Below are 288,358 nucleotides of genomic sequence, written 5' to 3'. Positions count from 1 at the left end.
GTTTTTTTAACGTGTTGCTGATAACTGGCACAACATTAACCGAAAATGTGTTTAATATTCCTGAGCATTCTTCAGTGTTTGGCTTTTGCTGGAAAATGATTAAAAAACGTTGACGACCCATCCTGCACCCTGGTGTGCAATGAAATTTGCGTCCAATGAAATGCTCTCTCACTTCTGATGTTGACTGAGTGTAGAAGGAGAATAAATCCATTCACCTGAGCGAACTGGAGTGTTTCAAAAGTACAACTTTGTAACTTTATTCACTGATTTGGGTGAAACTGAAACATATTTTCTGGAGAAAATATTTCCTAATTTCCTCTCTAATGTCCTCCAGCTGTTGGGCTTCAACCGTGAGTGATTTAATTACAGAGTTTCCTGATGGATAGTTGTTGTTGACAGTAACTGGCAGCATAACTGGGCTCAGCAACCTTCCAGTAAACACCGGGACAAACATGGCCTCCAAGATAGTACAATGCCAACAGAGATTCCTGGTTGAAAGATGGCTTTACTTCTTCCAAAAGTAACTTAGCTAACCGTTAACTGCTGTTAGCTTGGTTAACCACGACTCAGCTCCGGGGTGCTGGAGGCCAAACAGCAAATTGGCTACTGTAACTGGCAATCAATGTCCCCAGCAAGTCCCTAGATCCCTGTTTTACACGGTACGCAATAAGCAGTCCAAAGGCCGTTTCATCGAAACGTTAAAGACTGAACTCTACAGGGAAGTTGACTTGGTTTGATAATTGGCTGTCAATGATTTTAAAGCTAAAATGAGCTCAGGGTGCTGCTGCTTTTTCAAACTAGGCAGCCTCCATCTCTTCTACACCTCAGTGACTTCCAGCAGGCGTTCATTTTAAGCTAAATGTACTAGAACCAGATATATACATAAATGCTGAATGTCCCCTTTTCCCTCCCTCCTGGAACAGAAGGAGTAATGGGATGAGAGATTACAGATTCAGCAGCAGCGTCGCTGTTCCAACTTTCGTGCCCTGCTTTTCAGGAGGCCTGCTTGCTGTGGCACGCAGTAGGTCCGACATTGAAATGTCAAAGCCATTATCTCAAATTACAAGGGCTGAGGATGCGTTTAGTGGCCGTTTAACCGTGCAGCGCTCCCTACTATGCAGACAATCATTTGGAAGAGGCTGCCAAAATCTGCCTGTTCTCAGGCGTCTCTTTCATCAGAGCACTTTCTCTGAAACCCATATGGTCATTTAATATGAGATAGTATGCATCAGACACTACATTATTTGGCAGGATGGTGCACATGATTAACTTCCTGCCAGGATGCTGGAAAAGAAAATGTGGCTATTTTGGATCTTTATCTTACTTCTGCTGGGAACAATATAGTTCAAGGATTAGTTGTTCAACACGCTTATTCACTTTCTTGCTGAGAGTTAGATGTATGCAGCTGGAGTCACCAGCCAGTTTAGCTTAATTTATCTTAGCTTAGCGTATTTCATTCCAATTCCCACTTCAGCATATTAGCACATTTCATTCCAAATGAACTGGGAGGTTGGAATTTACTTGTTCCCAGTTGGAAGTTTCAACTGTAACCCTAACCCTGACTTGGAAAGTTGGAGGAACCTCACCAACTTTGACCTCAAAATTTAAGATGGCTATTTTCTGACTTGGTGTACTCGAACATTCATTCCCAGCTCTTACTTTTGGGTAAGGTAGATGGAAGGCAGCATAACCCCCCCATCATTTTTAAAGGGTTACAGTAGGAGTAGCATTTTTTGAGGTTTTTTATATCACTATGTAACTTCCCAGTAGTTTAACTTTTGGTTTTGGTTGAGGTACATATATTTTAGCATCAAAACACTACATTCCTAAGTCCTTCTAAAGATGTTTTCCAGCATGACCTGCCATTGGTTTCTGCATAATATCGCTGCTACAAATAACGCCCCCTAGGTTGACGGAGGAGAGGGGAAGGGAGGGCATCAGTGCTCTAACCTCACTGCTTTTTGCTAATGGCTGAGTGGGTGTTGGCCCTTTAAACAAACACGATATAACATGCTAATTAGTTGGCTTTATATTTGCTGGTTGACAGATTTTGTAACGTTTGGACAGAACCAGGCTAGCTGTTTCCGCTTTTTTCCAGTTTGTGCAAAGCTAAGCCGACTGAAGCTTCAGTATGTATTTAACATACAGACATGAGTGGTTTCCTGATCTAACTCTCTGCAAAAAAAAACAAAGTGTATTTCCGAGATGTCAAACTCAGTTTTTGTCTGGTGCACATGAACGTGATCAGGCTTTTCTAGCGGGAACCAAAACCCGCTTTGACTGGAGGGCAAAAGTTTTGATCCCCTCAACATTCACTGTCGAGATAAGAATATCAGCTAGAATGTATAGATTTTCAAACTCAAGGCAGAGATGTGAAGAGATTATTCATGGTACAAGGATTGGAGTTACTCTGGGCGAGGATTTACAAGCTGATGCAGAACGGGGGGTAGGGTGAGGCACACACTGAAGCCTCAGTTATTAAACATATGCCTTCTTGTAAAGTGAAGGTCAAAATTTTGGCAGGATGAAGGAATTAAGAGTATTTTTTGGAGTTTTGTGCGGACGATTTTGTCTTATTGTCATCTGGTTCCCATTAACACATAAAAATTCCTTCATTGTCTTATCTGGATGAAAAAACACGCTAATGCTGAATATAAATGCAAGCAGCTTGCACTGGAGTCAGAATGTGAACAGATGCAGAAGAAATCCAGGGCCCTGTGACATCTGATCACATAATATGAGCTGTGATTGGGACCTTTTCCAGGTGTGTCATCAGTATGGATTGCTGATTTTGAACTCGTCCTTAATCAAACGAAGCTGCTGTGGATATTGGCTCTTGTAAGCAGCCAAATATATTTAGTATGAGCCAGATGATGCCGATACGCTTGATTCAATTAAAAGTGTAAATCGGAGGCTAACAAGACTGTCAGCACTGTGGGATCGGAGGTTTGGTAATTAGCTTTGTTGTCACAGTTGGGTTGAGATGGGACAGGGCTAGGCTGAGCTAGGCTAGTGAAACAGATGAGTTTCCTTTGCTGATCTCACAACTGGGAGCCCAGGCGTCTTCAAAGTCAGCCAAAGCAGGCCTCTCCTGCTCAGGGGAAATATCCTTTTGTGTCACCTGGGGGCTGGATGTGGATGGTTGAAATGCTGCAACACTGATAACAGCTTACGTGGAAGTAAGGTCAAGAATAGTTCTGTACACAGCTTTTTTTTATTGTTTGTTGAGCAACATCACATTTCATTGTGCCAGCAAGTCATTTTCTCTCATTTGCACATTACATCTGCTATTTTGAAGACTAAACCTAAAGAGGATTCCTTGACAAAAAAAAGTTGCAAACACAAAAAATCTCTTAACAAGGGTTGACATTTTGGGAAATACACTTTTATGCTTTCTTGCCCAGAGAATTTAGATGAGAATATCAGTACCACTCTCATGCCTGCACAGTAAATATGAAGCTGTAGTTTGAAGCATGTTAGCTTAGCTTGGGGAGCTTTTTCTCCTTCAATTTGATTGTCCAAAGCCAGGCGGCGACTGCCAGAAGTCCAGCATGTTGAGCTTTGAGTCCCAGAGCAAAATCTGTGCATGTTCACATGGGGGGCAACTACTTATTACCCATACAGCTGCGATCAATACTACTTTGTCTCTGCCGCCTTCCCTTTATCCAAATGACCAGAGGTGGCAAGTTCCCATGCAGCTGTGTGAAACGGCCTTTAATTGTAAAGACTGGAAACATGAGAAACAGCTAGCCCGGCTTGTTCTAGAAAAGCAAAGCACTGAGCCCCATGATAGCTGTCTTCACTTCCATTTTTTATGCTAAGCTAACTGGCTGCAGCTTCATAATAACTGTATGTGAGGTATGGTATCAGTCATCTTAGCTAACTTTAGGCAAGAAATAGTATTCCTTTAAAGAAATAGTTTGATATACTTGATTACTTTTAACTATGTGTTCATGTACAGGTCATGGTTGCCTTATATATCCTGTGTTTGGTTTGGAGCATTGGTTGTGCACATCCTGAGAAATTGTACTTAAACACATGCTTAAAAAGCAAGCATATCTTTGTCCTTAGAGGTGCTGGTTGGTGAATTTTGTTTTTTTGGACTTTTGGACAAAGCCAACCTCACTGTTTCCCCATGTTTCCTGTCTTTGCATTAAGTTAAGCTAAGCTAACTAACTACAGGGTCCTGCTACATCTAAACCATACAGATGTAAGAGTGGTATTGACCTTCCAGCCCATTCTTATTCCTGACTAGTCAAATTCTGATATTTTTTCATGCCCCTTAGTGACTCATACAGATGCACATTGGGCTTTTGAGTTATTATAAAAAGGGAGAAGTCTGTGTCTGGAGGAGGTGGGGAGGAGACTGGGGTTTGTGTCCCCTGTTAAATCAAAACATTATGCAAGATTTTACAGCAATAATATTATGTGTGTCATGTGACTTTTGTCTTGTTCTTGTCCTGTATCCAAGTAGTTTCGGTCAAACTTACCCAAGTAATTTTTGTGCCTAAACCTACCCTAAGTGCAGTCATTTCACAACATTAATATTGGATATTCTATTTCTTTGCAAGAAAATGAAAGCAAAAAACAGAATATGGTGTCAGTAAAGAAAAGAGAATGAATAGCAAAGAGGAAAGATTAAAAGATTGAGAGAACATTTTGGGAATGGAACCCAATTCCATCTGGCCTGTATATTTCCCAAAATGTCTAGTCCTTTAACACCTTTAATTCTATAAAATTGATAATGATGGAGCAAAATCTGTTATGGTATCATTAGGTTTCTACTTCACCCTGCAGGGGATACCTCCTGGACATGAACCTGGGACTGACAGGTTGACTGTGGTAGACTGGAGTTACTTTCCAGGACTGTTCTGTGCAATGTTTGAATGTCCTTATGAAACCTCTTTATTGAGCAGAATTTTGAAAGTCAGACAGAGAGCTAGCCCAGCTCCCTGCGCTGTCTCTCTACAGACTCCCATCCTGCCTTGAAAATTCTCTCTCCAGCTAATGCAGTGCTGATGCATGACTCACCTAAGCCTGCTCCTCCGATCTTCAGCCTGTCTGGCTGACGGTAAGTGGGTTATGGAGCCGCACTGGGGGTCTCTTCTCAACCATGACATAACAACGCACTCAGGCAATGACTGGAGACATACCTGTTTACTGCCTGTAACAAGCAGTCAGCTGGCTTTAAGCATTGCGCAGACACTGAGAAAGGTTGGGTTGAAGGGGGATTAAGGGATAGCGGCTTCATGAGGTGATAGATTTACAAGAGGTCTTTTGCTCTCCCACATGTTTATCAGGGGTTGGTTTACTTCTGTGCTCCACTGTCTTGTGTTTGTGTGTGTGTGCGCACAACATTCACTTTACATCCTTTCAGTGCGGGAGACATCCAGAATTTATTCCATGACCTTTCCCGAGAGGCAGAGAAAATCCTAAAGGTAATTCAAGCGGAATTTGTACTTTGAATAATAAGGGAATCCCTTTGTGAAAGGAGCCAAAGCCAAATCACGACCAAAGTTATGCACAATTTTGGCTAAGGCTTCATTATTAGTGCACACACACTTCCTGCTGGTTTTGTGATTGTGTGTGTGTGTGTGTACGTGAATGTGAGAGCGTGCATAGACACACACTGCCCTCTCTTTTTCTGTGTGTATGTGTGTAGTGTCAGCAGAACCCCAGGGGGTCTAGCAGGAGCTCGTTTGATTGCAGCCTCACAGCTGGCTCACGATGTTAGCCAGCCGGGCTCTGAGTGAAGCAAAGAAAGACACAGAGAGGAGAGAGAGAGTGGGGGAGGCGAAAAATTTGAGCAATGGAAAGAAAAAGATGACCCGATAAATCGTGGAGAAAAAAAAAACAGAAGGCAGCTCGTAGGGCTTCGGCTTTACTTTGGCCTCCTGTCAGGCCAGAAAAAAGGAGAGACAATCTGGGATGTGAAAAGAGGAAAGAGGCAGAAACAGAGAAGAGGAAGGATGGATAAAGATAGATAGAGGTGGTGGAGGCTGTGAAACAGAGTGAAGCAGCAGGGAGAGGAGAGAGTACACCTGTCCTTCAGTGATCACACTCACTCAAATATACTCTTTCACACTCAACATTTTATTTTACAGTACAGTAAACATACCATACTTTGCATCAGATTAGACAAAACATATTGTAAAAAAAAAAAGGTTTGTCACAAGTGGAACGTATTTGATTTCACTTTAGTTTACAGTGTTGTATTGTGTCTGTAATTGCTTTCCAATAAATTCTAATAAGGATCTAACTGTTGAAATAAATGCACTTAAGTTTACAGTTAGTTACAGTTAGTTCTGTTGTAATGTGTCATAATTACCCTTTAATAAAGTCTAACAAGGGTCTAATATTGTCTAATAAAGGACATATCATTTCTAGTTTTTGTCTAATGTGACGCAAAGTACAGCTTGTTATGTCTTATTAGTGTATTGTAAAATAAAGTGCAGTGACACATATACGCTGCAAGAAAAATGCCCAGTGTTTGTCCACACACAGATGGTATCGCCGGGGTTTGACTGTGGGATTTAAAGGCAGGCTGAAGCCCTCGCTCATCGTAACTGCTGCGGCCAGAGCCTCATGCTGTTGGGCAATTGGGCAACGGCATGGAATAGCCTAATTTAGAGGCAGATGACTGGATGTCCCTGAACAGGAGGAAAAATAGAGACAGAGAGGCGGGGAGACACTGTGGAGACCATGAGATTTGAGATGTGTGCCTACGTGCTGGCATAAAGAGAAAAAATATATATTGCTGAGGAGAGAAAGAAAAGGAAAATACTCTCATATAGAGGCAAGAAAACACACACACACAATCCCATTGAGGACTGCTGTCATCCATCGCTGTGTGCAGTGTGGGAACATTCCAGACTCATCTGTTTTGTCTGGAGTGCGACTGCTTAGAGAGAGAAATTCACTGAAAAAGAAAAGGAGACTGAGGGAAGCGGAGGGGGGTTGAAAGAGGCGAAGCAGCAAGAGACAGTGAGGGAGAGAGGAAGCAAGGCAAAGAGACAGATGAGAGGGGAAACAAAGAGACAGAAAAGCAGATCGAGTGTTTCTTTGTCTGTCAGGTGATGTGTACGGGGGGCGAAGGAGAAATCTGTTGCTGCACTTCTGGTCCAGCTGTTGCATTTAGATGAAAAGGCCTTTTCTCAGTGACTCATTCGTATGTGCACAGTGTTGGTGCAAACCAGCTACACATGCAAATCTGACTGCCTACCACCATCTATCTTTACTTGAGTGACAAAAGAATAATTTGCTGAAATTTTTATGTTCAGGTTCTTAAATATTCTATCATATAATATCTAATAATAATTCAGGATAATAATAAGAACCTAATAATTCAATGTGACATTTTGGTTGAACTGTGACAGTGAATAAAGATAGAGCACTGCAGGAATAAGTCTTATAACCCTGAAATGAGTTCGCATATTTCTCAAACTTTTTATTTCATGTACCAGCTCAGAAAATATTCTCCATGTACCACCTAACAGTTTGGTGGCAGGAGGTGATGTGGACGCTTCACTGGTAAGTAACCACTAACACTCACTTCACTGTCGTTTTTTTTTAAGCATTTACTTTCAGTCTTAATTTTACCTCCACTTACAACCTTGCTATCACAGTTTAGCCTGCAACTATGGGTTATAATTCAATTTATAATCTAATTTACATTTACATATCTCATATTTTAAGTATTTTCATTCAAAATTTTGCAGTTTTTTGAGAGTAACATATTTTTAAAAATAAAATTTTAATAGGATGTTTCTGATATTCCTCCGCATACCACTAGAAGGAGCTTGTGTAGCTGTACCAGTCTGAGAATCTAAGAGTTACTCTATCAGTACTTCTGGTTCCATCATCTGTATGTCAGTGGGTTTTTGAATGGGTTTTGGGTTAGATGCTGGGTTAGACATTTTGTTCTTTGACATAAAATACATCAGTAAATACCCCACTTGTGCATTTTGAAGCTTTCACCTGTTTTCAAAAAGTTGCTAACAAGTGGCTAAATGAGTTTTCAGTGTTTGTCGGGGATGTTAAACGTCATGACACCAAACACTTGTCACTTAGTGGAAGTGACGCTGAAAAATATGCGAATGTGGTGTCATTTGTTTATGTCCTAAATAAAGCTATGTCCCCTTCAGAAATTATAAAAGTAGTGCGTGTTCGTGAAGATTGTCTTGCTGATTGTGGCGCACACAAGTTTATGATACTTACACATTTCAAAGTTTGTTTTCTGCACTAATCTAAGATCCAATTGAAAAATCCTATTGGTCTCTATCTGTTTGTTTAAGGGTTTCAGGTAAGCAGCAAGATGCACAGTTTAATATACTGAAAATATTAACCTAATGGAATTGTTTGACAAAGCTTATCTGCCTTCTTGCAGAGAGTTAGATGAAAGGATTGATACTAATACACTAAATAAACTTAGCAATGTAAGGCAATTAGCTTGTCCTCACACAGAGGTGAATACCTTAACAGTCATAAGCATGGAGGCTAAACAACTGTAAATTCACAGCTTGGAGTTTTGACACTTTCATTCTTATATAGATTTAACAAACAAGATATCAAGATGTAGGCTGATGTTAATTTGTTTTATAGGTGCTGGCAGGTGGTCAGTTGTTTCCCACTGCTAATGACACATTCACACTGTAAACAGCTAATTGGAAAAAAAATTATATACTCAAAGGGTTTTATCTCAAACCCATTCCAGTGTTTCTACCAAGAACGCTTTTATATTCAAAGGGTTTTATCCAGAACATGCTCACAGGTCTTTTCCACCGACATGGAACCATCGCCGTTCCGGTTCAAGCTCAAATTTTGAACCAGTCTGAACATTTCAGTTGGTTCCCAGCTGGAATCAACAAACAGTTTATAGGAAGTCAAAGTGGGCGTGTCATACTGACGACATCTTTAATCACAAGATAGCACCAACGTTCCTCGGATCTTGAATGGAAACAGTTCAAGAACCAGAGCTAATTTGGTGGAAAAAGGACCCTCGAGAATTGTATCTAGAACCCACGCAGGTGATTCTGCTGAGAACCCTTTTATGTTATTGTACAAAGAAGAGTTTTACAAGCAGCATAAGCTAACAATCTCCTAGCTAGCTTAATATTAATATACAGATATGAGTGTGGTATCAATTAGTTCGCCTAAGTCTCAGCAAGAAAGCATCTAATTTTAAATATTGAACAATTCCTTTAAGAAAAATAAAACTAATTTTCCAACTATAACGTTACAATGAAATCCCCCTCTCCTAAACGGTACTCTGATCTTTCCTCCCACAGTCATCACTAAATGTTGTTGAACCTTTAGGCCTAATTGCCACTGAATAAAACAGGTTCTTAAATAACACTCTGTTTTTAATAAAAGCAATAGGCATGTCCTGGTGTCACATCTAGAAAGGAAAATTAACAGAGGTAGCTTGTGTATTAATTGCCCCACTGATCATCATGAATGAAGCATGAGACCAGTCAACCCGTCTCATCACCTAAAGGGCTCATTGCATTTTAATGTACAAAATGTGCTATACAAATTAAGTTTGTCTGAATAATTGAATCATTTCTTATTCAAAACACTGAGGAGGATTAAAACCTCTCTGAAGCAGCCCTCGTGGCAGAGCTTTAACAGTGTCTTCAAGGACACTGTCAGGTCCAAACTGTTATGGGAACAGCTTATTTTTTATTATTTTCTTGATAGGTCTCTTTGATCACCTTCTTCCTTGACCGTTAATCTGCTGCCGGCCTTCCTCTCCTCCTTTCCCATAACTGCTGCTTCACCTCTAGTTGCTAAGCTGCTGTTTCAGGTTGAGCTGTTTTAACACCCGGCCGTTGATCATATTTGGTTTAATTACCTCTGCGTGGACCGGAGGAGCATTAGAAATCATGACCTGATGCATATTCAATAAATTGACTGAAACAGCAAATGGAAATGGCTACCCTATGATGCGCATGCATCTGTGCATTGAGAATTTATGCAAGAATGACCTTCAGATGTTGTCTTTTACACTTGCAGGCAAAAGAAAAAGAAATCCTATGCTCTTAGAAATAAGGGTTCCATAAGGGTTCTTCAGAAGCAAATAGCTCCGGGTAGAACTTCGGCTCTTCTGGAAGAATCCTTATTAGAAGAAGGTGTCCATCAAGGGTTCCATTATGAACCCTTTTCATCCAAAGAACCCCTTTTGGAAGACAAAGTCCTATAATCTTTTGTTACAGGGTTCTTTGAAAAACTAAGGGTTCTAATAAGAGCCCCTTTCATCCAAAGAACCCTTTTTGGAAGAAAGAATTATTTAAGGATTGCTGAACCCCTTGAAGAAGGCTCTCATTAAGGATCCCTCAAGCGTTCCCTGTAAGATTAAGGGTTCTGTTAAGATCCAAAGAAGAAAACTGAATCATTTGAACAAGGTTTCTCTTTAAGACTAAGGGTTCCAGTAAGAACCTTTTTGTCAAGTCCTCATCAAGGGTTCTCTGTAAGACTACATCTTCCATTAAGAACCTTTTTCATCCAAAGAACCTTTTTATTTGGAAGAAATAGTTCAGTCCTTGAAGAACTCTTTCACGAAGGATTCTTTGTACCATAATAGAAAAGGGTTCTCTGTCAAAACCCCTGGGTGTGTTCTACATAAAACCTTGGAATATAAAAGGTCCTTGGTAGAACTCCCTCATCAGGTTCTACATAAAACCCCTGCAGCATTCTCCATAGAACACCATGGGTGAGTTCTAGATGAAACCCTCTGAATAAAAAGATTTCTGGTAGAGCACCCTGGGTGGAAACATTACACCACAGCATAGGTGGTTCTGGGTGAAACCTTTCACAGATGGTTCTAGAATAAACCCTTTACGTTTGGTTCTAGGTAGAATTATCTGAAGGGGTAATCTTTATAAAAACAAAAAAGTTCTACCAGGAACCAAAACAAGGTTCTACTATGAGGATGAGTGGAAGAACCCTTTATGGTTCTAGTTAGCCCCTTTATTCCTCAGAGTGATTGATATTAGGTTGTGAGTGAAGGAAGCCCTGCGCACGCTGAGGGCTGCTTCTCATGTTTGTTTGTAGCTGCATGATATTTGAGATGGGAAAAGAAGCTATAAATTATTCACGTTTGTGCTGGAGCTATATACAGTAGCTTTAACATGTGTAATACCATGTATAACCCCAGAAGAGTCCTGGAAACTCATTCTTCATGCATCTCTCAGCCTTTTTAAGCAGCGCTAGAATGCCATATATCCTGCAGTAATACAAAGCAGAAAAGAAAAAAAGTCTCAAATTAAAGGCAACAGAATCACACACACCGACAGCTGAGATGATCCGTTGTGTCTTGGCCTCTTACGCCAGTGTATAGAAAACAGAGTTACGAATCACAAGAGAAACAAATGTCTCTGAGCTGTTGTTGTCTGAACATACAGTAGTCTGTATTTCTTTTTAATGTGAATGGAAAGAAGCTCGCCTGAAAGAGAAATTACAATATAGTCAACCTCGCATGACACAAATCCAGAGTTTATGTTACTAATATTGGTGCAGTTTCTCTGCGCACTCGCTTCAACTTGTCACGATAAGGCACATTTGTTACCTGTGCCTCGCATTTAATGTCTGCCGAGGTGAGGCAGGCATCTTTTTATTCTTTTTTCATAATCAGGAGAAGATGAATTAAAGCCGAGCCCCGACCCGACTGCTGGTGTTACTGCATGTTTTCTTTATTTACTCATCAATGACGTTTACCAGCGCCTAAGAGATTGAAGTTGTGACATCGGGGGCTGACTTTTATTACCCGGGGGTCCTTTGTATTCCTGGCTGTCCGCTGCGAAAGAGCTTTCTATTGATTGTCTCAGAGCAGGGGAAGGGGGATTTGGAAACATGCACAGGCGCTGAAAAGACACGGCTGTGATGGAAGTCTCTGAGGAACGCATCAACCTCTTCAAGCTGGGTGTTAACAATGCAGGAAATGACTTAAATGATCATTCTCTTCTTCTTTTGTTCTTGTTTTCTGTCTTCTTTGTGTCCCCTCCAGCTGTGCCTACTGAATGTACACTGTAAAAATCAACTAATCTTTTCTCTTCAGACCTTATGAACATGAGTTCTTCTAACTTTAAGTCTCTTAACTTGAAATGATGAGTTGAATGAATGTACTGTGCAGACTCAACTCCTAAAATTAAGTTTCTAAAGAAACATGATCTACATATCAGTAGACTTCCCAGCATGCACTGTTTACAAGTTAAAATTCTCCTGAGACTCTTCTTTTTTATAGCTTAAATTTTCACAATAATGAAAACCCTTGGTACTGTGATAGTTGGTGACTGTTGTGACTATTTTAACTTGAAAAAGTTAGTGTCCAAGTTGCCTTAAATTTTTAAGTTTACTGAAAAAAAGTTGAGTTATATAATAATTAAAAACAAATATAACTTTTCTGGTAAACTAAACTTGATATTAATGCAGCTGTACTTGAAAAAACGTGTTTAATAAGCTAAAGATATTAAGTTGAACAACAACTCTTGAGTCACACTGATGAACATTAAAAGCAAATTTGATTTCCGTGTACATTTTCTCAATTTAAAAAAGTCAGAGAAAACATGTTCATTGAGCTTAAGTTATTTCTTCATACTATAAAAAAGTATACAGCAAGTTTTCATCATGTTTTCCCCAAACTAGAAAAAAAGAAGAGCCTCGGGAGAGTTTTAACTTTCAGACAGTGCATGCTGGGAAGTCTGCTTATATACTGATAATTTTTCTTTAGTAACTTAATTTAATGAGTTGACTGAACTCTGCACAGTACATTCATTCAACTCTTAAATATCAAAATAACTTCTAGAAAATTTATATTGAACAAACAAAGCTTGTTTATTTCTGTTCAGTTAGTGAGAAAAGATTAGTTGATCCCACTATAATTCTGTATATATATATATATGTATGATTTTTTTTTTTTTTCCTTTTACAGTGTATTGAATTCGCTACACCTTTGCATTTAAAATGCAACAAATGCACTGGGAGCAGTTTCAGTTTGTTCAAACTGAGAAAATGTTAAAGAAAATCAAATTTGTTGTTAGAGTGACTGAGCATTGCTTAAACTCAATAGCTTAAGCTTATCGAACATGTTTTTTTTAAGCACAACTGAATCAATATCAAGTTTATTCTACGAGGAAAGTTTGTTCTGAATCACTCGTCTTTTCAAATTCAGCTGACTTAAAATTTTAAGGCAGTCCGGACACCAACTCAAAGTTAAAACAAATAGTTTTTACAGTGAATAGTGCAGGTACGTGCGTTGGCCTGTGTGTGTAGATGCATACACACAGTTTATGTGTATAGGTCAGTGTGTGTTAGCATGCATGCATGGATCCTCTGCATACACACTTCACCAGGGTGAACTGTGTGTGCATTTATTGGCTTGTGCTGCATTACAGAGAATTAACTGACTGAATAACTTACGCTCTCGCTGTGCTAATTAAAACAGCTTGCACTCACAGCGATGCTGCAGCCATGGTAAGGCTGTAATTAATTTCTGAATGGACGCTTTTTGGACACGGCGATGTTCTGAGGACTACCAATGTCAAAACATCCTGTGAAGTTTGGCTAAGGTACCATTCTTATAAGTGATTAATTAATGTTGAGCGGAACACAAATTCATTTCTAGCCCCGTCAATACCGCTGCAGGCTCAGTGTTTATTGTCCTTTTTGCTCAAAGACACTGTATTTGCTAATGAGCGATGAGCAGATTTCCCAATTTCAAAGGCAGAAACATAAAATATCTCTCACATCCATCTCCAGTGGCATTCTTTAAAGGCCTGTAAACATACTCCCCATAGTCTCACAGTGGTAGTTAATTAATTCAGAGGCTATATCATATTCCTGCATAATATGGTGAGGAGGCAAGATGTTGCCAACAAGTCGTCCTTGCCAGGGGCCTTATTATCAGTCAATAATGAATTTAGGCGTCTCGTGTGATGCTGAACGAATGGCCTCATTCACAGAATACAAACTCAAAAATCTGTGAAATTTGCACCAAACACCAAAGCAGCTTTGGAGTTTGTTTGTTTTTACTGCAGTTGTGATAAAAATGTGTCTCCTTTGAGCATAAAATGACATATGAAGCAATGTATTTTAAGTATTTCAAATATACAAATAAGAGCTTATTGACTGCCTGTCTCTGTGTTTGAGTCCTGACTGTTTCTGTGTTTTCTCGTGCGTGTGTGCCTGCGCCACATGCGTCAGGGAATCTCAGGAAACGCCTGACCCAGAAAGCAAGTACAAGCCATGTGAGGCATTACCCTGTCGAGCTCTCCACCCCACCATTCATTTCCATCAAGACCTGTAATAATGCTTGTACTCTTGGCTGAAATTGCTTTCTGCCTTTCGGGTCAGTACAACCGGACCGCTGGATGGGGGAGGGTGGTGTTTGTTTCTGTGTAAGTGTTTTCTGCTTCTTCTTCTATTTTTTTTTTTGTGGTAGTTAGCAGCTTGGGCCCGTGGTCAGCCACCATGCTACGGTCATATCAGTGAAGTGATTTATATGTGCAGGAATCCCGGGCAGTCCTCGTAATAGAGGTTTACGACAGCATGATAGAGTGGCCGCCCGGTGGACTGCGTTTCCACATTCCCCCTTCTTTCACGTTCCGTTTTTTTCACAAGGCATTGAATTTATTAGTCCTGTGATGTGATGAATAATGCACTCTGTCATATTTTTTTTTTCACAGGGTGCTTTTCACTCCGAGCAACAGCATGTCATAGCCAAATATTTATCTCTCTCTATCTGAGTGGGCCAACGGTTGTGTTTAGATATGGGAGGGAGACAGATGAACCCTTTGCTTCCTCTGATGACAGCAGGGCCACAGCATTTAACAAGAGCCTGTACAGTTTCTATGACAGCAATGAATTTTTAGTGTTTAAAAAAAAATAAATAAAAAATCCACCGTAGGTAATCTGCATGCAAACCTGCACTCTGCGTGATTGGTTGCGAGGTAATTGGTAGCTTTCATTTGACAGCGTGCTGATTGACCCGCCTTGACATTCTCAACAATGTCGCACCGGCTCGTCGGCCGCTCGGGGTTCTGCTTGAGAAATCACAACCAATCACGCCGAGTTATGCAAAGAGCTCTCAGAAATGTGAAGAGCCGAAACTGTAGGGGAGGCAGCTCTGGATCAGTTGAATCCCAATTATTAAAACTTTGAAATATTCTTCCTCTGAGTCCGCACTTGAGGCGTGACTGCATTGATTTCCAAAAGAGCTCGCTGATGGGAGCGGCGCGCTCGCGGCCCGCGCTCACACCCTTATAGTGCTTTTTGATCACAGCTTAGGGCGAGTGTTAAAACGGGTGATTAAGCAGAAGCTGATTGTCCTCTCCCTTTTGAAATATGTATAGAGAAGCTATATGCTGTATCAGCTCTTATAACAGCATTGTCATCAACATCTATTTTATCATTAGGACGAGACTGGCCTTACGCTGCACTTTACTCATCTTCTTCACACTGAAACTGGCAGATGGGAGCACAGGCCAAAGACTTGTTTTAAAGGAATAGTTTTACAAATGGGGAAATATGATTGTTCTCTTTCTTGCCGAGAGTTAGGCGGGAAGATCGATATCGTTTAATATTACGCTAAAGCCGGGAAACTGTTAGCTTAGCTTAGAATCAAGACTGGAAACAAGAAACACCTGACTCTCTCCTAAGGCCGGACATATACTTGCTGTTGTAACCATGCGTTTGCGTTTGTGTAGCGTTAATTTCTGAGGACGTTCCAAATGGACGCAGAATACGCAAGGCAGCCATGAAGCGTAGGGATGCGGAGGGGTGCATATGCAAATGCGTAATTAAAAGCAAGTATATTTCCAACTTAAAGTAAAAAAAATTCCATCTGCCCATTATGTTGCACATTAAATTCTTGTTTTTTTTTAAGTTGTGATGAAACATATGTAATATGTAAATGTATATTGACATATTTCCAAGTAAAAAGGGATAGGTAAGCGGGACATAACGTTACGAGAAATATGATTTGAATGTTGAAAAGTGGATGTTTCGTAACAAACATAGAAAGTACTACACTGTTTCTAGCTAGCTAACTAATCGATCCAGTTTTAATACATCCATAATATTGGGCTGCAAAAAGTTGAAGACTGACTGATGGGTGGATGTCATGATATCATTGGTTGAATTTGGTCGGTTCAGCCCATGTAAACACTCATCATATTTTGTGCGCGGGAAGACAACACGACTGGAGTTTGATTAGAGTAACACAAGTAATCTGAATATTTTCAAAATCGCAATACAGCCAAGTGCGATATCCAAATCACAGAAGCTGCAATTTTTTTTGTTAAAGCAAAAATATGGGACAAACAGTGTTATAATGAAGTACTGTGGTGCTGCAGAGATTCAGTGGACTACAAATCTTGTAGGTGTAGGACAACCTGTGTTTGGTACAGACTGTGCCAAATCCATTTCTGACCCACTTGCCCGACCAGACAAGTGAAAAAAAAAAACTGTTAACACTGAACCCTGAAATGTCACATCATCATGAATATAATAGTTTTATTTAAGTGGATATTAAAGTTCTGATGCAAAAGTGATCATTCATTAATTATGAATTATGTTGCAATTGCAGTATCTGTCAAAATAACTGCAATTTGACAGTACGACTGGGGATGTGGTCTAAAAAAATTTGGACATGGCCAGTCTTTATGCTAAGCTAACCCTGTCTGGCTGTAGCTGCATATCTAGCATACAGACATGAGAGTCGTATCATTCTTCTCATCTAACTTTTGGCAGGAAAGCAAATAAGTGTATTCCCAAACTGTGAATACATTCTGGTAAAATACAATTATAAACACATTTCTGCAGTCAATTTTCTGGCATGTAAGAAAAAAAAAAATCTTTCTGGACTCACTGACAGTAATAAAAATGTGGGGTAAGTGAGGTTTGGGTAGCTGACAGTTGGGCTGTGGACTTTTTGGATGTGAAAACATGGGGACATGACTCATCAAAGCACACCTACACAGATGTTTTGAGTTGTCTGGTTAGACATCCAATCAGGTTGAATTTGGTACGAATACATATACACCAAACTCCATGTACTCTGCTAATCAGAATGTCATGGGTCTGATGTGAGTAATGAAAGAAATATTGAGCTGAGGAATCAGTCTGTTAGTGTTAAAATGTGATTTTCTCACACAGGATGCATGCAAGACAACACTTTCTTCTGGCTAACCCTGCAAATTTGCAAGTCTGAAGCAGAGTCTGCCGAGCTCGCACTTAAACAGGAAACAATTTCAAATTCAGTCAGTCACACAGCCTCGAATTGAGGCGCAAGTGTGACTTCGACCTGACAGGTGCAGCAAAACAGGAGAGTGATGTAGACGCCAATCAATCACAGTCTGCACATGCCCACACAGTCCTGAGAGGAGGTCGAATGAGGTGAAAACACCTGTGTGGGTGCATCATGACTGTGAAGAAAAATCTACCAAAAAGCTTGGTCATACTTTTATGTGATTCATCCTCTTCTCACACTACATCTTGTTTTTTTTTCTGTGCATTAATAATTTTTCTGTGGCTCCAGACCTTGCTGTTCCTCACCTGCCCACCAACTGTTCTCAGTGTGTTTCCATCTCCAGCTCGTCTCCTGGTCTGTCACCTGCCTGCACACCTGCTCCCCATTACCCATCAGCCTCAGTACATTTACTCCCCAAGCCCACAGCGCTCAGTGGCTCATGACACGTCTTGCTTCTTTTTCATATTATTGAGGCTTCTGTCAGAAGGGAATTTTGAATTTCTTTCTTTTGGCACCAAAACCAAACCTGATGTTGACATTTGATGGGGTTTGAGGAAACCTTTATTGCACCTTCACCCTCCTTAACTTTATTTATTTTTCTGACAACTATTTACATTTACTCCCTACATTTGAAACCATAACTGTACTTTCTATTTCAACCTACTTGGTTGAGACAGCAACACTTAAAAAAGATGATTCCTTGGTGTATCCATCAGTGCATTTCGAGCACAACAGAAGATGAAAACAACATAAGATGAAAAGGACACAGCAAGATGTAAAAGATCTGACAAGACCTAAACTACAGTATGTTACAAGACAAAAAACAAAGACTTAATAAGACAAAAGACACAGCATGACGCAAAACAGTGCAAAAGATGCAACAAGACAAAAAAGATGTGACCAGACTAAAAATGACATTTCAGAATGAAAAAGATGCAAGAAGATGAAAAACAATGTAAAATACATAAGACAAAAAAAAAAGATGTAACACGACAAAAGATGTAACAAAACAAAAATGATATAAAAGATACAACAAGACCAAACAAAACCAGAAAGTGACAGTAGTGAGTACAGTCAAAACCTGTACATTTTCATTTTTACTTAAGTAAAACAGTTGAACTTGTACTTCTACTTTTACCTGCCTCTATCTGTACTTCTTTTTGAGTACAAAATGTGTGTACTTTTGCCTCCTTTGCCTGCATCCAATTACTCATCAGCCCCAGCTCACACACTCAGAGAGCCCATTGGTCAGGACACATGTCTTATTCCTGTTTTATATTACTGAGGTTACTTTCAGACATACATTTTTATTTATTTCTTTTGTGATTGTTAAGGGTCAGGTCAAAGTGGTCTGTCTACAGAATAGGAGTCAATTATTTGGCACCAAGGCCAAACCTGACATGTTTGAGGAAATTTGGACTATTATACCTTTATTTGCAGCTGCACTGTAATTACTTGGACTACAGGTCATGTTGTCGTGTATTTGGCCACTCAATAAGAAAACTCCTCCACCAAACAAACTAGGCTCATGAATTTAATACAGCGCACTGACAAGTAGTTTTTTACCGGTGTTAAAGCGCTGGAGGGTGGATTTTTTAAAAGAAAAATATGTGATATATTTACTGTCTCTATCATAAAATAACCATGACATGTCATCAGAGATTAAGGAAACACAATAAGTTGAAATACAGCATTTTCTCCTTTGAAATTTCCATTGCGCTCATCCCTTTTTTTTTTCATGTTTCAAGTTTATTAGAATCAACAGACAACTGACAGCTACAAACAGTTGACCAACATGCAGTGTTGGACTCAGCGTTTGTCGCTTTTCAGTGTCAAAATATAATGTTTTGCTCTGGGGGCTGGAGGAAACAACTCGTTTCCACTGTAGATCAAATATTTAATAGAAATTCAACCTATTTAATATACCGTCCATGCCTCCCACTCATTATTAGGATTGCTGTGCTCATTTTTGAACACTAGGTCCTTAAATATTTCTCCTTAAAACACAAACTGCAAACAGCTGAATTACTTAAGTTTCAGCTGAAAAAGGCTGTTGCCTTTCTGGGAAAATAGTGACTGTTTTATGACTGAGCCTGGGTGTTTTCTGTTTGCATCCTCCAAAAAACTATTTGCAGAATGGAACAGCAATATATAATCTACATTATTATGATATCCAGACGCTGGAGTCCTATTTTGTGTGACAGAGGAAGCGTCTGTGAGCAGTGGAAAAGGCCTTCAATGCAGAGGCTACAGAGTTGTCCTGGGCCACAGGGAGTGGATTGCCTATTTGTTGCATCAGTGGTTTAGCAGTCGCAGAGGCGGGTAGGGGGAGTGGATCCAGGGCCCCGGAGGAAGCCACGGTCTCCAAACTTTTTGGGAACAATTATTGGATTTTTACAAAGTGGCTCTGTGGATATGCGAGACAGTCATGGAGACAAACAGACGGCCAGATGGAAATTGAATGTATTTGTGTGCAAAAAACAACCCCTAAAAGGCAGGAATTCAAATGGATCATTAGGGCCCGGGTACCAAACATGGTACGAGGACCCGATTGTAATGCAAGGAATTACTTTTCTTCTTTTTCTGCCAAATGAATCACATTTCTGAGGGGCTGAAGGTGCTTGAAAACTCACCAAACTTGCCACACATGTTAGTCATGGCAGAAATTTACATCTGATATTGGTGTTGGCGATGGGTGTGGCAAAATGGACCACAAGAGACTTCCCAAAGGCAGCCTGGTGCAGCCTCTGTCCCACCCTCTCGGGGAGTGACAAAAATTGCCACGCCCTCTAAACAGCCACCTACTGGGAACAGGAAATGACATGTTTTATACTGCAACATGCTGCTCCCCACAGGTGGACCACAGCCAACTCAATGTGGTCAGAAAAGCCTTAAGACCTTGTATTGTAAAGATTGTTTTTCGATGCAATGATTTGATGATTTTTTATGACCATTTACACAAATAAAGACAGATGACACATCTCCACTTCCTCCCACTGCACAAAAATGAAGCCAAAAGCCAAAACCCACCTTGCACTTTTAAAGTCCCGCCCATGCATCCAGTCAATTCAATCACAAGCGCGGTTCAGCTGTCAGTCATGACATTAAATCTGCTTTTTATAAAATCAAATAACTGATTAAAACCAGACTTATTAGAAATATAAACACTTGAACATACATTGGCATGACAAGAGCCACCTATAAAATGACAGAAACCATGTTAGAGAAAAATGTATTTAACTTGTACTTTTGTGTTTTTACTTTGGGCCATGTCCTATCTGCTAAAATGGAGTTGGTGGGTTTTATGACCTATACTGCAGCCAGCCACCAGGAGGCAATCAAGATGTTTTAGTTTCACTTTAGCGAGCTGTTGTCCATTGTTATATATGTCGCTTGGCACAAGTACAAATATGTCGGCACCAAGAACAGCACCATAGATTTAATAAACACACAGTTAGGCTACTGATATTTGAAAGCCATGGTTGGGCCATAGATTCCAGTTTGCACAAACCTCATCCACATAGAGAATCAATGAGTCCAACAAACAAGACTAACATATTCAACTAAACAACCCCTCTGTCTGAGCACTCTGGGATGTAAAACAAGGGAGACATATTTTTGTACTAACAAGGGGGGCAGCATCCACCCTATTCCTTCCTAAAATCACCTGCTGTTTTTCACGGGTAATGAAAGTACTTAATAACAAAATGCCACAATTAAGTCATTTTCTTGATATTATCTCAGTAAGTATGTTGCCCAAGCTTTATAAAGAGCCTCTTTAGAAGCAGTACACAAACCCCAGATATTGATTAAAATTCTATGTGGATCCAGAAAACTGATGAGCTGCTAATGCCTGAGGAGCTCTGGCCACAGGTACACGCAACTCACCTCTCTGGCCGGCAGCCAGCTTTCATCCAGGCTGCAGCCACAGAAAATCTAATACAGATGACTTCATCATTTTTGCCTAGTGACCTTTCTGGCATCCTTTCCTACTCCGCTCCTCCCTCTCCTCCTCCTCCACGCACACACACGCTCCTCCTATACAACCTTCCCACAGTCTCTGCAGCTCTTTAAATGCAGTGTCTATCTCGCCGTATTTTACTCTCACCTTGCCTCCCCTTCCACCACACCTCTTCTCGTCCTGCCCGCCACACTCCCTTCCCCCTCCCCCTCCCCTTCCCAAGGGCATTATTCATAGTGAGGTTGAACACAGCTTCAAGGTTAAGTGCCAGCGCGCGTGCTACCGAAAACTCTGCTGAGTTGCGCCCAGTGTCGCTGCTGTCGCTGCTCTCATTTGGCAGCCGCACTGATCACATCTCATCCCAAAACCAATGGGACCTTGGCCGCCGCCACCGCTGCTGCTGCTGCTGCTGCTGCAGGCGAGCATAAGCACAGGCAATCAATAGGTTTCAATATGGCCCCGCTGGCGACTGTGAATGAAACTCAATTTTATTTTGCAAGATTGTGCATTTATTAGATGAACAGATATTGATGGCAGTATTGGCAAGCTGCTCCTCTCCAATACACACACACATACACATACACACACACACACACACACACACACAGGCTGGATTTGGTTTAATGGCAAAGGCTGTAATTCAACTGCAGATGCATCAGTGTTTTCATAAGGACATTACCACTGTCCAGGTCCAGCCAGGTGGAGAGAAGGCTGTTTTCTCTTAGTTTGATTATTCTCAGATTACTGCTGGCTCATGCAGGCTTCCTTCCATCATCTGACATTTTTGCCTCCATCCTTTTAGTCATTATCAGCTACATGAGCCAGATCTCCCTTTTTGGCTTTTTAACCCTGACATAACGTCCCCTCCCTGTGGTTATGTAGGTCAGTGATTTCCAACCAGGGGTACTTGCACCTACCCCAGGGGGTATTATAGTCGCTAAGGTGTGCTTGGAAAGACTGAAGGGAAGTTCAACTAATCTGTGAGTATCCACGCAGTCAGGTATAACACAGGAACACAGCTAGCAAGCAAGCAGAGAAGTGAATAAATGGTTGGCATTGATACCTTTAAGTCATTTCCAACCCCGCACTGTCCTGCATGTTCTAGATGTTTCCCTGCTCCAACACACCTGATTCACATGATCAGCTCGTCATCAAGCCTCTGCAGAAGCCTGACAACAATCTGATCATTTGAATCAGGTGTGTTGGAGCAGGGAAACATCTAAAACATGCAGGGCAGTGTGCCTTGAGGACCAGGGTTGGAAAACACTGATATATTTAGTGTATTTCAACTATTTATCATAACTGATACTAGTAATGCTTAAATGGTATAAACAGATAGCAAAGAGTAATTGATAAATTCTTGAAATTGTTAGCTTAATGTTATGGTCAAACAGTTGAAATAGTTAGCTAAAATCAGTCTAAATGGTGACAAAGCTTAAGTAGTGGATTATTTAAATACTTGTTGCTAAGAGTAATGTATAACAGCTGAAACACTTGGCTTAAATACTGAGTGTCACTAGTGTTAAACTGTAAAAAACTAAAAGTATTGGATACATTGGTCAAGTAATGAATAATATAAAGTTAAAAAAAGTATAAGAAGAAGAAGTAGAAATGCAGGCATGTCCAAACTGTTCCATAAAGGGCCGAGTGGCTGCAGGTTTTTGATCCAACCAGTCTACAGCACACCTGATTCGACTAATCAGCTGTTTGAAGACTGACATCAGGTGATTAAATGAGTCGAGCCTGGTGTGCTCCGGCATGGTAGGAATGAAAACCTGCAGCCACTCGGCCCTTTATGGAACAGTTTGGACATGCCTGAGCTAGAGGATAGAAGACTGTAGACTGGTTTCAGTAATGGTGGAAAAAAAAAGTTTGAACTCTTCCTTTTCTATCACTACAGGTGGTATTAGTGCAAATGAAAACTGTATAAAAAATTATAACTTCCAGATTAAAATCAATTCAAATGAACACATTCAGAACATGGTGGGTTGTGTTAAATGGGTGCTTTGAGTTCATCTAAACCGCTGATTTAGGTCGTCTGAGGCCACACAGTGTCAGGTTTTGTTTCTGGGCAGTCAGACCCTTGCAGGTCTGTGTGTGTGTGTGTGTGTGTGTGTGTGTGTGTGTGTGTGTGTGAGTGTGTGAGTGTGTGTGTGTGAATGCTGAGCCCAGTCAGGAATTAATGTGATTACAGAGGATCAGGTGTTTTTTCTCTCTTCTCTGTTTGATTAGGACTACTTCACATGGCCTAGTAATCAAGCAACACACGCACACACATAATGAACATACTAAGCATACACCAGGTGAGCAATCAGAGCTACTTTAAGAGAGGCCTCTCTGCAGCCACTCTATCCCTCTTCCCGTTTTCTTACAGACAGACGCTCACAAAATTGATGACTGCATCCCTCTTCTTCTCTTCTTGACTTCCCCTCCCAAAAAAAACACACTCATGTGCAATTGTTTGTGCAGCCTATAACTCTCTTTGCCCTCCCTCACTCACCTCTTTTTCACCTCCTCTCAATTTGTCTCTACACACAAACACACACTCACATACACACTCTGTCCTCTTCGGCCCCGGGGATGAGGTCGGGTGATTTCAAGGTTTTTGGGAGCAGATCATCTCTGTTTACTGGCCCCACCGTGCAGGTCTAAGGCTTTACTTACAGGTCCTGAGGCTGATGTCCACTTCAGGGAGGCAGCTGTGCAGAGATTTAGTGGGATTATTAGAGGAGAAGAGAAGCTGTCGGAGCATTATAGGAGCCTCTGACGGAGTGGAGCCAGTGCGCTACTCCGTACACCGAATATTAAGAGCAAAACATGCAAAGAAATGTACACAATCACACCTCCTACACAGCTTTACATTGTAAAGAAACATGCAGTAATTAAGTGGAATCAACTAATCTTTTCTCATTAACTTAAGATACATATACAAGTTTTATTTATTCAGGTTAAAGACTTTGACTTGACTCTGTTGTCGTATTTTCTGCTTCATAATGCACCACACATTTTCAGTGGGAGACACCTGGACTGCAGGCAAACTCTTTTATACCGAAACCACACTGTTGTAACATGAACAGAATGTGTCTTGACGTTGTTTTGCTGAAATAAGCAGGGATCTCTGTGAAAAAGACGTCGTCTGGATGGCAGCACGTTTCTTCAAAACCTGTTTGTACAGAACCTTTCAGCATTAATGGTGTAAATGCAAATCACTGCATTCTGTTTGTATTTACATTTTACACAATTTCTGTAGAACTGAAGTTATTTAAGCATGAGGTTTATAAGCTGAAATGATTAGTTGAACTGTATATGAACTGTACAGAGTTCAATCAAGTTTCCACAGAAGCACGATTAGAATATTAGCAGATTTCCCAGCATGCATTATTTGAGAGTTCAAACTCTCCTGAGACCCTTATTTTTCATAGTTTGAAGAAAACAAATATGATGAAAACTTGCTGTGTCTCTAATACACTTTAAGATGAGTCATAGTTGTTTGTTGTCACAGTATTGAAACCACTACATACCATGTTGAAGGTTAGTATTGACTTCAGTCACAACCCCCGTACACTTCAAACATAATCAATGTGAGTTCTTTGTGTGAAACAAGGAACCGACTTTTCAAACTAAGAAAATGTAAAAGGGTTTGCGGTGTTTGTTAGTGTGACTGAAGAGTTTTTGGTTCAGTTTAATTTCTATGTCTTATTTCTGAAGTGTAACTGTCACTATAAATGTTTATTTGTTTTAAAACATAAAATTACTTTAACTTGTCTTTTCAGATTCAGTCAACTTAAAATTTTAAGGCAGCGCAGTCGCTAACATTTGTAAATTAAAACAAATGGTTTATTTTTTACAGTGTAGCTTCTTTTATCACAGTGAATCTGTTGAATTAGACACAATATGCTTTTGGTTATTGCGTGCACAGTTTGTTCCCATAACAGCATGCTGGGAAATGGACACATTACCTGGTTTACCTATATTTGATCTGCACAGCAGGTTACTTTCAATATCATTTTTTATTATTATTATTATTATTATCAACTTGTGATTTCAAAGCAGAATTACATCTTAGAGGTGCCTGCAGTGTGACTGAAGTGTACTGCAAATGCACCGCTGTGTAATTTTACCTGAGCAGAAATGTTTCCAAGTCGATTTTTTTGATGTGTAAATTTTTCAGCTCTGTGTCCTCGAGAGCTCAACTGTTATTCAACAGCCATCTGTCTTTTGGCTGAGATATGTGCAGATCAATTTTTATTGAGGTTCATATTCGACGCTGAGGACAACCTTGAGACCAACATGCCTGGCCGATGCAGCGCTCTAACGCGGGCTCCGTAGTCAGCTGAGGACACAAAGACTGAGTTATTACTTTCATATGTGGGAGGAAGAAGAGGAGGAGGAGGAGGAAGTGAAGGTGGAAATGAGTTACAGACTTGAACTCTCCTCCTGTCCCTGCTCATTTTCATTGCCAAATTACCTGGCCTGGCCACAGCACGCAATAACTGTAAATCACAGCATGGGAAGAAATGATTTTGCTATTTCCAAAAGGGCGTGGAAGCCACGGAGGTGAAGAAGAAGAAATGGGATCAAAGAGAACCAAAAGACTAATTAGAAAGCATCAATAATGAGTTGTGGGGGTCTCGGGTTCACGGCCACCCGTCCAGAGGTTAATAGATGAAGGGAAACTCGTCCCACTGACATCACATTGACACTGATGCTCATTGTCTCTGAATATGTAATGAGACTCCGTGTTCATCAGCTCTCCCTCTTCGACAAAACGGAAACAGATGATCTGAATTACATTTGCAAGCTCCATCATACTTCACTCTTAGAAATAAAGATGCTTACTAGAACCATAAAGGGCTCTTCAGCTTGTCCCCATTGGAGAACCCTTCCACCCAGAACCCTCTCTGAGCACTCTATCCAGGTTTTACAGAGAATCTTTTTATGCTCCAAAGGTTTTATCTAGAAACCATGCAGGGGGCTCTACCAAGAACCTTTCCGTGTTCCAAGGGTTTTATCTAGAACCGACCAAGGAGATTGTACAGGGAAGCTATTTATATCCTAAGGGCTTTATCTAGAACCGACCCAGCTGGTAATACAAGACCCGTTTTATATTAACGTACAAAGAACCCTTGACGAAAGAGTTTTCCAAGGATTTCTACCCACCCAGAACCTCATATGGAAGGTTTTACAGAGAACCCCTCTGTGGTGTAATGGTTCGACTCTGGACCCACCCGTGGGTCCTACAAAGAACCTTTTTACATTTCAAGGGTTTTATCTAGAATTCATGCAGTGGGTTCTATCAAGAATCCTTTTATATTATGATATGACGAACCTCTGACAAACAGTTGACAAAAGAGCTCTTCAGAGATTGTTGAAATTGAAAAACTTTTGGGGATGAAAACGGTTCTTAATGAAATCCTTAGTCTTCCAAAGAACCCTTGACAAACCCTTCTTCATGAAGGTTCTTCAGAACCCTCTTGGGACCCTAATTTCAAAACAGTACAGAGTGGACAGTTGTCTCCAGGAGGGGGTCAGACTAAAGCAGCCCCCCTTTTGATGCGGACAGTTGTTTTTTTTTCAAGACATCAAACCCGATTTTGCTTGTTAAGAGCTGTTGTCATAGCGACTCATTGACTGGCTGAGAGGAGCACTTGCTCTCATTGGATGTGGTTAACGTCTCATGACTGAGTGAATGAGGCAATGTGACAGCAGAGACTTATGATCTGGTTCATTATATTCCGCGACCGACATTTCCTGGCACCTGAAATAGCACATCAGCTGAGTTTTGATTTTGTCGGGGAGCAAATCCTTCTGACTGAAGCACATCCTCCTGGGTTCTTTGGCAGTGAGGGAGAAGCACCTCATCAACCTGATTTTCATAATGTGATTATCCTTGTTGATTTATGCATAAGACACAAGATATGCTCCTCGGTTTGTGTATTAGTCTGGGAAATGCAAATCAATTGGATGTGCAATTGAGTAAACTTTGTTTCAGCCTCCTTTTCTCTCTCTGTATGCGGCACTGACAGAGTTTTACACTGTGGATTAGAGCAGTTTAGAGGGAATATCTGACATAAGGAGAGATGAAGATAGATCAGTGTGCTGCTATGATGCCATGTGCCAAAATTTAACATCGTTCCAATCAGTACAACATCTGAAAGTGAATGTTGGGCAGTGGTAAAAGAAGTATTCAGATCCTTTACTCAAGGACATGCGATCCAGGGTTTTCATTAAAAAAGGGGATATCCGTGTATAAACTCATAAAAATAATCATCACTTCTGACCAGTGTTGGGCTACTCGTTTACTGAAATTTACTGATTACTTCCAATTACTAGTTACTTCTCTCAAAAGTAACTGAATCACCATTTATTGCATGTACAAGCAATAGGTTATTAGAGAAAGTAACTTTTGTTACTTTGAAATGTCTGCTTTAATTCTCTTACTGATGCACACATAGCTATATTATTCTAGCGTAGTTATACAACTTTAGTCTAGCAATATTATTTTACTCTATTTATTTTAGTGACTGTCATTTTTTTCAATCTATCATTGTACCTATTATCAATATACTATATTAAAAACATTCGCGACCACCAGAGGGCAGCAGCAACTAGTATTCTTATGTGTAAATACACTTTTTTTAGACAGTAGGATTAGAGGAAGACCATGTGTGACTATATATTTCATGCCACTGTTAGGTTGTTAGATCATAGATCAGGGTATAGGCTGGGTTTGTCTGCTACATCTGCTACCCTCTCTAGTTTTCAGATAAGATAAAAGTATCTGGTAAGGAGCCCATTTAAATTTCAGTAATTGTAATTATGTTATTCATTTGATGAAGTAATTAGTTATATGTCTAGTTGCCACCCGTCTTCTATCTGCAGAGATCCAGCCCTCTGTATTTTTCTCTGTTTTACTCTTCTGCTCTCTGTCTGTGGGCGGAGCTGAAGATTGCTTTGACTCTATTCACACAATATCCAGCAGTGTATAGTGATGTGGGAATGTAATTTGTGCTTTAGAACATAACCGGTGTGACACAATCAGGAAGTAAAGTTTTATTTCTCTGATTCACCACTGAGTGCGCCCTTTTAATCTCTAATGCAGGTCCCTCACTTCATTCACTCTCTACCTCTCTCGTTCGTGGAGGTGTGAGCCTTTAAGTAAAAGGCACAAAAATTTTATCTACAGCAATAAATTATATTCTCTAAGCTCACCATATGTTTGTACTTTTCATGGTGTCAGAAAAACAGCCCTGTTTTCAGTTTTGTGAAACATTTTTTCTGCTAATCTATGAGTGTTTTTATGGTTTATTTAAGGACATCTTTCAAGTCATGAGAACATTCAAAATAATAATTTTATTTTTACAGTGTCCTGTATATCCAGACTTTATTTACCATTAGCAAGAGAAAACTTGACATAACCTATAGGGTGCCTTTTTATTTATGTAGTTTATTATTAGTTTTCATATAGTGTCTCACTGGGAGCTTTTGTGTCAATCCAGTCACTGCTGCACAGAAAAGCCTCATCGTCACCATGGTAACTCCGTTCCCAGGGGTGAGCAAAGGTTTCCATTTTCGCACAACTCTTCAAAACATCTCATTTGAACATTCAACAGTTCATTTAGCCTCGGTGCGACACCAACCAGATGCAAACTTAAAGCCCAGCGAGACCAAGCTGTAGTTTTAGACAAAATAAAACCTCCATCTGCTCATTTCCGTTGCAGTTATTTCAGTTTATTCTGACAGCCTGGTCATGCAAAACACACTGTACTGTACTTGAATGCTAGGACGCAATTAGCATTACAAAAATAATCAGTGATTAGCACAGTCATTAAAGCATCATTATATGATTTATAACTGTAGTTAGTGTAGTAGTAGTTAGTGACTGATGCTCAAGTGACATTGATAACGCTGCTTATTAGTGTAATACATCTGCTTTAAAGTGTACCATGAATTTCCTTTGTATCATTGTCTAATGACTTGTGATAATGACTACTGGCCCTGTTTTCTACAGCAGATGTGAGCGTCTGTCTATTAGCATATTTTATTTCCCCCTCCGGCTGCTTTTGAAGCTCAAGATATTGTCAAGCAGAAAGTATTTTTCACTGGGAATTATGCCTGTGAACAAACTGTGCCAAATTAAAGCAGAAAGCAGACCACTGAGGTTATTATTTGTAACAATTTCTGTTGCTGCAACTTTTTTTTCAAGTCTATATATAATTTCTTTTAAATTAGTTTGTTAAGGCTGGTTTGTGCACGCACCTGGAATACTTATTTCAGCTTTTTTTTTTTTCCACAAGCAAACAGTATATTTGCGAAATCCTTTTGCTTTGCATCTTTATGACCGACACAGTGCTGACCCTGGTACATATTATTTGCTGAGTGTCATAACATGCCACTTGCTAGCTCTATAGCTTCCAGTTATCAAAATCTGGAGCCTCTAAAAATGAATTAGCGCCGTCTTCTGTTTCCAGCTATTTTTGGAAGCAGGTGGTGAAGCTGACACATAGCATCGCATTGCATCTTGTCAAAGTTTATGTCCACTGTACATCCAGCTAGTGTATAATAGTTTCTGGGAGACCGGGTTGTTCCATCCTCTCCAGTGAATTCTCCCTGTTTCTTCTTTAGTGACTGTGTGTGTTTGTGTGTGTACCATTCTTAGTTGTTGCCAGAGTTGGCAAAAGTACAAACACTCTTTACTCAACTAGAAGTACAGGTACTTTTTTAATCAAGTATTAGTGAAAAAGTACATGCAGGCTATGAAATCTACTCAAAGTAAAAAAAAGTAGCTGTCTTTTACATAGTTTTTTATCTTGTTAAGTCTTTTTTTGTTTTTGTTTTCTTCTTATGTCTTTTTTGACTTGTACTAAGATGAAAAACGACACATTTATTTTAGTTATAATATGTCTTTTTGGTCTCGCTACATCTTTTATGATGTTTTTTGCGGTTACTGTTTTTGTCTTATGTAATTTTCGTCCTGTTACATCTGCCGTGCATGACATGTACTGATTGATACACCAAGGAAATAATTAATAATCAGTGATTATGCTCAAATGCATTAAAACTTATACTACACTTAATACCTGAAAAATCTACTTGAGTACAGTAACAAAGCATTTGTATAAATGCCATAAAATAAAAGGAATGTCACAGTGGTACATGAATTATGTATTAAGTGAGCAAAATGACTCAACAAGGTCAGGTACACAGCATCTTTTAGATTAAAGTTTAAAGTTCGCTCACATTAGTGCAGGATTTTTACCAAAGACACTGGGGTTTGTGTCCCATGTGAAAAACAAATTGTTTTTGCTTAAAAATGCCGATCCAAAGTTTACCAAAATAAACTGAAAGCTAATTTTGAACTATGTGGAGCAGAGCACGGTTTTTGTCTCTTTTGAAAGGTAACACTCCCCAGAAGCCCAAATCACTTCAAGTGTAAGACAGTTTTAAAGTAATTAACTTTTTTTTCTACCTGGATTTTTTTTTATGTACAAATATGCCTGCAGATGACTAAAACTGTGACTTATTAGCTGGAAAACAAAATGAGTGCAAAGTATTTAGTCTTACCTATTCTCAATTCAAATAATAATAATACCACTCGAAATGAATATTTAGACATTTTTCTAAGAGTATGTCCAAGCAGATTTTTTAAAAAGGGTCACAATGAGACCCCAGAAACCCCTACTTGAAAGTAACTGAATCATAAATACAGTGCACTGCTCTATCCTTGGTTACAAATAAATTTTATGCATATAAAGACATCAAAACAAGTGCTGTGGTGGAAAAACAAGTCATATAAGAAGCAAACTCACAGTAAAACTACCTAAATGTACATACTTTCCATATTGATGCACTGGATTTTTCAGAGCTTTTGTTTTTTTATGTAGAGCTGCCTTAAAGCAGCATTAACATTGCTGTGATTATACCAGGTCATGGATGTTTTTCCTCACCACCGTCGCCTTAGTGCTTGCTCTTGTTGGGAACTATTTGGTCTCTGTAAATGATATTATAAAGAGCAGAGACCTGCTGTATATGAAAAGTGTCCTGGGGTAACTTCTGTTATGATTTGGTGCTATATAAATAAAATTGATTTGACTTAGACCTAAGCATCCACTTTTGCAGTAGACTTTTTGACAAATCATTTTGCTATTCATGAATTTCTGTTTGATAATTTCCTCCAGTGTTTTCATTACACTCTAATTTAATTTCTATCAGCTTGTACTTCTTCAACCATGGCTTTGTGATTTCTCCACTCTCATATCTGTTATTGTGTTTACTGGAAAGTTTCATTTGTTGTCTTTGCCTCGTCTCTGAGTTGATTGAGTGCGCCTCGTGTTGCCTGCCGCACAGCGTTGCTGCTCTTACCTTTTTTTTTTTTTTTCCTTTTAGGAGTAAACAGTGCTGATCTGATTATTTACCTCTCCTGAGCTGATTCCTTTTCTAACCGTGAATGTCATCAAACTTTTTAATTCTATGCTCTGCTTCAGAAACTAATTCAGCTTGTGTTTCTTCAACATTTCAATTTCATGTTTCTTAGTAGACTGCCTGAAAAATTATCACTGACTTTTTGATGTATTTTACTCTGCCTCACCATCATTTTGTACTCAAGTAGCTTTTGGTTTAAAAGAAAAATGCCTGTGGAAAAAAAAAACTGAAATAATACAGCAAACAGTTGCTAAGTAACATATCCAGTAAATACAGAGCAACATTAGCTCTTGGTTTCTGGCTACCTGACCAAATTATGTCCAATTTTCACTCTCCTTCTTGCTTTGTTTTGTTCTGCACCAACTCACGAGGGAAATACCTGCCTTGTGATTTAAATAAAAGAAAGAAAGAAACTACTCAACCTTACCTTTTGACTCGGTCTGACCTGACTCAATACAGTGAGATTGTGGGCCGGTTTTTGCTTCAATGCACAATAGCAACTCAGCCAGTGAAATGGATCTGAAATCATTCTGGCAGTTTCAAGTCTTCTTCAAGCTTTTGTATCCTGCCACCTCCTTTTTCTGTTTTTGTATACAGCTGTGTGGATGATGGTGTGTGTGGACGAAGGGCAGAATAATGATGAGGAATTCGAACATGAAATAATCATCATTCTCGATGTATTTCATGAAGATAGCAAAACCCAGTAAGCACACCGGACACTGGGCGATGCCAAAGATATCTCTCCAGGAAGTTACTAAACCAAAGTAGATCTCAGAACTGCCTGTGAAGGAAGACAAGGAAAACAAAAATAGAAATCCATCAGGAATAAACAGGAAATTGGCTTAGATAAAGCTGCATTTATGTCAACCGGAAAAACTGGGTATTTTCATCGTACTTCATCATGATTTATTGCTTTTAGCAGAACTGTTGTGGACACTTTAATAATATCAGATGGTGTTTAAACAAACCTTGAAGATCCTCTTAAAGCCTCATCACATAGACAGAGTCAAGGTGAGAGAGTTTGAACAAAGACACATTTCAATTTGAGGATGGAAATTTTGAATTTACAGAGTCAGAAACAGTTGAAATCAAGTTCAACACAAACACAGACAGTAAGATAGTCACAACAACAGAGGGCTTTTAAGGAGAGCTGGAGCAGTGCTCGGGCTAAAAACAACAGTCTGGACATCCTGCATATCATTTCACAAATCCATTTAATACTCCTGCAGAGAATGTGGCCACTAAACTAGGGGGGGGGCTTTCCTCCCAAGAAATATGACAACACCAGCAAACCCCCTGAAAACAACATGTTTATTAAGTGATAAATGCCTGTAATGGCCATAGGAAGTATAACATGATTCTATCTGCAGCAAAGGAGGAAATATTGATGATGCTGTTGTAGATCTTTTATATCAGGAGAGGAAGCAGGTGGTTTGATGGGTGGACTGAACAGACTTTGACATGGGTATTACTGCTTCAACATTTCAAAGTTTTTATTTATAAGTCCTGGAGAAAGCTGTCTTCAAACAACTAGTAGCACATTTGAATTAATCGTTAATCGAAAATATTCCGCTGTGGGTTTCAGTGTTATCACAATCCAGTCCTGCTCTTCTTAAAATGTGTAATGACTGTCTGTTGGCTGAAGATGCTGTTTACTGTTCCATTCTAATTCTTTTGAACCTCAGAACCTCTTTGGATAAACTGGTTCCTTGCTATTTAATAGGTAGATGGCCGCCCCGGTTTCATTGCCTTGCACATGCGGCGTCCCCCAGGGTTCACTTCTGGGTCCCATTTTATTCTCCATCTACAAGCTCCCATCTTTGCTGCCTTTCCATTGGCATTTATCAGGTTGATTGCTTTGTGCTCTGAAAATATATATTTAGATAATTCATATCACAAACCTGCAACAACAAGTTGACTATTGGCTTGAACTAACAACTACTAGTCGACTAGGAAAATCTAGAGACAAGCTAACTTTAGCTTAGAGAAGGAGTTCACTAACATCAACAAATATTCAGCATCAACCAACCAGCCTTACCTAACCTCATCTGTCAACATAATGCTTGTCAATTATGTTCAGTCACTCTATTGGAAAATACCCAGGCTCGCGCCTACCTAGTGTGAACACAAGCAACTTGACCCTCGCTGCAGTTCAGTGTGTTTTCTACTAGCTGCTATAACTTCTGGTAAAACACAGGATTCCTCAGATACACCAGAGTGGGGAAGGTAGTCATTTAGTTTAAAGATTCAGCTTATTTCGTCTTTGTATCAGTTTCCCACAAGTGTTCAGTGTGAAATACATACCTGGAGAAATTCTATAAACCAAATTTAAAAAGTGCTCAAGGCGTTACATCTAAACCCAATTATCTACTACTTATTTGGAAGAGAAAACCAAAAGGGACGAAGCAGGGGAGTAAATTGTTATCGCAAGACGTATTAGTAGCGTCCATTCATTTCTTGGTGTCATTTCTGTCCCTGTTTCTATGCGGCTTGTTTTCACCGTGCACCAGTAAAAGCTTTTTTTTTTCCACAGGGTCTGAACTGATCACTGTGGAGCTGTAAAGTCTGATATGGGGTTATCTGGTCCATCTGCTGGCAGAGTGTTGCGCCTCGAGCTGTAAATCTACATGTACGTGTAAAGCAAGACAACAAGGGTACTAAAGAGACAAAACCTCCAGGCTGGTGTGGTGCGGCTTTTGCAGATTGCGTTGCTTTTCTCCTTTCACTCTCAGTACATCACTTCAGATGACAGAGTGGTGTCCAACACCAGTACTTCCTTTAAACAAACACTGGAAAATCTCAATCATAGTAGTCAACATGACAATATGCGAATATCATGAAAAGGCTTTAATATCACAGAGGAACATATGAATCAGACCACATACAGTATTCAAAAAAAACTATTTTCCACTTCATTGATATCACTGTCTAGAGAGAGACATTTTATATTCCTTTAGAGAAATATTGACGTTAGGAGCACTGCAGGACAAATGTTTTTTTGCTAAGCAACAAACAAGTGAACATCTTGGTTCGATGTACGATGGAGCTTCTGTATTTCATAATTTAATTTCTATTCAGTAATGACTGAAACTAGAACATTATTGGTACAGTTCAGAGTAATATAAGTTCATCATCCTCTATTCAGCATTCCACAAATCCACTTGTCTCATTGGAGATGTTATTGTCATTCTGTTGGATAGTTTTATATTGATTGTTGCTGACAGTGATTGCTTTACTTGACTGAGACAGACACAGATAGAGATGTGTGTTCATATATTGACTCAGCTTATGGGTGCATACGATAACAACTGTGCTATTCAGTGGGGTTTAAATATGCAGCACATGAGTTTGCAGTACAAGAAAGGCTATTTCTTCTGATGGAGTACCTTTTTGAAACATGGATAAATGAGGATCCACTATTTTCAACCTGCGGTTAATGTTGTAAGACTTATGTCTCCACAAATTAATGTAGCCGAGATGATAACGGTGAAAAAAAGTTATGGATGAAAGTCTGCAGGACCACACAAAGGTGCACAAGGGCATATTAAAAGTCATACACAGTTGGGCTTTACTACATTTGCACTTCTGAATAACAAGAGAAGAGTCGTGTGCATCTGAATGCCAATTATGAGCACAGAGCTGATGGAGTTTTGTCCTGTTATGCAAATGAATATTTAAAAGGTTTAACCCTTAAATGTGTGCCATGGACTTTATCAGACTGTGTCTAATTGTCCTTTTTTTCTAAGTCCTGCCTATTTTGCTCTGAGCTGCAATCACCATTCTAACTAACTAATCTACATCCATTGTTAGACAGCTAGTTAGCTTGCATTTTGCTCTGTAGAAGAACACAAGCTAACTGGTTAGCCAATATGTATCAATTGCCAGCTAGCTAGTTACATCTGATAGCTAATCTTAGCAAAATGCTTGCTAAGTAGCATGCTAATTTACATAAATTGTAAGCTAGTTAGCTAGAATTTTGCTAACATTAGCTAAATTAAGATATCTATGTATATTTCGGCTTTATAGCCCCATAAACATCTTTAAAATTTCATTTTCCTTTCAACATGGATGAGCCTAGCAAACAGCATAAATCAGAAACAAATGTTTGCTTGTGGGTGCTCAATTTAAGTCAATAAAGCTACATTCAAACAAACCCTCCTCTCCTTTAAGTGCTCCTTCAGAAGCTCCGCCCCCTTAAATTCACAAACACACATTGCCAAGGAAACAACAGTAACAACTGAGCAATATGGCAGAATCTGAAAACCTGGAGTTACCGATAGCCTCAATGAGGGACAGCAATATTTCATCGCTATGAAAATAGAAGTGCGGAGAGGACCGGGGCGTAGCTGAGGCGCAGAACCGACAAACAGCTGCTGAGAGCCGGGGACAGACCTGATACCGACGCCTTTACTGGCAGGAGGAGAGCTCAGAGTTTGCATTTTAAACTTCTGGGATTGAAAAGTGTATTTTTCTTCACTCTTGCTTCTGAATCTGTCTGCAGCAGTGACCCACAGATGAGCCGACCGCACTGTTTACAGTGACTGCCCACACAGAGCAGGTAGCTAGAGGACCATGAGGAAATACACACTGAAGTTGTTAAAAAAAATAAATAAAAGTATTAAATTTGAATAGCACATCCTACCTTTAAACTCTCAAAATGTCAAAAAGGGACCTGATGTGTGTATGAGTGATAGAATTTTTTCTATACATGGAATAAAATAACAAAACCAAACTTAAAATGTAACCTCAAGGTAACCTTCACAAGAGAGGAAGAGATAAAAATGGAGCATCAAGTTTATGCGACTGTCCCATAATCGTTGTGTGGCTGAACAGCTAATGGTGACATAATTTCTGTTTACAACATATCATTCTTGTTTGACCTAATTTTTGAGACTGTGCTGGGTTTCAGGCCTCCACACAGACAAGCTGGGGGAGCAGCTCCGGTTCTACAATGAACCCATCACAGTTTACCTTTGGGTCTTGCTGTACAACAAGCACCAAATTTTGTATTTTGGACAGTTTCTGCTTTTGGCAATAAGCAAACATGTTGTCAGTAAAAACAACTAGATTTATTTTTGTTAGCATGCCTGGTGGGAGTGCTAGTAAAGGAGATTGGCAAAGCATAAATGCTGAAGACAAAAATACTTGATGATTCATTTTCAATCACTTGGTAACCACTTCATCAGGGAAAAGATTTGATGGGAGAGAGCGTGTGAGGGAATTTTAAGTGCCTCTGTGGTTCTAATAAGGAAATTATTTTGTGAACAAAGACAGTGACCTCGTGCACACAACAGCAGTGTGAGACAGCCAAGAGAAATGTTGACTGGACCTGCCAAAAATGGAAGGTGACAGACAGAGATGCTGGGTTTTACCCAGAGCGGGGACTGCAGTGACCTCTCTGCCTCTCGCTAACTACATCTGATAGCAAGACTCAACAGTTGTGTTTGGTCTGGCAGGAGGGCTGAATAACACCACTGTCCTGAGCTGTTATACCAACCAAACCAGTCATTGTGAAGAAAAACACCTTCACTTTCACAGTTGGACTGTTGTGTCATCAGTTCAGTGAGAACTGGGTTGTTGTTTTAAGGCACAAAGCTTCCAGTTAGTTTATGAAACAACTCAACTGTCAGATACGTTAATTTGATCAAATTCATTGTTCACCAGGGGCACTTAAGTATAAATGCAACTGCTTTTCTTTTTCTTACAGCCAATATATGAAGTTATCAATACTGTGGAATTCCAGTATTCATGTTAAATGATATTTCATCGGCCTTGCATTGGCTGTCATAAATCTACTGGGCTTTAAGCAATATATTCCTGTGGAGTGGCGGATCACTGTGACTGCCCAAATAATTAGATATTAGTGGACTTAACTGAGAGATAACGTCAGAGTAGCGTAGCTTCTCTGAGGAACAGGGTAGTGTATAATGCTCATAGCAGAGCAGAAACTTATCAGTAAGTTGTGAATCTGGCAGTAAATGTACAGTACAGGTTGCAGTGTCTCAGTCAAAAAACACTGCAGCTTCTCAAGAACCAGAAAAGTCCATTTCCCACTGCTGGAAAAGTGATGGGTTAACAATACCGACAACATCAGCACCGGCGCGATCTTAGCCCTTTCAGAAGCTTTGCATGAGAAGCAGCATCTTGTTTGCCTTACTAAAATAAATTCATAATAATAAATCCAACAATGAATGTCTTCTGAGATCATTCATCAGGTTCTCTGTCTTAAACAGATGTTGTTGCTGGCATGTTAGCCATCCACAGGTACTGGGATATGAATATGTCAACCAATCAGAGGCTGTGTTTCTGGCTTGTTATGTGTGACAATGTGGATATATCGATGTATTATTAGATCCATGTATGCAGTTGAATTACATGAGATTAAAAATTGTGTCTGTAATGAGCTCATCCTTGCAGTAGGTCACAGCCCTGCTTGTCTTAACATACCTAGGCAGATTCATCTAAATGCCAACCACTGTCAACACCGCCAGTGTTTATCTAGTTCCACTTGTCATGCCAAAAGTCACTAGTTAGCAACCTCTCTGGTATGAAAAACTTTTTGTGAATAATTTACGAGTGATTGTTGCATATTTAATCTTTTAGATGATTCAAATGACCTATTTTTTGTTTGTAGAAAAATGAAACTATCTTTGGTGCAGTCTGTGCTTCGCTTTCTGTCTTTCACTCTCAGTGTCCAGTATCAGATCTGTATAGGATTTAATGCTTGAATGCATTGCTGGCTGCTTTCACAATGTCTTTTTTTTTTTTTTTTTTTGATGCTACCACTCAGGGTTTGCCAAAGACAGGAGTTTTCAAATTTTACTGAGTAGTTTTAAAGCCCACACTTAGTTTCAAGTTTAAAAGGGAGCACCACTTTTTATGAGGATGTCCAGTCAGTGTGCAAATGTAGTCAACTGAAGCAGTAAGTTCCTCAGTGCCTGATATATGGACCAAGAAAATTAAGTCCTCCTGCTTGTGGAGCTATACCAGTTGTGACTACATGTACCAGGATGCATTGCATGTGAGCATCTGATGCCCATGTTGCTCTGTGTTACAACCCTAGCCTATAGCTATTATATTGTGGGCCAAAACAAAGCATTAGGTGATAAAAATACTCACTAAGCACACCCCCTGGCTACCAAGCTGCAAATCCAAGCTGAAATAGCATGTTTTTACAGCACGTCTCTGTCAATATTGCAAGAACAAAGGAATTTATTGCTTTAGATTTACCATCAATGCTGACTAGACTTCCAAATTAATAGTACCAGGTTTTTCTTTTAATGCTTAATGAATCGCTGGCTTTTACCACAGTCTTTTTTGATGATTCCATTTTGTGGCTGCAGAGCCACAGGTTTTAGGATTTAAAACAAAAGTCTTAGGATTTCTTTTTATCTTAAATTGTTAAAGTTTAAAGATGACACTGAAGTGTATTATTTATAAGCGTTAATTCAGTAAAATGCCATCAGATTCTGCTGTAAATATTGGTGCATTATGATTGGTGCATGTGACAAGTAATCATGGATGACTTATGCGTGCACTATGTGCATGAATGTGACTATATAGCATTGTTGTATTTTGACTATATGATCTTAAATTTATTTATTTCCTTTTTTTTTCAACAGTTGTTCACACTTAAATTAAATCTGCTGCAGTGCAAGAATAGAAAGCTTAACAACAGTAACTAAGGAAGGCGGAGCTTAGCGACTTAGGGTCAGTTCCTTAGGCAGAGCTGCAGTGTATCTTCAATATCTGCCATGTCTTGTATTAGACAGCAAGGATGTTACTGAGTCAAATTTGAACTGTAAGTACGGTCGCACTAACAACGCAATCAATTCAGGTCAGACATGCTGATAAATATCCACGCACACACACATTTACACACAAGAGCTGAGTAAAGGAGGCATAATAAATCAAGTATGAACCACAGATTGCATGCGATTAACATGTTTGTGTGTTGTCTTACCTCTTAGATGTTAATTCATTGATTGTCTGACAGATATGACAGATGACAGGTTGTTTTTTATGTTCTACTTTACAACCATATATGTGGGATTTGTAGGCATGTTGTATCTATAAAACCAGCATGTTAAACTTTAACTTCCTGGTATAACATATAAGAATATAAAGCTGCTTCATCTCGTTCTCCTCCTCCTGGCAGTGACACAGAGAAAGAACATCTACAGACACTGACATCACCTGTTCAAGTAAGAGAAGTGGAGTGTTTCCTATTATTAAACCCAGCTTCCTGTCACTGGAGAGGTGAACGAGGAGGTGCAGTAAACACGCGAGGGGTGACAGCGCTGATGGAAAGGAAAACAGCTACCTATAAATAACATCAACGCATTCGCCGGCCCCTGTAAAAAATGATGATGGAATACATTTGAACCCTGAATGCCTAGTAAAAGCAGTGACAGATATACGGTGTACAGCTAACTGACGATAATTGGCTTCTTCTTAGCTTGGGCTCCAGTGTTCGTTCTTTACGGGAGAAAGTGATAAAGATAAGGTTGTCTGCTGAAGAGGGGGAGTGATGGTCAAGTGGAGGGTGTGTGTATCACACAGCTGCACTCCACTTAGTTTTTATTGGAATAGTAAAGCAGGAAGCACAGTTTGGTGATTAGCAGGTGAAAAGATATCTTGTCATTTAGATTCCAAGTGAAGCATTTCTTAAATTAAACCTGCTGCATGATCATAGATAAGAAAATGTGTAACCCCAGCTGTCAATAAACGCTTTCTCTCAACCCTGCAAAATGAAACTGAAACTGTATTTATTGTGAAGGAATACCGTGAAGTACTAAATAGGATTTGACACCAGAAAAACAAAATTATATTTATCAGAGTTATGAGAGCTAGGAGCCCTACGAGGGGTTGCAAGTAATTTGATGGAACAAGATCAGGAAAAAAAAACATCTTAATTTATTTTAGACTTTTCTCTAACCTTTGCTTTTCTGTAATGAATCACTGGTCAGTGTTTCAGACCTTTCAGTAATTATTCAAACAGAACAAGGAAATAGTTTCTTGAACTGGTAACATCTGTTAGACATACGTAGCCAGTGATGGGGTGGGTCACAAACATTGATTTGTTTCAACGCATAAAAAAAAAGGTCCAAAAAGGTTGAACAACTGATATATAGCACATAAAACTTGAGTCACTTGAGTGAAAAACGGAAAGAAAGGGTATCTCAACAACAGAACAGGCAAGAAAACAGCAAGAAAACCATGTTGGTACTGTAGCCTACTTGCTGTCATCAAACTGGATTCCAGGAAACACATAAGAAATAAGCACTCTGCAAGCTGTTTCAGAAGAAAATCACCTTGACACTGACATTTCCCTTCAAAGATGAACAGTCCAGAAAGTCTGGTTACCAAAGATCATATATGTACAGAGCTATCATCCAATAATCATATTTGATTTGATGGTACTTGTCATTTGTCAAGATATGTCCCTTAATCGCTTTATGTTCTTCCAGAGGCGGGGATGTAAACCACTGACTATAGCATATCTGTACATGGAGATGGCCTGTCATTTGGTGACTGAAGTGGCTGTGTGTGTGTGTGTGTGTGTGTGTGTGTGTGTGTGTGTGGGTGGGTGGTGGTGGTGGTGGGGGCAGTCAGCCTTGCACTTGCCGGAGCAGTCAGCCTTGCACTGAGTGACCTTGTTTAATTCAGCACATACATCGCGGCGCTCACACACGCACAGCCACGCACAGCCGCACACAGCCAGAGGCGCGCAAACACGCAGTCGTGCACACACACACGCTTACAGTCACGCAACATGGGCGTGCAAACACATACGCACAAGTGTGCTAACCCTGAGGCCGAGGACATATTTTGTCATTGGTGCTTATCAACGGATATAAACCACAGACAAGCAAAGAGTCTGTGAGTGCTGCTTATGCTCACTAGTCACCACAGGATTTTTATTCCGTTCCATGAATATGTCCTTGTGCTGTATATATATTATGCTGCATACAACATATATCACCCACGTGTGTGTGCTCTTCAGGCTTGGGGTATAATGGATTTCTACTGGGATTACATAATTAGGATATAAAAAATAATATTCCATCACAGCTTCAGAGAAGAGACTTAATCAGATGCATTTAGTGAAAATGAGAATAATGAGCAGGATTACAAATTTACAATTAATTTTAAAATAAAGAGCAGTATACCACTATGCACAGTGAGTACACATTATAACACTCAACTAGTCTCAAAATACCACTCTCTCTGGCCTCAAGTGAAACCAGCTAATCTTACACTCAATTCATCATCATGGCCTGTAGTGAAAAAGTGCTTCACTGAGTGGAAATTTCAACATCTTAAAATGTAGGAATGAGGAACAACAGCACAGAACAGTGACAGAATGCTTTTACCTGCGAAAATGCTGTCATAATCCAAGAACTCAGCGTCTGATTTAATGAAACATTTATGGGTAAGACCAACGGCTAACATTAACTACACAAACCAACACCTAATGTTAGCTACATAGACCGACTGCTACCATTAGTTACACAAGCCAACCGCTAACATGGGCTACACAGACGAACCACTAACATGAGCTGCACAGGCCAACTGCTAATATTAGCTACAAAGAAATCCAATTAATTAGATAACCTGAGACTGGGATGGTATGAATAAATGTATGTCAAAAAAGGATTCAAGTTTGATTTGAACGGAATAAAGGTCAGAATGAGAGCATCAGCAAACTCTTGTTTGTTTATTTCCATCACATCATATTCATTCAGCTTTGTTTCATTCTGTATTTCTTCCCTTGTCATCCATGTCCCATGAGGAGGGCAATCCCTAGTTTGGGAACCACTGTATTAGACTAAACAATTTCAACATATTAGGCACTGTGGTAATCCAAAAGTACTTGGATTAGGTTATGACTAATGTGTATATGACTATATTTTTTAACAGGTATTTTAACAGGTATTTTTTTTTGAGTAACTGTATCAGAATACATTTTTAAAATAACCCTCACAAGCTTGGTGCTCTTCATCTCATCACTGAAAAGGATTCAGTATATTACTGTGATCATTTCTATTTAGACTCATCATTCATATGATAATGTGGTTCGATCTGTACTGTCATTCATCCCTACACTACCTTGCCTGCAACAATAAGAGCAATAAAGGAACAAAAAACACCACTGTAAAACTGAGCTAATAAAATCAGATGAGCAGTGTGGGGCGACGCTGAGAGTAATGAGAGATCCAGCGGTTGGTACAGGAGGAGATGGGAAAACATCCTGAAAAGCTTCCTTTACAGAATCGGCCAATCCAACTGGTGAGTTCCTACGGTGATGAGCAGAGGCGACCAATCAATTCGCTCATGCTGAGCCTTGGCAACAACCTCCCCGGCAAAGCGAAACAGTCGTGTGTGTGTGTGTGTATGTGTGTATGGGGGGTTGTCTTTACATCTACGTGTGTGTGTGTGTGTGTGTGTGTGTGTGTGTGTGTGTGTGTGTGTGTGTGTGTGAAAAGTGTGTATTTGTGCAGTCTCGCTCCAGATTGAGTGTGCGGCTCGTAAAATCTGTCTCTTCTGTATTCAGGTCTCGTGTCACACACTGCCACGTCTGTTCTGATCTACTGTGTACATTGAAGACTAAGGCTGAGCCGCTTTCATCCCATGAGTGACAGATTAATTGATGACCTCATGAATTCATTATTACGATCTCCCATAAACACGCGAGACACATGCTGACCTAATACACACACAGGTGTGTGCCTGCATAAATAGGATTGAGCGGAAAATTTGCCCAAGTTGGGTCAGGCAGAAATTGATTGTAGAACAGCTGATGTACAGATAGAGGTCCCCTCTGGCAAAAGTGAAACCAATATAAAAAGGCTGATGGGAACTTTTGGTATTCTGAGCAGACCAAGATCAACGTCAAACGGATTATTTGATCCAGCCAGGACAGACACGTCTCTGCCTGTGGGATCATTTAACTCCAGTTTTGGTTTGCTCACACCACAGTGAAAACTTGCTTTGTTGAGTCGATAACTTAAAAGATACACTGTCTGCAGCTATGTTCAAAGTAGATAGATAAGCTGTGAGACTAGTACTGCAGGCCATAATACATAAAAATATTTTTTTTTTTAAATCAGCATAGATACACCAATCCATTTCAAACTTGAGCGAGCAGCTGTTGAGGGATCAAACAAACATGACTGGCTGCAGCTGAGCCAGCATGCAGGGTTTATCTCTATACTTCACAAGTCAAGTGTTTGACCCCTTATTCACCTGAAATTAGCGTTCAGTCTGAGTTGCAGATCATGTTTACATAATGGAAAATGCATATGAAGTCTAGTCATGAATGCATCTTAGATAACCCAAACTACCCAAATTTAAAAAATAAAGCATGGACAAGAAATTAGGGCCAAGATTCAGGAGAAGAATGATATGCGAGACCTTGAGGCACCCCAAAATCTAAGAATCTGTGAAAAATTACAGAAACATGGATACCTCATTGTCCGCTGCCTGGATTGCTGTAATGCGTCTGCATGGTTGCCATATTGTAGAGGTCAAGATCCCCTTGTGAGGAATACAGTGTGTCTCGATAGATGCAGATTATAAAAGAAACTATCGACATTTCTATGAAACCAACTATCGATATAGCCCACTCAGGGACACAACTCACCACACGAGCAACAAACTTGTCAACATCTGTGGCATAAAGATGCAATTGGGAGAATTTGTGGTCTTTTAAGAAACAGTTTGACATTTTGGGCCAAGAGTTAGATGAGAAGATTGATACCACTCTCAAGTCTCTGTAGTAAATATGAAGCTAAAGCCAGCAGCACTTAGCTAGCTAGCTACCTCAGCACAAAACGATAATGACAAGACTCCAGGAAGTGATTGCGTCTGGCCAAGAAATGTCTGGCACAACTCCCCCCTAAAACCACAACGTGACATTTTAACGCTTGTATTTTACATTTTGTTTGTTTAATCCCGTCAAAAGCCATTCTATTAAATATGAAGCTAGTGCCAGAAAACAGTTAGATTAGCTTAGCATATAGACTGAAAGCAGGGTGAAACTATCCTGCAAGAACTACTAAGGCTCAATAATTATTCAAATATTACATATCCTTTTTTATCTGTACAAAAGCCAACATTTAAAACAAAGGTGTTGCTGTTCATGTAGCTTAGCATAAAATCTGGCCACCAGCACCTTTAAAGCTAAGCTAACCATCTCCTGGCTGTTATATTCAGCATCCAGAAATGACAACGGAATCAATCTTCATATCTAACTCTCAGCAATAAAACAAATAAACCTTTAATTCTCTATTGTGCTTTACTCTCTACTCATACAAACGTTGGTCAGGGTTAAAATGACTAAAATGTACTCCACTTCCTGACTCATTTTAGCGCTCTACAGGCTGTAGTTTGGTTCTAAGCAGCTGATAGTGGGAGCTAACAGGGAGGGGAACCCTGTTATCTCTCCCCTCCTGTCAACGAGGTGCTGCCTGCGATTCAAGCTGTGAGTCAACGCTTTAAAAGAGGAGATAAAGCCTCAGCCTCCCACGTGTACAGACGCAGCTTCAGATGTCAAATTCAAGTGTGTATTAGCTCTATTTTGGGTTGCACTTTATTTTACAATACACTAATAAGACGTAACAAGCTGTAAATTGGAAAAAAAATAGCATGCTCTTTATTAGTCAGTAAACAAAGACACTAGAGCTCTTTACTAGACCCTATTAGACTCTCGCATTAGATGATTACCAGACTTTATTTGAGGGTAATTGGGGACACATTTCACTTTAGTTTACAGTGCAGTTCTTTTGTAACATGTCCTTAATTACCCTCTGAGACAGTCTAAAAAGGGTCTAACTGTGCAGTTTAGTTTACAGTACAGTTTTGTCATAATGTGTCCTTAACTACCCTCTAATAAAGTGTAATAAAGGTCTGATAAAAGGTCCACTACTGTCTAATAAGGAACATATTTTGATACAAAGTATGACCTCTTCCTCTTATGAGGGAACTGTAAAATAAAATGTGACTTTTGTTTAGGAAATGTCAGAAAGCTTTTTGTGCACATGTGCTTTTTTCTCTAATATATGTGCGGGACTGATGCTGCAGCACACAGGGGACAGGTGTCGTCCCCTTTACTATGGCCTCTTGCCTCCTCTCCGTGGCATCATCCGGCGAACAGTTGTCAGCCCTGACGGGGGTCTGCGCTCGTCACTGGCCCACATCATGGAGAGAGAAAGAGAGAGCGCAGAGGAGGAGGAGGAGGGAGGAAGTGTGACAGCGTTCGTCTGCACACGTGCAGGCCTACATATATGTGTATTTGTGTGTTTGTGTGAGTCGTACAGTAGCTATGAGTCACACAGCGCGGGGGCTACAATGCATCTGCGCCCAGCACGACAAATGTGTACCGCTTGACTCTATTTCAAGTCTACAACCACATTCCATATGGTGTCAGCTTGGCGCACGATGATATAGAGCCAGCCCTGTTTTTCAGAGAGATGAATGAGATGTGTGCAATTCAGTGATCGGGTGTTTTATTGATACTGTTTGTGGCCTGTGCCCTGGAGCCAGGGTCATCCATTCAATCCAGATCAAAACAGATGTGTCGTGTGAATGACTCAGCTCACACACAAAGGGTAAACATGATTTTTTTTTATTTGAGTGTAAATGAGCAGGAGTCCCTAAATTATTACAAGCAGCGATGATAATGACGTGAATGCGCTTGAAAAATGAACTCATTTGACAAAGCGTGTTTCTTTATGATTCATTTCATGTGTTAACCTCAAAATCCATGCTCGGTATCATCAGTTATGCTCAGCTGCAAGTCCAGAGGTGATTACTGTCAATTCAAGTGTTGATACAGCAGGCGGCTTAATGGTGAACAGCTGCCACCACCTGGTGAAGCTCGGAATTACACTCACCTTGACATCATCATTACCCAGACATCCGGCACATTTTGGTGATGTCGACAGCAATGTAAGCAAAATTAACACCGAGCATAATTGCGTGAGGGCTGTAGCATTGAGATGATTCATAGCTTGTGATTTTTATTTCTCTCATGCTCCAGAAACAGAGCAATAAAAATAAACTTCACTGACTTCAGCTAAAAAACACTTTTACTGCAGCAGCAGCAGTAAGTATCATTAGCCTCTTTTTAACAGTAAAAACAGTACAGTAAAAACTCTGCACCACACAGCATATAACAGTTGTATAGTTCAAGTGTTATTGGCAATTATATTTTTAATCATTGTACAAGTATGCGTTTCCTATTTATTTATTAATTGAGTCAATACTCCATAAAACCAGAAATGCGCTGTTCATTATTTCTCCAGCTTCTGCTGAGTGTGTGTCCTGCTTTCAAGGAGATTTGAAACTGCACATAAGAGAGACCCATAAGAGTTTTGGTAAATCATGCTATCAAGTAGTGATTATGACAATTCTGTATGCAGCAGATCACTCACGACATGACTAAACACACTTTGTAATCCTCTCACAGATTTCATCTCACTGAGTATTACATATTGAATACTAATATTGAAGCTTTAGTGACTGTGTGCTTTCAAGTATCCCTGTGTTACAGTGCTAACCTTTATATTAACTTAAGAATAAGTGGTGCTTACATAAATGTCTTTGCAGTTGACTGATACACCAATTACACTACAATAGCTCTTCGATGGTTGTTGTGTACTTTATAGAGTATTACGGAGGTTAAAGCCTCTGGCATAAAGACGTTATAATAAAGTATTTCATTTAAAGGTCCAGTGGGTACATTTAGTGGGATATATTGGCAGAATATAGCAGAAATGGAGGATAATATTCAGTGTGTTTTAATTAGTGTTTAATTACTTGAAAATAAGACTAGTTCTGTTTCCGTTGCCTTAGAACATGGATGTCAAATGTACTGCCTTCAGGCAAGATTTGGCCTGCCAGAGGATCCAATCTGGCCCCTGGATGATTTTGCAAAGTGTAAAAAAAATGCAGAGCAGTCATGAATTCAGAATCTCTGAAAACACAATAAATACATATTGTGGTCATATTTAAAGTAAAAAAATATTGTGCAAAATGTCAAGCAGCAGCTTCAATACAAAATAATCAGGCTTCTATCTTAAAATACAGTATTAGTGACTGTTGCTAAGGTACTATCAAAACCTTTGATTTGCAAATGTTTTTTTAAGATGAGAGATAACTTAACCTTCTCCCACATTAGCATCCACTTTAGTTGTTTGCCGATGCCAGCGATACTGGCAAAGGAGTCGGAAAATTAAAATCTGGAAAATCAGAACAATTTCTTGACAAGTTGAATGAATCATAAAGAAGTAAAATATTATATTGTTCAGGTCAAAATGACATAACTGTTGTGTGTATTTGTAGACCCACAGGCTGTTCATCATGTATTTTGTGAATACCTTCAGAATGCACTTGTACTTTTTTACACAAAAAAAGAAAATATTTGGAGGTGTTGTTATTTACAGGTTATTATGCAATGGCATTTACTGGTCCAGAAAGTGGCCGACGAAGCACGCTGACTCTGAATGACCTGAATGGAATGGAACCCTTATTAGCAACATTGGTAACAGCTGTGTTTACCCCACTGTTTCACGTCAAAATGGCGGCTGGGAAAAGATGTACTGTCACACCACTTTTCTTGTCATTATGATCCAGTATGACCTCTGTTTTTCATTCAGGTCAAACACTGTCAGGGTGCAGCAGTTGTGCATATAAAAACATTTTAACTAAACTTCTCAGGTCAGTTGATCCACTCAACACAAGAGAGACATACATTAAATCTGTACTCACTTCTCCTGCTGTCTCTCCTGATTATGAGTGTGACTCTATAAAACGTATTTTTACTGGATAAAACATGGATTGCAGCACAGATATTGGTTTTAAGATACAGGGCAAATATATTGTACGCTCAGTGTATGACCGATGATTTATGGCTCAATATGGTGCACTTTTAAAAACAACTCCTGGGACTCTGCCAGTTTATTCCACTTCTTACTTCATAAGTAGACACATTAACATTTTCTCACTTTGTTTACACTCTGACTGTTTGCACTTAGTTGTTGTGCTGATGTACAAGTAAGTACAAAACAAACAAGTCATTTGTTTTCATGGTGACTTTATGGTACTGTATATTAAATAAGGGAAAAACATCCATTGTCTGTCTTTGTGGTGTTGCTGAAGGTCAAAATGTGATGTTATCAACACAAAACCAGGTTAAATAAAAACATCTAGGCCGTCAATACAAACAATACGGTGGTTGCCTCTGACAGTTATTATGTTCCTGCTGTGGCAGCAGAGGTGGCAAAAGTACACACATTCTTTACTCAAGTAGGAGTGCAGATACTCTTGTAAAATTAGAGTTATTATTCTACTTCTTTACTCGAGTAAAAGTGAAGTTTTGTCTTTTTTTTCATCATTTTTGGCATGTTACATCTTTTTTGTCTTATGTTTTTTATGTCTTTTTACATCTTTTATGTCGTTTTTCATCTTGTTACCTCTTTTACGTTACGTTACGTTACCTTAGGTTGATGATAAGTGCTGATGGTTACATATCATGCATGTCCCACCCATTTAGATTGAAATCAGTCCTGACGTTGGGAAAGCAGCTCGCAGTGATGCAAAATCAAAATAATTCCCCTCATATGTATTAAAACTTAAGTAAAAAGACTCTTTAAAATGTAAAGAATAAAGAGTAAAAACTTCTCAGAAAAAGAAATACAAAAGTAAAGATATCTGAAAACTCCTCTTAAGTGACAAAGTATTTGTACTTCATTTCTTTGCACGTCTGTGTGACAGTGATTCCCATCATTGTGTTTGTGTGCTACCTAAGTATTCCACAGCTGATCTGACACACGATGATGCTTCAAGGGTTAAGTCACTTCATGTGCAACAAAAAAAAACAGTCGCAAACAAGTTTTCATTGTCTGAAAATGAAGACCATATCATCTTGAGGAATTTTTCAGTGTGTTGCAGTCGCTGTTTGGCAAATCAACGACTCAGAAGGTGACAGCAAATGAGATAAATCATTCGCTTGATATATGTATGCAACATAATTGCAGTCATCAGAGGCAGCAGCCATTTTATCAGTCACAACAACAAGCCCTTTGGCGTGTTGGGATGGAGAACACACAACACTCATTCGGTGACAAACTGCCACTAATCTCTCCATCCATTTTTCATCATGATAGCTACTGTATACGCCTTGCTCCAGGGAGCAACTGGGGCCAGGAAAAGGAGATGTTGGAGCGAGGAGGAGGAGGAGGAGGAGGAGGAGGGAAGTATATGTGGGTGGCACACTAGTGTCAGCATCAGACATTTGCAAAGAAATAGGCTGATCTTTAGTAGGTGCCACAGTAACAGCTGCTGAGACGCTAGAGGCACACAAGTGGAAGAAATACATTAACCTGGTTAGCTATTGAAAAGCATCCATCTGGAGGGTTTGTGTGTGTGTGTAAACGGGCCAGTTTAAGCCTGTGTGCGTGAGCGCCACACATGCTCAGCGGTTTGGCTTCGGGCCCTTTTTGCTGCCAGAGTGTGGCACGATGAATAGAAAGCTAACCTCAACAAGGGATGCCTAACCAGCCATGGTAATGACTGTTTCCTGTGAGTGTCTATGTATTGCAGCCAATCATGCGCAATGCAATATTACCATGCATTAAAGGGATAGTTGGATAATCTGAAAAAAGTTCCACCTTATAAAATCAATATCAGTTTAAGGGAGATGTATATTTAGAATATTTTCACCGCTTTACCTTTCCATCAGGCATCCTTTTTCAGTGGGAAACTGCCATTATTTAAGACAAACATCACTCTCTCCAAACCAACCAAACTCCATGAGCAAAATCATTAACTTTACCTTACAGAACACAAGAGTTGCAGGTCTACCACTCCTCGATCTGTTAGTTTGTTTGTGTTCTTCTGGGACTTCTGTGCTTTAAAAAGATAGTTTGGGTTTACCAAAGTCACACAATTGCACAAACAAGCTAACAGATGGAGGAACCATTAGTCAAACAACTACTACTGTTTTGTGGGATAAAATTGCTTATTTTGCCTATGGAGTTTGGTTGGTTTAGAGACAGCAATATTTGGCTTACACAATGGTAGTTTTCCATCAAAAAAAGCTGTCTGACAACAAAATAAAGTGATAAAAATATTCTTAACATAGCATACACTTAACCGATAGTTGTTTTTTTTCATTGATAAGTACGTCACACAACCCCACTTCCAATAATCTGAACTATCCCTGATAGATTGAATGATAGAGATGGCTTACCAGCTCAAATCTATTGCCTTGAAAGGTCAACTGGCTGGAAAAGAACGCTCATTTCCATCAAACAAACAACAATCAGCCGTATAACAGCAGATGAGATTACAAGCGCATTTTCTTTCATTTGTTTTGCTCATCCATACACCTACCAGTCAAATTCCACCCACCACAGTGACATTATCTGGTTTGTTCTACATATCTCCTCAAACACACCACAGTGTTTTCTCAACTCGCACACAACAAAACCTCACAGAAGAAAGCGTTTAACCAGCGAGTCGAGAGGATTCAGTCTTGTAAATTGTGTCAACCGCATAACGACACAAATGAAGCTAATTATTGATTAAACTGAAGATACTTTATCACATCTCTTACCCATTTGATCCTCATTTATCCCTCTTAATTGCGTGGTGATGGTCTTAATTGTGTGTGGTGATGGTCTTTCTTTGCAAACAACGGGCTGTCATGAAATATGAATAATAACAATGGTCCATTAGCATTCTCCACATTCGTTTCTACCTACCCGACAGTACCGCAGATAGGAGGATCTAATCAAATGATAATGTTTATTTACAGAAAAGCTATATGCACAGGGATAAATTTGTTTTCGATCCAGAAAATCAACAATGAAACTAATATAGTTTTTAATAGCAAGTATTAAATTCTTAAGTAAATACAGATTAATCGGACTGAAAGCTGCTGCAATCAATATTTTTAGATTAACAATGGATTAAATGATTACTTGTATGTGTGGACGTGATGGACCCACAGAGAATTATCAGTTCCCCTCAGCTGTAGCAACTTTCAGCTAATTGTTGTGGTTTTATTGCCTGCAACTTTACTGTTTTGCTTCACTCAGAGCTGTAAATGTCAATTCCAACTGCAGGAAGTTGTTTTCTGCAAAAAAAAAACAAAAACCTCCAACTCAATATGGCTGCCATCATAGGAGAGCAATGCTAATTCTTTACCACTTAAATCATTTCTGGACATTACCTTATAAAACCTGTCAATACAGCCTATATTTACAAAATTACAACCTCCAAAAACAGTTTAAGAGCCAAGCTGGTTTAATTTTTTAGTTTTATGATTAATCAAAAATGAAGTTAAGTAGTTCACAGATTCGGCGGTGCACAGCACAGCTTTTTCTCTCCTATCAAAAAGGTTTGAGGCAAAGCAAATTTTGACAAAAGGATTTCTTTAAAAGCTCTAAATCCTCAAAAATACAGTTCTGCCTTGCTTAAAATTCATCCTCCGTAAGTGCTGGAAAAGACTCATATTCAAGAAGTGAAGGACTCTTTGTCTAATCAGTAACTTGCGGTGTAATTTTATTCAGTTTAAGATTTTCCTCTTGATGAGAATAAACCCACTGAGACCAAAATGTTAAAGAAATCAAAATAACAAGCACAATTATTGAGCCACTCAAACACAATAAGTGGAATTCCCCCACTTGATTTAAGAAGGGTTTTACTGGAACAAGAACGATGGTTTCGTCAGCCCCCTCAGTTTGACCCTCAGGTCACAGAAAGAGGAACAGCCCCGACCCACGAGTGTTCAGTCAGCCAGCGGTGTCGGAGCTGCAGACAAGCCACCCGCAACTTCCTATTTTATGGCAGGAGTCAATGGCCTCCTCTGAGAGAAATGAGAAATGACGGAGCAGAATTTTACAGCCTGCCATTTGGCTCAGGCAGTCAGTCAGTCCCACAGACATTTTCTCTCTCACTGCACCCTCTTCGAGTTTGGGGGCTTTTGATGAAGGTGAGGAGTTAAGGCAGATCGCTGTGTCAGAAAGTGACCCCAAATTTTTTACAAAGACGAATATTAATTTCCAGAGTCAAATTCAAGCCTTTTCAAGGTGCATGTTCAAGCTTTCCCAGCACCTTACAGCTTTTATAAATTACATATTCACATACAAACACTCAAAATGATTATTTCACTTCTTCATCACATTATATTTATCTAAAAAGTGAACTATTCACATACTTGCCAACCCTCCTGGTTTTCCTGGGAGACTCCTGTATTTCATTGCCCTCTCCTGGTTTTCCTCCGTTGTCACAATTCTCCCACATTTCTCCAGATTTCTGACAAATTTTCACCTTTTTTTTCCCTTTTCATCATCACAACCTGTTTCTAGCAATGCACTGCCTGTATAAGCAAGTGAAGAATTCCCATTTCTTGTGGAGAGCATTAATGGAAAGCGAAATACAGTTTATAAACTTGCTGCATCAATTTTCTCCAACGGAGAGGCTGAAAAATTAATGACTGAATGAAAACTGATGAATATCAGTTAATGCCAGAGGGGCAAAATACTCTGTATTTTTTCCTGAGAATCACAAGGGAAAGTATTTAACATAAAATTATATTGTAGTGTATTTATTTTGTTATTTTCATATATTAAAAGTCACCAGAATGTTTTTAATACTGAAATACTCTCATGGAGGACCCTGAGAATCACACTGGTTTTAAAATCCTGCAAATTTTTGAGGTCTGAAGGTTGGCAAGTATGACTATTCAGTCAGCGATTTATTATGAAAGTAATGCAATTACAATTCCAAGTAGTTTCAAGCACTTTATTCAAAATCCAAACACCTTTCAAACCTTGAAACACCACATTAACATTAAAGTGTTTTCAAGGATTTCCAGCACCCGTACGAGCCCTGAATTTATTTAATTATAGTGAAAATGACCTTGTCAAGATCTGCAAAGTTGGGCAGTGTGTCTCATCTGAAGCAATTAAGAGTGCATGTTGAAAACTAAAATCCTGTTATAGGCATTAGGAGCCTGACTGATGGAACAAACTAGAGAGTGTTTGCAGTTACAGGAAGAAGCAACCAGAGGTATTTTGTAGATTTTGTATCATTTAACTGCAGGAAAATGTTCATATCTGACAGAAGTGACATATTGCAGGACTTGTTGTCCATCTCACCATGTTTTAGCTGGATAAACAGTAGAGAAACTAAAAACAGGAGTATCCTACAGGAGAAAGACAAAACACAGATCCATAAAAAATGTATCAGCTCCATGTTGTTGCTTCCTCCTGTAGCTAATATTGTTTCACCTGAGGTATGAGGCTGCTGAACGGCTGCATCGATTACAGGACGCCTGTGTGTGCTCCAGGCTAACAGACTAACATTATTGATGGCACTATTTGTAGCTTTGTGACGTTTACCTTTGTCATGCCATACTCGCCACGGTTATAGACTATTTTTACTGCTGTGTAAAAGCGGCAATCACGCAGAGCCGAATCTGTGTAGGAAGGTAGAGGCGGCCTGTACGGCTCAGTCATCCTCACTCTGTCACCTTGGCTGCAAGATCCTTCACTTTGATATGTGGAAGTCACAGTAAATAAGATTTGTACTGCCCCCTTCGCTCAAAATGACCTTCATATATCTGCCACGAGTTGAAAGGGAAGCTGAGATTTCAGGTTTTCAAAAAAAAAACTCTTACAAGTAAAGTTTGAAGTCACTTCTCCAGAATATATACAATATAAACGCAACACTTTGGTTTTTGCTCCCATTTTTAATTGAAGTAAAAAGGTGGAAGTCTTCTTCTGTGACCAGATCTAACTTTTGACCAGTTAATAATAACAGATAATATGAACAAGGTAAAATTCTTGTCATTAGTTATGGAAAATGTCCGGTTCCTTTTTGTAAAACATGTCAGAGTATTATTCAGGTCTTTTCTCTTGTCTAGTGTACTGATTATGCCAATATAAATACCAGTTAGTTGATGTCATTCAACCCGTTTCAGATGATGAAAAGTGCAGCTGCCAGTGTGGGATGACTCTGTAATGAAAATATGTAAAACATGTATTTGGACGCTCCTTCAGCATAGTAACCATCATAGATGTTAAAAAGACATAATTAAAAAGGCTAACAAATCTGTCATCTGTGCATAATGCGTCATGCCTCTTGTAAACAGAGCCTGGACACTCAGAATCAGATCTTCATAATATTAGTAACAATAGTCTCATCTAGTCACCATACTTATACTAATTCAGTTGTGCTCTGTCTTTGCCGATCAACAATCTGTGTAATCACATAGAAAAATCTTTTAAAAGCAGGGGTCTGAGTAGCTCAGTTGGTGGAGCGTGCGCCCCATCTATGGAGGCTGTGAGTCCTCTGCAGCCGCCGTGCTCGCAGCCCTTTGCTGCACGTCACTCCCCCACTCTCCCTCCCCACTTCCTGTCATATCTTCAGCTGTCCTATCCATTAAAGGCATAAAAGCCCCCCCAGAAAGTAGGGGTCCTTTCAGTCTGCCGCCATTAAAGTGAACGAACTTGACATTTACAACTACATGAATTTTCAGGTCATACATTTGTCACTTTTTGTATTGTTGAGATAATTAATTTTGCCATTAAACTCAACTTCATTCTAAAAGCAAATGTTTTATGGAAGGGTCTCTTTTTTTTTTAAACAGTACAAACTTCCGTTTCATTTTGATCTACGGACACAATCGACACACATCCTTTTCTCAGTCATATTATTCACTAACCTGTGATTAAGAAAAAAAAAAAAGAGACTAATTTCTTACAACTTTTCAGTGTTTATTTCACCATCCTTGCCCTTTAGATTACACACCCAATACTAAAAAGACAACACAATATTCACCGCGGTTCTACATAAATAACCTGCTGTGGGTTAACAAGGTAGTGCAACTTAATACAAATTCATCTTAGGGTTTGGACAGTCACAATAAGCGTCTTCACAATTAACTAAATACAACTACATGGTACAAAGAAAAATGCAGCCTAAATTATATAGCTTATTACAAGTATTCAAAAAAGGCCACATAATATTAACAAGAAAAACAAATATACACTATATGTACAACACCACCATAAATGTGTGGATATATTAAACTTTAACTCAAAAATCTATGTGTTTGAGTATCAAAACATTCATCTCCTGTAGGTTTCAAAGGCTATAAATCAAGTTTTGTCTACTACAGAGCAGAGCATCTGTAACAAATCCACCTTTCACGTCGGCAGAGGGTGAGTGAGTTTGATACTCAAAAGATAGATTTCGTGGGAGGATCACATGAACACAAAGTCGTGACAATTCATCTATAAAGCGGGGAAGCTTGATAAATAGGTTATCGTTACAGTCAAAAAAAAAAAAAAGAAAAAAGAAGAGAGTGAAAAAGGTTAAAATTCTCCCACGTCCACCCTCTTGTCCCTGAACTTGCTTCTGGCCTTGGTCCGAGCCTTGAATGCAGCCGAGTTGTGGAGATGCTGGAAAAGAGAAGGGCAAACAGTTTCACAGTATGTTTAATGTGAAAAATGACAAACATCTTATTAAAAAAAAGGAACCTACAATGTGAGGGTTTAAATAACTTTTACACTTACCCTTTCAAAGCGAGAGATCTTCATGGCCTTCATCGTGGCTGAATCAACCAACATCGGTGGTCCCAGTTCAAACACATCTCTGATAAATTCGTTCCCCTTGTTTGAGAGAATAAAAAAAAAACACATTAAGAAAATACAAGACAATATAAGCCTAATGCACAATTTGAACAATAGCTGGCTAATTTTAGCTGTTTACAGTGTTGTCTTGTCTGCAATATGGTCCATTGTCTCATGTTCTCCATTCCCACTGGCTGACAGCCAGTTTGCAGACTTTTACTTCTGCTAAATGTAATGGCTTTTTTCCCTCGATTCTATGCAACATTATCCTGAGCTGTAAGTGTTAAGTGTTGTCCTCCTGCTTCAGGCAGGCCTAAAGATCTCCATTGTGCTTTAGTGCTGTGTCATGCTCATGTTACACATCACCCAACACAACCTTGTGATTCTGCAGATGTGTTTAACTCCTTTAGCTGTTAGCACTTTTAGCTTTTCAACACAGTTGTTCAAAACGTGGCATTATCAGGGAAACATGGTGCCTCACCCATTGATTGTTTGTTTGTTTACTGTGCACTTTTGGATTTTAATATCAAAACTAAAATAAAAAACGTTTGCCATTAGATCTCCTGCCTGAAGGACTCCGCCTCGGAACATCAGTATCTTCTTTTAAATCACTTTTGAAGACTTATTTTTAATTGAAAGCTTTCTCATAATTTCTCTTAATTTTAATTCTCAACTACTGAATCACACTGTACTTTATTCTTCATGTTGCACTAATGTGTTATGTATGTGAAGTTTCACTGCACAAATTGTTTTTATACTTCATCCTTGGTATTTTATGGTTAACCATACTTTTATTAATTATGCCTGCCTGTTTACTCATTCATTACTGAGTATTTTGCGTTGTGTTTGTACATGTAAAACACATTATAATGCTGGTTTTGATGAGTGCCATACAAAAACAAAAATGTCTCAAACAGGTTCTACTGTGTTGGTCATCAGTCTCAAGCCCTGCTGCAGTGAATTAAATTTACATGTCGACTCGCATGCATTTAACATCAGTGTGTCATTGACTCATGCATTTATCCCACACTCCATCCATATTAACAAGTTATTTAAAGATACCTGTAGGTGGTAGTTCATCCCAGAGCCCACAAACTCCCTGAAGGCATCATACGTCCTCTTTCTGACCCAGCTGTCAATGGTCATGCGCTCTGTCCCAAAGCGAATGGTCTCAGACTGGAAGTCCCCCTCCTGGAAGAATATAGATGGAGAGGGGGAACAATAACTATTAATATAAATGCATAAAAACATAGCAAACTAAGGTGCCATCATCACTGCACCACACTGAACACCCACCTCAACAGCCTTCAGTACGTCCCTGAACACCGACCGCTGCTTCCTCTTGTCCGTCTTGGCTCTGTGCTTGTTACAGTCTGTGGCCAACGCGTTCAGCTTGTCACACAGTTCCTCCCAGTCGTGAAACTCAAACTCCTGGAAGAGACACAGAAGGAAATGCTGCATTCATGACCAAAGAAGAAAAGGCAGTGTAAAAAGATGCGCACACAAACAAACAGGGTATCAAATGACATACAGTCAAGTTACCATGCAATTTAGGGCAAAAAAGAGATAAATTACACCCCAATTTAGCCCTTTTCCCTATAAATTCTTCACAATAAAAGTATGTTATTTTGTTATATCAAAACTTTTATTATGAACAGGCAAAATCAGGAAATGTGTTTTCATCAGCAGTAACTTAAAGTGACTCCTAACTGCTGAAATGAGCACGAAACAGTAAAGTAATGCAGACACCTGTAACAATATATGGATAAGCAGGAGTTGAACCCACAGCCTCTGCAGAGGAGGGCGAGTGCTCTACCAAATGAGCTACATGGCCACTACATGTGAACTTTTTAATCATAGTATTATTGTACCTTGAGTTTTTGGTATTGTTACATCTCTATAAACACAGCATGGCTTTGAACTTACAGGGTCCAGGTCTCTGGCCAGCTCGAAGAGCAGCGCAATGGTCTCCCCCGCAGCAATTCTCATGTTGACATCCTCACTTTCCAGCAATCTTGGCAGTTTAGGCAGGTGTCTACACACAAAAAAATAAATAAATAACATTTTTTAAACTATATGTACCCATTCTTAATTTTTTCTGTGCTAAAATACAAAAAAAAAGTTGAGGTAAACATGACAGCAAACTTGTGACACTGGGTCTTACTTTCGCAGGACGTCTTTGAGCTGACTGGCAGTGCAGATGGTGAGCAGCAGAGCCCAGGACAGCAGGGCGTTGGTGTGGAGCTGACTCGTCTGGGGACTGATCAATGGACAGGTACCATCCACTCGAGCGTAGGACCGGGTGAACAGGTTCTCAAAGCACTCCATGGTAGCGTGCACATCCTAAAACCAGGGAGTAGCAGGCATAAAATGAAGACTGAGTGTAATGCAAACATTAAAAAAAGACTGAAAAACACAACACCAGTCATCACAAATAACATGTTTATTCCTGCACGACTAATTACTTGAGGCATGTTTGAGTTCAGCTGTCAACATCACGAATGTTAAGACTGAATGAGGCACAATGTCACAACAGATAATGAGCACAAATAAACGACTGACAAAACGCTGTAGGAGAGACATCACTGCAGCTTTGCCCTCGAGCCCAGAGGTGTCAAACTGCAGTAAAGACACCAAAAGTGATTAAGAACTTACCAAAATGTCATCTTCTGCGACTAAAGTACAGAGGCCCAGACTTGTTGCCACCTATTAGACAAACAAAGCTATGTTTAGTTGACTTTTCACAGTAAATATACGTCTGTAGAAGAAAGATCCAGATAACCACATAGTAGCTGTTGTTCTTGTTCTAACCTGTCAAACGATGCATTCTTCCTACGTTGTAAAAATATGTTGCTCTACCACCGATAACAACAGATACTCACTGCCTGTCTGGCTTGTATGTTGGCTGTTCCGTCTGCCAGGATGTTTTTAAAGATGGGTTTCAGGGTCTTGAACACCTCCTCGCTCTCGATGCCCGAGCCCAGCTGGATACACAGAAGGCAGGCTAAAGAAGCTGCCGCTCGCTGCTCCTCGCCTTTGCCTGACAGAGGGAGAGGAGTGGGTGTTAGCTTTTCCCTTCAATTCAATGGAGAGTTTGTCATGAGTTGATATGAGAATAGAAAGTTTGGGTAACGAACAGTTCCTATTAAATGATCTCTTCTGCTACCTTTCTTTAGGCAGCGTTCGATGCTATCTGTGATGGTCATCCTTCTCTCCGAGATAAACTCGTACAGGATCCTTGTGGCCATCGCCGTCTTCAGCCCATCCAGTGCCCCTTGTCTGGTCTTCGCACTGAGGGAACAGGTACACAAACATTCATGATTGCTATTACATGAATTATTATCTCTCTCCTCCAAAGTCAACCTGACTAGAGTGACACAACTAAGGCTGCAACTAACTGTCTTCATTGTCAGCTAATCTGTTGATTACTTTCTTGATTAACTGATTAATTGTTTGGTCTATAATATGTCAGGAAACGTTTTTGATCGTTTCCCAAAGCCAAAGTGTCTTGTCTGGTCCACAACCCCAAGATTTAAAGCTGTAATGATTAATCAATCATGAAAAAGAAAAACAAACAAACAGATTAATCAATAATATGGTTAAGGTTGCTTTACAGAGTGAAAAACATGACTTTATACCCTTTAATTTTAAATACATATATGTTTAAATACATACATGTGTCAATCACTCGACAAATGATCAAAACAATGTGTAACGGTCAGTAAGTTTACAAGAATTTTGAGCTAATGTGTTGTAAGTATGAGCTTAAAATGTTATCCACGTGCACTGCTGGCAGTGAAGTGAGACTCCTGCTGCATCCATACTTTAATATCATCACCTTTCGCAGACCAATGACGACAAGTCTATTTGGGGATGAAGTCTATTTTTAGCTTGACTAGGCTGCAAAACTCAATCATACCTCTCTCCTGTGATCGACAGTGGCACTCGAAACTCAAGCATTCCATCCCAGAAATAAGCCTTTAAAACCACATTAGTTACACCTACTTAAAACGTATGTTGCTGGAGGCTCCCTGTCAATATTTCAAGGGTATTATTCCGTAACACTTGACATCTGTTTCTATTAAATTACTTATTTCCTTAGTGAGCAAAACATTTCAAAATTGCAAAAAAAAAAAAGAAAAAAAGAATGCTTTCCTCCCCCTTGACAATCTTTGCTTTCATGCAGCATTCTTTGCAGAATAAAGTCACTTCATTTTCACTGTATCTCATGGAAACCTGAAACTCTGCACAGACAAGTTACAGCCTGCGTGCTGTAGACTAAATTACATGTGTATGTAGTCTGTCAAAAATAATCATGCAGGACTGGTTGGACTTTATTTTACAGTACAGTGATGAGACATACAATCTTTGTTTGTATTAAACTAGACAAAAACTAGAAATAAAATGTTTATTAGACAGTAAAAGACCCTTTATTAGACTTTTTGAGGAGTTACGAGGGACACATTACAACAGAACTGTACTGTAAGCTAAAGAGAAATCACATGTCTGCTCTTAAGACACACCATCCCTGGCTGGTCCCAAACAATTGAGCAGCCAAGACCGATGTCTGCTTCTTTGATTAAATCTCATTATCTGCCTCCAGCATCACAAAAAGTCTGTGCAGTCACCCATACACAAAATAATTCTGCACCTCTACAAGTTTGAAGTTTAAATCTAGTTCACATATTGTTTTTAAAATGAGCAAGTAGCAGACATGTGATTTCACTATAGTCAAGTCAGTCATGTCAGTCAATTCTAATAATGGTCTAACAGTGGGAAGTAATACACTTTAGTTTGCAGTGTCCCTAATTACTGTCTAATAGGGTCTTATACTGTCTTGTGAAGAACATTCTCTCTAGTTTTGGTCTAATTTGTTACCAAGTACAGTTTGTTTCATCTTTTTAGTGTACTGTAGAGTGAGACGGTGGGACATGTACCTCTTATCCACAGTGCTGTCTATGAATCCCTTCAGCTTGTACTGGAAATCCTCCTGGGCTGCGTCCTCACCAGCCTCTCCACCTGCCAACACAACAAGATGTTGTAAATTGACTCTTGTCTAATATTCCTCACAGTATTGACATGAGCACATAAAATATTGCCTGAATTGGACTTTGCATAGAGTGTAGGCCTAAAAAAAGCACAGGCCCATACAGACACACCCACTGGCAGCACAGCAAGCATGCGTACTTACAAGTTCATACAAAGACTGGAGCACGTGTAATGCACACAAACCTACCTTCATCTGCTACACTGGTGGTGTCACTGAAGCTGCTGCAATGACTGAGGGTCTCAATGGAGGCATCCTCATCACTGAAAGGCTGCACATGTCCATGCTGCCCTCCTGGAGAAAAGAACAAAAGACAGACACAAGCACAGGAAATATAATTCAGCCCAATCTAATGAAATACATTAGAGCAGCGCAGCAGGTCTGTTTGAGTTCATTATGTAACCAAGGTTCCACACAGGTACTGTAGCGAATACTGTTGTTATCTAATCTGCTTTATGTCCTCTGCACGCCCTACCCTGCTGTACTTTCATTATCTCCTGTGAAAATGCACTGTGTTTTCAGGGTCGAGGGCGACCCACACTTCTGTTGGCTGTGTAAACACGACATTATGTGCAGGTTGGAGGGACACGGGTCAACACAAGGGAAATGCCGTGACATGACAGAGGCTGTGACAATCTGCCACAGCAATTACTCTCAGCTGCAAATCTACTTTTCAGGATAAACAGAGGCAGGTTTGGTGCAGTCCAAACTCAGCCTTAGCAACAAAACAACAGTGATATGTATCTGCAGTACACTTCCTCATTAGCAATAACAAAATTGTGCAATAAAATGTTTAACAATTTCACTTAAATGGAAAACGCCATGCCAGCACATAAATACACCCTATCATATCCCTTGGCAACGAAGTGTGTGCAGTAAGGAACTTGTTGATAAAAAAAGGAGGAAAAAGGAAAAGGTCAGCTCACCAGTATGGCAGTTACTTGTTTTTTTTAAAATGTCTATTAAATATATTACCTGTGCATCATGTTAAATTGGTTGAATTCAAAGTAAGGTGGTTACATTCAAAATAAAGGGGTTAAATTCAAAGGAAGGGGGTAAAAAAAATCAACATTTTTTATAGTTTTATAGTTATCAATGTACTGGAATGAAACATTTTATCTAGATAAACATTTCATCCATAAAACCCAGCCCTAGATACACATGAGCAAGCAACCATGTGTCATGGAGGGCAAGGAGGAAGCAACTTTTTTAATCCAATGCAAGTCCACACCATAAAACTTTTAACTGTAATAAAATCTTGCAGACACGAAACGCAGTTCCAGTGTATGCATAATATGTTGGGGGGGTTGTCTTGATAACAACATTAGTGTGAGAGAGAAATTCATGAAAATTTACAGCTAAAAAAGAATTTAAGAAGAGAAATTATTCAATCTGTTCATTATTTTAAAACTAAAAAGCTTTAGCTGAATTAGTTACAAAAACCATAAGGATGCACACAAGGGATTTTTTTCCAGCTGATACTGATAATCACCTGCTTCTCATGGCTGATACCATTTTTGTAGTTCATGTAACCTGTAGTTTATGCACACTTGAGGCAAAGAGCGGCTAAAATGTAGTGAGTAGGTGTGAAACAATAATGAGTTTCACGATTAACCATGATAAAAATATCTGATGATTAATATTACCACTTCAAATTTTAATTATTGTGATTGTTTGATGACAACGCTGTGAAAAACTGTAAATACTGTCCAGCATCAACAAAAAAGATGCCATTTCAAATGGCTGACATTTTCAATATAGATGTTGGTGAAATGATTACAGTGTGTGTATCGCTACTTTTAAAAAGGGCTGGGTGATATGGTTTCCAAATTATATCTTGATATTTCTGGGCTCTTCCACAATATACATCTCAATATGTACATTTTCTCTAAATTAACTTAAATTCAAAAACGTTATAGGGATGACTACTGGTGCTTTTCAAAAATATTAAACACTGAGATTTTAGATAAATGATCATCAGCAATGTGTTACTTAATGACTAAGTGGGTAATGACAAATAATAGAATGGCTAGAACAGTCAGGTAAGTTTAGAAAATTACATCACTTTACTGTAATGCAGCCTTTAAAACTAGGAAAAGACAACACACACAACCACACAAATGTATAGACACACACACATACATATAGCAATGTAACCATACTGTTCCATCTCTACATCTATTGCCTTGATAATTAAAGTTGTTAAATTTCAAAGCAAGGTGGTTAGATTCAAAACAAAGGTGGTTAGATTCAAATTGAAAAGATGAGTGGGAGTTGTGAAAATTTCACAGCTAAAAAGTGTGAAAATCTCCACTCTGTTCATGTTTTCAAGACTATAAGGCTTTGGTTGCCTTTATTGTGGAAAAACCTCCATTAAAAACGACAGACTTCCTCAATAGTTACACACTAGAACTAGACACAACAGGCGGCTCTGGCCTCACCTGACTTAACCTCTGAAAGTCATGTTGGTCTGTCTGTCAGTGAAAAACACGTTTTTTGGTCACAACCATGAGTGGATGCAAGTAAGTATTTCAAGAAATGACAAACGCTACAGGAAGAACTGTCAGGTGGGTTTAAAATGGCATTCATCTGCTTCGTAGATATTATTTCTTTGTACATGTGTTGACGTGGACTCTCCCCACGGACAGCTGATTTCTGAGAACCGGGCGCCGCCTCTTTTCCACCCCGCTCTCTGGGGTCCAAAATGTCCGCCTTCTGGCGCTAAACAATAACAACCCTAACGAAACTGGAATATTAAACGGTTATTTGCCTTATGTACTAGCTCTAGCTTAAAGACAGCCAACGTTAGCCTGAATGAACACCAGTACCCACAAATCTCAAAGATCTAATGAGGTCAATCTGCAGACAACACGACCACACTTTGAGCTCGAGCTAATGTTAGTAACGTTTGTTAGTAAACCGACAAAAAGTTATTTATTCATATATAGCGACAGTAATCATGGTGACAGCTGTCCAACTGTCGTGTAAGTATATTTATTTAAATAAACTTTACCTAGCAACTAAAGCTAGCAGGGACTTGACATTAGCTGAAGCTAACGTTAGCTTGTAAAGCCGACGATTATCTAAAGCTCGCGTGAAACATAAATGAGTTTATAATAAACAAGCGTGTCAGTAAATGTATAGCAAAAGCATATTATCGTATGATGGTAAGTTTTATCGGTAACAGCGATGCTTTGTGTGATAACGGCTAGTTAGCTTTGTGTTTTGACATTTAGGCCGGCCTCTGACGATTGTAGTCCTCCCTGTGAACACGTTGTAGTCAACTCAATGGAATGACAACACGGAAAAAACTACAACTACCGACATCACAGAGAAGGTAAGTAAGCAAGGCCAAAGCAATGTGGCCGCTCACTCGCACACTTACCCCTGCTATTCTTCTTCTTGGTCCTTGGCATTTTCGTGCAAAAAAATGTCTAATTTGATCAAAAATCAGCCAATACACGACCAGCTTTTATTGTAATGTCTCGTAAAATTAAAATATTCCCGTGGCACAGTAGATAAAAAGGAATTGAAAGCGATCTTGGAGATAGTCTGTTGGCCGAGACGATACATTTTCCCTCATAAACCAGGGCTGCGTAAGAACAGGGCGGCTCCGAGTATTTATACCGGCTCGCATATCACGAGGAGGTTTCCCGGCATCGTCGACCAATCCGGGAACAGGAACTGGTGTCGCGTGTGTTCGCGCGTGACGCAGTCAAGAGACATGTTGGACTATGAGCCTCTGGTTACGTTGATAAATGTTTATTTGTCCATGGTTATAGTAATTTAAGACGGAATATAAAACAAAGACAATATGAACTACATAAAAACAGCGTTATGTATTTAAAAACACCTGATACAGTCCACTACAATCATTATATCATGTCAACATTTCCGAGGGAAACATTTTGTTAAAGTTCTTTTCTATTAAGTATACAAATTATGATCTTAAATAAAATAGGTTAAACAATAAAGCAGTATCTAAAGTAGTTAACATAAGCTCCACATACCAGCTACATTAAAATGCTGGTTACACATTACAACAAAAATGATAATGCTATGTTATATAATGACCCTTAAAATGACCATTCTGCATAATGGATACTAAAGAGTAAGTCAACAGACTGATCCTGGATCTGTTTCACCACTTATTTCACCACTGTCAGAAGCTAATTATTAATTAATTTGTTTTAACAATTCAATAACATGATACAATTGTTAAAGTAGGATCATAACTTTTTTTTTTTTTTTTTTTTACAATGTATTTGTACTGTGTTTTTTAGCCAGCCTATACTCTTACTTATAATACTCTTGCATCTTAATATACTTATGATATCCCCAATTAACCAAATTCCTCACAGGGATCAATAAAGTATTTCTGATTATGATTATGATGGGTCCTAGTGCACACTAGTTATGATACACACAAATACAAACACACACATATATTATTAGGAGTATAAAACGCATACAGTACATTTTACCAACAATCGGTTCAATTTTACAGTCAAATTAGTTAGTTTATTTATAGTTATTTATGTTTGTACATGGCTGTATTAAATACATTATCATACATTATCCCTTAGATTATTTATGTTTAAAATCATGCATCTGCGTATTTCTTCCACAACTGTCTGTGATGCAATTTGCAATTTTTATGGAGTAGATGGCATTATCGGGCTTTCTGCTCCAGTACATGGCCCGCTGTGATAACATTCCTCTGTAATATTTTGATTGTAATGATTGATTTCCATGACACAATAATCACAGAAGTGTGATGAAAGGACTCTGTGATGCAGCTGATGTTGTCATTTTATGCGTCTGTGTTGTAATAGATAGGGTGTCAGATTGTCCTCTAATGCAGTTTTAATGCATTTGAAACTGTGATTATAGCCTCTGTATCACAATAAATACTGTTATTTTATTCCTCTGAGATACGGTGCACAATGTAGATTTATTTACCATGGAGAATATGTACAATATTGTATTGTAGCCAAGTTCACACATTACCAAGAGACAGGTACACAATAATCATTAATTATCGTGATTTTTTTAGACTTTCAGGGGTTCACTTAAAGCCCATTTTAGACTTTTTTTAGAGTGTTGTTTCACAAATATGGAGTTTTAAATGTCTTTTAGTCTTTGCCAGGCTTGTGGCAGCTGTTGTTATGTGCCTTTGCAAAGATTTCTGATTTCATTTTGACTTGTGTTGTCATTACTTTGAGACTTTACCCCATGCAAAAAACAGCAACTAAATCTCTACATTGGCAGTTGTGTAAAATAAAAATAATTTTTAAAAAAAATCTGTGATCATTCTCCTGAATGAGATGGATCTGGGTTCTGTCTGTTCCCTGAGCACTTGACAGGAACTGTTATAAATGCTACAAAGTGAAAGTCTGCTTGCAGCTTTCTTCTTTTGGCAGGGTGTGAATGAAGGTAAATGCAACCATTGTTCATCAATGCCATGGTGTGAAACTGAGAAGAAAGTGGTATAAAATAGGTTTTTAAAACCCAGCACGCCTTCAGTCTCAATTCTTTATTTACAGAAGTACAAGGAATATGGATTTTTCCCAGACAAACACAGTTAGAGGGAATCAATTCCAGCTACCAGAGCACAGTTTCTCAATTGTGGTAAACATCAGATCTCAGGAATGAATGCATTGTATCAGTTCTTTCTGCTGAACAACAGAATTAGGGAGTTAAAAGAGAATGTCAGCTGGATTGGTTGAAAACTAAAATTGTTATTCTGCAAAATCAGAATTGTTCTGGGCTCCAGAGTAGTTTCACTGATTTGCAGAGTGACTGATGCTCCAGTTTTGAAGAGAGATGCCTGCTTATATTAGTGTGCGATCCCATTCGTATGACACTTTACTTAAGTTTTTCACTCAAATTAAGGCCAGTTCAGGCCGTGATAATAATATGTTATAATTCAGTAATCCAGCTAGAGGTGGGAAATGATGCATTTCCTCAACTATGTAGGACAAAGTGTATCAGTGACACATGAGCTTCCTGGACAGTTAAAGGCGGGCACATGGCCAATAAACTCATGTTGGATGTTCCTGGATTTATACAGAAGCCTTTTGCTGCTAATGTGATGAAAAAAAAGAGAAACTTTCTCAAAAAAATGACCTATTATGTCAAAATAATGAGTTAGCATCTCAAACTAATGACTTAATAACTTAAAATGACTTAGTATCTTAAAATAACGACTTAGTATTTCCAAATAATGACTTAGTATCTTAAAATAATGACTTATCTTAAAATAATGACTTAATATCTTGAAATAATGACTAAGTATTGCAAAATAATGACTTAGTATCTTAAAATAATGACTTACCTTAAAATAATGACTTAATATCTTGAAGTAATGACTTAGTATTTCAAAATAACAACTTAGTATCTCAAAATAATGACTTAGTATCTTAAAATAATGACTTATCTTAAAATAATGACTTCATATCTTGAAATAAAGAATGAGTATTTCAAAATAAGGAATCAGTCATTATTTTGACATTCTAACTCATTATTTTGAGATACCCTGTCATAATTTTTGAGAAAGTTTCTCATTATTTTGACATGGTCATTCAACATTTTGAGATTCTGACTCATTATTTTTAGATATTAAGACAGTCCGTCTTTTGAGAAAGTCTCAACTGCAGGATTTTTGTTTCATCACAGTGGCAGAAATGGGCTTTCATAGAAGTATTTTGACGCATTTATTTGGCTTGTTTTTTGGTTGTTTGGGATATACTGTGTTTTGAATGGCTTCCACATACTTTTATGTATTTCTATATGTATAGTGTACTGACTTACAATGTAAAAATGCATATGTTGTAAATGCTTATGTTTTCCAAAAAAAAAAAAAATAGCAGCCTTGAATCGATACAGCCAAATAAATTTTAAGTTTAGAGGTCAGATACAGGACAGCATCTGAGAATCAGCATCTCCACAAAGATGCTGCTGAATATCCTAATGAACATGTATCAAACCTTGGCCTAACATGGAGCTGGGATCAAATCATTCCAGTTAATTATCTTTTCTGGCTTTTTATTATTTCCATCACTCTGCTTTTTTTTTGCTTGACAGAACAGAAATAGTTCACTCGTTCTTACACAAGTGGAAAATCTCGCAGATGCAGCCTCCTTGCTGCAATTCCCACGGCCAAACTGTCAACAGTGTTCTTGCCAGCTCAGACCTGACAAACATCAGAATATAGGCTTGCAGAATTCAAAGCTGACTTTCATTTTTCATGCACCTCGTGTTCGAGTATTGGGAGGCTTCCAGAGCTGCTTCCTCGAACACACAAACACTATCAGGATCATCAGTTTTTGCCTTTTTAAATCTACTTAATTAATAAAGCTGATTTTTATCTTGTAGTTGTCAGTTTAGATCCTATTTTCTTTGGAGAAGCAAGTGTCCTGATCCACACGTACACTCAAGACGTGGGTGGACTCAGAAAAACATTCAGCACGTTCTTAAATCTTTGCTTAATCAAATAGTCCTGCCAGAAAGATTTTTTTTTCTGCACATCCTGCCAAGGCAGAAACATCAGATGATCAAGAAAGTTCCAGACAAGAAAACATATTATCATGTACAAAAATTCACATAGAAAGAATAAATAGTATTTACTGAATCACTTCAGCAGGCAGTAACCACTGGCAGAGGGACAGAACAGTTGAAATCTTGACTAAACAAAACACAGACAGCTACTTACTTAGTCACCCACATGATCCTTCATTATGGGGTAAGATACAGAAAAAGATAGATTTGGCGTTACATGTGTGAGCTTTAAGGAGACAATGGAGCCAAAATTTTTACAAAACTTAAGGAGCAGTGCTCTGCAGTTGCAGGTGAAAGAGTTTGCACACACAACCCTGATTCCCAAAAGGTTGGGACACTGTAAAATGTAAATTAAAAATTTGAGAATCAGTTTGGGAACTTTGGGCACTAATTGTTGAAGTTGAGAAGTGAAATTCTTTCCCATTCTTGTTTGATACGCAACTTCAGGTGCTCAACAGTCCGGGGTTACCATTGTTGTATTGTGCACATCATAATACGTCACACATTTTCAAAGGGAGACAGGTCTGGAGTGCAGGCAGGCAGGCCAGTCTACTACCTGAACTTTTGCGCGCAGAATGTGTCTTGGCATTGTCTTGCTGACTTTTGAACTTTTCATGTGGACTCGTCAGACCACAGCGCACCGTTCCACTTTGCGTCAGTCCATCTCAGATGAGCTCAGGCCACAGGGAAGTCGGTGGCTGTTTACGACTGCGTTTTTCCAAAGTTTTCCCATGTAATATCCTTTAAACAATCATGTCAGTTTTTAATGCAGTGCCACCTGAGAGATCAAAGGTCATGGGCATTCAGTGTTGGTTTTCAGCATTGACCCTTGCCCCCACAGATTTCTCTGAATTCTCTGAATCTAGATGATAGATGGGACTATTTGCCTGCATGGTTTTTCATAAAGCGGCAAACCTCACCCTCGCTTGTCCACAACTGAACCTTTCGAGGACACCACTTTGATACCCAATCATCATAGTGTCACGTGTTACCAAATAACCTGTTTATGAAAGTTCCAGACTGGTGCTTTCCGAGCTCTCCACAACTTTCCCAGTCTTTTTATGGAATACATTTCAGCATATATTTACAAAAAACATTAAAGTTTATCAGTTGAAACATTAAATATCTTGTCTTTGTATTGTATTCAATTTAATCTAATGTATTTGCAGTAAATTTAGGTATACCAGGAAAAATCCCTGCTGATCACCATCCTCCTTTAAAAACATAAACAATAATTCAAATAATATACAAGCATTACTATATGAGCAAGTACTTGCGGTCTTGAATGCCTTGAATATTTGAGGCGACAAACACTTTTCACCCTCAAGATGGCCCACAGTAACACTGAACTCATATGTGTAGCCCTGAGGGCACAGTGCAACCGCAGCATCAAGCTTGAATAATTCATTATGTGTGAAGCTGGGGTGTGCTAAGTGGACACAATAACACATAGTGTGAGGTTAAGTGTGAGACATTCCACAATATGGTAGATTTTGTGCTAAATTATTTAAAGATACTTTCCTTTAGTTTTTAAGGGGTCTGATAGTGCTCCCAAATTTCCAGTTGTACTCATAGCTGTTGGTTAAATGATGGTTTTAGACAATATATTAAAAAAAAACAGTGTAAGTCAATGCAGGTGTGTAAAAAGGCTCTGCTTTGTTGTATTTGACCAAAATAGGCTGGCAAGTGGTTCTAGTGAGTGAACTTGTCATCCAGCTGGCACTAGGGGGAGCCATTCTGTTTGAAATTCAAGGGACGCACTCACTGTCCTCACTGCAATACAGCAAGTGAGATTCTAAGAGATGTTTTTTGATGCATAATTTATTGAGTCAGTGAACTGTGCTCATCACAGAGCTGCGTCTTGCTTTAAACGTTTAATGGGCCGGAGCGTGCGAGTGCAAATATGAAAATAACCAAAGCGGTTAGGACGTCTGCAAAAGCAGCGTTTCAAAATGTGTACCGAGTGATGAAAAAAACAGATGTTATTTTGAAGGCAGTGGGAGCCGTCTTAGGCAAGCTGGAGAAATGTGTAGTGGAAAGAGAGAGAAATCACCTGCCAGCAAACCAGTGCAGGAGTAAGTAGAAACAGAGCAGCCCAGTCTAACCTCGCTCAGCATGCGTGGCACGTCGCATCAATGGGCACAAGCTCTGACCAAACCCAATGCCACAGGAATACAGATCATTACCAAAATAACAGATAGCGGGGAGGGAGACAGAGAGTTGACACGAGATAATAGCAAATGTCTGAATATTAATTTCATGTGCAAGCGCCTCTGTTTTTAAATAATTCATAAATGACATGGCCTGGAGCGATGTGGTGAGGCTGCATGGGTTAAGCCTGCTGGGTAGGCAGCGAGGTTAGGAAAAGATCTGGGGCCGATGGGTTGATGGAAACACAGCGTCAAAAGTTTAGCAGAGGTGATCTTTCAATAACTGCAGTCTGTTCTCTGTGAAATGAAGCAGCATTCCTTCCTTTAATAACCACTTATTGTAGACAGGACTCAATAGACTCGGAGGTGAAATGGCTCTCCGCTTGTTCCACTTCCTGACAACAACTGTCTGGTGGTAAGAATTTCAACCAAGAACAATCTCACAAAGCCCCTGTATTTATGCAGTTTGTAATTTATTTGTGCAAAGGGTTCGTAGGTTTTAGGTGCACCTATTGAAGCACATATCCAGCATTTATTCTGTAAATGGTTTGGTTTAAAGGAATAGTAACGCTTTACAGTATGGTACACAAAAAATGTGAGTAATTACAAGGGAACAAGTGAGGAATGAATCAGGAATGACCTACACATGAAGCACTGAGTAATTCCTGAATAACCGTGATTTAAGGACTATAAATGATCTATAAACTATAAATAAATGTCTGTGAATGGACATACTGAGCATTTCCTAGACGAGTCATTCCTGATCGACTATGAGTGAGCTTCTGAACAGCACAAACTAGTGATGACTTATTTAAGCTGTAATATTTATAATTTCCACATTAAATGGTCTAAAAGCGCTATTCATACTGTATGTTAGTGTCTTTTTGTTAATTTGTGCACTTACATTATCTGTAATGTTTCCAACAATTTTCAAACACAGAGAAATCTATAATTTATTTAAGTTAACGGCGTGTGTTCTGCTAATCATTGCTAACTAGTTTTTAGTTCTCATAACTTCCAGGAAAACACATCATATGTTTGATACATACGATATTTAACATCACCTCGTCCATGTTTGTAACCTTTGTATAGAGCCAGACTAACTGTTTCAGCCTGTTTCCAGTCCTTATGCTAAGCTAAACTAACTGATAATGTAACATCAATCTTCTCATTTAACTCTCTGCAAGAAAGTGAGTTACACTGGCATCATTACTGCATTAATTCTATTTATACTGTACATTTAAACCAACATATACTCTTATTTATAATACTTGCTGCCTTTCATGCTTACCCCCCAATGTCATTGTTGTTCATACACTATTTATGTGTGCCACTGTTGTATATATTGTTGTTTACATATTTTTACAAACTCAGATTTTCTATTTCCATTCCATATATGCGTATATATACTTCCGTTCTTGACTGGGAGCATCTGTAATGCAAACTATTTCTGTCTGATTCTGATTCCTGATTTCTTTGATCATGCAAATAAAAATATCCGATTCAGTGTCCTCTATTTCGTGCTGTACTGCACATCACAAAAAGCACATTGTTAAAATTGTTCATTATGTATGTTTACTCTATTTTTTTTTTTTTTTTGCATTTTTCATATCTCCTTTCTTTGCTCAGTCCTAGTTTTCACTGCTACCAGAGTTCAGCTTCCCTTCAGGGATCATGGCATTTTTGTTTTTACTTTAATTCCTATATCATTTTGGGAATAACCTTCTAAATAAACCTGACTTATTGTGACCTGCTTAAAAAAAAACACAGAACTGTACTCATTTGGCATCGACTCCACTTGGCTTGGGCACATAATAATTCAGAGTCATATTATTTAGCAAATACTCAGCTCAATTCAGGAATAAAAACAACTGCTTGTTGATGGAGGCAGGGTGCTCAAATTAGAGCATCCAACTCCTAATTACAGTCTGTTAGTCACTGGCTGAATCCCATATCCTTTCCCCTCATTTACTTGTTTTGAGGGGGGTTTAGCACTTTATCAGACAGCTTACTATGACAGCTAAGCTACGCTTCTGTCATTGTAATTACCTCTCCATCCCTGTACACATTTGTCTTACTGGCTCATATTTTGCAACTTCATTTTCAATCCATTAACCTTTTTAGAGGGCTCCAGAGACGAGGAGGGGGAGACGGGTTCCTTTGTTCCTGAGGATGTGATGTGCCGCACCCTTACAAGGATCCTTTACATGGATTTTAATTGATAAAAGATGAAAAAAACACAATAAAGAGAAAGATGGTGTGAAAACACCTGTATGCCCCAACCCTGCTCCGGCTTTTCATCTCAACTTCAAACCTAATCACCCCACGAGCAGAGAGTAACCGTGTCTCAGCCTCTCTTTGAATAGCTATTTGCAAATTAGTTTGCTCGTCAATCATCCAATGAAACATCGGGATACGTTTAAATCTTTAAAATGCCACTGCTTGTGCTGCCTCCATTGCGATAATTTGTTGCTTCTGTTTACTCTAAATGTTAATTTAAGGTGAGCTTTACCTTGCATCTTGCTGCGAAGGTGCAATCGTCAATTTGCTGCAGAATCTGAATAAGAATCTGCGATGAAAGCATTTTGCTCTCCTCACAGTATAGGCTTATCTGAGTCCTGGGGAAAATCCATTAAATCACACGAGCACACACACTTGCTTGAGTCCACACATGCACACACAAAGATGATAAGGTAATGTCATTGTCATCTGGCCATCTGATTAAGTAGATTAGAAACACATTTAGTGACCGGCTGTGGGTCTGATGCCTCTGTGGGGGGTAAATGCCACCCTCACAAACTCTGCTCTGTCCTCATCACCTGTTGGAAGCCACCATTTTCTACTTATACCTTTATGAAGTACAAAAAACTGCTGTAAACACAAGCAAAACCAAACCAATAACCAAGAGACAGCATTCTGGTCTATGGCTGGGTCACACCAACAAAGATTAAATTTTAAACCTAATTAAATCATAGTTTAGCTCTAAATAACTGCACGAAACTTGAAGGGGCCTAAAATTTAGAAAGACTACATTTAAACCTCTCTTCATACCTCAGCTAATTCACTTTAGCATTGAGTTTTTGATTAAAAGTTTTATTCATTGATTGATTTAATTAATTTGCGTAAGCAAGCATCTCCATGCTGATTAAACTCCGCTCTGCTTAATTTTAAATCTTACTCATTTCAAACCTAGTTTTGCTGAACTCTGTTAATCTGGTGTAACCCAGTTTAAGATCCACAACTGACATCGTAGGCCTCCAGACACATTTTCACCTGTAAAGAGCATGTTAAAAGTTTTTAAAATTGTTTTCTCATTTAGCCCCGTCCTTGAAACCAGCTCGGATGGCGAGGTCCATTTTGCAGGCTGCCACTGCAGACAGATAGACTGAGAGCCCTGGGCATTGAATCAATAGAGCGGCGAGCTATACTAGACAGCTTGTTCAATTCCATTTCCTCAGAAAAGCCCCCTTTCCTATTACGGGAATTTCCTCTTATTTTCTCCCTTCCACCGCCGAGGAAGAGAGAAGGTGGAAACGGTTGGCAGGAAAGTACTTGAAATAAGCGTAGACATCCTATCTAAAGGTTCGTGCAGGAGTGAGGCAGCCGGTAAGCGCAGCCACCCGGAGAGAGGCGAGCTGACTGACTTGTTTGAAGTTAAAAGACTATTCAGCGATGAGCTTCAAACTATTAGACTAATTTCAAACGACAGCCGTCTTCCCCTGATACCCTAATGTGAAAATCTGAGTTATTACTATTGTACATATTAATTCTTGAGTCAGTTCTCTCTTTAATTCTGGCTGTCAGCCTCACAGTTCAGTGGAGAATAAAGCACATACACAATGTGATTAACAAAATAAGACATCCTCTTGAAGAAAATACTGCAGGTAATCATGGATGCTGGAGGAGTGTGTGTGTGTGTGTCTGGCATGCAGCAGCCTTCCAGACAATGGAATCCCATCTAAAGATGCCCAAAGGCTATTAAAACAGGCAGACGATCTGTTGGGGAATCTCTATAGTGGTTTGCTTTGCCTCAGTGGATGACTACACCTCATTGTTGTGTGCTAGCCTTTTATTTCCCCACACTGTATCACTCTGCATCTCCTGCATCATTTCTTTCCATTCTCATGTGCATACACACAAACATCTCTCTCCTCACTCCCCCTCCCCTTTCCTCTTCTTCTCTTTATTCCAGTCTCTCAGTCTAGATGCAGATGAAAGACGATCCGCGTTTGATCTTTTGCAAAAAACTTTTCAAGTGCCACATTAGTCCACTCTACTTTTAAGCTTTACTCAGTGCTTCAGTCGTGTAAAAATTTTATTTCAGACATAAAAACTTGCCTGGTTCGATTTAACCCGACTTAAACTGGGCCTGTGTGAATCCCTCTGACTCGAGACAGCGTTTGTTCTGTGGTTTTACATCCATTAGGGGCTATGAGGGCGGCCTCTGTTTACCATAATGCACCTGCGCTCGCCGATACAGAGTACATCCAGTGTGGATTCATCTTCAAGCCCATAATAATCCATTTTAAAGGACGGACAGTGAATGGATTGTTCAATCATGGAGCCTTAGGAGACAGCAAAGTCATCAGAGTGTAATCACAGTGTAGCAGTGTTGAGATATTTGAAAAAAAAAAAATCCTAGACACACTCAGTCATTCACGGCAGTTATAACGGAAAGGAAATACATCAGACAGAGTTATATGAAGCTAAGCTAATATAAACTAAAGTAGGGAAAATATGTGCTTTTATCTATTGGTAAGACACTACATTTTTCTGTAAAGGCCAAAATACAATATTTAAGTACTTTAGAAATGTGTATGCATATAAAATAAAATTTTAATTGATGTTTCTTTCATTGTTAGCAGTTAATTAAGCAAAAAGATTCAGTTCAGTAGGTTTTAACAGAGGTCCAACAGAGGGTGCGGTCAAATGAGGTTGTGTTTATTGTGTGTATGAGATTTGAACACCTCCCACATGTAGTGTTCACAACAGCGTGAACTGGAAGTTCATATTGCTCTGTTCACGACCTCTGTGTTGTAGTTACAGGTTTGAGAGTTTGATTTGAGTGCAGCAAAAGTCCCAATCCAACTGCACAAACCATACTGTGTTTGCAGCATGTGTGACTGTGTCTTTAATATCGAAGTTAGTGTGAGTTTAAATCAGCAGTAAATAACTTAACTTCTCTTGTATGAGCTGGGATTGTGGGGACTTTGAGCGTGTGGCATTTATGTTGCATGAAGGGTCGAATGAAAGGGACCACTGAGGAAAATGTAGGATGAAGAGTTGCTGGAGACACGCAAGAGCCTAAAAGTCCCCCAACTTTAAGTGTGCCAATTATTTATGTGCATGAATGGATTATGAGAGAATGGGCCTCTGTTTCATATAAACAGCCCTCAGTTTTTCTTTATCGTCACTTTGCATCTCTTTGTGGCTGTTTTGCGTCTCTCTCCTGTCATTTTGTGACTCTTTGTCATCATTTTATGCCTCTTTGTAGTTGTTTTGCATCTCTATGTTGTTATTTCACTTGTATCTCTTTTGGTCATTTAACATCTCTGAAATGTTCTATATCTTTGCTGTCGTTTTGCAACACTTTATAGTCATTTTATGTCTCTATGTAGTTGTAGTTGTTTTAACCATGAGTGTCATTTCATCTTAATGCTCTTTGATCCTGATAGTTCAGATTCACATTTTTTCACATTTATCAGGAAGAAAATCTATATTTGTTGAAGTCACGTCTGTGTGACTAACAGTGACCACACACGGGATGGGGACTCAGAGCTTCCAGCTAATTCTGCACATTCAACAAGATGATGTAGCTCAGTCTGTTCAGTGTTTTTCCGTTCAGTATCACCCATCAGCTAATAACAAATCATCCAGATTCGCAGCAGCTGAATCAAACACACTGCGGATCAAATAATAGTTGACTTTAGTCTGTTAGCGCTGACAAAGAAGTTGGCAGAGACAAGGAAATATGGCTCCAAAGAGACAAGACTTCAAAGTAGACACAAACTTAGATGCGGCCTCAATATGGGTCCAAGTTCCTTTGGCCGTGTCTGTCCAGGAAGTTAGTTGGGAAACTCCACGCTGTCATCTGGTGTCCAGTGAAGTTTCTGTTCTCCTTTCAGACTTCTCCTTTTGGCAGTGTCATTAGCTTAGATAAACACAGATAACAGAGCCCAGTAACCTCATCTACTGCTGAGGTAAAACACTCACAGCGTAGAGCAGGTGATTAAAAGGATTCGGTTGTGTGCGTGTGTGTGTGTGTGTGTGTGTGTGTGTGTGTGTGTGTGTGTGTGTGTGTGTGTGTGTGTGTGTGTGTGTGTGTGTGTTAGTGCCACAAAAGGTTGCAGGGACGCAGCCAGGCAGACGTTCTTGGAGTTGCCTGGCAACCCTCTAGCGACAAAGAGGGGGAAGTGTGGTGCTTGTTATGACGCCTTATGTAACTGCAGGGATGAGTGTGAGGAGAACGAATGAAATAATCCATTCCCACAACTTGTTCTCTTTATTTATTCAGGGGAAACAAAATTAAAAGAATGTATTGAAGTGAATCCTCTGTGTACTAAATAACGGTGCTTACTAGAACCTAATAGTCATCAGATTGTTCCCAAAGGAGAACCCTTTACAGTATAAAGGTTCCACCTCGAATCCTTTCAGGGGGGGTTCTGTTAACCCAATATAAACAGTCATACCTACAGTGATTTGTGAAAGGTTCCACCCAGATCCCTTCTATGCTTTAATTCTTTAATGGTTCCACCTAGAACACTCTCTGGGGGTTCTATGAAGAAACTTTGCACTTTCTCAGGATGCCAACAAGAGCCCACCCAGGGGGTTCTTCCAGGAACCTTTTTAAACCCCAAGGGTTTGATCTAGAACGCAGGGTTCTGCCGAGAACCCTTTCATATTCCAAGGGTTTTATCTAAAACCCATAAAGGGAGATCTAAAAATACTCCTTCTTTTTATAATGGGTTCACCTATAATCCTCTTATCATCTAGGGGTTCTACCAAGAACATTTTATGTTCCAAAGGTTTCACTGAGAACCCACCCAGGGGGTTCATCCAAGAACCCTTTTATATTCCAAGGGTTTCATCTAGAACCCACCAAGAGGAATCTAAAAGTTGCATTGTTTTAAATAACAGTTTCACCTGTAATTCTCTTGTCTTCTGTGGGCTCTACCTAAGAACATTTTGTATTATAAGGGTTTCATAAAGAGCCTGACCAGGAGCTTCTAAGGAGAACCCTTTATACTCCAATGGTTTCATCTAGAACCCACCCAGGCGGTTCTTCTGAGAACCCTTTTATATTCCAAGGGTTTCATCTAGAATCCACCAAGGGCGATCTAAAAAAATACAATTTTTTGTAAGGGTTTCATCTGTAACCCTCTCCTGGGGGTTCTACAAAAGACCTATATTGTATTCTACAGATGGAACAAAAACACAGAAACACAGAAAAAAAATATTGATTATGGGGATACATTTTAAAATACCACTTGAAACATGAACAAACATTCATATTAATAATGTTTGAGAGTGATAATCTTTTGACATCCATGCCCATCTTTTTAACACTTGGCAAACCATGTCTTCAAAGCAGGGTTCTTCAAAAGCAGATGCTTCTAGGTAGAACATCAGCCCCCTTTTTGGAACCCTTATTTCATAGAGTGGTTGCATGTATCATGTATTCAAACAGCATTTACTGCCACTGGGGTAAACAACACCAGCACCCTCATCCTCCAGCATCAAAAGTCTTTATAGAAACTTCACAAATGGTTTTATACTTTCACAATACCATATAATCAATGTATCCCTCTTCCTTGGTGATGTTTTCTTTTCTGTAGGTCAGCACCGACTGCGCTCTGCAGGGTGGCATGCAGTGAAGCCATGAGAAGCTCCGGTGAACCTGTGGTGAGGCTTGATGGGGGGGATTCTTCTCACCCCCGCCTGCCTGCCTGGGGAACCTGGAGCCGGGGATAAACACAGCCCCTGGGTACCCTGAGCTGGATCTGCCAGCAGTGTGGAGGATTATAACTCCAGGGTAGAGAGGGAAGAAAAGACGAGGGGGAAATGAGGATAGAGAGAGCGGGGAATCTGAAAAAAAAAAAAAAAGTAAACCACAGAGAGAAGCGGGGAGAGGTGGTGGGCAGCAGCTGGAGATGATTACGACTCCCAGGTTGAATCTCTGCTCACCATGCTCCAATTCCCTCCTTCACTCATTCACTCACTCACACCTTTAACCGCTGCAGACGGACACCTGTGGTGCACCGAGATCCACATCGCTCTTTGCATTAACCCAGATCTGTTATTTATGAAGCAGGAAGTGAGTGAGCAGACAACACAAACAGCTGCATTCTGGGTCTGTTGCTGCCAAAAATATGACCAAAAACAGTCAACCCTGCAAAGTCAGAAAGCGTGAGAAATCTGATAATGCAATATAGCCACGAGACCTGTTTTATTGTTCATAAACTAGTTGATTATATTTGTACGCCTAAGTGCTCAACTTGTATTGTTAAAACATGTGCAGACAAGGTCTTGTGCCAAAGGGCGTTCATGGTAATTGGTGGGAAAAAATTAAAGCTGTACTATCAAAAGTTTTGTAATTGTTTTTCTCTTAACATCAGTTCAAATGATAATGTAAATGCAGTCTCTCATAGACTCTGTGGTCTCCCACAGCGCTACAGAATGTTTTAGCTTCTTTAAGATCATTGTTGTGGTTTTACATCCTTTAAGCTTTACTGTTTCAGACCGAAGCTTTCTGACAGCTGTTTTAAAAGCTCAAATAAATCCTGTGCATTGCATAGGTGGATTTTGAGGTAATAGATAATAAATGTGTAATTTCCAGCCAAATATTATGCCATATAAACATTTCATAAGTTGTAGGCTTTACCCAGTAAATTCCGGGGGATTTTAATTTGCAGACAGTGTTTCTATCATTAATAAAATCACTCTATGTGATCTGAATGATATCATTTGGCTCTGTCAGCGTCCTCGTGGTTGTGCGTCCACTTGAGCTAGAACAATTATTAAAACAATATATTTTCATGAGTTTCACTGTAGATTCACCTACAGACGAGGAAGGGGAGAATGAAGCTGGGTGTTTGCAAGATGCAAGCTCACTTCTAACATAAATACTGATTCTAACACTAAATCCTACACACTTAAAAATATAGGATGATGGTTTCTTGTTGTCTCATCTTCAAAAGTGAGCTGCTCCTTCTTTTGGGGCTCTGTTGTTGGCATGAATGACTGATCCTTTTTGACAAAAAATGCAAAGTTTATAACATCGGCTTCACGTAGAGGCTCTTGCTTAGGGTCAACTGAGCCTTTCGGCCCAGCAGGCCCATTCAGCAATCCACCCATGACTACCTGCCATGCACCAAACACTTGACAGGAAAATTTAGCAGCTAGAGAGCCTGATATTTCAAACTCAGATAAAAGTAGAGCAAATATTGGACTTAAATTTGTCAGCTGGGCACAAAATGACTAAGTGAATGCTAATATTGCTCTCAGCTGTCTGCTGAATGTGTAAATAGGCAATTGTTGGCCAACATGTAGCCAAAAAAGAGAGGAAGTATTACTGGTGGGTGACGCAGATTGGAGGTTATCAGTATATACTACAAAATACTGTAAATGAGAACACATCTACATAAATAGTTGCTGAAATAAACAAGTGTACTAAACAGTAGTGTAAAAGTGCAAGAGAGTAGAATTTTTCTTCAATGCTAATACAGCTACTGCATGGCATGAGTGCATAAGAACCAGCATGAATGTTGTATTTGCTCCATTCAGCCACAACAATATATTGAGGCAGAAATGTCTGGAATGCGTGCAGAATATCTCACTATAATTTTGTACTGTATATACTGACGGATGGTATGAATAAGCGTGCATGGGGAGTGCAATGCATACAAAAGAAACTAGACTGTACATGTATTATACATGTCACTCTGCACGCATTCATTCAGTATTCAGTCAGTATGTGCATCCAGGCATCTTGATGGCATACTAATTTCCCACACTGACACGGCCCTCCCTGTGATCTCTGTCTGAGCTCTAACATCACTGCCAGGGGCCACAAACAAAGATAAGTAAATCAGAGCTTCCCGGCAACTCACCCCTGAGCTCCGAGGTTCGGGTGAACAGATTAATAGTACGAGTACAACAGAAATGAAAGGAGCTGGGGTCCGATAATTATTGAAAGGTGAAGGAGCGATGCTGTGAATACACAAATGAGTCATGGTGAACAAAAAAAAAACAACAACAACGGCGTAGAAGCAGTTGTGGCAGGAAGCATGGGGAGGTCAAGTGAGCAAAGCAGGGGAGAGATACAGATAATGATAGAGACAGAGAAATATAGTAATGGCTGTGGGCAGTATTTAAATGAGTCTGTGTGGCGGTCCAGTGCACAGATTGACTGTGAATTATTACCACTGTGTGCTCACTGGAGCTGCGAGGCCAATGGGCACTCAGTAATTCAGAGAGACAGAAAAAAAGAAAAGAGGGCAGAGAAGTAGAAAACCCTGAACTGTTTGAGTACACCGTGTAGAATTACACGTCATACTGTTTGCTTTAAGGTAATGAATTACTTTGTAACTGACATGTCTCTAGTTAGTTCCAGTCGAGTTTAAGAGTACGGCATCACGCTGTCTTAGAAATGAGGGTTCCAAAAGGGTTCTTCCAGAAGGGTCGAGGTTCTGCCCAGGACCATTTGCTTCTCAAGAACCCTTTTTGGCAGAAAGTTTTGTCAAGGCTTCTTTGTTTCCATGATATCAAAGTGTTCTCGGGAGAACGCCCACAGTGGGACTATAGAAGGGTTCTTGGTAGGAACCCCTGAGTATGCAAGGTTTTGGGGTTTTTTTTTAGTAGAACTCCCTGGGTGGGTTCTTGTTAGCACCCTTTGAAAGTGGCAAGATTCTGGACAGAACCCCAGAGAAGGTTGTTGAATTGCTTGAAGAACTTTTTAGTCAAGGTTTCTTTGTACAATAATATAAAAGTGTTTTCAGTAGAACTTCCTGGGTGGGTTCTAGATGAAACTTTGAGTATTTTTTTTAAAGTTCTCATTAAAACCCCCTCAGTGTGTCTGAGACAAACACTTGGAATATAAAAGGGTTCTAAGTACTGTAGTATCCCCTGGATGAGTTCTTTTTAGCACCCTTAGGAGGTTGAGAGATTCTGGATAGAAACCACAGAGATTGTTCTGCGTGGAGATGGTTCAAAGTATAACCCTTTATGTTGAGTTCCAGGTAGAACCCTCTGAAAGGGTTCCAAGTAGACCCTTTATAAAAGGTCTATAAAAGGAACCAAAAAGGGTTCTCCTATGGGAACAAACCAAAGAACGCTTTATGGTTCTAGTGTGCTCCTTTATTCTGAAGAGAATGAGAATGGATGGAAAGCTGACAGGCGTAGCAACAGTAACTAAGGAGGGCGGGGCTTAATGAAGGGCCAACTCTTGTCAGAAGAAATTAAAAAGATGCTTCGAGGTGCAGTCAGATGATGCAAATGAAGGTTGTGAAGCTAAATTTTAAAATTGCAGCAGTTTTCATTGTCTAATGAAAATATCTAAATGATCATCCCACGTTCATGTAATTTTTGCAGCATTGCTTTCCATCTTGTCTCGCCCAGCCTTACTGTTCTCCTCCCCTCTGGTTTCCTAGAGAGAGACAGAGAGAGAAAAAGAGTGTGCGTGTGTGTGTATGTGTGTGTAGAACGAGAGCTTAGATCTCTGGCAGAGCAGATCAGTAAGGCCGTGGGCAGAAGCAGGGCACTGGGCCCCTGAGTCCCAAAACCATCACCTATACTGCTGCCCTCAGCAACAACCACACTCACACACAGATACACAAACACAGCCAGACAACGAATATCTATATGCCTGTGTTTCTCTGGGGTGTGTGTTTGCTTGTTAAAATCGCAAAAGTGTGACACTATGGATTATGTTAATATGCGTGCACATATTTTATATTCAGGCACATTTTCCAGCTACTGTACAGTATTATGAAATAAAAACACTGGTTAAATATTGCTGGTGCTGTCTGGCAGAATCCTCTATACTAACTCCCACATAACCTATATGTAATCCTAGTCCTTCCTTTATTGCATTATTGATTCTGTGTGTGATAAATAAGAATTACAGATGATTTCTGCATTCAAGTCCCATCCGTTTAATGGCTTACAACCATAAACGTCTGTGTTTAGCTTAAAAGGGCGTCTTTGACAACAGCATTCTATAAAAATGAAGCCTGCCTTTTTTTAAATTCCTATTCTGACATCCAACGGGACATTTTTTTTTTTTGTCTTTATTCCAGTGATCTTTCCCATTTCTCTCAGCTTTGCTTTCACGGTTTTTCTGCCGCCAAAATGCGCACGCAGCTACAGTGATGCCCACTCCAAATTGGAGTATGAGACATTGTTTCTCTCACTGCTGTGAACATTCATACCTTTTAGGGCTGCATAATTTCAAGCGTTTTACACAGTTGTTTGTGTGCTGCTCTGACTGTTTGCTATCCTCTTCTATTAAAACCTGAGTTTGTATTAGTGCAGATCAAAATATTAATGACATATACATTGAAAGTTCTCTGCAGGGGTGTATGGATGATATGTAAGGGATTCAGCTCAGTTGTTAATTATAGGCTATGGTTTTTGTCCAGGGTGTTTTTTACATGTAATGTTTATCATCTTCTGTTTATTCATACGATATTTTTAAGTTCAGGCAGTCAGTTTCTTCCTCCTTAAATTTAGCCTTCCCTCATAAAACTGCACTTTTGTATTTTCTGTATCACAGTGCAAGTTAAGACTTAGAAATATGATTCAATATCTGTATATTATTTGTAATGCATCATTTCAATTCAGTGTCACATCAGAGGAAAGCAAATCCTCCAAAGCACAGACGGCGCATCGTCCTGTTCTGTTTAGTCTGCAGGCGCTTACTCGTTGTGTACTGTGTTTAGGCTGAATAACAGAAGCTCTTATTTTTGTTGGGGAGTAAACAGCTGGCTGAGGAAGCTTTGTCTTTTCCCACCTGGATATTTTGTTGGCTGTCTGGCTGCTGTCAGCTAAAGGAAACTCCATAAAACACTCCTGGCATCGTGTCAGCACGGCTTCCCTGCAAAAAAAAAGCTTACTTATGCGTACATGAGATTCTTTTCTCGTCCGTATGTGTACTCTGTTTCTGTTTTTATCTACATCATGTTTAAATCTATACCGTTGCCTCTCTGTCTCGCTCTCACACTCTCTGACTCCTCCCATGGGTCTGTTTTCCTTCCTCCACTTATTGATTCTGATTTTGGCACTAACACAGTGCTCCTTCCCGCTGAGGCAGCCTGGTGTTTGTATGTGTTCATGTGCCTTACCCTATATGTGTTTGGCTGTGTGTGGACCCCCCTCTGCCCCTCACTGGGAGATAAAAAGAGACGATACTGTCATGGATTTTATCTTTTTGCACATACATCAAAAGGAGGAAGTACACAGGGGTCCAATATGTCTTGCTGAAACTGGTTTAATAATACCTGATCAAGGAGAATGAAGGAATAATCAAACATGCTCTGTCCTGATGTTCAGTCCTCTGGGATAGTCTTTAAACATTCACAGACAAGGTCATGATGAACCTTTGCCGAAATAAGGTCAGACCCAACACACTGAATTAGCCCATAGGTCTGTAAACCCAAATACAGGAATCATATAATTAATATAATTATTATACACATGGTCTGAGAACACAGTTGCACACCCCTGGCTCCACAGGTCAGGGTCAGTGTTATCCAAACAGTAACGTCTTCTCCGTTCAGAGAGACAAGACAACACCTGTCCAACCTCAGCCGCCACAGCAACAACATCAGGCTGTTCCCTTGTTTATCTGAAAGGAGAAGACAGGTGCATCTAGTGTCTGGAGGAGAGACAGTATATCTGTCAAAAGTTAGTTGCTTGTTGACACTAATCTGTACCAATCTCTCTGAGCTGTCTTGCTGTACTAAACCACTAAACCACTGTGAGTGGTTCAGAAACATGCTTTTAAAAGCTATTTAAGTGATAGTTTGGATTATTTGAAGTGGGGTGAGGTACTTACTGATTGTATGTTACCTACAGTAGGTGCTGGTTAAACAATTCACCATACACCAGACCGGCAACTCCCATGTTCTGCGAGGTAAAATTATAGATTTTTCCAATGGAGTCTGGTTGGTTTGGAGAGTGATATTTGGCTTGTGTAATGGAGGTCCCCTGTCCACAGCAATAAATTGCTTTGCTTCCACACTGGTACTCCTCTCTGCTTCTCCAAAGTCAGGCGTGTTGACGGGCATCTTTTGTAGGTACTACACTGACTATAGGTAAGTGCCTCATACAACCCCATAATTCAAATAATCTGAACTGTCCCTTTAATAACATGTGATATCATACCCTGTATATATCTGTACACTGGAAAAACATTCAAAGCAAATGACAACATTTTGGCATCAGCATTGGGATTTGATTGGAATTATTGATATGTAACTGTTAACATTTTGTTTTCACTCTTAAAATATCTCTTTTGCCGAAAAATGACAACCATGGATCCTATCCAACCCCCATCCTGCCTCATGTATAATAAAGCCTTAATTCTCTCCAGAGAATTGCCAGAGAATCCATAATTTTCCAGCTTTCTCCTCCTCCAAGGTGCTTTTACCACAAATGCGCCCTGGTAATGTATGCAGCCAGCACAGAGATCAAAGATACACAGATCATATTTTGGTATGTGCATTCGAACATGTATGTGAGCTGCTAACAGGCATGTATGCGTGTCTTCAAAAGCACCATGACTAGGCCTGAGGCAAGGGGGCAAGGAATACGGGTTTTGATGTCAGATGCCTCTACAGCGTGTGCCGCCTTCATGCAGTCACATTATGTGGCTCCAGCATGAAGGTGAATCACCAAATGTGATGCCTCAAAACCCTCCCAGTTTGTGCCTACTGACCTTAAGTAAATACAATTTTGCATAGCATGTTGCAGCACACACCGCTACAAGCCTCAGGGCTAAAAATAGGTAGAATGCATGTCTTTATCACATACAACATATAAGGAGATAGTCTGACATTTTAGATTATAAGCTTATTAGCTTTCTTGCAGAGTGTTAGAAGATTTATACTACAACCGTTTCTGTACAGTATGAAGCTGCTGTCGCTGTGGTAGAAACATCTCAATCACAAGATGACCATACCCTGTTTTATCATCTATTTTACTCTAAAAGGAACCATAATTTACAAAATGAGCGTCATGATTTATTGAAGAAAACTTGAAAATAACAACTGAGATCATAAACTCATTGGGGAACTGTTTACTGATGTAATAAATCAGGTGAGAACAAGGGTAATTTCTCATAGACCTCTGTACAATCAGGCAACCAGTGCAACAGTTCCCAGATGACTGGGAACGGTTGCACTGTTGCACAGTGAAGAGTGCAGGTTTAAGGCAGCTTCTGCATTGGCTTTGCTTTTGAAACCCAGAAGCGATGTCCACCTCTTATAGCCTACAGTCTATGGTCGAGTGCAGGACTATTCATTTATTTACTATTTTAGTTTTGTCGTCACTGTCATCAGCGAAGATTCCAGGAAATCACTGCTCCCAGCCAACAACTAGTCTGGCACATATCTGCCCAGTAAAACTAAATTACGCTTAAGCTTCTCTGTGTAATGTAAGTGCCTTGAAGACAAATTTAGTTTTCTGTGATCTGTTAGAAGATATCTTGTGGCAGTTCTGTGCTGAAAATGATGCCCAAACTCGAAACAGACTCAAAATAGAGAAAATTTCCCAACAGGATGATGAATTGACTCATTTATTTATTTGAATTTTCTTTGATAGCGACAATATAATTTAACAACTGACATGCTGTACCAAGAGTTCATAGATATTGATCATTTTTAGCTCTTGTCCCAAGTTGACCTTGGACTTGTACAGCATGATTGAAATATACAGCTTCCACTATCATGAAATCACAATACACTACAGATAAGCAAAATACTATAAAACACACCAGGGATGCACGATATTGGATTTTTGCCGATAACGACACCGCAGTATTTTCTAACTAATTTGATTGCTGATGCCAATACTGATATATGCACATATCTTCTCCTCTGGAACACCACTGAAATTTTTATTCTGCTTACTCTTATTGTGATTGCCCACTGACAGATGCTTTTCAAAGATTTTCAAAATAAAATACACCGCAGGAATTCACTTCATGTACGCAGAATTAAATCGCCATCTCCGATACAGCATTTCATTTTAAAGCCTCTATCCATAAGGCCTCATAGCCTTTTATTCTCCGCCATAAAAGGCTGTCTGCTTGCAAAGTAAATCAGTGAAAATATTCCAAATATAGTGTACATTGATACTGACATTGAAATTAGGGCTGTGGTGACCACCGTCTACTGCAGCTGATATACAGACTATCAATTAATACCTCATAGAACCCCACTTTAAATCATCTGAACTATCCCATTGATAATTTATTGTAATATTACATTTACACAAATACATGCATAATGAGAAAAAAATGATGCAAACTGTTGCTCCGTCTTGTTCTCCACTGCTTTATCACCATTGGTAGTTTATTACCAGAGTGATATTAAGGTGCACTATGCTGCCCTGGACTCATTTTATCGATCTAGTCTTCATTTTAGAGTGCCATGTGTCATGTTCACTTAATAATTGAGTGGGCTGAACATTCAGTGAAAAATTGCAGCAATCATGGTGGGGTGCTGTTAGGAAATAGAGCAGACTGATGTAAGAAACTGAGCCAAAGGGCTCTTAAAGGTTATGTCATCGTTTGTGACAGTTGGAGGAGAAAAGAATATCCGCTGGGACTGGGCTCTGTCTGTCAGGCCAGAGATGATGGAGCGAGATATGGAGGCATAAAGGAAGAGAATCAAATGTGTTCGAGTGAAATAAGAAGGTCTAATAAAGGCAATGATCGTGACAATAAAAGAAGTCGAATTGTTGGGTTTTTTTTTATCTCCTGGATTAAAGGTTGGACTGTCATCCACAGTCTGCGGCTGTGTCATTTTATTTGAGTGTAGAAGGGTTTTGATTTCCCCACAGGGCACAAAAAAGCAGTGTGTTGGTTTTTTTTTTTTATATCAACAACACCAAAGCTCAGAAATAAATTGAAGCCCTGCTCACCTAACAACAGGCATGTTAGACACAATCTATTTACTCCCCCCTCCGAGGGATGTGAGAACAGAGATTGGTCTGTCTGGATTAGACGTACTCTATACCTGAGGTGATAAATCATAATCATGGGAACACAGCCGCTGCTTCGTTCCCACTGTATATTTCACAAGATGCCAGTCTGTCTGTCTTTCTGTCACACACCTAACCTCTCATACATCACTTCATCCATGGAGAAATGGTCATCTCCTCTGCTATTCTCTACCTCTACGACGGAGTGTGACGTATATCTGTTGCATGTCTGCTGTACGTTTACTCCTCACAAAGCTACAGTTACCTTCATCTACAAATGTTTTTCATCCTTATCTTAGTTACTTTTATTTTCATAGTCAGTTTAATACATATTGTTAATAGTATTATAGTATAGAGATGCTAACTAGAGCCATTAAATGGTCTTTGGCTTGTTCTGGCAGAACTTTTATAACTGTTCCAGTTGGAACCCTTTCAGAGAGTTACACCTAGAACCCAACATACAGTGTTATACCTAAAAAACCTGTGAAAGGTTTCGCTTAGAACCGGCTGTGAGAAGTTGTACAGAGAACCCTTCTCACCCAGAACTTTCTCTGGGGGTTCTCTCCAGAACCCATACAAAGAACACTTGACATACCCTTTATTCCAATAGCAAATGGTTCTGAGTTCAGGAGGAATCCTTTTGGAATTTATTATTTCTAAGAGAGTGTGTTGGATAATAGTTAGCGATGTTAGATAGCTAGCTAGCATCGTCGTCTTCATTCTAACTCAACAGAAACAAAACAAAACTCACCAAAAAACATCTTAGCTTGTCTTTCCACTGCTCCAACAATCACCAACTCTGGTTTCATCAAACTAAACTCTTAATTCACCTGGTTTGGATTGTTGGAGCAGTGGAAAGACAGGCCAAGGTGTTTCTGGTGAGTTTTATTTTGTTTTTGTCGAGTCTGAATGAAGACAATGATGCTAGCTGGCTAGCTGTCATGCTGTCATTGCTGACTTTTTTTTTTTTTCTGGAAAGCTGATGATTGTTGGAACAGCGAAAGACGAGCCAAGACACTTTTGGTGAGTTATTTTGTTTTTGTTGATTTGGAATGAAAACAATGATGCTAGTTAGCTAGCTAACATTACTAACAGGTATCTAAAGACACTGAGGTTATTATCAAAATGCTCAAAAACACTATTTACAAAATAAATGGTGAATACTATTAACAGTATGTACCAAGCTAACTCCGACAAGTGAAATAAGTGACCTAAGGACAAAAATCAAGCTTGTAGGTGAAGGTAATGTTACTTTAGCATTGACAGGAAGTAAACAGACATGTAGCTTGTGACATGGATATGTCACACTACATTGTGCAGGTAGTTAATATCCTTGCCATGTAGCCGCAGAGGCATTTCAAATATTACCCATGAAAAGGCCACGGTGTAATGTACATGCTCTGGTTGCAGAGGACACCTGACAGTTAAGGTTTAGGGGAAGCAAATGAAACCATGAGGTGCAGACGTGCCTGACTCAGAAGCCCAGGCAGGCCTGATATCCAGCTGCCCTGACATTTGGAAGAGAAGGCTTTTTGATGTGGGAGGCAGAATGGAGCTGTGTTTGTTTTTCCTGTCTCTCTGCTGGTGCAAATCTGTCCAGAGCTGTCTTTCCCTCTCCGCCTCTCACTACATGTCTCTCTTTCTTTCCCTCAGTTTCATAATTTCACTCCTTTTCTCTCTTTTCCCTCTGCCTACCCTTATCCTGTGTTTATATTTTTTGATGTTCCTGTATGCTTGAAATAGGCCCCCTCCGCGTGAGTGTTGGTGGTGGATATCTCTGTATTGCACTCCTGTCTGTGAGTGAGCGGAGCAGCAATTCTCAGACCTCCTCACCTCACTGTCAGAGGGTTATCTGAGTAAAGCCTGGCGTGTCTCCCACTGCGCCAGGAGCCACTGATCTTCCCCCCACCGGCTTTCATCTGTGCCTTAACGCAAGTGCACCGAAAGCACATGCAAACACATATTTACTTGCGAAGGTTTCCCACTGTCATGTTCATTTTCTAACCCCTTTCTCCTAGTTGCAAACTCTATTTGTTGTTACACAAGAACATATATGCAGATATTCCTCCTGTGCTAATGAAGGTTGATTTTTCAGTGACAATTATTTGGTCCTGACAAATATTGATTGGAGTGTTGTTTGCTCAGTGATAGAAAATGACCAGAAAGAGTGTACACTTGACTCCTTCAAACGTGGTGCTGAATTTACATTCTTTAGTTAAATTAGCATTGATTATTTTACTGTGTTAACATGCACACATGCACATTGAAAAGACATGCTTTCTGCTGTGTGAAATTCGTAAATTCATGATTTCCATTCACGTGATGTCGATCTATTGTTTATGGCTGTGCATCACAAAGACGTGTAAATGATATATGTATACAACATGTGAGACACAGTATTCCTGATTGAGCTTCCCAACAGCAGTAAATCCAGGCTGTTTCATATCCTGCTGTGATTTGTAATTCTGTTGACTTATCTATCCAGATCAGTCTTTCCTGCTTCTGGTTTTTCTGACAGACAAAAGCCACTCTATCGTTCTCAAACACACACATGCACACAGAAGAATCACTATTAAAAAAAAAAAATACTCCTAATTTGCACTGTGTAGTGTCACAGTTTGAAGCATGGATCCAAATGAAAACAAAACAAATTCTACTAGTCGCTGCCGACTTGGAGCAATTGTCAAATTAGTTATTTTTTTCCTTTGGCAGCTGATTCAGAGCCCCCCGGAGGCTGTCAGACCTTCCCACTAGCACATGAGCTCACCATAATAATGACAGCTAAGATAATCATATAACGTCGGAAATCCCAGATCATGATCACCACAAAATTTAATTAACTGATCCATTGACCTTGGGTTATCTCTCCACCAAATTTAAGTTAAATAAAATCAAGACCTGCAATTTAAGATAAGTTTGTTATGTCAAAAAAAAAAAAACAGTAAAAAATGTAATTTAGTCAGCTGACAGATTGTTTATGAGCCCTGATTGCCAATCAGTTTGACTTGAGAATAACAAAAATGATGTTTTTGTCTTGATTAATGTCAAGTTGTTGTAACAAAGACATCTCAAACAATAATTGACTGAATGACAGTTAATGAGAACAGTCATGACCATCTTTTGCACACCCTGTTAAAAAAGTGATAATGTTAAGTTGTCATAACAACGACCATTTTGGTTATTGGCAGGTTGTCATCTCAAACAATGTCAACTTTGCATTTAAAATGAAATAACTGACCGAATGACACATAAACATTCATAAAGACTGTTTATGACAGGTGTCATGACATGGATATGACGGTGTAATGTCTTATGCACACGCTAAAGTGTTACCCAGGATAAGCACATAAACATGTTCTCCTGTAGCCATTAACGCACCAGACTACATACGTACGGTGATCACGTATGGCGCAGCAATGTCTAATGTCAGCAGAGTAAAATGGAGATTCATATTTTCCTTGGGGATCAGCTCATTCTCTCTGCAGCCATGTTTTCACCAGAGATAACCTAACTGCTGACTTTCAACTAAATCGAAGCAATAACGATTACAGTATGTAATTCAGCCCCTCAGGCTGATAGCACTACATGTTGTCACAGGTGTCACAGGCTACAGTTAAATATGTCAGCATGTTTTTTATGTTATTAGTCCATGTAAACATACAGCCATGGTAATCACACCCCTCATGGAATCTTTATGCACCCAGGGGCCTAATGCATCAGAAAAGCAGAAATTATCAGCTCACCCGCCAGTGAATCTTATACACCACCTCTTTATGCGGATTATAGGATGTAGGTGGGGCGGTTACACTCATGGCAGCACAGACTGCTCCTCACACCAACACCCACAGACCAACAGGCTGGTAGAACAGCTAAACACCAACCAGAAAAGAGCAAACAGCACTTTGCAGAGAGCTGGACGGGCTATTGCCAGTCTGTGGTTTGGAAATATGACTAAGACAGATGACTAAGCATAGAAACAAAAGATTGCATGTTTGTGCACTGCTAAACTTGGACTCTCTACATGATATTTAATCTGGTGATGACTCTTTAATTTGAATTACTGTCAAAAGAAAGTGGATCAAAACAGAAAACTGTGCAAAGCTTGAGTGTTTTAGCTGGACTTTCCTCTTATTTTTATAATTCTTTCTTATAATTATTCTTCCCTTCAAGTAGTTTCTTCTGGTTGGATTTTCTGTCAGTATAGTTTTGGTTCTGTACATTTTCCTATTACATGTGTGCTCGTGCTAAATATCCAGTTCTACTTCTGTATTCCTAATAATTCACTTTTAGCATGTTGTCATTTCCTGTAAAGTAGACAATTTCTCATGGGAAAGTCTGATGCTTTTGCTGAAACAACACATTTTAACTTGTTAATGAATTTAGAGTACTGCATGTGCCATCCCTGCAATAACTTCCTGTTTGCTACCTTAAATATCATTCCAAACTTATGCATTTTTTTGAAAGGTGACAGCTACAACTTGCAATTTTGACTGAATATTGATTCAGACAGTTGTCAACAAATGACAACACTATTTGATAATTTGTAGCTCTGTGGTGAGCTAAGCTAACATTGGGTCAAGTATTTTAACTATGTACTTGATGACTAAGTATATGATATTGTGCTTAAAATGGAAAAAGTATAGTATTTCTGTGGAGAAATACCATAAGCTATTTTTAATGTAACCTGTACATAAGTAGCATAGATAGTACCCTAAGCTATACACTGTTCAAACCATTTCTTGCCCTTTTGCTCTTGGGGTTTTGTTTCTTTGAGAGGCAAAAAAAAAAAAAGAGATGATCCTCCGAACTCTTTAAATGAAAGATATTTTTCTCTGTGAGTGTGTATAGTGTGCTGTGACTGCTGTCAGCTGATGAGATGAAACATGTATTTGGGTCGGTGGATAGGTGTGGGGAGGGGACATATTGCCAAGGATTGCTTTCAACTTGCTAACAGATACAGCCATTTATGACAGCCATCTGTCCAGCATGTACGTGTGTGTGTGTGTATGTGTGTGCGTGCATACATACACTCACAGGCACAATTATGTTTTTGCTGGTGGGTGTTGGGGTCCAGGTGGCTGTATAGTGTAATATTGCACCCACGGCGTGCAACAGCACGGGGGGACGTGGGAGCCCAGCAGAGCATGTTAGTCATAAAAACGCGTTTGTAAATGCCCAGTCTGGGGCCTGCACTTACCATGACCCAAAAACTGAAACCTGAGAAAAATATGGCTTTTGTGGTTACAACTCTCGGTGATATGAGTCAAGAGAAAGTGGCTTTGCTGACTCTGACCAAGACTGTTTCTCTGGACAGTGACAACCTGGACTGAGACACTCATCTTAACACCATTTTTATAAACAAATTTTGATATTGGACACGACCTGAGGAAATTGACGGAGAGAATGGAATGAAGGAAGTTTGAAAAATGTCCAAGAATCTTAAAAACTGTAGTGTTATTTTGAAACTATTCAGCAGTGATATAAGTAGTTGTGATTTGTAGTATGTCAGCTAAATACGAGAGGAAGAAGAAGAAGAAGAAGGAGAAGAAGAAGTAGAGCATATGTAAAGACAATTTAAGATGAGCTTCTCTGCTCATAATTAAAACAGCTATACACACTGGGACTATACAAGATCTGTACTTGCTAGTGTTTACCATATAGTCAAGAACCCAAGATGATCATGGACTATAGACTCTTAGAAATAGGAGTTCCAAAAGGATTCTTCCTGAGGGGCTGAGGTTCTACACACCATTTGCTCCTGAAAACCCCCTTTTTTTGAAGAAAAGGTTCATCAAGGGTTCTTTGTAAGACTAAGGGTTCCATTAAGAACCATTTTTTGGAAGAAACAGTTTTTCAAGTATAGTTGAAATTCCAGAGGCTTTGCACCATAATATGAAAAGGTCCTCAGTAGAACCCCATATGTGACATCCAGATAAAACTCTTGGAATACAAAAGGTTTCTTGGTAGGATGCTGTGGTGGGTTCTAAATAAAACCCTGGTGATATGACAGAGTTTGCAGAACAACCTTCAGAGTGGGTTCTATGTGAAACCCTTTGAATATAAAAAGGTTCTCTGTACAAACCCTTGCATGGGTTCTACATAAAACTCTTGGATATAAAAGGGTTTGCAGTAGAGCACCCTGGATGGGTTTTTGATGAAACCCCTGGAAAATAAAAGGCTCTTGGTAGAACACCCTGGGTGTATTCTTGTTAGCACCCAAGGGTTTTGGATAGAACCCCCACAGAGAGTTCTGGGTAGAACCATTGCACCATAGAAAGGTTCTCCTTTGGAACCTCTCACATAGACCTTTTCCACCAACATGGAACTGGCCCCATTCTGGTTCAAGAACCTTATTCTGAACCATTTTGAGCATTTCAACCAAAAATAAACTGGTTCAGAACCTGAAAAGTTACAGCAGGTTTTCTTTGGGAACCAGAGGGGGCGTTTTGTTCTACATCGTTCATTAGATTTGATTATAATGTTTTTGCTCAAAACTATTGGAAATGTGGGCTGTTTCACCATATAACACCAAAACTCCGAGATCTTGAACAGAACTGGCTCATCCGGGAACCAAAAAACGTTCTTCTATGTAGACAAAGCAAAGAATCCTTTATGATTCCAGTTGTCGTCTTTATTTCTAAAAGTGGAAGCGTAGGATCACTCACATCAAACAGCGCAGTGGAACAAGTGTTTAAATAAAAAAAATGCCTTGATTGTTACCACAGTGCCAAATGACCACATCATAAATTGTGTGGCTGGCTGGAGACCTTGTCCGCTCAGAGGCTTCCTGGAGGCAACGACCACTTCACAGGCTAAAGCAGATAACAGATGACTGAGCTCCTCCTTTTAACTTCACTTGTTGCTATCTTGAAAAAAGATCAGGGTTCAGATCTCCTGGGCATCAAAGATCTTTGGGAGTATGCTGAAAACTGAAACACTTTGTGCCTGAAGGAGCAAGGATTTCTTTTCAAAGGTTGAAAGCAGCTGGAAAGAAGCATTAGCCGAATATAAAAAATAACGTATCTCGTACCTTGTTGATGGTAAACGTTTTGGGTGTATCAGAGAAGCGGTTAAAGTAGATCAGAGATAACATGGGGGGAAACACTGTACTTTTCGGTCTTTTGATTCCCACAGCGAACACTTGCAGGTGACAGGATCCATTCCTGTACCGCAAGTCATATTTCAACGCTTCTGAGCGCGGTTTTGCATATCAAACCAATGAAAAATCATCCATAGTGCATTCCTTGTCGGTGCTAAGGAGGGAGACGGAGGAGGTCTATTTTTACATCCAGCCAAAACAAGGTTTGAAGTGAAGGCCCAGCGGAGGGGAGGAAAAAAGTTGAGCTGATGTGCTGCGCTCATCCAGAATCTGTAAGATGTGCAGATGCTGCTCTATCATTCACGTTGTTCGGATGGAGACTATCAAGCATAACACTTAGATATCTGGCATAGTTGTCAAAAGCTCAAAAGGACTTTTAGCAGTGGTAGCAGTGAAGCTCAAAGGAGGGTAATATGGGTCAGTCGACCGCCTTGGTTCAGACTGAAATATCTCAGCAACTACTGGATGGACTGCCATGAGATTCTGGACGGACATGGTCCTTTGAGGATGAATCCTACCAGCTCTGGTGATTCTTTGACTTTTTCTGTATTGTCACGGTGACACTGACATTGAGACTGAAATTTAGTGAAATGTCTTGACAATTATTGGATGGATTGCCATTTTGTGCTAATAATTTATTGACAATGAGTCACAGCTGTAGTTTGTGTTTGATTAGCATCAGCAATTACCTAAACTAAGATAGTAAACATACCTGTTGATGTGCATGTTAGCATACTGATGTTAGCATTTAGCTAACACAGCTAATACTGTGGAATTTTGTTGTTGTTGCCAGTTAAAGTTAAGTTAAATTGTCAGTTAAAAGACACATGTTCAAGCAGGTTGTTTCCTTGTCCTAATTTGGAGGACTAGGAAACAGTTTCTCTTTGTACCCATTTTGATTTGTTTCAGATGTTTTTGTGTATGAACATGTAACAAGCACCCCCTTTTCATATTTGTGTTGGCTATATTTACACCCTTCCACTCTTTCACAGTCCTTGTTTTGTTTGTGAGTCTGTTCTTTACTGGCATCCAAGATCCACACATGTCACAGGAAGAAACTGTTCTCTCTTCAATATGTGTGAAATATGTGTTTCTAACATATGTATATGTGTGTGTATACTCGGGTGTATAGATACATGTTTGTGTGAATATGAATGGGCTTTTACGGGTGGATTATACCCTAAGAAGGCATTACGCGTGATATAGAAAGACTAATCCCTGTCAAGGCTACAGTAAACGTGCCAATACTCTAAATGTGCTGTCCAGGAAACGCGAAGTAATTAAGGCCACAATTTTTTACATGCAGATCCTTCACCAGAGGTATTGGGTTGTGAAATCTGGCCTTCATATGGTACAATGTACAGAGAGGAGTGTTTTTCTTGTAAGGCACAGCCTATTTTCCCGGCTATATTTAGAGGCCTGTTTCTACTGGAGGTGAGGATATTGCCTGCTGCGCGTGAGCTGAGGGAGGCATATGTTTTTTCCCCCATCTGACCTACACTTCCTGGTGTGAATTAAATCAAAGCCGAGAAGTGCTGAGAAGAGGTGATAGGCAGTGGTCTCTCGAGATAAGCCGGTGTCATTTTTGCTCCAACTGGCCAGCAAAGTAAATCAGCCTTGTGTAGCCTCACTTTCTGACAAGTAAACTGATTGTAGTTATAGTGGTTTGATGCCCACAGGGGGTCTGTAAGACAGGAAAAAAATGAGAGGACATGAAAGAGAAACAAGGGTTGTCCCTAAATGAAACCTGAAAGCTCTACTATGGCTTTAAAACGCATCGCTGCCCATGTCGTCTCAGATGTCCTTTGTTAGATACAACTTGTTTATCTTCCAAAAGCAATGGAGTCCCGGCTAAAGCAAGTACGAATCTCCTCCCTTCACCCAGGCCATTTTGATTCAGCATCACAGATGTTGCGTTTATTTGTAGCCACAGGCCAGAGATGAAAAGAGGACTGGTGGTTGAGTGTCGGAAATGCTGAGCAATCTTCAGAGCCCATCTGGGCTAGTGGAACGTCTGTGGCAATGACCGACTCCGTCTTCCCTTCATCACCAATTATGACGCCACGGAGGTGACATATGGCTCCCCCTGATGAAACTTGGAGCAAAGATGCAGAAATGAACGGACACTCGGAATAAGAAGACGGGGGGAAGGGGAGATGAAGAGATGAAGGGAAGGAGAGAGCACCTAAACAGAATTCTGGGCAACTGGACCTGTCCTCAGACCTCAATAATCCTTTTACAGTGAGGTCAGTGAACAGATATGTCCACTCTGATCCCTCTCCTTCCCTTTTTTCCACCTTCAGCCCCTCAGCTGCCACTTCATCATTCTCTGTCAGTCTGGGGCTTACAGTGTCACATGGTTTCACATCACAGACATAAAGGACGGTAAATTTGTCGCTATATATACTGAAGATTAGTATTTTTAGCCACACGTGTAGCGTTGTTCCAGTGATGATAATGTGGATCAGTCGATCTGTTGGGTGGTATCTCAACAACTGGAAGAACTGTCATCAAATGTTGTATTCATGGCCACCAGAGGATGAATCCCACTGATTTTGGTGATTCACAGATTTTTCATTTAGCGCCATCATCAAGTCTAATTTTTGTATTGCCCAGTACTTTGGTTTCTGACTGAAAACCTGCAGCTATGGCATTCCAGTCAGCCTCAACTGTACTTTGCATTTAGTACTTACTGACATGCTAACATGCTAAATTAAGATAGTTAAGAGGCACTGATTAATGAAATCCATGTAACCATGTGTACTCCAAATACTGCATTATGTAAATTAACATTATCTTTAGAACCTGGAAGTGTAAGGGCTGTGTCAGTAGGGAAATATATGCTCCCATTCTGTATAAAAGTCACTGTGACAAAGGTCTGACAGTAAACCACTGCATCATTTCAGTCAGGTCACATTTAGCCGTAGGCAGCCAGCAGCTCCGTCTATCTTATCTGTCCCATTCCTGTTCTCTTGTTTACCTTGCCATATTTCTTCACTTCTATCACAACGACCAAAACTGCAACGGCAGCCAAAGTTTGCGCTGTGATTCACTGATGTAGAACATAGTCTAGTTTCCACTTTCTAAAAGAGCACACTGGCTCCAATCTCCTGTCCTCGCAGGGATGAATCCATTGGGTTTCAGTCTTACTTTGCTCCCCGGCTTATGATTTATTCATATGTAGAGTAGAACATTCCGACAATCCCCCACACCCCACCCCTATACCCACAAACCCCCACCTCTCCAATCAGAAATATCGAAGGAGGCCATATGGGGATGAGGCAGCGCAATGTGGAAGCGTGCTGTAAAATTAATCCAGCTCTATTTGCTAGTCTCCTTTTTAATCAAATGTATTATTCCATGGCATTTGCTCTACATACTATATTGTTGTGTACACTGAGAGAAACAGTGTGGATAAAAAAAGGGGGTGACATGCATCCCATGATGCCCTAAGCACAGGGTATGTACTTTAACCCACAAAAGCCAGCAGCGAGCCTCGGGTAGCTTGCTTTTTCATGGCACATCCATTCATAATTCACCATGTAAACTACAAAGGTGGATGGGTAAGTGGACATGTGAACTGGTGATGAGACAGAAAGAAAAGAGGGGCACATTTGACACTTCAAAGCATTTTAATGCACCATTTGCAGCATGGGAAATGAACGCGCATTAGAATGGGTTTTTACAAAAATCCTTTGTACCCAAACACAACACCAGCTACACCCATACAGATGATGAGGGTTAGAGGGAATGAAAGAAAAAGGGGGGAGTGCTATAGATGTATTAGATGGCGAGGACAGCCGGCTCATAAAAAATGTGTGACACTGGGTGTATGTGCACATACTAATGGGCATGTGCAAACTCACTTTCTCCTGCACATACACACACTCACACAAACACTGGGAGCTCTATGTTGAAGTCTTTCATTTTTGGCTGTGGAAGTCCCTCCAGTTTTCTTCACATGTAGTAGTCGTCTCATGTATTTTTCATGCACTAGTTGTCCCAGTAGAAGGCCTAGTGTGTCCAAGAGAGGACTCTCCACTGTTGCAAGGTCGTGTTCTTCACTAATACTCTGAAATTCTGAAATTAGGAGCCTGATTTCTCTTATGAATGACTGAGTTCGTCTTTCTTTTTCTTTCTTATGTTCTTTCTAATAAGCTCACTGCTCACAAAAAGTCCAAAAACAAAAGTATTCTGTGATGTCTGTAAAGATGCTGTGGATAATGAGAGCCTCACATCCTCATTGACGTCACTGGTTTCTACTACAATTCCCAGAATGCATTTCTCTCGCTGCGCTGGCGATGCAGTTGCATTCAGGTGCGCCTCGGGACTTTCTACATCTGGTTTTGTAAATCTCAGCTGCCCCTTGCAAACTCAGGGAGTTGTGATAAAAAATAAAGAAAGAAAACAGGTTTGACAGGCTTGATGACCCCTCTATATTTGATGCAATGAAATAATGTAATGAAACAAAGTATTTTTTTTTACTAGGTTAAGGTACATGTCGATCTCAGTTAACTAAATTGGAAATAAGACATAGTGTTCTTGATAACTGTGAGGGTTAGTATAACAGAAATGTATCAAAATAGGATGAAAAACTCATTTATAAAAAAAAAAAATTAATGTGTTTTATGTAGGCTAACATTAATCCTGCTCTAACATTTTGATAAAGAAAAATAGCTTGCACTAGTGTCATATTTTCCTTTAACTTATGGCTTTGTAGTTAATCTTTTTCCATCAGTAATACTACTACTGGTAGAAAAAGATTACTGTCACCAGCTAAGTTAAGGTTAAAATGCAAGCAGTATAAAAGGCTTGTAGTCTAGGCTAATGATAGTGGTAATCTTAGCCACTAGCCTTTGATGCTAACAGCCAGCCTAATGCTTTAACCTAACTTAGGTGGCAACAGCAGTTCACTAGCCAAAGTCATATGCCTTAAGGTCAGTCTATTTCAAGTTTGAAACGTAAACAAGGTCACATATTGCTTGGTGTTATTGCTCGACCTATAAAATGATTAGGCCAGGGGTTCCCAAACTTTTCCATGCCAAGGTCCCTCCAAGCACAAGCTTTCATAACATATCTTTAAAAACCCATTGGCAGTACTGTGGCAAGTGTAAAAAAAATAACAAAACAACTAAACAATTAAAAAAAAAATACTTCTGAATATTTTTCTTTACTTTTATTAATGAAATAATAATTACAAAATCATACATTATTTTAATAATAATTTTATTCGTTTATTATTTCTATTATTTATTTTTTATATATTATTTTTTAGAAAAATAGAGGCTATTAAAAGCTTATGATACAACAAAGTGTATGCTTTCACATGTTGCTTAAACCAAGTATTTTCAGATTTTCTGTCATTTCCCTACTTTATGACATGAAGGGGTTTAGGACATGAAAGCTGCAGCAGCAGGTGATGTTTCAACTGACGCTTTTAAATACTTTGCTGCTCATTTATTTTTTTATTTCGAAGCCGTTCAAGACCTCGCAGTCGCCACATTTCCGACAGCACGTGAAGGGGCACGTCTCTTTACCACTACGAGAAGCAGCAGCGACAGCGGCAGCAGCGCTTTCTCTCCCTGTAACCTAAACAATGACTCCTACTACACAGCGGAGGAAAGCACGCCAGTAGAATGCGTTACACAGCACCAAAACCCTGCTTCATCTCGCTGCTATTCCGACCACTCACTTAAATGTGCCCACCGTAAACATGTGGATACCTACGGAACATGAAAAATACGGCGTCGGTAAGTTTATTGCCTTTTATTTCTCTCTGTTTTTCCAACTGCCTGTCCTCTGCGTTCACTCACGTTCAGTTGTAGGGCATGTGTGAACTGGCTCCGTTAATGATGATTTCCAGCTCTGCGGTGTGTTATATTGAGTGTTTTTTTTTTCTTTACATAAGGCAGCATCTCTTTCAAACAGCCCGTGATGAGAGAGGCTGGTTTTCATCAGACTGGCTGCCACATTGCAAAGCATAGGGTTGTCGCTCTGACCCCCCATGGTTTGCCAAATCAACAGCCACATTTTGATTTTTTTTTACCCCCTCCTCTCTGCTCTCCCTTTGCCCTATTTCCCCTTGCATTGTCCGGGAATAAACTAGTGTGGCATCTTGACTCAGAGGTGCTTTTGTATTTGTTGCACTGTGTCTGTTTGAATGGGGGGTAAATCAGCTGCTTACCAGTCAGTCGCCGCACTACAGTATATCTGTCTAATTCGCCCAATTCTTCGAAAGAAAACACAAATTTGAGGGTTTGTTGTGGTGCATCTGAGATTCAGATTGCTGTTAGACCCCTGCGAGCCAGAGATGTGTGTATCCTTCAGTGCATTGTTCCAGGCTGTCTGGATCAAACACTGAAGTGAGACAAACAAGCGACAACAAGGGAAAGCGATGCCAAATGTAGGGGAGAAAACAAAAAATCCCACACAGACTTTGTCCTGTTGGTGTGTTAGGAATCTTTGCCTGTCTGTGTACCCGCATTAAAAAAAAAAGAGAGAGGGGTCTCATTGAGATGCGGCCGCTGAGAGGCGGCTTAAATGTCTCATAATTATATTCCCCAGAGATGCTGGTGTGCTCTGTGTGTGTGATGCTCTGGTCCCTACATGATCCCACAGCCTCCATGAAAACGAGCCAATAATCATTTTGTAATTCTCTGCAAGGAGGATGCCAGGAAAAAGTGGCCAGTAAAAACCTCTTAAAACTACTGTAACTGTGATATGATAAGAGATCTTCCCTTATTGTGCTTTTTTTTTTTTTTTTTGTATATAGCCTATCTGGTTGCATAAGGCTCCTGGGCTCTTGTAAATGTTGCTTACTCTCCAAAAAACTCCTGACCTGAAATCAGTGAAGCACAGTGAACCAGAAACAGCCTTTGGCCTCTCCGTGTCTCACTCAGCGGTCACTTGCCTAAATTTCCCCCTGGTACCTTCTTTGTCCATGTAAGTGCTAAAGACCTGACCTTAGTCACTGAGCAGTTATGTTATTTGCGATTATTAGTCGCAGACCCCCCAGTGTAAAATTTGGCCCTCATTTCCCATCATGCCTAGTTCTGCACTGAGCATTTTCTTCAGTTTGCTATTTTATGTTACAAAATGCAAATATTGGTTTTTGTATCTGTCCAGAACATGCTGGCAGTTGTTTATAGTATGAATCATTGGTTTTCAACAGGGGGTCTGGGACCCCTAGAGGGTCCTCAGAGTTACTGCAGGGGTTGACTTTTTTTTTTCTTTTCAAAAATTGCTATATGTCTGAAAGTATATGTTAAGAAGCATATGATTTACACAGATTTGACAAAAGGCTACCCATGAATCTGTGTGCAATAATGTGAGTTAACTAGTTTGCTTTTAGCAGGTTAGCTAACTATGTAATGTTCAAAAGATTTTGGCCATTTAATGGCATTATTATCCCAAGTGATGTACTGATGTACTCCGCTACAGATCTCCAGTGAAAGCTTGGAGGGTGAGGCTAGCCCAGCTAACATTAGCCATGCTACAACTGCTGCTGACCTAGCAGCTTAGCAGCAAGGGGTAAGAGCAAATGAAGGAGGACTCAAAAATATTGAATGCAATATATGTGGTAGGGGGTCCCTGCTCTGACTCCGATCAGCTAAGGGGTCCATGGCCTGAAAAACATTGAAGACCCCTATTTTATGAACTGTTAGTGAAGTGGCTGGTACAGCTCTCATTCTACGCTTCTTGCCCCAATATATTATTTTTTTTAATTCTTCACAATCATTTTGGCGACCCTCAGAATTTACCTCTTGACCCCCTTGGGGGTCCCGACCCCCATGTTGAGAACCTTCACTGTAAATCCCAATTCATCCATGATGCAAAATGAAGTGTCATTGTCATCGTCGTTTGGGGCTGTCAAAATGACATGAAAACTTTATATCCATTTGACACAAACGCATTCCTTAAGAGATTGACTTAATTTTGATATGTTAAGTCACAAGTTTTCATTTTTGAGTTCATTTTTCTTTATTTATTAGGCCAACATAGCCGAATTAGTTCAGGGCAAATTAACAACGCATATATTTTGCACTTAGCATATATTTTGACAGTTGCACTAACTAAAATTTGTTGTAAAATATGCATTCTTGTTTAAGAAAATTAATAATTTGTGTTCACTTAACATAAGCCAAGTGATAAGGCCATAGCTTCCATATGTTGATACACCAGAACAGATTTATTTCTGAAACCCCACCCCCTCGTCAAAGTTCACATGGCTGAATAAAAGGAAGACATTTATTCTGAAGGCTAAATGCTCGCCATTGTCCCCAACCTGCTAGTGGGGGCCCTGTTAATTGGATTAAGGCGGCTCTTTATCCCATTTTTTTCTCAATAACAGCAATAAGACTCATTTAATTGGCTGTGATTTATTTTTTAAGACATGTTTTGGCAGCAGTGCACTTCCTTGTGGCCGGGTCGTTCTGAGGCAGGAACTGAGATGTTTTCCTGTTGTGAAATTTAACTTTCATGACACACGCACATGCACACATGAAGACGTAACTTCAACATGCCAGATTCGGCAGGTTTTGTGTTTTTTCAGTCTTAAGTTCAAAGAGGTTGACGTGCTCTTGCTCTTCGGTTTTGTTTGCACTGTATATTCCTTATTAGTGTCTAGAGAGAAAGCAATTCATTCTGTTTAAGTGGATCAATGGAGATTTTACAGAGACTATTGAGTGCTTTAAAGGTCTAGTCTGTAACATTTAGTGGGATTTATTGGCAGAATATAGCAGAAATTGAATAGAATATTCATAAGCATGTTTTCATTGGTGTATAATTACCTGAAAATGAGAATTGTTGTGTTTTTGTTGTCTTTTTACGAGCCCTCTCCAGAGGATGCAGAGGCTTCCATATCATGACGTATTTCTGAGTTTGACAGAGTAGGCAGGCGTGATATAAACGTTTAAAGGGGTACGTGTCCTAACCTGATGTACCTTGCTGTTGGTAGGTAGCTAACTAATGAACCTTAGCGCTAAACATTGGATGATTGAATAACAAGTGGATGGGCGCCCCTATAGCTCAGTCGGTAGGGCGTGCGCACCATGTATTGAGGCTGTTAGTCCTCTGCAGCGGCCGCTGGTTCGAATCCCGCCTGCGGCTCGTTTGCTGCATGTCATCCCCTGTCTCTTCACCCCCCTTTCCTGTCATACCTTCAGCTGTCACTGTCAATAAAGGCAAAAATGCCAAAAAAATAACCTTAAAAAAAAAAAGAATAACAAGTGGATGACATGATGTTGTTGGTTGAAACTGGTTATTCTGTTCTACAGGAAGAAAACATGACTGGATTATTATATAAGAATAAAAATACTTTGTTTTTTGGAATATATTGAAAATAGGTGCACAATATGACTGGATATCTCATCTAAAAGGCTTAAAAAGGCATTTTTATTCAAGACTAACTATAAATCTCAACACAAAACCTTCCTAGTAGCCGTGCATAAATAATTTAACGTTCATATGTTTGTGGTTTAGCGTGGTTATTGCAAATGTTATTACATGTGACTACAAGGATCAGCTGCTCACTGATTTTGGCGGTGAAAAGGATAACAAAATGTTTATCTTTGTTGCAAAATACCCTCACACCAGTAATGGACATTGATCCCCAGATGCAATCTCATCCTAAATTATTAATGCGAGGAGGAACAGCTGTTGCCTTTCCACAGGTACCCAGAACTTCCTGAAAACGCTTCCTGAAATGGCACTGAGCTAAATCACACCTCAGTAGAATTCCCATCATTGATCCACGTCTATTTTTTACTTTTTGGCTCAATCCTGTTGGGTCTTTCATGAATATCCATGCCGGAGAATTGCTGTGATATCTAAATATTGATACAAGCAAGTCCCTGCCTCAGCCATTTTAAATGTGATCTCCTCCAGGTGCTTTCAGTGAACATTTTATCCCCTTTTGACAGGGAGGCCGGCCAACTAAAGGGGCTTGGAAATCCTTGGATCCTTGCAGCCGGGAACATTTGATCTCGGGCCAAATCGAGATGAGATCAGAATGTCTCGCTGTCTAATTGGAAGGTTGCGGCGTTTGATGTCGATTCGCCTTACTAGCGAAGCGAGGCCCTGGGAGGATGGGGGCCACTGCCATTGATGAAATATGAATGGACTCTCGGCGAGTTGATGTTAAGGCGCCCATTAGCCCACCAGTGGAGTGATTACTGGTTCTTAACCTGAAGCAAAAAGGTTGGAAGATTGATGAGATGATGTTAATATCTGACTCCTAAATGGTCTTGGGATATGGAGACATTAGATTGAGCCAAGAGGGAGAATATCAAAATCGTGTTTTTGAACACAAAGACGGGTTAGGTTGGCAGTAAAAATGATGAGATCAGGTGACAGAGGATAATAGGAGGCACGGAGTTGAGGTAACTGAATCTTGGATGACAGACGTACCCAATAATATCTTTTCAATAGGGTTGGGGATAATTCACATTTGAACTGATATGGAGTTCATTACTGGAACGATTTTTCACTACTTTCCATAATAACAGCTTAATAAAAGCTTTTAGCTTTTAGATGTACCGTATTTTGGATTTGGTTTGATGGGTTGTTCTCACCAACTTTGAATTTTGCCTTACAAAATTGCAGAGGGTGTTGTCTGCGCCAGGATTTGAAAAGTGTAACCACACTTGCACCGCATTCAGTTCGCTATGGCCCTGACTCACTGGGCCCTTTTCTACCACTTTCCTCTGGTTCTTGAAGTTCCGGTCAACATTTGTGGAACTTTGTGCTATCTAGTGAACCGGCCACTTTGTTTCCCAAGACAATCTTGCTACTTTTTGGCTCTTGCTGGGAACCGACATTTGAGGTTCTGAACCGATTGTGTGGAACAAGCTGCATGAGTGAAACTGCTCTCCCCTTTTCTCTCTTTCTTGTTATTCTTCAGTCTGACTCACTGGATGGACACTGTGGGCGCCATTGATTACTTGGCTTCAGCCGGCATGGCGGTATCCACCATCTAACCTCCAAGATAGCAACCTACATGCTGAAAATGCCAAATTAGCACCTGGTTCCAATGTAAACAAGCTAGCAGCTATTATTTTTTTTTTCTGTGGATTTAGACATTATAATGCCAGGGCTTGCCTCCTTTCATGCAAATGTTCCACCAAAACAAGTTTCCCCCCGGTGCTATTTTGCAGGGAAACCGGTTGCTGCATCCAGGGCTTAGCTTCGCACAGGATACTTGCAAGTGATTTAGAGAAATAAAAACAAGGCAGGGCTTTTTTTCCTTTTATAGTAGAATATCAATATGTGGAGCCAAACCTTTTTGCAGCACTGAGTGCTGTGGAAAGGTCTGGCTATGGGAGACTCACCCAGATGTGCTTCCAGGTGCCAAAATTTGGCACGGATTGAATTCACACGAATTACTCAATGTAATGTGGTACTTGGTAGTATCAACGCAATTCAGTTTGTACCTTTAAAAGTACTGAATTCAGTACCCAAACGTAATGATGAATAATAAGTCACAAATGTCAGTAATGACAAACACGCTTTGACTTCTTCACTGCCTGCAGAACACACTTGAGGCTGCATTCTGTCATATTTGGAGTAGACGTACAGTTAATGCTGTAGACAGACAGAGAGTGAGTCCCTTCTCCTCATTAAGGCCCTTTGATACAACCAATCAAGCATGTCATTGCTCATCATAATTTAGACACATAATTAAACCATTTTAACGAGCGGTTTTGCGTCCGCGGCCGTGCAAGTTCTCCACCGACGGCTGGAGAGACTGGATTTAGCATGTTCCTCGAGTGCTGTGGACAAATCAAATAGTAGAACGAGATAAAGATGGAGTGCAGATTGAAGGTTCCTGCTCGAGGCCTGGCTGCGATGGAGGCACAGGGTCGGGGCCGGTGTCAGGCCTGAGGGTTTCCTGCTCCCTCTCACGGCCGACATCGCTCGTTCCTCCCTTGGGGGGATGTCGCTGTGGTTGATGGGGGGTGGAGGAGGGTGCTGGCGCGTGTCAGGGGTGGACTCATTGTCGGGGTGTCCGCCTTGCCCTGTTACCCCCAAACTCACCCCTCCTCCCTCCCACTCCACAGGGGATTAGCAGGTTGTTTTGGAGGGGCGGCCCTGAGGCCCATTCCACCATTATACCCATGATTCTCTAATGCAGCAAGCCCCAGGGCGACGTATGGGAGAGGACGGGGGGGAGGAGGCGTGGTGAGGTGAAGCCTACCAGCTTGTAATTGCTTCCTCGCCCGCCGCCTCGTCTCCATCTGCAGAGATAGCACCCCTTCTCCTCCACACATTTGCAATCATTCAACACTGGAGGACACCGTAGGAGGCTCCCCTGTGAACTGAACAGATGCAGAAAATGAGAAAAAAATAGAGAAGAGAGTTAACCACCCAGCCCACTTCTTCTACACACAATCTGTCCCCTGGTGTGTGCATGTAAGGGTTAAATAAATCTAAATGGACATGTGACATATGACGGGCTCGGAGAGCGTTTTATTCATTACTGATTCACCCTGACAATAATAGGCTCTGTAGCACACAAACATGGCCTGAGACGTGAGGACAGAGTTGGAGAAATGCCACCCCTGGTTCGTTTGTGTTATTCAATTAAATCATGCTCTATTTAATATGAACCCCTCAATTATGAAAGAAAACAACCAAACAGCACAAACATTGGCCGCTTGTTTGGACTCGCTGAACACTAGACGCGGGGAAAAAAAAGGACGCGATTATGTCATCTGGGTTGTATTTTGTGGACATGAAAATATTTTATCTCTTGTTCTGTTCGCTACCACGCACTCTGGGGAAACCCGTGTGAATCCCATTGGAGTCGGTGACACAAACAAACCAATATGCCGCAATCGTCTGTCCGCATCCATGTATAATGTGGAGACAGGCAGCTGGGGGGAGCGTGGCTGCGTTTCCACTCCAGTGGCAGCCTGGGGTGAACGCTGCAGGGAGGTGATGCTTCTGCTCTGAGATGGCCCAGTGATTTCCAGTTTACCAGAATGCATATGGCCGTTATAATGGGCATTATTTCACATCGGCTTGACATGAATTATTGGTTTCAAATGTGCGTCTGTCTGGTAATTGCCCATATCCTTCTTAGAGGCTCGCTTGTTCCCTTGTGATTAATTGATTAGCCTAGTTGATTAAAAGAAGTTAATTCTGAATAGGGATGTAATAAAATATCAAATATTGTGACAAAATAAATAAAAATACCAACAATGATATTACATGGTTAATAAATTAGTTTTATTATTTTTATTTTATTTCAGAAAAGGGCTGCAACTGACTGCTGCTTTGTTTTTCATTTTGCAGTTCTGCTCTGCAAAACAGAAATGAGGTAACTACTAAAAAATTAGCTTTTTGTTTTACCATATAAAAATGAGTATAAAATTATAACAACTAGACAGCTAAAGTAACTGCTGTTGTTGAAAAGAATTGTGCAAACATAAGTCAAACATTCATTGACAGTTTTGTGCACATGCTTGGATCATGGCAGCTGCTTTTACTTTATTTTATTAACGAATGAAACATAAACATAAACACACAAGTTCAATGGAAGAACTACTTTTAGGGATCTGAACCAAAAATGCTGCACACATCAGATTTGTTAATTAATAGAGGACATTTTGCCGATTTGGCATTTTTCTTTGTTTTTTAATATTGTGATAAATATTGTATTTTGGACTTTTAATTGTGGCATCATCGTACCTTGAGTTTTTGGTAGAGCCAGACAGATGTATCGGTCACCTGATGTTATCGGTCTGATATTGTCTCAGCAAAACTATATCGGTCTAAGTCGGTATCTCTGTATATGTTTTTACAGATCATAATGCCGATGGGTTCAGTTTTTTTGCATTTGTTAGTTTTTCTTAATTCAAGTTGTTATTTATGTTTTTATTTATTTAATTTTATCTGATTATTTATAATAATTACAAATACCAGTGAAGTTTTTACTCCCTAACATCGGTATTGGCATCGGCCCCAAAAATCCAATATCTATATATTAGGGCTCTGTCTAGTTTCTGGTATCGTTACATCCCTAATCGTCAACTATTTTGATAATTAATGCAAAGTTTCAGTAATTTTTTTGAGCAGAAATACCAAAAATGGTTCACTGGTTGCTTTTCTTTGTCATATATGACAGTAAATGAAATATTGTTCTGTTTTGGACAAAATAAGAGATTTGAATACACTTGGATAATTGCAAAGTGAATTTTTAGTGATGAGATTTTCTTCCAATTCAAGATCCTGAATTTAATGTCTGGCTTTCAATTACATCTTTCTACCTTTTTGTCCAGCCTCAGTGTTATTTAGCACCGTTACAGCAGGCCTGTCGTGGCGTCGTGTGCTTGTGGTTCCCCTTCCTCGATATCAATCCTTGATCCCTTCGTGAGAGAGGTTAATGGGATATGTCCTATTAGGAATTCAGCAGCTTAACTGATCAGTGGTGCTGCTGTTGTGGAGGCGAGGGTATAGAGTGTCTATATGTGTGTGTATGTGTGAGTGTTTCTGTCATCTGTGTGGGTCGGGCGGGGGTAAAAAAATGACTGACATGCCATTTTCATAAACGAAGGGCGTCTGCCGGTGACAATCACTGTGATTGGCGGGTGAGAGTGGCTGTTTATGCGTCAGGAGACACTTGTTTTTTGTGCTCATTTGCGGCGGAAAAATGATCGCCGGGCACTGGTCCAAGCATCGGTTATGTGTGAGCCGTGGGTGTAATCCAGGCTGGCGTGTATTGACCATAAAGGAAGTGTACATTGATTGGTGTGTGCGTTTGTGTGGCTCACCCAGTGCATCGTAATGACCTCAAGCTTTCCATTTTCCCGTAAACCTCAGTTTAGAAACAGCTACCTCTCCTTAACCTCAACTTACTAAAACCAGAGTGCTTAATTCATTATTAAAATGCTGATAAAAAGGATAGTTATAGTCTGTTCAAGATAAATCTTATAGCATTAATGTATTATTGATGGCTAATAAAGTGTCAAGGCTTGCTTAAAGGACATATGCATAATTTAACAATGTGAAGAGCTAATGGTCGTGGTTGTCTCCGTCTTCAATTAACCCTGTTAATTCTTGAATATAGATTTGGCCTCTAACACGCTCATTCACACAGTCACAGTGGGGGAGGTGTAACCAGAGGAGGCTCATACAGATGGCTGAGGTCCAGTTCTTTGTTTTGGTCTGCAGTGTAATCTAATTCTCTGTGGGATGATTGACCCTCATCAGGCCAAATCTGCATTGGGGCAGTTTTTTTTTTTTTTTTTTTTTCTGCAGAGAATATTTCCTCTCTGCATCCTATCCATTTGCAGCTTCCTGATGACACTAAGGACGTGTCCATGCCAATGCAGATACATTTAGAAATTGTATATGTCCTCAGTGAAATGAAATTCTTTTAGTTTGGCAAACAACAAAATAGCTTGTTACTGCCACTATATAACAGGCTAAGTGGTGGTTGGATGCTGTTGACATGACCAGTGACATACTTAACTGTATTGGGCTCAGTCTTTTGATGGTTACGTGCACCAGCATGCATATATAGGTGCTGTCATTAATACATGTATGTGTAATGTTTTTTCCATAGCTGTGATTCCACCTGATAAACTTTCCAGAGGGACAAGGAACCTTTGGAGGAAGTTGGCACGTTTCCACCACAGGGTCCAGGGTCAAAATTAAGTTCTGTTAGTTATTTTATTCATAGATGCCACAATGACTGCTTTGTTATTACACTGGGCAAGACTGGCTTGTGACCCAGTAGGTGTAAACAGGGAAACTGCTGTTTTTCTGGATAAAAAGCTCTTTCGTGTTTACATTTCTCGGTTTATTATCTACCTTTAGCGGCCAAACAAGTTTTTCTTTCTAACCTAGCCCATGTAGATCATGAAGTCTTGAATATAAAAATGATACATGGAAATCAGTTGAGAAAGGTAGACTTTATCATCCATTTTATCCAGAAAAACGACAGCTCCCCCCTTTCCACGTATGTGCTCACAGGCCAGTCTTTCCCCATCCAATATGGCGGCGATGTCAACATGCAGTCCAAAGGTCTATGCAGCATCTACGTGAAAACGTCTAGGATTTTTATTTTTCCAAAAGTCCCAGCTCTGGGGGTAGCACTTCCCAAAAGAATAGGAACTTTCTGATGGGTTGAGTTCTCACAGCATTTTATTTCAGCAACCATTTTTAAAAAATCTGTAGCTAGTAACCAGTGGTACGACAGAAGGACCACATCCAGGCCTTAGTGGGCAGTTATGCTGTGGATGAAAACCAGAAGTTGTTGCTTTATATGGCATCATTAGTGTTATATAGTCATGTGCAAAAATGACATATTAAAAACAGCTGTCAGTTTTTCATACGCCAGTGGATTAATTTGCCTTGTATTCTCTAGTCTTTAGACTGCGGTGAAAATGGAGTCAACTATGGGCTGAGGGAAACTTTTAGTTCCTTGAAAAGTAGTTCCTGGCACTAAAAGTTCTGGGTTGAAGTGCATTTCATATTTGTGAATAGGCCTGAAGTATCCACATTTTTTTGAGTTTGTGACCGTAGCCTGACCTACACAGATTTTTTTTTTTCATAAATGAGAATTTTCTAAAATCTCTGACGCTCCTTCCACACTGCAATGCAAAGACAACGCCATTTAAAACTTTAGCTCCACTTTTGGAGTGTTTTCTAAGAGATCAGATTTCAGTTGCATAAATCGCCAGCTTAGTGTGGATGGAATACCCCAACGGATGACTAAAGATGCATTTGCGGACATGGCCTAAATTCATCTAAGTGCCAGGATACTTTTAACAAAATTGTCCCTCAGAAAGTGCTGCTCATCTCTGCTCTGCTCCTCTGGAAAGTGTCACAGTCCAGTCCGGGTCAGTGAGGACACTGTCAGGAGTTTATCAGCAGGGCGACGGTCGGTCAGGATTAGTGTCAGCGAGAGAGACAGAGACAGAGGAAGAAGGTGAAAGGTCTTCAGACAGACAGCTTGTACAGGCCACTGCTCGACCTTGACTGGACATTCACACACAGTTCTGTCCACACCCGACTCTTGTCTTGCTGTGCTTTATTTAGATGGAAATGCTTTTGTTTCTTTCTTTCCGTGGTATTGAATCAGTTCCTTTTGCCTCCTGTTTCCCCGGTTGGTATCCTTTTTTTCTCCACCCCCCTCCTCCGTTCTCCGGCTCATTCCCGCAGAGTGAACTGTTTCCAGAGACAGCAGGTCACACTGTGATGACCCTTATCTCACTTTCTGCCTCTTTCTTCTCATCCATCGCTCACTCATTCCTCTTCTGTCTGGCTTTTTTTTCCCATTTCTTTCTTTCCTTCAGTAGCCTACTTCCCTCTATCTGTGCTGCAGTCTGTTCCACCTTTATCTCTCTTCCACATGTGTCTCTTTCTCTTTTTTTCCCCTTCCCCTCTTCTCGATCCATACTCACCTGTCCTAGATATCCCCAGATACTGTGTGTGTGTTTGCCTCTGTGTGTCTAAGATTGCCTATTCAAGGATATTTGTGCTCTTCTGTGTGTATCTAATGTTGCATATGTGTGCAGGTTGGTATGTTGTATTTCTGGGTGTGTGTGTCTGCAGTGGCCTCGGTGGACGGCTAGTCTGAAGATGATAAAGCACCACAGATGCCTCACAGGCTTTGGTGTAGAGCTGAATACATCTTTGTTGTGCTACATATTCCACTCCACATCAAATCCTATTGAAGATGTTCCCTTTTAACGGAAGCATGTCATTCTGAAATGAGATTTGAAAATGCTGGACATTGTTGTTTTGAGGTTGTTGCCAGTGCAAAATGTCAAATGTCGAATGAATTGACAACTATTCTGATAATTGATCATTTTCAGTCACATTTAAAAAAAAAAAAAAGTCCAAATTCGCTGGTTTCATCTTATTAAATGTGAATATTTTCTGGTTTCTTTAGGCTTCTATGCCAGTGAACTGAATATCTTTGGGTTGACTCACATCCTTAGCTAATGTTAAAATATTTTGTCATGCTAGTAGAAGCCTCAATTAGGACAGAAAAAGTTATGCTTGCTTACGTTTGCTGCAGAGGTGTAGGAGGTGAGTCAACTGTAGCTCACCCACCTTATTTCCCCAATTGATCTAAAAATAGATCAGTAAAGTTTCAGCTACAGTTCAGAGGTGGACAAACTGAATTTACTTGGGTTTACCCACCACTATGCCCCTGTTTAGTGGTTAGCTAGCTTTAGCAGCTCTGTCTTTTCCTTCAATGAATTAAGGGACGTTTAAACTCCAGTAAACCTTGCCATACTTGTTCAGAGAAATGCGGCTATGTTTTCTAAATTTATTAGTTGATATTTCTCAAAGTCTTGTTAAAGTGGAAATATGAACAATATAGCTGATATTGTATTATTTTTAGAAGTCTAACCTGTCTTGCTTGTCCACATTTTTCTGTAGCAGGCTAAGCATCCAAACAGGAATATTATAAAACAACAGTCTTGAGCGTACATTTTGCTGTAAAAAGCGAAAATAATAGCTCTTTTTGCCAGGGAAATGCAGTTTTAGCCTAATTCTTTTAGCACACTATCTTGTATACAGCCATCATTGGCATATTTAAGACCACTTTTCATTGGTCTTGTTTTAAAACAAGTGTGCCAGAGACAGTATTTTCAACCACAGTGCAGTTGGCGTTAGCTAGCTAGGTACAACTGATAAAATCTCCAAATAAAACTGTTATCTCAGCCACCAAAATTATTGCTCGCTAGAAATGAGAAGCCTACTCTAATCTACTTCTGTGTGAAATTAGAGACCCAGTGTTTTCTAAAATAACAAAAAATTTGAAGTGTGAAATCTGCCATCTGAGCAGGCGTGGCAACAGTAACTAATGGAGCGAATGGTCAATTAATGGCTGCAGAAAAATCACTTTACGTTGAGTCTCTTGCTTTGAGGTGCATGCAGCAGGCTGACTGATGGTATGTTTGTGTATCACTGCATTTCTGTTGCCTTGTGCCTGTTCTCTTTGTGGCCTTGGTACCTGTTTTATCAGTTCCTACTAAACGGAGGAGGCGGCTGTTTCCATGCTGGCTTCAGTACAGAAATGAGATAAGAATGACCCTGCATCCTTGTCATGCAGGATCTATGCTCTGCTGTTGATCACTTCTGTCTCTATAAAAAGCGGTAGTGTGAATTTTATTGCGCCCCCTTGTCTCTATTTATTCATCTTCCTTTTTTTGGGTCCTACTTAACACCCTGTGTACACACATTTGAAGCAGGGCAGGTTTTAGTGATGATCATTTCAGGATCGACCATGAAAATCTCCAGGGCAAATAGAGATGCTTGCACACGCGCACCACAGGTGTGCCATTTTAGTAGTGTATATTGACTGTGGGCTCAAGAGCTGTGGCAGTGACATTGATCGGTTCACATCCCTCTCAGTCTTCTCTGAGATTGAACTGTTTTCCACTCTCCTTCACTCTCTCTGTCTCTGTAAAGATCACATTGGGAGGATCAGCTGCTGCCTGGCTGGTTTCTGGGCAGCAGCCTCTCTGACCTTGGCTGCCGTTAGCTGTCTTATTACCTGCTCAGTGTGTGTGTGTCTCTGTGGGTTCATTTCGGATTAAATCATGGTTTATCTATAATTTATGTTGAATCAAATTTTTAAACTACCATAAAATGAAGAAAGATTCAATTTAAACCTCTTTCCAAACCTCAGTCTAATTTTTACTCCAAACTGAGATTAAATTTAATTCTTTTGCACCAAAACTTAATACTCTAATTTAAAATGTGATCCAGTATTAACTTTAAAGTTACGATTGAGAAGCTTTCTCTTTTAAAATGGATGTCTTTTTGAGATGGATTGAGCAAAATAATCATGTTTCTTGAAGAAAGTTTAGGGACAAACTCAAACTAGTTGAGTTTTGTGATATGTCTTTTCTTTCTTTTGATCTAGTTGATAATTAGTTCAAATTTTTCTCAAATGAGAAGAAATTAGAATTTTAAATTAGAGCTTTGCCATCATGAGTAGTCTAACTAAGCAAACGAACTTGTAGCTATCTAGCAAACTTAAAAAACAAAACTGTTTGGTCAACTATTTAGCTAGTTAGCAAACAATATACTGTTCTTTAAAAAGCCTTACGCAAGCTAGCAAACAATGTTAAAAAAATAACCTTTTAGCTAGCTAGCTAGCAAACAATGTACTTTTTGTTAACTTTTCAGATAGCTAGCAAACAATGCAATGTTTTGTTAAGGAATACAGAGCGGCTGAAAGCTAAGTCTTATATACTTACAAAGTTACTTAATTTGGGTAAGCATGCACCTCCTTATTGATTAAACTAGTCCTATTTAATCAAGGTTTGAATCACTTAACTCAGATTTACTAAACTGAAACTAGTTTTTAAAATGTGCAACAGATCTCTGCTTTTAAATCTGGATTTACTCATTTGATACTGATTAGACTTAGATTAAATGAATCTTTGTCGGAGAAACCCAGCCTGAGTGTGTACATCTCTTCTGTGGTTGAATCAGTGTATATACCAGTTCGGGTTACATACATTTGCTCTTTGTCCCCTTTGATGCGTGTGTGCGAGCGATCTGTTTCCTGCTCTCACCGTGCCGTTGAGATGACGGCCTGGCTCTCCTCTGCATGTCAACCTGCTGCATGAGAGCTGCTGGCTCGCCGCCCGTCCTCCTCACCTCTCCTCTGTCAGCTCCCCTCACTTCCCCTCTCTGCCCGCGCACAGAAAAGCCAGTTTAATGTCAGGTTGACTTTCTAAAGGGCTTTTCATTGCAGCCCACGGCCGCTCGCTCGCCTCCGTCACGGCTTCTTTTTTTCAGTCAATTTGAGACTGAAGTGTCGAGGCCGATTGCAATTGATTTTTGGCACGCAAGACTGCTCAGCTGATTGAAATAACTTCATTCTATAGAAGGAGAGGCTATAGGATGTATAGTCTTCTGCATGTGGGGCTGTTCTTAATTTAGATTTATAGGCCAGAAGAACTTTAGAAAATGAGATTAACTCCAAACTCAGTGACAAAGCTCCAAAATATGATTACTTCGAAACTGACTGGTTCTTCCCCAGCTGAACGATTCGTATGAATTCCTAAATTAATTGTGTGGGTGTTGTAGAGTGTTATTGCCTCAGAGAGTCTGTTTAATTCATCAGGTTGACTAAACCTCCAACAGCGACCCAGTTCACTTCTTACGACTCCTCTTTTCAAGCCAGCGCCTCTTCGGGGACTGTTCCTATTTGGAATGTTTATCCAGTTAAGAGGAAAGCCTTCAAACCACACAGAGACAGAAACAGATTTCTTAGTTAAACACTTGTCTTGAATTAATAAGCCCCCCGAACATCTGAGCCTCAGGATCATTTGAAGTTTTGTTTGTCTGAGGGGAGAAGACCAAGTGTCTTCGTGCTTCCTGCCTCTCATCGTTGATTGAATGGGGCCTTTTCAGCCTTCTTCTAGCAACTCCAAAGGTTGGCATTGCAGTGCATTGTGAGGTTTGCTTTGTTTGTGCTTCTGTTCTGGAAGTTGCACAGAGGATTCCTTCTATTTATTCAGGCAGGCTGGGCATTTCTGCTCCTGCTATTTAAAGGTCTAGTGTGTGCTATTTAAAGGGATACTTTGACGCTTCTGGACGCTTGTTTGCTTTTTTTGCAGAGAGCAAGATGAGAAGTACGGACCACAAGTCGGAAGATGATTAGCTTAGCTTGGGGGAAAACAGCTAGCCAGGCTCTGACTACCACCTTTAAATGCACAGTAGACTTGGGCGGTTTCTAGATATCATGATATATGGAGATGCCGTATTGAGGTGATATATTATAGTGCAGCACAGCGCCACCAGAGGTCAGTTATTCTACTGGTGGACAAGGCAGCACATCTGAACCAGGAAATATGGCGTTTGGGGTATAAAGTTTAGATGACTAACTCGTAAATGAGAAAAATGCCTCTGTCCTTGTTTGGGAGTATTTTGTGTTTAGAGCCAATGATAAAAGTGAGCTAGTAAACACCGCAGACTACTCATTGGTCAGAGTTTAACAGCCAGGCATTTCATGTGTTTTCTTGGAAGTTATAGCAACCAGAGGGTTGACAAGAGGCCAAATTAAATGCACGATTACCTTGAATAAGATTCAAGAGTATTTCTTTGGGTTTAAACACTACTGGAAACATTTGGGATAATGTACATAACTCCACTAAATATATATCATAGTTCTAGTTGTTTTTTACACTTTTTAATGTGGTAATGTTACATATTATGACTTTAAAGTTCATCAACCAACAAACATGTCATCGGTATTTGTGCTAAGCTAAGCTAACGAGCTGCTAACATAGCTTCATATTGAGCTTACAGACATGAGAGTTCTATCAATATTCTCATCTAACTCTTAGCAAGAAAGTGAACAGGCATGTTTTCCAAAATGTTAAACATTATTTAGAAATGTCTATTGATGTTGCACCAGATCTCAGATAGCACGAAGCCACACAGCACTAAACCAGGCAACAGGTTCACTCCAGGCACTGGTATCAGTTTCTTTTCCTCCCGCCAGACGTTACCAAAAAAAGGCAACATTTACCCACGGAGGGACTGGCTTGAAGTGGCCGTGTTTGCCACAAGCCTAACCTCTCTCCAAGCATCCACCTGGTGCCTTTATTTTCCTCCTTCCTCCAGTCGCCCCCTCAGGGGAGGGAGTCTGAAGGGCTAAACGCGGAGAGTGGCGCTGCTAAAAGCGGTTGAAATGGATCCCCTTTGTGTGGGAGTGAGAGGGGAAATGCGAAGGAAACCCCCCCCACTGTGGGAGCCTTTGTGCGCCGAGTAAAAGCACTCGGTCTGGGCGATGACGGCGGATGGACACCTCAGGCACGTTGGTTCACTCCAGTAGAGGAGATGACGAGAGAGAAGAGTTATTGTTTGCATGTATGCTGGCTATGGACGCGAACCGTGATCCTATAGCAGCTCCCCTCACAGTAGATAGTTCTCATACCTTTTGAGGCCCCTGGCTATTCTTGCAAACAAGCAATTATTGTTGAGAGCTGGCCTCAGATAAAATATACAGACTCTGGCACGGAAATAGTACAAAAACCTGGAAGCCAGTGAGAAAAAAAAATGCCCACATTTACTGGTATTTATTTCAAAAGGTCCTTTTTAAGTGCAGATGGTTATGTTGTTCAAGTGGTAGAATGCATCGAGATTGTTTCCGTTTCCTTCCCAAGGGCATTTTAAAAATAGCATCACAGCCTGACTAAAGAAATATTTCCCATAGAGTAATCTCTGCTGTTAATGGATCAATAATGGAAATCTCTTTTTGGATCGTGTATACCCCCTGCCTATTTATCTACAGCCTAATGACCTGTCACAGGCTCCATTTTGACCTTGATGGTCATTACAAAGCCCAGTATCATCTTTCAGTCTTTGAGCTTTTTGAAGAAAGATGCTTTCATGTTGATTCAGTAGTTTAACTTGAAAGAGTAGTGAGAGGGATAGCATAACAGTGATCAGTGATTTATGTCTCTTGTCATGAATCCCATCCTCTTGACTTTGACTTTTTTTTTTACGCAACACCTCGAGGACGCACTTTATACAACTACAGCAGTGAAATGAGGCTTATTTGTTTTTCATCGCCCTCAAAAACAAACTTAAAGGGATAGAAGATAAGCAACAAAGATAAGCAGAATATAAGCAACAAACTGGTGTGGACAAGGTCAGCAAGAAAATGTATTTTAGCCACTCTGTAAAAACAAAAAAGTTGAGAAAATGCCAAATTTAGGCAAGTGACTTCATTGGGTTTTTGAGTTTTGAGCCCGACTCAAACTCTCAAGGTTTACCACCTCCTGTTTTGTTAGGATAATTTACTTTTCTTCTTTAGATAAACACAAATATTTGAGTTTTAGCAACCCCCACAAAATTGTATTTCAAATAATTTAACATTTCTAATTTTAAGCATTTAATTTTCAAACACCCAGATCATGTCAAATTTGGCTCACAGCTTACTGAGAACAGTTTTTTTTTTATATACAAATCGTTTGGGGTTCGTAAAGATTCAAATTTATCTAAAGAGGAAAAACAGCAACAAAAGTGTTGCTGCTTTACCACTGCCTTGATCTTTGTTTGTTTGCCCAGTCTGTTTTTGTTAGTGTGCGACTCCTGTTTCTTAAAAGGTTAGTTCGGATTCATTGAAGTAACATAGTAACACAAACAGGCTAACAGATCGAGGCAGCGGTGCATCAAGTGTGCTATGAGGTAAAATTACTGATTTTGCCTATTGAGTTTGGTTGGTTTGGAGAGAGCGATAATTGGCTTATGTAACAGTGGTTTCCTGTCATTAAAGGCAATCACACTGCCCCCTCTTTAAATAACTTGACCTATCCCTTTAATTGGAGTAGAGAAAAGTGAAACACATCTTCACAGCCAAGGTACATGCGAGTGGCTTGCGTGGCGGAGCAGATGCCCATGTCGAAGCAGAACCGTACATTGTCTCTTCCTTCCTGTGCCTCTCTCGGCTCGCTCAGACCAGCCTGGGCCTTCTGCTGCGCCGTGCTGACATAATGAGTATGAGGATGCTAAAAATACTGATGCACAAATGGAGCATGCTGCACTGCACACGTTTATGACATATGTTGTAGCCTCGCTGCTGATGCTGCTGTTGTCTCCCGAAGTAGAAAAAAGGAAGAACTTCTTTGCTTGTGGTTCAAAAAGGCCACGTTCATAATTCTTTCAGCTTTTTGTGCTAAAGGTACAAGGATGTACCCGATGTGGCATTTTGTAACGTTCAGTGGCTGCGTCTCCTCTGGCTTGTATTGAGTTCAAAGGTTAGTGTGGTAATGGTAGTGATTGGATGGGCGCTTGGATCCAGGCCATTGATTTGTAGGGGAATGTTTCCAGGCATCATCAGCAGTGATGCGTCACCCGTAAGCTCCCCCCGGACCCTCATCTGGACTGCAGCCATAATCCTCTTTGCGCAGGCTGTCCTAATGCACCAGTAACCTTAACATCACCAGCACCTATAGGAACACAGACTGGGTGACGGCGGCTGGCTGTGACTGAGCTTGCTTGGCATTAAGGCTGTGAGAATAGACACACCACATCTAAATACAAATACAAATATCAATATCACATTTTACACATTTGTGGATACTTTGTCTCGTGTCTTATATAGTTCACTGCAAACCCCAAGTACAGTATTTTATATGTAATCTTGTATATGACAGATTTGCAGCTGCAACTAATTTGATTTTATATAGGGCTGCATTCAACAAATATATGAATTATTGATTAATCTACTGACTATTTCCCACAATGAGTTGATTCATCATTTAGTATATAAAATGTTCAAATGGCCTTTTTTGTCCAACCAACAGTCCAAAACCCCAAAACTCTTTCTAGTATCATAAATTACAGATAAATGCAGCAAATTCTGGAATTTAAGAAGCTGGAACTGTCAAATGTTTGATATTTTTACTTAAAAAATGACTCAAATTATTAATCAGTTATCAAAATAGTAGGCGATTAATTTTCTTTCAATTGACTAATCAATTATTGACTAATGGTTGCAGCTCTATTTTCATTATGAACTGATAATAATTTTTGTGTTTGAAATGTCAAAAAAGTGAAAAATGTACAACAAGGTTCCTAAAACCCAAAGTGATGTGTTCAGATGTTTTTGTTTTTTTTCATCCAGCCAACAGTTGAAAGCCCAAAGATGTTCAGTTTAAATTAATAAAAAAAAACAAAAAACAAAACAACAACAACAAAAAAAACAGCTAATTCCCATAATTGAGAAACTGGAACTGGGAAATGCTTGGCGATTCTGGCAGAAAAACAATGACTTAAATGATTAATTTATCATTGAAATAGATGGCAATTAATTTCCTGTCAGTCAACCTGATACATTTTTTTTAGCTCTTCATACATTTGGGAAACTGTGATCCGTATCATAAAAACATCTTTATGATGGCATTTACTGCACAACATAATAAAACGAATCTGTATATAATCGGCTGCTTAAAATCACTGAAATCTCATCTTTACCATGATTGATGTCTGTTTGTGACGAGTTACAGTACAGAGATGCCCTCTGACTGAGGGCACCTTCAAAGCTCATATTTTACTGATGCATCCTCTGTGATGTATATGTACTTATTCTCCCGAGCGTGATCGTCCAGGCTTTACCGCACAGAAGAAAGCGATGAAAGTATGACAGGAGAGAGAAGAGAGGTTGCCATGGGTGAGATGGAGGAGGAGACACAGCGAGGCGGGGAGAGAATCAGACAGACGCAGAATGCGATGGTTTGATGGGCTGTCAATCGACGGTCCACGCGGAGTTCCTCCTCGGAGTGGAGCTGCCAAGGCTGGCAGAACGCCGTCGTCCCAGCGTGTCTCTATCTGCCCGTTTGTGTTTCAGGAACTCTCTCTGTAGCTCATTAGAATCTTTATACTTTCGTTCCCCCCGGGGAGCGCCAGGCGTTGAACAGGCACACAAATGAGGCTACCTTTCTACTTTGTATAATGGTGTTCGCTCTCAACTGTGGGAGGAGAAAAACAAAGATGAAATTAATCACTCCAGCCTCGTCCCCTCCCCCCTTCTCTCCCTCCTTCAAGTTCAGATCTCCTGCAGACTTTTTAACTAGTTTCATTTAATTACAGACAGCAGCATTAGGGTGCACACAACTGCAGTTGACCTAAATCAGGAAACTGGGGCGTTTTTTTTTTTCCCCCTCGCCCCCTCCAACTTCTTACTCCACTCTATTGATTTTGTCTGTGCGGACAACGAGCACGAGCAAATTAGCCGAGCGCGGCCAGCACTTTGACACTCTCCATGTCCGTCTCTCTCTGTCTTGCTGCTGTATTTGAATTACCCTCGCCGCAGCTCCCTCTCCTCCCAATTTAATCTGGAGGAGGTTATGAGGGGAATTGTGAGTCCCGTCCATTCGGGGGTCCCTGGCAGGACGAGAGCCATCGTAGAACAAATTGGAGTGCAGCCTCTTTGTTCGCACTGATGTCGAAGCTGTAATGGACAAGATTAACACAACATGTGAAGCAGCTCCTCAAACTTCACTCTTAGAAATAAGAGTTCCAACAGGGTTCTTTCTAAAGGGCTGAGGTTCCCTTTTCATCCAAATAACCTTCAAGGATCCTTGAACTCTTTCATCAAGGGTTCTATGTGCCATAATATAAAATAGTTCTCTGTAGAACCCACTTACTGTGTTCTAGATAAAACACCTGCAATCTAAAAAATATCTTGGTAGAACCACCTTGATTGTTTCTCGATAAAAGCTTTGGAATATAAAAAAGTTCTTGTCGGAACCACCCCTGTTTGGTTGAAAATAAAACCCTTGAAATATAAAAAGGTTCTTGCTTGGTTGGTAAAACTGTCTTGGTAGAACTTGAGTGAATTCTTGTTAGCACCCTGTGAAAGGGTAAAGGTTCTGTATAGAAGCCCCAGAGAGGATTCTGGGTGGAATCTTTTATAACCTTTATACAAAAAAGTTCCAAAAAGGGTTCTCCTTTGCGGACAAGCTGGAGAACCCTTTTTGTTTTCTGGTCTGCACTTTTTTTTTTGCCAAATCTCTCTCGTAGTGGGCTCTGGGTGAAATCTTCCGCAGATCGTTATGTAACACTTGAAAGACCACTGAAAGAGTCCACTTTTATTTCTAAGAGTGTGAAACAAAATTCAAAGCAGGCACTAGGGTTTTTCTTGAGTGACAGCTGAGTATCAGTTAATTATTTTTGCGGCGAGAGATGGCTCAAGTGGCGAGTGTCTCTCTGTGTCTCAGTGTAGCTCTTGGCCGTGTCATTTCCTACGTGGTTTTCTTCGACAAACACAACTCCGATCTGCTGTCCCTTTTGCCCAAGTTTGATTCCTGGAAGAAAGCATTTCAAACCGTGGTCGTTCTCTCTCTTTTTATTTCTCCATCTCTCCGAGCCCAAAGTTCTCCGACCCCGGGAGTAATCCGCCTTGATCCACCAATGGCATGCGGCGCACGGGAAAATAGCCCCGGCGACAGCTGAACCCCTCAGCCCCACAGGAATGTTTGACCACGTGCACACAGGCCATACATTCAAACACACAGTGCAGCACAGTGTGGAGCACAACAGAGCACTTCATTCTAAAGATGGCTGTTTTTGGAATCGGTTGCAACCAGCCACCCGCCCTTGTTTACATTTGCGATCGCGCTCTTGTTGATGTCGACTCCGGGTGAACATAAAAGCAGATTTGAGGACCGAGTCATGGCTTTTTTTTCCCCATGTGCCAACATTTCCTGACAGTACAATGGTTGGTGTCTGAAGCACGTAGAAGGAAGGAAACCCATTTCCTTCAGAAAGCCATTAGACATTGTAACACAAATGATTTCCCTGAGTCTGTACTCTACATGAGAGGCTGTGTGATAACTTAGTTGTTTTGTATAGGGCCTGCTGCTGTTCACATAGTTTGCAATTCACATATATTGATTTCATACTAACGTTTCAGACGTACTAATAAACTTCGTTACTGTTTTAGCGTGCTAAATAGCATGTTGGTAAGGAATTGCAGACACAGCCAGTGTCGGCTAATAAAAATGCTAAGCTAATGTCAACAGTTGTCAGCCAAGTTATCTCCAACAACAACAACTTAATCCAACTGGCTCATTAATAACCTGAAGATGTTTTGTTGGACTTGTTACACTCGCCAGCTTAACATTTCGTATTACAAATATTGCAGTGTGTGTCTGTGGTGAACTTTGAAAAGTTATCCACACATTGCCTCGCCATTCCCCAGACTCACGATGACTTAAATAGAGCTGAACTATATATTGGTTGAGTGATATTATTGGCCCGATGTTGGCTTATCACAGTTTTGACTGTCTATAACAATATCAGCGTATATGTTGTCCAGTATACGCCGATATTTCTTACTCAGATTTAATATATTTTGCTCTATTTGTGTTTTTTTAATTTACAGTTGTTTAAAGATACTAGTCAGATTTCATGGACAGTAACATTTATTGTTAAACTCTTAAATATCCTGCCTCCATTACATATCTTTGTCTCAAGTTGTGGTAACCATTTTTTAGGGATCACTGCAAAAATATGTTTCATCCAAATCCAGTATCAGTCGGGTGCTAGACTTTAAGAAGCTGCGTGGGTAAAATCGCTCTCTTTCTTTCTTTCTCTCCGTAGACTAGTTATTCACTTAGATGTGTTCCCAGATATCTAAAGTTTGCTCAGACTCAATTAACGTGTATCAGTATTTGGTAGTACTGATGTAATTCAATTACAAATACATGGTTCAGTACCCAACCCAAGCCTTGTAGCTTCCAGTAAATCTGCATTTTCTGAAATATTTCGGTCAAATTTATTTACTGTTTTGCCCCATTGCTTGCCCATATTTCGGCATGCGAGTGTGTGACTTCCATTATTGATCTGCCTAAGTTATAGCAGATGTCAGAGGGACTGGCATGCTAGCAAGCCACAAAATCCAAACCTCATTTTTCAGTTTTTCAGTGTGTGAGGCTCCCTTCATAGGAAAGAATGAGAATCAGTGCCAACACAGACATGCACACACACTCACACACACTCATTCATTCTCCGTATCTTGTGGAAAGCGGAATGCATATCACATGAAAATGTTTTATTTTTATTCTGAGGCTTTGGCTCCGTGACAGATTCCGTACTTGTCATATTTCTTGGTTCAGTCGCCCCTCGCCACCGTTGCTATCTTGTCATTGTTCGTTGAGCTCCATTGTAGTTAAATGGCCTCCTCTGCTCTTTCTGATGTGCTCTGTTGAGTTTTAAGGACTTGTGGCAGAGCTTACAAACCTTTGTGGTTGCCTAGAATCGCCTGATACCCAGTGGTACACCCTGTACTTGGAAATGCCACTGTTGAATGCCTCTTTGTTTGAGGCCTTTTCGGATACTAAACTGTATTGGCAACAGATTTGCAATCAGACTGTAAACTGTGGTCTAGCAAAGTAGCTCTCCTTAACTCTTGTAAATAAAAGACTTCAATTAGAGTAAATGTTATTTAGGGACTTATTAGTGGTTTTGGTTATCCTGATTACAGGTATCCCTCACATTTCCTTTCTGTATTAAAAGTGAGATCATTTGTCTGTGAAACCATGTGGGCCTAACTCCAACTGAGAAAAACAGCCATGTTTTTAACTTTGTGGCAATGCATTTTTCAGATGACCCAGCGGCTTTGAAAATAGTTTGTTTGGCTTAAGAAACAGGAGAATCGCCTCAGCTCATGAAGTAGCCCTCCCCTCCTGCAGTTTTACTGAAAAATTTAAATCGCCAAATTTGGAGATCTGGAGTGGTTTTCACTGGACAGCGACGATATGCAAGAACCATAACCATGCTCACGCATCTCTTTTAGTATAAACCAAAGATAGCTGTGTTTTGCACAGTGTTGATGTCCTGATAAGTTGCTTTGTTTGTTGGTCCTTTTCCCTGCCGTTCTGCCAGAATTGTCGTCAGTTACCTCTCTCAGCTTCTGTCTCTCTTTGGTGAAAATAGACCACATATGTAATTATATTGTCTGTTATTTTAATCCTGTCCTGTGTGAATAAATGTAAAATAAAAACATAAAACATATTTATAGATATTTGTACAAACTGATGTGTGTTCATGTTTTGGTGCTAAACAAAAAGCATAAAGCATCGTAAATGTAGAAATGGAGAGTCCTCCCTCTTTCATCCAGTCGGGGTCTTGTTGCGTCCTGTCAGCTCAGAACTTTCTGCCCCTCAGGTGCAACTCGCTCCATGATTTTGTGGAGCGCGTCTCTCTGTGTTGGCACAGCAGTCTCTGATTTCCCCGGAGTTTGTTTTTCTGTTTCATTTTCCTGATCAGACATTTGCCAGGAGCAGCTTTAAGTCCTAGCTGTAGCATGGCTCCTATCCCCGTCACCTCCAATCCTCTTGGGGTGGTCTGCGGCGGTGTGTCCAGCTGTTCTGACTTTTGTTGATCACCTCAGGGTGACTATAAAAAAGAAAAGTGGTAAAGTTTGAAGGAGCAACTGGCCACTGCATCTACATGTGCAGCATTAGCAAGCCTTTTCATCTATTGTAATATTTTTCTGTGCTGATATCATGGGATTTAGATTGGCCTTTACATATAATTTGCATAGTGATTATAGTACGTTTTTAAAGTTGGATTTATAAGTAATTAAAATGTACGCCCATGCCCACAAACATACACTTGACTTGAGTGTCCAATCTGTCCAGCAAACGTCTTACTGCTCTGCACACACACAGTTTATCTCTTTATCATTAATATCCCTCCAGTCAAGTGTCACTCCAGTCTCTGCTCTGCTTCACAGGTTTCCCTTTAAGTTGTTGGCTTAGCTGCTCTCTTCCCATTTTAGGGGAAGCGGACGTATTCAAAGCTGCAGATTGGTTCCTATTGTGAAGCAGCGACTTGCTAGCTGGCTGGCTGGCTTTGCTGATAATAAGATATGCTCCAGTGGCTTGTATTTGTGTAGCACCTGCCATCTGTGTGTCCTTGAGTGGAGCCACTATGTGTGTTCGAGTGTGTGTGTGTGTGTGTGTGTGTGTCTTCAAGTTGCTCCACGCTGCCACTTCCCGTGAAGTCATCTTCAGTTGCCCTGCCTGTGCTCAGAGGCCATCACCGTCTGTCAGTGTGCGTGTGTGCTTTTTAGTAAGCACACCGTGTTCATGCATGCACATGTCCTGTTCGCATTTTTTTTTTTTTTCTCAGAATGGCAAAGCTTGACCTGCCCTACCCTACCTCTGACTGACTTACCCTGCTATTCTTACCCTAACCAATCACACTCCTCATGCCTACCCAGGTAAAAAAACAGTAGTCTCCTTTAGTCTATAAGAAATAGAAGAATACAAAATTATTACGAGCCTGCTTGTACTTTTTTGCATAATTTAAAGAATATTTAAAGTGTACTTTTAAAAAGTGTACTTCAAAATAAATGTTATTAAATTCAACTTCAGTGTACCAGCATTTTAAAATACTAATGCTGCAATATTTTAAGTGGTATTTCAGTGTGCTAACAAGAAGAATTCATAAATAAATTGTACATTAATATACTTTTAAGAAGTTTACTCAATTTCAAATACTTATAGTGGTATGTAGTAGTATGCTTTATTAAAGTGTACTTTAATTTCACTTCATTAGAAGTGTATGTAAGTATGCTTTATTAAAGTGTGCTTAAATTATATTTCATTAGAGGAGTATTTAAGTATGCTTTATTAAAGTGTGCTTAAATTTTACTTCATTAGGACAAGCTTTATTGAGGGCCACTTTAATAAATATTTATTTACAGCTGTACTTCAGTCCACTAAATACACAAAAATTGTGCTTTACTACAGTTTAATTACATCTAAAATCAGGGTAGGGTGGGCTTTGACTTTGCCATCCTGCATTTGTCCTGTTCATGTGAGCGTTCATGTTTCAAAGCCTCTTTCCCGTGTCTCGACCCCACGCAGCGAATCCGAGCGCACATCTAACGTCCCGACCTGTGCCCAGCAGCGGCCCTTCAGCTCAGCGCAGACGAGCCACACTGTGGTCTTTTCATTCACGCTCGTGCTTTTCAAACACTCCCCGGTGACTCGAATCACTCACTGATGCTTCAGAGCTCTCTCTCCTCTCTCATACTGTCTCTCTGTCTCCACTTGTCACTGAGCTCTTTGTTTTATCTCCTCGGGAGGAGAGCAGAATGAAGGCTACTAGGCCAGGATGTGAAGTGAACGTATAGAATAATGAAGTACACAGCATTCGGGATACTCATCCAGTGGGATTTGTTTGTGCAGCATCTTTTATTCTCCCCCCTGTTTTTGTGTTTTATCTTGTTTGCAACAAACTGGGCTAAATAAGACTCTTGGTGGTTGGCGGCAGAACTTTGAGCAGACATGGAAACAACAAGTAATATAATTGCTTGAATTGTCTTCAACTCCATAATTAGCTTCAGCCCTATCATCAACATTTGTCATTTTCCCCTCCTCCCCACTTTCTTTGTCTTGGGCTCTTTTTTTCTTTGCACTCGACTTACTGCATCTTCTGGGAGGCTTAGCATTTAGCCGTAGCAGCATGGGGTCATTACGCTCACTGATATCGTGCTTCAAAGGAGGACGTGTATGGTCAGCCTCATCACTAATGGAAGACTTATGAGCGGCGAGGGGATGAGATGAAAGTGGAAGTCAGTATTAACCCTCTTCCTGCCCCGACGCTCCTCTTTTACATCTTTACCTGACTTATTTTCTCCCAGTGTGTAAGAGTTACGATTTGATATATATTGTGATTTTTAAGTAATGTGACTCTGGCTGTATTTTTAAACCCACTGTGAATTTTGAGTTTGAGTTTTGACCTTTTGAGGTTGCTGTAGCTGGTCACTGTGGAGTATTGGACCCAGAGTAGCAGATTGAGTTAGCAATGTGAGGTCAAAAGCTATCAGTTCACTTCTACAGATCAGAGGAAATATATCCCTGAAAGTATGAGCACACTTGTCAATTCATGTTAAACATGTTAAGTAAAATTATATTATCCCATTATGCCCATTATGTGTTGTTAAACTAGCATTATTTATATAGATTTAAAATTGATTGAGCAATCAAAAAAATCAATTCAGGAATCAAAAAGTAAATGCAGCTAAAAAAAAATTACAATCACAATTGTTTTTCCTCCTACGTTACACCCCTAGTTTCTTCTTTAAGTGTGAACTGGTATTTTGTGCAAGTTCTCATACACTCTTGGAAGGGGAGGGTTTGCAGTTTGCAAGCTCGCTGCTACACACCACTAAATCTTACGAAGTAGTCCTAGTAGCGTTCTTCCTAATCTTACAAAGTTAAATATGACTCCTTTTCACCTACGTTCTCTCTTCTAGCGGTTCCTCATCCCTTCATTTTCATTTGTCCATCGACCCGTGTCTTTGGATAACCTTTCTCCTCATCCTTCCTTCCCTCCGTATGTGTTTACAGCCCTGAAGGAATCGAGCTGAGGGTTGCTAATCAGATGAGGCAGGAGCGTCTTGTTTACGCTTGTTTAGATATGGCTGGCGCACACATACAAATGCTATTGTGATCGCATTAAGATGCTATATAGATACCAAGGTATGTGTGTGTTTACAGCAGGAGGCTGAGCTGTGGTTTTTCACAGAAACAAAGCTGTGAAATCTTTCTTTTCATTTCCGCACTCCCCTCTCACCATGGCCCTATACCCCAGAGAGCTAGAGAGCATTACTGCCCTTTTATTACCACGCATGCATGATGGAATTACCCTTTAAGCACATCTATGTGTTTGTCTGCTCCTGTTTAGTGCCAGAGAACACGGATACACTCTTAGAAAAGAAACAACGGTTGCAAAAGGGTTCCTTCTGGATGGCAGAGGGTCTACTCAGAACATTTGCTACTGAAGAACCAGTTTGTGAAAAACGGTTTGCCAAGTGTTCTTTGTAAGACTGGGGTTCCATTAAGAACTTGTTCTTTTAAAAAGGGTTCTTTGGGTTGAAACAAGTTCTTCAGGGATTGTTGAAATCCTTGGATTCATCAAGGGATCTTTGTACTATAATTTAATTCTTAGTAGAACCCCCAGGGTGTTTTCTATATGAAAGCCTTGGAACATAAAAAGGTTCTTGGTAGAGCCCTATGGGTGGGTTCTAGATAAAACCTTGAAATGTAAAAAGGTTCTCAGTAGGACCCTGAGTGAATTCTAGATAAAACCCCTGTAATACAAAAAGGTTCTTGGTAAAACCCCCTTAATGTGTTCTCAATGAAATCCTTGGAATATACAAAAGGTTCTCATAGAACCTCCTGAATGCGTTTTAGATTTAACCCTTGAAATGTAAAAGCATTCTCCTGCAACCCCTTGAATGGGTTCTTAAAAGGTGAAAAGGTTCTGGATAGATGTCACAATTGGAACGATTCCATCGTTAGATGGAGTGATTGCACCATAGAAAGGTTCTCCTTGGAACCTGGGTGGACCATTTCGCAGATGTTTCTGGGTATAATCCTTTATGTTAGGCTCTAGGTAGAACTCTCTGAAAGGGCTCCAAGATTAACCTTTCTAAAAGGTTCTACCAGGAACCAACAAGGGTTCTCCTATGGGGACAAATCAGAGAATGCTTTATGGTTCTAGTTTGTACCTTTCTTCCTGACAGTGTAGCTTCCATTCTGCAGCGAGGAATGCTGAACAATAGTCTTAATTTTAGCTCAGAGGAGGTGTTTGTGTGCGCTGAAGTTCATTCGTCCTCTGTGGGCTCTTTGTGTCACGGCTCTTGCCCTACAATTCAGAGTGCGGCGGTGATGTTGCGGCAGCACGTCGCCGTAACAACAAATCAGGGTTCAAAACAGGCTACATCTGTGTGTAATAAAATGCGTAACTTGTTCCCAGGCTACTGTCGTGCAACAATCCAGCGGGTTTGACTAAGAAGCAAACCTCCATCTGGTCGTTCATGGCTCAGCGCAGATTCAGAGATGCCGGGCTAACCCCGCTCACCCCGCTCGCAACACGCACGTGGGTGTGTTTGTGTGTGTATAATGTGCAGCCTCATGCATGCTGAGATACCGTACGTGTGCAAAACAACATGCTTTTCATCAGAGCGGGGTGGGGGGAAATATTTTTTAATGAGGTGATAAGCGCCAGCTGTCCAGTATGATATGACAGAACTGAATGGTATGATACCAGCACATTAACGCAGTAACACATGCTGAGTGTACAAATGAGAAGCATCCTTCAAACTCTGAGCTGCTCAGATCATGCATCATCCTCAGGCTCAAAAACCCCACTGCAAGGTTCACGGTCCAGTTCATTCATTCAAGAAAGCATAAATATTAGAGTTCTCCTGCACTCAGATTTAAAGATGGGTATAAAAAAAGAAAAAAAGAATTGCTACACTTTGAATGAACTTTACAATATAAATACACACAAGATGAAACAGGAATCATATCCTTGCAATGGTCTTTACTTCCTGGGGGATGAAGTGCTACTGCAAGAAACCTCACGATAACAATTAGACAATATAATAACTTCGTAATAATTAACTTTGTTAAAGGGCAGGAGCACTTTAGGATGGAGATGTGGTGCAAACTTATTCCATAAGCTGAAAAGCTGCCAGTAAAGTGTTTATTTCAGAGTGAATGATTGTTTATGGAGTTTACAGATGTACAAAATTATCCACATAAATTCTGCATTTAGGGATGATGTCTTACATAATCCCACGGATCGTCTTGTATAACTGATCATATGCTGACTTCGTGGGGATTCAGACTGAAAACAGTCCAGTGTTAAAACAACTCAAGGGGGCGTGTTGTGCAAGGTGCTGGTGAGTCAATGAGCTACGATTCAGGAAGTCCAGTTAGAGTAACACATCAGTGTGTTTACAGCATAGACGATGTTTTAAATAGCGGACTGAGTGTGCGTGATGTCATCCATACATTTCTGAAGGGCCTTTTCCATCAACATGGGACTAACCCGGTTCTGCTTCAAGCACCTAATTTCAAACTGCTCTGAGCATTTCCACCAGAAATAACTTGGTTCAGAACCCTAAAAGTTGGTTCCCTGCTGGAGCCAAAAAATAGCAGGTTTTTCCTTGGGAGCCAAAGTGGGTGCGCCTTCTGCCTTCTGTTGATGACATCCTTGAAAACAACGATTCAGCTCAAAAATGGTGTAAATGTGGTCTGGTTCACTAGATAGCACCAAGGTTCTGAGGATCTTCAACAGAACTGGTTCAAGAACCAGAGCTTATTTGGTGGAAAATGGCATAGTGTGGTGGCTCTGGCCATGCTGTGTTGGCAGTACCTGATTTGCCAGCTAATCCAAAAAATGGGCAAAAAGGTGGAGTGTAGGTGAGGCTGAAGCAGCTGAACAGAGTGGCTACCTAGCAGCTAGTCACCTGAGATGGTACCCACCTATCATTCAAAGCGTGCACAGCCTTAATTATGCATAAAGTTAAGCCTTAAAATAATTTAAATGGGTGAGTTATATAAGAATTCACCCCTTGTGCAGTTGTCATGAAGAGGTAAAATAGCTACAGAGACCAAAACCACCTTTTGTACCAGGTTGTAAACATGTTTATTTCTGTTATAAAGTTGACATTTTGATATGAGAGTTTATATCACTCGATTTTGGAAGCTGCTTCAAGTGGCCATTCAAGAAACTGCTGTTTTTTCACCTCTGTACCAGCTTCACTTTTCAGCCCAAATCCCTGGTATGATGTACCAAAATTCTGCATCATAACTGATGATTGAAGCAGAAGCTGAGCCAGGTACAACTTCTAGGCTCAATTCAAGTAAACGAGAGGCCTGTGGCTTTTCACGTGTTTGTTATATGCTGTATAGATGGAAAGCCCCCCCAAGGCATCAATTGTGGTTTGTGGTATTGGGCTATATAAATAGAATTCACTTGATCCGATGCAGGGGTCAAGTCAGTCTGAATGCAGCCTTAACCATCCACCGACTTCATTTGGTTGGTTTGTTTATCCAGCCTGTGTCCTTCACTTCCTTACCATCTCCCTTTATAGTGGAATTTAAATGAACTCAGAAAAAAAAACTGCAGCTTTCAGTTTGAGTTGCATCATCAGGAGACAATTAACAAATTAAATATAAAAAACAAGTTAGGGGGCTAAGAAAGGTGTTGGGAGACCATGAGCCTCCACAACAGCTTCCAGTCATAATTTCTTCATGTCTTCATTTCTATACTGGAGGGATGAGCGCCATGCTTCTTAAAAATATTCCCTCATTTCGTGCTTTATTGATGGCAGTGTTCAGGTGGGTTAAGATCTGGCGCGTGTGAAGGCCACATCATTCACTTTCAGCCTCGTCAACCATCCAGTGACCCTTCGCAGCCTGAGCATCTGCATTAGTTATGTTTCTCCACTGATTTATTCAAGTTTTTCTTTAAATTTTTCATCCATCTGTATATTTTTGCAATCATCCGAGGCTTGGATTTGAGAAACCTGCTGTTGCCCTGACAATGTCTCAGTCTGTCTTTGTTCTTTGCTGTTATCTAACAAGTGGGAGCTTTGCTATTTTCTGATCTGTTCCCCTGCTTTAATGTCATTGTTTGCCAGAGCTATGCTGCAGTCCAAACCTTTTATCAAGCAACAAGTTATCTCTTGGCGACTATGCTTTTAACAACTTTTTGCACATTCTGTCCCTGAAGCAATGATGACAGTAAAAAAGCCCTGGAGCTGGTGAATACGTCTAAAGATGAAAATAAGTGGGAAATAATTTTGATTTCACCGTGTACACAAGGTCCATACCTGCAGTAAGTTGAGTCAGACGCATTAAAATTCAACACTTATTGCTGCAATCAGTAACTTTCTACATGTAAAAAACTACAGATCTGGGTGCCCCTATAGCTCAGTCGGTAGGGCGTGCGCACCATGTATTGAGGCTGTTAGTCCTCTGCAGCGGCTGCCGGTTCGAATCCCGCCTGTGGCTCATTTGCTGCGTGTCATCCCCTGTCTCTTCACCCCCCTTTCCTGTCATACCTTCAGCTGTCACTGTCAATAAAGGCAAAAATACCCAAAAAATAACCTTTAAAAAAACAAAAAAAAAAAACAAAAAACTACAGATCTGAAAGAGCATCTAGTAAAATAGTTGTCAAACCATGAAGTGAAAAGTGTGTGCCAACCGGGCAGATGGATCCAGAGTATGTTGAGCTTCTCCACACAGCTATTGACCCTTCGCTCAACACCCAGAACAGTGATTGTCCTTCACTTAGCTTAGCAACTGAAACTACGCTGTAAAGTTTTGGGGTTCTCCACCTACATAAATGGTGTGCATGAGGCTGTTATGAAAGTATATGAAGACTTCAAGAACCCAGTGTTCTGATCAAAAGTAACCCTTTAAAACAGGTGTCTGGCAGCTTTGAATAAAGCAATATAATGGCTTCGGTTCCCTTTCCCTGTAGGGATCCTCATCAGAATCTGACAGACTTAGAATAGCAATTTTAGCAGGTCTGTGGCAAAAACAAGCACTTTTAGTGGACGTACTTTCTACCCCCATGGATTACGCTGCCAAGCACAAATAGTGTTTCCATTGGTGTTTGGGAGCAGGGTATATCATGTATGTTTCTATGAAGTGTATGTTTGAGAGCCCTTATTGTTTAAAACATCAAAAACAGTGTTTTCAACCAACTCATGGAGCTAACATTAGCTTAATTAGCCAGCTAGCTACAGCTAAAACCTGCCAGCAACAGTTAGCAACTGTTCAACTGACAAAACTGATAGTCGCACGCTAGAAATGAAAGGCTTTTGTCTACCTCTGTCTGAAATCTAGGACCAATTTTTACAGAAATGACTAAGAGTTTAAGTGGGAAATGTACCACTGTCAGCTTCGTATGTGCCATGAGAGAATGGAAAGCTTGAAAGAAAAGGAGTAGAAGCAGTAACTGACCCAGTGATCAGCTAGCTGGTTAGCTTAATTTTTACTAAAATTAGCTGACTAGTTAGACAGCATTTAGCAAAGTTACAACGTGACCTGTTACGTCACTTTTACTGTGAAAGGAGAAAGTTGACCGAGGTACCGAGTTTGCTCAACAGTTACTCAGATTCTACTTTTCACATGTAAATATGATTTTTTTCTCCTCTTATTTATAGTTATTGTCAGATATTTTCTCTGTGTCATGCTGCCCTCCCTTCTTGTCTCTCCTCTCCATGATTGATTTGACTGTTGTGCGTGTGCTCAGCTCCCTGCCCTCATCCACACCCCTCTCCGTTGGCCCTGCCGCCGGCGTGTACGCGTCTGAGAGCTGACCGGGAGCATCTCTCTTTCCCCTCAAGCTGACATACAGTACAGGGGCAAACAAAGTGAAGTGAGACACACAAGAGCTGACAGCTACTTATCTCTCCTGCCTCTCCCTTTGATTCACTCTTTCTTTTCTCCCCCTCATCCTGTCTCTCGTCTTTTCAATTGTCTCTCTCCACCACCGCGTTGTTTGTCAGTCGTCTTTATCTGTCCTTCACCTTCTCTTTTCCTGTCTTTCTCTCTCTGTCTGTCTTTACTCAGACTGTCTCCCTGCTGCTCCCCAGTCGGCACAAATCCCACTTGTGTCTGTACATCTACAGGCTCGAGGCTGTGGCTGTAGGCTACACCGTGCCGTCTCTACCATTTTAAGTCCCTTGACAGACACACAACACAAATAAAATTTTAAACTAAGCCATTGCAGCAGTTATACCTGCTCTGCTCATAAAACCCAATTGATTTAGCTTCACCTTGGGGCACCACTTCCCTTTCCTTCCTTTCCTTTTTTTTTTTATCAATGCCACACCTTCTTTCAGTGTTTGATTTTTTTGGGCTACTGGAGCTGTAAGATGAAACCACAGATATTGTTTTTTTGGTGGATTTTGTTTCATCACTTTTTCATCATAGTTTCACCATCCTCAGTTTGGACCTGCCTGCTGTTTTTGGGTTGCTGTAGCCTGGAGCAAAGAAAACGAGTGTGTGTGTCTGTTTTCTCTTTTCCAACGGTGGGTGAGGAGTGTCTGTTACTGATGTCAGGTCAACGAGATCTGATGTCAGACGGTTTAATAGTGCTGCTGACAGCTGAACATATAACCTGCCAAATACATCACAAATTAGAGAACCCATGCACTATTAAAAAAAAAATTCAAAAGACAACTTGATGTCATTTGGTAATGATTTAAATCAAATAAACTTGATATTAAGTCGTACTCGAAAAAACATGTTCAATCAGCTTAAAGCTATAATATATAACATTTCCACATTAAAAACATAAGGCATATCATATATTTTGTTGAGTTGTGTGCTTACTTTATCCCAAATGTTTCCAACAATGTTTGAACAAAGAGGAAGCCATAGTTTATTCAAGGTAATGGTGCATTTCCTGCTAGACATTGTGAGCTAGTTGCGTTAACTTTGGGGGAAATTCATCACTGAACATAACATGAATAAAACTTTCACGATTTCTGCCTGAATCACGTCAGACAGATTTTCATCAGATATGCTGGTTATTTAAAAGGCATGAAAATGGCTCCCATGATCCCACACCACTTCATGATGTCATCAAACTGCATCTTTTGTTATTGTTTTTATGTGAGACAGAACCGTAGTGGCAGACTTTGCATATTTTGCTTTTAACTAAAAATCTTAAGGCAGCACCGACACAAACTTCTTTAAGTTGACTGGATTTGTCAAAACTTTTCTATTTAAATAAAGTTCATATTAATTCAGCTGTGCTTTAGAAATGTTGACATGTTCAATAAGTTGAACCAACAACTCTTCATTCACACTGACAAACATTACAAACAAATTTCAGATTTCCTTTTGCATTTTCTCAGTTTGAAGGGTCAGTACTTCATTTCACACAAAGAACCTCTCACACAGTCACACAACGCATGCTGGGAAGTTTGCTAATATGCTAATCCCTTTTCTTTGTAAACTTAATTGTTGTTGATTTGATTGAACTCTGTACAGTGCATTCATTCAACTCAGCACTTCAAGTTAGAAGTTTAATTTGGCCGAACTTGTTCTACTAAAACTTGTATATTTCCATTAAACACAATATAATGTAAACTCTGCTACTAGGTCTCTCTCTCATTAAAACAGTAAAAAAGATGAAAATCTATTTGACATGACTCAGGCAGAAATCACAGCAATCATCAAGTTTTATTCACATTACATTTAGTCACATTTTAATTTGGAAAATGACATATTATAGATTTAAGTTAAAAAAAGATGACTTGACTGAAGTGAATTCCTGGATGATTTTGAACAGTGTGTACGCACTCATGAAGGTCACACTCACAGGTACAGTGCGCACGTGACCAGGCCACATACTCACATGTTCACTCCTGTTGATTTCCCGTCAGCTTTTGGGTATGAGAGTGTGTTTACATCTGCATGTGCTGCTGCAGCACGAGTGCGTAATTTGTCGTAATTTGATTCAAGAGAGCTTGAAGAGCACGTAGAGGTCAGTCGCACCTCCTCTTCCCTGAAAGAGAGCGTGATGAGGGATGTTCGAAATAGAATAGAAAGGAAGTGGAGAGGCTGCACTGAGTCAGACTGAGAGAGAAAACAGATTGATGCAGTTGGTTTCATCTGACACTCCCACTTTCAACTGTTGTACCTGAAGGAGGGGGGTCAGATGTTTGTCCGTTCATCTTTCTGGTTTTTCTGCAGCCTACTTGCCACTTATCTATCTCCGTCCCTCCGTTTCTCCCTCTATCACCCTCCGCACTCTCTCTTTGTCTCCCTAAATCTTTTTCTTGTACTGCTTTATCACCGGCCACACCCACACCCTTCATTTCCCTCCTCTCCCTCTATATATTTGAGCCTTTCTTTCTTCCTCCACTCTCCATCTATCTCTCTGCAGAGTGGGAGGATGTGTAGGCACCAGTGTCGGTGTGACTTCAGCTGCTGCTGAAAAATCAACACTCTGGAAAGCTGCAGCTCCAAGCGTTTGCATCTCGAGTGTTAACAGTATTAGAGAAAGAGAGAACAGATACTTTTATTTGTGACTGAGGTGTCATGTGGTTTGTCAAGTAACCACAATGTGATTTAGAGGATAAGTCTGGTTTATAAACTTGGTTTTTAGTTTTAAGTGTCAGATTAGTCGAACGCAAAGAAAGATAAAACCAAGGTGAACTGTAAACTTGCAACCCAAACTGTCCTTGGTAACACACAACAGTTTGCAGAATAACTTCCTGGCTCAACTTTGACCTGAAATAAATACATGAGGGGTGTGCGACCACAGTTTTCCTGTGTAATGAATCATTATTACCGACATTTTGGGTGTGCCGTTGTCAGCGTTACCTACAAATATAGGGGTTTAGATTAAGTTCAGGTTCAGTTTTATGAGTTGTAAACACAATTAAATGTGTAGCATGAGAAAAACAGGTCAGCGCAGCAGTAAAAGTACTAGTATAATTAATATGATTAGTCAAATAGAAATTAAAAATGGAATTGTGTAACTAAAATACAACACTGTAACTCTAAATTAAAATGAGGATTTCTGTGTAAGAGTGACACATGTATACTGAAGTATTGCACACAAACCCAGTGTTACACAACTTATCTTAACTCCTGCAAATGATGGAAATAAACTGGTATTACGGTTTAAACCTACACTCATCAAAATTCTTAAATTAACAATGGATGAGATCACTGTGCCATGTGAAAGGTGTCAGTTGATCAAACATTGATAATGAAACAAACTTGGTACCTCAGACAGGTTTCTCCTTTTCTTGTCTCCTGTTCTTAGATATAATAAGTCATAGGCTCGTCTATGTTGAAAAGAAAACCAAAATTTGAAGATGATTGAAAGATGTGTCTGGAGGACCTGTAAAAGTAGCATATATTCACATTTTGAGATAGCTAATGTTAGCAAAATGCTAGCTAACTAACTAACTAACTAATTTATCTCAGTTATTAGCTAGCTAGTTAGTTTAGCTAACTTAATATGTGACTTATTATGTCGCTTAAACCAACAGAAAACAAAAACTTCTGCTGTTCCCCTCAGCTCCATGGAGCGTTTGAGTGCCTTTCAGCTCGTTGTTTTGGGTTAATAGTCTTCACCTTTAATGTTTTTGTTTGCTCTCATCAGCCTCGTTTTCAGGCAGCCGTTTTCATAGAAAAAAAAATGGTGCTAAACCTAGTGTACACAGTACCAAACAGACAGTCAAAGCTCGCAGAAAAGTGGTGAAGATGTAGCTAAATAGCTATTTTTTTAAGCTCAGGGATTGGTGGAGACCAAGAGTCACAAGGAGAGTAAACACTGGGCTAAGATTTGTCTCGTGGACAGACATGGCTACAGATGAATGCTAACGTTGCTCTGTATTTGCAGGATTTGTAAATAGGCAGTTATTTGGTAACACATTTAGCCACACAACTTTATTTGAGAATATGTCGATGCTGTTTGTAATTTGTTGCATCTCCCTCAAGTGGCCTTAAAATCAATTATTGCGGCTTTAATAAATGCAACACACCAGATGACGATGACAGCTTTTCTTTCACGCTTTACTTGTTTGGTTTACTCTCTAGTGTTTATTTACAGGCACAAAGACGCTGCAGTTTTATTCTGGTGGCATCTCGACAGCCATCCTCTGGTCCTCCAGGGGAGAGCTGACGTCAGTGCGGGCGGGTTTGTTATTGGCAAGAATGCCTTCCAACCCAGTCACAGGAAGTGTCCCTTATGTTGTCATCGCCTCATTGGATGTGACTAACTATCCCAAGGTAGAATGGAAACAAACTACAGAAAAATGAGATAGGATTAGAGAGAGGACCCTTTTTAGTTGCTTAAGAAAGTGTACAAACGGCTTTAAAATATTCGTTGTCTGATTATGCACAAGGAATACTGATGTCACACTCCATTGATAAATACTACAGGAAAAAAACGACAAATTTATGCAGGTGAGATAAAACCTCCCAAGGGGATTATAATAATAATAATCATCTCATCTCAACTTTGGCATCAGTGGGCTATCTAATGCATGCACTTAGCTACTGACACACACACACGCTGATTACACACACACGTAGTCAGATTAATGTCTGGGAATGAGGTGAGGTTTTAGCGTACTGACCTATATTTCTATTTAATCTGAGTCATTTATGATTTCTCCCGCTCAGGCCGGTGGGACAGACTGAATGGTGCTGCTGTTGCTCTCCATTTTCCTGCTCTTTATGACTCGGGCAAAAGCTGATGTTACCTTAGTGGATAATCATGCTAATGAAGAAGTTAATGGAAAGAATATTGTGTTTTTACTGTTCTTCCACGTTAAATGCCTTCTGTGCAAGTGTAACATGACAAACTGCATGTGTATCTATGTGTCAGGATGTGTTTACAGCAGGCTCTCCTTAGCTTTTCTCCATAAGTATGCTACTTAAGGTTTAATTTTTCCTTAGCTGAGGAAGTTATTTGAGGCTGTTGCACATAATCCTTCAAAAAGTTTCTTTATTTTAGGAAGAACCTTAAAGCACTTGCATGGAAGCAGCCATGTTTGTCTTCCTTATTTTGGTTGCTAAGGTCTTTCATGCTGTGGGTTGTTTAGCTAACTTTAAGGGATACTTTAAGTATAACACCAGGATATGGAGAAAATCTTAAATACTACAATAAACATTTAAGTATACTTTGCGCAGTTGATTTTATTCTATGGAAGTCTTAACTTGGAAATCTTTACCCAAAGTGAAACCAGCCCGAACCACTGGTCTCACTTTGCAGACCATTTAATTAGTAAAATAAAATGACAAAAATTGCTCCAAAAACAAAAACAAAACTAAAACAACAATTGCTGACGGACTTCAGATGATTAGTGCAACTGGCCCCTGCTCTTTGTGAGCTGATGTTACCGTAGCACTAATGAACAAGTTAATGAAATGAGTTGTTTTTTTACTTCTTTCAGTGTTCATCACCTTCAACACTTTACTTAGAAAGTATAACTTGACAGACTCGGTGTGTGTGTGTGTGTGTATGTGAAGATGTGTTCACAGCAGGATCTTCAGTGTTAATCATGTTTGAGGAGAAGTGGAGGGAAGAAGCAGCAGGAGTTCATAGAAGTTTACAGACACCTTCTCTTTTTATCAGATGGCTGTGTGTGTGTGTGTGTGTGTGTGTGTGTGTGTGTGTGTGTCACCTGCATGGCTTGTGTTTATTTTTAGGTTCTTTCATGCATCAGTTACTGTAGGTATCGGGTAAGATTTCACATTCGGGCTCTGACACTGAGGCGGTCCTGAAATGATATTGAGCCCTGAGCTGGACTTTTTTTTTCCATGCAGCCATTACAAAAAAAAAAGTAATAACATTCCTCCCACAACTCTGCCTTGAAAGCTTCTGCTCCAGCGGCGTGATTTGAGCGAAGGGTTATTGTTGCCGGCGAGCGGTTTTGTGATGGCGGTAAGGTTGCTATCTCCGTGCACACAAAGGCAGCGAAAGGAACCTGGCGGTCCGTCAATGGAGACGGCGAAATGAAAGCCGTTCCTCCTGGGTGATTCTGCCGGCCCGGCTTTTGTCCGCGCTGCCTATCAGACCTCCATGTCGGCACACGTGTGTGGTTTTTTGTCTGTTTCTGTGTGCACCAACTGCCAAGCTGACTCCTGTTCAAGGCCTTCTTAGCGCTGCTACACTGTAAAATGAAACTGATGAGAAATGAGACTGAATTTGAAAAGACAAGTTAAGGTAATTTTGTAATGATTCAAATGGATCAACTTTTCTAGTCAAAATAAACTTTATTAAATCTGTTGCACTTAAGAAAACATGCTCAGTAAGCTTAAAGTTATAATATGTAAGATTTTTTAATTAAAATGTCTAATAACACAACTCGTATGTTATATATTTTGTTGAGTTGTGTACTTCCATTATCCCAAATGTTTCTGATAATGTTCAAAACCAGAGAAATCCCTAATCTGTTCATCTTAATGGTGCATTTCCTGCTTGCCGTTGCTAGCTAGTTGCTATAACATCCAGAAAAACATGAGATGTGTCAGAGAGAGTTTAATATGGGGTGTTCAACAATGACTACCATGATCCCACGCTGGTTCATATCATCAAACTACTTCTTTTATTAGTGTCTTATTGTGAGAGACTCCTAGAGGCAACATTTACATATTGTGCTTTTAACTCACAAAAGTTGGTGTCTGCGATGCCTTGATATCTTAAGTTGGCTGAATTTGAATGGACAGATTGAGGTCATTTTTCTTAAATAAACTTGATATTAACACAGTTGCACTTAAGAAAACATGTTCAATAAGTTTAAGATATTAAGTTGGACCAACAACTGTGTCTCCAGCTCACTGTTTGGACTGCAGTGCTCATTTTTGGACGCCCAGTTGCTCCTTTAAATGAAGAAAGATGAGTTCTGCTAAATTCCTGGATGTTTTTTTTTTTTTTTTTTTACAGTGTACTTTCAGACCTCTGCCTGCTTGCTCTCTTCTCCCGCCGCCGACCCCTGTTGTCTCCCCTGCTTTAAAATGCACGATGCCACTTCCCAGCACTCCAAGCTCAACCAGAGAAATCACCTTCTTGCAGATGCACACGAGCGCGCACACACCGACTTAATCTGCCCGTAAAGCTGTCAGATACCTCTCCCGCTCTGTCACACTCGTGTGAGTTTGTGTGTATTCGTGTGTCTGCGAGTGTGTTTCATATATGCATAAACACGTCTTTGTGGTCTGGATTTTCTTCCCCCTACATGATCCTTGAGTAAGTCCTCGTGTGTTGTGTTAACCACATTCACAGACTGGCTGCCTTCAATCCATGAGGCGGTGGGACACTTACAATATTTTGACATGACGTGGAGGCATTTTAGCCCCTTTAACCTCACCACATAGAAAGATAAATGCTAGACGCTTTTGATTAGGAACACAGTGTGCATGGAGTTGGCAAAGAGAAAGCATAGCTGAGCTGGTTTTGGTCTGAGGAGGAATGTTTTAGTCACATTGCTGGAATAAAAGGCACTTTTGGTTTGGCAGCTCTGACAGCGTTATGCTTTTGGACAGTGGATGTGCAGAACACAGAGTGTGCAGTGCGAGGAAGTGAAGAGGTTTATTGGTATAGTTCATCTCAGTTCTCTGTTACTGTAGGTGCTTTTTAAAGTTTTCACCTCATAAATGTGTAAGAAACAGGATGAAAACAAGCGCTGGTTCCCCATTTTGGACGTCATTCTTCCCTTCTTCAGAATCATCTCATTGACATGTTTTTGAACCTCAAATGGATAGTTTGGATTTTTTTTTTTTATGTGGGGTTGTATGAGGTAATTATGGACAGTCAGTGCATTAGCTACAGAAGGTATCAGTCAGCACAGAAACTAAATAAAGTACAGCTGTGGACAGAGTCAGCCACAAAAGGTATTTTAGCAATTTTAGAAAATCAGTTTACGCTATATTTAGAATATTTTCACTGCCTTACTTTGCTGCGAAACAGCCTTTTCTAATGGGAAACTATTGCTGTATAAGCTGTTCTTTCCAAATCAGCCAAACTCCATTAATAGAATCAGTTGCAGAACACAGGAATTATTGGTCTACTGGTGCCTCGACCAGTTCAATCACTCTCCTTTTTCTCCTTTCTTTCTTTCTTTCTTTCTTTCTTTCTTTCTGTTTTAAATATGCCATGTCTACTGACTTTTTGCTGCATTATCTACAGACTTTGCTGATCTAAACTTGAATAAGACAAATTTTTTTTACCTCAATCCACTTCAGTTTTTTATTAAAATAGCTAATTTAAAAAAAAAATTGCCATTACATTTTTAGTTTTTGTAGTTGTTGTAATTTGTTATAACCTGCTTGCAAGTCTTGTTTGTGTTATTGTGTGACTTTGGCAAATATGAACTCTGCAACACCTGTGTTCTGTAAAGTAAAAATACTGATTTCACCCATGGATATAACGGTGATTTCCTGTAGAGAAATGCTTTCTGAAGGCAAAGTAAAGCAGTGAAAATATTCTTAATGTAGACTACAATTAAAGTGATAATGATTTTTTAGGTGGCCGTTCATAAGTCGCTAAAATGTCTTTTCACCTGTGCTGGTACTCTTAACTGCTTATTCAAACTGGGGGCGTGATGATTGGCATCTACTGTAGGTAATTAGGTAGGCAGGCAAGTAATACACAGACCATAGATAAGTACCTCAAACAAGCCCGCATTAGATAATCCGAACTATCCCTTTAATGCTTGTGTGGGTTTAATAGTGCGCGCTCTTATATTCCCACACACAAATTAAATATTCATGATCCTTACATTTGGCAGCAGTGGAGGCCAGTGGAGCACCACCGGTTGCCATGTTGTCGAATTAGCATATTAATGATATAAATGCTGTATAATTAACATGTGGAGTGGATTATGCACGTGAATCATTGTCAGATCAGTCGGAGAGAAGAAAGGGTCAGGCTAATGAGGTTAAAAAGCACATTAACCAGCGCTTTGAGTGAAAATTTGCCACATGATTTAGTGCAACAAAAGCTGGTAAAAAAGCTTTGGGCTACGAGGCACAAATCAGTGGCTTCTTCATGCTTCTTTAATGTTTTTACTTTAATGGTGAAACCTCTGTAAAAATTGAGTCTAGCAGAAACATAATATCGAAGCTTTGATCACTTATGGCACACCTGCCTCACTTTTTTTTGAAAGAGCTCGGGCTGTTTTTGAAGGAGGAGCACTGGTCTTCTTCCTACTCTGGGCCTGTGGCGGTCTATGTTCTTCTAAGGGGCTTAGACTGAGCAACGAGCGGACCGAACGTAACGTGGTTTGACAAGCCTTGACTCCAAGTGGCAGCCTAAAACACATGCAAGCCTAATCCGAGCCAGTAGGCTTTCTAGGGATCTCGGCTTACTCAGCAGAATGCACTTGCACACCAGCAGACACAGATAAAGTCCTGATGGATTAAAGCGAGGTGAAAGCGCATTAAAGAGATCGAAGTGCAACCTCTGACTTCAAGATCCCATGTGGACACAGTCGCTGTCAGTTAATGAGTGGATTATCCGCTTCCAGTGCAACTTTGTTTGGTCAGATATGTGAGGTAGGACTGCGAATAATGATTTTTTTCATTATTGATGAAGCTATCCATTTTCAATAATTAATTAGCAATCATTTGGATTATGCAGATCCAGAAATGCCCGTCTCAAGTCCCAAAAGCTCAAGGTTACATTTTCATAAGTTTGGATTTGTCTGAGCTGACCAGTCCAAAAGTCAGACATATTCAGTATTATTCAAGTCCTGGACAAAGGGAAATTTTGGTCATTACAAAACAAAGGAGCCAGCTCGTAGGGATCTTCACCACTTATTAAACTTAGTTTCTAAAAATATCGCACCATTTCATGCTGACCAAGTCTTTTCTTTTAGGGTTCTAGCAGCTCCCACGCATTTTTCTGAACATTTCTGTGATTCAGACAACCTGAGGTCTGCTTCTAACATGGCCATGCAGTAGAAAGAGTAACACGTCATTTTTACTTGAGGTCTTAGTTCATGCTCCTCAATTCCACTTGGATTCCGCTCAGGCAGTGACATACTGACAACCTGAGACCCAAAGGAACACGAGGGCATACTTTTTAGATTGCATCAGACTGAATATAATATGGACTCCCATCTCGGGCCCCGTGTCAGGTGTGGGGTTGCTGCTCTGTTGCTTAAAACTGCAAGAACGTGTGAAGACATCTGCTCTCTGTGGTTTGGTGAATGGGTCGCTCACTTGCTTTTGTAAATTAAACAAAAGCATTTTGATTTTCCGATCTTTTAGATGATGATTAGTAATGTTCAAGGTCTCTATTATTATCAGTGCATACAATGCTGCCTGGTGATTTTGACAAACTCTGACCTTTTTACCTCATTCCAAGTTTCTTTACGTTCTCTCCGTATCACTCATTTTATGACCTTCACATATGCCGAGAAATCCCCCAGTGACATTGTCAACTGTCACGTTGGGGGAGTGTTGCACTGTGAAGACACAGTGGCACACTGCATCAGTGTAAAACCACCAGCTCCCCACCAGAGACCCTGTAAATTTTTATTTTAGCTCCTGTATTTGCTCTCTGTTGATGCATTTGTCAGTCTCGATTCCTTCACCTCCAGAGAAAACTGACAATACATGTAGTTTTTCCCCCCATCTGCGTCTCTTTGTTGTTTCTGTTTGTTTATCCATGTGCGCATGGCTCCTCCAGACTGCCATCTTTGTGTAATGTCTAGTTTGGGGATGATGGTTTGGTCGAGAATAGCAGCGTCCTCGCCGTGACCCAGTGGGCCTGGTGGTGTCACATAGAATCAGACAGTGTGTGTTTGGGTGTGTCAGAGAGGATCAGAGTTGGCCTTTTGGTAGCTGAAACGCTGGTCATCGCAGGCCATCTGGAAACAGGGTCTGACAAGTTCAATAGATAGACAATGTGTGTGTGTTCATGTCACATCTGAGCATCAGCAGGTCTGCTTTTGTTCAGTTTATGAAATGGGATATTCATGCACCAGTGGCAACCACTTAGACGTGCTATGTTTGTGTGTGTGTGTGTCTGTGGTGTGTGTGTGTGTGTGTGTATGTGCATTGGCCCGTTTATAGGATTTTCCCCCTGCTATGCCTGTTCTTGTACTCTGCGGCAGCTGTGTGGTCGAACAGCCACTAATGGCATCTTTTCCCCCATTCGTACTCGCTGTTCTCTTGCAGTGATGCCTCAAACATGGTTATGAAACACTTGTGACAAAGAGATTTATTACACAGCTTTGTTAAATAATTGATTCTGATTGGCCAATTATGCCATCGGAGGGTCTGTTATACCTGAATAACAGACTGTTGCTACGAACACTGTTGGAGCAATAAGATCATTCTTAAATAAAAAAAATCTTAAATAAAAAAAATAAAATAAAAATAAATTTTTTTAAATTAATGTTTTGTGCCCAATTATTGTAGCTGTGTAATAATAATGTACAGTGAGTTGGTCATTATTGCAAAATAAATCCCTTCAAGGTGATTCAGCAATTCACGACTTCATTGTGTCGTAATTACGAGTTCAGGAGTTCTGTTTGAATGCAGCACTTACATTATCCCTTACTTATTACGTGGCTTTGGAAATACTTGATTCCGATTGGTCAGTTTCTGCATTCTAAGGTGTGTTGCTATGAGTAACAGACCGTTGCTATGGATGCAGCTCTGATCATAGACTCTGGAGGAGCAATTAAGTCTTTCTTAAATCAATAAAATCATTTAAAATTTATATTTTATGTCAAATTATTGTTTTTTTAAGGAAGTAGCAGGATAATGTACAGTGAGCAAGTCCTTATTGTGAAATAGGCTAAACTCCTTGAGGGTGATTCAAGACCCCTCCACAAACCATCCTTTTTTTTTGCAATAATGACCCACTCACCGTGCGTTACGCTTTATGTAATTGAGGCAGGATATTTTATACTTTGATAATAAACATTATTGTCCAAAGTGACATGAACAGTAAACTTTCGCTGGTGTTTTGAATAATTGCATGGGTCAAACAACAACAGATCAATACCCAAGTGTAAGCACCTTGCCTGTCTCCTCAGTGTTTTGTTTGGCAGTTAGCCAGCCCAGACAGTTGACAGACAGACAGACAGACAGTCAGCCGGATGACAGGCAGTTAGAGACAGACGGACAGACAGCAGCTGGCTTGTGGATCGACGGGCGAGAAGCTTTCATTTCTCAGCAGAAGAAAAAAAAAAACAAAAAAAAAACAGCAACTTGAAACTGAATAATTCAGTCGACTGCAGCTGGGAAAGTCACTTGGATAATTCATGCATTGGGCACACGAGTGTGTTTGCTGTGATTGCCTCTGTGTGTGCGTGTGCGAGAGAGTGATTGGGCTTTGAATGAATTACAAAATAGGCAAGTTTCGGGTCTAGCCGTGTATGTGTGTGTGTGCACAAGCGGTTGGTCTTTGAATGAATTACAAAGTCAGATGTGCACTTGTGACAAATCCCTTGTAAAGATAGTGTTTCTGCAGCTCTGGGGATAACGAGGACCTGGCGAAGCCTCAGCAAAAAATGTGCAAGGACGCAGACTAACACACATACACACACACACACGGTTTCAGACGGCGCAGCAGAGTGTCTAGCTGCTGTTTGATTTCATCAGCAGACTTGATCTCAGTGTCAACATGAGAAAGTGGGTGGGTGTAATCCAACTGAATCCTCTCTTGGGTTGTGGGCCAGTCTGCCAGCAAAAACCCTAAAAAATATAAACTCAAACACCTCTGGCTGTTCACCTCAGATTTTCAGTCCCAGTCCCAGTCCCAGTGCATCCAAAAGTTGTGTGTCCAGCATAATGCTACAGCAACTAGAGTCCTCTTTCTATGTGGAACACTGAGAAGATGATCCTGCAATAGAACATAAAATAAAATAGTGAAGAAAATGGACATTTTGTGATGATTCCCTCAGTCCCTCAGAGATGGTGACAAAGATAATCAAGCAATATCAAATAATCCTAAATATGCCTTTAAAAAACAAAATATTTGCACTTAAATGTTTATTTTTTAAATCAAATTAGTTATCATTGATTTATTGAAATTATTGCGACTTTTTGGACTTACTGAACGGTAACACGGTGTCCACGAAACATTTCCTGTGTGTCCACCATGTTTTTACTCCAGATCTCTGGATGCAACTGGCTGTGTCTCTAAATTGGGCTGGATTAGATATAATCCCTCTCCAGTGTGAGGGAAATTCTCTCAGTGCTGTTGGGACGGTGCGTTCAGGTACACTGGACAAGCCTGCGGGAAGAAGAAATGAAATTCTCTCTAAACACTTTAGCTGTAGCGGGATCCCTCTCAGTTCTGCATGGCAGGGACTCTTGTTATACGTTTCCACTCCAAATCCCGCTGAAGCTGTCTCTCTTCCTCTGCGTGTGTGTGCCCATGTATGAATGCATGTCTGTGTGTGTGTGTGTGTGTGTGCTTGCATACGTTGCTGTTTGAATAGGCTGCTTGTGTGAATGTGTATGTGCAGACATCTCTACAGTTTGGATGGATCTGTCAGCGTTGACATTTCTGTGCCTGTATGAACATCAGTGTTCAGCGGTTGACATATCTCCGTGTACATGCAGGTTTAAGTGTGTGGGTTAATTTATCTGTGTGCATTTGTGTGTGTGTCAGGCTGCAGCGAGCGAGTCAGCGGGACACAGCTCTCTTTTTAAAGAGCTGGTTGAAGAGCTGTCAACTGACACTCTCTGCTGATGGCTGTTACACTCTCACTCTCAAAGCAGCATTCACTGCAAATGGACCATCAGCATCCCTCTGGCTCCTTACTTATTTTCCTTTTTGCATTGCTTCAAAACACATACAAACTCAAATCTTTTACACAATATGTCAGTACAGTATCCAAACATTTCCTCAAAGGTTAAGGCCTAGTTTGGATTATTTGGGGATGGGAAACTGCTGTTATATAAACCAAATATCACTCTCTTCCAGTCCAACCAAGCACCATGGGCAAAATTAGTCATTTTACTTCACAGAATACAGGAGATGCTAGTTTACCACTCGTCTACTGGTTCTTTTATTTGTGTTATTTTGTGACTTCAGTGATTTAAAAGGTTAGTTCATGTTGATTGAAGTCACACAATAATACACAAAAAAAACTAGCAGATCAAGGCAGCGGTAGACCAGCGATTCCTGTGATCTGTGAGATAAAATGACTGATTTTGTCAATGAAGTTGGGTTGGTTTTGAGAAAGTGGCATTTGGCGTATATAATGGTGGTTTCCTGTGCGAAAAGCCTATCTGATGGCAAAGCAAAGTTGAGAAAATATTCTGAATATAGTGTTCACTTAGCTTAGACTTTTTTAGCTGACCATTGTGTTGTGATTTTTCTTACCACAGTGACAAAGCAACATATTCCTGTGGCATGGTGAACTGCTGCACCTTACTTAATAATAGCATATTATTGAACTTTATTGAAGCATACTTTCCTAAGTGTTTACAGTGTGTCACTTCATAAATGCTGCAGCTTTATTAATTTTTTTTGGTGTTGAAAACCGTCATTGTTATTAGCTTGTTGTTAGCCGTAACATGCCTTGTGTTGAATCTGTCACCCAATCAGAGGCTTTGTTAAGTGACTTGTTGACCAACCAGAGGCTGTGCTCCCGAGTTGTGTGTGCCAGCGCTGATCCACAATAGTACTGATGAGATTAGCCCTTCAAAACCAAAGCTCAACCCTGTGGTAGGAGTCATATGACCAAGAATTTGTGATAATGTGGTTATCGTCACAGCCCTGGCTGATTCACAGTGGTGCATCGTGTAGCTTCCGTGCTGGTGCTCCTCTCTGCTTCTCCAAACTGGGGATGTGGTGACTGGCATCGACTGTAGGTAATACACCATGAATAACCACCTCATACAAACCGACGTCAAATTATCTGAACTATCTCAATAGTGTTTCAAACTTGGCCACTTTCTTCTCACCTCCATCTGTTAGATGCATATTTCTCTCTCTGCTTCCTAACTTCTCCTTAAAGGGGCACTCAGAGAGTTTAGTATGACAGAGGACAGAAAATAATGATGTTGCATGCAGAGGCAGAGAGATCCTGTCTTTTAGTCTTTAGGATGTCAAGCTTCAAAGATCCTGGATTGTGCATTTCCCGTAATGCAACTCTGTTAGCTCCCTTTATCAGATCCAGCACCGTGCCTGGTAAATAGCAACGTCTTTCAAACTTACACACACAGTTTGTAAAACAGGCTCTCTGTTTAGTCTCCAAGTCCCATTCGAGGTCACTTTTTTCAGTCGTATTTCTCTTGTCTTCTTGACAAGTAAGCTGATCTTCATCTGTAAAATCAGTAGATGTCGTAAGGAAAAAATAGAATACATGTAAAAACTTCAGTGTATTCGGCCACAGAGGATAACTCCTTTGCTTTTCTGTGTCCGCTCTGGAAGCTGTCGTGTAAATATGGTTTCAGTCGGGGTTGTTTCAGGTCTGTAGAACACAGCAGAGATGTTATTTTACCGCCTGTACGTGTCTCTGAGGTCGTCTGCTGGCTAGTCTCTCAGAAGGAAAGGAATGAGTGTTCAGGATTGAGTGGGTGATGTTGCATTAATGCAAATATCTCCAGGACTGCTTCATATATTGTGTATTACACAGGATGTATTTATGTAACCTTGTTTCGTGCACTATTTTCAGTTTGTGCAGAAACACAGATATTTTATAAGCTTTGATTTTATTTCACCTACACAGGTTATTGATTGCACCTCCTCTCTCTTTTCCAGAAGCGTTTTGTTTTGTATGACTCTGCTTATGTCTTAGGAACTTTGTCCAACTCTGCATAACTAAGCTCAAACATTAAAGAAGAAACAACTCATGTGGGTGTTTTGTGTCTTTTCTTTGTTGTAGTGCTGGCCAGTTTCCGAGGGACTGTCCAGCATGGCCTCCCACTTGAAATTGGAGACACGGTGCAGATCCTGGAGAAATGTGAAGGTACAGTGCAAGCAGAACACACTTTAGTACTATTTTGTTTCATACACACTTAACTATGAAACAGAATAGTGCAAAGGAAGGAAAGCAATAGCTTTCGCTTGAGTAGTGAAGCAAATATGCAAAATATTAGGAACGCTTCCTCTTTTTTTATTAAATATAGCAAGTGAGTCAATGTGAAGGCTGTTACACTTGTGGATTTCCTTTATTAAATCTATAAATGATTGGTATAGGCATGCGCACATTGTACTGTATACACACACACACACACACACACACACACACACACACACACACACACACACTCACATTGATCCACAGATTTATGCATGCTACCACTGAACAGACACAGAAACAGGCACAAAGAAAAAAAATGCAAGGACACTTAGCTTTGTATTTGTCGATCAAGTACAGAAAGTTCACTTGGTTAATACCACACTACTATGGAAGCCCACGTCCACCAGTAAAATAAAATTATTAAGAATTATGACTTAACATGAGGGTCAAAATGATGAGATTAAGTCATAATTATGAGATAAAAGGTCATAATTATGAGACAAAAAGTCAAAATTATGGCATAGAAAGTCATAATTATTAGATTAAAAGTCATATTTATAAGATAAAAGTTCTAATAATGTGCTAAAAGTCATAATTGTGAGATGAAAATTCATAATTATGAATAAAAAGTCTTAATTATGAGATAAAAAACCTCCTAATGATGAGATAAGTCATAATTATGAAATTATGAAATAAAGTTATAATGATGAGATTAAAAAGTCCTAATTATGAGGTAAAAAGTCAGAATTATGGGATAAAAAATCCGGAAATAAAAAGCCCTTCATGAGAATTATGATATAGGAAGTCATAATAATTAATTTCTCGTTGTGGGGAAAATGAGTTTCCGTACTCTGGTCTAATGTCTTTTTTAGAGACATCACAGTGCAGTCTACGCAAGAAATGAGCAGCATCATATCTGTGATGAATAGCTGTGGAAATTCATGTTTGCTACTGTTTCCTGCAGCACAGACTGGCTGCTTTTCCCGCCTTCCTGCCCACGCCGAGTCTGTTTTTCTCCTCTGCTTGATTTCTCTTACACTCGTGTCTCTTTTGCTGTCTGTCTCTCCCTATCTATGTTAATATGTTTTTTATCTCCTGTATTCTCTTCCCCCCCCCCTTTCTCTGTCCTGAGGTATTTTTTCATTTCCATAATAATATGAAATCATCTAACCGCAGCAAAGCCACGCTGTTATGCACACCTTAACACAAATAAGCAGCCATGCACAAACACATTACACACCTCCCTCTTCCGGAGCTTTTGACACCACGCTGTCTCACTTCCTGTTGGAAGACGAAACACACACTCGCGCCAAGAGTGAGCCGGTCGAGCAGCCAGTCGTGCAGCCAGTCAGCCAGAGGGATGTGATATTGCGGTAAAAGGCCCAGAGGAAGTAGACAATAGCACAGCCAGCGGAATGCTCGGTCCGTACGGGAGGAACGAAATCAAAATCCTGCCAGCAGCGAGGAGGCTGAGAGACGGGTCGCTGACAGCAGAGGAGACAGACTAATGGGTCTGCCTCATGTTGATACTGTTGACACTTCAAAACACTGGAGCTTACTGTGTGAAAGTGCCTTTACTAACATGTGGCGCCCGTCTGTAAAGGCACCGCCTCAGTAACTGATTTTTCTGATTTGGCATGTCAAGTTTCTGACAGCGGTGAACACATTAGACTGAGTGTGAAGTACACAGTTAAACTGTGATGCAGCCCACCTGTTAAACAAATGTACCCCCACTGCCCTATCAGATGAGTTCAAGTACCCCTTCACAGATACCAGCTAATGTGTCGTGTTTCAAATGTGTTCATTTCAGATTATTTTAAAGTGGATGTTAGTTTACTCACGTTTTACTCCTTTTGGTACGTCCACTACTGTTTATCATTAAATTTTAGCTGTTTCATCATTAAATCCATTACTCTTAGCTAACCATTTCAACTACTGTTTATCCATTACATTTAGCTAACTATTCCAATCTTACCTTTACATAATTATTTCAACCTTATATCATTACTTTTTTGCTAACAATTTCAACTACTGTTAATCGATTACTTTTAGCTACCACCTTCACTCTAAAATGTTTGGCTAATTGTTTCAAGTGATCCAAGACTTTTTGCTAACTATTTCAACTACTGTTTATCCTTTACTCTTAGCTAACCGTTTTAACTGTTTATCCATTAGGCCACTTTTGGCTAACTATTTCAACTACTGCTCATTTACTTTTAGCTACCTATTTTATCCATTACTTTAATTTTAGCTAACTATTTCATTTTGATGTTGAAATGTTAACTTGTTTAAGTTTGTTGGAGATGTGTACTTTGCAGTCAGCTTAGCCTAACTTTGTTAATATGACAGTAACTTTCCTAAAAGTCAGATGCCCATTTGTAATACATTTTGGTTGTTTATTTCCCTCATTAACACAAAAAATGAGCTGAGACACTTTAATCTTTCCGTACGTACAAATGCAGTAGGCTATCCCAAGTACCCCTTGGGGTGTACGCACCTCTGGTTTGGACTCACTGTCTGATAGCCTCGATTAGTTACCACAGCCTACTGATCTCATACAGATGTGTTGCCGCCCCCTTTACTGTCATATAAGTTCGCAGAAAGCTGTCACAGTACTTGACCTGTGCTACTGGAGAAATGACTCATCTAGGAAATACTGAGCGTGTGTTGAGCAGTGCAGACCGAGACAAATTGCTCAATCCTCGTCTGACCGTGCATGCCTGAAACAAATCGGGGAGAAAACACTACCTAAAACACAGATGCTCTGGCGAAACCCAACAGTGATTAGAATAATCTAATACATTTACATTTGAGCTGTTTAGCTAATGCTCTTATCTGAAAGGACTTACAATGACTGCAACAGTGGAATGAGCTTAAATCGTCAGTTTGGAAAAAGAGCATCGGCTGAAAGCCTCCGATATAAAATGTATTAGATTGTTCCTATCAGCGTTGGGATTTGCAGTAGCATCGAGCGCGCGCTAATTTGGCTTGAGCTCAGATTGGAGTGTGTAATGGTGTGAGAAGAGCGTGAGCGTATGCAAGCCGCAGCTTTGTCACCTATTTCTCCGTCTCTGTTTTCTCTGTTTCTGGTTTTTTTTTTTCACACCTGCTGGGACAATTCATAATGAGGTTTGCAGGGTTTTCAGTGGCTTTGTATGTCGCAGGTTTCACTCTGCCATGCATTAGCCTGTGGTCACTGCAAAAACAAGGTTGTTATAAAAAGTGTCTCTGTACCGCAGTGCTCTTAAGAGAAAATCTAAAGTGACATTTTTATTGGCAATGGAAACTTAGTCGGTTGGCAGTGAGATACCCAGTCAGCGATCCGTTAATGTCTCACTTGCCTTTTCCCGACACTGAATTGAAATAAAAACAGACATCTGATGGGGTTAATATGACTTTTTTTTCTACACACTGTCAGAAGGATCATTGTTATTAAATCACACACATGCATCTCCTTCTTTATCCTCCTGTTATTAAATGCACAGTATGCTATATGTCTTCGCCTCCTCTCCTTGTTTGCTCTGCAGTTTGAGCCAGATATAAAGCGTAATATTGATAAAGACAGGCTGGAAATTAAAATGTCGCTTTGTCTCTGCAGGCTGGTACCGAGGATTCATCCTTAAGAATCCAAATGTCAAGGTGAGCAAACTCTTTCAGTTTGTGTGCATGTTTTGCTTGTCTTTTGGTTGCTTGTAACTTCTTTCTCAATCTCATCCAACCCTGTTGCCCTCTCTCATTAAGTTTTTTTTATTATTATTATTGTATGCTGTTGACTGACAGGGCAGAGCAGGGGTGTCAAATTTACAAGCCGCCCACAGAATCATCATTGTTAGCCACAGCTAGCAATTTCACACACTGCGTTGACGACTGTCGGTGACGGGATTTCATCAGCTGAACTTTTACTGCTATCAAAATATTTCATTCTGTCAGTTGGTCAAACCAAACAATTTACTCTTATGTGGTGAAAGTGCTCAGCATGTTTGGACCACGAGCTGCATGTGGTTAGCTGCTGCCCCTTCATCAAGTGTTAAATGCCCTGCACACCTATGACTCACCCACACAGGTGTTTTTCATTGTTTTGGCTGATTGGAGCTCTTCTCTGGAGGGTGCTCTCGCTCGGTCCTCTCACTCTCCCTTTTGTCCCGTCGCACCTGTTCGAGTGGGAACACTTTAACTCGTGTTTTTCGTGACGGATATCATGACATGTCATGGCAAGAAATGGAAAAATTGCTGCCTTCCATTTGGGTTTATCACCTTCAGGACCCTGCTGTTGTCATGACACTGTGATTAATAGGCCTTTTTCACAGCAGGCATAGCAGCCACATCTGCAGAAACTTTCCCCAGGGACTCGGAACCTTTGGACGAACTCGGTGCATTTCCACCCCTGGGAACAGGGTCTAAATTAAGTCCTGGGGACATTGTTTTCCCCTCCAAAAGGACCCTGCTCGGTCCAGGGCTTACTGAGCACTGAGTAATCCCTAACCTGTCATTGTTTAGTCGTGTGCAAAAAGGACTTAAAGCGTAAAGGAACAGTTGTCCCTTTTTTATGGGTCAGTGTACTAATCTGGCCAATCATGGTGTTTACGCAGACAACAGCGGAGTGAAGAAGCCTTTTAGTTCTTTGAAAAGTAGTTTCTGGGACTAAAGAGTTCCAGCCACTTTGGGTGGAAACGTGGTTATTGATATGAAATAGCAGAGCAAGCACAGGTGTTACTAACGATACTAATTAAGGTTCTGTGCATTTCAGTACAAACAGAGTCAGGACGGCTTATTGTCCATGTTCGCTCAGAAGAAAGGCTGCACTAAATGGAATGGGTCCTTAATTAGTATCATTGGTAACTCCTGTGTTTACCCTACTATTTCATATGAATGCTGCAGTGAAAAAGACTTATTAATCTCATGTTTTTCCAGCAACACAAAATGACTGCAATTGAAAAGGTTAAGTAAAATGACAAATCATTTTCTGCAGAATTCTGTCTAACCTCAACCTGAGCAGAAGTCAGATCAGACACAATAAGTGAAAGCACTTATGTGGGTGTACAGGGCCTTCAGTGGAAACTAGACAAAAGGAACTTGTTTGATAAGAGAGATTTTTCTTGCTAATGTTTTGACATATCACAGCAGGAAAAGCACATGAAAGTAATGTTAGCTGAACTGAATTAAGCTGCTTCAGTTTCAGGGTACTGATATTGTGCGTAATAGGGCTATAGTCAACCAGAGTTAAGGTGTCAGTCATTAATGCCTAGATAAACTAAACTGGCCATATCAGAGTTACACAACGTTGCCAAGCACATGAATTCCTGCAAATTTCTTGTTGCACAGCATCAACACAAACGCACACTAAGCAGAGCCGACTTCTTTAATGGCATTATATTGCCCAAAATCAGAAAATGGCCTCAAAGGGCTTGACAACGTATGATCCCCCTCTATCCTTAGACCCGTTGTTTGGTTAGGAGTTGAACTCACCAGGACAAAAAGGAAGTTTTGATGTCAGTTCTTGCAACTACAATTCAAGACCATTTGACAACAATTAACCTTCATCTGTTTATAGTTTGAAAATTAAAAAAAAAAGTGTCCTTGCTTGAGACTGACCAATTAAACCAAACTGAATCATTACTGTAAAGGAGAAGTGTGTGATTTCCAGTGGCATCTAGCGTTCAAACCTTAGATTGCAACTAAGAGGATTTACCCCGACACCGCCCCTCTCTCACCAAGAGTACGGTGGCCGTCAGCAGACAAAATGGCGAGCGAAAGCTATCTCACAACAAACTACAATTATGTGTGTAGGATGAATTACCTGTCCAGCAGAAAACAGGCAACCTCGGCGTCACCGTGAAAACGTGACGATTTGCATCGTGTAAACGCTATGCCGATGTTGATTCGTGTTTTTGCCGTTTCCTGTCATGCTTGCGTTTACTTTCTTCGCGTCTCCGCTTCTTGGATGACGGGGATTCACTGTCCGCTGCTTTTTGTTCTGGTACAGAGTATGTATGATCCTCCATTTGTCAAAACTGTGCCAGTCAAGGTTCACAACGCTAAATGGTCTGCCAGCAATCACCCGCGTCTATCCTCCCCGTCTACTTCCGTGTTTACGATGCGGCGTCTACATAAGGTCGCTTCCCAAGACTCACTGTTAGTGCAGTTTGTCCGCTCTGCGCTGCCATAGACGGCGCAGGATAATGATCTCCGTAAGTCGACCCGACAGTATGTAACTATAAATGGCTATTTCTAAAGTAACGGGAACATATAGATTATGAGTTTACGTTGATTGATAATAATAAATAACATACTTGTATATAATATATCTCATTTATGTACATAAATTCCTGTAATTATTAAACACTGGTCCTTTAATTAAGCTCCACATTCTGTTAAAAGCCCTAAAAGGAGGACTTGTGATAATATAAACCAAGTTGGGAGTAAAGTGTGAGGTGTGTGTTCAGAGTCTCTTTGTGCAGGAGTGTGTTGCATTTATCCTTAGATACTTAAACATAAGTTCTGCTTTGATCTCTCCAAGTCAGTAGGGAGCAACTTGCAGTTTATTAGCGTCAAATAGGGCACGCACATACACACAAACACACTTTTCATCTTTTTTTGTCTCCTAAATCCCATTGCTCCTTGCTTTTATCTCTTTGTCTGCTCCTCTCTCCCTCTGCTCTCCTTCTTTCAACCCACAAACACACTTAGCGCTGTGTTCATTAGGTGCATCATTGCCACATGCTAACAGTTAAATGCTAATGGCTCTAGAAGTGAATGACTTGCTGAGCAGTAGAAGGGTTTCTCATTAACCTGTTTGTCTTCTGCCCAAAGGGAATCTTTCCATCCAGCTACATTCACTTGAAGAATGCCCACGTCAAGAATAAAGGGTAAGTAATGACGTGCTTTTCTTTTTTTATTTGAAGGGATGTACATAAGGCTGCCATTACGCTGTTAAAGCTGTAACTGTTATAAAACATATTTGATGTCTTCTGAGTACGGCTAGCTCCACAGCTAACGGAGCTAATTAGCTAACACTGGCTACAGATAACAGCAGACAGCAGTTACTCTACTTTAGCAGCAAGTTTTCCAGCTAACTGCTGTCTGTCCAGCAGCTAACTATAAGCTAAATTATCTTGGTACTGTACTCTGTCCCCAAACTGGCCTTAAAACATGTAATTACATCTCTGTGGCAAGTCCAATTTAGGTGGACATCTCCACAGCTAACTGAACTAACTAGCCAACACCAACCACAGATAACAGCAGACACCGGTTAGCCTACTTTAGCAACAAGTTAACAAGCTAATTGTTGTCTGTCTATCAGCTAAACCATCTTGGTTCTGTACTCTGTCGTCAAACTGGCGTTATAACATTTAATGGCATCTTTATTGCAAGTTCAAATGATACCATTTTACTTGAGGTCCAGAAAATTATCCGTGACACAATTTGACAGTGTAATAAAACTTAATGACATCTCATGACACGTCCAAAGTGTACCACTTTACTTGAGGACAAGGAAGACATTTATGACACACTTATAAAGGTGTCATGACAGCCAGTGTCAAAACCAACCACATATGACATTATAATGTAATATGACAACACTAAGTTAAACTATATCTTTAAATATGGTAATCAAGTTGTCATAACTAGGACACTTACAGGTTATGCTGTCTGTCAAGTTGTCATAAAGACATGTTAATCCATGTCAACATTGCATTAAAAATTATGTAAAACCCAATGACACTTACTGAACGGTCATAAACATTAATAATGCTATCATGATATGGTTATGACAGTGTAATGGCAGTCCTATGCACACGCCTTCAAATAAAGTCTTACTGAATTTATGTTACTGAACTTATATGTGTGTGTCTGTTTGTAGGCAATTTGAGACGGTCATCCCTGTTGAAGATTCTGTCATCACAGAGATGACATCCACGTTGCGAGACTGGGGTGCCATGTGGAAGCAACTCTATGTGGTAAGAATACACACACACAGACACACACGGTTGGCATCGTTTTAAATATGACCACCGCCTGTTAAACAAAGCTGCCTTTTTAGGTTTCTCATGAAGGGAATTTGTTGGCCCGGGGTAATTCGAAATCCGCAAACAGTCCAAGCTTATATTCATACACATTCATTAGTTGGATTGATTGTGTTTGTGGCCTATTAAGCTATCTGGGGTCCTGATTAAATTGAGCTGATGAATACCCACAGATCAAAGTGCATAAATTTGAGGCAAAAAGCAGCAGGACACTGAGGCTAATTTGCACAAATCCATTTTAAGTCCCTCTGTCTGCTGCTCTCTCCGGGTCGCCCTCTTCCTCTAAATGTTGATTCGCCTCTCCAATGTGTCTTCTCTTGCTTGGTTTTTCCTTTTGGGTGGCTCGATGCAGCTGTATATTTTCATCTTCTTATCTGTGTCTTCCTTTCTATCCGTTATCCTCATTCTGTCTTTCCTTCTTGTCAATCTCCCTTTCATTCATCCTCTTTGACTGACTCTCTGTGCTTCTTGACTCATATTTTCCTCCCCACCGTTTCCTCCTTTCCGCAGAAGAATGAGGGGGATTTGTTCCACCGACTTTGGCACGTGATGAATGAAATCCTGGACCTGAGGAGGCAGGTGCTGGTGGGCCACCTCACCCATGACCGCATGAGGGACGTCAAGCAGCACATCACGGCGAGATTGGACTGGGGCAACGAGTAAGTAGAAGAAGGGGCAGAGAGGAGGATGACCTCTCTTTACCAATGTCCAAATATGGCTTGAGGTGCAGTAGTTCCATCTCAAAGGACCAGATCTTTGTTGTTAAGTTTGCTTTTCCATGTTTCAGGTCATTTATTATTCATTGGTTAAACTTTGCTACTAGTTTTAAGATTGATTTTCTGCCCTCTGCTCAGCCATCGGATTCCATTCACTCCAAAGCATTGTATTAAAATCAAATAGCAGTGACTAGAGGCTTGCCAGAGAGCAGCAATCTAACACAGGGAACACTCAGTCAGCTTTATTTTTTTTTGTAACAGTTATGTTTTTATTGCATGGTAATGCTGTTGGGAACCAGAGCGATTTTAAGTTTTGCTTTTCGGTGCATTCAATAAAAAGAAATCTGACATCAGGGATTTAAAAGTTGGTTGCTGAACTGCAGTCTTTTTAATGCGAGACACCAAATTCATGTAATCCTTTTCACATCATTTCTATTGACTTTCTGCTTGTCTGTATCCAGGGCAGTAACTTTTCAGGGGACTAGCGACACAGGAAACTTTACCTGTGTTCAGACGAGGGACTTAAACTTTAGTTTTAATGCCATAATGATAAAAATCCCTCGCTAAGAATTACACTGCCTGATGACCCCAGAACTACTGAGGTAATGTTTCTGTCTAATCAAAAACAGACCTTGTGGCTTGTACAGTAATTGCCTTTACAGAAATAAATAACGTTGTATTGACAAGAAGCAGGAATTTGTTGCCACAGGGGTGTGAGGTACTTATTGATTGTAAATGTGTATTACCTAAAGTAGATGCTGGTTGACATGCCCCTAGTTAGGAGAAGCAGAGAGGAGTACCTGTGCAGGAAGTTAAAAAATGTACTGCTTTTGACAGGATTAGCAGCAGAACATGTTTTAGGCAATCAAAAAGAGGCCAAGTGAAAAAAAAACAACATAAAGTTTAAGTTTATGCTATATTTATAATATTTTCACTGCTTTACTGTGCCATCAGACAGTTTTTTCTCATAAGAAACTGCTGTTATATAAGCCAAATATCTTTCCTTCCAAACCAACCAAACTCCAAAGGCAAAGTCTGTAATTTTACCATGCAGAACAAGGAAGTTATTTGCATACTGGTGCCTCAATCTGTTCATTTGTTTGTGTCATCGTGTGACTTGAGCATTTTAAAAGGACAGTTTGGATTCACCAAGCCACACAGTAACACAGACAAATTTACAGATCGAGGCAGTGGCAGACCAGCAACTTTTGTGATCTATGAGGGAAAAATTACTGGTTTCTCCTTTGGAGTTTGGTTGCTTTGGAGAGTGCAGTATTTGGCTTATATAATAAAAGTTTCCCATCACAGAAGGGTGTGTGACAGAAAGGTAAAGTGGTAAAAACGTTCTAAAAATAGGGTGCACTTAAACTGATATTGATTTTTTTTTTAGGTTTGCCTTCTTAAGTGGCTGACCCTGTCTACAGCAGCACATTACTTAGCTTCTGTGATTGTGCCACTCTGTGGATGTGTCACCCAGCATCAGCTGTGGCCAATACATTGACTATCGACAGTCATACCATTCAAATAATCCAAACTATCCCTTCAAAATCTCACAGTATAAAACTTATTGGAATCATTTTTATATAAGTTAACATGAGTCGGCAGCCTACCATGACTTTATGAATGTAAATCATAGCAGACACAGAACTGTAAAGACATGGACAAAGAAACTACTTAATATAGATCGGTCATGTAATGCTGCCATGTGTGATTTTCCAAAATAACTTTTCAACAACTGGCTCTAAAATCTTGGAGTTTCTTTGAATGCACCACTGATGAGTCATCCCCAGTCCCTGCTCACATCTGCATAACCACATTATGACAACATCTTCTACAAAATAAATGAATAAAATAAATCAGACTTTATGCTCACTGTGGGGGGAGTGATGAAAACTTAGACTAAAGTTTGGGAAATGGTTATCGAGAATATAAAGTATATTTGTAGTTAATGAGAAACAGACTTTGCTTCGTCTAACATTCGTCTTTAACCGAACACTTGAAACAAACAAAACTTAATTGGAAAATGATATATTTTCATCTAATTTCTTCACATATTTTAGGAAAAATAGGAAATTGTAATAATATAGAATATGTGATTCAGTTACTATTCTGTCTTCTCTCTAACTCATCTTTTCTTCGTCTCTCCCTGCGCCTCTGTCTTTTGTTGTCACCTACCATCCCTGCAGGCGCCCTCCTCCCCCTCACTCAATCAACTCTCTTTCCCATCCTCACACAGACAGCACTCTCTCCATCCCTCCTCTCTTTCCTCTCCATGCCATGGGGGTGAAATTAAAAAAAAAATCCTCCTCTCTTTATATCTGTCCTTACCCTTCACTCTCCTTCATTTTTTTCTGCTGTGGGCCCTTCTCAAACACACACACATACCCTTCCTTAGTGAGGAGATGGGTGGATGGTCCCTTTGCTTTGGGCTGCTGTATGCTTGACCAGGCCTGTCTCTTTTATTGCTGACAAGGAGGCACACTGTAGCGTGCCGTTTTGGTCCACTGAAAGGGGGGCAGCCTAGAGGAGGACAGGAAGACGAAACGGAGAGGTAGAGCTGTCCGTGAAAAAACGGAGGACATGGAGGAAGGGACAGGGTTAAAGAACGAGAGAGTGGAAGAGTTGGAAGGATAAACAGGACAGCGGGCATAGCAGGGGGCTAAAGGGAGAGGACGTTTTTCTTTCATCTGTTCTTTAGAGGAGGGGACGATCTGTCAAGTTTATTTAGACGACTGACACGGCTGATCTGACAGCGCTGGTTCGTGCGTGTCTCTTGTGGGTCTATATGGTGTGCATTTGATGCTCAGTTCAACCTTGTCTGTCTTGCCTGTCGCAGAGAAGGATATCAACTCAATACAGACCCCAATTCCAAAAAAGTTGGGATGCTGTGTATAATATAAATAAAAGCATAATGCAATGACTTGGAAATCCCTTTCAATGTTCAAATATGTTGTAAATATACACTCATTCTGAATTTGATGCTGCAATATGTTGCAGGGTCACTGTGTTATTTCACCTTTTCTTTTATCAACTCTCAGTAAGTGTTTTAGAACTGAGGACATTATTTTTAAGGTTTTCGAAGAGAAAGTATTTCCCATCCTTGCTTGATGTATGACTTCAGGCGCTGGACAAGTCTGGACTGCAGGCAGGCTAGTACCCGTGCTCTTTTACTCTGAAGCCACACTGTTATGACACATGCAGAATGTGCCTTGGCATTGTCTCACTGAAATCAGCAGGGACGCCGCTGAGAAAGACGTCGTCTGGATGGAAGCATGTGTTGCTCCAAAACCTGTATGTACCTTTCAGCGTTGATCGAGCCTTCACAGATGTGACACATGACCCGAGCCATAGACACTAATGCAGCCCCACACCATCACAGATGCTGGTGTTTGAATTTTGTTCTGGACGGTCCTTTTCCTCCTTTCCCTGAAGGACACAATGTCCACAGCACACTTTTCCACTCTTTGCCACAGAAAAGTCGGCATCATTTCTGGATGTTGTGGTAGAGTCCTAGCTTACATTTGTAGATGCAGCAACACACTGATAAGAAAAATGATATTATGGACTGTAGATGCTGAAATCCTTGAAATTGTGCGTTGAGAAATATTTCTCTTAAACTGTTGCCCACACAGCTTTTCACAAAGCGGCGAACCGCACCTTGCTCGTTAACAGCTGAGCCCTTCGAGGATGCTCCTTTCATACCTAATCACGATACGATCAGCTGTTATCAATTGACCTGTTTCCTTGAGGAATGTTCCACAACTTTTCCAGTCTTTTGTTGCTCCTGTCCCAGCTTTTTTGGAACTTGTTGCAGGCATCGGATTCGGAATGAGTGTATATTATAAAAAACAATAATTAAGTTTATCTTAATATCTTTGTCCTGTACTACATTGAATACAAGTCGAAAACGATCTTGGTTTTGTAATAGTGTGTGTATGATATGTCTGATCTGTAATTCATGTCCTCACTGCATGCATACTGTGTGAATCTTTGTGTTACAGACAGCTCGGCTTGGACCTGGTCCCCAGGCGAGAGTTCAGCATGGTGGACCCAGATGAAATCAGTGTCACAGAGCTTTACAGACTGGTGAGTGTTCTTTCACCTCTTAACGCAGCATTTAACCGCTTTGTTCTCAAACTAACGCCTCATTTAGAGCACAGCAGGTGAGTTCAGCAAGTACCTGCTCCTCTAAAGGGTGCTTGTGTAACAGGATAAGTGGATGTAGATAATGGATGGATGGATGTACCGTGTATATAATTTTGCATAAAACTGTCAGTCACAGACTTACAGCTGCTACTTGCTTCAAGCAAACTGCTTTCGACAACTAATCCTTCAGCCGATCACAGCAGACAGTCGAAGGATGTTTTACCATTTTGTTCATTCAGCAGTAAAGCAAGGGTTCTCACAGTGTACGTGTAGTCGTCCCAAACTGTTTTGCTACAGGACGTTCATATCGGTATGCAGCCGCTTCAGCTCAGCATGCTGTGTGACCTCAGAATCATCTGTTTATATCTACTGCTCGCATATGTGGAACAGAAATCCTAGAGGGCAAGTTTCACCCTGAACATTTTGGCATTGCACCAGTTGTTGTGTGTCACGTGTCCCTAGAACTGAAGTACATAACAAACCATGAATGCGCCTTATCATCAATCCTAGTGCTGTGTTTTGGTGGCACAGCTCAACAGTTTTATCTGGAGGTGAGATGAAAAAAAAACGTTGTGTGGTTGAGGAAAAGAGGAGGTTTCAGGAACCTCTGCTCTCAGGTGAGATGTCCATTATTGATAGCACGCTGACAGCAAGTTCCTTCTCAGTGCTGGCAGGTGGCAGAGGTCCTGGTGTGAACTGGCGGACCACATCAAACCCTGCCTGCTCTGCCTCCTGAGCAAACCTGTGAATTTGGAATATAATAGTAACAGTCTCCCCTTTAAGGGTCCTTCAGCGACCTTATCCTCGGTTTGGCTAGTATTGCACATGTTAAAATTTCCACTTCTACTGTGCACTTAGACATTTTAATGTGGAAATGTTACATATCATAGCTTTAAAAGCTTAATATTTAAAAGTTTGGATTGAAAGTTTAATTGTTGACCTTGGAAACAGCAGTTGGCAACAACAGTCTCACCAGAAGCTTCATTCAGTAGCTTTTCTGAAGCACAAACTCCATCCATTTTTCTCAGCGACCTCTTGTCCTTGTTGGCTTCAAAGTTTGCAATGAAAGATTAAAAAAAAAACAAAAAAAAAAACTTACTGGGCCTCTTGCATCATGTAGAAAAATAAAGTATAGTCGAATGTGTGAACCTCTCTCCTCTCCATCTGTCTCCATACCTCTCCAGCTCATTCTCTCCCTCCTTTCCCTACTGTTTGCTCCCCGCTTCCCCTTCCCGTTTTCTCCAAGCCCCAACCGCTGTTACCGTGGCAACCACTTCTCTGCCCTGATACAGCGCAGGGAGAATTGTATCACACACACCACACACACACACACACACACACACACACACACACACACACACACACACACACACACACACACACACTGTGACGGCTTTCCCTTCACAAGGGTAATTGAAGCTCTTAATCCATCTGTTTCTTTTTTTGTTAGTCAAAACAAAAGCAGGCATCGCAGGATGAAAGCTTAATACACCTCTATTAAATGGCGCACAAAATGAGCAAATGACTGCAATTCCCCTATACTGAGACAAGATAAAGGGACTGTGTTCACCGCCGACATCCGCATACATAAACACGCCGCACACCATCACAACAAACCAGAATTACATCAATATTTCTCTGTGAGATCTTTGTGTATGAGGACAACTTCTTTGTTTCTGTCTCGTGCTCTGCTGGCGTTGTGTGGCTTAATTAAATTGAGATGGGGATTACCTGGTGTGCGTGTGTGTGTGTGTGTGTGTGTGTGTGTGTGTTTCCGTGTGTGTGTTTCTGCGTGTGCGCTGAAATGGCAGTGGGGTATTACTGTGGGAAAATGTAGCCCGACTGCTACGTTGTGTCAAGGAATTAATGTGATATCTGGCCGGTGAGAAATGAAGAGGATACTGAGAAGGATAAAGGAAAGACATTTAGTTCATTCAATAAGAGAGAATTCATGCAGACATGAGTTGCATTCCAAAATAAAATCCTTACTATCCGATAGGAAAAAAGAAGATACATGTACTGTATATTTTAAAGGTATAATATGTAGCATTTCCACATTAATATATAGTCTGAAAACATTAGACCAGTTACATATTTTGTTGAGTTATTTTATTTTATTTAATATTTTTAGATTACCAATGGATAAAATCACGAGATGAAAAGAGATGAATCGTCATGACAAAGCCACAATGAAATTTCACCAAAGTCAGCGGTTTCCCTCAGTGCTCCGTAGCATTTTATAATCTTTTAGCTCACTGTTTTGGTTTTACTGCCCGCAGTTTCACTTCTCTGGTTCACGAAGTGCTCATCAGTCTGGTTTTCAGCAGTAGCGGGCAGCTGTCGTGTAAACCCACTGTATCATATCTGACAGTGGGAGACAAAGTTAGCATCCAGCTGTCTTTTTAATACAGTTGTGCATTTAGCATCTGAAGTGTCAGATGCTTCCTTCAGGAGCTGGACAAAGAGGAGACACACCAGCTCAAATGACTGAATATTTGACTTAAGTTTGCCCAAAACAAGACTGAATAAATGCTGCTCCACATCTGTTATAAACCTCAGCTAGCTGAATGCAATCAGTACCACCGCGATTTACAGCATGGGGGCAGGTGCTGATAACACCTATACGAGGGATGTGCTTTCTGTTTTAATTTAAGTTTGTGCAGATTGAGGCATGTTTTTTAGTTGGCTTATATGATTTGACTTCTGAAAACAGGCACTCTTTGAAGTATTTTGTTTGGTAGCAGCTTTAAAGTGAGAGGACCTTTATCAATTCCCTAATTGCCCCCCCCGTTTCATGCTTAATTTGTAGCGCAGAAGCAAACGGCTTCAAACTTCCCGTTTTTTCCATGGAGAGTTGAGTTCAATGCGGTGAGCACGAGCATAGTAGACCGGAGTTTAGATCCCAGAGCGATGAATTCATTAGCAGTGGCAGATCAGATGGCGGTGATGGATAGCTCAGTCCTGGCCTTAGACATGCGGTAGCGAAATTAGCTCAGTTACAGCTAAACACGCTTAAAAGGTACACACACATGCACGACTTACTTCCTGTTCGTGTCACACAGGTTTCCCTCCCACAAGCTTAAAAGAGGGACGCAAAGAGGCTTAAATAGTGATGTATAAGTGAGTGATGAAAGGCAGCTCTGATGAAGGGATGAAGAAAAGACTCGAAGTTTCCCTATGGCCTCAGTTTGACCCCTGTCTCCTTTGCAAAAGCCGCTTGTACACTCAAAGAAATAGAGGTACTAATCTTAAAGGGTTCCTTGGCTTCTCCCTACAGGAGACCCCTTTTTGTTTCCTGGCAGAACCTTTTCAAAATGTTCCGCTTCCAGAAATCTCTACCTATAACCTCTACCCAGCATTAAAGAGTTATTCTTAGAACTATCTGCGAAAGGTTTTACCCTGAACCCCTTACGAGAGGTTCTACAGAGAACCCTTCTATGGTGTTATGGTTTAACCCTTGACAAAAGAATTATTCAAAGATTTCAACAGTTCTTGAAGAACTCTTTCTTCCAAGAAGGGTTCTTTGGATGAATAATGTGTTCTCAATGGAACCCTTGTTCTTACAAACTTTAACAAACCCTTTCTTCAAAAACGGGTTCTACATAGATAAATGGTTCTGGTTTAGCCCTTTGGAAACCCTTATTTCTTAGAGTGTAGTTCGATATTCAGTAAACAATAACAATACAATATTGCAAGGGATTTATTGGGAACCCTTTTATATTTTGGTACAGGAAACCCTTGATAAACCCTGACAAAAGAGTTCTTAAAGGATCTCAACAATCCACAAAGACTTTTTCCAAAAAATAAAAGGGTTATTTGGAAACAATGGTTCTGGGTAGAAGCTCAGCCCTTCAGGAAGAACCCTTCTGGAAGCCTTATTTATAATAGAATAGTTTGACAGTCCACCAGTCGACTTGGTGCTGCTTCTTCCTATGAACAATAATAAGACGGTTGGACAGGCAAACACGGTCATGCTCTCTCTGTTCAGCTGCGTCTCTCTTGTCCTCTTCTTGTTGCCCACAGCATTCTGCGTTGCCAGCAGGGCTGCCAGGCTGTCATGTCTATCCTTTGTGTCTAGTCATGCTGAAGCTGTCGTATAACCGCACACCGCTCCGACAGGGCAGCTTAAATGACACGCTGAAAATAACCTCGTAATAAAATCCCACAGCATAAATTAGGCCTCCCCAGACCTAGTCATTCTGCGTCAAACACCCCGGGAGCTCAGCCCTGTTGTGTAAAGAATAACTGATCTGGTAAAACACAGTGTTGCTGCCTTGTTGTTAGATCATTCTGCAGCGTGTTTTCTTCTGGGATCTCAGATAGGGCAGAGCAGTCACGACTAAACAAAACATATTTATCATTTTGACAGATATTACAATTGTAAAAAGATTTGTGGTATCATTTTCAAGCGTGTTTTAAGTCTTAGAGGACCATGTATGTGTTTTTTTTTCTATCTCTATATTTATAGTGCAGTACAACTGTTTTCCAAAGCATATCATACATTTTAGATTTTTTTTTTTTTTTAGATTTTTGTACCCTCGAGGCAGTCGCTGTTTATCTCACATTTCACTACGGCATGAAAATCAGCTTTCAGAGATTTAAAGACTCTCTGAGATACTTTAGCTTAGCATTTTGTTGGCTTTTGTAATGCACTCTCGGGTGCGTTTGAAACATTACAGCCTCTGTGCTCGGAAAGTCAGCTGCTGACCAGCATGTTTGTAATGTCGAGAAGAACCATATTCAAACTGTTTTCACACCGTCCATGTGTGTTCATTATTTGTCTTCTTTTTAGAAATTATCTCGTCCCTCCAGAGTTTAGTGATCTTGTGATTGCTGTAATATATTCCATTATTTTCTGCGAAAGAGGCCAAATTGGAAGAATGGGTGCCCACTTTTCAGTCACTGAAATGTTCCTACATTAAATAATCAGAACCCAAAGCAAAAAACAGTCCTCAACCTCAGCTGTCCAACTTCCTTGCAGAGAGTCTACGTGTCTCAAAGGAGATTTTTTTTTTCCTGGCAGTGCTAACACCCACGTTGTGTGTTTAACCCAACAAGCTCTACCAAAACATTGCAATTTCACAACGTCTTCCCATAACCTTACGTTTTTAAACATACGGTAAGTTATCGTCCCAAAAATGAAGAAACATTATCACAATTTTTCAGAAGAACTGCTGGAAATGAACAAACTTCATGTCCTAATAATCACAAAACCCTTGTTCAGACTGATGTACTGTTAAGGTACCAATTAGATTAAAGGCTTTTGAGAATAGGCTAAAAGGAATAGTTCAACATTTTGGGAAACACGTTTAGATGAGTTAGATGAGACGATTGATACTAACTTGTCTGTATGGTAGGTGGAACCAGCAACCGATTAGCTTAGCTTGGCATAAAGAGTGGGAACAGGGGGAAACACCTAGCCTGACCAGGCAACTAGCGGAGACGCCAGAGGATTAACAGTGTGACCAAGAAACAGTCTGTAAAACTGGGATTTTTGTTCACACACTTTATACAAATCAACTGAACAAGACATATAACATTTTGACAGGCATTTAGAGTTGTTGATGCGTGAACTTTGTTAACTTTGGTCAGATACAGGCTGGCTGCTTCTCCCTGTTTTATGCTAAGCTAAGCTAATGGCTGTTTGCTTCGGCTCCACGTTGTCTTTACAGATGTTAGAGGTTTTTATACAAACTAAACAAAATAAACATAATATTTTAGCAAGCTTTAGAGTTGATGATAAGTGGATTTTGTTCCCTTTGGACAAAGATTGCTATCTCTTTCCTCCTGTGTCCAGCCTTTATGCTAAACTTAGCTTGAAGCATTTTCACATATAATTTCCTGTAATAACAAACTGTTCGAGATGATTGGTAGCATTTACTCCTATACATGTTTGCGATGCTCTTCTTTGGTGGTGCATCACTGCACTTTTTCCTTGCATTTTCTTTATTCTTTTCCTTTTTCTTACCCCCTCATCATCCTCCTCTCCCCCTCCTTATCTCTTTACATCCAACTACAGAAGTGAATGTGGAGCACAATTTGGCAGTGGCTCTACAGGCCATCTGGTGCTCTGTATGTGTATGTGTGTGTGCGTATGGGTGTGTGTGTGTGTGTGTTTGTCCTTGTATTTTGGGATGTTGACAGCAGATTAGGATGAACCTCTCATAAACAGAGCTGTAGTGTTGATCTGGAAGGTATTTACATGGCCACTCTATGTAACTGCATTGATGTCTTCTGATATAGATTGACTTAATATAGCCTGTGATATCAGATGCTGAGATATGACTTTATGCTGCGTTGTTTGATTGTTGCTTTTCCTTCATTTGTATTCAGTCTGAATTTCAGTAGTTTGGTTTCTTTTCTCTAAGAATAAGCAACCAGTTGAAAGGGATGCAAATCACAACACCATTATTTCTTTGTGTCAAGAAAATAATTAGCCTGCTTAAAGATAAATGCTTGAGGTAAATAAATAAGATAGAGAGCAAGTTTTGTGGCTTTTATACCTGATGGTAAATGTGTTTTCCTCAGTAAAAACGGCTGTAATGAATTTTGCGAAAGCCTTTGCATTGTGGAGTTAAGAAATAAATCTTCAAGTGCTTTAAGTGTTTGTTTATGTGCATATCTGTACTGTATGCACAGAAATATGTGCTTCTTATGTCCCATTTGTTTCTTTGGCTCCATGGTTGCAACAAAGAAACAGACAATATAGCTCTAAGTCTTAGATCCTAGACTCCGGTGCTGTTCACAGTCTGCAATATTACACGCTATATTAACTCGATCGATATCAACAAAATCTATATCTTTAGCCTGGTTTTTACTGCCTTCAAATATATATGCAAATCTGCAAGCAAAGCTCCTCCCAACAGTGATGTGTCTCCGAGGCATATTATTTTATCTTTGACTAGAAAACTCTAAATACAGCAGCTCTTGAATGCGACTGGCCGGTATTAAAAAGAGATGTATCTACATGTTGTTTTTTCCCCTGGTATTAACTGTGTTTGATAAGCTTTGATCCTGCATTTGAGGATCTTTCAGGATTTAAAGCTTATGGATTCTACTGTTTTTTTTAACCTTTCCAAATATATCCCTTCAGTCCTATATCAGAACAACACAATAAGTGTATTTATCAGTTGCTTTTGCTTAATTTTATTTGAAATGGGGTTGTATGAGGTAATTATTGATAGTCAGTGTATAACCTACAGTAGATGGCAGTTGGCACCCCACCAATTTGGAGAAGGAGAGAGGAATACCAGCACAGATGTTAGGTACTATACTGCTATGGACAGAGTCAGCAGCAAAATGTACTTTAAGAAAAAAAAGTCACACCTAAAATGATCAGTCTGTGGTTTCCTCCACCATTGTATGAATAATGGCACACAAGAAAAGAGGGTCTATTTTTACAAGGCGTGTGCAAGGCTTTTTGGTTTACGTGATGTGGTTCATGTAAGAGAAAGATGGGTTTCTGAACAAATAACATCTGCATACCATGCACAAGCATAGCACATGGCACTGAAACTAAGCATGGTACTGCTGCAGACAGGGTCTGCAACAAAAGGTATTTCAGCCAATTAGAAAACGTTCAGCTCAACAAGTCAATATCACTTAAAGTGTATGCTATATTTAGAATATTGTCACCTCTTTACTTTGCCATCAAACCGCTTTTTCAATCAAATTCCACTGGTGAAATCAGTAATTTTACATTGCAGAACACATGAGTTGCTGGTCTACCACTGCCCTAACTGGTTAGTTTGTTTTTCTTATTGTTAGACTGTAGTGAATCCAAGTTAACCTGATGTCAAAGACAAAAAAAAACTGACAGACTGCCTCACACAACCCCGTTTCAAATAATCCAAACTATCCCTTTAAATCCAGTGAAGATCTCCCTGCTCAGAATGACATTAGGTTCTAATGTTGTTACTTCCTCTCCTCTCCAGATGGAACATCGGCATCGCAAGAAGGAGACGGCTGCGCCTGCCAGCACCCATCACTTGTTTGTCCACATGAAGAGTCTGATGAGCGCCAATCTGGGGGAAGAGCTAGAAGTCTTCTTCCACATTTACGATGGACGGGAGAACAAGCCACTCAGGTAGACACTCAGTAATAAATAATAACCCATGTGCCTTATTATTATGGTTAGGCTTTAAGCTCATATCACTGTGTCATGCACTGAGGTTTAACTGCGACTTTTGTGTTGTTTGATTTGGTGTTATTTTGTTTGCAAATGCACCACCTTCTTCTTAGCTTAATGAATGAGAGAGGTCAATTAAGTGAAGTATTTTTTGAATTTTTTCACAGCAGTTACTTTCTAAAGCACAAATAAATGTGCCACAACTTACACAAGACCAGATATTGTGCGAGTGCAACTGAAACGATCTCTGGTCTGCTCTGTCTGTGTATATGTGTGTGTATCTTTCTCTGCAGCTCTCACAGACAGAGAGCAGGACAGAGAGAGATGGAAACACAGATATAACCAGTGGCTGTAACATTTTTATAGAGTCCTCAAAAGCTGCATACTGTATTGGCTTGGGGCTACACACAGCTTTCTGTAAAGCCCAGAAATGCACATAAAAAATATGAAAAACTAGCAGACAGGCTCTCTGCAGATACAGACACCAACGCACACTTGTGGTGGGTCATAAGTAATAATTGAGGAGGATTATTTTATATGTTATACATTCATAGTTTTTTAGGAAAATACTGCATAGTATGTCTTTCATCAAAACGTGTTTGTATGTTCATCTGTAGCAATGTGAGTTGGAGTGGTGATTGCAGGGTGAATGGCTGCCCTTCTTATGTCAGGAAGCCTGCTCTAATTATATTCATGAAGATTTATTAAATGAGCAGGTTGTTAAAGTGCACGTGGACACATAAAAGTGGGAAAGGCCGTGCTACTTTCTCATAAAAAAAAAAGTGTCTGTGCTGTCCACATGAAAGGGCCGATCACCCTGGGAGGTTGCGCACGTCACTTGCACACACGCACACCAATGCGCACGCCCACACACTCCTGATGGGGCGTCGGCCAAATACAAGACTGTCTTTAAGCTCCCCGCTCTCATAGTTCAAAGTGAAGAAATTCCATTTCATGTCACAAACAAGTGGATTCGTCAGGCAAGGGAAATGAGTGGGTTGAAAAATGAGCACGGCAACAGTGAAACTTCTTTTGATAAGTCATGCTTGTGTTTGACGCTAGTCTCCACCCTGCAGGGTTGCATCAGAGGAACAAGGGTGACATTGATGGGACTCATTTTGTTTCAGCACGCAGTTAACTCCACTTGAAATCCAATTCATTATTCATCACATTACTGGCACAAAATCAAGCTGTTGTGCAAACTCTGTTGACCTGCATTTCTTTAAAGCTAGCATGGAGAGTCTGTGGTTTCCTCCACCATTGTATGAATAATAGCACACATGAAAAGAGGGTCTATTTTTACAAGGCGTGTGCAAGGCTTTTTGGTTTACATGATGTGGTTCATGTAAGAGAAAGATGGGTTTCTGAACAAATAACCTCTACATATGATGCACAAACATAGCACATGGCACTGAAACTAAGCATTGTACTGCTGCAGACAGGGTCGGCAACAAAAGGTATTTAAGCCAGTTAGAAAAGGTTTTTCTCACGGAAAACTGCCATCATGAGTGCGAAATATCTCTCTCTCCAAACCAACCAAACTCCACAGGCGAAATCAGTAATTTTACCCTGCAGAGCTCAGGAGTTGCTGCTCTACCGCTGCCTCGAAATGGTTAATTTGTTTGTGTTATTGTGTGACCTCTGTGTTTTAAATGGATGGTTCAGATTCTCTGAAGTCACACAATAACACAAACAAACCAACACATCAAGGCAGCGGCAGACCAGCAACTCATATGTTCTGTGACTTAAAATCACTGATTTCGCCAGTGGAGTTTGGTCAGTTCGGAAAGTGTGATATTTGGCTTATATAACAGCAGTTTCCTGTCAGAAAAGGCTGTCTGATGGACCTTTTTTAGGTGGTTAAAATAACAGTTGTTGCTGGCCCTGTCCATAGCAGTTACTTGCTTAGCTTCCGTGCTGGTACTCCTCTCTGCTTCTCCTAGCTGTGGGCGTGCTGACCCGCCTCTACTGTTGCTAAAACACTGATTATCAATAAGTACCTCATACAACTCCACTTCAAATAATATGAACTATCCCTTTAATTACTAAGGTATATTTAGATTTGCCTCCTTGCCTGCTTTTAACTCACACATCCAGGTACTTGATGTACGGTGAAAGGTTTGGCAATAATGAAGACACATTTTTGCTACTATTCCCAACCCACACTTTGCCTTGAAGTGGGTAATTAGTGTCCAGTGGTATCATATTAAGATCCACTTGAAGCCCTCTCTCCCACTGTCATTATCTGCCTCTTTATTTCTAGCTTGCTGTTGCTCTTCCTCTCTCTATTTGTCTTCCTTCTGCTTTGACAGACTGAGTACCTTAGCCAGGTAAGAGTAATTAGACTCTTGAGTTCTGTCATGCATTCGAAGTGGATTTACGCCTCATTGTCGGGCATAAAATGAAGCCGGCTTTAGTTGTTAAGCTAAAAATGTATACTGTGAAAATAGCATACAGCTGCTCCAGAAATTCAAAATACATAACAAATCCTATGCTCTTTTATCCAAAACCAAAAACAGCAAATACACCCAACAAAATGTAAATCCACCTCTTTTGTTTTGGGTTCCATTTTTCACCAGTTGAAGTGAAAAATTTATTTCTTCTATGCTCACAAAAGGTTTGTTGCCCACAAATTTTGGACAGAAATTTATTAACATCAGTGTTATTGAGAAAGCAAAGTCATGTCCCACCCTACTCTGCCTCTGATTGGCTCACCTTGATATTCTTTACCTTAACCCTGACCAATTACTCCTCATGCCTAAATCTAACCAACCCAACCAACCAAGACAATGAGTTCTACCCAATCAGAGGCAGAGGTGGGTGGGTAATGACTTTGCCCTCCTGGGAAAAAAAATACTGTTGAAGTGCTCCCTAACACAGATTTTAACAAATTTGTGAACCAAATTTGAGAGGAATAAACCTTTTGTGCATACAGATGTCTTAGATCTTTTACTTCAACTCATGAAAAATGGAAGCAAAAACAAAACATGTTACATTTATTTGTTTTTTTGTTGTGTATTTTTCTCACAGTTGATCTTGTTTCTTACATCAGCTACAGTATTTACATTTCTCTACCAGTTTAGGGGGATAAAGTCAGTCAGAGGCCTTAACCATTGTGCCTTAGTGGTTCTGTCTTCGAGGAAAATCTCGCCATGGCAGCTCGCCAACGTTGTCTCTCACTGTCTGGTCACACACATAAACAAACACACACACACATTTACACAAAGATGCCTGGCATTGAGCCATCTTGACGCTTCCCTCTGCGCTGGTAGTTTCTGTGTGTGCCTGTGTGTGTGTGTGTATGTGTGTCAGAGACCAGATGGGGGTCCGACCCGTTGTCTCAGTACCATGCCAACACCAGCAACCCCTGTGCATCATGGCAGCTTCTTTGTGTTGAATACAGGCTCCTTGTCTGGCTTTTCAGCAGGACACACACACACACTGGCACGGTGTACCATGCTCACACATGATCCTGTTGCTCTTTCTGCTCCAGATCAAACATTTATGACAACAATGTGAAGACCACACTGGCTCGCTCTGCTCTCACACTCCCCTCCCCCTGCTAATCACAACCTTCTCTCAACTCTAACAAGGTCATCCACGGATGACTGGCAGAGGTGGGAAGTAATGAAGTACATTTTTCAGGTATCTGTACTTTACTTGAGTATTTAGACAAATATCTATACTCTAAATGACTATAACATATAGAAAAGACACTAATGATGTAGACAGAAGACAGAAACAGCACCAGGAAAAAAATGTTAGAAAAGATGTAACAAGAAGAAAATGTTGAAAAAGCCATAAAAAGATACAAGAAGACAAACAACAACCCAACAAGACAAAAAAAATCGTAACCATACAAAAATGGCAGAAAAGATGTAACAAGACCTACAATGACAAAAGCCATGGACAACACATAACAAGACAAAAACAACATAAGACAAAGACATCACATGATGAAAGTGGCACAAAGAGGTAACAAGACTTGACCTTGGAGAAAAGATGACTGGCAGAAATGTCCTTCAGAGGGTGACTTTTTATTTTTATACTTGAGTAAAGATGATTGAATCTGTACTTCTGCTTTAACTGGCATCTTTTTCTGAAGTTAACAAGTATCTGTACTTCTATTTGAGTAAAGAATGTGTGTACTTTTGCCACCTCTGGTGTCTAGTTGTGTGATCTGGCCTTGGGTGTCCTCTACCTCTTCACCTCACTCTCGTCTAGTCAATTTCTTGTCTATCCATGTGGACTCTTGGGGTAGATTTAGTCTTTTTTTTTTAGCAAGGGGGGTGGGAGGCAACAGTGGCAGTTAATTTATCCAGTATTTTACACACTCACTATCCCCTCTCGCCCCCTCGTCGGGTGAGCGCACAGCTCCTAATGCAATCATCGATATCAGGAGAGGGAATAGCGAGCGCCGTGCGGGCCCAGAGGGGAGGGAAATCGGCCATTCATGTTATGTTAATGCGAGCGGTGATAGAGGGAGATAAGGTCCCACTGGGGGACACTGGTCCTCTTAGCTCTGGTGATCAACACGCTGCAGCTGTGAGGGAGAAGAGTCAACGGCAGGGGGAGGAGGGCGCACAAGAACCTCGAGTGTGTGTGCATATGTGTGTTCACAGGAGTGGCTGTTAATTGGCGGTTGGGGTTTCAACAATGGAGTGCTAATTAGGGTTCGGGAAAACGTGCGCAAGTCTCATGTCTAATGCATAGGAATCCGTCTCCATATGGCCGGATAAATGGCCTGGAAAGTTACAGAGAGCAGCTAATGAGGAACAACCGCATCTAAATCAAATTGGCTCTCAACTGGTTCATTCCAATACGGGCGATAAAAAGGGAAAAACTTTACTGAAGGAATACATGTATGAAAAATCATAAGCATTTGCATAATTAATAATCAGGAGCTTAATTAATTCAAACATGGGCACCCACTGCCCTACATACACAAAACACTTGAATTACAGTGCAAGAGGCAGCCTCTTATTTATATCATTGGAGGCGACGTGGCAAGTTTTAAGCTTGTAAGAGGAGCTTTTAATAGCTCAGACTATTATAAAACATCCTAATCCATTGTAGCTGTATGCAGCATGAAGTCAAGTTATATAGGATCTGCAGGGGAGTATTCTGCTCTTGTGTGAATGGGCTGTACTGTAGCTTGCGCTTGCTAGCCGTGCCAGCGCCTTGGCTCATTGTCAGGCGCTGGTGCATTACAAGGTTTTCTCTCTGCTTATCGGTGGACTGTGAAAGTCACCTAACTGGATTAGCCCTCAGCTCGCCAGCCAGGATGAGACGGGGCCCAGCAGGATGCCTCCGCTGCCTCTCTTTGAGCGTGTGTGCGAGATAGAAAGAGAGAGGACGGAGTACAAAGAGAATGAAAATGCGATCTGTGTCCGTCCTTTCTGTTTTTGCCCGACATGCACTTTTCCCGCCTTCGCGAAGAGGAGGGATCGGGGCATTCAAGGCCAGAGTTGTTATTTCGAGACAGTTCACGCTGCTCTGTGAAGCCCTTGAGTTTCATGTTTTGAAGTTTGAACTGCAGAGAATGTGCAGATGATCCAAAGTATGATTCAGTGTTGTTTAGACTTGAAGTCAGACGAGGTACTTTTCCAATTGTCTCAGTGCAGCCACTTAAACATTTATTTTTAGTATCGTAGCTCTAGGGATGGCAGTGTTAGGTCTGTCTGTCTGTCTGTCTGTTGGCCCGCCCACCACTTTCGTCCAGACTGTAATATCTCAACAATAATTGGAAAAATTGCCGTGAAATTTTGCACAGACATCAGTGGTCTCCAGAGGATGAATCCTAATGACTTTGGTGAGCCCCTGACTCGTTCTCTACTGCCTCCAGCTTGTTGACTTATGGATTGTCATGACGTTTTGTACAATAATTTTATCCCTCAGGATGAAATGTAATAACTTTTAATTTAGCTCCACTATCAGGTCAACATTTAAATGTGTTCAAAATATACTTTGGTTTATGGCAAGATACCTCAAAAACTATGACATTTCCATCACTCAGCTGTACTTTGTTTTCAGGGTGAATTTGCAATTAGCATTAAAATTACATTTTTACTAATACAAAATATGTCTTCAGTGCTAATGAGCAAATGTTAGCAAGTTAACATGCCACACCAAGAGATAAAAAGTTCTCAAGTGTAAAATATATAAAGTTTCCATCAGGATAGATTGAAATAGGTCAAAGTTTTAATGTATCCAATATATTGGTATGTGACCAAATGCCAAAAAAGACATCCTCATCACCCAGCTGTACTTTGTGTTCAGTGTTAATTAGCAAAATGTAGCAGGCTGTGAGCTACACTAAAATAGTATAGAAAAAATACATTATAACTGATAACTATTATAAAATGTTATATTGTTTATGTTCCATGCTAAGTAGTAAATGTTAGCAAGCTTAACACTAAAACAGTCATAGCATGGTAAACATACTTGCTAAACATTAGCATGTTAGCATTAGCATTGCAAGCATTTTAGCGTACTGGTATTAGCATTTAGCTTAAAGCATCACTGTGCCTAATTACAGCCTCACAGAGCTGCTAGCATGACCATAAACACTCATGGTTCTGTCCACAGAGGGATTTAGTCAGTAGGTCTGCATTTTTTGTGCTCTTCGTGTCAGTGCCTTGTCTGTTTTTCAAGCCGCTAGCTCAACACTTCTGCTTTAGTTTAGTTTGCAGGGTTGACATCATGGCTGTAGAATTGTTTCCAGAAGTATTTTGTCTGCAGGTCTGTCTTTTTGTGTTCTCCTTCTGTCCGCCTGTCTGTCATGTCTGTGCTTTATTTCAAGTTTCTAGTTCAACACATTGATTTTAGTGTCATTTCCAGTTACATTATGTCAGATTGAACAACTTATTTGTGAACTGTTTCTCTCAATGTGTAAAATTGCAGCAGTAGCCAAGTACTTACACATGTGACTCATATGGTTGCTATTTTGGTTTATATTACGCTTTAAATTACACATACAGCGGAGTATCTTTGACATTTACCAGCTCTTGGGAGGTTAATTTTCTCATTTTCTCGCCTTGCTAATAATGGTCTCACTCACACCCTGTCACAACCAGGAGACTTCTGACAACCAGCCTGACAGTTACGAGGCTGAGGTTGCTCATTTTCTGTTGTAACCCATCACCCTTTTTGCTGACAGTGCAGTATTTCGGCTGAAACGTGTCTGAGAGAACCAACGTGCTGAATATTTTATCCAGCCACGTGTGGATGTACTTGTTGTTGTCGGATATGTTACAGACAGTCCGTGTTGGGGATTTGGTTCAGTAATTCAAGCTTTGTATATGTTTTTCTCTCCTTCTACCCATCTGTCTCTGCTGTCTCTGTCTCTCTCTGCATGTCTCATATTCTCTTTCAGACAGCTTTGGTTTGAAGCTCCAACTTTGAAGCGTTCTCTCCGGTGCCCACCGCTCAGCGCTTGACACTTTTGACATTGTTTCTAATCTTTATTCTGTTCCTGTTAGCAGCAGCTTGGATGCAGTTGTTTACGATGACACCCAGCCATCACTCCTGACCCCATTCATCTCCTTGTGTGTTCCCTCCCCTTGTCTCTCCTCTTGTACAGCGAAAGGTTCTTTGTCAAGCTGAATAAGAGCGGGTTGCCCAAGTCGCCAGAGAAGACAGAGAGACAATGCACGCTATTTGTGGTGAGTAGCGAACATGATTTTGTGCTTACACGGATTGATTGGGGGTGATTTAAAGCGGTGTAACGCTGACCTAAGTCATGTTCCATCTCTCTGAAAACTAAAAGTCAGTGCTCTGCAGCTTGTTCACAATGATTGAATCTGACGCTAAAGTATGTTTTCCTGTTTTCTCAGGATTTGGGGAGCAGTGATCTCCGAAAAGACGTCTACATCGTTGTACACATCATAAGAATAGGTGGGAGTTACGATGATGCTGCTTTATTCTTCTGACTACTACATGTCTTTTAAGTCTCCTGGGCTTTTCGCGGCAGCGCTGTTTTGACAGTGGGTGCTTCTTTGTGCGTGTCTGCAGGGAGAATGGGAGCAGGCGAGAAGAAGAATCTGTGCAGCGTGCAGTACAGGCGGCCGTTTGGCTGTGCTGTCGTCAGCATTGCCGATCTCCTCACTGCTGACTCCAAGGATGACCACCTGCTCAAGGTTTACGCGTAAGTCACTGTAAACTCCAAATATTTCAGTTCTTTCTTCCAAATATTGAACTGTACTATACTTAAGGGAAAAGACCAATCTTCACTTTTTTGAACACTTTTTTGCAGAAATTTAAAACTACCAACAACTTTAAAGTTCACTAATTAACATGTTATACCTTGTTTTTTTCAGTTCATACGAGAACCAAAATGTTAGAACGAAAAAGTTTGCTTTTACAGTTGGTTCTTTATGCTAAGCTAAGCTAATTGTCCCCTGGCTTTATCTTTATCGTACACATTTGAAAATGATTCAATCTTTTCGCCTCTCTTTCGGCAAGTGTATAAAAGAGTATATTCCAACATTTCTTTAAAAGCCGACTCCATCTACACTCTTTTCCGTGTTTTTTTTTTTTTTTTTTTTAATGGAAGCTCATCTATTAGCATAAAACAGTGATGTAGGTTATAGTGCTGATGCCTTCCTTTCCCTCAGCCAAGGACACGTAGCAATGTCATCGTGCAGAAACCCAGATCAAGTTGTGTGGGAAAACATTTTTAGAATGACTTGGAGAATTAAGCAAGAGCCATCACCATCACATTTCAAACCTGTGGTGGAGCAAAACTCACAAAACGTGAAAGGCCATATGTAGAGCCTCTAGAGAGGTGACAAAAACACAACAATTCTTATTTTCAGATGATTATAAACAATGAAAACATACAGCTGGACCTTTAATAGCTGGTAGTCAAACAGTACTAATAGAGACATGTCACAACAAAAATGCACCTTTTCCAGTTTTACTTCAGGGCCTTGTTTCTAAATTCACAAACAGTGGCAGTGAAAGGACTTTGTGGTCCAGCCTAGTCTACAGAGAGTCCTGAGGGATAGAAACAGCTACCGTTGACACAGTAGTCTGACCTAAATTATAGCTGGATCAAACGACTGGCCAAATACACTTAGCACAGAGGAAAGTACAACCACTTTGTCTATACCTGCAGTAACACCAGAGAGGTTTTAAGTCAGATTAGCATTAAAGTTCTGAGCTGAATGTTTTCAGAATTAGGTCCAGACAAGACGTCATTGCAAATACCCTAAGAATTTGTTTGTGCCTGACCTGTCCTAGTTAAATTGTAGGAACTGACAATAAATAATAGGCCTTGATTGTAGTTTTTAGTAACTTTTACTTGCACCTATGATTCATGTAACATGAAATGTGTGACTCATGTTTCAGTGAACTTTTGAGCACATATTATAAACACCAACCAGTTGCTAGGAGTGCAAAGAAGCATTATGACTGAAAGGTCATCTTAACCAATTTTACACAATAAAGGTCATTTTACTTTTAATAAGGAGTGCACTGTTCGGCCTGAATTAGTTGCATAATTTTAGTTTTGGAGGAGCTCTGTCAGTCCTGGGGAAAAACTCTAATGATGTCATTGAGTTTATCTTATCTTAGGTTTGGAGATAAAAGGTTTAAACACCAACCCTGTGTAACCAGCTGGAGATGTGGAGTTTTACAGATGTTCATCCTAAAGAAAATATGCTTCTGTTGCATTATGGGAAGTATAGGGTCCAGCACTTTCTCAGTGTGGCTCATACACAGGGCACCAACGAAGATTAAAATTAAGAGGATAAACCAAAATTAAATAGTTTAATCAATGTGGAGATGTGCGTGGAAAACTTTTACAAAACTTACAAAACTTACAAAACTTTACATTGTTTGCTAACTAGCTAAAAAGTTGGCATACTCTTGATGGCTCAGCTCTTGTCAAAAAGGCAGCCATACTGGTTCATATTTTTGATTTAATTCATGAAGTTTGATTTATGTATGATTTAATCAGGTTTTAAAATAGTCCCCAATGGTGCAGCACAGCCATAAAGTCTATAAGGGCTTAAAACTATGTCGGTCTTTGCTGCAGTGTTTTTGACCATTTTCTAGTAATCTGTCCTTGTGAGTTCCCCTCCTTTATTGAAGGGAAATACTGAATTCCTTGAGTGCTCCTTTAAATAGAATATCTCTAAAAATGTTTTAATTTCTGTCACTCTGTATCGTCTTTCTGTCTCAGGTGTAACACAGAGAGTGAGTGGTACCAGATCCATGAGAACATCATCAAAAAGGCGAACTCCAGGTACAACCTGTCGGGCTCCAACACCGGTAAGAACCACATCTTTTTCATTTTAAATTATTTTTTCTTCCATCCACATATAATAGTTTGAGACATTAACCAAGGGGCTTTAGTAATGCTACAAGTTGGCTTCTTCAGTGGTTTGTTTTTTAAGTGGACGTACTGCTTCTTTTTGTTTTGTTTGCTTTTAAAATCAGGGCACTTTCAAAGCTGTTAATTTCACAGGCTGGTGATAATTGCGCTTATTTCTTTCACAAAGCCTTCATTTTGCAGCGGTGACAAACTTAGCGGCTCAGTTGCATCATCAGTCTCTTGCCGTGCGAGAGTCAGTTACTGGTCAGTCTGAGCAGCGTTTATATGTGAAGTTCCTCTTTAGGCGATCAGTTTTCATAAGGTTGTGTCTGCAGGAAGCCTGCTGTTGCAAATGCTTTCAGATGATTTTTATAAATAGCTGCAGTCGCATCATGCTGAACAACAGCATCAGCAGTTTCCCATAGCAACAGGTCGGTGGAGAATCTGAACATTCAGTTCTTCAAACGTCAACAAAATGTCATGTGACATATGAAGAGACTTGTTCCACATTGAGATCCAAACTTGATCTCTGTGGATTATAGAATTATTACACAAAGAATCTTACAGATGAAGCTGTGAAAGGAATCATATATTTGTTTACACAAAACGACAGCCCAGGATAAACTTCTGATTACCACTTTAATATATAATCTACAGTGATGGAACCTTGAATGCGGTAGAAAATATAAAACAAGGGGACATACTTTTGAATTAAACAGTGCTGGCTTGTCTGTGCTGTTTGCATCAAGGGGCAATTGTACAACTAAGAGTAAGCAATCAGCAAGAGTTCAGCAAAAGTTTGTCTTAAAGCTGATTTGCATAAATGTCTTTGTGAAATGTTGCTGCAAACGTGCTGCAGGCTGTTGTTTTCACAATGAAAATATTCATTTTGGATGTTAACACAGTTTATCGTCTTCTTCCATCTCCCTCATATATTTTTAAGCCCTTTTCACACATGCACTGCAACTCTGCACTTATGTCAGACATCACCCGGAGGAGCTGTTTGTACGAACACAAATGTCTGCAGCAGTTGCCCCGGATTTAACCCTAGCCCTAGTAAAACCGCACGTCCCGCTCATAGTTCAGTCGCACGACCCTCTATTTCTGTCACCATTCTCTGCTTCCATCACAGTTATCTTATTTTGAGACTTTGTATTTATACAAATGCAAAAATCTCCTCCTCCTGCATGTTCTGCGCCACCCCTCGCCTAAACCATACAGAATATTTCCGACATGTGAGATTATGTCTGATGTGGACAATCTCCTGTTGTGTGACATGGGAAATTTGTGTCCCAATCTGATTCTCAGGAGATTCTTTAGAGTTCATATATGAAAACAACAGACTGCTGCATAAAAAAGGTTTGTAATTGTTTGAAGACTCTATATACAACTGGAAGAACGACAGAAGAGATTACAGGCACATCAACAATCTGTGAGAGTGATCTACTGACTCAGCTACTCTTTCCATCTCCCCCCCAAAGACCAATAATTACATGAGAAGTCATACAATTCACAGATTTGAAATGGTCATGAATAATCTTGCACAAGCGTGAAGGAATGCAGTAATTAAAGCGAGTGACATGAAGCCATTTAGCACAGGCTGCGTTATCCGAGCAGCATCTTTGCCGTACGTTCATTCATAACAGAACTGCCCCATCCAGCTGAATTCCTGCATGACGGTGCTGCTGTTGAACAGACGAGAGGAGCTCTGCACGGCTGAGCTGATAAGTGCAACAAAGTCGAAATCCACGTCTGATAAAGCAGAGGGATGACGCTAAAATTGAAATATTACACAAACACTTTGCTGTTTCCTTATCTCACACTGAACTCCAACAAAAATCTTAATCTAGTCCTTCTCTTGACTTTATTTGCTACTTAATCTGTTGACTGGCTGTGCTATCAGATGACACACTCACTACGCACGTTATCAGATTTAATTACAGATAAAGCATGCAGATAATGTGATGTACTGTTGACGTTAAACTTCCAAGACCTGTGGCAGACAACACTGCAGATGTGTGGCTCATTCAGTGTTTGATGCCTGACAGATGACAGCAATAATAAGCTTTAAGATGAACAAGTCCGGGTCGCACTTTATTTTACATTACACTAATAAGACATAATAAGCTGTACTTTGTATTAGATTAGACAAAAATTAGAAATAATATGTTGGTTATTAGTCCTGAGACAAACTCAGCTATACTAACAGAGCCTGGTCTAATCAATGCTAACTCCAGCCAGGCTTAAACAAGCTTGCGTTTTGAGCATGCATGGACTATACATAAGCAGCCCAGAACAGCTGTTTGTGGAAAAGAGGATAAGATGTCACAAAAAGAAGCAAAAACAAGAACAGTTATCTTCTCACCTGCAGAGCAAACCCTGTAGATCAAACTATATGAAGAATATAAAGGGTTCGTCATGAGAAAATACCAGTATTACCTCAATTAACAAAGAGAAGGAGATATCTTGGCAAATGTGCATCGCCCTGCCCCAACAGCTCACTTGGTAGAGCGTCTGCCTCGTGCACTGAGGCCTCAACAGCAGCACGGGTCAACTGAAACCCGAGGCTGACCAACAGGTCATCCTCTCTGTCTCATTCCTTTTTTAAAATCTTAATCTGAAATCTGAGGTCCACTTTGGCACACTCATTTCTTAAATTATACCACCTCTTAGCCTTTGAAGACAGTAAAAAGTGTAAGACATGATGTTTGTGTGAGCGAGGCAGCGGGCGTCCAGCTAGAGCGGTGCAGGCAGAGGTAAGGGGGGAGAGAAAACGGACAAAAGTTACAGCAGCAGTTCATTGGTGCCAAAAATGAAATATATGGGAGATGCATTGATGCACTGCATTGATTTTTGCAGATTCACATTCAGCTTTTTACTGATATAGGCTGTCTGAACTGATGCACTCATATCTTACACCCCTAGTAAGAATGGTCTAACAGTGATACATAATACGCTTTAGTTTACGGTACAGTTCTCTTATGATGTGTCCCAAATTACCCTCTAGTAGAATCTAATAAGGGTGACACAGTGGGAAGTAATTCACTTTAGTTTACAGTACAGGTCTGTGGTAATGTGTCCCTAATGACCCATATTATTTCTAGTTTTTGTCTGATATAAAGTATGTCTCATTAGTGTACCATTGGGATGGTGTCTAATTAGAAACACTGTCCAGTAAAGAACAAATTATTTCTAGTTTTTTGTCTAATTTGATACAAAACACGTCTTGTTGCATGTTGTTAGTGTACTGTAAAATAAAGTGCGGCCCCACTTCGTACTCAAAAATAATTAATCACACTGATTTGGTAAGAAATGCTGCTGGCAGAAGACAGCGTGTTGCTTTAATTCACAGTATGACAACGCAGTATCTCAACATGTGAATGTTTGCTCCAGGCTTTCGTCTGGCACACACATCATAAACACATGTAAGTGAATTATTCTAAAGAGTTACTCCCCTCTTCAGCTGCTGCGAGCAGTTTATCACAAACACTTGGATGTTGGCTATTGAGTAGCTGTCAGCTGAAGACATTGATCCAGCTGAACGCCTGATTTGCCTCAGTGCTTTCGCTTTCAAAGTGCATTAGAGGAGAGCTTTGGGTCTTTTGTCACAATACCCCGGCATGCATAATTCGAGTGGGTTTGTTCCAAAATTACACTTCCACCACTTAACTGAATTTGACATTGATCTTAGAGAGAAGAATGCTTTAATTACAAAAGTAGAGGTAATAATTTCCATTTTTAAGATAGCGAGCATGAGTATTAGGTTTCATTTATGTAATATGAGCACTGTTCATCTGTTCGGGCCAAATTAATTCATTATAATTATATTCGTTTTGACGGTTTGACTTTGCAAGAGCTGTGCCTCTTATTGCTTATCTCTTTAATTATATATCTCCCTCTCTCACACACACACACACACCTGCTCTAAGTAGCACTGGTGACAGTAGTGACACAGCCTGATTATTATGTCGACATCAATGCAGATTCATATTCACAACAACTTTCGGTGTTTCCCCTCGATTTTTTTTTTCAGGCCAGGTGGTATGCACTGAAAAAAAACCCTTAACAGACAGGGCACACTGGATGACATATCAACGTGTTTGGTTTAGTCAGATGGCACAGCAGGCGGTTTGCAATTTATATTTGTGTTCCAGTTTTTGCTTGCCCAGTATATTTAATACTTAAAGCAAAGTGATCATAAGGAGAGGATGACTTAAGCTCCTTTTTCACTGGACAAAAAATACACTAACACCCACAAACGTCTGATTTTTGTCTTCAATGGAAAGGATACAGTCAGCATTCATTCCCAGGTTAAGTGAGTCTGCAGTAGTAGTTCTGACTGGCACCAAACTCCATTGGACACTAATTTTCACTTCTTTTGCAGCTGTACCGCTGTGGTTAAATGCAATCATTTCATATAATTTCCTAAATTCTTCACAATAAAAGTCCCCTGATATTTTAATATCTAAAACCTGTTATGAAGCAGCAGAATCAGGGTTTTTATCCAGCTGAGAGTGAACATGAAGCAGTAAAATAAAGACCTGAAAGTACAAACGCAGTAGAGAAACTAAACTTCAAACCACAGATATTCAGTCAGAAGCTACAAAAGTAGTGACAGCTGAACACAGAGACTTCAAAAATCGCCCTTCTTTCTGTTCCCTGGCACAGACATGAGTTGAGTCTTGGCTTTCCGGTGCATATCAGAACAAAGCAGGAACTCAAACGCAAAGGGAAAAATTTTAGTGGGTCTACAGATGTTTAAAAAAAACCCTGCTCATAGGCACTAATTTTGGTGTAAAAACATTGTTTGATTTCAACCAAAAAAAACCTCCAGGAAACATCTTCAATTTCAAATCCCTGCACCTTAACCGCTCCCTGCTCACTCTATATTCAGAACAGCAATGCAGAACATCACTTGCAGCACATTTTTACAGGGTACATCATCTGAAAAGTCAATTCCTCCCAAAGGGAAATTATCCTGCTGCAGAGCAACATTACAGAATAGATAGCACTCGAGTCTCTTGTCTAGCCTTGAAATGTGTGAACTGAAGAGAATATTTCATCTTTAGCAAACAGGTCAGTGTCTCCTCTCCATTTTGTCCCTGTATGAGTGTCCACACAGGAATTATGGAACACCATGCATAATTTAAGGACCACAATTTATTACACTTAGTGTCAGGAGGGCAATTAAAACAAGTGTGCAGCAGAGTGAGATAAGGTAATGTGCATTTGTGTGTGTGTATGTGCACATGTTTATATATGTGTGCACTCTGCTATCTTTGTGTGTGCATCCTGGTGTGTGTCTGAAGTTGTCTCGCTGTGTGGTTCTCCTTTTAAACAGACCTGGCTGTGTGCCAGAAGGTCGCTTATTAGCAGCCAATTAGCAGGGGAGAGATGAATGCACTGCCCTTAAAGTATAAAGAACACCGGGCTGCTGGGTAATAAAGAAGAGGCAGAGAGACGGTCTGTGTGGAGAGACAGTTATTCTGTTCACATGTAGCCTAATGACTACACTCTTAGAAATAAAAGTGTGAACTAGATCCATAAAGGGTTCTTTGGCATGGAACCCTTCCAGATAGGTCTTTTCCACTGACGTGGAACCAGCCCAGATCAAAGTTTGAACCATGCTGAGCATTTCCACCAAAAGTAAATTGGCTGGGAAGCAGAAAAGTTGGTTCCCAGCTGGAACCAAGAAGAGCAGGTGTTCCATGGGAACCAAAGTGGGCATCTCATATCCTACAGTTCTTGTGCATTGTGCAGTGTTCTCTGCTAATGACATCCTTTATTACAGTGGTTCCATTCAAAACTGGTGGAAAAATGGACCCAAAAAGTTCAAGAACCAGAGATAACTTGGTGGAAAAGGACCCAGAGAACCCAACATGAAGGGATTCACCAAGAACTTCCTATTAGAGGTTCTACAGAGAACTCCTCTATGCAGCAGTGGTTCCACCCAGAACCCGTAACGGAGGCTCTAACCAAAACCTTTTCAACAAGAACCCTCTCAAGGGGTTCTACCGACTGCCTTTTCACAGTCCAAGGGTTTTATCTAGAACCCACCTAAGGGATTCTATTGAGAACCCTTTTACATTCCAAAGGTTTTACCTAGAACCCACCAAAGGGTTCTTCCAAGAAGAACTCTTTCCTTTAAAGATGTTTGGGGGTTTTTTTAGATGAAAAGGAACCCTTAGTCGTACAAAGAATGTTTAATGAACACAGTCCTCTGAAAAGGGTTCTTAAGAAGCAAAATTTTTCTGAGTAGAACCTCAGTCCTTCATGAAGAACCTTTTTGACACTGTTATTTCTAGGAGTGCATCATTTTTCTTCACCTGTGTGTTTCAGGGTCGGGGGACTGTTTGGGGGAAATCGAATTTGAAGGACGCAAGCAGGAGCTGACGAGAGGAGATTTTGATTTTGTTTACATGAAGCCCAGTCGTTCATAAAAGGGATTTCATAAGAATCTGGCTCAGTATGAGTCAGGTCAGGTGCATAATTCAGCTCCCACCTCCGTGCGAGCGTAGGCAATGACAGAAGAGGCTGCGACAACTCCACTGTTTTGTTTTTGAGTTTGTTTTGTTGAGTTTGTGAAGAGGCAGGCCGGGTGGGCTGAGGGCAGCAGAGGTTGAGGGTGTTTTTGTCAGCGTCAGCTGCATCTACCAGGCGGAATAGTAATGAAGCTGGTTTGCCTAATTGTAGCCCTGCAGTAGCTTTTAGAGTCCGTCTCTGTGTGTGTTCGTTTATGTGTGTGTATAAATGCCAAAGGCTTGATCCACATTAAGGGGCAGGCAGATTAAGGCTCGGGTAGAAGAAAAATCTCCCCTGCACCTAATGGGATGCTCCTTCTATTTCCCAGAAGGCCTTTGTGCCAGGTTGAACAAATACACTGCTGATGGTCCGTGTGTATGTGTTACTTTTGAATTATTTAGACCGGATGACTGTTCTGTAGTATCACTGTCGCCCCCCATGCCCTCTCTCTATCTCGAGATGTGCCAAAAAATACTTTGTCAAAACTCAGTTAAAGGAGCAATCTGTAAATATGGCCAGAATTTCAATTGAAAAAAAATCAAGAAATGAGCGAACATTATCAATAGAATGTAAAGAAGTAATGTTATGAAATTATGTCACTGACGTCTATTTTATGTTGGAGGGATATCGACTGAAGTTAGCACGCTCACCAGCTAACCACAGCCAGTCCTGTCTAGTAATACCGCTTCGTGCCTTGGCTATAGTCTGATTTCCTCATGGTTTCATCTTGGACACGGGACATTTCATAAACCCTTTAGTCTAATAAATAAACAAAATAAACTCACATGACTCAGAAATGTCAAGAAAGGAAGTATTCTTACACCTCATGTCTATAGTTAACCGTACACCCTCTAAACTCAAGTTTCTATTGTGTGCCCCCTATGTGTTTAGAGTTACCTTCCACAGCTGGCCATTTTTTGCACGTTGCTCCTTTAAGACCAATATCTGACTTTTTGACATGGCTTTTGGATGCTGTATTTTCCCGTTGGAGCTTATCTACATTTTAAAGGATTACTCGCGGTTCTTTTTTGGGGGTAGAAAAATCAGCCTAAAAAGTAAAAAAAATAAGGCGTTACAATCTCTCTAGCTGAAGCACAATTTGGTAGCAAGTCTGAAAACTGTAACCCCCTTTTTTTTCTTAACTTCTCTGCTCTACAGTATGCCTCTGCAGTGCAGGATAATGAAATATTGCTAGCAGGTTTACAAACAAGTCACAATGCTTTTTTGACTCCTTGTGTCTGAAACCTCTCACAGCTAATGAACCATTTCGCCACTTGCGCCTCCCAACTTTCCTGAAAACATCCACAATAATAATAATAATAATCACCATCATCATCTTGTCTCTTACACACTCCCTTGCCGTTGTCCCCGTCGGGAGCGCGAACAGGCACAAATGCTGGGACATAAAGGAGAGGCAAGTTGAGCTCTAAATACAAGTCGGTGCTTTAATTTAGTGGCGCTGACATTTGGAGTTATTGCATAAGCATATAGATTTCAGATGACAGCCTTCATGTAGGATTTCCTGTTAATAAAAAAGTGCTGGGGATGACTCACAGGCTGTTTGCATTTTGTTTATGTATGCGGGGGTGTGTGCTTGCTTTCCAAGTGTTACTGTTGGCAGGTATATCTGTAGCTGTCTGGTCCATGTGGCTGTAATAAAACTGAAAATATGCCCTTGTGAAAACTTTGTCCTGATCTCACCAGTACCAGATTGTTTATAGTGTCAGGAAAAGGGTTATGATATATTTCGAGCTCTTTATTGAGTGGCTTTGGTGATGGATGAAAGAGGAGGATCAAGGCTTTGTCATTTCTGTAATATAGAAATATCAGATTTCCAATTTTGAATTTTGTTATTGCTTTTTTTTTCTGTAGGTCTGGCAGTGGCTCTCCAGCTCCTCCACGGGGACATAGAGCAGCTGAGGCGAGAGTACATGGTCCTCTTCACGCGGGGCGTCTCCATCACCAGGAAACTGGGCTTCTCTGATGTCATCATGCCAGGTACGACACCACATATAAGGGTGCCAGCTTGATTTTCAGCTTCAGTATGTTCAAGAACTACACTGTTGATGTGGGTTTGTGATCATCATGGATGTCAGCTGATTGCTTTAGACTTTATTGCATTCTGTAGGTGTTTGAATACAAGATCACCCCCAGACTGAGTCACTGTTTTGACCACTAACAGACTAAAAAGTACAGAGGACCCAATGAAGTGAGAACTTTAACTTCCTGGAAAACAGAATATCTTGCCTGGTGATCTCATTGTACATTAGTAGCACAATTGCCCAACCAATCATAAATTAATTTAGCAATCCATCCTTCTGCCTGTCTTATCAAATCATTTTTTTGGATACCCCCCTTACCGTTTTATATTTTGCCTCAAGATCTAAACAGCAAATGCATCAATTTAAGGAAGATTTGATAGAGTGCTACAGGGATGACGTACTTTTGTAGGTTCCCTCCACAAAAAGCCAATGGATTTTTTCCTTCCTGGATTTTAAACAAAAGTTTATAACATCCACATTTTACGCAGCAAGAAAATCTTCACAAACGAAAATCTGGTTGGTGATGATTTTTGAAGAGTAAATACAATGATCAGAGGTAAAAAGCTAACTTTAGTGTTAAAACAAACTACATCATGGTTGCGTGACTCAGTCTCGACACCACTAAGGGACTTGTGTTTGTCGTGATGACGTTGAATCATGGGAGCCCATGGCCACCCATGATCCCCGTGATCCACTGAACTATTACAAAAACAAAACAAATGGAAAGCAAAAAAAAACTAACAAACAAGACAAATAAATAGAATAAAAACATTTCTCAGATAAAACAGGGATAATGGAAAATAAAACTGGGGGAGCTCAGCTGTCCTCAGGGTCAAAGTGTTTTCATGTCTGCTTTTTTGTTTTCTGGGAGCCTTGAAGGGAAAATTTAACTTTCTTGATTTTGATTCTTTAATTTTCTGTTGAGGTTCCTTTATGTTGCCATGGTGGCTTTTTCTGACACTACTAACAATCCAGCTCTACATCCATTAATTCAGTTTTTTTAATCGCTTCTCCTATCTAATGAGCTAATTACAGCAATGACAAAGGCCGTAGCTGCAAGAATTGACCCATTGAGCCACAGCGCTGCCCTTACCTAATCTTTCACCTATTTATTTCTCATAAACTGCTGTCGGAGACACAAAACAAATTATTTTCTATGCATCTTTATGGGTATACCCAGGAAAGACCTATCAGGCAGCAGGTGTGGAGGCGTGTTCATAAACTGAGGATTCAGACTTTTGTGTGACAACACATTGATTTTTATGTAAAATGTCAAAGACACCTTTTGAGGCTTTAAACTTAATAATATATTTTCTCGTGTTTGTGTTGTGCACTTTGATCGGCCTTATATTATCTACCGCAGTTGCCGTGGTAACGCTTGGCATCCCCTGCCTATTGCGTGAGAGTGATGTTTGAATTCCACCTAAGGGTGCCCTCAGAAAGATGAAATATTCAGGCTGTTTCAGGTAGATAGGCATCACTTAGATAGCTGCCTCACTAAATGACACAGACCCCCACAGAGACCCTCAGGCTTAGCCGTATGGGGTCTTGTTGCCGTGGTAACACATGTGCAACCACTTGAATGTAAGATGAAACAAGGGACGATGTTAATATACATATGAGAAAAGAGTACGGAATAGGGCTTTGTAATATATAAATATTATATTGATCTTGTGATATGAGACCAAATATCGTCTTAGATTTTGGATCGTTATGTTGTGATGTAGTACAAGTGTTGTCTTTAACAGACTGCCAGGCTGTTCTATGATTTACCTTTACAACAGGTGGGAAGTTTCGTGGGAGGTTCAAACGAGATGAAAACAAAGTAAAACGTGTAACATAAACGATGCAAAAGATGTAGAAGATGAAAACAACGTAGCGAGATGAAAATGACATAACAAGCCAAAAAACTGTAAAAAGACAAAACCAATGTGCAAAAATTTAACAAGATGAAAAGTATAAAAAAGATGTAGTGAATCAAGATGTATATTGTATCTCATGGAATAGCCTAAAAATATCGGGACATTATTGATGAGGCCTATTGCCCAGCCCTCGTACAGAAGGGGAAGTTCTGTCTGAATTAGCTTTCTGACTCTTTGTCTGTTCATTTACGAGAGCTGGACGTCAGGGGACTTTTTTTTTTTTTTTTAGCCACAGAAGAGCTGTTCTTTTAAATAAGTGAGGTGTGCTGTCTGGTCACACAGATAAAGAGGAACCACAGACTGTGGGTCCCCCAGCGCCTCACTAACACAGATTTATGTTCACTGTCTCCTTCTTTGTCTTCGTCTGACTACAAACCCTTAACACTGAGTGCTCTCACCCTCTCTGCCTGTGTAAGTCTGCCCCGTGGGCTAAGGAAACTGTCTCACCCTCTTTTTTTCTGTCTGTCTGTCTTTTCTGGATTTGTATCTCTCTTGCCTCATTTTCTTTCTCCAGCTGCTCTGGCTCCACCCTCTCCACTTCCCTTTTTCCTATTGTACATTAAGAAACTGCCCCTGTGTGTGTGTGTGTGTGTGTGTGTGTGTGTCTGTGTGTGTGTGTGTGTGTGTGTGTGTGTGTGTGTGTGTGTGTGTGTGTTTCTGCCTTCCTGCACTCTTTGTGAGCAAGTGTACAGTATTGGTGTATATAGAATGCCTCATATTGCCATGGTTACTGTTGTTAAGAGCAGAAAATCAATGTTGACCCTCGAGATAGAGATATGATGAGAGCACACACACACACACACACTCATACACACACACTGACAGAGGTTATATAGGGAACCTATTTTACAATGTGTCTGACCGCAGCTCGGCTGCAGAGGAAACAGGCCTATTCCCTTTCTTACCCAGAGCGCTTTGCACCATTTTGACTTCCCCTGCAGGAGGAAATAAATTTGTTCCATGGCCCAGTCATTGTACATCCAGCTGTGGTTATAACAAAAAAAAGATGTAGATATTACTTCCTGGGATTATTTTCACTTAACTTTTTGGCAGATGAAAGCACCAGCCACAAGAAAAGGCTGTCTTACAGAAGTGTTTACAAGTTAGGTTTTTGTTTTAATGAATCTCAGACACCCAGTTCTTTATTTACACACTTCCATCTGCCAGGTTATTGTAAGTGTGTGCAGGAAGGGACTATATTTTATATTGATGCATGGTTGCTGATGGTTATTTTGGCTAGTGGACACATTTATGCTATCTTCTCATACAGTATTTACATAGGACAGCTATGCACTTACACATGCATGTAAGAATGAAGACCAGCCAGTAATTCTTAAACTACAATGTTAGCTAAAATAGCATAATGATAGCACTTAGTACCTGCTGAGGTGTTTTGCATGTAATGATATCCCTGTGTGTGTTAAAGGGGATCTATTATCTTAATTTCCAGCCCTCTATTTTTATTCTGTGACTCAATTAGAGTAGCTTTGCATGATTCACAGTTCACAAAATGCTTTTTTATCTAATACTAGCCCTTTTATTTTTTTTTTAAGGCCTATCTCTTTAAGACCCACATCCCTAAAAGTTCACTTTCTTCTTCTAGCCAACATCTGGAAGCTTACTAAGGGGCAGTACCTGATGCTTGTGAGCACTGCCTCATCCTCTTGCCAATATGCTTGACAGCATATGACAGCTAAGCTACAGCTATATGGGGCATTGGATTCATTGAGGTCAGGCCTCACTGATTAGTGTACAAAAACACAACTTTAAAATGATAAAATAATAATAAAATAAAAAAAATCTTCTGTTTTTCCTTTGATGACCGTTTGCTCTGCCTGAACTTTCTGTGATACAGAGTTTCCTGGTGGACAGATAGCTTTACTTGTTGCTAAGTGCTAACTGCTAAATGTAGCTGCCGTTAGCTAGATAGCTTAGTTAGTCATGTGACTAGTGATCCTATCAGCTGACTCTGCATGGAGCACTAGGAGAGCTTGAATCTCTAACACAGGAGCTTTGAACCACTAGGAGGAGGAGGTTCTCGGCCGGGAGGTGGTGGGGGCAGAGTCAGCTAACAGGATTGCTAACTGCACGGCTAAGTGAACTAAGCTAAAGCAGCAGTTAATAGTCATTTTCGCAAACAACTAAAGCTGTGTGTTCTCCAAGAAATGCCATAAATTACAGACAGCTCAGGCAGAGCAGCCAGGGGATATCAAAGGGAAATCCAGAAGATATTTTCGCCATAAAATACGATCCAGATCGAAGTCCTGGTTGGAGCTGCTGTAAATCACCCCAGTACAAACATACAGACTGAGCGGGTGTGTGGGTGTACTGTGCCTGGCCAATAAATAAAACCACAACGAGCCGATGTCAGCTAGATCCGTAATATAGGTAAGGCAAAGCCAGTTTATTTGTGTGGAGCATTTCAACAGCAATGCAATTCAGAGTGCTTTGCATAAAACATAAACAGAAGATAAAGTCATATCAAAAACATAACAGTCTGAAGCATTAGCTTTTGGCTCACAGGGATTATTTGAACCTTTGACCACGTTTCATTCAACAACTTTCCCTTAATTATTGAATTTTTCAAGTGAATTATTGTACAACTTTCACCTCCTCAGGCCTTTCGAAATATATTAAAAGATACTCTTTGGCTGAACTGGTCACAGCCAGTATACATACTGTATTCAACCAGTAATGAGGGGTTACAAGAAGACATTTCTTGTTTTAAGGGGTCACGTGCAAATTTTGCAACTACTACGACTCCTACTTTTTCTTGTTTATTGAAATTACGTTTTTGACTTGAGAAAGCAAATGATACATACATAAGAAATTGGATATCGGCTAACCAATCTGCTTACAGTGGATATTAAATCTTGTATTCCCTGGTGGTCAAAGGGTCATAGCTCAGGCTCAGATTTCCCGTCAGCAGAAACTATATCATTAAATGCCGCTAACGTAAGCGCTGTCCACCCCGTCGTGAAGCATCACGCAAAAGATTGTCATCAAGCTGCTGAGAGGTCATTAATAATTCCTGCTCATATGCATAATCAATGCCTTGTTGCCTCTTTTACCTTCCTGTTCCTGCAGGAGAGATGAGGAATGACCTTTACATCACCCTGGAGAAAGGCGAGTTTGAAAAGGGTGGGAAGAGCGTAGCCAGGAATGTAGAGATCACTGTCTACGTGCTCGACATCGATGGACAGATCTTAAAGGTAAAAACACATTTTTCCTCATGTAGACTGTCAGTTATTTTTCCTTCATTTTGCAAGAACCACAGCTGTCTTTGTAAAAGTATATAATTTTTAAGGACTAAACAGTTTTAAGGATACTAAAGTTGGGATTATTTTTTTAATCTGATTAAATCCTGGTTTGACATTAGATTATGTTGCACCAAATTTTTAAAGTAGCATAAAATTAAGAAAGCTTAAACTTAAACTTTAAAACCTTCATTTTTTACTCTAAACCCAGATTAAATTTAATGCTGTTGCACCAAAACCTTAAGCTGTGATACAGTATTAAATTTACTCTTACACTTTAGGAGGTTTAGCTTTAAAAAGCTGCCTGTTTGAGATTGGACTGAGCAAAATAATTTTCTGCTGAGCCATCATGAGTACACTAACTAGGCTTAGCTTAGCTAGTTAATAAACAGTGTAATATTTGGTCAACCTTTAAGCTAGCTAGCAAACAATATAACTTTTTGTCTTTTTCAGCTGACTAGCAAAAAATACATTTTTTTTAAGTTGGGTAGCAAGCAACATAACTTTCTTAACTTTTTTTTTCAATATTCCTTCTTTTTTAATTTCTAGCAAGCTATCAAAAAAACATTGCAATATTTTGTAAAGGAATACAGAGCAGACACTTTCTACCCCCTTTTTATACTTCACAGCATTCAAATTTATTCATTTGATTTATTTTAATTTGGGTCAGCAAACATCTCCATATTGATTAAACTGTGAGAGACTTGACATAAATGTACTTGCCTTTACTAAACAGAGATTAATTTTAAATTGTGCATTAGAGCTCTGCTTAATTTTAAACATAGACGAATTCATTTTAAACCTTGTTTTACTAATCTCAGATTAGTACTAATCTTAGATTAAATGAATCCTTGTTGGTACAGCTCAGTCTAAATGCCTTATTTAAGTCCTTACTCTGTTATTTTTTCTATTCCTAATGGCGAGTGTCTTATTTTGGAGCAAAACTCTTCATTTAAATATCGCTGACCCAGATGAGAGCTAAGTGTCTCTCCAGTGTGTTGCCCATTTCTGGTGCAGCACTGTGACAGTCTGCCTCTGTGGTTTCCTGCACTGCCTCAGCCTTGAACAGAAAATAGACTCAAATATAACCCTGCTGCCACAGCTGCTGCTGCTGCATGGCACGCAACTCCGTAACACACATAAACACACAAATGTAAACCATGTCATTCTCTATTTATTGGCACCCGTGATGCGGTTTTCAATACATTCCTATCTTTTCTGACTCATTAATTCATTGTGTCCTTCCTCAAGCCGGGGCCTCTCATATCCTGTCTTCGCTTCCTTTTCTTTATTTCATTCTTCCCCCCTCCACCTCTGTCTTTACTCACTGTCTGTCTCTCAGAGTCACGTGGCTGCCGGCGCTGGTGAACCAGGTGGGGATGAGTACCACTCCTTGGTGCTGTACCACAACAACAGCCCCCGCTGGGCGGAGCAGATCAAGCTGCCCATCCCGGTCGACATGTTTCGGGGGTCGCATGTCCGGTTTGAGTTCCGACACTGCTCCAGTAAGTGGGAAACAGGGATCGTGGATGCACTTTATTAATCTATCTGAGGTTGAAGGGAAAGTGACCCTGTCCATAGCAGTACATCGCTGCCTAGATTGATGTGCCTGCTGCTTCTCCAAACTGGGCGCGTGCCAACTGCCATCTACTTCAAGTAATATGCTGACTATAGATAATTACCTCATATAACCCACTTCATATAAACCAAACTATTCCTTTAAAGGAACATTTTGTCCTGGAATTCTACACATTTTCAGACACTAGCTGTTTGGGTGTTAATGCCTGAGGTGCTGCTTTCCTTTCAGTTTATTATCCATGGGAATTAGAGGTGGAGAGGCGTTGTTGTGGAGGGAGAAGAGCACAATAAGCATTCACTCTCCTGCCCACTTGAATCTGCCAGCCCTCGAGTCTCAACCCCCGAGGCTGCTGCCATCCCCAAATAGACAGTGTCCAAGTGTATAAGTGCCGGCGCTTGTTTGAGCGTTTTCATAATGAGACTAGTTTGTCCAACTTCTCACCTCCTAATGAGACAAAACTTTAATTATCACCAAAATATTGCTCTCACATTTTTGCTTACCCTCTTTTTCGGGGCTGCAGGGAGAAGGCCGAGTCGCCGCTCACATAACAAGCTGATATTATTATGCCTTTTGCAGCCAAGCTGAGAGGCTGTGTGTCTGTGTGCAGTAGATATAGTAGCCTTATTACTGCTGGCAGTGCTAGCATTGCTACCCAAGGGCTGCCTATTAAGAGCCCAATTTAAGCCTGTGGTGACACCAAACTGAGGAGACCATATTCCATGTAATATGAGGGCTCCCAAACTTGAGGACAACCTGCCTGAGGAGACACGATTAGCACACACTCTCATTTTCAATTAACGCAAAGCAGAAAGCTTGTTTTTTTTATGAATATGCTTTCAAATGCTATCTTGTTTTTGCACTCATTATGTAGTGGTGGAAATTATTAATTTGTTTGTGGGGAGTCCGGTGTTGCTCCCAAATGGCACTAAAGGGCGCTGTAAGGACCTGTCAGCGTCAGCAGCGCAGTACTTTGTTTTATTATGACTGTTTATTCAATGTCAGTCAGACTTTATTTTACAATAAACTAATAAGATGTAACAAGCCGTACTTTGTATTAGATTAGACAGTAAACAAACACATCTATACCCTAATTAGGCACCATACACGTAACAGTATGCTAATAAGACATAACAAGCTGTACTTTTTATGAAATTAGACAAAAATAGAAATAATATATTTTTTATTAGATAGTAGTCTACCCTAATTTGACACTATACACTTCTGAGCACTATAAAATGGTACACTAATAAGACATAACAAGACTTATTAGACTTTATTAGAGGGTAATTAAGGGCATATTACCACAGGACTGTACTGTAAACTACACTAACTTTAACTAACCTTATTATACTTTCTTAGATAGATAGATAGATAGATAGATAGATAGATAGATAGATAGATAGATAGATAGATAGATAACATATGAAAGCAGAACTGTAATGTAAACAAAAAAGTATTATTTCCGCAGTTATTAGAAGTTAGTTTCGCACCCATTACAGCAGAAATGTACTGTAATCTAAAGTGTATTATTGAATGACTCAAAAAACAGTACAGGTTTTTTGTAATGTGTCCGTAATTACCCTCTATTAAAATGTAATAAGGGTCCAACTGTGGAAAATAATACACTTTAGTTTACAGTACAGTTCTGTTGTAATCTAATTAAGTTTAATAAGGGCCTCATAATGGATCTAATACTGTCTAAAAGGCTTGTTAGTCTTGTTACGTCTTATTGTGTACTATAAAAAGTGCGACCAATGTTGAAAAAATTGTAAAAAAAAAAGCTTAAATTAGTCGATTACTTTATTATTAGCAACTCTATTCCTGCCCTAGGAGCAGTTTTTATAAAGATCCAAAGTCTGTCCTCTTTTACACTTAAAAATCCTGAATTTCTAACAAGCCCCCAAACTATTAAATTCTACTCTAACAGCTCAGTGTTTTTGGTAGAGTGGTTTCAAGATATAACATTCATCAATCTCTACCTGGCCTGCCGAGCTCAGCTAAGCCTGACTTTCACACAGCACCACTTAATCTTTCTTAATCTCCTCGAGCCCAAGGCTACGAGGGCTTATAGATTAGGAAAACCTGTCGGAAAAGAACCGCACGCAACAAAAAGCAAAAGTTTACAGTCTTGAGTCTTGTAAGTAATAACTTTCTCGGTGTAAAGAACTTAATCACAGCAAAGCAAGACAGACGTAGAATGGCCACGGTGCAGTACCAATTTTAAAAGTTTAATACAGTGCAACTTGTGCTTCTCCTGGGAGAGTGAACACACGCACACACACACTCACACACACAGAAGACTGGTGGATGCTGCCTAAATGAATCACTGGTGTTGCAATGAAAGGGAATAGAAACACTACACTTCTCACTTCCCGCTGTGTGCACATTAGCACTTTATTGCCAAAGCAGCAGATAAATCAGATTACATGTGTTCATAATGCAAATTATGCCCAGAGCTTTCAGAAAGCTTCTTAAAAACACAGCAGCCCAGCTTTAATCAGGCCCTCCAAGAGTAATTTAACAGCGTCTAAACTTCTTGTTTTTTCTTTGTTTGTGTGGGCGGTTGGGGTTGTGTGGCAGTGTACTTGGGGTGTCCGCAGTGCAAACCTGATACTGCAGTTGTGTGTGATTACAGGTGCAACAGATTCTGACCATACGCAACAGTGATGCTGGGTGTGGGTCAAGTTTTATTGCTACCATCCAGACTTATGTTGTAAAGATGCACCTTTATCATCCAATGTCGGAACCCATCGCCTATCGTCTGATGATGACTTAGTGTTTGGTGGCTACAGCCGATGTTTCAGGGCTTCAGTTGCAGCGAGGGGATACATTTTTAAAAAAATATTAAAACCTAAAACATCATCACGTCACTGATGGATGCCGTGATTGCATTTCAGCGAGTGTTTTTCGCCTTTTTTGCTTGCACTGCTTACCTGCATGCAACCAAAGCCTACTCAAATGTGATTGGTCGAGGGGCGCCCCTGTAGCGTAGCTGGCTGAGGAGGATGCACTGCATATACTGAGGCCTCTGCAGCGGCCACCGGTGCGACTCCCATCTGTGGCTCGTTTGCTGCATGTCATGTTCTACAATCTTTAAATAAAGGATTGGTTAATACTTTTCAGACTACAAATGAAAACCAGAGCGTTTCTGACACCAAAATCTTGTCCCATATCTTCATATTCAGTGTTGATGAGCAGACATCTGTTTGTAGAGATTAAGGCTAAACAAAAATGTTGAATTTCTTTTCCAAAGTTAACTTTTTATTTTTTGAAAAAGCTGTTTGCATCCATGTCTTCTTCTTCGCCTTTTTCTGGTACACTGCTATATTTCTTTAGCACTCTTTCATTATAATGTAAAGCCATCAGCGCTGATGTATAGTGTCAACAGTCCTTTTCAGCTTCGTGTTTACATTTTATGAAGAATAATTGCAGTGGAGGCTGAGCATCATATGCACTTGTTCAACTTATTAATTTGCGTTGCATAATCGCTTTCATAATGCAAGCTTTTGTTTTGTTTATTTTCTTGCAGCCTGTGCTTGTGTATTTTGGACTCAATGTCATGTCCATGTGTTGTTATTTGACAGCTAAAGACAAGGGAGAGAAGAAACTGTTTGGCTACTCCTTTGTTCCTCTGATGCAGGAGGACGGCAGGACTCTGCCAGATGGCACCCATGAGCTCATTATCCATAAGGTAATAACAGCATACCCTCACCACCACTGAACAACATGGAATCACGCTTCGAAGGATATTTTCTTGGCACCTGCACAGGGTTTAATATTCTTGATGTGTAATTCCAGCCAAGATTGAGTCTTATTTTGAACTAATAGGATGTGATAATGATATTTCACTGTTTTTCACTTATTTTAAGAAATTTGTCAGTTGAAGCGTCATCGTGTCAATAACAGGGTAGTAATTTGCTTCATATGATAATTCAAGTTACCATCCTCTCCACTCCAGTTCTTGCATGACACAGTTGACGTGGCATTTAAAAGGACAAGTCCATTTCAAAACAAAAGATTTCAGTGAACAGAAAGTCCCACGGTCGTTCTCTTTAGTGGTAAATTGCAGCTTAAGTGAATTGACTCGCCGTTTTCCTTCACCCAGGTGTTGCCAAGGCTACATCGGACGGGATTACAGACTGTATATGATTATGTGAATCATTCGCTCTTAACGGTGAAATGCGGTCATCCCGTTATCACACAGTTTGGTTCCACAGGCTGACAAACAGCTCACATCACTCCATTACAGGCTGACGAGCCAATGAGTAATGTCCTCCACTTATGTAACGTCGTCAAGCTGTGGGGTTAAATTAACTATGTGTGAATGTATGTGTGTTTGTGTTCGAGACAGTTGGTAGCATTTACTTTGAGTCGGCTCTCTTGCTATCTCTGTTTAGCGTGACCTTTACAGACCTTAAGAGACTCATCTTTTCACACATTTTGGTTTTTTGACACATCAAAAAGACCAAAGCAAATAAAATGGCCAGCATCCCCAGTTAAAAGCTACTGCAAAGACTGTCTTGGGTGTAATTCAGAATAATTGCAGACTACATGCTTTTCCTCAGCTGCAGGCAAAAGGGTGTGTGCATAAACCTCAGGCTTCTGCGGAGGAAGGAAAAGCATGGAGTGCATTCGTACATTTTATTGGAAGTGAGGCAGAGCAGTGACGAGAAGTCTGATTATTTATGTTTCCTGTTCACTACATCGTCTTTAAAAACAGAAACTCCTCTTTTCATTGTCTTCTTTGGCCAGATTTAGTCCGACCAAACGTCCTTTAACCTGAGCCTGCCAGTTTTAGAGGACAACGCTGGTAGCCTCGTGTGTGTGTTCCCACCGTTGAGAGGGGAAAAGGCCCACTCTAATGCCAGATGGAAGTTGCTGAAAAGCTCAATGAAACTGGCATGGCCTAGTTTCTCCTCAGACCCAAAATAGACACAGTAGAATCAGTCCAAACTGTGTGGTGGCTTCAGTTAAAACAGCCTCAGCTGTGCATCAAGGCTCCACATGAAATCCCAAAAATAACAACAGAGTTCTGTGATTGATAATGTGCAAGAGCTTTATATGTCTCAATCATAACTGATTTACAGCCTAAAGCCAGTGAAATGTTTTGACAAACTGACTCTTCCTTAGTCCCACCCCTTTTTGCTCTGTGCTCCAATGCCAGTTGAGCAGCAGAACATGGCCAACTTTCTCCTTTGCTGTTTCCTGTATTCACTTGACTATTTTGAGAAGAAAACCAAATACTGAAGATTGTTAAAAGATGTTGCTGGGAGATCTGTAAAAGCAACAGATAGTGAAATCGTACGTTAGCTAATGCTATGTAAACACTAGATATAACTAGCAAGTTAATGATTGATGTAGACTAGCTAGCTAGTTAGCTTGCATTTTGCAAGCTATCTACCTAGCTTGCATCAGATGTAAGTGCCTAGCTAACAATTGATGTAGATTAGCTGGCTAGTTAACAAGTGTTCTGCTCAAATTAGTTAGCTTATGTCATCTTGCATCCAGGTGGTGTTGGAAAAATTGGGAAAAATTAATTCCTGACTGGGAAAATTCACGTGGATGCCCCCTCAAGTTGGACCTGTAAAAGTGACATGTGCATCTAAAGTTAGCTAATGTTACAAAACATTTGATAAGTAGCAGGTTCATGACTGATGAAACTAGTTAGCTTGCGTTTTGCTAACATTAGTTAACAGATTTAACTAGCTAGATAATTACTGACATAGAATAGTGATTGATGTATATTAGCTAACTATATAGACAAGCCTAGCACGTGTTTGCTAGGTTAAATCTCAAGATAATACCACTGATCAGGGCACTGGTGTGAAACTGTAGTTGGTCCCTGTGCACTTCACAGTGACTGCCAAAAGCTCCAGATACTATGATGAGTTAAATGCATAGACTGAATCTCACTATTCCTTTGTTTTATATGTGATGATAAAGTGAACATTACCTCTACCGTTACATCTATGTACAGGAAACAGGAAAGGAGAAAGTTCCAAAAGAGGCAGGACATAGGAAGGCTCACTTTCCTACAGTCACAGTCCTCCACTCCTTTCCTATAAAACTCCTGTGCCAGTTAAAGAAATGTGTGCTTTTCTTCTTCTCTTTCCTTTCTTCCCCCAGTGTGAAGAGAACACCAGCTTGGCAGACTGTTCGCGTTACCTGAAGCTGCCATTCTCCAAAGCCAACCTCCCGTCCAACAACCAGACCCTGAAAGGCACCAAGGAGTCTTTCTGGATCACCAGCTTTCTCTGCTCCACCAAGCTCACACAGAATGGTAAACCAGACTCAGGGATTGACATTTTGGCCACTCGCCCAAAGAGGTGTTTCTGTTTTTAGCTGCTACGCTAAAACTCTTGTCACATTTGTTATTGGAGTTAGCTTGTACCTTAATATACTAGGTGGCTCTATGATTCTGTGCAGTAATGGAAGATCTGTTATTGCCAAAAAGAGTAATCAGCATGCCACAAGAGGCTAACAAAACGGTTAAATGCAATATGTTAAAAAAAAAAAAAAACAGTGGGAGGGACAAGTGTGCAGAAGAGAAGGTGACATTTCCATCCAAACCACCCAAGTGTGTGAAAAAACCTGTGAATAAGCAGGGTGGTCGAAATATCCTCTAGTTTGCAGTGCTCACTAACCAGCTAATAAATCCTTCTGCTTTCAGAAATCTGCTTGCAGAGTGGGATTTGTAGTCTTATTTCAGCAGACTAGCTCACCGCTAATATGTTTGCCCTCATTTATACTGTAAACAATAGCGTTGATAATCTTAGATTGAAGTATGTGCATCAAGGGAGACATTTGTTTCTCTCTACTGAGGCAATGATGCATTCAAGACTTCACCAGACACTGTCACTGTTTTACCAGACAGCACTGCAGAAATCCAGCAAACAATAAATCATTTTTTACCTCATTAAGTAGATGTTAGAATATATAAACATAAAAGCTACATTTTACTTGCACCATGCTGTTAGCCTCCTGAATACATTTGATGTCATCTGTGAATTGATTATAGAAGTATTGCAGCAGAGTTTTTGATGACAAAACATTTGTGACAGATTGGTAAAAACGAATGCAGTCATGCACGTGCCTTAACACATGCACACAAGACACAAATTTGTGCATAAAGTTGCAAAAAAAAACACACTTCAGGTTGAACAGAATCCAAAGAGACAGCTAAAAGACTTTCTTCTTCAGGCTTATGTTTTATTCATGTGTATGTCTGGGGACCCTGGCTCAGGAAAATGACTTTTTATCTCCTTCATCCCGCTGCACTTGAAAATGTCATCATTTGTTTGGATTCAGAGGAGTTTTTGGGGCTGTAATTGAAGGGTGTGGTGATGCTGTGTGATCTGAGGCACACGGTGCTCTCATAATCCTGTGTTTCTTGACAAGCAAATGCAAGATTTGCCTTGATCTCTGTCATTTTATTTGTATCTTCTTAATTTGCTGTTATATCTCTCTGTACCTCTGTCTTTTCATCTTCTCTCCAGGTGATATGCTGGACCTGTTGAAGTGGCGAGCTCATCCCGAAAGAATCAACGACAGCCTCTCTAAGCTGAAGGAGATCGATGGCTCGGAGATTGTCAAAGTAGGCCTGAATTGCTCCCACTAATCTGGCATTCTGGCAGTATTGATCGTTTTCTGATTTGATTTCAGTGCACACTTTCTTTTCAACCTGAATTCACTTAAGTGCAGACCAGATATTTAATCTTCACACTGATAAACATTATTGTTTTTTGTAAATTTACACATATATGAATTTGCAGTGTTTCAAAAAAGTTGGGACAGGGACAGCAAAAGGCTGTCAAAGTTGTTGGATGCTCAAAAACACCATTTTGGAACATTCAAAAGGTAAACCGTTTGATTGGTATCATGATTGGGTATGAAAGGGACATCATCTAAAGGCTTAGTCGAGGAAGCATGAATTGATGGGACAAGGTTCACCGTTTTATGAAAAACTACATACAAATAGCGCAACAGTTAAAGAGCAACACAACTGCAAGGAATTTAGGGATTTCACCATCTACAATCCATAATATTAAATGATTCAGAGAATCCAGAGAAATCTTTGCACTTAAAGGGCAAGGTAGAAAACCAACATTGAACGCCCATGACCTTGAACGCCTCAGGCAGCAGTTCATTAAAAACTGCATTAAAAATCCACATAACTGTATAAAGGACACTAGATGGGTCAAGATAACTTTTGAAAACTGTTGTCAATAAACACAGTTTGTAGCTGCATTTACAAATGCAAGTTAAGACTCCATTATGCAAAGCCACCTATCACCAACATCCAGAAATACTGCTGGCTTCTCTGGGGCCGAACTCATCTGAGATAGAATGATGGAAGGTGGGAAAGTGTGCTGTCGTCTCGCGAGTCCACGTTTCACATCTGTGAAACCATCACGAACACTGAAAGGTACATACAGGTTTTGGAGCGACATATGCCACCATCTAGATGATGAGTTTTTCAGAGACGTCCCTTTTTATTTCAGGAAGTTGGTGCCAAGACACACTCCGCAAGTGAAAATATGTGGTGCAATAAAAAGAGCAAATTAAGACAACAGAGACCCCAGACTGTTGAGCACTTGAAGTCTAATATGAAGCATGAATGGGAAGAATTTTACTTGCAAAACTTACATAAGAAAAGATTATGTAACACAGCGGTAAACATGCCCCTGTCCCAATAAATTTGATCAGTTTGATGCAGCATTCAAACTCTCCTTTTGTTTTGTTCCCTGCCACAGTTTCTACAAGACACCCTGGACACTCTTTTTGGTATCCTGGATGAAAGCTCTCAGAGATATGGGCTCAAGGTGTTTGATTCACTGGTAAGTTGCTCTACCAGTACGGCGATTTCCATGGATCTTTTCCTATTTTCTGTTTCCTCCTTTTCGAGAACAATCTGGGTCAGAAAAACAGAAACACAAGCTCACAGTTGGAGAAAGATCTGGTGATGTAACGCTACACAGCTCGCTGAACCAATCTCACCCTGGTTCTGCTGCCCTGCGCTGATAGAGCGAGTGATCGATCTCCTTCTCTCTGTCTCCATGTGTCTTCCCCTCTCTCTACATCAGTCTCTCACACTGACACATGAACACACTCCCTCCTCTCAGTGTGGTGTTGTAAGTGATGAAAAGGTCTGGCGAGCCGGTGCAGTCATCAAGTTTCCTTTTTGTGGTTTCGAGATCAATCCAGCGAGTCCGACAAGTGGACTTTTCTTACGTGCTCGGACAAATCAGTGCATTTCACAAAAACCTGGACACGGGGGAGACATAGTAATGCCTGCAGCCACTGTCAAAATCAGTTTGGCTTGGTTGTCTTGTTATATTTTCAAATGCCTGTGTATGTTAATATATATTTTTATTCTGTTTTATCCTCGTACCTTTTATATTTGATATCTGTTATTTATTTATTTCATCTCTTACTCACTATCATTTATTCTGTTAGATCCCTTTAGCAGAGGTGTGTACTTGAGTCACATGACTTGGACTTGAGTCAAAGAAGTCACACATTTGATAACTTTAGACTCGACTTGAGAAAAAAAAAATGAAATAAAGGTAATAAAACACCAATGACGCAATCAAACTTGAACTATTTGACTTGAAAATACGTGAAACCTTCCCCTAAGCCCAAAAATTAAAAAGTACAATTGTGAAAAGGTGTACAACAAATCTATTAATTCCCCTTCATTGTCTGAATGAACTCATTTTCAGCAATTTGCTGAATTCTCCAGATCTGCTTTGTTTTGAACCAATCTGACAGCATCCAGTCAAGTTCCAGGAGAGAACCATGATGAACTAGTGTAACATTACTAAGCTCCAGTTGGAAAAAATGACACCAAATATAATTTTGTTCACATACAAAAGGTGATTTTTACATTTTCAACAAAAAACTAAGTGCAAAGACTGGAGACTTATTGTATTGAATGTATAGGGGTGCCTAATAAAGTAAAGGAGCTAGTTTGTTTTCCAACTATAAAGCTCCTTAAGGTTCAAAACAGGAAACTTTATTTTAAGGGGTGAAAAAGACCAGTCCTCTATATGAAGGAATACCCTTTAATTATCATTCTTCTCTGTTAATTTCCAGGTCCACATCATCAACCTCCTCCAGGACAGCAAATTCCAGCACTTCAAACCAGTCATGGACACCTACATCGAGAGCCACTTTGCCGGAGCTTTGTCCTATAGGTATTTGATGTTTTAGCCCTCTTTCGCCATAGGTGTGGCTGTTCAAGGCTACAGCAGCGCCTCGAGCACACGACAACGCAGCCTTACCCGTGTTATTGTATTCTAATGACATGGCGTGTCACATGGGCAGGCAGTCAGAGAACCTGCGTCAGTGCTGAGAGGCAGCAGCTCTGCTCTGTGCTGCTGCTGTGATTTAGTCTCCAGACGTGGGAAGGGAAAGCTTATGGTGCCCCCTGGCTGATGAAAAGTGTAGTGTGCTTTTGCTTCCTTCCTCCTTGTTTCCTTCCCCTATCTTTAATATGCATACACACACACACACGCATTCACACACATATTCACAACCTGCTGTTCACACCGGCTGTCTTCTTCACACTCTCTGTACCTGCTAAGATACCATGGTGATGCTGTCTTCTCCTTTTTTGAACGACTGCCACATCCATCTGCTTTAAAGTCTTTATACCTGTGATATTGTTTCATTAGATGTGTCACATCTTAATTAATTAACAGAATAAATGTGCATGCATATCACCAGTTTTCGCTATTATAATATATCTATCTTTAGTCATTAATAAGGAATAAGGTGACACTCAGCTCTGATTAGAATGAGAAAATCCTCTCTTTCAGTTGTCATTGTCAGCCACCAACCACTGATAGAACACACAGAAAGCTTGAATTAATTGATTAACAGGCACAAAACTCCATGAAATGAAACACTTCAGACTGTTAATGCAGTTAGTAGAGTAACTTGTGGCTCTACCATCTAAATTAGACTAACATAACATGATTTCTGCCATCAGCTTTGTGGGGTAATACTTTAAAAAATTCAACGATGAAGATGCAAAGTGTGCACTGCGCTCTGTGAACGAGGGATCAGGTGTGTCATCGGAGGTTCAACAAGCGGTTTTCTGCAAATCCCAGACAAAAATCCAAGGGGATCCCATGTTTCTCCTCATTGCTTTTGGTGTTGCCTTAAATATGACCAATGCATTTTGACTGTCGCTAAAGTTGTACTTTAAAAACAAGTGCACTGTGCCTCTGTTAATCCCCCTGCTGATGCTTTGGGTCGTTGGCTATTAGACTGAACACTCAACTATCTGTGAGTCTCCAACCCAAAGCATTGGTATGTGATGACCTGAGGGCTATTTTACTGATCCGTGATTGGCCAGTTTCTCATCATGGGCTAGAATTTCTAAAGCCGAGAGGAGGAAGAGAAGTCTAGTTTTCTCCCAGAACACTTGAATTATATTATGCTGAAAGGTAATTATGGAAATTTTGCTCAGTGACACCAAAAATAAACCGCCTACCCCGGCTTTAAACCAGCTGTATATCTAAAAACTAGTAAAACAGTGATAGGTTCTTCAGAGGTTGATTTAAACTTTGTGTGATGAAGTGTTTCATTTTAAAACTCTGCATTGCCTCATCTATGTTTAAATCCAGTGAGGGGAGCTATGTGCAATGTAGCTAGAGGTGAGCGGTGATACTGTGTGTGTCTGTGTGTGTGTGTGTTCTCCAGGGACCTGATCAAAGTGCTGAAGTGGTACGTGGACCGCATTGTTGACGCAGAGCATCAGGATCATATACAGCAGGTGCTCAAGGTGAGACTTAAACACACACTCACAGGGCGCACGCACACACACACGATCAACACAGATGCATCCAGAAATGCAAACAAACAAACTTGCTGCCACTCCTGCTAATTTATCCCCCCCGTCAGCAGCGAACACATCGCAGCACCATTCATTATTCCCCTCCTCAATCTATTACGCTGCATGCAATTTTAATCAGCTGAAATGCACTGCCTCTGGTGTTGGGAATCCACATCGCATTATTTTAATGACTCACACAGACACGCCGTCAGAGACACGCTTGTACTGTGGTTTCACCGTTTATCATGCACGGACTAGATGCTGCACCACAAGTAAATGTTACCGTGTCATGCAGTAAATAATAAATAAGTAAAAACCGCAGATGTTGTTTGCAGGGTTTCTTTGTATGTGTGATCTATAGAATATCTTTCATGAGGTTTTTTAAAGCGCCTCCTTTAGACACATTTAAATTTATATCAGAAATGTGTTGTTAGACAATGCTGTCATGCTTCTCTCTTACAGAAAAAAGCAAGTCACTTACAAAATCCTGTAGTATAGTACATAAACTCCACTGTATTCAACTTAAAGGGATAGTTCAGATTATTTGAAGTGGGCTTGTATGGGGTACTTATCGATAGTCAGTGTACTACCTACAGTAGATGGCGGTTAACATGCCTCCAGTTTGGAGAAGCAGAGAAGAGGACCAGAATGGAAGCTAAGTAATATACTGCTGTGGACAGGGTCAGTTTAAATCTACAGTATATTTAGAATATTTTCAACGCTTTTCTTTTCAGACAGCCTTTTCTGACAGGAAATTGCTCTTTTATAAGCCAAATATTGCTCTCTACTGACGAGCCAAGCTCCTTTGGCAAAATTAGTAATTTTACCATGCAGAACATGGGAGTTGCTGGTCTACTGCTGCCTCGATCTGCTTTTGTTTCCATGTTTGTTTGTGTTACAGTGGGACTTCAGTGAATCCAAACTATCCTTTGGAACACTGAAGTCACACAATATCACAATCAAACTAAGATCAAGGCAGCGGTATATCAGGAACTGCCAGGTAGAATTACTGATTTGGCAAAAGAGACTGGTTGGTTTGGAAAGAGCAATAAGCATTTTCACTGGAAGGGGGAAGTCTGAGTTGCAGGTCAATTTTCCGTCACCAAACACAGATGATAAACAATGACTGTTCTCTCTGTTCTCCAGGCCAGTGAGTACATCTTCAAGTACATCATCCAGTCTCGCCGGCTCTTCTCATTGGCCACGGGGGGCCAAAATGAAGAGGAGTTCCGAGTCTGCATCCACGAGCTCTTCATGTCAATCCGCTTCTTCCTCTCGCAGGAAAACAAAGGCACCAGCCCCGTCGCACAAACACAGGTGTGTGTGTGTCTCAAATCTTCTGTGCCTCTGCAGTCACAAGTGTGCGTTTCTGTGCACACACATGGTGATGTGTAAATGTGTGCCTGTCGTTACTTGCATTATGTTTTCTTTCTGGAGGACTCCTGCTAATGCACTTGTGATAGGTGAGAAATAGTCCGTAATTGAATTTCATGCTGCCAGAGGCGGCTGGAGTCAGAGGAGGAATTTCTGTGGCAGCTTTTCCTTTTCCGCTGGGAGGTCTGCGCAGCAGGGGAGCCGCCTTCGCTGATTTCGAAACAAGACCAAAACAAATAAGCTAAAGACACCAAAGATAATCCTAATTACACACCAGCTGCTTGTGTGGTTGTGTCTTTCTGTCTTCATTTACACATCTGCAGAACATGTGAGCATCTGTGTTGTTCTTCTTCGTCTTTGCTTCTGCCTTCTCCATGTTCTCCCTCTCGTTCTTATTGTTTTTGTTTTTAGGTTCAGCTGTTTTGTTTGTTTGTTTGGTTGTTTGTGACATGTATTTTGGAGCTTGGGGTCTCCATTTGTCTATCTTTGAATGTAGATGGATTATATTTATAAATTACACTTGATGGGATGCAGTAATGTACGGAGTTGTCTCCTCTGCTCTGCTCCATTTGTTGGTGTAACACAACAACAACACACAATTAAACTACTGCACATAAAATAGATAAATAACAAATAAGATATTTCGGGCAACATTTTGGGTTGGCAACTGGCTGTGATTGGTTGGTTTCATTCATGCACAGCTGAGTCTTTCAGAGAAGCAAGAGGAGCTCGATATGTACTAGTGTGAGAATATAATGACTTCAAATATATGTGGTTATAGTGCTTATTTATAGTGGTTTCAAATATGACAAAAAGTTGTATTCATAGAAGTTGCCAACTGTAGCTTTTTTATCCCAGGTTCCTCTCAGCACTCAAGTCAGGCAAAACCTGCCTATAACTGTGTGTTTGTGTGTGTGTGTGTGTGTGTGTGTGTGTGTGTGTGTGTGTGTGTGTGTGTGTGTGTGTGTGTGTGTGTGTGTGTGCTGCTTCCCCAAAGTGTGTTAATAATTTCTTTCCTTTATTGCTTTGTTTGAATCACCCATGTGAACCCCCAACACATGCTTTGTTCTTGCATTTGGGAAAAATATGTTCAAATGAGGTTTTCTTTTCACGGCTCAGCAGAACCATCAGTGCAATATACCCCAAGACAGATGGAAAGAGTTGAGTTATCAAAACCAGAGGTCTTGTTTTAGACTCTCCTCTCACTTTGTACTAATTTCACCTCGGTGTACCATCAGTGTTTCCAGCTGTGCCCTCTCCATGCCGCCTGAAAAGCTCCACTTCATCCCTCTGCTGACTTCTGATCCAGACTAATCTGTATTCTCAACACAACAATAGCGGCGGGGAGATGCTTGCCAGGCTAATGCTAATCCAAGTTAATCTGCGACATGTGGACGCACACACACACAAACACGTACACATAAACAGCAGAGCCACGTACACATAATTTAGCACCTGTGAGGTTTTGTAGTTTTCATCACAGGGCGACATAAATGGATTACCGAAGGAAAATAATGTAATTAGAGCATATTTGATATGAATTTAAAAGATAAATATGAGTTGCGTGCAGGGTTCATACAAATGATGTCATGATAAAGGCTTTGAGAATTTGCAAATTTTTGGTTTAGGTGTTTTGAAAGTGCATGAATTGTATGCTTAAAAGTAGAACTCTAAAACTCCTTGTTTCTCTATCTGAACTGTTTTTTTGTCAAAAGCAAACACCTGTGACAGTTAAACAAAGTGTTGTGCTGATAAATACCTCCTATCCTCCACCCGATTTTCCAAGAAAAATGTGACACACCTTTCAGATTCTAGTAATCTTCATTTTTCAGTTGTGTGGACAGAATCTGTCAGATCTTGACAGGAATAAAGAGCATCAGACTGAGAGCTACAAACAGGTGACAGACAGTGGTAGTCCTCTAGTTGAATCCACATAATCCCTGACTGCCAGAGATCCTGCTAAATCTCATCTGAGGCAGAGACACATAGCAGAATAGTTCATATTTACTTATATTTTCCCAGTAAAATAGTTCTCCATAAATAAGATAACAGAGTGTTATGGTTACCCTTCCTTATATAAATACGCTTTCACACTTTACAGTTTTCTTCTCATTCATGCTAGCTAGTTTAAATATCTTCTTCAAATTCAGCTACTGATGAAAACAGAACGATGTACTGTTGATAACAGGGTCAGCAGCAAAATGAATTTTAGCTAGCTTAAAAAAGTCCCGAAACAAAACAAATCAGTATCAGTTTAAGTACAAACTATATTTAGAATATTTACACTACTTTACTTTGCCATCAGATGTGCCTTTTCCAGCGGGAAACTGAACCTGTTATATCACTCTTTTTAAAACAGATATTTTACCTCACAGGACACAGGAGTTGCTTCTCTACTGCTGCCTCGACCTGTTAGTTTGTATGTGTTATTGTGTGACTTTGATAAATCCAAACTAACTATTTAAAATTACCAGAGTCACACAATAACACAAAAAGCTAACCAAATGAGGCGACTGTAGACGAGAAAAAAATTACCGATTTTGCCAATATATGCTAGTTGGTTTGGAGAGAGGGATATTTCGCTTGTGTTACCATGGTTTCCTGTTGAAAAACGTTGTCTGACAGGAAGGTAAAGTGGTGAAAATATTCTCAATATACCTTACACTTAAACTGATATTGATTTTGATGTTAATACAACCCCACTTCAAAAAAATATGAACACTCCCTTTAATGGATTCTTGCATAAATTTAATTTTAATTAACCAGAGCCCCTGAGCCACTGAACACCATTTGTTATTGCCAGCTTGGCCCATTGAGCATCACAAGAACTCCATATCACCCCGTACAAGATTAACACTCAGTATGTAATGCTGATTTAGTGGAAAATGTATTGAAATTACTGAACAAACACTATATTAAACATGCATATTCATATCTTAAACTGCTCTGTTCAGGCTCATTTGCAGCTTGAATGCTTTTGCCTGTGAACTCTCTTTAAAGAGATTCGCGTCTTTGAGGGAAAAAAAAAAGGTTATTTTGATGATAATGTATTCATGGTGTCCGTTTGATTTCACCTCCAAATGCTTGATCATTGCCCCATCCTGTGTAGGCGGTGTTCCTGCGGACATTCCCCACCATTTACGGCGAGCTCTTGAAGATTTTCACGGTGCGGGAGGTGGCCGGATTTGTCAGGGAGACGCTGGGCAGCCTGCCCACCACCGTCCACGCTGACTGCCCCCTGGAGGCTGTCAAACTGCAGTGCATTGCCAAGACTGTGGAGAGCCAGCTTTACATTAACCCAGGTAAAGACTTGCACACACAGACAGATGCACAGTTTATGTACACTTTGATACAAACACAGAATTAAAGCTTTTAAACACACAGAAAACCCAACACGGAAACATTTGTGAGCAAAGAACACAAGCACAAAAACGCTTTGCGCACAGATTTTGAACACACAGGAAAAACAAACAGTGCAGAGGGAAACAAACAGATTTGAACAACGAGATTCATCCTCAAAATGCAGAAAATAATCACTTGTACTGTGTGTTTGTCTTGAATCATGTACAAACAGGCCATTAATCCATATTATACTGTTCCTGCAGTGGTGTCATTTGAGAACACCTACAGTTCAACTTCATGTCATTAAATTGTTCCTAATACGAGCTGCAAACCGAAGCAAATTACTCAATGTTTTATTTTCAGCACTCCCAAAGGCTACGTGTGGCAAGAAAAACATCCCTCATGCAAATCACATTAAAGACAAAACACACAATTAATTATATTTAAGAAACATTGTGTGCAAAACAAGAACTAATACAGCCACAGAAGATTGGTGTGTTTATTCTTCATTATGCCTTTGATGTATGACAATTTTGTGTGTGTGTGTGTGTGTGTGTGTGTGCGTGTGTGTGTGTTGCAGAGTCACGGTGCATCCTGTTGCCCGTGGTGCTCCGGGTCCTCCAGGCGCACATGCAGGAGCAGAGAGACCTGGTCATGTGTGCCCGCATCCTCACCAGCATGCTGTCGCTCATCAAGAAGGAGGAAAACGGCACGGCTGTGAGTGCGACGGTGGTAATTGGTCACCATCACGCCGCACAGGCACACTTCATCCTTAAAGGAATAGTTTGGCATTTTGGGAAACATGCTTGTTTGTTTTGATGCTGAGAGTTAGATGAGAAGATTGATACCACACTCATGGCTTTATGATTGATATGAAGCTGCTGCTAGGAGACAGTTAGCTTAGCTTAGCACAAAGACTGGAAACGGGGAAACGGCAGCACTTTCTTTATCATCTGTGAAAAGATCCACACAGTCAGAGAAAATATAGGCTTGTGTCCTCCTGTTTATGGTTGAGGTATAAAATCCCAGCACACTACAGAGCGTCTCTCCTGCCGTGCTACTGACAGCTCTGGCTCACTCACTCTTCTCCCTTCCCATCGCCGTTATATTAGTCTTTTTTGGTGATTTTGAGACTCAGTTTATAAAGTTTACAGCCTGCCCTGCTGTTGCACTGCTCTGTGAACAATAACGCAGCTAAAAAACAAGAAGTTCCAGTTTCTCTGTGAAATGCATTGCATTTTTGTAAGGGTAGCCCTAGTCTGATATGACCTGAAGGCAACGTTAGTAACAGATTATTTGATAACCAGCAGAGACCAGTGACTAATAAGCTCTAATACATACATTTCCACATTGAAATGTCTAAAAACACAAGACATATTATCGAGCATAGAGCTGTGAATTAAGTTAAATGTTTCCAGGAATGGTCAAATGCGGAGAAATCCATTTTCTATTCAAGATAACAGTGAATGTCTTGCTAGCTGTTGCTAGCTAGTTACTAGTTGCTTAAACTTCCAGGAAAACGTGTGAGGAAGGAATATGTGAATTACATGAATAAAACTTAATACTTTTTCATCAGCTATAGTGGTTGATTAAAAGTGGAAAATAGCCAACCCCTACCTTTTGACATAACCAGGCTAGCTCTTTCCCCCTATTTTCAGTCTTTGGGCTAAGCTAAACTAACCAGCTGCTGGTCGTAGCCTCATGTTTAGCATACAGTTATGTGATTGGTATTAATCTTCCCACCTTGACTCTCAGCAAGAAAACGACTAGGCGTATTTTCCCAAAATGTCAAGCTGTTCCTTTAAGTTCTGCTGTGTTGTCACTGCAGTTGCAGCTGGAGAAAGCCAGATTTCAAAGCTAAAGATCAGTGACTTTTACATTTTATTATGGAGGAATTGACTTTATACCCAGACAAGAGTCTGTACGAGGGAATTACCACCATAATAACTTGAAAATAACTTAAAAGGAAGTGAAAGCTGGAGAAATGAGTCTTACAGCTATTTCCTCGCCAATGCATTGCAATAGCAGATTGCTTTGTTGTGTGTATATGGTCAATTAGTCTTGGTAACAAGGGCATTGGCAGCGGTGCAGTCCAGTAATGAGTCCCATCAATTTAGCAGTGGCCATTGTCGAAGTGGCAGTCACTTCGAGCTGTGTGTGTGTGTGTGTGCGTGTCTGACTTGGGCTTGTGTGTGTAGCAGCTTGGGACGCCTGGCTTGAACTGTTGGCTGCCAGAGGGGCAGCTAGTGGTAAAGGCACCCAGTAGGACACACACATAGTGACAATATACTCACACACACACGCACGCACACACACACACACACACTGAGAGACTGGCACCACATCTAAAGGGAAGTGACAGCAGTGGCAGCCAATGTGCCAGTCTGAGGCTCCTTCTCATTATCGCTCTGTCCAAGACCTGTCTGTCTTGTCAGGGGGGAGAGACTGGAGGGAGATGCACACACACACACACACACACACACACACACACACACACACACACACACACACACACACACACACACACACACACACACCAGTTTATTCTCAACTCTCTACGAGTTGCTTTTAATCTTTAACTGTCTCTTTCTCCTTTGTATTCCACCTTCTTTATTCTCTTCCATTCTCCTCCCTCTCTGTCAACTTAGAGTTTCAAAATGTTGCTCCTTAGCCTTGAAACTTCGTCTTAGTCCCCACACTTACTGGTCCAGGACTCATTAAAACTGCAATGAAAGTAAGATTATAGAGCGAGGAGTGCAGACTTTGGCTCTGAAACAGAATTACGTCAGCTATAGATCATAGTTCAAGGGTAAAATTACATTTTAGATTAACTTTTTGCCCAAAAAAATACCTTTTCTTTTCTGCTAATAAAGTAAGAATAGGTAAGATCAGCATAGAATAATTTAAATAAAGATGAGTGTTAATCACAGTTAGCAAAACCAGGTTTAAAAAGAGATCTCTGTTGCATAATTAAACTAATTTAACTAATCTTAAACTAATCTAGTGATGTAATCTGAAATCAGTATAAAGATGCTAGCGAGTTAAGATTTAAAAAACTAAAGTTACAGCATATGCTTAATAACTAAAAGGCTTTTAAAAAGTTATATTGTTTGCTAGCTAGCTTTAAAAGTTACCAAAATGTTACATTGCCTGCTAGCTAGCTAAGAAGAAGTTGAATCTCGTGTAAGTTTGAAGTTGACCCTGCATCAAAGTTTAAAGTTTAAGCTGGTTTAAAAGCAGTGGTGGAACAAGTACTGAAAATCTGTACTCAAGTACAAGTACTATTACATTGCTAAAATATTACTAGTGTCAGAAAAATACTTAAGTAAAAGTATAAATGATGATGATGTTACCATCACCTCTCCAGACTATGGCTCTTAATTTTTCTGTATTTTGCTTTACCAATAGTTAAAACACTAACAGTCAATTAATCATTAATAATTGATTTGATACAAAACAAGTGTTTTTTCCCCTTATTTTATTTCCTTATTCAGCAAATGTCTCCAGCAGACAAAACAAAGCTAGATGAGGTGCAGTTACTGCCACGACGATTGATTAAATATCCATGAATACATTTTTAATTGGTTAAATTCTTAATGAAAAATCAATTAAAGATCAGTTATTAAATATACATTTTTTTGTTTTGTTTTGTTTTTTGTCCATATGTCCTGGTTTTCATTGGCTTTTTGCCACCAAATCACTTTGTTGGCTACAAAAATGCAGATAAAAGGTCTGGATATTAATTCAAATTGTACTCAGTACTCAACTATGATTTTAAAAGTAACTAAGTAGATTACATGGCATAATGAATACTTGAGTACATGTAAAAGTACAGACTTGAAAATCTACCCATAAAAGTACAAGTACCTCAAAAAACTACTTAATTACAGTAATTTGAGTATTTGTTATTAATTACTTCCACCCCTGTTTAAAAGTTGCAACATAATTTAAAGTTAAATCATTATTAATTAGGTTTAAAAATTAATCCTTGTTGGTGCAACACAACCTAAAAGTTAAGTGCTGCTGTTACGTGTCCTTCACAGAGTGTTTTGTCCCTTGTGTAGGAGCCGGTGGTCTCGGAGGAAGTGGAGCTAATTGTAGAGAGCCTGCTGGGAGTTTTACTGCGGACCATCCTGGAAATTAGCAACCGGCCGCAGCCTGCTGGACCCACCATGAGACTCCAGTTCCAGGATGTCACCGTATGTGTGTTTTTACTTTGTGCAGAATGTGCCAGTCCAGTCTGTGTGTGTGCGCCTCCTACTATAAATTGTTTTGGGACTGAGCAAAATGTGCAAGAGTAATTATGGGTTTTAAATTGAGTTGCTGCTGTGGCGACTATAATTCCACTAACATTATTAACATTAATGGCAATAATTAAGATTAATAATAGAAAACAGCACAACAGGGGAACGGTGAAGTGGATAATAATGTGATCATGGTCATCATCATTATTATGTGATGAAGGAGGATAGAGGAAGAGTGGAATATTGTTCCACTTATAATTGAGCCCTACTGATGCTGTTACAATTATAACCAGATGAGATGAATAAATGGCATTCTCTAAATTTGATATAACAAAGTGCTTCCTTTACTATTTTGTCTGGCAAGTGCTACAAAGCAGCAAAAGCACCATAGTTCAGTGTTTTCTGAGCTTTTTCTAATTTCTCCTGAACATCATTAAAGGAAAATTCCTCCTATTTTACTACTTTCTGCATAGATGTTTTAAAGCATGATAGTAGAATTACACTTCCCATCATCCCGAAAACCTGGAAAACGGGTTACTAGCTTTCCAGTCATGGAAAAGATGTGGAAAATTAGGAAAAAAAGGTAAATTTCCTGGAAAATCTTGTATTGTCCTGGAAAATTATTTCAGCATTCTCATATTTTCTGGATAACATTTCCACTAAAGAAAAAGAAAAGAAAACGTTTTCCGTAAAAGAGCAGGAACCCTAACGATTAATCTGGTAATTTAGGGCACCCCTGAAGATAATCCTGACTGTACCACAACGTTAAAATTCACACATACTTTTCTCTCTCTCCGTCTGCCTCTTTCTCACGTCATGTTTTCTCCTGTCAGGGGGAGTTTGTGGCGTGTTTATTGGCCCTTCTGCGACAGATGAGCGACAGACACTACCAGCAGCTGCTGCAGGCGTTCAGTGGCAAAGACAACCTGAGGGTGAGACCACCGCATCCATCATCTCTTTCTCTTTCCGTATCTGTCTCTGTGCAATGTTTCCCTCACTCTCTACCCCCGATTGTGTCCTTATTTGACTCTGAAAGTGAACAAAAAATAAAAATTAAAATTAAAATCCAAGGGTAGATATTTGACTCCCACATACACTGTTAAATGCCATGCTGCTAACAAAGTAACCTTTGTGTTGTTGATTAAACATGAGCTGCAAATTGATCTCCAGGGTCGTTTTAATTATCTTTTAGTAGAAACGGTGATTATGCTTTTTATTTAATGTAGTTTAGCTAGTGGGTAGCAGGCTTACAGATATAACGATATAGATATATAAGGCAGAGTGATACTTAAAGAAATGAGACAGCAATAATTTTGATCAAAAAATAAAAATATAATAATGTCTGCTGGGTAGAGAAGTAGAGAGTAAGGGATATTTTGTCATATATATACTGTTTTTTAAAATTTGTCGTGAGGATCTGTGTTTTTCTGCGCAGCATTTGTTTTTCCTCCTGCTCTACTTGAGTCATCGTTCTGCCTCTCCGCCTCTCTGTCTCTTTTTCTAAATAATTTTCAGAAACTTCCCAGTTTCAAACTGACTCACTCAGTGCCGCTGCAGACATTTGCGAGGTGTTTATACACATATCTGCCGTATACGTTTATATGCAGTATCTGTGTCCTCTGTCTGCTCTGCTGGGCTGCAAAGTCAGACGTGGCAGGTTACATAATGAAGAAGAAGAGCGGAGAGATGGGAGTGCAGGAGAAGAGAGGCAGAGAAAGTTAATGAGGTCACAAGTTCACTCCAGTGAGAAATATCAATTTGCTGAATGTCAGAAAAAGTAGAAAGGTGATCTGCTCTTGTTAGCTTGAGAGCTCTTATTCGAAAAAGAAGATTTTCGGGCCCTTGTACTTTTATCATCCAAGTATCCAAAGTAAGTGGAACAGATTGAACAACTACTGTACTGGGATTTCAGCACCATGGAGAGAGACAGAAACTGACTGTTTGATTCTAGTATGTAAGTAAGTTTTGAGAGATACATTTTTTTTTTAGAAACAACCACGTCTCTCCTTCAATTTTCTTTCAGTGGATTTAAAAACATAGTGTGTCTGTAACAGATCCCACAATGCAATTCTTCATGTCCACCCCTGTAATTAGAAACATGTAAATTACAGGTAGGCAACAAAGCCTGTTGATCAATAAGTGTCTTAAATCCTAATCTACTGATCAAAATGAAGCATTGAGTGTTCAGCAAATAGAAACTGAGGGAAATTGCACAAAGCAAGACTTTCGATGCACGAAATTCAGGACCAAGCCTGACCCTGATTTCAGTTTCCCATGATAACTACGGTAGGCAGTTGATAAGATTGTATTGATACTGGTGCAATTATCAATTGTGATTATCTGTCCAGTTCTTCATTGTTTCTCTTATTGATTCCTTCCCAGTTTTATTCAAGCTTGCTGTCACTTTAGAGCTAGCTGTGTGTCTGTCAACATTTAAAATGGATGAAAAAAGAGAATATTTGTACAGCATTCGGTTCCATTTACTCAGTCAAAGAAAGGATCTGTTAATCCTGCCTGCATGGTGCTGGTGCTAATGTTATTATACCTGGAGATATTTACCCGCAATAATGGACATGCTGCTCGGCTGGGAGGCATTGGCACTTGTGTGTAGAAAATCAAAGACATGGTGTTCCTGGATTTTATACTCATGTTGTTTAGAAATATGTGTGTTTCCATCCTTACTTGAAATAATCACTGTTTTGCAGTTTGCAACTCTCAAAAAACATTCCAGCATCGATAAAAGGAGTTCAGCATCTCTGAGGAATCTGATTCTGATGGATTGGTTGGTTTGTCCCTTCATTGATGATAATGTTTCTGATGCGTTTGTGTTTGTGCGTTCCAGGACTTTCTTCTTCAGATCTTTACGGTCTTCCGGATTCTAATCCGACCAGAGATGTTTCCTAAAGATTGGACCGTAATGCGGTTGGTCACCAACAAGTAAGTAACGCACAACACAAATGTGCACACATGGACACACAGATGACGTGATAGAAAAAAACGAACAGCAAAAAAAATCAGGGGAGTGACATGCAACAAAGGTTCTCAGTCAGCAGCAGCCAAGGGCTCCAACATGTAGGGACGGACTTGAATATTTAACCTGCTGTAGCTTTAAATATTTAATATTGATTACAATGAAGCTAACCCTAACCCCAAAAATAAAACTGGGGACAGCATAATATACGTCTTAGACCCTGTAGGTCATGAGGATACCACGGTATGATATTTAAAACATCAATTAGACAATTAGTTAAATCAGAGAGCTTCCATTTGCTAAGTGTGTCCCAACTCTACAATTTATTTTAATCCAAGGTAAACAGCTTCTAGATTTCTAGATTTCAGCAACAAAGTTGGGATGCAAATACAAGGAAAACATTTAACCAAGCAGTCGCCATTGAAAAAAATGAGAGTGAATCCAAGGCTAAAGTACTGCTCCACTTTGGAGGACACTGTCAAAAGCAGCGCATGGCTGATCTGAAACATAAAGGTCAATGAAAATCTTGTATCTGGTAGTGTTTCTGGTGGAAAAGCACCAGAGTCTGTGGATGATAGCGCTGATTTGGCCACTTTGCTCTCTTTTTGTTTCTGTTTTTTCATTTGGGTTTTTATGTATGACCTTCATCAATGTAGAATCTAATTACAAATGTTTCTTTTTGCGTTTTGTTGTTGTGTTTTAGCATTAAAATGCAAATTGTTCATGGTGATGCATTTTCCTCCAAGGTAACACAATAACACTCCACATCCTTTCGCTTTCTTTTTCCTGCTCTCTCAGCGTCATCATCACAACTGTCCTCTACCTTTCCGAAGCTCTGAGGAAAAACTTCCTCAATGACAAGTTCGACTATAAGGTAGGAGAAATGTGTGCGTGAGAGCGTGGATCTGAAGAATGCTTCACTTCTGAAATGCTGTAACAATAGTGCACCCACACACACTCACGCACAAACACACACAGAGAGGCATTCATAATACAAGTCATGAATTTATTTATTTTCATGCATCACTTTTCAAAACAAAAGCCTTCGTGAAGACACAGACATACGACAGAGCTAATAACATTAGTCAGAAGCTTAATGCAGACAATAACATTAGCTGAACACAAAACCAGAGAGGCAAGAAAACACAAGAGAGAAGAGAGTTAATTAAATGGTAAAGAGGCTTTACTTGTTCCTGTACTGTAATACTGTAGATTTCTTCGTCCAGTTTTCAATATTCAGTGTATTTAGATCTGACTGCAGGTTTAAAGGATGCTCAGCTTGTTAGCAACTTTAATAAAGAGCTGTTGTTAAACCTCAAATATGAAGAATCAGTGGATCTTTTTTTTTGTCTGAACTCCTGAAAAAGTTGGAGGAGGAACTTTTCTCACACATTTTTGCCATGACGCTATTTTTGTCTGTCGTTTGCAGGTGTGGGACTCGTACTTCTATCTGTCTGTAATATTCATCAACCAGCCCTGTCTTCAGCTGGAGTCCTTCTCTCCCTCCAAGAGGAAGAAGATTCTGGAAAAGTAAGTTGTGCATGGCCTGTAATGAGCCGTGCGCTCCCTCAACAATCCGTCCTGTCCGTCTCCCGTTGTCTGTCACACACGCACACGCCCACACACAGAGTATCCTGTAGGCCACATACAGTATAATGAGTGCTTAACATGCAGTTCTGTGCAGCTTCTCTTGGTGTTTGCCTGCAGCAAGCAGACGTCTAACTGCACACGTCTAACCGTGATATTTTATCATGCAGGTATGGAGACATGAGGGTGATGATGGGCTGTGAGATCTTCAGCATGTGGCAGAATTTAGGTAAGATTATATACATCTCATTGCAGATGGTCCATATGGACTGTTTTATTCCCAGGTATACCTCTAAAACAAGCGCAGGCATGCGGTCCTTATAGATGAGACCTGTCTGTCATTTATATCTCCTTATTTATTCCTCTTCTGATGCAAAAGTACCGTTCTTCAATTCTAAAATCAGAGAAAGACAAGGCAAATAAATTCTCCAGTATTTGTTTGCACTTGAACTGATGAGTGACTAAAAAACTGTGTATGCCAAAAACTATTTGTCACCATGACAACCAGCTGGATGCCTCAGTCTGTTTTGTTTGGATGCTTTTGTTTTGCTCTTGAGTCTGTGATGGACCTATGCAATTTGGGGTTTTTATAATAATTTCTACAGTTTTTATGTGGATTCAAGTGTGTTTTTGCACAATTTAAAATGCATTTTGATGTCACTTTATTTTCGTTTTATTTGATGTCAGTACGGACGGCAAAGTCCCCACTAACAATAATGAATCTTAAGTAACGCAGACACTGTGATTTTTTCGGTTGGAGTGCAGTGCACTTAAATGTAACATGCCTGTGTCGTAGTTGAAAATTCTGAAGAGAACAAGAAGAAGAAAACTAATTTCCAGAGCTGGACAGATTGCCTCTGACATAAACAATACGCAGTGTTCAGGGATAAAGTGACAATCTAACCTCTGTGTTGACCTCTGTGTCTCCCTCAGGGGAACACAAGCTGAACTTCATCCCAGCAATGATTGGTCCGTTCCTGGAGGTGACGCTGGTGCCTCAGCCCGATCTGAGGAATGTCATGATCCCCATCTTCCACGACATGATGGACTGGGAGCAGAGACGCAGTGGCAATTTCAAACAGGTACGCAGCTGAGAAAAATAGATTTTCTCACCCGAAACTCGATTTAATCACAGGTTTAACCCTTACTTACATATTGTCACTGTCCTGTGAAAACCACTTGTCTCCAAAATGTCAACTTGTGAGGCAAAAATTCCCTATATTCAATCAGTCATTTGAACACAACAAACTAATATTTATTTGTCATTTTCACCATAAAATTATCAAAACTGGCTGCCAAGCTCTTTAGTTAGCTGTAAAGCAGCGGTTTCCTGTCAGAAAAGTCTGTCTGAGAGCAAAGTAAAGCAGTGAAAAGACCCTAAATATAGTGTACAGTTGAACCTGCACTGATTGTTTTTCGGTGAACTATTTTGTAAGCAGCTAAAATAGCTTTTGTTGCTGACTCTGTTCAAAGCGCTTCATTGCTTAGTCTCCATGCTGTTTCTTATCTGGTTCCAAACACTGTGGGTGTGTCGACCGGCATCTACCTCAAATAATCATTCACAAATTTAAGATGAAGTCATAAAAGTTAAAATAAGTCAGAAGCAATTGCCATTTTTTTGACACTTGACTGACTGTGATATGCAGTGAAGTTCTTTAAGCGAAGGCTGTAACACAGTTGTTCGTATCATTTATCATTTGCAGCAGCCTCTTTTGAGATTGAAATGCTTTTTTTCCTTGCAGGTGGAGGCCAAGCTGATCGACAAGCTGGACAGCCTGATGTCTGAGGGCAAAGGAGACGAGACGTACAGAGAGCTCTTCAACAGCATGTGAGTTAGAGGAAGAAACAGCAGTAGAAATGGAAAGTAGGGGGATAGAGCTGTAACAACAGCAGGATTTTAAACTTTAATATAATAGTAGTAATACTAGCATCTAGCATACTAGCAAAAATGTCCTTGGCAGACAAAATAGGATAATATTTTTTTTTATTTTTTTTTAACAACATGCAGACATTGCTGGTACAGAAAAAGTCACCGAACACTGCAGGACAATAAAGACTGAACTGAACAGACGTCTGAACAGTTAGATCATTTTTTTGTGAGAATATTTGATTAGATTAGATTGACACTTTAAAACATAAGACACAAAATAAGATGTAAAACACACAGAGTAAAAAATACCAGAGCAGAGAGAAGAATAAGAGATTTATAGAACAGACCGAGTGAAAAATGTCCAGTGCAGAGAGCAAGTGGAGCAATGTTGCATACAACAGATTATTGCATTTGAGCGGCTTAATGTACTTAAAATAAAATACATTATGGCTTTGCTACTTCTGTATCATAAGTAATGGATATAATATATAGATACTGATATTGTATTACATGTCTTATGGGTGCACACTTGCTTACATTTGTCTAATTAGCTTGGATTTGAATGGAAAAGGGAGCCAAACTAGCTAAAGAGCAGAATCCCATTAAGGCCTAAATAAAGAGGTCAGTTCAGGATACCAGGACACTTCCACTGACAGACAAAATAGCTGTTTATTGAGTCTAATGACCTTAAATGATGAGGCCCACACAAGGTTGCATCAGCTAAATGCAACTCGCAGGTTGTTTCCTCGGTAAATGGCTGCTTTAATCCTTAAGTGCGGTATTTTGGAAATGAGTTTTTAACCCTGAAAACCGAAGCGCACAGATAAGAAAATGCTCATTAGCTGAATAAAAACAACTGTTACACGTATTAAGAGCGTGCCAGTAATGAGGCGTTGTTTTGAAGGTCTCACATTTGCTTTTCGACGTCACAAACCCGTCATTAGTGTGCAAGAACAAGCCGTAGGTAGTTGTTTATGTGAAACTGTTTATATTGATTAAAAATAATAATGAGAGGTAAGTGATCAGTATTCAGTCACCTTCATCTTCACTCATGCCTCCTCTGTGGCCAGTCTTTGTCAAAATCTGTCCGTGTGTTTTCCAGGTTTGTGCTCCTGCATGCTTTAGTGCATGTACTCACGCAATTGTGCGTGTGTGTTTTTACTGTGTGTGTGTGTGTGTGTGTGTGTGTGTGTATCCCTGCTTCTTTCTGTGCCCCTTCATAGTTTTATGTCCCACCTCAGGAAAGACTACTAGCTTCCAAAAACATTGCATTAAATTAAATCATTTTTGTTATTCACACACATGCTGTACATATCTTGTACTATCACATAGATGTGAATCAAAGTGTGATCTTTTATTTTTATTGATATGCATCTACTGTAATTGTCCCTTTGTCTTTCATAGTCAACCATTCTCTTTCCCACCATTTTTACATGTGAAACATTACAGAAAACTGACCTAACTTTATTTTACACTACATTAATACAATGTAACAAGTCGTACTTTGTCTCAAAGTAGACAGAAACTAGAAATAATATGTTCTTGATTAGTCAGTATTAGACCCTTTATTACACCCTTATTAGAGGGTAATTAGGGACACATTACAACCAAACTGTACTGTAAGCCAAAGTGCATTGTTTCACACTGTGAGATAATTATACAATAAGTGTACAAATATTACAATAGAACTGTACTATCAAAGTGAAATCACATATCTAGTAACTGTGGAAAATATTACACTTTAGTTTCCAGTACAGTTCAGTTGTAATGTGTACCTAATTAGCCCTAATAAAGGGTCTAATACTGTCTAATGAACAATATATTATTACTAGTTTTCATGTAATTTGATTTAAAGTCCATCTAGTGTACTGTAAAATAAAGTGAGACCCAGAAAAATGTGTAATATCACTGCATATTATTATAATTATATATCCATAATGAGCAATATAATATAACTATGCATTAGGAATCATAAGTATTAAATTGTCAATATCTAACTGCAGATTACAAGTTAATTTAATGCTTATTATTATGATTTTAGCCAACTTTTGTCTTTTCTTGCTTAATTAAGTTACTGTTTTGATTTAGTTTTCTTATTTTGTTTTCCTCCTACTAACTCCACTAACCCCTAAACTAACCTGTGTGCGTGTGTGCTGATATTAATCGTATTAATATTAATTTATTCCGCCTATGCTTCCCGCCTGGAGTAGAATTCCTCTGTTTGGTCCGTACCCTAGGTAAGACGCTCTCCTCTTTGTTCTCTCTGTGTCGTCTGTGTGAGGGGGAACGGCGGCAAAGGGTTGGAAAATTGACTTCAAGCCCCAAGCTAATGGCTAATATTTTGGGCTGCGATGTGTTTGTCTTAGTTGAGATACCCAATCAATTCTAAAAAATCTATTTAGGTTAGCTTTTGGGATCTTTTTTCTAGCCATCTTGGGTATTTTACTCTGTTAAGCCTCTCAGGCAGGCTAACAAGCATAGGTGACCCTGGTGTGACTGGGATTGATTTCCTCTTTGCTTCGCCTCCTTTTCTTTTGCAGTAATTTCTTTCTTTCTTTTTTCCCTCCCACCCACCGTCCCCGTCACCTTTCCTTTCCCATTTGCTCTCCTTTACCCCTTGTCTCTTTTGGTCTTTACATCTCTCCGTCTTGTCCTGCAGCCTGCTGAAGAAGATTGAGAGAGAGACCTGGAGGGAGAGCGGGATCTCCCTGATCGCCACCGTCACTCGCTTAATGGAGAGATTGCTAGACTACAGGTGAGAGTGCACAGAGAAACAGCCTCTCAGAAACAGGCAGACGTGCTTTATCAATTTCAATTACGCTTGGAAATCTTTTTGTTCCACACCACTTACTACGTTTGTATCACAGGGATTGTATGAAGCTGGGAGAAGTGGATGGAAAAAAGATTGGATGTACTGTCAGCTTACTGGTGAGTAACAAGAATCTGAGGTTTTGGTTTTTAGTTTTTAGTATCACTAGTGACTGATTCCACACTTGATCTTAATCTGATCCTGACAACAGAATTACAAGTTATCTAGTGCTGGCAAAATGCAAGCAAACTAACTAACTAATCTACATCAGTCGTTAGCTAGCTAGTGTTTTGCTAACATTAACTAACTTAAGCTATGAGCCTATATGTCACTTTTTCAGGAAAGAGCAAAAGGAGCAAAAGGAGATTTAGGAAAGGTGAATTTTACACAACTTTTTGTGGTCAAGTCAACTAGATAGAACAGGATTGAGCAGCTTTAGAGGTGCTATTAGAGGATTTCTTTTAACCTTTTAACAGGCTGAACAGCAGGCTAGCTGTTTCACATTTTATGCTAAGCTAAGCTAACCTACTTCTTGATATAGCTTAATATTTAATGCACAGGCATGAGAGGGGTATCGATCTTATTCTCTTTCTAGCCAAAACTCAGTTAGTGTATGTCCCACTGGTTACTGGTTAACTAACCAGTTAGCTAATGTTAGCGTTAGCATAGGCATGAGACATTAGGGAATATTTGTTACATTACTGTCTTGTCAGGCCAGTGTGCATAACATGACATAATGCACCTACTCAACCATAGTCAGTTTTTAATGTTAATTTAGATTAGCTAGCTAGCAAACCAGCTTTAGCCCACCAGTCAAGAAGGAAACTCCATGAAACTCTTTGAGCTGACTGCAGCGAGCAGAAGCTGAACCAGTGATAACCCTGGTCTTGGTCTTCCTTTTATCGCTGAGCACTTAGGGTTGGTACCGGATTGAAGCCGGACACTTACCGTCAAACCTCAGCCATCTTTATTGTTTTTCCATACTAATTCACCACTGCTAACGGCTGTGACATTAACAACATAAGGAAATACCACCTGATTCTAAAGTTGTTATATGTTATAAGTTGTATATAGGAAAAACAATGCTCTATGGATGGTTATTTTTTTAAATAATGTGTTTACATAAAGTGTTATCAATAAACTTAACATTTGCTTGAAGACTTCAATTATAGCTTAAGTCTTTTCAGTAGATGATTCTCTCATAATGTATTTGAGCAATCTGTTCTATGCTGAATATGAGCTCAGTAACAATAATTCATTTTTTTATCTTCTGTTTTTTATAGTTGTGTACTTTGTAAGATACATAATAAGCCTCTCTGATTGTTAACATAAAGTTGCTCAAGATTTTAAAGTGTCTTTCATCTCCTTCCCTCATAGAGATAACTAAACTCCAACAAATCAGTTTTTTGTCTCATTTTTTTCCTCTGTTTTTTCTATTGTCAGCCCTTCTGCCTACTAGGTTTTCCTTATGTAACTGCAGCCATCTGTAAGAGCACCTGGCTGTGTGGGCAGATGGATCAGAAGTCATTGCTGAAATATATTGTAGCACTTCTACCATGGAACAATCTGTCACTTTTAAACATTTTTCCTCATTTTGCATCTCCAACTCTCTCTATAATTTTCATAATCCTCTCCTCTTTCTCTCGTGATTCTTTTTGTCCTCATTCATCACCAAACCGCCCACTGCTCCTGTCAGAACTTCTACAAAACTGAGCTGAACAAAGAGGAGATGTACATCCGCTACATCCACAAACTATACGACCTGCACTTGAAAGCACAAAACTACACAGGTACGCCTAAAGCGTAAAGTATGTGTGTCAATATACAGTCTTACTGTATTTGATATCATGTTGATATACATGTGTGTGTGTTAACATGCTGCTGTATGAGTCTTTTGATCCTTACAGCGATGTTTCACGTCTGAATGTGTTGTTCTATACTGCTCCCATGAGTCCTGTTTTCAAAGATGCCTCATGTTTTTTTCTAGAAACATACCTACCGCTGCTTTAACATGTGTGCATTCTCCTGTCTGTGTCTCGCAGAGGCGTCGTACACCCTGCTGCTGTATGATGAGTTATTGGAATGGTCCGACAGGCCGCTCAGAGAGTTCCTCAACTACCCCATGCAGAGCGAGTGGCAAAGAAAAGAGTATCTGCATCTTACTATCGTCCAGAACTTTGACAGGGGGAAGGTGAGCTTGAACACACACATTTTTCACCAATATTCTTTCTTCTACGTTACTTTGTTAACGTTTGAACACAAAAAAGAAAACAGACTTTGAATTAAACTCCCCCTGCGCAGCCAGTATCAGTGATCAGGTGCTGGTTAGCTGCAGCCAGGAACATGTTGTTAGCAGGAAGCACTGTGTTTCACCTGTAGCTTCATTACATTTGCTTATCAAAATTACATCAGCACACTATAAAAAAAAGTTTAGAAAATTTAAATACAACTGTCTTCACTAAATTTTTGAGTTTTAAGCAAAAGTCAAACTCTAAATTTTGAAATAACTCGTTTTTTTCTTAAGATAAGCATGATATTTTTGTGAAAAACTGTTTGCAGTGAGGTTCTTACTGTTCACTTTCTGCAATGAATTTACCCAACAATTTTTGAAATGCAAGATTTTTTTTGTTTCTAAAACTCAGAGATTCAAGTTTTTCTGAAAAGAAAAAGTAAATTATAGGTCGGCAAAATTATTTGTAGTTTTTTTCAAACCTTTTTTCACTCACTCACTCACTCACTCACTCACTCACTCACTCACTCACAAACCTTCACTCTCACTCACGTGTGATGAATACATATGTCCCATGCAGGGGATAATGTACAGTGAGCAGGTCACTGTTGGAAAGTAAACCTCTTGAATTACCCTGAAGGGGTTTATTTCTCAATAATGACCTGCTCATTGTACATTATTCACCTTTTTATACGGCTGCTTCCAAAACAAATTTAAAAAAAAACAATCGTTTGACACAAAATATGACTTTAAATATAATTTTATTCATTTAAAAATATTTTATTGTTCCTACAAAGTCCATAGCAGCGGTCTCTTATTTATACCAACAGTCTGTTATTCAGAAATAACAGCCCTTAGAATGCCTAAGTGATCAATCAGAATTGAATATTCAACAGACTAATTATCACAGCCATCATATTTTTTAAGTATTTCACTGTTTTTCTTTCATCAAAAATCATGACAATAATACTGAAGACTGTGATAATTAGTCATGTCACCCATATGCACTCATCACATCTAGAGGTGCTCATGTAAATTTTCTGAGTGAACCTAAAGAAGCTAAAGGAGAAACATGTTGCTTCCTCCTAATAAAATCCCAATAAAAGAAATAGATTTTAGTATCTAGCAACAAGCTATTACCCTCTGTTGCTTTTCTGTAGAGAAGCATCATGACAAAATGTAAAGCTACTGTGTCCTGGATCTGATTTTCTTTGACAAAAAATGAATCAAATAAGCTCTGGTTTAGAGATACCAGCTCAGAGAATCGCTGCACATATGAGCTTGAAAGCCAGCAGGACAAGTGGCTTTTTAACACTGCTAAATGCCAGTGAATGTGTGGAGGCAGCAGCAGCATGTTCCAGTCTTATTGAGAGCACTTTTTGCTCCGCTAACACCCAGCAGCATGCCAGCTTCTCATGCATATTCTAAAATGTAGCTGTAATTCATACCTGGCAGTGAAAAAGAAGTGCAGCCACATTATAAATGCTTCATTTAGAATAAATAAATACACAGATTCTAACCTGATAAGCGTTAGCGAATCCATTAAACATTAATACTGCGGCATGGAGACAGGAGAACTGGAGCTCCCCGCTTGTCGTCAGGGTGACGTCATTCACATGAAATGAAATCCCTTCATCAGAGGAGAGCGGAGCTTTAATTTTTCTACCTGTCGCGAACTGTGACAGGGGCCCGAGGCATCGGCACCTTTTCGGTGTAATCAGATGAATCACTGGCGGCTGTAATTAAAGCAGCCTCCGTATCGTCCCACAATATCCTACGCCACTCCTTTAAGAAATACCGTGGGATGTGCGACGGCGGCGAGGCTGACAGGTGGAGCGTGACTTGCATTTTGTGTTGGTTTCAGGCCTCGGCTCCGAATGTTAAAAACAGCTGACTGAGGATGCAGCAGCGTTTCAGAAGTAGTTTCTATGCTTCCTCCCACCACTTCTCTCTACTCATTTTACCTCTGTAAGTCTTCTCTGGCTTGTCCCCATGGGAGAACCTTTTTGGTTCCTGGTAGAACCTTTTATAAAGGCTCCACTTGGAATTCTTTCAGAAAGTTCTGCCCAGAATCCAAGGGTTCTATCCAGAACCTTTCCACCTTCTATGGGTCCTAACAAGAACCACAAAGGGGGCTCTACAGAGAACCTTTTTATTTCAAGGGTTTTATCTCGAATACAGTCTGGGGATTCTATGGAGAACCTTTCCATATACCGAGGGTTTTATTTAGAACTCACTCTTTTACCCTTTTATGGTACAAAGAACCTGTGACGAAAGAATTCTTCAAGGATTTGAACAATGATAGATCTTTTTCTTCCAAAGAGGGTTTTCTGGAATGATAGGGTACTTACAAATAACCCCCTTGACAAAAGGGTTCTACAGAAGCAAATGGTTCTGGGTAGAACCTCAGTCCTAAGAGTGCACCGTTGACATTGCTCTGTGCACTGTCAGGTAACAGTGACATTATGGAAACCCTCCAAACTTACACACACCAATAAAACCTTCTTCAGCCCTGATGAAATAACATAGCTCTATGGAATCATTAAAACAGCTCCCCTCGTTACTCATAGCCCAATTTTCCGTCACATTCATGAGCTATGCCATCTGCCAGTGCCACCGCACAGGGATTAGAAGGCGGCAGGAAAGGAAAGCTTTTCATTTAATTAGCAAGATGGCTGGGTGCTGTGTGTACCTGCACGAAGAGGTTATATTTGACTGTGGATATAGTTGACTCGCCAGTGCCACCCGGTGGGCAACATGCAGCTCGGCAGCACCACTGCAGAGGCCATGAGGTTTTTTTTTTGTTTGTTTTTTCCTCCTCACTGAGTTTTGAACCAGTGAGCATGAGGATGAATAAGTGCTTGTTTTTATGTCTGCAGTGTTGGGAGAACGGCATCATCCTGTGCAGAGAACTGGCCGATCAATACGAGTCTTACTACGACTACAGGAACCTGAGCAAGATGAGGGTGAGTCACACGCGATAAACATGTTATAGAGACACGTTTCAACATGTGTTTGAAGCATCAGTGGGTTTTTGAAAAGGATGGTTACAGAAATAAAGAACAGAATTGAATTTTTGAATGTGAGTGGCATATTTTGAGTCAGCGTGAAGGCTGCAGTTAAAATAACATTCAAAGTCAGTAAAGGTCAATAAGAGCGTATATTTTATGTTAATTATTTACTTATTTTTATCAGTACAAGAACCAGAAAGTATTTGAGTGTGTGTGTAAATACATAAGAATAAGCACATGTGTTGTGTTGTGCATGTATGTATGAGAATATGTCTGTATATGTATAAATACATAGATATGAATGTATATATGTGGACAAATGAATATAAATACATTTTGTTCTATACTGTCACTAGAACTGTAAAGGGTTCTTTAGCTTGTCCCCACAGGAGAACCCTGTTTCGCCTCTGGTAGAACCTTTGATAATAGGTCCACTTGTAACCCTTTCAGAAAGTTCTACCTAGAACCTTGCATAAAGGGTTATACCCAGAACCTCATCTGAGAGGTTCTAAAGGAGAATCCTTTCATGGTGTAATGGTTCTACCCAGAACCCTCTTTGGGGGTTTCTACAGAATCTTTCCACCTTCTAAAGGTGCTAATGAGAACCCATTCAGGGGGCTCTACCGAGAACTTTTTTACATTCCAAGGAGTTTATCTAGAACCCTGACGGGGTTCTACTGAGAACCCTTTTACATTCCAGGGGTTTAATCTAGAACCCAACCAGGGGTTCTCCAAAGAACCCTTTTATATTATGGTACCAAAAACACTTGACAAAAGGCTCTTCCAAAAAGAGTTCTTTGTATTTAAAGGGTTCTTAGTGGACATCTTACAAGCCTTCAAAGAACCCTTGACAAACTCTGTCTTTAAAAAAACCTCTGCCCTTCAGGGAGAAATTCTTTAGTGTTCTTCTTCTTCTTCTTCTTAATCTGCTAATTTGATGGGCTTTACTTTTTATTCTGTTTCTGTATGTGCACGTCCCCTTTGACCTTGTTTAATTAAACAAAAAAAAAAGCTATCAAGACATTTCCTGAAGACACGTTTTTAGTTTGAAGTCTTGCTCTCGCCGTGTGATGATAGGGTCATTCAGGAAAACTACAAAAGGAACAAAAAAGTAATTTTATTCATATTATGTACCTTATAATGAATCTGCTTTAAACTAACTGCTTTTGTCAATGCACCAAATCCCTTACTGGTTAGTTTATATTTAACATTGTCCTTGATTTCCATTCCTAGATGATGGAAGCTTCTCTCTATGACAAGATCATGGACCAGCAAAGACTAGAACCTGAGTTCTTCAGAGTGGGTTTCTATGGAAAGAAGTTCCCTTTCTTCTTACGGGTAAAGAAATCTCCATATTCCCTCTGTGTCATGAATATTAAGTCGAACAGAATAATACTTTCACCCTCTCCAAAGAAGACCTGCAGGAAGAATTAACTTTTCTTATATAAGACTTCTCCAGTGTGAGGTGACATTCAGCAACTCTTATTCAATGCCATTTAATGATGTAACAGGCCCCGTCCTTGGTGGAGTCTGCAGACGAGGCTGCAGTCGCGGCGTGCCGCCACTAGATGTCAAGCTAACCCCACGCTCTCCTCTGCTCCTCCCTCCTCCCCCCCTCTTCTCTGCAGAATAAGGAGTTTGTGTGCCGCGGCCATGACTACGAGAGGCTGGAGGCTTTCCAGCAGCGGATGCTCAACGAGTTCCCTCACGCCATCGCCATGCAGCACGTCAACCAGCCTGATCAGACCATATACCAGGCAGACGCGCAGTGTATCCTTGGCTTATAGAGGGAGGCACATGCAGAATTCATCCACACATGCCGAGCAGATGCATGACAGCAGCACAGAATACATACAAACACAGCATGCTTTTGTTTCCACACGCACAATTACCTGTAATGAGGCACCGTGGCTTCTCGCTCTCTCACGATCTCACAATGTTCGAATTGATTTACTTGCTAAAATCTCTTTAAACAGTGTTCTCTTGCTTTCTATAATGCAGATAAGAGAGGCTCTAAAACGATGAAAATGTTGATACTACAGTTATCTGAGTTGCCTCAGTTATTTCACTAAGCTTTGCAAGCGGCAGTGAGTGCTTCCAGGACTGTTTTTTTGACCCAAGTTTTGTCCGTCATGCTGCATCCAGGCTGCCCTACCTTCTGATTTGTGGCAGCTGTTGGAGCAGTAGGCAGTCTGACAGTAAGACAGCAGATACTAGCTGCTGAAATCAAACATCAAAGATATGTTCTTTATAGCAGAGAGGGTCGTCCAACATCATGTACCCTATAATAAGAACAATTCTGTTAATATAATGAATATATGGGGAAAAGAGACAAAGTGTCGGTTAGCAAAGCAGGTATTGCAAGGTTTATTACATATAAAAACATAGTAAAAATGAATAAAAGACAGGCAAACAATAAATAAATAAAGCAAGAAAGAAAACAAAAGATAAAAGAATTAACATCTTTACACAAGAGTGTTTTCAGAATCAGAAATACTTTATTGATCCCTCGGGAGAAATTAGTCCCATTACAGATGCTTCCTTTGTAGAACAGGCACATTTATAAGCCTAAGAGAAATTTAAGAAACTTGAAAATAAAGTGAATTGTGAAGTGAAGCAATATATATTAAAAAATAGATGTGTTAATATAAGTGTTTCAAATGGGGAAGTGACTTAGCATGTCTGATCTCCTCAGGCAGGGCGTTTCAAAGTCAGGGGCCTCTGACAGCAAAAACAGGGTCACCTTTAATTCTTAGCTGTGACAGATATGATGCTAATTATGACTTTAAGAAGGGTTAGAACTTTAATAATAAGATGATTTACATAAGGTTTCTAATTTTTGAGTTAGACAGACCACCATTATGATGAAAAGCACAGTTATTAAGTTGATGTGCGTGTCTCCGAATGCAGTTCAGTCAAGACACAGATCAAGGTTTTAGCACATTTTACTTTGGAACATATTAAAGGTGCATTAAGCGAAGATAGTTGATTGTTGAGTCTCATTCCAAGTTGTCAAATACAATCAATTATTTTACCGACCACTTGAAATGTACTGTATTATGTTTAAAGGTTCTTATGGAACAATAACAATGACAATGACCAAAAATAAACCGCCCGAGCTTTTAGACACATAGTAAAAAAAAAAAAGCATCCAAACAGATTTCAGTGTTGTTGTGTGCAGACTGAATGAGCGCCAAATGTTTATTGTGAGAGATTCAGCTGTGGACATGTAGGATTGGAGGGGACTCAAAAATTACTTCCAAGCTTGTCTGAACTGCTCTGAGGCTCTTATACTGCGTTCCTACTGCACACCCTTACATAAATCAAGTCACAGACTCGATGCTCTTCATCTCCATGCAGCATGATCAATTCAAGCAGCACAATATGGGAGCGTTTTTAATTATTCACACCAATGTATGGGACAACTGTTGGCCTATATAGAGGGAGAGGGAGGAAAAAGCAAAGACTGTGTTGCACCAACAAGGATTCACTTTAGAACCCAGTTAAATCATGGTTTCATTTAAGTTTAAGTCGCACTGAACTTTTCTTAAAATTCAGAAAGATTTAAGATTTAATTTAAACCTCTCTCTAAAACTCTGTTTAGTTTACTTTGCTTTCTTAATTTGATTCTGTTTTAAACTCCAGTTTAAAATGTGAGCCAGTATTAAGTTAAAACTTACGCTTGAAGAGCTTTAACTTTTAAAATGGCTGTCTTTTTGAGATGAACTGAGCAAAGTAATTAAGTTCCTCGAAGAAAGTTAAGGGACAGACTCAACCCAATGAAGCATCTCTTCTTTCTCTCACTCCAGTTGATCTGTTAACAGTCTGCATTTGCTGCCAAGCAGTCTCTTTTTTTTCCTCATTGAGCTGTTGTCCATTTTTTAATCTTCTTTTATTTGGCCTCATTGCTTCATTAATTCAGCCAGCAAGAAAAAAGAGCTTCTCTGCCGAGCCACCATGACTAAGCTAAGTAACTTTTTAGTTAACTAGCAAACAATGAACCATTTCATTTATTTTTTAGTTAGCTAGCTAACAAAAAATATGTTTTGTTGGCTTTTTGGCTAGCTAGCAAACAAGTTAACATTTTGCTGACTTTTTAGCGAGATAGCAGACAGTGTAACATTTTGTTCACTTTCTAGCGAGCAAGCCAATAATGTAATGTTTTGTGAAGGGATACAGAGCAGCCGAAAGCTGTTGAGCTTTCCTTAGTTTTAGATCTGGATTTACTAATTTTAACCTAGTTTTACTCAACTGTGATTAGAGCTGATTTTAGATTAAATAAAGCTTTGTTGGTGCAACCCAGTCTTAATGACTTAATGAAACAAAGGCGCTTAAAAAAAGCCAGTGGGAGGACAGAGAGGGATGTTAAAGTTGTTGTGTTTCGCCTTTTGTTGTTGTTTTCATGCGTGCGTGTGATGCGCTTCCCTTACTGGAGAGGGATCGTCTGAATAAATTAGCACACCGCTGTGTTATTCTCACATAACGCTAATCAATAGTCTCTCTCGGATTGCTCACCCATCTGTACATCCTCGTTGCATCCATTATCTATAACCATTTATCCCTGTGAGGGCCGCAGGGGGAGTGGGGGGGCTGGACTTGATCCAAGCTGATGTCGGTCGAGAGGCAGAGTACACCCTGGACAGGTTGCCAGTTCATCACAGGGCTGACACATAGACACAAACAACCGCACTCTCTCATATTCATACCTACGGGCAAATTAGAGTCACCAATTACCCTGCGTATCTTTGGACTGGGGGAGGAAGCCGGAGCACCTGGAGCAAACCCACGCAGACATAAGAAGAACATGCAAACTCAGACGCAAAGGCCCCACTGCACTGCCGTGCTGCCTGCAAACATTCATGCATATGAATATATGTACAGTAGCCGTCCTAACTCATATTTCTCAGGTCAGGTTGCTCGTGATGAAACTGAGGCTGAGCAGTGTAGACTGAATCCTCCTCCACAGCTTGCAGTGACAAGTCTTGTGTTCCGTCCTTCTTTTTTCCTCTCGTGTTCTTTTGCTTCTTTGTTTCTCCGTTCAGTTCTTCTATTTCTGTGTTCTTACTTTGTGCACTGATTGTGCACCAGAACGCCATGTGTGGTGTGTGCGTCCTTTTTGGAGTGTATGTGTGCATCTTTGCGTGTGTGGGTTGGCAGGAAAGGCATTCTGAAAGGCAGGTCAAACTAGTTGGCAAGACGGTATTCCCTGTCAGCAATTACTGGTTGTTAAGAAATAGAGAAATTGCTACTTTGGGTGCCATTTGTTTTCTTGATGTGTGATATCGTGAGGTATTTTTGGTTGATTGTTCTAATCCAAGAGACTCCTAACTTGCAGATCCTATCTTAACTGTTTAGTAACCATGGTAATTAGGGTTAGGACCAGATTTAGGAAAAAAGCCATTAGAGATGAGCAGTTTCTAAGTCCATGTTCCTGTCCTAACAGTATATAGTAAATATGTATTACAAAATAATCCTAACCTCCATCTTAACACCCCAAAATCTTAAATAAACTCTCCTAACTCTCCTAAATCAAGCTGCCCTAACTTTAACTTTTTCTCCTGTAGTAGTAGATACCTTACTAACCAGCTAATGGTAGTGCTAGCAAACAGTAGCTAATGGTATGTTTGCTACTGAAACCTATCAACTATAGCGACTTGTTGAATCCATATGGCTGCTCCTTTATTGCTTTCACACAATAGATGTCAGATATGGTTATGTTTTTTTGTAAAGGAAAAGAAATTGGAGCTTCTCTGCTGAGCCAGCATGCCTTGGCGAACTAGGCTAACTTTTATACTATCTATGTATTTATTTATTTATTTAATTACAGGTGAACAGTTTGTAAGTAAATGTTTCTAAACTATCTTAAAATAGTAAATGCACATTAGATAACAATTCTAACATCAATGCTAAAGTCCTAAAATCTTTAACTGATTTCTTAATCAGCTAACCAATGTTAGCTACTGGTTCTGTTACCTAACAGGAGCTAACATAGTGTTAGCTAGCCGCAGCTAACCACTCTGCTTCTTTTGCCTCCTGCCTGGATCTCTAGAGATACAGGTCTTACCAAAACCTCTGCCTCGTCTGTCTTGGAGTTAGGTGCCCGTGTCTGTTCTTCCTCCGTTTTTGTATATTTTGGTGTATGCTTCAGTATGTTTCAATGAGAAAAAACAAGTTGTTCAAGCTCTGCCAGATGAGAAAAGTAGTGCCGGTTGCTAGGTAACAGACATAAAAGTTGTTGAGTGATGTTGGATTAAGTATTTAGGATTTCCTAACCTGAGATAAGATATGATGAAGTAAGATTTAAAAAAAAGGGTTAGTTGGGATTTGCTTCTGTAATGCCAAATTAGGAAAGATCCTATCTTAGACTCTTCCTATCTTAACTTGAGACTTAAATTTTCTGTGATACAGCCCCAGTCCCCTACTGTATTAGTACATCCCTGGCAGGGTATTGTTTCCATGTGGATGCAAATGAAAGTGTGTGTGGTCACTGGCTTGACTAATGAATCAAAAGACATTGCAGGGAAGGTGTGTTTATACCTCAAAGACACACACTTTACCATCCTGTCACCACCTCCCAGCATGTGCCCATATCTGCCATTTGATTTCCCATGTTCTTTCAGGTCACCGAAGAATTCCTGTCTGTTTTAATCTGCAGCGCTTTCCCTTGTCACTCTCTCTCTCTCTCTGTCTCTTATGCTTTCCTTAACTTCCGCTGCCTCCAGACCTGCAGATCTATGCTGTAACCCCCATCCCTGAGAGCCAGGACGTGCTGCAGAGAGACGGAGTGCCTGACAACATCAAAAGCTTCTACAAGTTCAATCACATCTGGAGGTTCAGATATGACCGGCCCTTCCACAAGGGCACCAAAGACAAGGAGAACGAGTTCAAGGTAAGGGGAGAAAGAAGAAGAAATTCTCTAGAAAGACAGATGATGAAGATAGACAGCCACTAACACAAGGAGCACAAAAGGTAGACACATGTGCACCACGTGCAGGCGTTTCTCTGCCTTTATGTAGTTTCATCCATGTTCCACTGCAGGAATTTATTGATTTATCGGTTACATGAAGATTAGCTTTTGATTATCAGCTTACACTCCTAGAAATAAAGGTACCAACTAGAACCACAACGGGTTCTTCAGCCTGTCCCCATACAAGCAACTTTTTTGGTTCCTGGTTGAAACTACAGCAAACCATTTTACCTTGTAATGGTTCCACCCAGAAATCATCCTTGAGGGTTCTACCTAGAACCTTTTTTATATTTTGCAGGTTTATCTCTGCAGAGAACTGTTTTATGTTCCAAGGGTTTTATCTAGACCCCACCCAGGGTGTTCTACCGAGAACCGTTGTAGTACAAAGAAGCCTTGACAAACCTTAAACTAATAGAGTTCTTCAAGGATTTCAGTAATCGTTTCAGAAAGGGCTCTTTGCATGAAAAGGGTTGTTAATGGAACCCTTAGTCTTTCAAAGATTCCTTGACAAACCCTTTTCTTCAAGAAAAGGGTTCCTCACAAGCAAAAAACCCCTCATTTCTAAGATTGTCCAGCCTACTACAGCTTGTGGAGTAGCTGCAAAATGTCACGCTCTATGAAAAAGGTTTTTTGAATATTTCAGAATTTAAAATCATACATTTATGATCATTAGCATTTTTTCACCACTGACCGACGTGAACCAGCTTCATTTTCTTCTGCGTTTAGGTATAAGTCTGTGTGTAGCGCATGTTTTATTCATCATGACTCCTGTATCACTAATTATACACACTCTGCACATGCTCTAAACACACACACGCACCCACAGACACACGCACCCTAATATTAGGCTCATAAATATTCAGCATTAAAACGCACATACACACAGGTTTCATGCAGTCATTTCATCTCTGCTCCATCAAAGCTATTTGGCCAAATTTAATCATGATATCACATTTCCATTAGGGCTCGATATCTCTGACCCTCAGGTGGGAATAATATGTATGATAAACTTTTGCAGCAGCCAGGATGTGATGCCATCTGTGATGATAAAGTAGGAAAGAAAAAATCAACAAAGAAGTTTCTATCTGCAAAAAGAAAAAAAAAAGTTTACAGAAAGGTCAAGACTTCAATTTTTGTCAGATTTTCCTTTCAACTTCCGGCTCTTAAACTGTAATACATGTGTTTTTTTCGAAGAGGTTTTCAGGTGGGTTTCTTGGCCTTAAAAAGCAGAAAATCAATAAAGGGCAGCAGGGTTGTGTAGTGAGTCGGAAGACCCTTCTTCAACCTGAGGACAGTAGATCGATACTGCATGTCAGCACTCATCTGCTCTGCTGGAGTGTCCTTGAGCAAGACGCTGGCTTCTGAACAAAGCTTAAAATAAATTAAGCTGTATCATACCAGCACCTTGATCCACACCCAGCTGTGGAGTGAATCCAGCAGAAAACAACATTTTCATATGATGATCAAATATATACTGCAATTTTATTTCCAGTTGTTTATTTATGACTAAATACTTGCATTAGCCTGTACTGTACTTTGTGTTTAGCGCTAATCAGCAAATGTTGTTAATATTTGGCAAACATTATCACATTATCCCCATCGGAAGGAAGTCTGCGCACATGCCTGAACGAAACGTGAACATACTACTACTACTACTACAACCACAGCTATCGTGGTTCTTTTTAAGAGAAAATAACAACTCCTATAATCCCATGCTACTTCACAACATCATCAAACTACATCTTTTGTCATGGTAATAATGTGAGAGAGACTCCTAGTAGCCAAATTTACGTATTGTGCATTTAATCACAGTAATGTGAATAGCTGTGATTCGCTACCCTGCTAATTAGCAAATGTTGCTAACATGCTAAACCGACCTGAACTTGAAAAACATGATACCTGCGTAACATCAGCATGTTAGCATCGTAACTATGAGCATGTTAGCATGCTGATATTAGCATTCAGCTAAAAGCATTGCTGTGCCTGAGTACAGCCTCATTTTTTTTTTAGAAGAGTGAAAGTTAATCATTTTTACCTTGATAACAGTAGTTGGACAAAAAATAAAAATAAAAATAAATTGAAAATAAAGCTAAAAAAAAAAATCTAGTGAACCATGAGTTGAGATTTTTTTGTCAAACTATTTTTTTAGATTAATTGCCGGATGAGTTCAAGTGTCAGAAAATGCCCTCTGTGGTTTTAGTCTGTAGACCGTAAATCTATAGCTCATGGGGACACCTTTTATATTACTTGTTTTGTCAAACAGATGAAATTCCCAAAGTTATGAAATTCACAGCAATATAATACTTTTAAAAAGCTGCAGGGAAAAAAAGCTGGAACCAGGGAGTGTTTTGCTTGATTTTTTTGTTGGGTTTTTTTGCCTGATAAATGACTTTATGGATTGTTTCAACACTATTATAAGTCAAAATTATGACTTGGTATTAGAACTAGAGCACACACAAATATTCTTGAAGTTTATTAATATGTTTACAGCAAACATAGTGCACTTGTACTGTAGGTACTCCTATATGGTGTGAATCTATTATGTTAATAGCCTGCAGTGAATGCAGTAGTTTCTATAGTTTACGTGCTGTCAGAATGACCTTGAGGGATGTTGGCATATTGACAAGCATGCTGGCTGACAGAGTAAGTGGTGGAACATGAATGATGATATGAGATATAAGATAAGACATCTGACCTACACCTACAAGTGGCAGTTTGGCAGTATGTGCGCTCAACATGTTTTCCTCAAACTATGTGTTGATAATTAAATTGTGTGCTGCCTGCCAGAGAAAGAGTGCGTGTTTGCATAAGCAGCTATGGATTTTGAAGTGTTATTTAGCAATCTGACGAGTGTATATCGTGTTAATGCAGAGCCTTTGGGTGGAGAGGACGACCCTGACCCTGGTCCAAAGTCTTCCAGGCATCTCCCGCTGGTTTGAGGTGGACAAGAGAGAGCTGGTGAGTTTGACCTCCTCTGCTGAAGCAACCATCAGGGACACTGTAATGCACTTTTATTTTGCTGGTTGCATTTTGCAGGTTGCAATACCCGAGTCATTACATTGAGCCATAATGACTGAGGTCGTGAGTTTGGGGCTATTGGACACATTTCATTTCCTCCATTTAACAGATTGAATGTCATGCGAAAAATTTAATTGCTTTGCTTTGAACAACATGTCCAATTTTTCAGACGGACTTTTGCATTGAGAATTTTAGACCAACACTTTTTCTGTGTTTTTAGCCTGGAATCGCTATCATATTTGATACGAGTCCATTGCTACACTGTTACACGTAAATCCCCTCAAAAGCTTTCCGTCTTGGATCTTCTCATTCAGATCTCTAAGGAGTGGGTGGATTTTAAATGCTGTTTTGTCCGGCGAATGCAAAACATAACACAGTGTCTGTCTCTGTGGGTCTAAGCACATATTCTTTAGCGCGGAGCTGCTGAGCGTGGTGTGAAATTGTGGATTGTGGACCCAGTGTTATTCTATGATGGTTATGCAGTGCAATAGCACATAAAATATAGAACTGGCAAAAGCTCTATTAGCAAGAGGATTAAGCTTTGTGTGACACAGAGGAAGAATAAGAAAGAGAAAAGGAAGGGAAGAACATTCTTTAGGCATCCATGAGTATATGCAAAAGTGAAATTAGTTGTGTGGGTGCAGTTAGTCCACACAATTGACTTAAAGCTGCTATAATCATTGTTTTTCATCCTTACTTTATAATCAGTTTTAGCTTTCAGTTGTTATCATCTCTGCTTTCAGACTTTGGTAAGCTCCTTTTAGAGCTGCAGAAGACGTAGTCCCTTAAAACTCTAAATTTTTTTCCACAACCTTCGCAGGTGGAGGTAAGCCCGCTGGAGAATGCCATCGAGGTGATCGAGAACAAGAACTTACAGCTACGCACATTGATCACCCAGTGTCAGAGCCGGCAGATGCAGAACATCAACCCCCTCACCATGTGCCTCAACGGGGTCATCGACGCCGCTGTCAATGGGGGGCTGGCCCGCTACCAAGAGGTATGGATGGATAGATGGAGGATATGGTTGGAGGGTTTTAGAGACTGTGGCCGGGGTGAGGAGGAGCGATGACATATGGATTGCCTAACGATGCGTGAAGGAGGGTTTTAGCGGAGAGATGTATGGACAGAGCGTTTTGCGGAAGGAGGAGCGGATGAACAGATGGATGGATGAACGCACGAATGGTGGGGTGAAGGTTTGATTGATATGGATGGATGGATGGAAAGGATAGCAGGGTGGAGGCAGGAGAAAGAGATGGAAGGGTTATGGAAAAATGGGTGGATGGATGGATGGGATGCGGCCAGTGGATGGATGTGAGGAGGAAGAGGCGTCAGGTCAAAAGTGGCAGATAGAGGAGGGGGAGGAAGATTATAGAGAGACGGATAGCTAATAGTAGCTGAATGAATGAGATGGGAGTGTTTATATAGCTGCTATATCATACATTAAAGTAGCAACAGACAGGACATTGGTAGAAAAAAAACTAAAATATGGTCAAACCCGCTGACAAACATTTACATCTGCTGCTTCTCCTAAAGCTCTGCGATAAAAGACAATAGCAGGACAACAGTTAACCAGGTGGAGCACAACTGAAGCGAAAGACATCCATGAATCTACTCAAGAAAATGTTTTTTTGTTTTGTTTTACCCCTCAATAAACTGAGTGGACTCAGAGACCTGCTCTGTGTCGCATAGCAACCACCCTTTTCCACCGGGAGTGTGTATGTGAGGGTGCATGTTCATGTTTGTGCATGCATGTGTGTGTGAGAATATACTGTATGTGTGTGTCTATCAGTGTATATTGGGTTTGTGCAGAAGAGCGTGCCTCTGTGTACAAGTAGCCTATTAAGGTTTGCAGGATACTTGATAGAGCCACTAAGGCAATGGTCGCTGAAGTGCTTTCCATGCTTACTGCCATTATTTTGTTTGAAATATGAAAATATATGGAATGATTTTCTACTTCCAGTATACTTATAAAATAGCCCTTTACTTTTATACATATGTGGATAGACTCATGTATACAGGGTCCCTACTCAGAATGGAATGGTGTGGAATTTGATTTTAATTATATCCAGGGCTGGAGAAGTATGGAAAAAAGAAAAGACATTATGGAAAAATATTTGTTTCCAGACTATTACCCCTATTCTGCTTTCTAAAATAGGCTAAAATTTAAGACAAAGTTAGAAACTACCTTGCAATCACAGTGGAACATTTAGCATCTAGAGTCAGGTGTTTATGTCAGTTGGTGGAAACAAAAATGGACCTATAGGAAGAGTGAATACTGGACTTTTATTTATCAGAGCAGAAACACAACTCCAAATGAGTGCTAATGTTGCTGCATGTGTAAATAAGTCACTGGTAGGTAACAAGTTCACCATATAAATAAATTACTAGTAGGTTCTGGGTTGTTGTTGTTTTTTGTGTGTGTGTCAGAATAAGGGCTCCACAATTGTGGAATAATCTTCCATTGAGAATAAGAAAAGCTACCAACTCAGTTTTATAGAACTCATTTTATTTTTCATTAGTTTTATCTGTTTATGCTCTTATTCCAAAAGATTTTTATGCATTGTCTTTTGCATCAAATTGACTTAAATTTGTAATTGCACAATATATATCCTGTTTTTTTTATGTCCATGGAGCATTGTGTAAACCTATTTTTTTTTAAAAGAGCTATTTCTTTCTAAAGTATTATTATCATCTTATACAATTTGAAAAGGAAGTTTCAGTTAGATCTTAAGGCAGAAGTGTGTAAATGCTAATGCGTGCTTGCGATTGCTATTACTTAAAAATCTTAATTACTGAAAATAAATTGATCGTAGAAGCAGGTTTAATGGCATGTGGAGCAGATAGCCAGTGCTGCAAGCTTGATGTCATTGAAAGCAAGGCAAGCCACGCAACTCAGAATGCACACTCCTACACAGAGCTGCCTCTACGCCTGTACCTCACACATAACTGAACCAAACCTGGATGTATGTGACCTAATTAGTCCGATAGAAAATGTGGCAGTGTCTTTGAATTCATATATACTGTTCACAGCATCAGAAGTAATCGTATATTAAGCTTTTCTGAAGCTTTGTGAGGTTTGCAAAGATGTAATTATCAAAAAGTAGGTTTCTAAGGGTAATTGAAAGCTCTCCGAGAGCTGGCTAGACACAAAGGATAGAAGGATTACAAATAGGAAAGAAACTAGCTGCAAATTTTGTATAAAATTATTCACCATCACAATCTTCTGACAATCTTTTGTCAACATAAATCATACATAGTCAGGATGTAACATCTCTGATAACAGTTTTTAACAGATTTTGATATAAAAATGTATAGGAACTCCAAATTGTAATTAGCTCATCCTTGAATCTAGGTTGAAATTCTTGCCAAATTTGAAGAAATTCCCATGAGGCATTCTTGAAATATTGTATTCACGCGAATGTAAGGAACATGACATCACAGTGACCTTGACCTTTGACCGCCAGAATCCAATCAGGTCATATTTAAGTCAAAGTGGTCATTTGTACCTATCCAGGTGTTCTTGAGATATCGTGTTCTCAGGAATGAGGACGGGCATCACGATAATGGGGTTACCCTGGTAGCTCACTTGGTAGAGTGGCATTACCATGTATTCACGCTATGTCTTTACCGCAGGTTCAATTCCAACCTTTGTCCTGTTGCTGTATGTCACCCCCCTCTTCTTTTCGCACACATTTTCCTATCTATCTTCAACTGTCCTGTCCAATATTGGCAAAAACGAGCAAAAAAAAATCATCTCTAAAATGTAAATTGCATTTTCCTGGGTAGAGATCAACCATCAACATCCTTCAGTCATTCTATTTTCATATCATACACAATAGAAAGTGACACATATTCCAATTATTTTGCATGAGGTGGACACAGATGGTTTCTGCGGCAAACACGCTGTGGCTGCTATCGATGCTCATTTGTCTTTGCAGGAATATCGCATGCGGCAACCCACCGAACGCACCATAAATCTATTAATTTCCCGGCATAATGCCGATTGACAGCTGTGGAGGTTTGCTCGGCTACAGATGAAGGAGGAATTGTCATTATTAATATTCAGATTTATTGCTTTAGTTTGAGTTGGAACCCTTGAGGGGGAATGCTGTCTGATTTATATCCCCCTCCTCCTCAGCGCTCCATCTCTAATTGGACTTTTCTAATGATTAACTGAGCCACTCCATGACGAGGCCTCACTCCCTGCAGCCCGGCGAGGAATTTCCATCATTTGTAGGAGACTATTGATTATTTTTTCGCTGCCTTTTCCAGGGGTCCTTGGTTGGAATTTCCTGCTGAAGGCAGCATTCTCTCTTTAAAATGACTACACTCTTATGTAAATAAAACTGTAATAACATTTTTGCAATAAAATGTTTCTGATTTCTTTTACATTTGAGTTGCTTGGTTTAATAACCAAGGATATCATGTACAGTGCATACTAATATCTTGATAGAGATTGCCATCTGAGGATGTTTGTCTGGAGGAATAATATGTCTTGTTTTATTGAGCACGGTGGTGTGTATGTGTGCAATGTGTCTGAAGCAGCATTGAGCATCTTTTCTCTTCTGTTTCTGTCTCTTTGGAGATAAACAGCTGTGTCCTTGGGAGAGGGAACCATGCTGATCTTTTTTGTGAACTCCCCCTTTACCTTTCAGTTCCCTGTTGTGTGTATGTGTGTGTGTATGTGCGCGTGTGTGCATGCACACGTTTCCCTCTGTGGCAGATTTGAAAGCAGATTATGAGCCGGGCCTTTCATCAGCCCGCCGTCTCTCTCCTCTTTGTGTACTCTGATGCAGATTGAAAAGGATTTACTATAATCTGTAGACACATCACAAGTGTTGATGGCATTGTAAACAGCAAGGGAAGTGGCATTTGAATGTATGGATGCGACAAAAATGGTTATCATCATTCAAAGAAGACCGCAGCATTTTTAAAAAATCGTGTCCGTGCCTCCTTCGAGTTGCTCTTTTTTTTAAGTTTATGTCTGGGAAAGCGAAGAGAAAGCTTAGTCTGTGAGCCATAATCAAGAAGTGTGATGTTTCTGAGGAGACATGATCTATAACAGGAAGCGGTGACATGAACGAACGTGATTTGAATAAAAGCTATTATAAAATCTGAGACCAAATTGGCCCCTAAATCAAAGTAAAATCGATGCTTTGATTCTATGAACATCCATTTGCCTGAGCGTTTTTTTTTCTCTATTTTTAGCCGATGTGTACTTTTATTCTAGTCCCTGAACTTGATATTAATATCACAACACAAAAGCCCAGACAGGAATATTACACCCCATTTGAGCTGGATGTTAGTTTACTCTGTTTGCTTATTTGCTCAGTTTGTTCTTGAACGTTTTTTAAGGATTCAACAAAAAAGCGTGTGGACGCTAATTCACTGTGTCAGCCCAGCGGGGATTCAGGTAACTCTGCAGTGCAGAAAGCCTCCTGCTGCAGCTCTCGGTGTGTGCATAACAGATGTTCTTCATTTTGTCTCCACACAGGCCTTTTTCGTGAAGGACTACATTATGAATCACCCCGAGGATGGTGAGAAGATTGGGCGACTGAGAGAGCTCATGTTTGAACAGGTTTGTAATAAGAAATAAAATGACCCCTAAACCTTGGAAAGACCTTGGAAATATCATGCGACAAAACACTCTCAAGAACATGCCAGTAAGCAGACACTGAGTTGTTTTGTCAATTTACAGTACTATTTATAATGTCATTTAGTTTTTCTTTTTTTAAAGGGGATAAAATATCAATTAGGAGCGGAAAGCCAAACAACTTGTATGCAATTATACCTGCCAGAGCTGAACAGATACTGGATTTTTGAGGCCAGCATTCATTATCGACACTGTTAAAAATAACCTCAAACAGATATCTGGTATAGCTGCACCGCAATCAACTAATACACTGATATCGATATATATCAGTAATAAATTAATTTTGGCCAATATATGGTCCATGAGATTTATTGGTTCAGCTCTAGATGTATCAGGAGAGATTTATTTGCTGATATAATCCATGTTATTTCCAGATCTTTTCTGTCTTTCATTGTATTTACCATTGTTTTTGTTTAAAACCTAGGAAGCAGATGCTGTTAGCATCCAGGTGTTGCCTAAACCTGACCAAGTAGATTTGTTGTCCAATCATAACCAAGTAGTTTCGCTGCCGAAACCTACCCGAGGTGACTAAACCTAAGGAAGTAGCCCAGGCCTAACCAGTTGCGTTCGGTTCATAAGCCTAAACCTGACTTAGCAGTATTGGATCCTAGGCCTAAACCTAACCATGTACTTTTAATAGGGTGTTAATATCTGAATAGCTGTTGAGTGATTATTCTCATCTTGGTGCAAAAAGTTCCTAAGTATATATAAAAGTCTGGAGACTTATTTTAACCAAGCTAGTCTTTGGTTGTCTGTAACATCCAGAGATGCTAACCAGCTGTTGTTTTGCAGGCACACATTCTGGAGTACGGCCTCGCTGTGCATGAGAAGTTTGTTCCTCAGGACATGCGACCTCTGCACAAGAAGTTAGTGGACCAGTTTCATCTGATGAAATCCAGTCTCGGCATACAGGTAGGCCAGACGACACGACGTGGTAATGCATCTTAAAAAATGTATTTCAAAGGCTGCACATTTGTAAATTAATGAGGGATTTAAATATCAAGTTAAACAGAAGTTATTTTGCTTAATGACAGATCAATCATGTATTAGGAAGATTAAAACAATCCTGCTTGTGCTAATGATTTTGCTCAATTCATTTAGTCTCCTCAAATCTTTTTTTTGGTGGCGCTCACTGTATGTGACAACAGACCGCTGTGTTTAGACTTCCGAGTGAATGACCCCGTTATTCCACCCCTCATTAAACACACTTCCTTTATCTGCGAGAAACATTAAATCACGTACACTTCCTGCTCTCCAACTGAACATCCCACAGGAGTTTCCGTCTTACGTGAGAGCAAGCCCGGTTCACTTCACCAACGGGAGCCCAAGAACATGCAGGAACTCTGTGCCCAACATCATCAGCCCTGACGGAGGCAGAGGGGTCACCAGGCGCAGGTGACGACCTCTTTTGTTCAATGCTGTTGTCTATTTTCTGTTCTTTTGTAGTGTTTTATTGATGTAATGTTGTCAGTATTTCTTTCTTTCTTGTCTTCTTTATTTCTTCTGTTTTTATCTTTCTCTAATCTTTATTCTGTATTACATATTATATTAGATTTATTATAGATTAGATATTCAAAAAGCACCCCAAAATTTCAGTATTAAACTTCTGCTTCATATTGTGTCACCTTCTATTGCTGTCTCTTGGCGTACCGGCCTTCACTGCAGATCTCTCTGTTCATCTTACCTCCATTTTTTTTTTTCTTTTTACTTTTTTGTGTCCCCGCCTCACCTCCAGCACCACGCTCTGTGCCTCTGCTCTCTTCCTCCTTCTGTTCTTTACCGGTGCGGCTCCATCTGGGCATAGAAATGGGGTGGGGGCGGCTGGCTGGCAGCACCCACAGGGATATTTCTGTGTGGCTGCTGTCGGGCCAGCAGGCAGACTGTGCGTGTGTGTGTGTGAGAGTGTGCGCGAGTGTGTGTGTGTGTTTTGATGTGTTCAGTGACCCTGCCACTCTGTCTACCTGCGACATTCTACCTCCACAGTCCGATCCCAGGGGGCATAGCCACACAGAAAGATACAGACACACACATCACCTCCATCTCCTGGTGACATTTTGAGTTTTACTTATGAGTTTTGATTTCTTTTTTTTGTACTCTGTTTGGCAACACGGAACCAGGTTACATATATTTTTTATATCATTTCATCATTTCTGACTCACGACTTTTACTTTAACCTTCCTTTTAAAAAGTCCATCGTGTTTGTTCTATAACCTTTCTTTTAAACTTGCTTTTTAGCAGACAAATGCTCCATTGCTGCATCGATTATCTTCTTCTAATCTGACATTTTCGCTGTTTGTCTCTTTCTGTCCCCGCCTGCCTTTTCACGGCCTTGCGCTAAATTTTCGGTGAGTGAAACCTCTGATGGCGAATGAAACAAAACACCATAACCGATCTCTCTTGGCCAAAAGCCACCGTGACCATCTCTCTCTCTGTCTTTCTCTCACCCCCAGTGTCCTCAGCTATCCTGCGGTGAACCGCTACTCCTCGTCCTCTCTGTCGTCTCAGGCCTCCAACGAAGTCAGTAACATCACCGGGCAGTCCGAGAGTTCAGATGAAGTCTTCAACATGCAGGTGATCTCCCTCTCTCTACACTCTTAGAGATAAAGGTGCTGTGTAGAACCTTAAAGGGTTCTTCAGCTTGTCCCCATCAGAGAATCCTTTTTGGTTCCTGGTAAAACATTTTATAAAGGAACCCTTTCAGATAGTTCTACCTAGAGCCCAACATAAAGGGTTATACTCAGAACCCTTAGTGAAATGTTTCACCTAGAATTCTCTATCAGAGGTTTTAATGCGAAGCCTACTATGGTGTAATGGTTCTACCAAGAACCCTTTTATATTCCATGGGTTTTTATTCAGAAGACACTCAGGGGTTTCCCACAGAGAACCCTTTTATTTTTTTGGTACAAAGAACTCTTGACCAAAGAGTTCTTCAGCAATCCTTGAAGAACTCTTTGGGTTCTTTGGATAAAAAGGGTTCTAACAAGGGTGCTAACAGGGGTGGTAACAAGAACCGATCCAAGGGGTTCTACCAAGGACGCTTCTGTATTTTGGGATTTTATCTAGAACACACTCGAGGCATTATACCACATTCCAGAAGAACCCAGCGAAGGTGGAACTACTGAGCACCTTTTTCATAGGTTTTGTCTAGAACACACTCAGGAAGTTATACTGAGAACCCTTTAATATTATGGAACAAATAACCCTTGAAGAAAGAGTTATTTGACAATCTTTGAAGAACCCTTGACAACCCCTATCTTCAGAAAGGGCTCTTCAGAACCAGTTGGCTCTGGGAAGAACCTCAGCCCTTCAGGAAGAACCCTTTTAGAAACCTTATTTCTAAGAGTTTACAAAGACTCTTAAGGTAGTAGATTGAGTCCACGTCCCAACATGCTCATTGGCCTCCTGCTCCCGACAGATTTCACTTGCAATTCTTTTTAATCCACTTCGTTCCGTTTGTGACCCTTCCTCTCTGTAGTCCTCCCTGCTTGTTCCGAGCTTCTTCTTCTTCCAAGAAAATTGTCATGATTATATCAAATAAGGACATGGTGTTTTGTGTTGTCCGTCCAGGGAGCTCGCTGGGGTTGGGCAGTAATCTAAACTAGATTTGGCCAATTCAGGAAGCTGCCGACAACTCCTGGCAAGCTGTCCGCCACACCTGGCAGGCCTGGAAGAACAGGAAGCAGAGAAAAAAGGCTGTTGTCGAGGATCTGACTGAACCTATTACAATGTTTTTGAACATCATAGCTTTTATTCTATAGATCAAGTACAATTCACTGAACGGTGATCCTAAAGACAAGTATTATTACAGAGCAGAAGTGCACTAAGCCTTTAAACCCCGCCCTCCAGGAGAGACACACTTTAAAGGTTTCACTTGCAGACTCTGTGATGGATTTTACAAACATTTATTTTAACTAGAGCATGTTTTTTGGCTTGTTTTCTTTTTTTTTTAATCACCACAATGGATAAAGTAATTCTGACTCATCAAGAATCATCTGTAGAGCAGGGTAACATTTAAAAAATGAAGATTATAGTACCAATACCAGTACCCTTAAAGTGATACTTCATTCAATAACCATCATGTGAAGCATTCTTGAAACAATCTTTAATTTTATGCATTCATTTTCATCAGACGGCACAAGCGTGTAGTATAGTCACATCACATAAAATCAAAATACACTTGTGGTAATTGGCTGTGAGCAAAAACATATAAATAGTAATTTTTTCTTGATCTGGGTACAAGAATACTTTCTAACCACAGACTCAGATTCCCATTAGGTCTTAACTTCTTACATTAAAGTCTGTAGACTACTAAGATCTGTTATGTAATATTATAATTACTGTATATGCACAGCTTGACATATTTCACACGCTTACATACTTTACCTCAATTGTGTTCAATAAACTGAGCCTGAGGGTGCATTATTGAACTGGAAATGGTAGTCTGTAGTAGTCAATAATCAATAAATAAGAATGGTTGGAACCATTAATTGTAATGTTACATGTTGTATCTATGTTATTGTTGTCGTATTACTTGAAAATTTTTAAAGGGATACTTTGACATTTTGGAAAATATGCTTATTGAATTTTATGATAAGATGATAACATCTGTACAGTAAATATAGCTCTTATATAGTCTATAGTCACCCTGAAGTTGCCAGGCAACAGAAGCAGACTAATTATTTCTCTATTCTTTGTTTTTTTTATTTTATGTTTCTAATATATGTTGTTGTTGTCTTTGCACCTACAGCCCAGTCCGTCTACCTCAAGCCTCAGCTCCAACCATTCTGCCTCGCCCAATGTCACCAGCTCAGCCCCGTCCAGTGCCAGAGGTGAGACTGGCACTCTTTTTTTTTTTTTTTTTTTTTTTCTAACAGTGTGATACAATGTGGGCTTTTAGCTGATGTTTCAATCCAAAGTGACTCACCCGGAGGAGGCAGACAGAGGTTCAGCTGGACACACCGGACAAGGAGAGTGAACCTTTGACCTCTCAGTGACACGATGTTCTCTCAAACCACTGCAGCGTCCTGTCTGGTGAGGTTAGCGAGGTTAGACGACAGCTAGGGCTACACGCAGGAGAGGGAGATAAGGTTAAAAAAAAAGAGAGAGAGAGAGAGAGAGAGAGAGAGGAGAGAGCGGTTTGAGACTGGAAAATAGAGAGAATACAAAATGAGCTGAGATGAAAAATGAAATGGTCTGAGACGTGGAGACAAATGCTGTTGAAAGAAACATGCAGCCAGTGAAAATGCAAGACAGAGTGAGAGATGATTACGGCTCTATAAGGAGGATCCCCTCCTGGACCTCAGTACATTCTCCTGTCCAGCTTCTACACTCTGAGAAACACAGGTGCTAATAGAACCATATTGGGTTCTTTGACTTGTTCCCATTGGACAATCTTTTTGGCTCCTGGTAGATCCTTTTATAAAGGTTCCAATGGAACCCTTTCAGAGAATTCTTCCTAGAACCCAGCGTAAATAGTTATACAACCATCTGTTACAGCTTACCCCCAGAACCCCAAATGAGAGGTTCTACAGAGAACCCCTCTATGATGTAATGCTTCCACTCAGAACCTTCTCCGTCATAGAGGTGCTATAAAGGTATCAAGAGCCCACCCTGGTGTTCTACCAAGAACCCTTTGTAATTTAAAATTAACATTTGACAAATATAAGATTTTTGTGGCAACCAGAAAACAGAAACGGGTTCTTAAGCTTGTCCCCATAGGAGAACCCTTTTTGATTCCTGGTAGAACATTTCATAGAGTTTTCTCTTTGAACCTTTTCAGTGAGTTCTACTGAGAACACAACATAGAGGGTTAAATCTAGAACCATTTGTGACAGATTCTATCCAGAACCCTTTATACAAGGTTCTACAGAGAACCCTCCTACGGTGTAGTGGTTCTACCCAGAACCGTCTCTGGGGCTTCTATTAACAACCTCCTACGTCTTCTAAGGAAGAACCTTGGGGTTCTACCAAGAACCTTTTGTCATCTAAAACTGTCATTTGGCAAATACAAGGTTTTCACTCCTGTCCACCTTCTAAGAGTTCTACCAAGAACCCTTTTGTACTGAGGGGGATCTAAAAAAAAAACCCTCTTGTCTACTGAGGAAACATATTATATTCTGCAGATGAGACAAAAAATCTTTAATCACATAGATTGTATATTGTGGCCATCTGTCATTTTAATTATCTATTTTACAATTATCATTGAAAAACATTTTTTATGCTCATGCTTTCAGTCATTGAAGAACCTTTTTGGAACCCTTGTTTCTAAGGATATACTTCGGAGTGTGAATATCTAATACCCTCTCTGTCTGCCCTCTTATCTGGCTGTGTTCAAACGTGTTCCTGCCTGATCCACATCATAAAGAGTAAGAATATATGAAGACGTTTATGGAAGCGTATACACTCCCCTTTGGCGAGCTGCTGGCAGCGGGCGGCACCCTTATAAAAGTGGCCTCTGTCTACCCATAAAGCCCGGAGAGAATTATTGCGAGTGTGTTATCTGAATGAGAGCCAACGATGGCTATCTCATACTCATATGATAGCCCTCCAAGTGGTATCACATTCGCTAATGGATCAAGGGCTACACAGTGGCTAACCGCAGACGAGCGGAAGTGCGAGGGAAAATTGTGTATTTGCGTACAGCGTGTGTGTGTGGGCCTTTGTGTTTTACCTCATTGTGTGTGTTACATATGTTTCTTTGTCTGGTGTGATTGTCCAGTCTTACTGAGGAGTGTGTATGTGTGGGGGGAAGGGGGGGGCAGGCCATTTATCATGTTGTGGAGCCGGTGAAGCTGAAAGAATGGTGGAGAGGCTTGGAGGGAGAAAGAGAGATTGGCCTTTCCTGATTGCCAGTATTTGTGGGTAATAGTCTAACACCTTGCCTCTATTTGGTCCCTTATGTGTCGCGCATGGTTTTGTGTGTGTGTCTGTGTGTGTGTGTTACCGCTCCTAACATCTGACGCCGTCCCTTCCAGGTTCACCCCAGATGGCAGAGAAACACAAGCATTCCAGAGAAAATGCCTGTCTGTCTCCCCGAGAGAGGCCGGTCAGCGCCATCTTCCCCAACCCCCTGGACCCTGCACAGGTTGGCGCACACACACAACCACATTCATACATTCATCTACACACATGCTAGGTTTGGTCGATTCAACCAGAATGAATGGCACAGTAAAGCCATTTATTGAATCTGGCTATATCTGATGTTCCAGTGTAGAATTCATTTTAAATGTCAAGTAAAAGCAACTCTAACAAGTGATTATACGTCACCATTTTATGTTAAAACAGAAGGATATTCACATGCAAGTGAAAACAGAAAGACAAATGAGCTTTGGACCTTTCAGTGACCGAACAATGAGGAAATTTATCTGCTAGTGCGAAGAAATATTGAGAATTTGCTCCTGCTTTCACAGGACTAGTTCTGGGTTGTTTTTGTGGAAACAAAAACAAAAACAAATGCAAATCAAATGTTTCCTGGGGAACTGATTATTTTCTCTGTTGATGAAAAGTTAAGCCAGCAATAGAAGCACCAGAGTTATTATAGTTTTGTATTTTTCATTCGTTTTTATCATGAATTCCATTTAAAAATTTTTGTTTTCTTTTTTTTTTGTAACAGCCAAGATTTAATAAACAATATTATATTACAAATACAGACACAACACAGACATAATACAGACAACCCATGACAACATATGAACCGATGCCTCAAGGCATTTCCTATAGATTTGTATTTTAACTGTACATCTAAACCCTTTGTGATACCGGATACTGGACAAAAATTTTGCAACTAAACTTTGCCAGCTAAAATTAAAATGTTATTGTTCCATGTTTCCACACAAATTCTTATGACATGATTATGACATTATGGCACAAGTAGCCTATTACATATTTTATATTAAAGCCTGTCGCTTGCCTGTTACCTTTATCATCTATTACAGTGACAAATCTGAACAAAGTTGCTGGACAAAGAAAGAATGTTTACACATGGACTGTTTCAGTGTAGTCCTGACCTGCGCTGATATCAGATGAATTTTGACCTCTTTCTCCGCAATGGCAGCCACGTTTCATGAGCGCTCGCTCTCAATCCCGAAAAGAAACAGGACCCCCAACCCTCCAGCTGTACATGGCCACGTGCAAAATGGAGGGTATGGCCAAGTGCTCTGATAAATAGTTAAAGGTACAACACTGTCATAACTATGATCCCCACTGCAACAATGACGAGTTTTGAATTCCCTGCAGCTCCTCTTCTCCATAGCAACGGTGACCAGGACTCATGAGTTGTGTAGTAATTAGGCTCGCTTAATGGACAAAACAGGATTTCTCAGAAACAAAGTTGAAATAATGGCAATGGCCAAAACCTTTAGAATTTATAAACATTTAGAAAAAATATCTGGTAAAGTCCTGTCTTTCTGTGTTAAGTAACATCAGTAAAACAAAATACAGAATGCTGTACGCAGATGGACATATTCACTGTTTTTTTTTTCCTCAGGAGGGTTATGGAAGAGGAACGCTCATTTTTCTCATGTTTGCGGCCGTCACAGATGGCTGCGTTTTCTTCAGTCAACATATATATGTTTTCTCACACATTGCTCTTTGCATGTTTGCCCAATACTGCATCCGCCCATGAGGTGCAAACCGTGGCAGAAAACAAGGTCACCGACTGTACGTGACGTACAACTCATCTCAGTAGGTGACTTCTGTCTCCTCGGATGATTGCACAGCCCTTTTTGTAGCTGAGCGCTGGTTTTTTCAAGAGCAGCTGATACTGATAGTAAACTAAAGTCCGACAGTTGAGCTTTGCCTCATATTCTGTGAAAAAAAAAAAACAAAACACTCCAGTCATGTTAACCACAAGAACGAGCGCCAGCAAGAACAACATAATATTGCAGTTTCCTCTGTAGCTGAAGGGCAGCAAGTAATGCAATCACACACTCCATCCGCAGTGACAAAGCTACTGTAACAGAAAAAAAAGTGTTTGTTTTTCTGTCGTCTCTAACAGTCGGAGCTGACGCTGCTGGCACAGTTCACCCTGTTTGTTTTGAATCAAAAGAATCATTTTAATTCTACAGATGAATAGATGTCGGGAGGCCTGACAATTATTTCTAACCTGACAGCGGTGAAGGACTAGCTATTAGTTGCTAATGGAATATTGATTATTAGAAGCATTGATCACTTGTATCATTTTCTGTAATTAGAGCAACAGGGTAAGAAAAAGCCATCTTATTTTCTCTGTTTTCGAGGATGGAGGGAGAGAGCTCACCCACTTCTACAAATATCACAGTAGACATAAAGGTCATTACGTATTCAGCACTCTTTCTCTCTGTCTGTGTCTGTCTGACTCCGTTGCCATGTCTGTCTATTCTATTGAATTTTTCAGGGGAAAGATTTCACACCTTGATATTTATTTTTACCGTCCAGTGTCCAATTATTCCTCCATGCGTTTTTGCTTGTGTCGCTCCACGTGCGCTCTTTGTTGCTTGCGTGTACTTGGTTAATTTTGGACCGTCTCTTCTGTGTGCAGAGAGCTCCTCCTCATCAGATAGGTGACGCCACTTTGCCGAGGAGTGACCCCAACCTCTCGGCCCCAGACAAAGGTAAAACACCATGTTTTGCATATCCCTTTACACCCCTCATGCACTCATGATTGTCCACATTCTCAGAAACCGTCGAAGAACCCTCTCACAACAGGGATTCCCCTCCAGCAGAATAATAATGCGACATATAAACACTTTTTTATTAAAGCCATTTCGAAGCTATTTGTTTAATATTATTTTTATTGCTTTGTGTGCTCTTTATTGTTATTTAAAAAAGCATTTATCCCAAGTCCCCCAGCATGTGTCCATTAAACATAATTTCTGCAGAATCTTTTAACAAAAAGCTCTCTTCAGTGGAGCACAATAACACTCTTATTACTTACTGATATTTACACTGCTATCCAGTGTGGTGGCTGTGTGTCCAGACCTGCAGTTTGCAAGTGTTAGTGATGTCAAAACACCAGAAAATAAGTAGTTGGTAGCAATACAGAGAAATTCATGATTCTCTATTTCAATTTGGTACCACAGTAAAAAAACAACAACAACAGTAATAAAATTCAGCCATTGTTATTTTTCTTTGCCACCTGAAATAAAAACTCTTCTGTGCTTCGAGGACAAAAGACTGAGGGGGGTATTTATTAAGCCTGACTCAAATCTCTGTCAGGGGAGCAATGGAGTCCAAAAGAGATTTCTGTTGCTGAACTTTGAATAGAACTTGAATTTAAAGTGCAAGCGACGATTTAAATTTATTGACATGGTGATAGACCTTTTGTCTGAAAAGATTTATTTCCACCAAAAGTATATTTTAATGACAGATGACACAGACTGAACGGTAGGAGTCAGGATGGTAACCTACTACTGTGAGCTATGGTTTCATACGTTAGCCTAAAAACAGTAGCCTTTAATGTGTTCACTATATTGCATGGCAGCGATTATTCTCCGATGTTCCAGGTGGGATCCTCAAATGTGGTTCTGCTGTATTCCAGATTGTAATTTCCCCCAACTCCTGATTGATCAGCAACTGAAAAGACGAGGGATATTGAAAATCTGGAGGGACAAGGGACCATATCGCAAGCTATAGCAACATGCTAATGGTAACATTAGCATTAGCATTAAGGGAAGACGTAAATGAATTCTTCCATTTATATCTCAGAATTCATTCACGCCTTTTCTGTCATATTGTGTAACACTATCAAAAGGTAACGTAAAGTGGCTGAATGCTAACATTAGCTGTTATAGCTAATGGGTTATCAAATATGTTGTTTGACTGTGAAATATGGCCCAATGTCCCCCCAGATTTTCACTGTCTATTGCTCTTTCAGTTGCTGATCAACAGGGACTCAGTGAAATGATAGTGGTTTGTCAGATTTAAAAGTTTGAAAGTTTATGTGACCTGGAACGCAGCTGTACAGTATTTGACCTTCCCCGTATGACCACTGTGTGAATATGGTGAACTGCATTTCTGGTACCTACAGTACTGCAGAGAGATGAGCACCGCCATGTTTTCAGCTTTTTGGCATTGACTCGGCACTGAAGTATCAGCTCTCGTGACATCCCTAGTGTTTTGTGTGTGTGTGTGTGTGTGTGTGTGTGTGTGACAGTTTGACCACAGAGTGACTAGAGGCATCTGTCTTAACGCAGCTGCTTCAGGGAGCTCCTTGGGACACACACACACACATATATATGCGCTCTTAAACACACACACATGCTGGGCTCCATTTTCCTCCTGCTCCAAACCAGACACTCCGTCTAGATTACGGCATTTCATCTTCCCTCATCCTGAAAGAGTAATGAAATGGCAGGTACTATCCCTGCGACGCTGATGGACGTGTGTGACATTCATATGTATGAATGCATATCTATTAGTTAAGCCCCCTGGTTGTCATTTTGCTCCCGCGTACTCAAGGAGAGATGCATATGTCTTGCATTTTCCAGGAAAAAATATGCCTGTGAATTGAGTCTGAAAGCTGACCCCCTCACATGTAATTAGAAGAAGACTGAACTTCTGCAAAGCTGAGTATAAAAAGAACTGTATTTATTTAAAAAAAAAAGAGCAGCTTTCAGAGCACTTTGTGAAATAATTAGGGAGGATTGCGGAAGAGACACCTTAAAAATAAAGAGCGAGAAGTGTGGATGCGATAGCTTCCTTGTGACTCACACACAAAGACACACCTTTCCATGTGAGTCAAGTGTGATCCGTAAATAATGCAGCGAGAGCTAGATGAACCGCCGCAATATGGTGACATGACACCTTTGTGCATACGACAATGAGGAAAAGGTGCCAAAATTTACACAAAACCTGCGATTGTGATTGTCGCATCCCCTGCCTTGAACTTTAAATCATAACTGCAGGCACCGAAAATAGAGTGTTGTTTAAATATGAGTCCAGTTTGCAGTCATATAAATATGAAAAACAACCTTTCGAAGCCTCGGTAATGTTTGTCCAGAAGCTGCAGGCTGCCGCAACTTAAACCTGAACAATCTCCCTGACTGTTTATTCAAGTATAGTGTCTGGTTACATTTTATATTAACAGAAATGTCTGCACTTGAAGCAGGTAGAAAGTACTTCATTAATCCCTCATTAGGGAAATTCAGTAAAGTGTCGGCTAGCTACTTCAACTGCAGACATTTCTGGAGCTACTTAAGAGCTTTAAGTTTGATTGAATTGAACCTATAAACCTCGAGACCAATAAAACTTGTAGATTCTGTTTTAACTGTTTGGTAACCAAAGTAATTAGGGTCAGGACCTGATTTAAGAAAAAAAACATTAAGTTAAGATAAGATGTGTATTAAACAAACATCCTAACTTCTCAAAATCCTCAGAAGGATAACTATTATGTTACTAACGGCGACAAAGCATCAGTCTATAAGTCAGTCTGTAAGTTAGTTAGGATTTGCTTCTGTGATACCAAACCTTTCTTAGACTCCTCTTATCTTAAGTTAGAACGTTTCTGTAATACGCCCTCTGAATACTAAACACAGACAGTCTGAGATTTCTAATAAAAACAGCGTTGGTAAAGTGAAGTGTATTTTCCATTTATAGTTGATTTCTGTTAATATGAAACTGTATATTTAGGAAAATCTATTGCATCTACTGTTTTCAAGCTAAATATGAAAGTGTGGCATTGCACAGAACAACACCTTTATTTTGTCTCTATTTTTGGACATTTTTCACAATGTAAACAACACTGAATCTATATAAAAAGCTGCCTTGAAAAAAAAAACTATGGTGAAATGCACTTAAATGTCAGTGGGGAAAAATAACATGAAAGACCAGTCAGATGTAAACAATAACTAATTATTGTTTTAATGCAAAGTCAGTGACCTGCGTGCATCTGACATTGTGTGTTCTTAATTGGTAAAAAAAAAAAGTCCATCCTCCACTGCCCACAAACATCGCTTCTTCAGAGCTTTGTTTAGCCGCCTGACCTTCATGTCATGTCTCTGCCAGTAATGTGAGCTAATGTTAATGTTGCTGGGAAGAAACAAAGAAAAGCATTTATTGAGTAAAATCATCTACGGTCTCTCTGAAAAGGGCAGGAGAGACAGGACAAAAAACAACAAATCAAAGATTGAGACATGCCTCATAATTCCAGGAAGACAATGATTAAAAAATTAGACTGACTGGAACAGGTAATGCTGAAAACTACGCTTAACATCTTAAGCATCGATCTATCACATTAATTATTATATAAAATCATTAAATGAGTAGCAGCCAGAATGAAAAAAAAAAAATCTTTCAGTTTAACAATTAAAACTCAGGATTGTTTGGATGTTTTGGATTTGATTTGAGTTTTAAAACAGACTATTTGCTACAAATTAAAAAAAAAACTTCTGATGACACATTATTGTTAATATGGTATGTTTAATGTTATTCCATTATTAATATGCCAAAATAATTTCAGTATGATTTATTTACTCCCTTAAAAACAAGCTTGAGCAAATTGTTCAATTGATATTTAGTAATAAATGTAATGATGTTAAAATATAACATTTACCATTTTTATGAAATTAAAAACTTATGACCATTCTTTGTTGATCATTCATTGTTTCATACATAAAAAGTGTTATTACATATTTGTAAATGGATTTTGATACTTTTATCATAATGCACCATCTCAGCTGTTTGTCAGAGGTCTATATAAAAAAAACTGCTGTGTCTTTTTGGAGAAAAACATTTAAAAAATTGCCCCACAGAACTAAAAAAATGCAATGTCCTATGAGGACATTCAAGGGTTAATCCTGATCGGTGCACAGAAGTACATGACATCACCTTTTCCCCACTCACAAAAAGGAAAACAACAGATATGAAATAGCCGGGTTTGAGCGAGTACTCAGCTAAAACGAGTGCCTGGTACAGATAATGCACTTTTTACACCTACAAATATCATCAGAGTTAAATGCGTCAACATCAGTACTCTTGACAAAGTATTGGGTCACTAATACTGTTTGTGTTTATTCACTAATCATTTCTGATCAACCTATATCAAAGCAGATTTAAATAAACAACCTCATCTGTCCTTTCAGAATATATATATATTGACACAAAACTGTTTTAAATTTGGATGGAATTGTAACAAACGTCATCATATGTTGTATCTTGAGCAGCGTCTGCACAGTGTTACTGCAGTTTTCCTGTTCTAAATATGACAATCAGCTCCTCATACTTCATTAGTTTCCAGTTCCATACCGTCCATCTGAAATGTCCATGACTCCACTGTGTTCTCCATACTGTCTTGTGTTATCTCATAACCTGTTGAGTGACGTTGTGATGTCTCTGTGTGCTGTAAGTGAAACCCACACCCAGTAGCTGGAGCCTTGACAGTGTCAAAGAGGGCGCTCCATCCTTCTCTGACTCTGTTGGCAAATTGCTATGCCCTCCAGTACCTCCTAGGCCACCGTACTCAGGTAAACCGCCCAATCATGGCGACTTCTGCAGATGACGAATGGTACTAATTTTCCGCTCAGACTTTTAACACCTGGCACCCTCCTGCTGTGACATTTTCCCATCCGAGTCTCTCAGCTGACTGTTTTCCTGGCTTGCTGCTGCCTGGTATCATCCACATACATACATGACAACGTTTTCTTTACTAACTGGCTTGCAATGCTGATATTTTCTGGTGTTTTAGTTCAGAGCAATTCTGAAAATCTGTGTGGACTTTGAGAGGGGCTGAAGTCAATCCCAATTGAAATTCCTGTCAATTGCAGGATTTATGTTTGATTTTTTTTACCCCTCTTTCAAGCCCCCTGAGAAATTAATGTCATTAAATCTCATCCATGAAGCCCAACTGTGTTTTACTTATTTACTTATTTACAGATGCAACAGGCTTGACTTATTCCCCAGTGCTTTCTGATTTATTGTCCTGCCCAGCAGCGTAATAAGCAGATGGAGTGTGCGTTTTTTCTTCTTCTCCTCCACTTTTTTCTGCCCTCATTGCATAAAGCAGTAACAGCTGTTGGATGTAGAAACAGCTTAAGGCAGCCTAAAGGACCTGCAGAACATCAGCGCTTATTTGACTCATTGATGCTTTAAGCCACCGGCCCTCTCAGCTCCGTGTGTGTGTGTGTATGTTTGCATGACTCACGCTGTCTCATCACGGTGAACGGGAAGAAAAACGCTCCCCTAATTTGAATTTCCCCTCTTTTCTTTTCCCTCCTTGTCAGCAGGCTCCTCTGCTAAAAACATGAGGTCGCAGTCACCTGTCTCCGCGTCCAGATCGCCGCAAAAGGTTTGTTCTCTCTCTGTCACAAGTCTGAATTTTTAGGCTTTTTTTTTTCTTAAGTTTCTCTTTCTTTTCCCTGAGACAGCCCGACCTTGCTTAGCGACAGCCCCGGGGCCTTTATCCTGTCTTACCGGCCAGCTCCAGGGTCTTTATCCTACTCTGTGTCAACTCAAGGCCTGGGAGCTTTGCATTACTGCTCACTGAAGGTGCTAACTGCTCCAGTGCTGCTGATTTTGTAGTTTTTATGACACGGCTGTCCCAACGAGGACCCAAAACGGGACTGGCTGGAGGGCATTCATTGTGTTAGTTAAATGTACACCTGGTAGACGCCAACTGGTGTCCGCTTGAGCTCTGAGAGTTGGACTGCTTTCCAAAAATGTGCAAAACCAGATGGATTTACTACATGTACTGTACTTGTCAGTTAAAGGGTAATTAACCCTAAAGGGGACAACAGTTTTTTTAAATTGGTCCAGTACTGGGTGAGACCGCTGCAGCCAGCAGAAGCAAAACTGTGTCAAAGTAAGTCCACCAAAAGTGCTTATTTTTTCCATTGATAGACTGAAGTTGTTACTTAAAGTGTCTGACAACTTCATGCAAAGGATCGCTACAAAGATAGACCTTTTCTTTTAAGAGTAAGTTTAGTTTTTCTCACCAAACTAAGAGATGGGACAGATAGATCTGATATCTGTATTGTAGGCTGGCTTTGACATAGTTCACTCATCTGATATTGGACGAATGCCACAATCTGTGTATGGATCCTAATTTTGCCTTTCATGTTTCTATTACGTGTAATTATTGCGTGTTGTGACATGTAATTAATGCTAAATGTCATCATGTCAAACTACAGCTGGAGTGAAGATATGTACATGCCATCTCACTCCTGGTTCAATCTATGTTTCCAAACCATAACCAACATAAACCAGCACGTTCTGAACGAACAAACTTAATCAAACTTAAACTTTCAGCAATGCATGATGGGAAAAGACGGCCGTCTCTCAGCGATATCTGCATCAGATGTCAACTTCACAAGCCAGACTCCTACAGCGCCCCACAATGGTCAGAAGACAGGCGTGTCTTCTGACCAGATTATGATTAGTTGCAAAAACATCATTTTTAGTGGACATACTTTGAAGCTTGAACTTTGAACTTTGAGCAGCATAGTTGTCCAGAGGGATGACGTTGCAGCTTTCCTTCATGCTGGCTGCAGAAAAATAAGAAATGCTGCTGAAAATAGGTTCCAGGTTGAAAAGTACAGAAGCTGCCCTTCGATTTAAATTTCAAAATATGAACCAAATTTGTCATAATGTTTTCCTTTGCTACCTGAACTGAATGTTCCTCTTTCTCAACTGAGATGTGTGAAAACAAGTTTTTTTCACACCTCCACCTTCAAGTGTTTTTATGTTTATCTACAGTTACATTGATTACTCTGGCTTTGTTTCCAAACTCTCGTTTAATGTTATTGAGCCTCTCTGTGGTTAATAACAGTCCGCAGGAGCAGGAGAGGTCCGGGAAAGGTTAGCGGAGCACCAAGTGGGCTCTTAATGAGGGTAAAAAGTTGTTTTGAAACTCTGGTGAACTGAAGCTTGTCTCCTGCTAACTGTTATCTTCTTTGTGGGCTTGTCACAAGCTACAGTGCTAAGCTCTCGGCTTTGTTGCGGGTGTGATGTCTTCTTACATGTGACAACTAGCAAGAATGTGGTTGTTTGTGCGTGTTAGTGTGGTCTCTCTCTGTGTGTGTGTGTGTGTGTGTGTGTGAGAGAGAGAGAGAACAACTCTGGAAACCAGAGTGTGAGTGACAGCTTGGCGCTCAGCATGCTCTGTCAATCAGATTTCGCGTGTGTGGTGAGGTGTGTATGTGTGTTGCCTCGTTTGTGTGCGTGTGTCGTGGCAATAGCAGAAGCCTGGAGCGAAGTACCAAGCTGCCCATCACAGCACAGCCAGACACGGCTCCTCCACGGACCTCCAGCAGGCCCCATTATCTGGCACATGAACACACGCGCGGCGAACACACGCATCAGTCAGTGCAGCCAGGGGCCCATTACCAGACCACAAACCCCAAGACAGTACACTCTCAGAAATAAGGGTTCCAAAAGGGTTAATCCTGAAGGCCTGAAGTTCTACACAGAAACTGAGGAACCTGTTTTTTTTGTTGTTGTTTTTTTGAAGAAACAGTTTGTCAGGGGTTTTTTGTAAGATCAAGGGTTCCATTTAGAATCACTTACATTCAGAGAACCCTTTTTGGAAGAATTTCTTCAAGGACTATTGGAATCCTTGAAGAACTCTTTCCTCACAGGTTCTTTGCACTATAATATTAAAGGGTTCTAACTAGAACTTTCTGGGTGGTTTCTAGGCAAACCCTTAGAACCCTTGAAATATAAAAAGGCTCTAGATTGAACCCCCCCAGGTGGGTTCTAAATAAAACCCTTAGAATATGAAAAGGTTCTTGGCATAACCCCCTGGGTGGGTTCTAGATAAAAACATTGGAAAAGACGGTTCTGTGTGGAAGCACTGTACCATAGACGGGTAGATATAACCCTTTATGTTGGGTTCTAGATAGAACTCTCTGAAAGGGTTCCAAGTAGAACCTTTGTAAAAATTTCTACCAGGAACAAAAACAGTATTGTCCTGCTGAGCATGTCCACCAAAAATAAACTGGTTCAGAAACTGAAAAGTCTCCGTCTGGAACCAAAAAAATAGCCGGTTTTCCTTTGGAGCTAAAGTTGTGCGTTTTCTAGCACCCTCTGTTGATGACATCATTGATTACAATGGTTCCGCTCAGAACTGGTGGAAATGTGGGCCGGTTCACTAGATAGACCAAGGTTTCACTGGAACTGATTCAAGAACCAGAGCTTATTTGGTGAAAAAAAAGACCCCTATGAGGACAAACCAAAAAACCCTTAATGGTTCTAGTTAGCACCTTTATTTCTAAGATTGTAGTGAACCTGCAGAGAACGCTCAGCGCCGGTCTGTCAGGGCTGCACTTACTCGCTGCCAGAGGTAGAAATGATATTTTGTGGAAAAACTGGGCCAGGACTTTAAACTGCTTGTCAGCGCTGTAATAAATATACAGATTTTCATCCAGATGTGAAAAGGTTTGTCCAGTGGTGCATGTCAAATGGATACCTCTCTTTCTGGGTGCCCCCTGCAGCATGAACGATACAACCTTACTGATCAATTGTATACTCCACTAGATCCAATTAAATGTTAGCAGATATAATGGCAGCATGGTGTAATTGCTTAGAAAAACATTTTGTTGAGTGATCGGATTTTTGAGGGGGGGAAGTGTGGCATATTGTGCTTTTTCGTCTCGGTGCACAGGGCCGGTTGATAGAGTGGAAAAACCTGAGTGGAAAAACCTGGCCCTCTCAATCTGTTCACCGACTCTCCTTTTTTATTAAGTATTTATCGTATGGCTTTGTCAGCACACATGTCCAAGAAAGCAGAATAGATGCATACAGTATGGTGGTATGATTAACATGACTTGCTCACAGTCTAGAGTCAAGTTTGACCATTTATGTTGTAATTTTTTAAAAGATATATTTTAAAAATTCAGGCTAAAGTAATGATGAGGAGGTATATCAAAGGTAAATCTGAGGGGTCAAATTAATCTACAGATTATCTTTGCTTGTTTGTTCTAAACACTGTCAGAAAATGGTGAAAACTGCCTATTGCAGTTTCCTAGAGCCAAAGGTGACCTTCTGGCAGTGCTGGGTTTGTGTCATCAACTGTCAGAAATTTAAAGATATTCACGTTTTTATAGAGCAGAAGCAATTAATCATTCAGTTAATTAGTTGAACAACTATTTCATTACTCATTAAATCAACACTTTTCGCAAAAATGGCATATATTATCTACTTCTGGCTTCTTAAATGGAGCATCTGCTGCTTTTATAGAATATGAGAGTTGTTGACTGTTGTTGGGACGAAACTTAAATGTAACCTTCGGCACTCAGAGTGTGTGACACACATTTTTCACTATGTCATGGACTTAACGATTCATTCATTAATCAAAAGGTCAGAGTAATCAGTATTTAAAAAAAATGTTAGTTGCAGAATTTGTTTGCTGTTACCATAAGACCAAAAAAGTAGAAAATTCTTACAGTTGATTAAGTTTTGCTCTGTACTCCAATAACGGTTAAGCATGCTTTGCCATCCTGGGAAAAAAATATCACACATGGTACAAAGGAATGACACTCTACCCTGATATTCTTACTCTAATCTGACCACTCTCTCTCCTCATTCATAAACCTAACCAACCCAAACCAATGAAAGCAAAGAGTACTGGCCAATCAGAGTCAGAGATAGGCAGGTCACACCATGCTGAAAAGAAAAACAAATTTTAAAGGTGGTTAAAAGATGTTGCTGCAACATATAGGACAATAAAAGTCACCCAGCAACATTTTCTAACCATCTTAAAAATCTAATTGTCTTTTCAACACCAGTCTAGCACAGAGCATGTCTAAATACAGGAAACAGGAAAGGAGAAAGTTGACCGCCAGGTACCAAGCCTGCTTAAGAGCTAGTGGAGCACAGAACAAAAAGAGGCGGGACTCGGGAAGAGTCATTTGAAAATCTGGCATTTATACTTAGAAACTGATCTAAAGAGTAAATAAAGAAAAAAAACAGTTTGAAAGGGGGTGTTTCACTGCCTCTTGTGGTTGAACGTTTCAAGTCAATCTGTCATCATTGATAGAGTACACCCAACAGTAATTTCATGGTGCACTGATGCACCGTTAAGGACATTACTACATCATTGCTGCAAGATAAAAAGATAAACCGAACAAGAATCGCAGTGGCTTTTAAGTCGCTCTTCAAAAGATTCATTGATTGTCAACATTGGTTGCCAGGGTTTTTTTATTATTGTTATGCAAGTCTTTTTTTAAGTAGCAGTATAAAAGTACCAAAGCCAAAAAAAACCATAAACAAGAACAGCACAGGCTAAACAAAAGAACAGTTTCGTCCTTCCAGTGTTCATAACAGTAATGATTCAGAAGTCCGTCAGCACAGCACCAGTCCTTGAAGGCGTCATCGAGTGACCTATTTTACAGATGAAACTTGGAAACAAAAGCATAGTCCCTGTGGCACAACCAAAGCAAGAAAAAAAACAACCCACTCCTTTTTGTATATTAGCTGAAATATTCACTGAAGAAGAAGCTTAACATTAAGCCATGAATTAAACATGAGACATACATGCAAAAGGCAAATAAATACCTGTTGTATTTGTATTTTTTGTTGCACCTGAGCTCTAAGCAGCTTCATTTTTTCAAGCCAAAAAGGTTGTGAACCACTGCTCTCTACAATGAAAAGTATTTTAGATTTAAGCAAGACAAGAGAAAAGAAAGGTATTTGATTTTCTGTCATTTTTTCTCTCCCTCTAGACCACAGTGCCACCTTTCACCCCTTCGCCCACCGAGTGCCAGTCCACCAGTCTGGTCTCCAACTCCCCGGTCCTCTCCGGCAGCTACAGCAGCGGCATCTCCTCCCTCAGCCGCTGCAGCGTGTCGGAGGCTTCGGGCACCGAGCTGCCCACAGGCGACCACCCGCCCCACCCACTGCCTCCTCCCACCACCTTGCCAAACTCCGTCTCCAGCAGCTCGGACGAGCCGATCCGCAGGGAGAACAAGACCCCGCCCCCCTACAGCGTGTACGAGAGGAACAACCCCCGCAGGCCCGTGCCGCTGCCCCACAGCCTCTCCATCCCCCCACAGACGGACCCCCCAGCCCTGCCGCCCAAGCCTCACCAGCTCCGCACGGGCAGCATGAAGCTGGACGGAACCGCCGACCCTCGAGTCCCCAGACCAAGGCCTCTGCCCAGGAAGGTGTCCCAGCTATAGGTGCTGGTTCGGGTCCAGGTCTGGAGAGCTTGAAGAAACACACTGGCGTATTTTGCACTTTTCTACTGGGCACTCACTTGTTTTTTGTGATCTTCAGTTTGGCATTCCTGACCTACACTCCAATAAAAGACACAGGCCTATAGATTAACAGGCAGTCAAAAAAAACTGGAGAAACTCTCAAATAATGAAAGTTTCTTTTTGTATTTGCTAGAGGGCATTGCATTGACTTTGACTTGGGTCATTCCGCACTTTTAGCTCTAGTATGTACAATAGGTTACCACGGTCAGTCAGTCACAGCATATGTTTACCAGAACAGTCTAGAAAAACACAGTTTTGATAGATGTAATAATCTGAAATATATGTATATTGGTATATATGAGAATTGTTTTTGCCTTAAGTATTGGAAACAGAGTCTTTTATCCGTGAGTCTTGCACGTTTTTTTTTTTTTTTTAAACAACTCTGTACATTTGTATACTGTATGGCTAAAAAGGTGCTAGAGGCCTCGAGTATGCATTTCAGTGAAGTGTAGTAGACAAGGTTGTGTTCCCATAGTCATATCCACACAAGGAATGGCACAAAAAAGTGATTAAATGCTGTTATACATGCATTATTTGCCAGCTTTTAAAAGTACAAAAATATTACAAAAGTAATGACCATATTTTGTCATTTTTATATAGTAAGTCTGGTAAAGGTAACTTCAGCACAGTAGTTTTGAGGCTTGCTCTAACTACACATGGTCATATGTAGATCAGAAAACTAGAGAGGTTTTCAGTGGGGAGTTGCCACCTTAACAAACCACTCTACTGCCCTTCTCTCTCTAGAGTCTTAAAATCAGCCCTTCACACTTTGCAAAAACTGCCCCATCGGAGGAAGAATTTCACACTTTTCATGTGGATGACAAGTCAGTGTTTATGATTACTTCTCTCCCCTTTTGAAATCTCTGTAGTGTGTGCTATATTCAGTAAGAAAGCTGAGTTCTCCGGCTGCAAAATCAGTTGTTCTTCCGGCCTCCAGTGATGTCATAGTGATGTCAGTGGTGGTGTTAAGGAAGAAGTACAGGCTATTTCAGCTTGGATTTCTAGTCTCCGTCTCTGGGTAGCCAGGGAGCGTGCTAGATGAGTATTTTTTTGTCACTGAATACTTTGTTTTAGCCAACAAAGTAAAAGCTATAGGCTAGAGTGGTGATACTCATATGCAGTGCTTGTTGGTACATGTAGGCGCTAACTCTAGCCTGTGGACCAGATGAACCTGCTGCGCTCATGTTTCCTTTTGCTGTGACAGATGGTTTAATATGCAGATTTTATACATTAGCTGACTGAGGAGTGTTCCCTGTTTCAGATTTGTCACACGTTTTGCTGCTCTGATGTAGGTCTGTCCATTTGTGTTCACTCAGCAGGTTCGTTCATCGAACACATCAGGCTCCCAAAACTCAGATCAAACCATCAAACTAGGCAGAGCTGATCAAATGTGGATATAGATTCTGTTAGTGCAGTGCCTGTTTCTCACCTAAAATGTTTTAGGTATCTTAGTGTACTGTTTAGCTGTAATATCAGAAAGGTTGCAACCAGGTGGCCACCATTTTGTGTCAAGCTTTAAAACAAAGGCTCCCAAAACTCAGGTAAAACTATACCCTTAGGCAGTGTTGATCAAATATGGATCAAGGTGTTACTACATTGCATATATCTTGCCAAAACTGTTTTCAGAAACATATTTTAGCGCATTGTTTAGCTGTAATACAAGGCTGTCATTATGTTCATGGAAACAGACCAAACTCTGCTATGTCACATGTTGTGTTGCTCTAATGTATTGTAGGTCCATTCAGTTGTGTCCAGAGGCATTCTGGCCTGCACATATTGATAGCTCCCTTTAGAAACTGAAAATGAGCTGAGAGTTTCCGTGAATTGGTCTGCTAATGCCAGGCTCGAAGAACTTCTTGGTTAATATAGCACACACTGAATAATTTATTGCTTCAGTTGACTACATTTACCATCAACACTGACTGGACATCCTCATGAAAAGTGCTGAATTCTGCCTTTAACAATGAAACAATGAACGTGGACCAAACACACGGCTAAACATTGGTGCAATTGCATGCTTAGAAGCTGGACATTGACCATCGCCATTGATGTGAACATTTATGTGAACACACCCTATTCCTCCTGCATGATGTCCATGACAACAGATCTTTAGGGGGGGTGGTTACCAAGTATTGTGCCAAAGGAAAATGTACAATGTGCTGTAAAGAAACTTCTTTTTCTTTTAAAGTGGGACCTGGAATCAAGAAATGATGGAAATTGCTTGGAAATGCTCAGCTGAAACGACATTTTAAAGAATTTTTAAAGTGATTTTACCCCCAAAAAATCCTGATTAAACTCTATCTATTGATCAGATGTAACTAAAGACAAGCACAAACAAGACTTAATCATCTGTATTATGACCAGTACTGTTATTATAAACTCTCTATTTGACAAAACAGTAATTGGAACAGAGTTTCACTGTCAGCAGTCACCTTAAAAACACATGAGGACTGACACTCTTGTTGATGAAATATTTACAAACTAATCATTGTCAAATATTTGTACAGTTGAGATTTACTTTGTGTTTGATTAAAAAGATGGACGTGAGTTGACTGCACTATAAATAGTTGCTCAGTTCAACCACGTTGCATTGCTGCAGTGAAGTAAGTGTTCTGTGGCAGACAGATTTCACATTGTTTTGTAAAATAGAGGAAATTTTGGCATAAAATATTCATCAATCTTAAATCCGTGCAACATTTTTGGGGGGCTGGGACTAGCTTTAGTATTGTTTGTATGTTTCATTTTTGTATGGTTAATTTACTTTTTGATTTGTTGTGAATTTTTGAGATTAAATATTCACATTAATCAGTACTTGAGAGCCTGTAAATTATATGATGAGATTAATGTAAGTATGCCAAATATAAAATTTGTGTATTACAATTAATGTAAATATTGTGTTTTTAACAAAATGTAGCTATAACAATTTACAGCTTTGAATGTAATGTTGAAGCAGCAAATTATTATTATAAATGTTCAAACTTTTATGGTTTTGTGAGTGTAGAAAAACTAAGGTCATGCATAATGACACCTAACACATTTACAAGTTCAATAAACTGCCCTATGTAATACAAACAGAACGACTGACAGATGTCTGTGTCATGAGATGTTATAGCTTTGTGACTTAGAGTGGGATTGAGGTTTCATAACTATGGATCAGCCTGCCAGAACTTTCTATAATTGTGCCGAAAGTCTGAACCATCCAAAAAAAAAACAAAAAAAAAAACATTACAAACTAACAGCCTCTTTGGTTCAGTCCAAGTTTCGGCTGTTTGGTTGGGACTGAAGTCCTGGGGAGGTTTTACGCCTGTAATTTTGGTTTTGATCAAACTTAAAATTTGGCAAGCCTGGACCAAACCAGGTAGGTCTGAAAGGGCCTTAAGAATTGGTCTTTTATGTATTATTGAGGTTTCACAGGGGCAAAGTATTCCCCCGATGCTACAGATATCGAAGTTGATTGGCCATCGACATTGCCTCATTGGCTTGTGTGTTTTCTGGTGGTTGATGGGGGGATCAACATGCCAGAACTTTCTGTAATTGGGCTGAAAGACTGAACCATCCCAGTAATGTTTTCACACCAGAAATAAACCAAATGGTTGAAGTTTCACAGAGGCAAAATATTCAACCAACACCACAGAGATCCAAGATGATTGGCCATCAGCAATGCCTCATTGGCTTGTTATTATTTGATGTGGAGGAATCCAGCTAGGCATCAGTCTGCCAGGACTGCAAATGGTCTGAGAGTCCAAACTATCCCAAAAAAATGTTTTCACACCAGAAGGGAAAAGAACCATTGTTCAGTTTGATCTAGACCAGGAAAACCTCTTTGGTCACAGCAAGGTTGGTCTGTGTAGTCTGGACCCCTGTACACCCATAAGTTTGATTTGGATCAAACTTAAAAGTCCGAAAGTCCAGAACAAATGTGGTAAGTGTGAAAGAGCCCTTTGAATTTTTATTATGCATCATTGGCTTTTTATTGTTTGACGGTGGGAAGGCAGCCAGGGGTCATGTGGCTTTGCTGGGGTTTGGGATCTGAAGCTGATAAAGTAAACATCACTACATGTTACACTGACCAACTGAAACCACTCACTGTATGTGTCTTACAGTGAGTGTCCTCTTGAGCGACTACCACCGGTTTACATTTTCCCCAACTAATTGGATGTGTAGGCGGCAACGGAGAGCATGGAGCACAAAGGGAACTGAGAACAATTAGAAAAGACGAAATCCAACATGAAAGATGACTGTCAAAAAAGGTGAAAGTTGGTTTGTGATTATGTGAAGCATTTCGCTTTTTGTTTTATAAACCCCTTCCATTAGCATTAAGTGTATCCCAGTTATTTTCAGTAAATCTTATTACAATTCAGTATTATTCAATATCATGCATTTGGGATATTCTAAAATGAGAGTCATAAAGAGCTAAATTGTAGAACAAATTACTATTGTGTTAAGAGCAAATTAATTCTGTGTAATATTTGACATTTTTTACAAAAGGCTAAATGGTTCAGGTAAACTTTGATTTATAAATCTAGCCAAAGGCGAAATCAGCTTAATGAACAACAAACACTGAGTGCTCCAATCAGTGAATCCACAAATCAGCTCATTTCCCCCCCCCCCCACATTTTTATCTCTAAAGACCTCACTAAAGTTAACTCTGTAGTGTATATCATGGCCCTCAGGCAACAGAAAACCTTCTGTGAGAATCAGAAACACTTTTAAATTCCTGCACATGACCAAGGTAGTGTGTGCATAAGAGGGTTAAGACATAATGCACCCCCAGTAATTAACTGAAATGGGCACACCTTGACTCACTTCCTCCTCTGGAAGGAAGGAGGAAGTGATTTTGGGAGGAAGACCGGTTCTTGTCAGGAAACCTGGGACATAAATCTATCACCACTCGAAAGAACAGTTAGTCAGCAAGCATGAATTTTTATCTTTAAAATGTGAACTGTATCTAGTCTTGCTCTGTTTGGGCAGAATGGACTGTTTCTTTGGATTTCCTTGGAACAAACTAAAAGAGATTGACAGCACTTATCAGGTAAGATCAGTTACTTTCTCTGTGACCCATGAAAAGTGGTTTTTGCCTTTGAGACTTTTAAAACACAATATTTACCTTTGTAAAAAACTATCTCAAGTGTTCAAGTCTGCTTCAAACTTTGTTACTGGAAGGTTAGCATTCCTATAACTTTCTAAATGTTTCATTTCTTGTCGTGAGTGCTAAGTGCTAGCTGTTAGCCGGGATTTACACCAGGCGCACGTGCGCCGGGGTTTTGCTCCGTCATGCACCTGACCTCAATTTACACCAGCTGCGTTTCAGCAGCGGAGGGTTTTGCCCGTCTGATTATGTTTACTTGCTCTGACTTTGTTGACTAAGGCCTCTTTCCTTGCTTTTTGTGCTTCTACCATGGATAAGCAGGCTACATAGTTAAATTGTTTATTTTCTGTCTGTCTTTATGTGAGTCTGCACGGGGTGTTTTATTTTGAAAATCAACCGGATTCTCCCCTGTTTTCCGTGCCTGACTTCCTGCCCATTCGACCAGCTCTGTGTCAATTGACGCGCCATCCGTCGAAAATAGACTCGCTGCGTATTCTCGGCTGAGCAGAGCGCCGTGCCGCTTCTGGGACGCTGCTGAGACGCGCCGCGGCGCTTCTGGTGTAAATTTCAGCATTGACTAGAATGGGAACTATTTCTCTGCGTGCGTCTGGTGTAAATGCCGGGTTACACTGCAGGCTAACATTACCAAGACATTTTCTTCTGGATGTCAAGGGATTTTAGACTAGATATCCATCATTAGCACAGAGGTCCAGAGGCCTGCACAAATCAAAAGCAGTGTCTTTGGAATGACATAAACCTTTGATGAGGAAATGATAAGGTCAGTAAAACAGACATGCTACCAGTGTGGCTATGGGGATATCACTCTTAATTTGGCCAAGCCTGAATACTTGCATTCCCATCAGCTCTCATTGTAAGCATTTTAGCAAGCTAGTGCAGCTGATGTCTTGTTAAAGGAAAACATGGAGGACCACAGCCACAGTATAAAGCACAGACCGCTCGAGATAGTGCAGCAGAGAATGTTTGTAAAACTTTCCTACATGTGTTGAAAGAGATAAGGGATCATTTTGACAGATATTGCCTTTGTGATATGATTCATAATTGTCATATAACATGATGATGTGACATTTGTTGGTGTCTGTACCAAACCACCATAATGCTGTTTTATCACAATTTTTACTATTTCAAAAAAATTGGAGGTGCTGCGAAGTGGACATTGCATTGGCCCCACTGCAATTTCACTAATATTCCAATTAATTGTGCAGCCCTACTTTTATGCATAGGAATTTGGTCCACAGAGAGTCTACTTTCAAGACAAAAAGGATAGTCAATTGCAACGTATACTGAAATTTATGTAGGACAGCTCATGGGTCGCAGTGTTTTGTTGCACCAAAGACAGAGCAGTCATAACACAGATTTTAAACATCTTTGTACAAACAGCTGAATTCTGGTGAGTTGTAAGTTTCATGCCCCTACTTTCAAACAGTGGCAGTCAGACTGACACTAACTTCCCTTTTACATAAAGCTGTAATTGGCTCAGTTGTTAATCTGCTCCTCTCCTTAAATCTCACATGTTGGAGTCGGGCATCCTCGACCATGCGGAGCCTGTAGAGATCTCCCCGTGGCCTGCGAGGCTCAGAGGCTGTAGATGAGTTACTGGTGTGTGATAACAGAAGACACATTCACACAGGGGAGCTGGTTCCCCGTTCATCACAAAGCATCTAATTACCGCACCGCCGCGGTCGAACTGAAGCTTGTTCCCACTCTGTAGTCAGCACAACAGTTGTGTGCCGCTGATGGAACTTGACTGCGGGACACTGAACAATTGCAAATTGTGTTGGGGTGTGTGCGCATCCCCGCACTCACTCGCCCACAAACATGCTGTGTGTGCGTGGGGCGGTGATTGGGCGCACCTCACCTGTCAGCACTCATCATAATTGTTGGTGGTTGGCTGTAATATGACAGCAATTATCATGTCAGGAATGAATTCCCGGCTAATCGCAGAGTCTCCTCGCAACAGAGGGCGCGCGCTGCGGCGACCGGAGAGACATGCCTCCACCATTCAGCAAGCCTGGGAGAATTGTTGTCGGTTACAAACCTCAGCGGGCTTGTCAATCTGCCCATTATTGAGAGAGGAGCCGCATTCTGCTTGTAGTAGCAGCGAGCAAAGCTTGTCCTGGTTAAAGGACAGGAGAGAGTTAAGCTGGTGACAAATTTCTGCTGATGCTCAGACACTGACATTTTGCATTTGTGGGCACAGATAGTTTCCCTACAACAAAGGGAACCTTGGCTGCAGGCAGGGAGCTGTAATAACATGTAAATATTATGAACCTGCAGAGCTCCTGGTAATTGTAGACACGTTCAGCACATTTCTAAAAGATGCAGCATTCATTATATCCAGCAGAAGGTTTTGGAAAACAGTTTAGCCCTATTATAAAAGCACTAAACATCCTTCGTTTATAGCATTCATGGGTGATGATACATAATTATCAGGGGGAAGGCAGAGCTAGGTATTAATTTAAAGTTGCCTGGGGCGAATTTTGGAGAACACACAGCCGCAGAGAAACCCAAGGTGTTTGTCTCGCTCTGCAAATCTCTCCAGGGAGAGGGGAAGCTGGAGCAGCTCTGCAGGGAGCAAAAGAACCTCCATCTCCGAGGCACACCGAAGAGAAGTTTCAAAGGGAAACTCGCACAGAATAGATGGCGCGTTTTATCTTTCTGCTCCACTCCTATATCTGCTCTGTTGTGTTCAGCGGCTTATGGGGGGATTTTCACCTGACAGCTTCAAATACTGCAGGTTGTTTTTAATGGCACGATGAGTGAAGTCTAATTTTTTTGACTTTTTTGTGCTGTCCTCAGAGGAGGCCTCGGCTGAATGGGTAGTTGACTGCTGGTTTCGAATGCTTTGTATGCTGAAGAGGAGAACAAGACGAAAAGATGTGAGGGAAGTGAAGGGGTGTGTGTGTGTGTGTGTGTGTATAAGACACACACTGTATATATTCCTGCAGATTTGTGCAGTATTTTTCTAAAACGACTGCAGGAAGGAGGTGTAGCGCAGGCCAGAGTTCAACCTTTGTGCTAACAATACTGAGGAAAATTGCTTCACTATTTTAAAAGATTCATCCCTTATCAACCTTTGTAGTAAATTTAGTCTGACTGCAAAGTAAATGGTGTGAAGAAACAAAGTGGTTTATTAAGGTAAATAAATAATTCCATCCAATTAGATCTGACATGTTTATAAATCCACAGAGAGACTGAATGAATTTGGTTGCAAAGAAACAAATAACACAAGAAACAGAAAACTCAACAAGTGATGCACCTAAAAACAAGACGGATAAAACTGGCAATACTGTACATATGAAAATAAACACATTTAAAAAAAAACCTTAAATTTCCCAAGAAATCACAATCAATATTTTAAGTATTTTCTATCATATATGTATTCTGCCATGGTTATCTGGCCCAACAATGACAAAATGTTCTCAGGTTTCCTTAATGGTATGTTAGAGTTTGTTTTTTCCCTGAAATCAACTAAAAAATATTGATGACATCCTGCACTCAGGGGCATATACTAATTTTGTATCCAATGCAAAGCTTTTTTGTTTTGCCCCTGCTGTGGTTTCTGGGGGCCGAGCCTCACTTGAAGAAAACATAACTTTATTCACTGATTTGGGCAAAACTAGGTCATTTTTTATGGAGAAAATATTTCCTGGTTTTCATTCTGATATCCTTAATGACAGATTCTTGATGGACAGATAGCACTGACTTACTTGTTGCTAAAGTACCTAAGCAAACCGCTGTAACTTAAAACATCAACGTTGCCTTTTAGTTTCACCCAGGACTTAAACCCCAGTCTCCTGGGTGAAAGTCCCGTGTTTGTTTGAGCCATCCATCCATTACACCTTCTTCATATGTGGTCATTGTCACTCTTTATACATCACCTGTAATGATTACTACGTCTGCTAGAGGCTGCCGCCTAACAATAAATGTAAATATGGAACAGTAAGCTGCTTGCACAGAAGACCTACACACTCCTTTTCCTAGAGAGGACAGGCTGTAATAGTAGCCCCTTGTGAATAGGACTGAATCAGTTATTATCATTATTGTCAACACTGTTTTGGAGTTGTTCTTCGATGAAAACATGAAAGAGAGAAGAAACATACAACAAAAGGACTCTCCACTGTATTCGGTGTGGCGTACATTGAGACAGCTACTGTAAATCACACAGCAGAATATTCAATATCCTTGAAACGAAGTAAGGACCCTGGAGAATATGAGATTAAGTCCTTCCAAGCTTAAAGGTTACATGGTACTTGAAAACTGGGATTTCTAAATGCTTGTACAGTATCTGGTGAATATCTTTGTCCATTATAATGTAGCAGTTCTACAATCGTATGAAATTCAGGGTTAAAGTGAGGGAGGTTTTTTTGTTATGCAAAGGAAAAGTGGATCTGTACTGAAGCACCACACAGAATCATACTTATTACAGCTTGTATATGTTGATGAAACAGCCATTATGACCTTAAACCTTGAAAGGGAATCACAGAAGCTATATGTATGGAAGTATTAACTCTCTTCGATATGGTACGCCCATGGCTCATACCTCTTGAGACGCTTTTATCCAGCACTTGAACCGTACTACTGCAGTCCTCTCATTATCATACACCCCTATCCTTTCCAGTGAGTCATCCTCTCGAAGGTCAGCAATCGGCGACCCTGTTTACTGAGCTTTCGTGCCCACCAAGGGTTCTCGATCGTGGCTTCCACTCCAGCCCCTGTGGTTCGGCGGTCCGCACGGCATGACCAGAGGGCAGCTGCATCAAGTCTTGCATCAGGCCAGCCATGCTAAAAGGTACTCCTCTGCCCTTATCTAACCTCTCGCTGTCACCCTCCCTCATTCTCCGCGGGGTGTATATTAAATTAAATGTTGGGCTCTCTCCGTCTCCGCTCTCGTGGGTGATCGCCTTAGTTCTGCCTGGGTAGTCCGCCTGTGAAGAGGCCTTTCTTGTTTCTCCTACACACATGAATAAACATAAGGTCAGGTGAGATTTTGAAGCGTTGTCGCTATGAGGGGTTTGCTGTTGAGTTAAAAACCAGCTCAAGGGTTACATTAGGCCAGGAAGGATGGCACAGTGAGGGGAGTGGGGAAGTAAACCTCTGTCTGTATGAAGTAGACTGCGCTGGGCTGCGGTAGCTTGACAAAGACTACAATTAAATAAGCTTGAGGGGAATTGCCCTGACTAGAGAGTGACATAACTGGAAAAATATTAGATACTGGAGAGAGACTACCAGTTTAAAATGAACAGACCAACCAGGTTTGAAAGATGTAGTTTCTTCCCTGTGTGACCGATCCCCATTCTACTGCAATACAGCTGTGTACAACAAAGATTTTGACATCCAACTTAAGGGCAAAATTGTTTTCAGGGGGCACATTTTAAAAAGTCGACATAAACAGTTCCACCTCATGAATTTATTACAGTATAAAACATCTATAGTATGTATACTATAGGAGACTGACGAAGTTTTGCAGTAGGCTTTCAATAATCTTGTTAATTGGCAGTAATGGTTTTGCCTCAACATGCAGCACATAAAAGCAGGTACTGACCACAAAACTTCTAAGAATTTAAAATGTTCCTATTGGCTTCAAAGGACCTGGACAGTTCCTTTCTAAGGAACATCTTGAGCATTTCAGTGTCATATCAACATCAACAACCAGTTATTTGCAAGATGAAAAAATAATGTAACAAAAGCACTATTCACAAGGGACTAGTATTACCTCAGGACCTCTAGTAGTTTGTAATAATTGCGGAGGTCAGTGTGATCATAATCCTGTGTGAATCTTTGATGTCCATAATCTGTGAAGTAAAAATTTTTAATTTTTATTTTAATTTCCTCTGCTTCTTGTTTCTGTCTTTCCCAGTTTAAAACTATGGAAGCTGCATTGGCATTTATAAATGGATGTTCTGAGAGCGTTTTGGGTGCAAATTCAAAAAGCTAATCTGCTTACAGGGATCTTAATGTCACTTTATACCTGAAGCGCTGAGTAACTGACAGATTGCATATGATCAAGTCAAAGGCTAGTGTTTTTAAGGCTTGATTTTTTTAGGGGCTGGGCAATCAAATATGCAGTATTGTTTGCCTTTGTTTGAATTTTTTCCATATTAAAAAGAGAGGATTATGAAAAAGCATACAATTAAACTTTTTTATGAATCAGTTAAAAATGTGAAATGTGAATGGGCATGCTAAAGTTAGTTCATATTTGGAAACTTTGGAGAACATTTTCCACCTCTTAGGGAAACGGATAATTTCAAATCAGATCTTTTGGGAAGACGCTATGTGTCAAATGGTGAAATCCATCCATATTTGAGCTGGAGAACAGTGAAGAGGAGCTGTGGGAGAAGGAAACTGAAAAATTTAGATGAGCAGCATTCAGGCAGAGAAGATAAAGTACCAACACCTTGAGGGAATACAAAATAATTTCCAAAGTTCATGGAAAGGTAGAGAAAAAAATGGGTGTTGCGGTCTTGAGGGGTCATATTTCAAAACACAAACTCTTCTCTGCCAGTAGCTGGTCTTACTTGTTGAATAAATACAAGTAGCATTCAGGATTTCTATACATCACAGCATACAGAGCCTTAAATCAGAGCTCAAAGAGCAGCTGCGATGCTAGCAGCAGAATTTACAAAGTGGTTACGGCTTCTGTGCCGAGTTCAACAAAAGCAGCAAACTGGCTGCCAAAAAAGCAGCACAAACGTTTTCTTACTGTGCCTTTCTGCAAACTTTTCATTCCACTGCTTGTTTTCGACCGCCCTCAGATTGTAAATGGTGTTTCAAAAGAGAATGCTGTCAGAATTTGGCGCCCGGGTATGTCGTGAAGGGGGTGCCGGTGGCGGGTGGTAAGCCATGGGAAGGATAATGCACTGCTTGAGCATGCATGGTTTGATTCCTGCAGGAGAATGACTTTACTGGGCTATTACCGCTTCAGCTAGACAGCGCTGAATTGTTCTTTTGTTCTGGCAGTGATGCTCTGAGGGGGTTTCTCACAATGAATTCCTATTGATTTTTCTGGTCATGTCATCAAATTGTATGTGGCTTGAATCGTGACTACTGTTTTCTCATCTGCTCCCCGAGGTTCCTCTCCTCTATTAACTTTTTATCCTATTTGGATGGGGCAAAACTAAACAAAAGACAGCGAGAATGAAAGCTGGGATGAAACTGGAAAATAGAAGTAAACACAATGAGCAGACCTGCTGTGTAAGTCAATTGTTCAATAAACTTCCAGGACATTTGACGAATGTCAATCCTCAACCATTTTCTGTTCTCATTGTTGTAAACACCAGACTACAAATCATTTAATGATGGAGTTCTGATGTTGCCACTTAGAAGTATCACTTTTATCATATGTATGAGATGCAGCTGGCTCCTGACTTGATAACTTTGAAAAGAAAATCAATCCATCAGGGGTTTAGCTGCTGCAGTCTCACTTGTTCTGGTGTGATGTGTTGCTAACATGAGGAACAATAAACAGCCAGGACATTACTATAAGTTTGTTGACTTTATGGCTCTCCTAGTACTGTTACATTATGTTTTAGTATGTCATAGATGAATCTAAAAGGGCGACTTTGCTATTTTTCAACCTCTACATTAGTAGATCCCGAGTTTTTTGTGCTCAAGTGTTTAAGTCCACTAAGGACTTGTTTTTGCCGCTTGTTCAACCAGAATTGCTCTATGAAATATTGCTCAAACAGTGCCAACCAGACTACATTTGCAAAATTGTAATTTTAACATGCTTTTTGCAAAGGGAGTCAAAAGCAGTAAAACGGCTGTTTCTTATTAAACAAAATGTATCTTGCTCTTTTTTAAAAAAAGAACTGTCTTTGTGATCATTTCCATAATGTTGTGAGACTCCTAGAATAACAATCTGAGTCTGTTAGTAGCAAAAACAAACACTTTTAGATGATGTACTTCAACAGTTTGCAGTTGTCCAGAGGCATTACGTATGTTAATTTAGTTTCTGCCAGCTTTCTCCCTCAATACAGGACCAATTTAGAGAAACTGTTGTTCTCATTATTCACTGACACACAAAAACATGAAAAAATAGGGTCAAGGTTGAAAAATACCTAAGTTAACATTAACTGTTTTATTATTATATTAATTTATTATAGCACCTTTTGACAGCAAAGGAAAAAATGCTTTACATAAAGGCATAAAAAATGAAGTATATAAAAGAAATACAGGGCAATATATAAAGACAAATGGATTTTATTACATTTAAGATAGAAATGTGCTGCAACTGAATAAAGTCAAACAGTAAGATAAACAGTAAAAACTGAAGAATCAGCAGAGTCACAGTGCAGTGTGAAAACCCAACATAATAAAATGAAAAGGAAAACACAAAAGCTATGAACCTTGATTTTAAAAGAGCCGAGAGGTTGAAGCAGATGTCAGTTTTCCTGGGTGTTTTTTCAGATGTGTGGTGCATTCAAACTGGATATTGCGTCTGAATCTTGGCAACTTTACAGTTAAGTAGACCTGTCTCAGATGACCCCAGATGCATTCATACTGTAATTTGTAACTCAGCAGCCAACCAGAAGTATATTTCGTCCTTGAGCCATTCAGTGCTTCATGAAGCAATAGTTATATTTTATAATGTGTTGTATGACATGCAGGAACACAGTGCAACTGTAAGGACTTTATCTTCTTTTGTGGTTTTAGTGAAGGCTACATGTGTTTTGAATGGTTTTGTAATTGCTTGACAAAACAAGGAACACAGTTAACAAACAGGTCCTCGCCAGGTGTTTGTATCCTGTGTTAGTTGTTACCACATTAAGATTTTTTTTTAAAGAGCAAATTACTCTGAAGACTTTTGTGAAATTAAAGGAAATTCAATGTGCCATTATCCTGTAATAGCACAATTACAGCAAGAGCGTCGATCTGTGTAAACTCCTCAAGAAAGCAGCAATTTTCACACAACATGCTTCGTGTGTGTCTCACTTCAAAAAACAGCACATGCTGACTTTTACCTCTTCCAGTTTTTTCCCTCCATTTTTGTCAGTTGGGTGGTGATTTTTAGGGGAGATCTGCAGCAAAAAAAACTTATAATTTCTAGCTGATGACTGTGGATTTTATTGGCTAAAATGATGGCTCTCACTATCAGATTTCAGTGGTGTGGCTAGGTCATGTAAGCGAATACTACTGTTTAAATTCCTTAAAAATTCAGCTGGGTACGTGATATAATGTTAATGCTAAAAGGCTGAGGCTAGCTTACATCTCAGCAAACACTGGTCGGATGGTGAAATACGTATATGTATATGTATATGACAGACAAAAGAAATACACTGAATAACAATGGAAAACGAAGTGCAGGGACTAAACTAAGTACAGCAGACCTTGAGACGGTCACCCACCCAGACCAGCCAGACTGCGATCGCGCAGCTTCACCTATTGTCGTCGACCCACTTTCGATTCCTCCTGAAACCCCGACATAACAAATCCCAATATAAACCCTGGGGAATAAACCACGAGTTTGGTAAATGCAGTGGTAGTGAACAAAAGTTTGGCTGGAGGTAATGTTACTGTTGCTAGTAAGCTAGCGCTAGTTTAATCTATTCCCCACACATGTTCTTGTGTTTTAGGTTCTTGAAAAACTACAAAAAAGATGACACCACCCAAACTCTTGAATATCTCTTGCCATAGAGCCCAGTAGACACCACTTCAACATGTAGAGAAATGCAAAGCTCGACAGACCTGCAGTGCTTTAATTTCAGTTGCTAAACTAAGATTGGAGGAGGGGCTTATAGCCAAGGGTCAGCCAGGCTTATTGAACCCACAAGCATTTAGGCTTTCCATAAAATAGGTGAAAATAAACATACAAATACTGCATGCATGTTTTTCCCCAGACTCTGGGGTATCTGTAGAACAGTTTTTCACCTCGCCAAAATTTAGCATGACTCGGGAACAACTTTTCAACAAGCTAGAATGACAAATGAATGTTTTGGCTCATCTAGTTTCATATGATACCAGTAGCTTTAAAACTGAGCCCACTTCAGCCTATGAAAGACAGTAATGTTGGAATCTCTGCTGTATGCTTTGGAAAGGCCGTCCGGCATTATATCCACACCAGATACCTTCTCTCTCACTCGCTCTCAGTGTGATACTGCGGCCATCTGTTAATGTGCTGCAGTCTTAATTATGTTCTCATCACACTAAGTCAATCCGAGACGCGCCCGAGCCAACTGTAACACACCTAGCAGGGTCTTTACCGATCAATAAAGTCCTCCCAGGGCTACTGTAGCTCTGACTGGCTCGGGCCCTCTCAGTCACACAGGTCGTAGCATAATTAGGCAGGGGATTGTGCCTTGTTTTGCTGTTTACATATTGTATCTGAAAGCTAAATGTGGAGCTCCTTAAAGTTAATATTTTGTCATGCATTTGAAATCAGTATGGATATGTCATGTTCAGTGATCCAGCTGCCTACTATGACTTATTGCTTTAATGCATATGGAATGGTGGGTGTGTATTAGTAAAATGTTGTGCTGTCACAAGCCTCAAGTGTCGAGGTGTTTTGGAGAGCTCAGTGAAGTGATGCATTATATCAGCTGGCCTTCTCGTTGGATATCGCACCACCGCGTGTGACATTTTCATGGCCTCTAAATTGACAGCTGTAGCGTTAAACATTATCTGCATGAGGTGCAAAGTGTTGTTGAAGCAGCAGCGGCAGCAGTGGCTGCAATGAAGCCAGCATTAACCAAAAAAAAGTGTATTTAAAAATAATGAGCTGCGTGGGTTGTCAGAGTGCCAGCGAAATAAGCTACTTACAATATATCATGAACCTCAATGCAGATTAACATAAGGTTATCTCAAAAAGGTGATATTTTAGTTAAACATGAAGATCCATCAGCCTACAGACAAAACAAACTGCATTTTCCTGAACATCACGTGTACTCCATGACCACACTGGTTCCTATAGCGTCTTACAAATTAGAAAAACATCTCACCAGCACTGTCCAACTGGCTCATTTACATTTTTTTTTCATAGTGTGTGTGTGTAAAGTGTTTTATTTAATTATTTTCAGTCTTCATAGCCAACTCTCCACTGTTTGGCATCCATCCATGAAGTGAAGAAGAGGATGTAGGGAAAGAAAAACATCACAGCCAACACAGTTATACTGCACCGTGCTGCTTAGCATCGTGGTTCTCAAACAGGGGTCCTGTGATCCCCCAGGGGTCTGTGGCACTGTGCCAGGGGGTCAGTGAACAGCTTGTAGATTAATTAATTTAAATTATCATAATTAAAAAAAAAAAACTATTAAGGCCAATTTATTTTATAAAATGCTTCATAATTCAACACATGCTATTTTGATTTTTTAAGGATGAAAGCGTTAATAGATTACGTTCTAATCCAACACTGTAAAAATAAACAATTTATTTAAACTTGTGAGCTGTCTTAAAATTTCAAGTCGACTGAATTTCAAAGGACGAGTTGAGTTGATTTTAAAGACTTTTTCTCATCAAATAAACTTGATATTATTCAGGTGTACAACAAACCTGAGAACACATGTTCAGTAAGATTAAGATTTTCATAGATACATTTTAATTCAACACTTGTTCAACTAAAAAGCTAGCGTCTTTAAAAAATAAGATGACTGAATCTGAAAATAAAAGATAATTTTGTAATGATTCCAACAAATAAACTTTTCTGGTTTTAATATACTTGCTTTGAATTCAGTTGTATTTGAGATGTTCAATAAACTTAAGATATTAAGTTGAAACAATAACTCTTCAATCACACTGAACTCAGGGTCTCAGGAGAGTTTTAATTCTGAAACAATGCATGCTGGGAAGTCTGCAAATATGCTGATCACATTTCTATGGAAACTTGATATAATGAGTTGATTGAACTCTGCACATTCAGTCTCGCTCATCATTTCACATCAAAAGACAAAAAGTTAGAAGAACTCATGTTTATAAGTAGGGAAGGTTCTGAAAATAAGAACCCATAATTTGAAGTTTAATTCATCTGAATGAATAAAACTGGCATATATGTCAGCATTAAGTTGATGAGAGAAGATTGTAAACATATACATCTGCAGTGATACAACTTTAGACTTGAGTCATAATTTTAGCTATACAGGTTCCTGGGTGCACATCAAAGCATGAATTAGCTACAGGCCATTTACATTTGCTGTAGGAGTGTTAATATTTCACTTTATTAAGTTAAATATATTTTCAGGTGAGAAAGTAACCTTTTAGAGTCCCAATATGTGGTCAGTTTTATCTAGTAAAGCCTAATTGAAATTGCTCTAACGTTTTTGCAATGACACATTCCCCCGCTGTCCCAGAATTGTCCCAGACACCATATGTTTGTATCCCAGGTGCTGTATTTATTGTCCCCAGGATAACAGGACATCCTTAATTTTAAGCGCTGCCTCCCGCCAGTCAAGCACGTGTAACCCACATGTCACCCATTAATGGTTGAAACCAGCTCATATTCTGGTCCCAGACTGGACCTACTAATGTAAAATCCATGTTTTTATTAAGCATATTTTCTATTTTCTATTACCTATATTATATATATATTCTACTTTTTATGATACATTACTTAAAATAATCAGAATCTGCATTTTATTTTATGTCTGTTGAAAGGGTGAACCACACTCTTGATGTATATTATAAATATTCTGTGTTGACATCAAGGTCATTGTAGTTAATCAAAACTAACGGAAAACTATAACTAAGTCTGAAACATTGACACTAAACTGAATTTTAAAAAAGGAAAGAAATGTCAAATTTCTCTCTATATATATATACAATATATCTATATTTCTCTTATGTTTTTCTTCCACATAACTAAGTACAAATGTGAAAAAAAGGCAGCGGCAAGTTCTTCCAAGGGACAAAATGAGAGTATCTCCCTGGTATATTTTCTGTCTAAGGGGTATAATGGCCTGTTACCACTTCATCTAACATACAAGTATGTGATTGACCAACTGCATTTACTGCAGGCTGTGATGTACTCTTGAAATTAACCTTGTCATCTGATAAAGCTGATAGTCGTTTTGCACCTAAAATGAGCTGAAAACATCTGATGCTGTTCATTTACCTGCCGCTAACTTTCACAAGCTCTCTAAAATTTGTGGAGTACCTCTGCTGTGCTCCGTTTCACTCGACCATTGACTTTCAGCCGACCTCATTCCATATCATCTCTTGGTTCAAAAGTTCACGTGAAGAGGCGCCTGTGTACCGAGCATTAGCTCTCTGCCCAGTCTGCTCCTCTCTCCCTGAGCGCGCTATCAGGGCTCCATTGGAGGCTTGGCTCTAATCTGCCGGCTCGGGGGTGTGTTTCCTGCGTCGGGGCTGTGGCCCAATCCATCTGTCTTCATCAGTGAGCCGGGGCGGCTGTGGGCTTGGGCCAGCAGGACCCCGCTAAGCACCAGCTGCTAGCTGCCTTTTACACTGATTC

General features: G+C 40.1%; 2 protein-coding genes across 8 annotated transcripts; one reads left to right on the top strand and one right to left on the bottom strand.

Moving 5' to 3' along the window:
• Window positions 1-55,396: 55,396 nt before the first annotated feature.
• On the bottom strand, window positions 55,397-64,927 carry ifrd1 (interferon-related developmental regulator 1). The gene is made up of 12 exons (XM_084711068.1): window positions 64,708-64,927; window positions 61,512-61,616; window positions 61,213-61,294; window positions 59,442-59,566; window positions 59,158-59,315; window positions 58,931-58,981; window positions 58,440-58,618; window positions 58,202-58,310; window positions 57,572-57,706; window positions 57,338-57,466; window positions 56,219-56,314; window positions 55,397-56,104 (listed from the first exon to the last, which is right to left on the bottom strand). Exons 1-12 carry the CDS (start codon window positions 64,736-64,738, stop codon window positions 56,018-56,020), a joined length of 1,287 nt encoding a protein of 428 aa, XP_084567194.1. The 5' UTR covers window positions 64,739-64,927; the 3' UTR covers window positions 55,397-56,017.
• Window positions 64,928-100,894: 35,967 nt separating this feature from the next.
• dock4b (dedicator of cytokinesis 4b) lies at window positions 100,895-270,567 on the top strand. Of its 7 annotated transcripts, none has more exons than XM_084710670.1 (53): window positions 100,895-101,083; window positions 150,976-151,059; window positions 154,712-154,752; window positions 157,924-157,979; window positions 158,975-159,071; window positions 159,648-159,796; window positions 163,855-163,939; window positions 171,934-172,085; window positions 179,710-179,791; window positions 179,963-180,023; window positions 180,141-180,273; window positions 182,314-182,402; window positions 190,840-190,965; window positions 196,019-196,143; window positions 197,531-197,693; window positions 201,352-201,458; window positions 203,894-204,047; window positions 205,264-205,361; window positions 206,521-206,604; window positions 207,863-207,963; window positions 209,477-209,558; window positions 210,756-210,926; window positions 214,093-214,285; window positions 214,906-215,042; window positions 218,390-218,524; window positions 219,403-219,501; window positions 221,412-221,506; window positions 222,339-222,414; window positions 222,970-223,070; window positions 223,298-223,356; window positions 224,061-224,209; window positions 224,870-224,955; window positions 227,208-227,234; window positions 227,657-227,752; window positions 227,865-227,925; window positions 229,503-229,596; window positions 229,849-229,997; window positions 232,916-233,002; window positions 234,281-234,385; window positions 234,676-234,817; window positions 239,770-239,936; window positions 242,886-242,972; window positions 243,853-244,029; window positions 248,527-248,610; window positions 249,478-249,597; window positions 249,959-250,080; window positions 251,145-251,256; window positions 253,433-253,514; window positions 255,660-255,769; window positions 258,203-258,275; window positions 263,007-263,123; window positions 263,880-263,944; window positions 269,316-270,567. In XM_084710670.1, the coding sequence occupies exons 1-53, from the start codon at window positions 101,047-101,049 to the stop codon at window positions 269,769-269,771; spliced, it is 5,940 nt and encodes a 1,979-aa protein (XP_084566796.1). In that variant the 5' UTR covers window positions 100,895-101,046; the 3' UTR covers window positions 269,772-270,567. The 7 variants fall into 7 exon arrangements, with proteins under 7 accessions (XP_084566796.1, XP_084566795.1, XP_084566794.1 ...); XM_084710669.1 differs by having other exon boundaries at window positions 251,136-251,256; window positions 263,883-263,944; XM_084710668.1 differs by having other exon boundaries at window positions 251,136-251,256.
• The last annotated feature ends 17,791 nt before the right edge of the window (window positions 270,568-288,358 follow it).

This window comes from Lutjanus erythropterus, chromosome 22 (genome assembly GCF_056507025.1).
Source record: "Lutjanus erythropterus isolate fLutEry1 chromosome 22, fLutEry1.hap2, whole genome shotgun sequence".
NCBI lineage: Eukaryota > Metazoa > Chordata > Actinopteri > Lutjaniformes > Lutjanidae > Lutjanus > Lutjanus erythropterus.
The sequence above is the reverse complement of the archived record's forward strand: the minus strand, read 5'-3'. Positions and strand labels throughout refer to the sequence as shown.

Bases quoted from the DNA above. Each gene is read 5' to 3' on its own strand.
- dock4b (XM_084710668.1), top strand. From the start codon at position 101,047: ATGTGGATACCTACGGAACATGAAAAATACGGCGTCG. The intron at 159,797-163,854 runs GTAAGTAGAAGA...TTTGTGTTACAG, and splicing joins AGATTGGACTGGGGCAACGA to ACAGCTCGGCTTGGACCTGG. The intron at 239,937-242,885 runs GTAAGGGGAGAA...GTGTTAATGCAG, and splicing joins ACAAGGAGAACGAGTTCAAG to AGCCTTTGGGTGGAGAGGAC.
- ifrd1 (XM_084711068.1), bottom strand. From the start codon at position 64,738: ATGCCAAGGACCAAGAAGAAGAATAGCAGGG. The intron at 59,567-61,212 runs GTACATGTCCCA...CTGTTCCCTCAG, and splicing joins GACAGCACTGTGGATAAGAG to TGCGAAGACCAGACAAGGGG. The intron at 56,105-56,218 runs GTAAGTGTAAAA...TCTCTTTTCCAG, and splicing joins AGATCTCTCGCTTTGAAAGG to CATCTCCACAACTCGGCTGC.